This window comes from Rissa tridactyla, chromosome 10 (assembly GCF_028500815.1).
Source record: "Rissa tridactyla isolate bRisTri1 chromosome 10, bRisTri1.patW.cur.20221130, whole genome shotgun sequence".
Lineage (NCBI taxonomy): Eukaryota > Metazoa > Chordata > Aves > Charadriiformes > Laridae > Rissa > Rissa tridactyla.
Genome location: NC_071475.1, coordinates 15,884,968 through 16,167,750, shown reverse-complemented (window position 1 = coordinate 16,167,750; position 282,783 = coordinate 15,884,968). Strand labels below are relative to the sequence as shown.

The 282,783-nt window shown below is 48.5% G+C and overlaps 5 protein-coding genes across 9 annotated transcripts in view; 2 read left to right on the top strand and 3 right to left on the bottom strand.

Annotated features, from left to right (window-relative positions):
• The window catches only part of IRAK2 (interleukin 1 receptor associated kinase 2), a 19,015-nt gene extending 18,630 nt beyond the window's left edge, over positions 1–385 (bottom strand). The window contains exon 1 of the mRNA XM_054216100.1: positions 1–385. This exon is cut by the window's left edge and continues 97 nt beyond it. Within this exon, the coding sequence (XP_054072075.1) occupies positions 1–99 (99 nt within the window). The 5' untranslated portion in view covers positions 100–385.
• Positions 386–5,394: 5,009 nt separating this feature from the next.
• Positions 5,395–8,008, bottom strand: VHL (von Hippel-Lindau tumor suppressor). Its single transcript, XM_054216102.1, has 3 exons — positions 7,780–8,008; positions 7,415–7,525; positions 5,395–7,015 (listed from the first exon to the last, which is right to left on the bottom strand). The coding sequence occupies exons 1-3, from the start codon at positions 7,955–7,957 to the stop codon at positions 6,834–6,836; spliced, it is 471 nt and encodes a 156-aa protein (XP_054072077.1). The 5' UTR covers positions 7,958–8,008; the 3' UTR covers positions 5,395–6,833.
• Positions 8,009–9,633: 1,625 nt separating this feature from the next.
• On the bottom strand, positions 9,634–15,171 carry THUMPD3 (THUMP domain containing 3). Its single transcript, XM_054216101.1, has 9 exons — positions 14,856–15,171; positions 14,384–14,461; positions 13,331–13,864; positions 12,797–12,927; positions 12,288–12,357; positions 11,769–11,884; positions 11,471–11,581; positions 11,113–11,236; positions 9,634–10,858 (listed from the first exon to the last, which is right to left on the bottom strand). Exons 1-9 carry the CDS (start codon positions 15,096–15,098, stop codon positions 10,727–10,729), a joined length of 1,539 nt encoding a protein of 512 aa, XP_054072076.1. The 5' UTR covers positions 15,099–15,171; the 3' UTR covers positions 9,634–10,726.
• Positions 15,172–57,589: 42,418 nt separating this feature from the next.
• On the top strand, positions 57,590–179,602 carry SRGAP3 (SLIT-ROBO Rho GTPase activating protein 3). Of its 2 annotated transcripts, XM_054216181.1 has the most exons (22): positions 57,590–57,832; positions 115,911–116,103; positions 120,450–120,612; positions 130,462–130,524; positions 136,282–136,467; positions 137,510–137,638; positions 149,423–149,644; positions 150,159–150,260; positions 150,516–150,713; positions 152,079–152,163; positions 154,627–154,654; positions 158,117–158,219; positions 160,911–160,971; positions 161,380–161,457; positions 162,571–162,705; positions 166,232–166,337; positions 166,611–166,838; positions 168,320–168,399; positions 171,340–171,520; positions 172,127–172,276; positions 172,641–172,968; positions 175,475–179,602. In XM_054216181.1, exons 1-22 carry the CDS (start codon positions 57,766–57,768, stop codon positions 175,889–175,891), a joined length of 3,303 nt encoding a protein of 1,100 aa, XP_054072156.1. In that variant the 5' UTR covers positions 57,590–57,765; the 3' UTR covers positions 175,892–179,602. The 2 variants fall into 2 exon arrangements, with proteins under 2 accessions (XP_054072156.1, XP_054072157.1); XM_054216182.1 differs by lacking the exon at positions 172,641–172,968 and having other exon boundaries at positions 175,475–175,637.
• A 34,780-nt stretch (positions 179,603–214,382) lies between these two features.
• On the top strand, positions 214,383–271,970 carry RAD18 (RAD18 E3 ubiquitin protein ligase). 4 transcript variants are annotated; one of them, XM_054216615.1, is made up of 13 exons: positions 214,383–214,844; positions 215,262–215,343; positions 219,374–219,435; positions 220,899–220,969; positions 228,813–229,168; positions 231,324–231,423; positions 234,806–234,990; positions 238,402–238,478; positions 239,281–239,341; positions 245,210–245,344; positions 248,555–248,711; positions 260,102–260,164; positions 271,466–271,970. In XM_054216615.1, the coding sequence occupies exons 1-13, from the start codon at positions 214,785–214,787 to the stop codon at positions 271,563–271,565; spliced, it is 1,509 nt and encodes a 502-aa protein (XP_054072590.1). In that variant the 5' UTR covers positions 214,383–214,784; the 3' UTR covers positions 271,566–271,970. The 4 variants fall into 4 exon arrangements, with proteins under 4 accessions (XP_054072590.1, XP_054072589.1, XP_054072592.1 ...); XM_054216614.1 differs by having other exon boundaries at positions 271,463–271,970; XM_054216617.1 differs by lacking the exon at positions 214,383–214,844 and having other exon boundaries at positions 215,300–215,343; positions 220,903–220,969; positions 271,463–271,970.
• Positions 271,971–282,783: the final 10,813 nt, after the last annotated feature.

Genomic DNA, 282,783 nt, shown 5'->3' with positions numbered 1-282,783 from the left:
GCAGCCCCCTTTCAGGGCCGGGGGCGGCTGCTGCAGGGGCATGGCTTTGAAGTCCCTCTCCTGAGAGTCCCCTGTCCCCGCTGCGGCCATCAGCGGCATCCGCGCATGGTGTGTGCCTCGGGCCGCGGCCGGTGACGCTCCCTGGTCTCCGCTGCCTCGGCCTGCTGTGGAGGGCTGGTTTTCTCCAAAAGCTTCCTCTTCTCAAAGGGGCTGGCCTTGGCAGCCTGTCCCCACCCTGGCCCCACTGGCTGTGGCTGGGGAAGAGCCGAGCCGCACAGGCGAGCCTTTCTTGGCAGCTCCGACCGCGTCCGCGGCTTCCTGCTCAGGCTGACGTCAGGCCCCGGCCCCAGTGCTAATCACATTTTCCTTTCCATGGGCGCCTGTTGCTCCAGCCCCGTTGCCAAATGACCAGTTTCACGTGCTGGAAGGGGAAGGTGCTTTCCTGGGGGTTATGCACAGCTGGCACCAACACGGGCTGGGCAGCAGCCGCTCAGCCCAGACCTCGGCCACCACTGCGGGTGTCACCCAGCAGGGTGGTCACCCACACGGGTACAGACCTGTGTGTGGGCGTTTAAACATAGATCCCTGAGAGCTACACCAACCACATGCCCCACTGCGCCGGGGGCTGTACGCCAGGGCATGGAGAAAGATTCAAAGACCTCACAAGATGTAGGAAAGATGCACGTACCATGAGAGCGGGCAGCACAAAGCACCCCAGTAACCCTCGGCAGCGACCCTGCTGCCAGCCTGGCTGTCGCCAGCGGTGCACAACCAGCGCAGCACGTGGGGGTTCACGCGGTACGTGCGGTACCGTGGCAGATACAGGGAGCGAGAAGTAAAAATCCTTAGCAGTGGTCATATGGCCAGGTCTCGCTAGTAGAGGACTAGGTTTAAAATACGTTCTTAACAATTTTTCTAAATTTTTAGGTTTTCCCTTTTTTTTAAATGTAATCAGCTTTTGATTAAAAATTATAATTAAATAATTTGCCAGTGTACATGCTACAAATACTTCTGGCAAAGTGATCTACTTGGAGAGCCTCATAGCTGTACCTCTGCCACCATGGGACAGTTCACGATGTGTCATTGTAACCCATTCCTTGATCTGTTCTTCTCGTTCACATTCAGCCCTACATCTTATGTATCCATTGCAAAGTACTGTAAGTTTTGAAAGCTTTTAACGTATATTTCTTTATAATCTGCATATATCTTACAGTACAGTTAACTTTTGTTTTCAGTATCAAACTTTCAAATTTTGGCAGCTTTCTATACTTCTTGCCTCAGAAATCATGAACTTTTCAAGTATCATTAAAGTTACAATGCATTTCTTACCCCCACCGTGGCAAGGAAAAGCTGAAAAATGTGATATTAATGTAGCTACAAGGTCAAAAGACAGAAAAAAACCTAAACAAAAATATCCAAAGTGTATTATTATTTAAAATATCACAATTCAAAGATTGCCTTGGGACTTAGCTGTTTTAGCAGTAGTACTATTCCAACAATAACAGTTAAATTTACGGGGTTTCCCCTCCCCTTTCCCTGGCTCACAGTCCCTCTGACACATACCTAAATTCTCTGCCATGGGAAGATCATAGAATCATAGAATTGCTGAGGTTGGAAGGGACCTTTAAGATCATTAAGTCCAACCATCAGCCTACCCTGACAAAAACCACTTCTAAAGCATGTCCCTAAGTGCCCCATCTACCCTTTTTTTAAACACCTCCAGGGATGGTGAATCCACCACCTCCCTGGGCAGCCTCTTCCAATGTTTAATAACCCTTTCAGTGAAAAAATGTTTCCTAATATCCAATCTAAACCTCCCCTGACGTAACTTGAACCCGTTTCCTCTTGTCCTATCACTTGTCACCAGGGAGAAGAGGTCAGCCCCCATCTCTCTACAACTTCCTTTCAGGTAGTTGTAGAGGGTGATAAGGTCTCCCCTCAGCCTCCTCTTCTCCAGGCTAAACAACCCCAGCTCCCTCAGTTGTTCCTCAAGATGATCAGAGCGTCTCTGAAAGTCACCTAAGATGAAACTGAAACTTGTGTTGCAAAGAACTGGATAAAAGCAGGAAGAAATCACTCTTCTTTCCTTTGGGTACTGGGAAAAAACTGTGAAACCTTTTGGACTATTTGTCTCATGGGAAAATGAGGGTAAAGAATGCATCCAACTGTGCGCACGGCTTCAGTTTTGCACCAAACATTATATGTAATAAAAAGTTTTACAAGGGAACTGAAATTTAATTTTTCACATGGAGACCGGAATGATCCCTTATACTGCCATTGTTTAGGCTTCACTCTCACGCAGGGAGGTATTGGGCAGGACTGTAGTGCGGTGAGCTCTCCTCGAGGCCATGGACACTGACCCACTGTCAGAATAATTGGTTCTTTCTCTGGTGGTTTTCAGCTCCAGCTGGGACCAGCCACTTCCCACGTCCCACCGCCCCGCACCAGCCCTTGTGCGGCACCAGCAGGGATGTCCAGCCTGGTCCTGACCTCGCTCCCTCGGCTCACGCTGCTCCGGGGACGGAAAATGAGACAGCGCTGACTCCCCTCAAAACCACCCACAGTATTCATGTAATTGTCACAAGTAAATGACAACTTTCACTCATTACTAATTTAGCTGAGTGACTAGTGGGAGGCTCCAATTTTCCAGTGTTCATGTCTTAAGAGCCAGCTGGGGTTTCCTCTGGTCTTTTTTCATTCTGACCTAAAAGAGCACTCCAGAACAGAAGAAATTCACTTTCTTGCATATGTTGAGCATTTCTGCAGAAGTTTACCTGTCTATAACATCTGGTTTTGTTTGTTTGGTTTTTTAACATATTTTATCAATAGGAGTTCTTTAATGGCCAAAAATTCCTAGTACAGCATTTCTGCATCTGCTTTAACAATTCTAAGTGAACAGGCTTTTCTGTCAATTACTTTCTTACATCTGTCCGTGCCTTGCACTTTGAATAAACACTCAGACCATGGGTTTGGCTGAAGAATGAAAATCATATGATGTGAGAAATACTACGAGCCATTGCATTCCAATGACAAACAAGATGTAATCCAATTGCTTTTATGCTAGAATGCCTCTAAGCAAAAAAAAAATACAAAATACAATACACAGCTGGGCCGATGTTATTACTGAACTAATCCACGGTGGGCCTTGTGAGCAGCTGATAATTTGAGTCTTACGCCTAGCCCAGCTAAATGAAGGTGTTATTTAACATGCCCACAGTCACTGCCATGTTGGATAAAGAGACAAGACAGACCCAGCAAGACCTGTCACAGTACTGCCAGGCTGTGGCAAGAGGATCAAACGCAGCATCAGGTGTGACTCAGTGGGCTGTAAAAACAAACCTCGTCAGCTATTTCTAAGACCTGGTTTTAAGTGCTTATTGTCTTGCAGAGGAAGTTGCTAAGTTTTTAAACCTGATGTATAGAAAAAAAAAAAGGTATTTCATGATTTGTCAACAGGAAAATCAACACTAAGATGTTACACAAGAGCTAAAATTAGCTCAGTAGTTACGGCATTCATCTCATGAGAAAATGTATCCACATCGCAAGAAAACAGCCGTGGGAGGAACAGAGGGGGCAGCTGCCTGAGCAGGGTCCTGCATGGGACTTTGCATTTGTGTTCAGTCCCTTCCTCTCCCAGGCTTCTTGCAAAACTCTGGAAAACTCAATTTCATCTGCAAAATGAAGTAGAATTTCCTTTGTTATCTTGTCTTGGGAAAGTATAAAATTTCAAGCATGGATTGTCTTTTGCTATACATTAAGCAAGAGGCAATCATTATTTTAAAAATAAAGTACTTCCTACTCGTAGTGGTTGCGCAAAGAGTAGGCAGCAATTGCTGGCAGAATGATAGTATAAAGTTGTGAAGCTAGATCCAAATAACGTACTTTGGTACTAAAAATCAGATGCTACAGTGCCTAACAGGGACAGCTGCCTGCTGCGGAATCCCAACAACCCTTGTCTGGCCTCTGTTCTGCCCATGAGGCGTTTCCCACTGCAGGAGGGGACAGAGAGCAGCCAGGCTGCTGTGCAAGGACAGCATCTGCGCTTCAACGAAGTGCTACAGCTAAAGAGCTGAAGCAGGGTTTGTAAAATTCCTGTCCTGGAACTCGTGTACCTCAAGGATTCAGGGAAATGCTGCCACCTACTTGGGACTCTGTGGGTAAATGCACACTGTCTTCCAAAGGATCAAATCAGTTTCACAGTGAGAACGCAAATCGGTGAGCGAAAGGTGGTAGAGCGAGCATGTGGATACGTGACTGCAGATTACAGCACATAGGTGAAAGATGGTCTCGAACCTGACAACCGTTTCTGCATGTTTATGCAATTTAAATTGAACAGTTATTGAGTAACAACCCAACACTCCATGCTTTGGACATACCCTCATCAGTCAGGTTATCCATGGACTGATGGATCTTTGGTTCATTTCTACACAGTAACAAACAACCCGCAAATCAGTCTTTGAAAGAGTGGATGGAAAACAGCCCTCAGAAAATGGGCTGAACCACCACAAATTAACACAAAGCATCTACAACTGACTGTTGCCTACCAGGGGCTGCTCTTTAGCTAAGGACTTAAGTTGCCTTGGAATTCAGTAGATGTAACTAAAAGCTAAGCAAAAGCAGGATACTCCTATGAGCGATGAGATCACGAGGTAGCAGGGTTTGTATGTTTGTTTTTGGCAAGTCATGGGTACATAAATATGCTTTTATGTCCTCTAACATTCAGGAGTCCGAGGAATCTGATCCATTAGTGGTGACAAACATTGTACTAGAAAAGCATCACCAACTGGCTGTATACTGGAAAAAGTCGCAGCCTAATGGAATAAATTTAAATTATTCTAATAAGCAACAGAAGAGATCACAGACCCCACATAAATCAGAAATATACAGAATGTTTATGATTATGTATAGATCTGTTAAACCTAAGACCTAATGCCTACTACATTAAAAGAAAAACCACAGAATCAAGCAGGCTGGTTTTCTGCAACTAGCTGGCAGTGCCGCCACGTTAATCACAAGGCACAGCATCACAAGGACATTGGGAGAGAAACTCCTCTTAGATACCTGCAGGGCGGCACCTGCAGGAGCAGAGTGTGGCACCTGCTAACCTACGGGCTTCCCAGGAGCTGGGTGACTTCTGACGCCTGCTCCCGAGGCCTGTGCAGGCTCACTTTCTCCGAAAGAGATCTACAAATGGTGGTAAAAGCAGAAATTGTAATGTAGCTACGTTTGTGCACAGACACTGCCTAGAGCTGTGAGAACAGTTTAGTGTTAGCCACAATGCAGCCCTGCAGCAACAGGGGGCTGAACAGTTGGTAAACTCAATCCAAAGGTACCCGATACCGATCAACTTGAACGACATTGAGGAGTATTGCAAGCATATGGTCACAAGCACTGTGAAGTAATTCAACAGAATTTACTCTAAGTAAAAAAGCATGGATTTACATTTTTATGACAAAGATCAATTCATACACTTCAAATATGTAAGAAAAACAAGTTTACAAAAAGGGGAGACATTTCATACTTACAGAATATGGTGATATTCTCAGTCAGTTTCACAGCTGTGTTTCTTAGAATGTATAACGAAAGACATGTATGCCACAGCAATAACCTGCTATAATCTCCTATCAACCTGCTTCTAACATTGAACCACACTACATCTCTTCCTTGGTGGACAATTCATGTATCTGCTAAAAGCAATGCTGCTTTGAACTGCACGTGTACATTCACACAAATGCACATTCTAATTGAGGTACGGGGGGAACAGAACGTAAGTAAAGAAGTGTTTTCTCTAATTATCTAGCCTGTAATAAAGCATAGATCTGTCTATGAGCTGGATCCAGCAGTAGGTCCGTATGAACTGATACAGCCTGCTGTCTGTTCCTTAGGAGACACTAGCAATGCAAGTGGTCCACGCTCCCCAAAAAGGCTTCCCACTACAACCTGAACTGCTGCATTGCGATGGGAAAAGGTAGGGCTCAGAGCATCTACCCTCTAGGAATGCTACCTGATATACCTGTACATGCAGTTGGAGAAGCAGCTGCGGAGGAGAAAGGCATCTCAAAACTAGGATCCAGTCTATATGGCTGACTAGGTTGGATCCCCTTGATATCAACTAGGCAAGAATGCAATCATGAAGGACAAATAAGGCATTTAAGGTATGATCTGCATAAAAATGTGTCAGGCTCAGAGTGGATATGACACAGGTACATAAATGCAAAGGTGACAGGCAGAAAAACCCCCAAGCATTTACACGTCATCTTTCCACCAATGTAACATTTTGGGTCACGCCCTCAGAAGGTGGTGGTGGAAATCCTTGCATACACAAACTGCCCCACGCCTTGTGATTCACAGGCAAATCTAGGCTAAGTGTGAGAGAGTGAAATTCCACCGAACACAAATTATTCAAGCAAAACAGGTGTTGGTCTGCCAATTATAATCATTAGAGTCTGCATTAAATTAATCCTCCGTGCAATTTACTTTCTAATATAAAGACAGCTGATCTGTACACATACTCTCTAAAGAGATGACCTGATCCATGCCCCTATTTAGAGTTCTGAGATAGTCCAAATAAAACTCTGAGCTTCACCCGTGGGAGGCCTCTAGAGTCATCCATTTGCAATATGCAAAATGAAGAATGGAACTCAACCATCAGGAGCCTCCTGTTTAGTCTTTTGGATCTGACTTACCATCGCAGCAAGTTTTCCACAATTTAACTGAGTTTATGTTTCAGAACTTAAAATACAGACATTAGTTCTTGGCATGTTTCGCAGTGACTATCCCTGCTTAAACTCCGTGGTTTGCTATTTAAATAGAGTCTAGAATGAGTAATGATGTTATTCCAGAATTCCGTTCAACATTTCACTTTTCTCCAGAGAAAGCCGCTGAAGATCCTTCCTAATATCAGGATGATCTTCCAGGTCCTCATATAATGACCGAACAATGTCCAGTTTTCTGTAGTCCACTGGTTTGACCAGGCTGCGAACGACCTGGAGACATCTCTCCTTCAGGGTGAACACTGAGGATAAAAACACACACATACACGACCTCATCACAAGGGCTCTCCAACACAGGACAGCACTTCTCCAGGTATGTGAATCGAGAACATAACATGCAGCAGCGTTATTCACAACACGCTGGATTCACTAGAAAGAGCGGAACATAACTTGTTTCCTGTTGTGAGCTGTGCTACAAAACCCATCAGAGACACATACAAATGAGAGGTTTGTCAATAGCTCTAATTAATATCGTGCAACGACGCAGCTCTATTAGAAACCCTTACGATCTCTTCCTATTTCTGAGGCAGCTTTTATTCTTCAAATACTTGATGTCTTACTAGATCCTTACACTTAAGCCCAAAGAGATTCAGCAGAAAGCTCACTGGATCCCACGACACGCGCGGTCCCATTCCATTTACCTGGCAGCGTGATGTCTGCCTTATTCACGTTGGGAGCCGCTACGAACAGTTCCTGCTGGTTGACGAGGAGGCCATCATTCGTCCCCGCGTCCCGGAAGAGCCAGAGATGACCTGGGAGAGAACAAGGTGTAAAAGCAGGCGTTTATCTTATTTTAACGAACGTTTTTTGAGGGGCAGCCGTCTGCAAACGAACTGCTCTCCCTGTTTACAGGTCACCACCGGTGCCCTGGTCGCCTGGGCGACCAGGGGAGGGATGTCCCCGAGGATGGGGGATGTCGCCAGAGAGGGGAACGCAGAAGAAACCCACCCGCCATAATGTATACCCGGGAGCGCGGCCTACCTCAGCCCGGCCCGGCCCTACCCACCCCGGTAGCTGTGCATGATCCGCCCGGTGCGCGGTTGCAGCACCGGGTAATAACGCGGTCTGCCTTCGAAATCCACCCAGATGGGGAGGACGGAGCGGGGGCTGCGGTTGTTGAAGAGGACCTCGGAGAGTTCGCGGCTGTTGAGGGACCGAAGGACCGAAGGCCTCGGCGGCGACATCCCGGCAACCGCTCCCCGCCGCGGCGGCGCGGTGACGCGCAGGCGCGAGGGGGGCGGGCCCGCCCCCCTCGCGCCTGCGCGTCACCGCGCCGCCGCGGCGGGGAGCGCGCGCACCCTTCTCCCACCCCCTCCACCCCCCCCCCGGCCTCCCTGAGGCGTGTAGTGATTAGCGTAGTCCGATTGTCTTTAATTGGGGAAAGGAAAAAGCCCGTTATTCCTCAGCGTCCGGCACCAACCCTCCATAAAAAAAAAACACCAGAAGGGTAATCTTTAAGGGAAGCGGCGTTTAATCGTTAAACGGTGCAACTCAGAACACTGAGCAGAGGTAGGCCCATATAAATATATGTATCACGGTACCTTTCAGGCCAAAAGGGATGACTGGCATTTGACTGATCTTTAACTCAAGAAAAAAAAACCCAAACACCTGCAAATATAAGGTATTAAAATGTTACTGTGCTTGGTTTTCATACAATCGTCTCGGTTGGAAGGGACCTTTCAGATCATCCAGTCCAACCATCAACCCAACACTGACAAAACAACCACTAACCCGTGTCCCTCACTACCAAAATCACCGCTATCCCATGTCCCTCAGCACCACGCCTGCCTGTCTTTTAAATCCCCCCAGGGATGGCGACTCCACCACTTCCCTGGGCAGCCTGTTCCAATGCTTGATAACCCTTTCTGTGAAGAAATTTTTCCTAGAAATCCATCCTAAACCTCCCCCCGCGCAACTTCAGGCCATTTCCTCTTGTCCTATCACTTGTTACTTTAAAAAAAATAATATATATCAACAGTAACAAACCAAGGCATTAATGCATTTTAAGACTAATATATCCAGATTAAGTTGTACAGTTCACTAGAGCAGGAAAAAGGGAAAATTTGTGATGATTGTGTTTAGCAAGGTTCCTCCTGTCCTTGAAAGAAGTTATGTTATCAGGAGGAAAATGTCACTAGGAAGTTACACAAGGCGGTCGCATCCTCAGAGTCCAGACATATGAGGAAATGACTCTGAATACTGGAATTATTTTCTCTAAAACCAAGAACTCCTTACTCTGTATCCCTCTTTCTTCATTTTAAGAATAATTTTGCAACCCCAAAACTTTTCTTGGAAACACCCATTACATCAAAAACAAGTCTGAACTTTTATGCCAGGTTTCAGAAATTAGTGCCTACAATTAGGTTCCTCAGTAACTCCCAATTTTCACAAGTACTGAGAGTACAGCAGCACTCAATGGTGATAAAGGGAAGTGCAAATCTATATCAGTTTCGAAACTCAAGCTGTGATTATTAGAAGCAACATATGACAATAGGAACCAAATTTGGCCCCTTTAATACCTCTGCCTTTGACCATAACAGGAAAATTTTTTGAGAAATAGTACTTGCAACTCTAAACGTCAATGGTTATCTACTCTTCAAGAGTGAAGCTATCAGAACCCAGGAAAAAATATTAGTAAAAGAAAAGGGTAATTCCTTTGTTTTGGCAAAGTATTAGAGTATTTAGATAGCCACTTCATGCAACAACAGTGTACATTACCTTGACACCACCAAAGAAACCATGCAGCACAGAAACCATGGATGCTGTTGACACTATTTCATCCAGAAAGACAACTATGTAGTAAATAAATGTCTGCATTATCTTTTACTGGACATGGACCAGAAAAAAATACAATTAAGACTTATCTCATATGCAAAACTTCTAAAACTTTAATACCTGTTAATTCACCTCTAAACACTTACACATACTTAGCATGAATACACTTTAATGAAAATGGCAAACTGGTAACTAGTGTTTTCAGCCTCTGATAAGCAAAGAGTAAGAGGTTTGAGAAATCACTGTACATTTACAGAAGAAAAAAAATATTTGCAACTTCAAGTTATTCAACAGGTAACATCTTTTTGTAAATATTGTAGCAAAACTACAGCAGTTAAATCATCTAATAAATCTAAACATATTGCCACCTCGATGTGTCTACAGTAGACACTGAAATAATGAACTTCTTAATGTAATTGCTAAAAGTATCTCTGTTCTCCAATAGTAACTACAGACAGTTTGCTAAGGCTGTGTGTGTTACCCCCCTTACCCACAGCAGTGGTACATTAAAATATGGATTAGACATTTACTAATAATTAGCACTAAGTTGAGGTAACAGGTAAGAAGAACAGTATCATCAGCATACTGTTTACTAATTGGCATTGGCTTATCAGACCATAAAAAGCAGATACTGGTTTATTATCTTAGTTTACATTTGGGCAATGGTATAAATTAGAAAACTTCATTTTGGAAAAATCCTACATTAAAGAGATACTACCTCTAAACCCTTCAAGATGATGGTCTTGGTAGTCCTGTCAGTCACTTTAAGATACATGACAGATCTCTACAGTTTGGGGAATAAAGTCACTGTTACCTCCAAAGCTGTGTCAACATGTTTTCTACTGTAAGCAGACAAAATAAACATTTAACTGAAAACTACACTGGATGTGGCAGAAAAGACTCAGGCAAAGGAAGGCATTTTTAATTCCACTACTGAATTTCAGTTTGGGTGGCAGGGAGGAAAGAGGTGATTTAAACAACAAGGTTTCAGAACACATAGTACAGCTGGTAGCTCTCAAGTTGATCCCCGGTTTAATATTCCTGTTACACAATCTCCACATAGGTTGGTTGTTTATTTTTTTCTTCGGAATTGACAGACCTATGATCTCAGGTGTCTGCTTTACCAGACTGCTATTCAACAAATTCTGGAGGTGTCTCTTTGTCTTCTTCCAGGCAGGTTACCAGAATGATCTTTTTTCTTCTGCTCTTTCCCAGGTGCGTTTCAGAAGATACACTGCAGCATGAAGTCCTCCTACATTCACCCATACAGTCTGACCTTTGCGCCAGATGTGTCCCATTCGTGACAAGGCCTACAGTCCAAAAAAATAACCAGAGAGTTGTGAGGCTTCAAGGTCAGATCATAAGGGTAACTTTGCTTTAGAATTTTTTTTTAGTATTCTAAATCACATCTGATGGCAACATCACATGACCCTTTGGGTCCAAAACTACATTTAAATAATTATCACTCTAAAAATAGATCATCTTCTGTAACAGTCAGCTTACTATTTTTTTCTCACTATATTGTCATGTGTAAATAGGTTTGATTTTGTCTCACGGAACATACCTTGGCAAAGCATTTCTTGTCCTGTGTAAGCAGCACAGCCCTGCCTGTCCCTGGTGTGCAGATCCGGCCCATCTCCATCAGGCAGGCTGGATAGAGATCCCAGTTCTTCTTCTTTGACCCTATCCTGCAAAATAAATTAAGATCCCCTTTGTGATCACTGAGAAATAGGTAAGTGTGGTTGGTCTTTCAGACAAGGATTAACTCATTCAGGACCACATTTAGTATTAATTTCAACCCTCATTTTTAATATAGAGTACATCAGTACTTCTTAGTTAGGCCCAGTTAACCCTGGCCCTGGGCAGGCAAGCACATGCAGTAGCACCAGTAAAGGGCAGTAACTTTACCAGCGATAGCTCACCTCTTTCCAAACGGCATGTCTGTCACAATAATATCCACAGAACCCGTCCGCAAAGGGAGATTGCAAATATCCCACTGAATGATGTCTAAGGGTATGCCCAGGGAAGTACTGCTGCAAGTGCAAAGACGTTTATCTCAGACGCGATTTACTGAGAAGTATTTTTAAATTGAGGAGTTCTATAATGTTAGCAACAGAATAAACAGGAAAATATGAACAAGATAGTCAAATGCATCAACGCAAAATGGATTTCTTCACATACAATACTACAGGAAAAGAAAATCACTGGTACTCTTCTCACCTTTCCTTATTCTCATTTTTCTTTAGTAAAGAACAGATGTTGTTTGCTGCTCTCTTTACAGCTTGTGGGTTATTATCACCAGCAATATGGTAGCAGCTAGGCCATTCTGTAGCTCCCTAGGGGAAAATATTGATAATAAGGAACACCAGCATCAACATTGCTTAATTTAAAAAAAAAACCCAAATACCAAAGCAAACAAGCAGAAGAATTACTCAAATATGACAGAATACAACAAAGCAACTGGAAGTGGACATCGATAATTTTAAACTTCTGTAACAGATACCTGTTACAGGTATGATGCATCTTAAAAGCTCAAAATATTTTTGGATTTAGTCTCTTCCTGCTACAGCTTTGGGAAGGAAAATGAGGTCACTTACAAAAAGTGTATTTCTATCTGTTTAAGAGTTGGTGAGATACTTTTGGAGTTGGCTGCTTGGTTATTGTCAAGAAAACTTAGATGTATTATTCAGTTGCAGATTCTGTCAAATTTATTAAGTTAAAAAATAAAGGAAGAATCACCTCTATTGGTATTGCACCTGTACCACACATGGGATCAACTATGATATCTGTTGGCTGTGGATCACAGAGTCTGAGCAACAGAAAAAAAAAAAAAGATATGGTGAGAAAAGTCTTAAAAACATGAACTTCTGAAAGGAAGGAAAACCGAACTATTTTAATCATTCTGATTCTACCCTTCTTACAAAAAAAACCTTCTATGTGATTATTTTTTCCATTTGTTAATTAGCATTTTATAAGCACCAATACAGTGAAATACTTTCAAGAATATGATACAGTATTTTGAGAATTGGCTAATAGATCACAGCAAACATTTACTTTACTGAGCAGGAAAACCTCCACTGTTAATTACAAAGTACACTGTTTCAGCAAATATGCTTTTTTCATTTTTTTTCCTTTAAGAATTAACAGAAATGGCTTTTGAGGAAGCAGTGGGGGGATAAAGGGTCTAATTTCTGAAACAGAATTACTTGTTAACTGAGAATAATATAATACTATGCAATCGCACTGACCTAAGCATGCCATAAGCGAGAGTTGAACGAAGAGTTGTGGGTCCAAAATGCGTAATATTTCTTCTGTGAAGACTCTCTTCAGTTAATGCAATGCCCACAACTACTTCATTATTGTGAATATTCAGAAGAACCTAAAGAAAAAACCTCAACTAAATTCCAGGAGTAACAGAAGTTTTCCATAGCACACCTGGTAAATATTTATAAGAATCTTAGATGGTAATTTAAAAACCAGGAAATAAGTATAAAAGAGCATTCTTGGAAGAAAAGCAATGCACCATTTTAATGGCAACAATGGACAAAATTCACACATTTTCTCATTCACACAGAATCTTTTACACAAGACTTCATAAAGTGCCATAACCATTATGCTGACTTTTTAAAAGTCTTGTTTTAGAAGTATGGGGGAAGTAGGGCAAGTCCTGTGAGTCACAGTGAAGCATCTGCAAAGCAGCAATAAAAATCATATTCCTCAGAATTAAGAAAGAAGAATTTTTACAACAGAAATGTAGGTATTTCCAATGCACAACACTATACCTCTACATCAAAGTTAGTCATGTCAGCTTTCCACTGGAAGTGCTCCTGCACGGCTCCACCGAAGTCTCTCGCAGCCTCATTTGACGTGAAACTGTGCTTATCTCCTGCTCTGTTGCACGTAACACGGAACTTCAACACCTTTGCGTCTCCTTCGCCTGTCTTACCCTCACCAGCCTTGGTCTCGCTGCCAGAACCCGCCTGCAATTCCTCTTTAGCATCTGATTGTTCATTATCCTCCTCCTCCTCCCTGTTTCGGGATGCCACTCCTTCTGGCTCTTCTGTATCCTGCTCGCTAACGGGTTCCACTCCCGCAGCATTTTGGGCACAGTCCTCCCGTTTACAGGCGTCTTGTTCATCTGTTCCTTCCTCCTCTCCATCGTTATTCAACTTTTCTTTGCTTGCAGTACTCTGCAGATTATGTTTTTTGCGTTTTGCCTTTTTCTTTTTTAAGCTGTTGTTCAGCTCCCAAACTTTCAATGGATCGGTCCAAGGCAGTGTTTTAACCAAATCTTCCAAATCCTTCAGAGCATCTTCCTTTAAAAGACAAGAAAAGTTATGCTTTGAAATCATTCCCTCCTGTTAAAAACTACCCCTTTTTTAAGTCTCTTGAATTAGTTTCCTAAATGTGTAAACCACTACACAGTTAAGCAAAGCTTACAGCTTTTTGTGCCATTTTTGCCATAACTAAACTGAATTGCGCTTCAGGTCACAGAATCCATAGTATTTAATAATTCTTCTTGTCAAATAAACAGCTAGCACTAAATTAAACCACTGTAGTGACACTTCACTGTCCTGTGTCTAAGTGCGATCTACATGCACGGTGTCAGCTCTCATCCTAAATTTTGCCTAGGAAACTTATTTAACTGAAGAAATGTTGTTCACCAACACGACTGCGCTCCTGTTTTACAAGGCAGCAAAGACGATCTGGGATAGCGTCACAAAAAAAATTAAAAGAAAACTTGTTTGTGAAACAGAATAATTCCTGAAACTAGTCTTAAATTAAAAAAAAAAAACACTCCAAATCCCAGGACTGAAAAATGAGGAGTAACTCACCTTGTTCTCTTTAAACTGGTAGTCTTTAAACTCCTGAACAACAACAAATAAATTATCCACTGACCTTAGACGATGGACCTAGAAGAAATGAGAAGCCACGGTGGCAGGTTACTAACCCTGTATGGCTAGGGGACCGTGTTTATTGTCACTAGAACTTTGTCACCTTACAGCCCGAGTTAAGAGACCGCGCTTGTCCCCGCATTTTGTTTACACGGGGGTTGCCACTTTCTGCGCCAAGGCAGCAGGAGGGGCTCTTTGCCCCGATTTAAGCTCTCCACCTCTGGCTTCACCCACCCGAGGCCGAGCCGGCCAGAGAGGAATGCTGACGAGATTTCCATACCGATCGCCGTTAAACCGAAAGTGTTCCGCTCCCGACGGGCTGGGATGCCGCCCGCTGCGCCAGGGCAGCCAGGCCGCCCGCCGGCGGAGCGGGGACCGAGAAGCGGAGCGGGGACCGGGGAGGGGAGCGGACCTGCGGCAGGCCCCGTGCCGGGACCTCGAAGTAGATCTTGCCCCGGTCCCTGCTGATCCGGGAGGCCGAGCCCAGCTTCTCCTGCACCTCCTCGGCCGCCGTCAGCTCGAACCCGGTGGGCACGGTGGCGCCGATAACGGCGGCGAGCTCCGCGCCCTCTTTGTCTGAGGCCGGGGCCGGGGCCGGGGCCGGGGCCGGGGCCGGGCCCGGGCCCTGCCCCTCCGCCATGCCCGCCTCCGCCATACCCGGCCGACAGGACGGGACGGACTGAGGCCTCCCGCCGCCCAGCCGGCACCACGCGCCGCCGCCGCCGGCCCCTTCCGCTTCCGGGCCGGCTGCCGCGCCCGCGCCTGCGCAGTGTCGGCAGCGCGGCAGCGCCCCCTGCTGCCCGGCCGCGGCCTTCCTCCTGCTCGCTGCGGGCGGCGGGCGGCAGGCGGCGCCCGGACCCGGCCGTGATGGTGGGACCCGGGCCCCGGGCGATGAGAGGAGTGGGTTCGACCCAGCCACGCCAGTGAGGGGCCGGCTGGCCCGCCACGGCCATGGCCCCTCCGCCGGCCGCTTATTCCTGCCCAGGCTCGTTGGCGAAGCGGCTCCTGCCGCCCGAGAGAGAGACATTGCTGCCGGGAGAGCGGGTCTGTGCGTGCCTGACAGCCGGCTGTAAGGAGAGGGCGAGGCAGAGCTTTGTGCCGATGGACGGTACAAAGGCAGCTGTAACCAGAACTTCCCGGAGAGGCCGCGGGTCCGGGCCTGTTCCAGCTCTCCCTGTGTAACACCGGCCGTTTATGTTTTCCCTGAGGACCGCGAACCGAGCGGAGCCCGTGGGCCTGGGGGAAACCGCAGGAGACCAGCCCCGGCTGCAGGGTCGCGGGGTGTGCTGGTGGCCGGCAGCCCCCCTCACGTCCCTGACGCCCCTGGGGTCCCGGTGCTGTGCTCAGTGCAGAGGTGTTCCTCTTTGGTGTTTTTGGCTGAGCACTCGACGTGCTCTGCCAGCTGAGCACCAACACGGCTCGTGAGCCGCGACTGCTGCGAGAATTCATTTGCCTTTGGGTGGCAAACCATGGGTGGCCATTTCCTTTTTTATTCCTTGTTATAACAAGTACTGAATTTCCTTGATCTTCTGGCTATTGTCTTTGGCATGTTTCCAGCACTAGAATTGATTTTTAAATAAAACACTAGCTGCTAAATGGTTTTTCAGGAGACACAGCAAGAGAGACAGGCCACCCTAAATATCTTCCATGACTGTGACTGCGTCAGTATGACAAAGTGTGAGCTGCATGAAGCCGCAGAGGCACTATTTTCCCTCCTCCTCTCTTCTTCAAATCCCTTAATCTTTACCTTTTCCCAGCATTGGACTTATAAATGTAAACACAACTTGTCCCTGCAGCTTGTTCTTCCGCAGTTGCAGCGCATGCTGGCAACAGCACTGTTTGTTTTCGTTTTCCTACCTACGTTCTGATTCCGCGGTGACATTTTAATAACAAGCAGGATGCCTGAAGCACTGCTCTTGCCATTAAGCCTTCTGAAGCATCGCTTTGCTTTCAGATGAGAAGTGTGTGTGTGAGAGTGTGCCTCAGAGAGGGAAGGTGTGGGTTTTATTCCATCAGTGTATTTTTAACTTGTGATTCAAGTCTTAAAATATAGAATTAAAACCATGGAATTTGGGTCATAAACGTACTGGAGAAAGTTTCTGTGAAGTGGATTCTTTGATGAGAACTTAAAAAAGAGCTAAAGCAGAGAGAACCACTTTTACATCTTCTAAACCGTAGCTGGCACCCTGCAAGATCTTTTCAGTGCGGTGACAGTGCTGCTGTACAGGGTGTGATGGTGGCTGCAGAAACTGCATATCCCCATGCGTTATGTCCCTGGCAACTGCTGAAGTAGCCTGTGACACTACACCTTTACCGCAGTATTTTCTAAGTCGTAGCTAACGTTAGTGCGGTTTGCCGGCTAGCGCAACGCAGAGCATCCTGCTGACAGGCCGTGTGCCTGCAGAGCACAGTGGCAGCCTGGCTAGCACAGCTCCTGGCAGCAGCGGGGCACCCCAGCAGGCCAGGACACGGGGTGTGTCTCTTGCTGCTCATGTGGATTTTTCAGATTTCCCTTAACTCTATGCCACGACATTGCCTATAGCAAGGGAGAGCTCTGTGATTTAAGTGCGATAACGAACTCGGCTTGCTGAGTTACTTTAAATAACGGCATTTTCGGCATATTTCAATGAAGGTGTTTGCCAGACACTTAAATTAATTCCATACGTCTGGCCTATCAGCAGCAGCTCTGACCTTTCCCAGTTGGTCTCAGATTGAAAGGTGAGAACCAGTAATCAGCCTGCTATGCTTCAGCTCTTGAAATCTGTCCAAGCGCCATTCGCAGAATTATTTCCTGCCAGTGGCCAGGTCCTACAATAGCTGAAGACATCTGTTTGACTAATGCCCATACAAGACTGTTTCTTAGAATAGTACCACACTTCTCTTGCAGCTTTCCTCCTAAAAACTCCTGATGTGCCCTGTAAATGTAGAGTTGGAGCATCTTTCAGTTTAAATAGGTGGAGATGTTACCTTTGTGAATGGTAGAAGCAAAACTGTTTAGACCAGCACCGCGTGGCACAGTGTGTGACAGTGGGTGTAAGGAGACATTTTCGCCTAAGGATTCAGGACAAACCCTGCTATGTGGGAGGCACACTGGCAGTGTGATACATGTAACTGCACTAACATTTTTTTAAAATCTTACCTTGAGAAGGGTCCCATGAAGTGAGTTAGAGGATAGTCCTCCCATGTGAACTGAAAGGTGCAAATTTAGCTGTGCCAGTGTCTGAGTGTCCTCGGCTGCCACTGAAATTGCTGTATTTGTTGAACTCTTATGAGAATTTTGCAGTTGGTTCAGTGGGAACATGGTGATGCACTGCGGTGACGGCACCTGCTCAGCACCTTATGGGACAGAAGAGAGCTGACCCTGGCAAAATTCAGAATGGTTTCCATAGAATCTAAGTATTTTAATTCTCTTTCTTTGGTCAACCCTTGGTTATAGAAAGCTCCTGTGTATTTCAAAGACTTCTTGAGTGACTATGAAATAAAAAAACCCCCTGGTTTTCAACTGTGTGTTAGCTCATTTCTATCGCTTTCTGTAGAAGAGTTGCTGCTGTTCTGTATGCAGTTGGTGCTGCATAAAGCTGGGACGTAGTGTCGCAAATGTAGGTGGAAAAAGGAACTTTTGCTGTGCTATTCTGTGGGGGTCGGTGCACGTTGTCAGATAGGTAGAAGCATACGTACTCTCATTTATCCAAACGGCCAATATACTTTTTCCGTATAGACAATATTGAAACTGTGTTTTAATAGGAGAGAGAAAAATGACAAACTGTCTTTAAGACAAAATCAGAATTGTATTTTCATGTCTTTTATGAACCCCCTTTCCCAGAACCAAGAAATGGAATCGGGTCCCCAAAGAAGGAATGTTCAGTTAAAGCAAGAAGGTACCTGTGGGGTAGGTCTGTTAGACTCATTTACAGACAATAGCAGTTCCTGATGAGCTGGCAGCAACGATTTCATGGCTGGTTTAGTTCATACCTGCAGAAGAACATTGCTGACCATTTGTCTGGACGGTTTTGTACGCGGGTGAATTGGGTCTGTCTGTTTGGAAGGCACGCTTCAAATAGCAGGCTGTATCCCGCAGGATACTGTGTTTTTCTTCACTCTCACTCTTCAGGGTTAATCAACAGAAGGATGTAAATAGCAATCGTACAACTAAAGAAAGTGTCCTAATATTATCCTAGAGTAAATTATTTGTCTCATAATATTGGCACATAACTGAAGAACATTTACAATAAACTTACTAAAACCAATAATTTACCCTGTAAGTAGGACTATAGGATGAATATAAAAAAAGAATAATAAGGAATTTGCATCATCATGTACCTCAGAATAGGCATATGACTACACAGCAGCTATATGGTTAGTTTGCCATATAGCTATGTCACTTGCTGTGTCACTTTGGAAGAGTCATTTAAGCATAATTTACAAATTTGTTTTTAAAAAGCATGGTTCAGATCTTTATGTGGTGAACTGGGGTTTTCTTTTAATTTTTGTTACTAGCTTTCACACGAAAAATTATGGGTTTCTGGCTTTTTTGGGTGTTTCAATTTTTTTGAAGGTGACCTGTTAGTCCACTGGGTGGATTCTTTCAGTTCATACCTAAATATGGCTACTTGGATAACAAATCTTTCAGAAATGTATGATTTTCCAAAAATGTTTTTTGACTATAGATAGCAAAGCAAGTGAACAAACAGAAAACCCAAGAACCTCAAACAACTCAACCAAGTACTTTCTTTTCTCAGAAGCTCAGTTGCCACTTTCAGACTGGTTTGGTACCACCATTGCCTATTTTGCAGGGATCAGAGTTTTCACCAGAAAGTCTCTGGAATCCTTTGGTGAACAGTGCTGAATTTAAAAAGTAAAAATCAAGCAAATTACTCCTTGGTTGGCTCTGGGATGATGTGAGAAGGATGCACTGCGTTGTTAGGATGAGATGCAGCGTAGGAAGCCAAATTTCAGCTGGGACTGGGGGGGCGTTTAGCACGGGCTGTGAGGATTGCAGTGCCTGTGTGTTTGCAAACCGCTGGCAGGCAGGCAGCCTGCAAGAGCAGCTTCCCCTGTGCCGGTGGCCAGGGGCTGGCACGGCTCAGTTTACCCTCGCAGCAGCTTCGAAGTGCAGTGCCAGGCTTCTCATGTGCCAGAGCGGGAGCTGGCTCTTGGGAACAGGCGTAGTGGGCAGCATGGCAGAGAGCGATGCTCCGGAGGCTGAGACCTTCTGGCTTTTTTTCCTGACACACGAGGCGGGTAGAGCAGCGGGCTGGGAGGCAGACCCGGTAAGCTGTTCATCAGCTGCGTTCTTCACACAGTTACTTAATTTTTCTCGAGTTTTACTATTTCCATCTGCAGGAGAGAAAGATAATATAGTACAGTGTCTGGGAATCGCCAGCTGAAGTATAAAGTTGTTTTGAAACCCACAGATCAGGAGTGAATCGGCAACTTAATGGTTACTGGATGCGGGAGAATTAGTCAGTATTTATTGTAGCCCTGGTGAGCCCTGTGTCTTAGTCAGAAGAGGTGTGAACTGAGGTTGACAGGTGATAAGTCAAGACAAATTGTTAACAATTTAAAGTAAGAAATTGTATCGAAAACCCTTAATACTGGAGGTATTTTGTTAGCAAGGGGACTGTCCCGCCTTTCCTGTCACCAGTAGATTTTACACATGAACAAATAAACCACAATTCGTAACTTTCGTATGGGCACATGGGTGATTGCAAAGCTGCCTCCTCTGGAAAGTCAGATGAGTGATAAGGTCATACAAGAATAAGAAGCTCATACTACAAAATGTAAAAGATGTGCTTCAAATATCAGACCCACCAAGCTATTCAGTACTGGGTTGCGCACCCCTCTGCCCAGAGACACTGAGGTTTCTCCTCTGTAAGGTTTGTTAAACGAAAACCCTGCTGATGGAGCCTCATCCGGGAAGAAACTTAGTGCGCACATAGAACTTTGCTAACAGTTTCATGAAAGGAGGGAAAGGCATTCAAAGATCTTGCTTAATTTGGACCAGAGTAACTGAAATTAACTTCTTGTATTGGTTTAATTAGTTTGGTGGGGCATAAACAAATTTAGAGACGGCATTGAATTTCTAATAATGAAGCGCAGTTATGTCTGCACCTGCCCTGCCTGGAGAAACTGCTTATATTGAGTTAATTTCAGAGCTGTAGAATTAATTTGGTGTGAACCAGTATGGTTTGCCTTGCAGTAAGAGGGATGTGTTGTATAAATCCCATTCAATACTTGGTTTTGAAAGGGTTAAAGTTCTTTGAAAAAGGACATATGTTTTCTTCCAAATCAGCCCCTCAACACGCAGCTGCAAAGCCTGTGCCTGCTAAGAGATACCTAAGGAGGAGCCTGGTTTTCATGAGGAGAAAAACACAAGTGGGATTCCTCGGAGCAGCCCAGGTTTTTAAGAAAGCATTAGGGAGTGCTGGGATGCCTAAATATTCAAGGCCATCATGGAAAAGCTGGAGGATAGGAGCATCTAATATCCGTGATATATCATTCTAAGAAACCTGCATCAAAGAAAACCTTTAAAGTGAGACATCTGATCTTTTTCGGTGTCTGGATTTTGCTTCAGGTCGTCTCAACTTTTACTTTGGACTGAAAAACATGACGATTAATCCAAATTAAACAACACGATTAATCCAAATCCTTGGCATCAGCCTTCACAGCAGAGTCCCATGTAAGCTGCCACATGTCACTCCAGATGTGTTGGTCGTTCAGTCAAGCGAAAGCCTGTCTACATTAATGACGTGCAGCTGGTGCTTCTCTGATGTCTCTTGTCCAAAGATCTCCTGGGCTTTATGCCATAGCAGCAGTGTGTGTTGGGTCCAGCAGAGTGATCTGGGTGTTTCTCAGTTTTCATGGTCTCTGGGCTCAGCTGCCCCCAAGTCCTGTCGTGCTCTTGGAGGCTGTTGGGAAGGATGAAAGGTCAGGGTTTTCAGGGTCCTGCCTGCGGAAAGCCTGGAGTGCCTGCTGGAAAAAATGAGCATCCTTGATTCCAGAAATACTGCACCTATCTTCGTTGGTAGAGGAACAATTATCTTCACTCATTTACTTGAGGTAGTTTGTGGAGATTTTATGGGTTAAACCTCAGGGCCAATGGACCTGATTACCTGAAATGTCCTTGAATGGAATGATTCTTTGGCAGAATGGCTGAGAAGGAACCACAATAACAATGCCAATTAGATGGTGAGGAAGGAAAACATAAACAGATTAGAAGTACTGGCTTCAGGTAGGATCAGACATCTTGAAACAGTCAGCGCTCTTGTCTTTCTGGGAATTACCAGATAACTGCAAATGACTTTTTTTGTGTCCTGTAGAAGCTGCGTGCTAGGCATCGCTGCCAGCACTAGCACCATGCTGTTGCCTTTAGTTAGTGCTACAGTGGAAGCTGTGTAGATCTTACCTGGATTCGGTACAAGTCTATTCTGCGTGGGTTTTTTCCTCCAACTCAGTGCTGCATGAGACCTTTTTGATTCTGGCAAGTCACAAATACATAACATTTTCCATCTGTCTCTCTGTCCCTGTACTAGCATGCCACTCTGCAGGACAGAGCAAGATTATCTCTTGGTTGTGGTGATAAAACATTTTAGATCCAAATTTGTGAACAGCAAAGACAGAGTTCCACACATTTTCTTGTGCATATGAAGAAAATCACACATTTACATAAGAATGACTGGCTTTCCATCTTCTGCTTATTTAGCCATAGCTTCTTTTAAAATACATATGAAAATAGTAGAGTGAATTGATTTCTGGGATAACCTCATTGGCCTCACCAGATACATTTGAAGCTCGTCTCAAGGTAATCCTGAGTTCACTGCGATAGTCAAAATCAGAAGAAACTGAAGAAATAGTAGTCTCTTGCTCTGCTTACACCCCTTCCTACATTCATAAAGCATTCTCCCTCTGGTGAGCTATCTCAGATCTCCATATCACAGAGCATATCAGCTTACCGTTAATGAAAACTGATGCACCGCAGACCACCAATGAAGCCCTATATATGGGTCTTGCACATGGACAGGAAATTACTGCACTGAGTGCACGGCTGTTAAGAGAAATGCCAGCAAAATGAATATTCATATAATGCTGAATGTTACTAAAAATGTATTCCCAAGGTCTTCCAGACTTGTGGAGATTTTTATAGACCATTGGTCCATTTGGCAGCTAGAGGGTAAAAAGGAGGGGTGGTTGACGAGCCGTAGTCACAGGTAGCTGAAGCCTGAAGCCTTATTTGAGGATGGATGAACGAGATCCCATTGTTGTCGAGTTTTCCTTTGATTTTGAATGAATATATATTTTAGAAAACTAAATTATTTGAAATGCGTGTTTAGGAAAAGAGTTGCCTGTTATTTCAGCGAATACAGATCTGGATTGTATTTTTTTCTTCTGGCAAATGGATCAGGCTGGTCTTTTGTTCAGAGAGGAACAGGGCAATGGTAACTCGCAGCTTCAGCCACGTGGTCTCAAATTGTTGAGCAACCATTTTCCTTCTCTGTGAATGTGTGCAAGTCAGTTGTTAGGCATCCGAATCCAGTTGTCAGGTACCACCGGCAACTGAAGAGTCTTACCTAATCTTGTAGGTACCTAAAAGCGATGGATACCTAAATTTCTGTTAGCAGACACGAACGTAACTGCTTAATTCCTGAAGCATTTCATCACTTTGTGCCCATGGCCTGTGAGGATTCTCAGACAAGACCTTCTCTTTCTCCAACTTGCCCATGGAAGCTGATCCAGAGATATCAATCTCTTGCTTAAATGAAAGTGTATCTCCCCTCCACCTCAACCCCTCCCAAAAGAAAGATAGTGAGACCTTTTGTGTTGAGCTTTATGGGCTCTCTCTTGTCTTGTCAATCTTGTGGAGAGAGAGGTCCATCAAAGCTCCTCTTCCACATGACCTGGAGAAGAAGTCTTCTCTTGGGGTGTCCTAGCTTTTTATTTCAGCCTGTGTGGGGCCTGTGGGGTGTTAAGTATCTGCTGTTGCAGTTCCCTCTCTAGGAGTCAGTACTTACTGGACCATTGACTGTCTGGCCTGGGAGCGGAGGTGCTTTCCGGAGACAAAGCTGACCTGGATTCCAGCTCCACCTCCCAACCTGGCCGGGCAAGGTGGTGTCCAGACAGTGGAGCATGGGGAAAGCCATTTCTCTGGAGGAGAAGGTAATTTGTCTTACGTGCCACAGACCAGGCAAGGAATTTCAAGTGAAAACTCAGAAGCGTCTTAACTGCTTTAGGGCTTGAACCACACCTCCCCTCTCCACATTTCCTGCTGGCTAGCTTAGGTTTAGATGGCGTTCTAGATCCCTTGTTGAGTATTTCACCATTCCCCTCCATTGTGGCATGGTGAAGGAATCTGTCTGCCTGCCCCTGTCTGAGGTGTGGATCTCCCCGACAGCAAAGCACTGCACACTTACACAGCACCCTGCAAAAAAGCAAGCTACTTAAAGCCCAAATTCCAGTGATCTCCAAAGAGTGTTGAGCTCCAGTGTGATTACGCACTGTGAATGGAGTCCAGCTTCTTACGCCATTTGGACATATCTGAAAATATTGCCCTCTTTGTCACAGTTCTCCACCTCTAAAATGTCTCAAATAGTGCTCCTCTACCTCAGGAGTTATGAGAAATTCAGGGAAACTATGAGGCCTGCAAATGCTGTGGTAAATAAATAAATACCCAGTGAGAAAGAGAGCAAAAAGGTGGCACTTCCCTGTGCTGGGTGAGCTGTTCATCCACAGCTTCACTAAGACTCAGCAATTACACTAATGTAACAGCCATCAGATGATAATTGCTCTACTTATTCATCACTAAAGATCTGATGATTAGCAGGTGAAGAGCCCACTGAGATGAATTCAGCTTTGACAGGAGGAAGGATACTTCCTGCTTCCCTTAGGGAAAATTACACTAGCTGGTAATAGGACTGGATTTAATTGGATCAGGCTTGCTTTGTTGGGAATGGAAAGCAAAACAATACCAGTTAGGGAAGAAATTTCAGAAATGAAATGGGGTTTGATCAGCAGTTTCAAATGTAATTTAGTAGATTTCTTTTTCGGAAAGTTAATGGCAAACACTGTATTCTGCTTCCCAGCAGTTTCTCCTCTCTTCCTACTGCAGGCAGCCTGCTTGCTCTCTCGCCAAAAACCTGTGACCTGAGGAAGGATCTGAGCCGCTCTGGATGTTGGTTTTTGGGCTCAGTCCTCAACAAGCACAAGAATTTAGAAGAACTTGGAAAAGGTGAGTTTGATTTCCAGCGCTACCAAATCCATCTCTGAGGACTTGTAACCGTTGGCCTCAGAGAGATAATTTTCAGAACTGAAGAGCAGATCGCCTGTGGCTTGAAATTTGTTTTCTTGAAGCCATACATGATGTCTCAAAGGGCTGTCTCCTGGCTCCAGAGGGTGCTTTTTAAAAATATATTTATGTTTTAACAGCTTGAAGCTACTAATTAGCTAGTGTGAGCCAGGATTTTCATTGTTTCAAAGCAACACCTACATGGGTCCATTACTGACGTCAGAAACCAGCACAGTGTGCTCCTCATCAAACTGCCTAATTGGGGCTCTTGATAACTATCTGGGAAGTAGGTTTTGACTTAGCCTAATGCTGGAAGGACAATTCAAGGCGTGGATTGTTCTTGGAAGAATAGGTTCTTCCAGTTTGCATTCTGACAGAGTAGATCACTTAGCCATTTGTTTTTACCGGGATCCTTAGTGACACTGAAAATGAGAACTGTGTGGGATCTTTTAGACAAAAATCAAGTTCCTTCACTACTGAGATGAGATGTTGATATGTTTTACAACTGTGTGTGTTTGGCATACTATATTAAAACCAAAGTAAAATTCTTTGAACTTTGGTTTTAAGGACGGAGCCATTTCTGTGACTTCTGGTCAGGTCTGTTACGTGAAGCTTCACTCAGTAACTCCTGCATCCAGCCTGTATCTTCCGTTTTCCTAGAGCTTAATTTTGAAAAAAATGGCCTTTACATATAAAACCATCGACTGGTAAAGAATCATTTGTGTGCAAGTTAAACTGCTCCCATGATTAATTATTCTTGCTGCTCTTTTAAGACCCAGTATTTTATAGGTCTGTTAAATACAGTGCATGCCTGATGTTACTTTCCAAAGCTTTGGAGCAGAGTTCTTTCTCGTATCTTGCTGGGCAGAGTCCAAGTTGTCTCCTTGAGGAGCGTTTTTTATATAAAAAGGAGAATGTTCCAGCCAGAAAAGCCACCCCCTGGATTAAGACTGCGGAATTCCTGATACTGGATCAAGTTACTGGCCCTGATAAATCAGATCTTTTATACAGAGGAACATCTGATACAGCAGAATGTTTGTTCTCATTCCCCATATGAATATATCACCAGGTCCTGACACGTGGCAGAGATTTCTTTCTTCCAGCTCCTGTAGCTCATCAGATAACGAGTTTGAACCTGAGGTAAAACTCGATTATTGCTTCACATCCCAAATGTTTCTAGTACTTGGGAACACTGCTAGGCCAGTTTTGGAGAAGGACATTCTGGATGTTGCTGGACTCTAGTTCCTGGTATGTCATGTAACCGATCAGAGCTTTCCATCCCCTCCTTGGGTGAGGGGAGCCTTGCTGAGCATTCAGTCATTGCTGTCAGTAATTTTCATGAAGCTGCTTACTGGGAACAGAACAGTTCTCTGCAACAACAGCAACAGTAGTAGTAATTGCTATTGGATAGGCATGGACGGGAGATGAAAATATGGAAGGGGACATTCTGCACAGCAAGAAAGTCTGACATAGAAATAATACTAATTAGGGGATGAGAGTGCAGAAGTAACGAAGTGGCAGCAGAGGACTACTGAATCTCATAGACCACAATGGACAGATGTTTCCTTTGATTGACGGTTTGTGTAGTCGTATGCCAAAAGGCAAAAGAGCATTGCCATGCTGCTTTAGTGGAGATGTGTACAGTTGGCACTGCCCATGACAAGATAGGTCTTAAGAGTGACAGCAGTGACTCACTGGCTACTCACTTAACTTCCCCTGCGTTTGTAAATGTGAGTGATTCAATAGACCAGAACTTAAGCTTGAGTAACTGATAGTAAAGAATGGCAGGTTTCTAAGATGAACTGGGCAATGATAATACCTTAATTACTGAACAGAAGAGGGGAGAATCGCAAAAAGCCCAGAAACCATGCTCTGCTGGGACCGTGTTGAATTGTCCTGGTCTTCTTTTTTGAAATAAGGTCAGCTTTTCTGAACAGGAAGACTGTGAAAGGATATCAAAAGCTAAACTTTACTTGTAGCTTCTTGTACAATAAGTTAGTAACTAAATCAGAAGCTATCTTTATTGCTATATTGACATTGATTTATTGATGTATAAAACAAAAACATTATCTCCCTCTTTCTTCCATTCCTTAATAGCTAAGATGTCTCCAAAAGAAGCAACCAAAGTCTTTGGAGTGTTCTGTGTCCCTTATTAGAAACTGGCTGGCTGGTCTCTGTATGTTGATGGATCAGATTTGCGTCCAGGTCTTGGCCAAGGCTTGAGTGTTTTGAGACATACAACATAAAACATGTCAACAACATAGTGTATCACCATACAACATTTCATACAACATCTCAACAACAAGGCTGAGAAAAGGACTCTGGAGTTGTGGCTTTCCCAGTTTCCTTGCCTGAATCTCTTCAAATCATCTCGGTTGTGTTCTTTCTGGAGAATCTATTAAGTTGCAGTCTCTTTATGAGAAGGTTTTAATCAGTGGACATGCCTCCCCAAAAAGGATTTTATCTTGTTTGATTTGTGTAGTAGTTCTAGTGCACCTAGAGAGTTATGGCAGCCTCCTGGAGGCAGAGTTGGTGGTGCTCCTACCAGGAATGGCCAGGGGTGCAGATGAGTAGCTTCCTTAGGTGGGGAACTGCTCACTGAGAAAGGAGACCTTGGGACTCGCAGATGAGTTTACTCAGATACAGTGATTAAACGCCTCTTTGTAAATGACAGCATGAAGGCTCCATAAGAAGGCCTAGCACCCTGATTTTCTGACCTCTGGATCAGTTTTTTTGCTCTTATTATCACTTCTGGGTATCCTGAGTGACTGTCTTAGATTAGAGAATTAAATCCTGTTTTAAACCTCCTGTAACTTCTTCACTCCCGTCACTTTAATCACTGGTAAGACACATCTCTGGTGGACCTTCAGTGGTTGCCCTGCTGTGGTGTGTGTGCATTGCCAACTGCCTTTAGAAACAAGCTGGCTGAACAGCGCTGATCTATGCACTGTCATTCTTTGTTGGTCTGATTCCTTCTGGAGTCATAGCAAACTTGCTGGGCATCTAGTTTTGTATTTAAATGTATGCCCTGAGAAGTGAAAAAATGTCATGAGCAGTATAGAAATGTTTTCAGTAAAAAATGCCTGTGAGGGTGACAGGCTTTTTTCCTTTTGTAACCTCTTTAAGTAAGTACTGCTTTCAGGGGACGTTGGGCGATAGCTTTACCACTTCCTCTTCAAATGTCACTCCTGCTGAGTGCTTTTTGGTACTGGTTTTACTCCCTCTTCTGCGGTACTTCACTGCTACAGAGAAAGTTGCCGTGGATTTACTACAGAGGTGGGGGTTAAGTATTGGGATTTGTTCAGATAACCTTTTAACCTACAAGCATCTACTTCCTAACTGACAGTCAAGTTTACTTTGAGATAACTTAGTAAAGAGAAGATTCTTGCACACACATAAATAAAGAAGAAGACAAAGTAGTTTACAATTCAAAATTTTTCATGGGATTTTAACCTCAAATGGTGCTGGTAACTGTCTGAATGAAGTGCGGATAGATAGCCCGTGGTGTAAGCTGCAAAGCAGTCAGACAGGTCTAATGGGATACAGTCCATTGTGCTGTCTCAGTGCCTGTGTGGGGAAGAGAAGAGGTTGCACAGTTCAGGAGTTCTTGCTCTTCCAGCCAAGGATACCACTTCATGGTCTTGAATCTGCTTTGACATCCAGAAAATGGGGATTCGTCAAAGTGCCTGCTGAGCTAGCATAAGCTTTAAAGATCAGAAAACTAATAATCCTTAAACTTACTTGTAACAGCTCTGGAAGCAAAACCACAATGTGTTTTTAAGATTTTCTGTCTTTGTACCTGGGTTCACTTTCCTTGGGGAAGAGAAAGGGAGAAAGAGTGGTAAACACAAACGTGTTTGTTTCTTGTGATAGGACATCCTGTGGTAGGATCTTTGAGTAAGCAGGGTCATTCCTACACCATCCTTCAGAACCCAAGGCAGGTTTGTGCAATGTTCAATCCATCTGTTGCCTTCACTGGACAACAGCTGTGATGGCTTCCCTGCCTGCGATGATGCAGAATGAAAGGTCCTCTGCATAAATTACCATAAACGATACCCTGGCTTCACTGTTGTCAGTAGAGGAGGTCATTAAATTACTGCAGTGGATCTGCCATGCCACTGTCAGCACTTGCCTATATTTGTAAAACGTTCTCCATTAATGATAGAAGTTTATCTCCTTCAGAGTTTTTAATGGAACCAGCAAAGCATCATCAAGTGGCTGCTAAGAGAAGCAGCTCCTAGTTTCGTTGGGTCATCACATCCTTCCATCATCAGTCAGAACCTCCCCATATGACCAGCACATGTGGCTAGGAAAAAAACCAGTATTTGAGCTTGTTGTGTTCCTATAAATGGCGATATGCTAGCTGCAGTATTGTCCACAGCACTCGGAATTTATTAAACACTGTATGAATTTGCTGATTCTTTCCTCAGGAGACCATTTATATCTCCTGTTGGTGCTGGGTTTATGTACTACTGGCCTTGCTGCCAAGTCCTGGCTTTCTGCTCATGAGCGTGTGCAGGGTGGCAGCACGTCAGTGCAGAGGTGAAGGTGTGGTGCTGGTGCCTGGAGCACGTCCACAGGGCCACGGTCAGAGATCCAGCCCAAAGGGCCGGACTCAGCAGCTCAGTCCATGCAGACCACGTTTTTCTGAATGGACAGACGCATTCCCCCTGCAGTGTGGCCGGGGGAATGCGCTCTCAGCATGCCACCTCTGCTCCTACCAAAACATGATTTGGCCATTACCAGCTAGCTGATTTTCATTTTCATGAGTGGGACCACATGTGTGTAATAAAAAGTGGCCTCCTGCTGAGAGGCCTGAGTCAGAAGGACTTTCGGATCCTTCCTGCAGCTGAGGGTTTTTCATGTGTGTTTCAGCTTCAGTCAGCATTTCAGACGGAGCAGGCTGCATTCACGTGGTTCAAATAATGCAGCTTGATCAAGGAGACCACACACAAGGGAAGGGCTGCAGAAAGAGGCCATTACTGCCGACCAATGGATAATTTAAAGGAAGCAAATCTTCTGTTTCTCTCTGCCACTTTAAGAAAGTTGCTTAATTGAAAGGAAATTGTAATAATGAGAATCTAAAATAGAGATCTGCTTGTCCCACTTACAGCTGTTCAAATCGCAGCCTCTGGCTGTTTTAATGAATGCACTATCACGGGATATGTACATTTCTGAAGCTGAAGTCTGTTTAATTCTTTTATGAGGTGAAGTTTGAAGGCAAAATATTATCAGTTGGTCTAACCGCAGCTGTAGTGGGAGGAGAGGGGAATAAAGCCCATGGAAACTTTTTGTTTTGAATTTTCCTCCCTGCCCCTTCTGCTCTCTAATGAAAGCAAGTATGCTAAACTTAAATCTTCAGAGCTCCTTCTTTCCTCCAACTTTACTGATAGCTCTTGGGTGCCTTTCCGCAGCTCTGCGAGGATATGGTGTTTTGGCTGTTTGAGGTTGTGGTTGCCCAAGCCATCACAGGTGCTGTGCCAGCGGTGCTGCCTGGGTGCCGGGGGTCGCTGGGGCACCACGCAGCCCCTCTGAAGCTGCATCCCTTGTGCCCAGCCATCCTGCCTTCGCCACTCTGAGGAAATACTGTTGCTGGAAGTTCTTCTGAATGATGAAGGACGGATCTGCCTCTCCCAGGCTGGGCCCTTACAGTGAAGGCAGTGGAGCTGGACTGCCGGGCTCACCCAGAGGAGACTGCTGTGCAGAGAAATGAACAGTTTTGGGCAAAGATCCCCACCCAAACGTTCTTGGACATAATACGGTTCCCTGGACATAATAGCAAAGATCTTTTCATTGATAGAAATGATTGGTGTCAGTGGTGGGTTAGGAATGCCTGTTAAGGGTATCTTACCCCATCCTAAGTGAAATAACAGTGTAAACCCAGCCTGGATGATTTCTCCCCGCTGAAACGTTCTGTTCCTACATGAAATTTCTGAATCTCTCAGTCATGATAAACTGCTTCAGTGACCATAACTGGATGATTCTGTCGCAGGCCAGGAAACCTCACAGTTGTTACTAATTAGGTTGATTTCAGCCATGAAGCATGAAATTTAGTCTCTTTTTTAGCATTCGCTTTTATTTTTCTTTCTCCTTTTTTTATTCCAACAAAGTATTTTGAGTTTTGCTGAGTTTTTTCTCCTTTAATCTTCTTTGACAATACTTTCCTCAGTCTGATTACATTTTAAGGGGTAGAGAGCTCATTTTCTAATGGCTGTTGAAATTTGCCACTATTTTTATTTATGTAGTCATTATTTATTTATTTCTTACTTATTGTTGGTTTTGTTGCTGCCAGCATCATGAACTTCCATTCTGCCCATCTTTGTCTCGGGAATGTTTTTTTTAGTATATTTTTGTAACATACCTTCTTTGTTTGCTGCTGAGGATAAACAGTCTCCCACTTTTGTCTGTTCTTATAATCTCTCCTTGCCTTTTTCTGAGTCCCCCTACTCTCACAACACTCCTCAAGGAAGGAGCTGCCCAGAGCATGCGTGTAGCACTAGGTTTGTGTTCCCAACCTGTGAGCCACAGGTGCGATCTGAACTCCGGAATGCATCATTTTGGCCCAAAGTCTGCTCCTGGCTCTCCCACACCCAGGGCTCCCAGAGCAGGCGTCCTGCCTTACGGGATAAGAAATGTGAATCCTAATCACACAACAGAGCGGGCTTTGTGTGTTGGTGGGGCTGGTTGTAGTGCGATCCTGTGAGGAGGGCATTGTCCTTGTCCGTCAGACAGTAGACACGTGGAAGTTGCGTGGCAGGGGATGGCACCAGCCACAGACCCAGCATGGATGCAGGGTGGGGATGCATACGCGAGGTTACTCCATCTGTTCGTGTGATAACCTGGCATAGTCTGCATCATTCTCCAGCCACGTTACCTGGCATCCCACAATCACGCCCTTCTGCCTTGCTAGCTCCGTTCAATAGTTTCATTAATGCTTGGATGATAGACCAGAGGAAAGGCTTTACTAGGTTTGCAGATAACACTGAGCTCGAAGGGACTCCAGGAGCACTGGAGGAGAGGATCAGGATTTGAAATGAGCTGAAAGCCGGAATGCTGGTCAGCAGTGACGAGCACAAGCTGTGCTCCTCCTGAGCGGGGTGGTACAGCCATGGCAGTGCAGGGTGCGGTGGGAGCTGGCACTGCTGGGGGGTCTGCTGGAAGGAACCCGGGGACCACAGTGGGTCGCAAGCTGGGTGTGAGTCAACAGCATCATGCTGGGAAAAAAGGCAGCCCGCATACTGGGGTGATGAACAGGGGGCACGACCTGCAAGCAGACGATGCAACCTGCCCATTCTCATCGGCTCTAAAGGTGCCTCGGCTGTTTCTAGTTTTGAGTATTGCACTTCCGAAACACGGAGAGTATTCAAAAGGTGAAAGGAGCATGGTCTAAAAAGCATGGTGTCTAGGAGAATTTGACCAAACTGGAACTGTGTTTTCTTAAAAAATATGGGAGAAGGAAAAGGGGAAGTGTGTGTAAGGATAACACAATTTAAAAGTACTGTAAGGTGAAGAGCAAAGGAACAATCTTTTGCCTTTGTCCATGGCACAAAGGTCAAAACATTATTTCCTTTATACTGCAGCTATTAATATTGAGATTAAATGCTGGAACTTTGTTCCCCACCCTTCAACCATGCTGAGTCTAAAGGAGCATGGGACGGAGGAGACTTTCCTGACTCCTTTTGCAGACAGAGGACACTAGTCCCATTCCTTATTCTGAATTCAGAATTCTTAATTCACAGTCATAATTCAGAAGGAAAGGGGGGGGATAATCTTGTTGTGGCCCCGCAATGTGCATCGTCACATTTTGTGTGACACCTGACGTGCCTGATTAGTCCCTAAATGAGTCCAGAAGGATACTGATTCTACAAGAATATACAACTTCTGTGTGATACCATGGATACTGATGAACATCTTCATAGTTTGCATTTGTGTTTTACTAATACCTTTCATGTGAAGCTTTGTTTTACTAACAGCTAATTTATTACCAAGTAAATTGAGGCTTGCATACTAAAAGACCTGTCAAATATCACTTAGGGGCCAGAATAGAGTCTAATAGAATTATAAAGTCTCTTCTATTATTTTTTTCCACAAAAGCTATCTTATAAAATCTTTTAAATTATTCTCTAGGATGGAATCTTACAAGATCTATAATGTATTGCAATATCAAAAGGGTTCTGTTAATTTACCTGCCGTTAAACTCTCTGTGACCCTGCTAAGGGGATGCAAGGATTCATAGGACTCAAAAGACTCATAAGCTGGTGTTCTAACGTCTGTCGTGTTAAACCATACATTCAAAAGATGTATCAGATGCTCAGCAGTCCTGCTCTCTCTGATATTTTGAGCTGAGAAAAATCGGTTTCAGCCTCTTTTCAATAGAACAAGGCCGTTGAATTCAAAGTGGTGGCACATATGTGCTTTGACCTCTTCCTTTCTCTAGAGTCATCGTAATAAGCACCCGTCAGTAAAACTGTCCATACAGAAAAGCTGTTGTGTCAGACCTTTCTTCGTGGCTAGTCAATTGTTTCCAACTCATCGCTAGTCATTTCTATGGTAGAAAAAACAAAATTATTTTCATGCATTTCGACTAGACCACACTGACGTTGGAGGTGATGTACGTATCGGGAAGGAACGAGAATCGTGTGTTACATATAGCAGCGCAGTGAGGCTCCATGGACTTTACTGGGAAATTACAACTTCTTAATCAGCAGAAGCTGGCGAAAATTTGAGTGACCTTTGTGACAATGATTCTGCTGAGAATTATCTTAAGCTGCATATAACCTGTATGGGCATTGCAGCTGAATACGACTGTGAAGAGTTTAGCTTAATTATAATCTGTTTTCTTCAAGTATGTCCTAAATAGATGATTTAAATTATGTTATTAAAAGGAAATCCTTCTGTTAAGAATATTTAAAAGAAGACTGGCACACACTAACATACTTAAAAGACCTTTTGGGGAGCCTGGGATTTAGGTTTTTATTTTTAATCTACTATGTTTTGATCTACTAGTAAAAATTAATTTATGTCTTAAACATGACCACTTCTAAGTGGGAAGCCTGCAGTGTCTTTTAGTGAAACAAATAGTTTGATCGCCTAGTTGAATTCTATTTTGCACAAAAATGTACCTTTGGAATCGTATCCCTGTGCTTTTGATTTCGTAGAGTAGAAGAGCTGCTCAGAAGTGACTGTAACTGGAGTTTGTGTTACAGGAAGCTGGTCTTACTGCAAGTCACTCCGAAAGGGGGTTTCCAGGAGTGAAATGACTGAATCTTATTCTTTGTAAGTCTATGTAACACACATAAAGAAACTAGATACAACATTTGCAGTGCAAGATCTGTCCATATTCCTCTCTGCCTTTTAGTGGGATATGGCAAGTACTTAATTTGGTCCAGTGAACTATGCTCGTTTGCTAACAGAGCGGTTTTCACCTCTAGGAGCACTAGCAGGTGCAAACCAGAAATCTCATTTAGAAAGATCTCATTTAGAAAGATGATATTTCAAGAGGAAATATCACCTGGACGGTGAGAAGTCTGAATGCTGCAGATGTATGAAACAGAGAATGTAGTCAAGGTGAGAGCAGCCTGCGATGAAAAGACTTGCATGTCAGTCACATCACATCTGCATTAACTTGGTGCTCCTTTGTGCTTTGAGATTGCTGGATGGAAAAATTAATGTCTTTACAAATAATTTTTTGGGGTATTTGTACATGAAGAATAGTGAAAGCAATATCATGATTCAGGTGATGCCTCCATCTGTGCTTCACTCTCTTAAAAAGAAATTATTAGGTGGAGAGAATATTTGACTCCTGCACAGGGAACGACAATTGGAAGAGAGTAAGAAGTGGAAAACCACCTGTGTGCTTCCGCCTCGCTAGGGAATGTGAGGTAGAAGAAGAAAGGCACGTGGGGTTCTGAGGATTCAAAATGGTGATACTACAAGAGATTTCTCTTCTACATCTAGGCACAATACAAAGAGGCGCTGGTAAAAGATTCATCTGACATTGTGACTGCTGCCAGACTTCTGAACAATTCTGAAAACATTCTTAAAACAAATGTTCGGTACCTTCACCCTCATTTAAAAGGCAGAGAGAACAGGGGAAATGACCATTTTAAATAAAAGGAAAGTTGTGATATCTTTCTCACTTTTTTTTTTAAAAAAGCACCACCCACACATGTGAATGGTTTTGGAGTCTGCCTGCGTTTGTTCTGAGTTTGAACACCTCTGTTACAGCAGTGGGATTCCTGTTCTCAACCATTGCTTCAACAGCAACACAAGGACTTTGCAACTATCCTCCCTGCTTGCATTTTATATCAACAACTTTGAATTCCTGCTGTGTAAATGCTGGCTTAAACCAATTAAAAAACCCAAAGAAAGTGTTCAGACCTTAGTTGTCTCCTCTTGAGCACTGGACAGTGAGGGGAGCAGACAGCGCGTCCGAGAGCAGGGTACCCGGGACAGTTGCTGTTTCACCTCTGTGGGGCAGACGGGAGGAGGGGGGACGCAGGCCCTGCTGCAGCGCGGGCTCCAGATCTGCCCGCCAGATGGGAGCTGCCCGCAAGGCCCAGCTGGGAAGCTTTTGGAGCAGTGGAGGAAAATCTGTGACTTCTTTTCCCCTCCCATTCCCTCTCCGCCGCATTTATTCTACATGCTGGCAGTCGCTGCTTCAAGCTGTGGCTCAACTCATTGCACGTGCCTTGCCACTGGACTCTCCTCTCCCTCCCTGCAGGCTGAGAGACCTTCTTACCAGTCTTGTCTGTGTTTAATTCTGGTATCGGGAAGGTGCCTGCTTGCAGTGTCGTCCCCTTCTCTCTTGGAAGTCTTGTGCAGGGAGCATCATGGGGAGAAAGAGAAATGAGTAAACACTGCGTTTTCTACTATTTGTTCTCTGCCAAAGGCAGCACTTCCTTCGGTCTGCGGCACTTGCACAGCTCACACGGTGACTTGTAGACTTGTTAGATGTGCTTCTTATTGCTGGGGGTGGACAGGCCTTCCTCTTCTAGGAAAAGAAGTAATCCTGAATGACACATATGATTACTACTACACCTTCCTCCTAAATCATTTTAAAAAGATGAGGATGTAAGTACGTAAGATGAAAATCCAGATTTGATAATTAAGATTCCATTCCAAACCTAGAGTCACCATGGTGGTATCATGAAGCATCACTGGTCTGTATGAATTCTTCACACATTTATGTGCTTTTGTAGGCAAGAAACAAACCCCTTGCATGTTCTGGTTTACATGTGAACTTTTCAGTACTATTGCGCTGTGATGAATGTTCTTTCTAAGCAGATATCTGACTAATCACTTAATAGCTTCTACAGCACTGCATTTTTAAGAGGCCAAGGGGAGATGCCTTCTGAGTTAGGTATTGTTGAACCCAATCTGTGAAATCAGCTGCAAGGAATACAGACTTCACATGAGCCCCAGCTATTTGGCATTAAGTGATGAAGGTATTTTAAAGTGAAACTGGGAAAGTTGTGCAACCACACAGGGAGCGGAGTCCAGAACACGCTCCAGGTTTAAATTTTCTCACTGTTTTTCTGAAATTTAGTGATTTGTTTGTTCTATATCCATGACTACATAGCTGTTAGAAGCAGACTTTGTTCATCAAATGTGGCTCATATGAAATCCTTGCAGTCGTCACAGTAATTCCTAGTTCGTTAGTCTCCTGGGCTGTGGATACCAATCCGCTGTCAAGGCTGTCCTGCTTTCTAATGCTGCCCCACCAGCGAGCCTCGCCCTGTGCTTCAGGGAATCTCTTCAGCACAAGACAGTGATTTGTCTTAGCTACAAAACAATGAAGCCAGAGAATCAAGACTTGTTATTTTGGAATTCTGAAATACGATGGATCATCAGACTGTCTTCATAGGGCCAGAGGATGACCCTTTTGGTTTAACGAATCCAATTTGCTGCTGATACAGGTCATTCACCCAAATTCCTATCGGTAAGATTTTGTTTTGGAAGGCGTAAAAATCCCCGCATCGAGTTACACCCATTGCCCATACGTGTTCATTGCCTTTGCAGTTTGCCTTGGTAGCAAGTTATACTTCTGATGTGTTATGTATCTTTTATTTAACGTGTATGTGGTACAGTTTCCAGAGGACCAACTTTCCTGCATTTTGGTGAAGGCTGCAGTGAAAAATGACCTGCAGCATTACGCTATAGCATGTCGGATGTGGCTGCCGAATGGGAATGAAAAGTGTTGTTCAATCAGTTATGTGTTATTTTGTGGGGTGAATCAGTAAATCAGTACGTGGAAGTGAACTTTAGGAAGGCGCCAGTCTTCCCAGGTTTGTGGTGTTCCTTGCCTGGCGATTCCCTAGTGCTTGCATGATGTAGGAGAGTGTGGAGGTGTCGGTCACTATTTCTGCTGACCTGGTTCTTTGTTTTTAACCCGGATCCTCTGCGAAATGGAGCTGGTTTGGATGAGAAGTGACAGCTGAGGGAACCAGAAGCAATAACTCTGTCCCCATGTTCAAACCTGCACCACGCTTACACAGCCAGCCATTTGTGGATTAGTGGTATTTAGTTTTATGCAGAATATGTTAGAGCAAAAATCTTGTAGTGTTGATGCAGAGTTTTTGTAGCTTTTTAAAAACATTTGCAGTTGAAGAGCTGCAGTGTTTTGCATGCAGTTCTTTTATGGCCTGGCTCTAGTTTGCTGGTTATGAAACGAGTGACATTGCTGGGTGATTTTCTCAGGAAATAGTGCTCCCTCCGCTCTGGCCCGGGTCTGCGCGCATACAGCATATTCTCTATTAGGCTGCAGAAGGCTCTGATGCTGGTGTCAGCTCAATTTCCTCCTCTTAAGTGCATGCCAAGGGCTAGATGCCAAAAGCTGGCAATGAAACAGCTCTGGGAAGAACCTAGACCAGGAGCGAAAGGGGACGTGGGAAGGATGCCAAGGCTTGCAGAAATGAGAGAGCAACTGCCAGGACGATGACTGAGAAAGGACCGCATCTCCCAGCACTGTTTTCCTTAGTCCAGTAGAAAGGAAAGGAGCTGTTAACGCTAGAGACAACTTTTAGTCTGTTTCTGTAAATATTTCTGGGCAATCTGCATATCTGCCTGGGGAAAAAACTAACCAAGATCCCAGACAAAACCTATACGAAACCACCCTGTTCCGCGCATACTTTTAAGTGAAAAGGGAAAGAAGAGAAGATGAGCAAATAACAGATGGGAGGGTTAGTGGTACTGTTCAGTGACTGTAGAAGGGGGCTGGTTATGTGGTCATGAGGATGCTGTGAGACCCTGCATGGCTCGAGTGGTGCTGCCTGGGAATGGGAGGCTTGAAACTTGCTTGTAAAGAAAGAGGGGGGGATTGCATAGGTCCTTCCGCCCATGACATGAAAAGAGCGAAGTTGCTCATTTTGAGTTATTTGAGACAGAGAGAGAGAATGAGTGAGTGAATGTGAGAGAGGATGGAAAAAATAATAAACTGAGTGCAGGTAAATCAGCATCTTGTGACCAGAATGAAGTGTGGGCTTATACGCACGACTAGGTTGACATTTGATCTGTCATATAGAAAGTCAGACTGCAAGTATTAGAAAATCACGAGTTAGTCCTTGAAAACTGTGATGCTTCCTGTAGAATAACAAAATTACAATTAAAACTACAGCAGCTCGGGATATTGCTCGTCTTTAACATTTGAGCCTTTACTGTGCTCTTGGATTGTATTTTTCACGATTTTTCTCTGCAGCTTTGAAGAACTTAATTGAAAACCAAAACGAAAGATTAATTTGTTATCACTGCCCGCCAAGGTCCGCTTGGCCTTGGTGCTGGGGCAGCGGGCCGAGCCCGGCGTGCTGCATGGTGCCCGCTCTGCGCGGTGGTAGCGGTGGGCTCTCTGCTGGCATGTGGCTGCGTCTTGCCACGTTTCCTGGTGGTGCGAGGTGCGACCTGCGCCCAGCCTGGCTGGAGCACCTGGAGGCTCCATGTCAGCCGCTGGCGAGGCTGCAGTGGAAGGCAGGCTGGCCTCCCATGTAGCTAGGTACAGCTAAATCGGTGTACATCCCTTCTTCGATGCCTGCTGCCGTGCAGTGACTTGCTCAGCGAGCACACGCCAAGTGCTGTGTGCCCCGGGCAGCTTGAAGCGGGCAGTGTAGACCGAGGAGCAGGGGGTCTGGGGCCAGTTTTGGGCTCTGCGGGTGACCTGCTGGTGATTTCTAGAGAGTTTTGTGCCTCTGTTTCCTCTCATGTCATCCTGTCTGTTCTGATTTTCATTTTGGCAGGACAGGAATACCAGGATTATCTCTTTCTCAAGAGCTAAATGCCTCCTTGAAGGATTCTAAATTTTAAAAAAAAGAGCTCTTCTTTCTTCACTCCAGCCTTTATTTCAAATTAAAATCTCCCCCAAAATGTTGACTCATACAAATGATAATACTGGCCTTGGATCCCTGTGAGCAAGCAGGCTGTATTGTCATTTGTGTTTCTGTTGATGTTGCCAGTTAGATCTGACAGCAACATTTTGCACCGATTCTGGGCATATGGACAGCTGGCAAAGCACTGGAGAATTCCTGTTTTATGCATGTGTTTTACTCCACTCCTCAAATTTTGGAGCTGTTATATCCAGTTCATGTCCCTGAAATGCCAGTGCTTTGGAACAGTTGCCCCATAAACGTAGGGTTATGTCCTTAGCAGAGATGTGTTTTTGCAGTGAGAGCAACTGGGTATCACACCTCTGCAGCGCTGTGGAACTCCGGTGCAACAGGACTTTCTTAAACCTGAAGCAGGTAGTCAAGGTCGCTGCCGTAGTTTCTAGTAGTGAAATGAATAAAAAAGACCACCTGTCTATTTGAGAAGTTGAAACCCAAAATATGTAGCCTGTGTCTCCATTTTGCCTTTGGGGATAGCTAACTAACTCGAGCGTTCACCCTTGATTTTCAGAGAGGTCAACGCCTTGATTTCTGGGCTGTGTTTTTGCAGAGCCCTCAGTAAATTTGTTTTCCTTTTTGGAGCAGTGTAGTCCTGGGAGGTCTTCTATGCCTTGGGAACACTGCCACTGGCGTGTGTACGCTGCTGCTTTCCAGGTCAGAGGTCCTTTAACTCGGGGGAATTAAAAATTCGCAGCACATTTTAGTAGGTTTATCCCTCAGGCGGAGCAGCACGGTGAGCTGGGTCGTGGCAACTGAGGAAGAGGATGGAGAGGAGAGGCGGGGAGGCAGCAGGGCAGCGCAACCCCCTCAGCAGTGGGTTGCTTCAGCCCAGCGTGGAGCCGTGCTGACAGGCTGCTGGCTCCGGCAGCTCGGGCCTGAGCGGGGATTTGCTCAGGTGCATCTCTTGTGAAGTAACAGCACCCTGTTTCGCCAGGGCAATAATTAGCGTTGGCTTCTGAACCCCTGTGCTCCAGCTCCCTGCTGCTTAGTCCCGGCAGGTCTGGCTCAGCTTTTCATTCCTCTAGGACTGCCTCTCTGAACATTGTTTTGTTTGCTTTGGGAGGGTGGTCTTTTTCCTTAAGGCTGAAAAACACAGATATTAAAAGTCCACAGTATTTTTTTTTTTAAATCTAGTATTGTTTAACCAGTAGCTTTTCTTATACCATGTACTTTTAATTATCTTGTGACAAAATATTTTGTTCTCTTTTCCTCCTTGAGGCATTTGAATCTAAGTCCATTTAAGCATCTGTGAATCTATATATATTTAAATAATAGCTAATGGATGTGCCACTGTCACTATAAACCAGATTTTTCTTGCTGCAGTGATTAGGGGGAGGGTAGGAAAAGGAAATATATCATAGTGATTGTCACATGAGAAAGTGGTGCCAAATCAGTGCCAACACAAATTAGTGCAGCTTTTTCTCAGGAAAGCAGTCGTGGCTATAGTTAGAACATGCTGGGACATTCCTGTGCTTGTCTACAAGGAGGGATTCACACACACCCCATCAAATGGCATCACAAGAGGGACTGGCCCCGTCTGGGCAGCGGAGGTGTGAGGCAGAGCTCTGCTGGGGCAAACCCCAGTGCAGTTCAGAGCACGACTGCAACGGACCTCTGGGGACAAACAAGCTGTTTCTCTGCCCACCTTTGTGTTTCAGAGCTGCAAAAGCGGCACAGTCAGTCAACACATGGTGAGTTTGAAAAAAGGGAAAGGAGAAACCAAACATCAGGGTGTAACTGAATGACAGTGGGGCTGCTATTTTTGTCAGAACTCTTCGAGCCTTCCTGACACAGTCCCACACAGTTGCCGCAGCTCTAGCGAGCACAGCGCCTGTCTTTGCCCAGAGCAGCTCTCCAGCCAGAACCTGCTCAAATACAAATGGTTCTACCGCTATTGTTGAAAATCCCTGCTCTCCCGGGTCTCCCTGTTGTGAAAGCTTCCCCGGCTTATCAATAGAATATCTATTGTGTGACACTTGTCTTTGCTCTGAAGCTCTGCCAGCCACTGCTAGGCAGCGTCTCATCACACAGTAAATCTGCCTTTAACTGCATTGGAACAAAAGCCTAATGTAGTGTGCAAGAGAGAAAGAGGGAGACAAAAGTGATAAAGATCAAATTAGATTCACTACACACACAAATTTTCAAACCCAGAGTACAGTGATGCTGGGAATAGAGGGAAGAAACCCTCTTCGCTCTTTAAAAACAAGTCCTTGCTACACTTCTGGAGTCACTTTGCATTCGGCAGGCACAACCAGGGGAGGCCACAGGCAGGGCTGAGGCAGATGTGCCTGCAGCTAATTACTATGGCGGTTTAAAATACTACTCCCTTCCTTCACCATTCCCACTCCCGCAGCAGAAGCGGCATCCCCATGGCGGTAAGCGGGTGTGTGAGCCCTTCGTCCGTGCTAGCGCAAAGCCCCACAGCTCAGCCCGAGCTGCAGCGTGCGTGAAGGTGCCAGGCTTTACACCCAAGTGCAAGGAGCATCGCCATCCTTACAGCTGAGAGAGGGGCCAGTGACCCTCCTCAGATGGTGGCAGCACATGGCCTGGGCATGGTGACACCTTGTTGCTGAGGACATCTGCCCAGGCCCTTCTGCAGAGCCAGGAAGGGCGGTTGGCCGGTTCCAGGCATGCTGATAGAGCACACATTAGCAAAGTGCTTATGTTGCTTCAGCTGTTCCAGGAAAATTTGATTTATGCTGCTACAGTAAATAGCTTTTCTTCTCGATGGGAAGGTACGTCTCTATCAGCACGGCTCCGTTGGGCTCAGGCTTTCCATCGGCAGGGATGTGCCTCCAGGACACGGGCAGAGCTGGCTGGCAGTAACAGTGTGGATCAACCCCGACTCTGCTTAAAGAGAGAGGATCAGCCGCTCTACTCCCAAAGCAGCAGCTCTACTAGGACAATGGAAACCCCCTGTGATTTCTCAAGCCCCTGTGCCTGTGGTGTGGCTTTGCCGTAGCACCACGCAGTGCTGCTTGCCGCAGAGGCCGTGGCTGGCGTCAGGGAGGAATGCCAGCAATACCTGCGGTCCGATGTACCCACTGGAAGGGAGTCTGGCTTTTCTTCAGCCAGATCCAATACTTCTGGGCTGCAGGAGTGTGTTTGATTCTCAAAGGTCGTCCTCCAAATGCATCTGAAACTGACCCAAAGCCAACTGAAATCCATGGGAGACGATCTATTGACTTCAGTGGCTTTTGATCCAGACTTCAATGGTGCCCTGAATGTGCCTGTCTTTGTAGTCCCCCCACAGTCCCCCCCCCAGGTTTGAGTGAAAGCATGGAGTACCCGGCCTGGTACTGTCTGCAGGTCCAGGCTCTACTGCGCTTTCATTCACTCCTCCTCTCACCGGCATCCTTGAGTATTTTCCAATCTGGTTTTTCGTCTGCTGACCCAGCAGCAGGAAGCTGGATGGGAAACAGATGGGTTCTCCCAGAACTCACACAGGTTTGGTTTTGGGATGATCAATCAACAGCTGCTATTGATCATGCGATATAATTAATATTGTCCAACCTTTGCTGGTATTCATGTTTGTGTCACTAGTGCTGGGGGGGAGTTTCACCCTCCTTGCAGCTTGTTTTTGAAAGCAGCTGCCTTACCTGGTCAGAGCAGAAACTTTAATTTTGTTTAATTGTGAAGAAAACCTGTGTTTGGGTAACAAGGAGGAAGGGAGGGCGGAGGGAACACCACCGAGGGCTGCACCATCCGGTGGGTGCTGTTTTATGCCCAGCCATGGTCCAGGCTTGGCGTGGACACAGCTGCTGCTGCAGAGGCAGTTCCTTTTTGAGCAGCAGCTCTCAGTAGCTGCTACCTGCAAATGCTGTTTATTGGGCATGAAGGGGGAGTGCTAAGAGGTTTGCAGCTTGGTTTTGCACTCAGAAAACATTCCTGGTCTCCTCAATTTCCTGCTCCCCCTGTGCAGATTGGTCAGGCTGGCTGGGTATCGCAGCTCCCGGTTGCACATTTGGGGTGGGAAGGTGCCGATGTGTTAATGTCAGTCTGGGTTCGCTCCAGGGAGGGAGTCACAGCCAAGTGGAAAGATTTGCAAAAGGTGTTAAATGGGCCCTGTGTGGGAGCTCACAGTGAAATGCATGGTGAAGTCTCTGGTACACCACGGTTCACTCCTCTTGCACAAGGGTGTGCTTGCGGAGCGGCTGGGTGGTATACGCTGTGCCATGGCTGCATGCTGGAACGCATCGGGGCCATCCTGGTTCACCCCATGAATGGGGCCTGTGCTGACAGGTTTGGAGTAGGTAGCCAGGTCCTCTCCTCTCCTCTCCTCTCCTCTCCTCTCCTCTCCTCTCCTCTCCTCTCCTCTCTCTTCCCTTTCCCTTTTCCTTTTTCCCTTTTCCTTTTTCCCTTTTCCTTTTTCCCTTTTCCTTTTTCCCTTTTCCTTTTTCCCTTTTCCTTTTTCCCTTTTCCTTTTTTTCTTATCCATATTAAGCCGATCCATCACAATGGGGTTAATTCTGGGACCTCACTGTATAATAACAATAATAATTTCCAGTGTTCTCCTCCTTTTTTGACCATGTGAAAATACAAAAGCAGATGCACTGTTATGCCTTGTACCAAGGGTTTGCCTTACCTTACAAGGCAAGTCTGGGTAGAATCTGGGCCTTAGCAGAAAGGAATACCCGAGGAAACAAAACCAGCTGGAAACAGCGTGGTGCAATGGTGCAGACTGATCAGTTTTCTGTCTTTGCAACAAAACCCACGAGATCCAGCCCTTGAATGCTCAGGCTGTTTCCCTCCACGCTGCCCTTCAGCTCATATAGCTGTGATTATCCTAAGCTACTTTGCATTCAACTGAGTTGGTGGAGGAAATCAGAAAATCCCTGCCCGTTAAATTAATACTGAAGCTAAGAACTTGGGAATCAACTTGTAATTGGAAGTGTTTGTGTTTTCTTGCATGTGCCCAGTGGCAGATAATCCATGGGACGAAACAGTCATGAATAATGCACTGAACCCATTTCTCTGTGCCTCGCCCGAGTTCCTAAAAAAAGCTCATTCCTCCAGGTGGCTGCTGGTACGGGAATGAGACCTCAGATGTTGTAATCAAACCCTCTGTCTCTTGGAGCCGCAGCGGTACATGGGCCAGGCTATTGGGTCTGTGTGTGTCAGTGATGGGCGTCCCTGGCCAAGGGAGCCACTCGGCACCTGAGCACCCCCCTGCCTGCGGCACCAGCTGCGCAAAGCGTGGGGCAGTGGAGAAGCAAGTGCAGCCTTTACTGTGCAGTCGCCCCTGGTGCCCGAGAGCCAGGGCTGTGGAGTGAGAGCCAGTGTGCCGTGATTTGCTCCAAACTGTGAAAAGAATATTCCTCCGATAATGGAGCTTGAGTGTACCAACGCTGCAGAGGGGCATGGGCGGGCTACCTCGGCACCCTTCATCTGTAGAGACATCAGCCCAGGCTGTAAACCCTGCCTGGGACGTAGGCAGATGTAGTAGGGTTGGGGCAGGAAAGCTGTGGCTGTGTCCCGTTTGCACGACTGGTGAGCGATGGGAAGGCTCCTGCACACCCTTCGTCAGGGCCTTCAGCTGCGTCCAGCCCGGTGTGCTGGCCCCGCTCATGGGGATGGGGGATGCGGGATGTGAGATGGGGGATGCAGGATGGGGGATGTTGGATGCGGGATGAGGGATGTTGGATGGGGATGTGGGCTGTGGGATGTTCAGCTGGCCCAGCCCGGCCCAGCTCCTCGCTCCCCGCGGGGGCTGTGGGAGCCTCTGGCCCTACCACTCGCTGATGCCTGTGCCAGCCCCGCACTGGGCACCCGAAGTCCCTGTGCCAGGAGTCGCTGTCTGCCTCCTCCTGGTTGGGATCCATTGCTGTGCAGCGGCTCCACAGCGCTTTGGCAGCCTTAGCACTGGCTTAGAGAGCAGTGTGAGGGGGACGGTGTTTGGCCCTTGGAGGCAGTGGAGAAGACGTTGTGGAGGCAGGAGCAGAGCTGGGGGATGATGTGCGGGCATTTTGGGGAGGGCTCAGGCAGAGGAGAGCTGAGAGCGTTGTGTGAACATTGTGTGATTAGTTGTGCCAATGCAAGTGTGTTTACACAACCTGTTACGGTGTTTAGGTGGACAATAACACTGAAATTTCTCATTTTGATATCTTTCTTTTCTTTGCTGCACTTCTCTTCCTCAATTTTTCCTCTTTATCAATGCTTTTCACTGTCCTAAGCAGCACCGAAACCGTAACAAGAACGTGGTCTCCTCTGTTTTAAGAGATACAATTATTGCAATAATAATTAAACAGGTGAACAAGATCCTCTTTGATCATTCTTTCTCAAAAGAAAAAAAAGCACTGATGGCTTTTCTCCCCTCCCTGTGTGGATCTGGAGAGCTGCACGGTGAGCCACGAAGGAGAGGAAGGGCTTCCTCCTCAGGCATGTGTTACTGAGAAGGGGTGCTTAAAAAAAAACCCAAAACTTTCCACTCCGTTTCAGGAAATGACACTGTCGTGCTGGAATTTACAATGAAGTTGTGAATGTGGCTGGAGCCTGGGGTTTCTCCACGAGAAGGCCCCTTTGGCCAGCTGTATTCAGCTCTAATGAGAGGGCTAAATTCTCTCTGAAAGGCGTGTTTTCCATTTGGCCCCTTTTCCTTCATCAATCGCTGTCACTGTAGACAGAAGGCCTCGCATGCAGCTTCCCTTTGCCTTGTGTGCCGCTCCAGGGCCGCGCTCTGCAGAGGACAGGCTGCCCTACTAAAATGCATCTCTCAGCCCCCCGAACAATAGCGCTTTGTGTGAGCAGCACAGAGCAGTCTCAGTTTCCCAGGCTTTTCCTTTTCTCCTCTCCCCTCTCCTGCTGGAAGCCCCCAGCGATGTGGGAGCGGGCAGAGGCTGCTGCTGCCGGCTGGCCAACAAAGAGGCGAAGGGCTGGGGGGTCCCTGCATGGTGGGGGGGTCCCTCCTCGCCAGAGCCTGCCTCCAGCCGCAGCTACTTGCCCACCATCAGCCGCAAGTCCGACAGACCTGACTAATTGCAGCAAGAAATGTGAACCAGGGTGCAAGCAGGGCTCCAGCCATCGCTCCAACAGCCTCACAGGAGGATGCCTTACAGGCAGGATGACACAGCCTGGGCTGGCTTTGGCGAGGCTGGCGAGCCGCGGTGAGCTTGCGGTGGCCTGTGGTGAGCCGCAGTGTGCTGGGTGCCCTGGCAGCCTGGACACTTGCTGCGAGAGGCCTCAGTGGCTGCCGGTGTCCCCACACTCCTGATACTGGTACTTGTTACTCCGCAGCACTGCTTGGGACAGATAAAGATGCTGGAGTGAGGAGCAACAGGGTGAATTTTAAATAAACAAATAAAATAGGTTGAATGTCTGCAGCAAGTGGATGGTGCTGGTTAATACAGGCAGGACAGCAGTGATACCTAGCCCGCACACAAGATTTCCATCAACAGACCCCCCAGAAGAAAGCAAGAATGCAAACTCCATTTACAGATGAGGAAACAGGGACGTGCCCAAGACCTCGGTGTCCCAGATCAGACCCCACTTTCTGTCCCAGTGGGCCCCAGTTCTGTCCCAGTGGGCCCCGTGCCCACCCGCATGCTCCTCCTGCCTCGTGCCCCTCGCGGCTGCCAAACGGAGGAGGCTGCTGCTGGAAACGCCTGGCCCCGGCGAGGCGTGGGCTCTTCAGGGGGACCCTCGTTTCTGTGTGCTGTTGGCAAATAAAATCAAGCATCACATAAGGTGGATGTGCTGTGACATGCTGTGTGTGTGACCGAAGCAGCTCCAGGCTCTGGCCACCCTGCGCTTATGAGTTCGGGATCCCAAAGTGCCTAAAAATGCGATTAGTTGGTTTCGTATTGCAGATGGAGAAACAGAGATCACGTGTGACTACATTAGTTGCAAACAATAAATAGCAGTGACCCCAAAGCCAGAAAGCAAGTCCGTGCTTGCAGCCAGTCACATGCTACAGCATTTCTTTGGCTTCAGCTGGACCTGACGCACCTGGCTTTGGCAGGGCTGCCCTGTGGAACGAGCCCTGACAGTGCTGGGGTCATCAGCCCCGATGGTGCTGGGCCATTAGCCCCGGCGCTGCCTTGCTCTGCTGCCTCATGCCCTGTCCACAGGAGCTCCTGTGCCGCCTGCATCATCTAGAAAGTGGTAGGAAAAGCTATTTCTTCTTTATAGGATGCGCAGACACAAGCAGCCCTAATCTGCAAGGTGCAGAGCCACTGGTGATGTAAATGGATCGAGGAATAGCTGCATCTTGCGTGTGATAAAAATGGGCTCAATCCCACAAAAGAAAATTTCCATCATATAACCTACAGAGAGGAGCTGAAAACACAGTTCTTTGTGTGATAGGTTTAATATCTGCGGGATCTGGCCTTGTATCTGTAGTCATTGATACCGCTGGGTGTGATTGATTGTTCATAAACAGTAATTCAGGGATGATAAAAAGACGTTGTTAAAAGAGCAGCAAGCTCCTCCTCTAGTGCAAGTTCTTTTTTTGGTCTGTTGCTACAGCAACTCTCTACTAAGAACAAAGATGACAGCAAGATATTAAATTTTGCAGCAACTCAATTGACTCTTGATTTGCCTTCTTTTTTGCCTTCAGTAACTGAATCCTGCTCCGCTAATTGTGTTAGATTTCAGCTAGAAATCATGCCTTCCTGTGACAAGAATTCCTGCGTTGCTTTTTCTTCCTTCCCCTTAGAAACCAATTAAATCAAATTAACTTATTTAAATCCAGTGGGTGATTATAAATACCAGGTTTCTTGGCTTTATTTCTTTTGCATGTGGACATCATGTATTTTAAGCCACAACTCATATTCTGTACCAAAATCCCCAAAGTTTTAATATTCTTTAAAAAGAAACAAACAGTTCTTGGCAAGTTGGGTTTTGGCAAAGTTCAGTGTATGCCAATGGCGTAGATCAGAAATGTGTAATCTAAATTGCTGTAACAGAGGTCGTTTGAATTTATGCATGCTAAAATTATTTTTAAAGCAATACTGCATTTCAGTTCCCTCTCCCCACCCCACAGTCTTTATTTCTTGTAGGGCACCCCGTGAGGCGGCCACTGGGTCTGCATCTCTGGGGTGACTTCTGCACAGGCAAAGCCACCCCGTCAGGGTAGAACACAGCTGGACAAATGACCTACATGGTCCTTGGTGGGGCTGTCACCTTCAGAGCCCCAGCCCTCGGCTGCAGGGGGGGAGTCTTCGCCGGTGGTGGGGAGAGGATGGGGGAAAATGGAGACAGAGAGGAATAACGACATGCAGGGAAAGGGGATTGGCTGTCGCACTCAAAATATTACATATTTAGCTTTACTCAATTAGTGGGAGTACAAATAACAGCAGGGCTCTGTCAGCCTCAGATTCAGCCCGGTGTGTCCAGGAGGGACCAGCCCGAGCAGAACTGTGGGCCACCCTGCTTTTACTACAAGATTAAATCTAAGGAAGTGGAGCAATGGAGGGAACCAGAAATGAGGTTCCTGTCGCTTTACCCTGAAAGCTGCTGTGCAAAAATCTGTGGGCTTAAGTAGTACAGGGCAAAGGACTCCAACCTGTCCTATGGGTAGGGCTTAAACAGCTACCTGGATTTCAAATGCACACCTTGGATATTCAGACGCAGAGGACAGCGTTGGGCAGGTGATGTCCTTCCTAAGGCGCCTGGGACAACCTCCCTCCTTCTGCAGCGACAGCTGTGACTCTTCCTCTCTGAGAGGAAGGAGGTGGGTTGGTGTCATGGTTTGAGAAACCCACAACAATTTGTTGTCGTTTAGACAATTATTCTCTCACCTGATGACCCCTCCCAACCTGGGAAAGGGAATCAGGAAAAAACAAGGAAACTTGAGGGCTGAAATATAAACAGATTTAATAGAATAAGACTAGATAATTAACATTAATAAAACTAAAGAACCAATATTGATCTCAATACCAATATAAAAATACAGCCCATTCTCTCAGCAGGGAGCTGTGCACTCCCAGCAGGGACAGCCAATGTGGGACCCTGCGAGCGCTGTGGCTTCGGGAGGAAGCGAAGGGCTCAGGGCTCCGGCACCGGGGTGAGAAGTTCTCTGAACCACAGCCATCAAGGGAGAGACAGAAATTCTCAGCAAACTTTATAATTTATATTGAATGTGCCATTCATGGCATGAAATAACCCCGTTGGCAACTTGGGTCAAGTGCCCGGGTCTTGCTCCTCCTCGTCCCTGCACTTGGTGAGCTCAAAAACACTGAGACCTTGAAACCCACACCCCATCGCTGGATATAAAGTAAATATTTCCATCAACTCAGACACTAGAGTCTTCTAAGAGTGCAGTTTTCCCAAGCATTAGAAGAGAAATTGGTCCTGTACTGCTCAAAGCACCGGGTTTGGAGGCTCCGCTGCGGAGGAAGCCCCTTCTCCCACCGCCTGCCCCCACACTCCCGCCCCGGCGCAGCAGAATCTACCGGTCCCAGCAGGGAAACCAACGTGCAGCTCCGACCGTGCAGCCTTGGTCGTCTCCCCCAGGAAATAAGAGGCTTTGGCAGGAAAGTGTTAGCAAGAGACCTTTCACAACTGCTTAAGCAACGTGCAGTGCAACTTTGGCCTCGCAGAGTTGCACGAAATTCTGAGTGGAAGGTGTCTCAAATGCCTTTTACGGGAGAATTGTAGCTGCTGGGAAGAATTGCTGTTGTCAAGCTGTTTATCATAATATCTTGTGCTTTTAGTCACAAGTAAATATTCCCATTTCTTACAGTGACTTAAATTATTGACCAGCATAATGCTAAATTCTACCGTTACTACAAAGGCTTAAAAATGGTAACAGTGAAAAAGACAGGTATCCAGATGGGCTCATATTTTGAGAGAGCTCCTTTTCTTCTCTGAATATTAATGTATTCAAAGCTACTACACGTGTGTTTTTTGAAGATATCCTTCTACTTACAACTGAGCTGTGGGAAGCCCAAATAAAATAAAAACAAAAAGCAAACTTTTGGGATGCTTTACCTGAAAAGGAACATGTTGGGTCTCAAATTGCATCCTCCTGAGTGAAATGTTTGGGAGGCAAAGAAGCCCTCTCTGCTAAGAGTTCCCAGTAAAAACAGGCTTGTTAACCAGTGGACATTAGTGAAAGCAAACTGCACTTAACCCGGAGAATAGGTGGTGGAAGCTGCTTACAGTAAATTTGCTCCACCGAGTCCTGTTTAGCATTGTCTACAGCAGATCGCTTTTCCAAAAGGTCCCCAAGGCTGCTGTGCTGTTGTAGGACACACAGAGAACTCCAGCACAGATGGGCCCTTGACTCTGCCCCCAGCTTTATCACCTCGGCTCAGGCTGAGCATCGCTTCCAGCGCAGCCAAAGGAGGGAGCCTGGGTCAGCTCCTTGTATCCTTGCACACCCACACTGGAAAAGCTGGGTGGTGCGAGAAAGGCCAGAGGTGGAAGTGACAGCAATTGCTTCTGGTTCCCTTTTTTCCCCCTCACAATTGCAGCTTTTCTTTGTTCATCACCCCATGGAGACCACTCTCTCCCGTGCTGTTTGAAGTGTCCGCTGCCTCTCAAGGATTGTAATGAAGCAGTTTCATGTTTTGGGTATTTTGCTGCCTACTGTGGGGGTGCTGGGAAGGGCTATTTCCAGTCTCTGCTGGGAAAGGGGAAGAGAAGGAATCCAGAGGTTACACCTAGGAGTCAGAGCTCTAGTCAGTGATGCAGGTCCTGAGTGCAGGAGGCGGGCCACCGAGACCCTGCTGCAGTTGCAATATGAAACATGGGCAGAAAGGGGCTGCTTTTTCCTAGGTCTGCTCCCTAGTTTCTTCTTCCAGCTCTCTATCTGGTGAAGGAACCAGACCAGTACTGTCCTACAGAAATGCGACACATTTTTCATCTGAGCATCTCACATGGCTCAAGAACATCTGAAGCCTTGCAGCCTCCCAGAGTTTTCTCACGGAAAACCTAAGGCATACAGAAATCAAGATTCATCTCTGGATGCAGCTATTTTTGCTGCAAAGGCAGGATACATCGATACAGCTTTGTCAGTGCCAAGTTACAATGGCACTTCACTACACACAGATAAAAAAGGGCACAGAGGGAGAACTAGTTCTCTTACTTGTTAGTATGACAAGATAACAGCACTGTGCTGGCAGGAAAGAGTATGTAAGGTTCAAAAAAACAAAGGTGATGTAGTGCAGTGCAAACAGCTTCCATATTACATGTCTCCAGACAGTTTATTCTTACACTGGGAAACGTGTATATGGCTGTCTTTTTCCAGCAGTTCAGGTATATTAGCGCCTGTAATAGCCACAAAGCAGATGAGCCATCAGGGCTGGATTCTGGTTCCCCAGTTCATATTGCATAGATTTTGTTCCACAGACGATCCCGCTGAAGTTGAACGCTCTCCTGTCCGGCCAGTCTCTCCCAGCCTCGCTGCTCACAGAGGTTTGCCACAGGTCACAGGAGCCCGGGGAAGAGCCCACATCTCGTGGAATAGTTGTGGTCACCGAGGTGGGGTCTACAGCAACTTCCCAGATAGGCTGCAACGGGTCCTGCCACACATCAAAGGTCAAGGTCATCCCCCTGCCCCAGCTCCATCAGACCAAGGTACAGCTTAGGGAATTCGGCCTTTCACGGAACCACGGAATTTTCAGAGTTGGAAGGGACCTCTAGAGATCGCCTAGTCCAACTCCCCTGCTGAAGCAGGATTGCCCAGAGCACATCACTCAGGGCTGCATCCAGGCGGGTCTTGAAAGTCTCCAGAGAAGGGGACTCCACAACCTCCCTGGGCAGCCTGTTCCAGTGCTCTGTCACCCTCGCCGTAAAGAATATTTTTCTCATATTTGATTGGAACTTCCTATGCTCCGGCTTGTGCCCGTTACCCCTCATCCTGTTACTGGGAACCATTGAAAAGAGTCTGGCTCCATCCTCCTTAGACCCACCCTTTAGATATTTGTAAACATCAATAAGGTCTCCCCTCAGCCTTCTCTTCTCCAGGCTAAAGAGTCCCAGCTCTCTCAGCATTCAAAGGTCGCAGAAAGACCAAGGGTGGTTTGGGGTGACGTACACAGCTGCCTTGCTCTGGGGTGGTAACGGGGGGCAGTGCTGCAGCTGCACAACGCTGGGAAGGGCTTCAGCAGACAGCCCAATATCTGTTCGGTTGAGGCTTGGCGTGTCCATCCAGCTTGTCTCCAGCCAACCTCCTCAAAGCCTGCCCTGGCACTGGCAGGTTGGTGTGACCAGAGGCTCTTCCTGACGTAGGGCAATCGTATGTGAGCACCTCTCTGCAAACACTGTTGCTGCTCTTCTAAGGCCGCTGTGTCTGTGTTAACAGTATCACAAAACACTTGCAGTCTGAAGCTGGAAACAAAGAGTGCAAGACAGCTTCTGCCTAAAGAATTTTCCTTAATTTAGGAATTGCTTTAAGCAAACATTACCTCTGCTTCCTGAGCACACACAAGGCTAGTGCCCTGGAAATAATCTGCATTAGCCTTACTGGAGTGACCACGTTGCCATAGTTACTGTTGGTTTCTCTATACCTCAAGCTTGAAGTATTTATTATGATTAAATCCCATCCCATTCTTCATTTAAAAATTCTGTGTGGAAAGTGTCACAAAGTGAATTACAATGTAATCCCTCCTTTTAAAAAGCTGTTTTAAGTAGAAATTCCTCAAATGATCTTAGACGTTGATATTTATTAAAGATCATTAATTTGTGATCGGATTATTTTTCTTCAGACATGGCAGCTTCTTTATTCTTAGTGATATCCGAATAGCAGAAAATCCCGATGCTAATATATCATTTCATGATTGTTTGGGTTTTTTTCTTTTACCACTGTATTGCGGGCTATTCTGATAAAAGATGTTTGACATCCTCGGGTACTCAGCTTTGGCCTCAGAGGCAGCCACACAGGTTGGAACCAATCTGGCAAGAAAATCAGAATCTGTCCTGTGACATGGCTTGGTACTTACTCTCCTAATACCTGTGTTACAAGGAGAAGTAACTGCCACTGGGATTAATTTATCATAAAATGGATCGTGCTTCTCTTTTTCTGTTTGTTTTTTTCTTTTTTTTTTTTGTGGAGAGTGCGCTCCGAACGATAAGGTCCCAAACCATACTGGGCTGTGCTGCAAAGGAACACAGCATTGTTATCCCCGTGCTTTACATGTATGTAATTGTTATGTAAATTTTCCTTGCTTTGGAAAATGATGTACCGTAGTTGTTCAGGACAGAAGTTCTCACGTCCCAACGGCACCCTCCCCAGAGACCTAGTACTCCTGGAGGACCATCCTTTGACACCTCTCAGCTTCCCTTGGTGTCCCCTCTCCGGGCTGGCTCCACGGACAGCCCCGGTGGCCTTTTTCCCAGAGGCTGACCCCAAGCTCGGGCTGGGACTCGCACTCGGCATTCCAGTCCCTTCCCAGATCCCCCCGGCGGGGAAGGCAGACGCCTCTGTTGGTCACACACGGTGGGGTTTCTGCTCGCCGGTGGCCATGGGCAGCAGCGGGGGGCTGCAGCAGCATCGCTGCCGGACCCACCAAGCCCGACAGCTGCAGGAGCATCGCTTGGCTTGCAGAATGCTTGCTATTCTTCTTCTTTCCCACTAGAGTAGCTCTGCCAAAAACTGTTTTTATGTAGAGCAAGATTTACTACCAAACCCGTGCTTTTGGAGCAGCAGATAAACATTTAGTGTGAATGGTGCAGAGGAGCAGCGTGTTAATGGAGAGGATTGTGTCGATTCTCTGTAGCCGACTGAGGTTTATCTCCTGAACCTTTTGTTTGAAATGCGATTTATTATGGCCAGTAAAATGCCCAAGACACTCCCATTTTCTCCTTTCTTCAATTACAATGTCCTACTGTTTTCTTGTTTTCTTGCCTGCACCCGAACACCCTGGAAACAGCTCCTAACCCTGCTCAACCTGCCCCTCGCCTAAGGACTGTTACACATCTGATTTTCTAGACAGAAAAATCTCGCCATGTTCCCATTTTGTACAAATTGTGTTATTTTTCTGTTTTCCTTTATCACGGCTGCTAGGAGCTTAATAGATCTCTGATCTCTCTTCCATTTCCCCATGTCAGCTGTTATGTTGCCCACCACCAAAAATTCCTCACCCAACCTAAGCAAAATTTGGGAGACAAGTTTGTCTTCTAGCCACCTCCCTGCACACGGCATTTAGACTCATAGCTGTCCCTCCCACTGAAGGGTAACGTGCCGTACTGCCGGCTGCTCATTTGTCCCATCCGACCATTTTCAGCTCTGTGAAACTGCTCAGACCTAAGTGGTGTTTCAAAGATATTTTGACACAAAAATGGGTATGGGTGAGTGACGCAAACAAAGGCAGAGCGAGGGGCATGGCCAGCGTGTGCCCTGCACTGCTGCAGGTTCACAGCCGGTGGACGGACACATCCTGGGGCAGAGTGTGGGGGCAGCTTCCCTCCTTCCCCTCCCCAAATCAATAGCTTCTCCCCTCCCGCGCCTTTTCTCAGTTCAGCAATTGCTGTTTAATTCCAGACTTCCTAGTTGTCCTTAACTGAGGTGTCACCACTCCTTCGCTGATGTTTCCCCAATCCCGCCCCGCGTTCCTTGCAGAGCCCAGGGAAGCAGGTCCTGCCCTGGGTTCCTTCCAGCTCCCCCCCAGGATTACTCTCAGCCTCTCTCTTTCTCCACGAGTTTCTTTCTGCCTCTTCTGTGGTGGCTGCACCCAGCTCCTCCCCATCAGATCTTTCACTCTTACCCTTTCTCCCCACTTGGCTTCCTCCATTCCCCTGTGCCTGGCTCTACCAGGCCGGGGCTCGCAGAGCTCTGCCAGGGGGTGCGTGGGGCTGCCCTGCGCCCTGTTTCCCCGGGTCGCCCTCTGCTTCTGCAGCCACCAGTTTGGGGACCCTGGTTGCTCTGTGGGTCTGCACAGCAGCACAAGGAGAACCCCGCTCAGCAGCTCCACCAAACCGCTTGCTTGTGTCCCCGTCACTTCACGCCCTGATGTCTGCCATCCCTGTTTACTCACCTCCCAGAGAGGTTTGATCCTCCAAACCCTGGGCTGTTGGCGCAGAGCCTTGCCCTGCTACCTGCACGCAGCACAGCTAGTTCCAGAGACCGTCACCAGCCCTCTGGCTGCCTCTGCCCCTGCCGCCAGAAGGTGACCCAGCACTCCAGTGCCCTGTGACCCCTGTGCTCTGCCCCTCCCCGTGCCCAGCGGGTGTCTAGGGCAGCGCCTGGTCTCCCTCTGCAAGAGCTCTGAGCCCCTCGGCCCTGCAAGGCGTCGGGGAGCGTTGGCTGCAGGGCTGGTGTCGGGGAGCGATGGCTGCAGGGCCCGTGTTGGGGAGCGGTGACTGCAGGGCCGGCATGGGGGAGCGATGGCTGCTCAGCCCCGCAGCCCAGAGCCTCTGCGCTCTGCAGAGCCTGCGCTTCCCCGGCAGCGCTTCCTTTGTCTCCCTCCTCTCCGCGTCTCTCTGTGGCTGCTGGAAATGCAGAATGCTCTTCTGTGCTGCCTGCTCGGGCTAGGTAAATTATTTGTTTAATAGGCTTGGTTTATTTTTTGTAAGCTGGCAGAATAGCTGTGAATCATCAAATCTCCCTGAATTCACTCCACACAAGACACAACAAAAGGATTCATTGTGCGGCACAGTGACCGGAGTGTAGCTGGGGCCGGACAGAGAGACCATACAGTGGGGCTGGCTTCCCAAGCGGCTGGATACGCCGGCATGGCCAGCGCAGGGACGAGTATGTGCCGCTTGGAAAACTCAGTGCTGACAAAAGCGTATGGGTTTTTTCACTGGGCCCCAACTACTGTTTCTTACTCAACCAGAAAACCCCTGGAAAAGAGCCTTAAATAGTATTTGTTGCTGCTTCTGCCAGAATGAACATGTTTTTCCTTTTTTTTCAAATCATTAACAAAGAATGTAAAATCTATTCAAGTGCAGCCCCTCTGTCAAAACACCTTCTGGACGAAAGTGGAGAACTCATTAGTTTGTAGAGGGGCTTTCTCCCCTGTCCGCCTGCTCCCCGGTCCCCCCGGTCTGCAAGGGGCTCGCAGGAACATTTGTGCTGTGGTCACCTGCAAGGCTCAAGGCTCTCATCCTGCACAAACGGGGCCCACACACAAGAGATTTTCCAACTTTCATGCCCCTAATTTAGCTGCCGTGGATGTGAGCTGTTGGCCTCAGGGGGGAAACGCAGTGCTGGAAAACAAGGTTTCGCGAGGGATAATTCGGAGAAGCAGAGGAGGTGTAGTGGTGCCTGGGGAAGCTGGCACAGACAGAGGGGCATTTACAGAGCCCAGCCTTGTGCTTCATACGTTTTCCAAACATGAAACATGATTTCACCAAAATTCATGTATTTCAGTGATTGACCAAGGGGCCGGGGTCAGGGTGAATGCAATGATGAATGAACAGAAGGGAGAACGAACTGTCACCTCCACGAGCCAGCTGACAGATGCACCACGAGGCAATGCTCTGGCAAGATTACCCAAAGCAGGAGTTTCTTTCCTCAAAACGGCCTTTTACGTGTGTGCTGGGCCTGGTCCTGGGGCTGGAAAAGCAAAAGCAAACTTGTGTTTGTTGCTCTGAACAGTGGGGTGTGCCGTGTTCTGTGACCTGGAGCTTTCCCCGAGCAGTTTTAAAAGACAGCACTAGTCAGAGGATATTTGGTGTGAGCTGAAGGGCCTTGGGATCAATCGTGTGCCACAGACCCCCCTCCTGCCGCTGCGCCATGTTTATTAGTGCTTTTACGTTGGTGAACCCATTGCAGCTCAACGCTTGGCCTGTCGCCTGGGCTCAGGTGTGCGGTGACGGCAGCAAGGGGGGCTGTGTGGGGCAGGGGGATGGGGGTGGCAGGGAGGGGGGACACGCTGCGGTCCCGAGGGACGGCCCCAGAGGTCCCGTCTCATCCTGAGAGGACATCACCCCGTCAGCCGGGCATGCCCGCCAGCCCCATTGCACTGTGAGCCCCGTAATACCCGAGGCTCTTGCCCCAGAGGAGCCGCTTCCAGGCTGATGTGCTCCCATGACCTGGGGAGTCTTGGGACCCTGCGGGCCTTTGGCTGGTGGGGCCGTGCCGGTGCCAGTGCCGTGCCCGGGGGGTTGGGGAACAGGGCGGCGGTGACAGACCCCAAAGGCGACGTTTGGGCGACGGGCTGATGCGGAGCCGCGCGGATCCGTGGGGTGCCAGCAGTCGGCGCGGCTGGTGCCGTGGGAGCACGGCCCGTGGGTGCGGGGACGGTGCCCGGGCACCGCTCCTTAACGGAACGGCCTCGACACGCAGCGCGGCGGGGGCGAACCCTCCGGAGCGGGGCCGGGGGCGGCCCGGAGGCTCCCTCCCCCGGCGTGCCCCCTTCCCATGCCTGTCCCCGTGCATCCCCCGGGCCGGCACCGCGGAACCGCGCGCCTCTCCCCCCCGCCGTCCCGGTCCCGGTCCCGGCCCCGGCCCGGGGGGCGCGGCCGCCCCGCCCCTCCCGCGGGGGGTGGAGCCAGGGCGCGAGGACGCCCCGCCCCGCCCCGCGGCCCCGCCCCGCCCCGCGCGCAACCTGAGCGCGGGAGCGGCGCCAGGGCCCCGCCTCGGCTGGCGGCGGGCAGCGGCGCGGCGGGGCTCGGTTCGGCTCGGCTCGGCTCGGCGGGGCTCGGCTCCTGAGGGCTGGTTGGCGGTGCGGCCGGCGCCGCCAATGAAGGCAGCGGCGGGCGGCGGCGGGGCCGCGGCCGGGTGAGGCGGCGGTGGTGCGGTGCGCGGAGCGGGCGTCCCGGCGGAGCCCGCGCCCTCCCCCAAGATGACATCGCAGGGCAGGTTCAAGAAGGACAAAGAGATCATCGCCGACTACGAGGCGCAGGTCAAAGGTGCGGAGCGGGGCGGCGGCGCTGCGGGGCGGGCGGCGGTGCCCGCCTTTGTGTGCGGGGCGGGCGGGGCGCGGGGCCGGGCCGGTGCCGGGCAGCTCCCCCCGCGTCCGCCCCTCCGCGGGCACCGGGCGGGCGGTGGCGCGGCGCGGGGGGGGCACCGGCCGCGGGAGCCCCCCCCCTCCCACGCCCAGGCGCCGCGGGTCCCCGCGGTGTGCGGGGCTGTGCGGAGGGACCCGCGCCCACCTGGACACCGGCTGCGGCCGCAGGGGCCGGGGCTCGGAGCGAGGGAGGGAGTGAGGTCGGGAGCGCTGCCGGCGCCCCTGGAGATGAGCTGAGGCTGGAGCGCTTTAGGAATGGCAGCTGCAGGGAAAACGCGTTATTTCAGCGTTTTTGCGAAGGAGGCACATCGGTCCTGCAGGGCTTATGTAAGGAACTTCGCCGGGCCCCGCGGTTCCGGGGACAGACCCCTGGTTACGCAAGTGCAGCCTGGCAGGATGGAGACCTCTCAAGCAGACGCCTTATCTCTAAATATTAGAGAAGGATATAATTAAAGGCTGTGCCTGTTGAGACCACTAAGCGTCAAATATCAGGCTCCAAATTAATTTTTATTGCAGTTAGACTTATTATGGAAAAGTTGATACCCTCTGAAACATCACAAATGTCTGCAGTCCAGTGAAAGACTGAGTGTGTGCGGCCAGGTAGAAAAAATTAGTCTGTGTAGCCATCTCTCTATTACAAAAATAGAATTTTTAGTATCAGTAGCAAACTGTATTAACTGATATTTTTGGGTAAGTTCAGTTTGTAAATCTACTCATTATTGCACGAATTCCTCATTCTGTTAGTTGATGACAATTCCTTTTCCCACTTTCAGCTCGAGGATACTTAACTGCCTGCTTAATCCCTTTGCAGCAGGTTGCCCCCTTCGAGTCCCCCTGCTATTATATAAAATTGGCTCCCATCTCCCTCTGGTTGGTTGTTTCATGTGGGTATGCGTTCACCATTTTGTTATGTTTAAGTCTCTGGTTAGGACAGGGTTAATTAAAAATACAAAGTATCTTTTCTGCAAATTAACCTGTGAATGTGCAAACTAAACCAGCTTTGCTGTTTTCTGTAGAGGTCACTTAGTGTGTCGGATCTTGAGCTGAGCTGAGGGATGTGGTATCCGCACACGCAGCGCTGTGAAAAGTAGCTGCTGAAATGCTGCAGTGCAATGCCAGATGGAAGGATTTTGGGGAAGGGGCCGTCTGTTGATTTTGTGCCATTGTTTACTTTCTTGCATTTCAGCCTTTTGTAGTTGGCTTTGAAGAGTGATGTAACAGTCACAACATGCTCTGCTCAGTGCCAATTACCTTTCTGCTTGTGTGTAATTTGGACAAATTGATGTTATTGCACCCTGCAGTTAAGCAGATGAAATATTCTTTTAGCCTGTGGTATTGTTCTGTTTTATGGGAGGGGATTTGCATGTATTCATGGAAACTGTCCCACGTTTCCGTGTTGTTCTCGAAGATGTCCTGGGCAGGTGGTTCCCGGTGCTGGGGCCTGCGGGGGTAGCTGGGGGCAGGAATGGGCCTGATCTCTCCAAAAGCTTTGCTGCAGACATTTCCAGTGTTTTTTCTTCTTGTTGTTTGTAACTGGAATACTCGTTTGCCGTGATCGTTCTTGGCCCGACTTCTGTAGCCTCATGGTTTCCATATGTTAGCCAGTTAACGCTGGGGTTATGTATAAGGGTGTTTTATTTCACCACAGCGATCATGTTTTGGGCCGCTTTTCTGGGCAGCTGTAACACAGACAGGGTTTGCTGATGAGACGTTAAGAATTTAGTTGTTACCATTCTGTGCCTAATTATACCTCCAGAAATGTCCATTTTCTGATTTTTGCGTGCTCGGCCTGTATTTTCATCTGAATAAAGGTTAATTTGGATGTGCTCAGGCTTTAACTGCACCTGAGGCTTGGGGCGATGTGGGACGAGTCAGCTGCCTGCTGCCTTCGAGATGGTGGCAGCTCCGTCCCTGAGAGGCACCATGTCCCTCGCAGGACCAAGGTGGTCTTGGGGTGACCTCGGTGGGGTGAAGGAGCTCCGGTGCTCGCGGATCCCTCCTGACAGCGGTCACCCTCGCCATCACCTCTGTGTGGGGACCGGGGTGGCTCTGGCCTTCCCATGCTGTTGAAGTGTTGGAGGAGGATAAAGATCGGAGTCCTGAGGAGTCAGTGTGGAGGTCTGGTGTAGCCTGTGTTTCGCCGTGAAGTAGGGGCAGTGGAGCAAAATGTGACAGGCTGGAAGGTTCAGTGAAGCATCGCTGGTTGGTCGTTAGGTTAGCAGGGCCCCGAGGAGGACAGGCCGCTGAGGATGCTCTGCGGAGGGAACACGGCTTTTACTTTGATTCATTGTGTACGGCCTGTGCAAACGCAACAGATCTGTGTGTCGTCAATGTCAGCAAAACCCAACGTGAGGGAGGGTTTGTCATCAGCCAAACCTTCTCCCGAGGCTGTGACGGTGACCATAAACACCCACCTCCGCTTCTGTTCGCCTTCCCCGAGGCCTGATCTCTCTTGCCTCGGCCGAGGGACTTCATGTAGGCCACCTCGTTATCCCTGATACCCTGTTCATTTCCTTCAGGGATTTAGCCATTATTCTATTCCTATCTAAACCCCTGCTTCCCTGGTGAAGACAGATGCCCAAATCTCCAGAGAAAGACTAAAATGGAAAAGAAATAGGGAGGAAGAAAAGGGTGAGTGGTGGCAAGGGAGACTAATGAACAAAATGTTGGTGCAGAAGGGCTGACATATGAAGATGATAAAAGATGAAAATGTGAAGAAGCGATGCTTTGTTATGGAGGATGGGTCTGAAATCTGAACACAGCACGGTGGTCCCCATGGTGTGGTCAAGAAACTAGGAGGGAGAAAGGTGCGAAATCTGCGTGTGAACTTGGGAATACATCAGCATGGATGGAAATGAAAGTAACTCACAGTAGGGGTGCGTTTAAAATGCATTTAAAGGATGGATGTCATAGAGGATTGGAAGTTGTAAGGGTGCTGCCCACTGTCGTCGGCCAGGCAGCCTGGAAGGTGTGAGGTGTCAGCCAGCGCCTGGGGCTCCCGTGAGGCACTAACCATCCAGCAGCGCCTGAACTGCAGACAAACCCCTCGGCTGCCCAGGTATTACTAGAGGAGCCTGACAGGCAACTGGGAATAACATGGTGGGGAGAAAAAAAAAATGCTGCTTAGGCTGATTTTTAGGAGAGTTCTGCTGAAAGCCTCCGTGCGGAGGCTGTTGGGAGCAGAGCAGGGGCCCTGCGTGCTTCGGGGACAGGGGGAGGGGAGTCCTGCCCTGACCCCCTCTGCTCTGGGGGGCTGCGGCCTCGGCGGAAAAAATCGATGAGCCCGCACTTTGTGTGGGGAGCTTGATTGGCATAAGTGGAGTTTAACTGGTGAATAATCTTTGTGCACAGGGGTGATTTATCAGCCATAATGACTCTGTATCTTCATTCCCTCCCTGGAGAGTTGTCTGCTTTTCTCATGGTGGGAAGGAGTGATGCTGAACGTGCGTTGAGAAGATAGAGGGTGTGGGCGAGGTGCACGGGTCTGTGTGTGTGCCGCCGGCTGCACGCATTGCCGGGGTGTTGTAGAGAGGGATGGCGGGGCTGATAGCCAGGGCACGGTTACATGGTGGTGGTAGTGATGCCTGAGGCTTTGGGTCGGTGTCACCCCGTTTTTAGGAGTGGGAACACCTGATCGTGTCTGCCTGTGGCTGCTGCAGGCTGGCCGTCCTCGCAGCGCTCCGCAGCGTTTGCCATCTGCCCCTGTGTGGGGACCTCTCTCTGTGACCTCTCCTCGGCACAGCCACCGCTGACAGGCGTCTTCCACGGTGTGGTCCCTCCTTTCAGTTGTTGTGCCGTGGCTCCGGCCTTTCCTTCTGCTGCTGACCTGCATCCTTCTGCAGCTGTCGGGAGAGGAGAGGGCTGGCCCCAGGATTGGCAGCAGATGCTCCCTTGACAGTACCAGAAAGAAAATACCAAGGATGCTTTTTAGGAGGCAGGCTTTCTTATTTGTCCCTCTTAGATTTGCAGACAGGAATGGTTGCATTAAAAATAAATGCCAATAAAGATATGGCTGCATATTTACAAGTGCCACATTAAAGCTACTTGGGGAATACAGAATACAGTAGATCCTTAGATGCACTATTTAAAGCGAGTGTTTTCAGACGTACAATTTTAATTGGTCTGTCTGGCCAGAAAGATAAATAAAAGTCTCTTCCTCATTACTGTTGAATGCATGATTTGTTGCTTTAATGCAGCAAAACTAACCAGTTTTAATTATGTAGATGCAACTGACTATGGTACAGCATTGTAAATCTTGCAGAAAATTGGGCATCCTGTTGATTGCCTGCTCAATTTTGTATTGCTTCCTGAAGGTTTTCTTTAACCCAGGAAAAATTCAGGTCATCGTATGATCTATTTGGTTATTGTTGGCAGGAAGACTGCTGTGAATCAATAGCATCTTCTTCTGTTGTATGGCTGGCAGGTGAAAAGCATCCCTGGTGATCCTGAAGATGATAGTCTTTAAATGGTGCATCTGGCTGCATAGTGGTAAAGGGATGATTTCTTGCACTTCTAGGACTCTTAGTTGCTGTGTAAATTGTTAATAGAACTAGAGTTTTGATGGATTTAGCAGATAAAAACATTAAAAAGTCTTGCAAACCTGGGGCCAAAGAAAACCAATGTATTTTTTCCCATTTTTGTAGGAGAACTGCAGCTTAGGTTAATTTATCATTCCTTGTTAGCTTCATTTTACTTGTCCTATTGCAGTAGCTGTATCCCTTCTTTTATGCCTATTCTGATTTCCTACCTATTGCTCTCTTTCCACTTTGCTCAGTAAATTTTGGGAAAATTCCCGTACCAAATGGTTTTCTGGGATTATGGCTTGCTCAGGAGGGAAGTTTGGCTCACAGTTGGAGGAGGCGTCAAGGCTTGAAGCATGACAACCTTTTTAATAAAATGGTTCTGTGCAAAAGAGAAGAGAGGTCCCGTCCCTTTGGGTGAGCTGGTAGGAAACTGCTAAATATTAATCACAGAAACAGATACAAAATTTCCATTGGCTTAATTGTCTTGCTTAGCAAAATGTGGGGAAGTGTGACCTGAGGGCCAGCTGGCGTGCCTTGGCGTAGCTCCATCGGTTTTGTGGAGTCATCTGCAGGAGATAGCAGATCCTGATGAATCTAGTTGCTACTGTGAGACTTAGAAATACCGCTCAGCGTTGCTCTGTAGTTGGTTGACTCCTGTATAGATTTATTTGTTGTTATCTTCCGCTTATCCTCTGTGTTTCCTCAGTGGGGTCTGATAGCGTGGTCCTGGCAGATGGGTTTTACATGAGACCTCTGCGTGTGGGGACTGGGAGGGCCATGTGCAGAGAATAGCAGGGAACTGTATATGTGATTCATAATAAAGATTAATTGGCAGTCTCTAATGGAAACAAATTGAGTCTATCAGCGAGGTTTCCTGCAAAGCTCAAGTCCCGGGCGCTTTGGCGGAGGCTGGGATGGTTCAACTGAGTCAGCAGGCTCCTGCATACGACTGACCATCAGTGGCTCCGTACAGGTGCTGGTGGGATGGACCTTCCTAAAATGCCTTGGATTCGGGCCTCCTCTGCAGTCAGAGGGGAGAAGGAACAGCCGGCTCACAGTGACTGGTTAGAAGTGTGTGTACCTGTGTGCTTGGGTGCTTTGCTCTGGGTCAGACACAGCCAGTGCATGGTCCAATGCTCTCGCCGCCAGCTCTGCGTGCCCAGGGCAGGAGTGTGGGTACGGCACCAGGTGCTGCCTCCCTGGGGCCGGACGGTTGGCCTCGCAGCGCTGGTGCAGGCAGTGGAAGTGGAGTGTGCCAGGGCACATTGGCTGCTATTTCTTGTCAAGATATTGCTAAAACCAAAGACTTTCTAGGTACATGGCCTCATTTAGATGGGGAGCTGGATGGGGGCCTGAAAGCCCGTGTGCTGCATGTGCTGGCCTTCTAGCAGAATGTGGGGCTGTGTAGAGCGGTCGACACACTGGAGGGACGGGATGCCATCCGGAGGGACCTGGGCAGGCTGGAGAGGTGGGCCCGTGCCAACCCCATGAAGTTCAACAAGGCCAAGTGCGAGGTCCTGCACCTGGGTCATGGCTGTCCCAAGCACATATCCAGGCTGGGTGGAGAATGGCTGGAGAGCAGCCCTGACGAGAAGGACCTGGGGGTGCTGATGGATGAGAAGCTCAAAATGAGCTGGCAATGTGCGCTGGCAGCCCAGAAACCCCCTGCAAACCCTGGGCTGCATCCCCAGCAGCGTGGGCAGCAGGAGGGACTCTGGATCAGGGAGGGGAGACATGGGACGAGGGGGAACGGTTTTACACTGGAAGAGGGGAGATTTAGATGAGATCTCAGGAAGAAATTCTCTGCTGTGAGGGTGGTGAGCCCCTGGCCCAGGTTGCCCAGAGAAGCTGTGGCTGCCCCATCCCTGGAGGGGTTCAAGGCCAGGTTGGACAGGGCTTGGAGCAACCTGGTGTGGTGGGAGGTGTCCCTGCCCAGGGCAGGGGGTGGCACTGGGTGGGCTTTAAGGTCCCTTCCCACCCAAACCATTCTATATGAGTTTAAAAAAAAAAAAAAAAGACAGGTGAAATCACTAAAGTGTTTTTTCCTTAAAACACACAGCTCTGGCTCCAGCTGAAGCTGTTTAAGCAAACATGGCAGAGTGGAGGTGCATCTGGCAGGATAAGCAGAGAAGCATTTCTTTCCTTCTCAAGATGAAGAAGCTGGCAAAGAGAGCAGCCAAGGGATAAGCTGTGAACCTTTTGCAGGACTTCTTTTTGCCGGGTCCAGGTCCCCAGCTTCTACTGCCAGGTAGGGCTTTGTCTCCTGGCACCTGGTGGTGTACCTACACAGCCAGATCACGGGTGTGGGAGCTGATGTCCTGGGGCAGAGCCTGTGCTTCCCATGGGGAGGCTGCAGGCCCGGCACTCAGACTTTGGTTCAGATATCTTTCATTAAGGTGACTTTCCTCTAATGCCTTAAAAAATGAAATCCAGCAGTGTTTGGAAGTGCATGGTGTTGAAGAGGCCTCCTTTGGGCTCTGCTTTGGAGGCCTGCTTTGTGTCCTGGAACTCCTGCCCAGGACTCGGGGACTTGTGTAGGGACCAGGAGTGAGTGAGCTGAGGCACCCTGCCCTGATGTCTGCTGAGAGCTGACGGCTGCATTTCAACAGAAAAGAGAGGTATTTTGATCCTTGTAAGCCCAGCTGTTTTCTTTTCTGATAGCTGGCAGGTACCTGGGTGCAGCAGGCATTATTTATCAATCTACCCTTCCTCCTGGTAATGGTAAAAACCTCTTACAACGCTTATTCATGGCCTGTAGCTAGTCCTGGTTCCAGGTGAAGAGTTTTAAGGGCTGTAAGAGTGCAGCACCAAATGTGCTTCAGGTGCTTAACAGATATTTATAAGCCTCTGCAAGGTGTAATATTTTAAGTTCTGTGTGCACAGTTCCAGCACCTGACAGGACCAGGATTTACTTTCCCCTTCTGCTGGCCCATTGAAGGTGAGGGAAAACCCTCCCCCTTGAGCTCTTAAATTTTCTCTTGCCTGAATTTGGCTTTGTTTCAGTAGCTGTTTGTCAAGCTACCACCCACGGCAGCAACAGCAATCACCTCCTGAAATGCATTTGCCGACTTCAGAGGCATTCATTCATACTCCTGCCAGGCGGCAGTGGTTCGGGCGGGTGGTGCCTGGCGTCAGGCTCGGGGCTGGAGAGGGGCACAGCGGCGTGCGCAGTCGTGTCCCTCGTGCCGCTCTGCAGAAAGAAGTGACATAAAGTTATCTGCCCTTTCGTACAACCTGGGTGGCTGTTTAATCCCACCTGTTGATTTAAGCCCAGGAGGCTTCTGCTGAGCTGGCAGCAAACCTTCCTCTTTGAAAACATGAATATTTCTTACTAGTAACTATTGTATTGTGTGTGCCCCACCTCTGTGTATTTTATTGGTGTGTATCATAGCAGCAAGGGAGGACATAGAAATGAGTAAATAGCATGATCCCACCCAGTGGCTTGTAATAATAGTTTGTACCTGTCACTGATGACCTCCTTAGGGCTTCCAGTCCTCACCCGGTGCTCCTGCTTTGTGCCTGCAGTTGTTGGATGCACTTTAAGCTGTTCACATCTCCAAGAGCCTGATTCATAAACTTTTCTCTGAAAAACTGGCCTGAAATGACTTATTTTGGTGTCCCTTTTCTCACCTCTGAAGACAGCTGCAGTGGTTTGGGAAGAGGCAGCTGCTGAGCAGTGTATTGCAACATGCAATTTTAGTAAAGAAATAAAGACGACTATCGAAATAGGATTACTGAGGGAGTTTACGTAGCCGTAGTATGATTCCCTGGGCTGGGACCGAGTCAGCGTAATAGGGCTGATGTGCTTCTCACTGCCACAGTGCTGTGGGATTGTTTAATGACCGTGAATGGTCAGCAGCTTGGTTTTAGAGTTCATGTGAAAAATGGCACCATCAACAGCACAGCAGCCCTCGCATGCCAGGCTGGGGAATATACAGCCTTGTTATTTATCCCAGTGTTGTCATTACTCATCAATGAGGAGGCAGCTGTTAGGATCCTGTCCATGGCAGGGAGGGAGAGGTTTTAAATCATCCTCTTTGTTTTAAATCATCCCCTTTGTGTGAAATCATCCTCTTTACTTTAAATCTTCCCCTTTGTTTTAGTAACTAAGATATGTAAAAAGGTGTGGTGTTGTAATTCCCATGCGGAAATTGGTGCTTCCGTCCTAGCCTCTTCTAGAAGGTGGGTCCCCGGATTTAGCTCTGTGGGCGCAGCCTGGTCAGAGGGGAGCGACAGCAGTGCCTCTGGGCTGGTCTTCCCCTGGTTGTTGGGATGTGGCTGTGGAGTGCTGTGTCTGTCCGTCTGCATTGGCATGAGTTCCCTGGTTTGGGAAGCCCTGGCCTGGGAGGGACTGGGAGGACCAGGGAGCTGGAAACTGGGAGAAGGCTGCGGCTGCGAGATTCTCTTGCTTACACATCCTGCCCTGTTGAGCTGCAGGACAGCAGCAACGTGCCTCCCTGAATGACAGAACTGTTTCTGTTCACTTCACTGGTGGCCCTCCCTGACTGCTGAAGCCAAGCTGACATGCAGGGGAGGTTCTCCATGAAGACATTTGGTGCTGCAGGCAGCTAGTCTGGGAGCTTCAGAAAAGAATTTGCATTATTGTCTATCACTCTTCTTTCCTTTGGAGTTGACGAATAGCTTTGAAGGTGGTGTGGGGGGGAAGTTTTACTTCCCTTTTTCACAGTCACATGTGGCAAGGGACTGCAGTCGCTCTAATGCATCTTGCATCTCAAAGTAGCTCTATAAAATATTGCTCTGTCTTGTAGCAGTGGCAAGTGTGCAGGAAAGCTCAGTAATTTTCAGTTAGAATGGCTATAGAGCTAAATAGTCTACAGTCTCTTGCTTGTGTCTGTATCAGATGAGAGGAGAGGAGGTTGCTCCTTAGGTGAGCATCCCTGATTTTTTAGCTCTTTCCCTCCTGGCCTCTGAGCCTCAGTGGCCTGTCTATAAAACAGATCGAGAAGAGGGGTTGCAGCTCTCTGGGTGGATGCTAATCCTGCTGCTCTTGGGAACACTCAGGGCTACAGCCCTCCAGGGTGAGGATTTTGTCCATGTGTCTCTTGCTTTGGTTATTATCCAGATAGCGAAGGTAACTGTAGTAATTAGGTGAGGCTCAGTGCTGTTTTACTATCTTGCTTGTATTGTAAGAGTAAATATTTAACAAGAAATCAGGATACAAACCCATGTAAGTGACCAGAGATCAGGAGATGGAGGTCTGCTTCAGTGATTCCCATTAAGGGAAAAGGGAGCCCTGTTTTCCACTGCCCTTCTCTGTCTGTTGGACCAGCTTCACCTCTTGAGGTCCAACTTTGTGGAACAGTATCATGAATTGGAGGACCACAGCAGAAGTCTCTATCACAGACTTCGTGAAACAGTGGCTTCCTCTTTACCATGAAAGAGCCCCAGAGATTGTTTTTGGGTTTTTTTAGATGTTGTAGCATTGATGAGCTTTGTTTGTTTGAAGAGTTATTTGTGGTCTTGAGGCTATTCTGTGGTGTGGTTAGAGTCTGAGGTGATGTTCTGCTCCTTGGAACGACTTGTTTAGAGAAGATGGCCTAAAGAACAGATTTCTTAGCTCCGGATCATCAGATAGATAGAAAATTGTTGCACACACACACAAGGCCAGCATCCCAAAATTATCTATCAGATGCACTGATTAATCAATAATTGTGTCATGGTAATAAAACCCCTTGCTATGCAAAGCTATGTAATGGCTTTAAATAAACTGTTTTTTGGGAAGAAGTCTGCATTTCAGTCTTCCCCTCCCTTATTTTTTTACTTCATGGAAATTTAACTCTGACACTATAATTTAATCACTGAGTTTGTAGAAGAACTCATAAAAGCGTAAGAACTGGAGATCAAACTATTGGTGTGGCAGTCTAAAGCTTTTGTGTTGGCAAATTTAAGATTTTCTTTGTGTGGAAAAAATGTTAATTGGTATTTGGGAAGAGCCTAAATGATGTTTCATTCAAGATAGCTTGTTGGTGTTTGAAATTTTAAAGGTACGGACTTTGATCTGGAGAGAAAAAAAAGTCCAGCTGTCACTTTACAGCATTGTCAGTGTAGCAGGACTGGAGCTGGAAGAGAGCTGAAGATTGGAGTTGCATTGTGAGACTGGGATGATCAGGAGGCAAAGCCTCGTGCAGACGAGTCCTGTTTGGGAGCGTAGCTCGGGGCTGGGAATGCAGCGCGGACCGGAGGCTGTAACTCAGGACAAGGCGGAATTGGTGCTGTTGGGCTTTTTGTGAACTGCGTTGTGCCCTTAATGGGAAGTGATGCACTAAAGCTGTATGATAATATCGAAAGACACTGTTTAGCTGGTCAGTTAGTGAAGGAAGACATACTGTCTGCAAGATTACCCTGCCAAGAACAGCGAGTATATTTAGCTTTTTCTTAAACTCCCCATTTTCTGTTCTGGTTTGCCCTCAAAAGCTGATTAATTACTCCAGATTTATGCTGGTGTTGCAGCCTGTGACCCATGGCCATTGTGGAGTTGTGTCTCTGGACCTTGTGAGCCAGATGGGGATGTCATCTGGCATCTCTGGAATGATGCTATGGACCACTTATCAGCGGTGACCTCCACTGGAAGGAGATATGCCGTTAGTTGATGAAGATGTATTGGACCTTCTAAGAAAATGTTATTGTAGGCAGCTGTTTTCACCCCTCTGTTATTTGGGAGGACGTGTAACTCCTTTGGAGGGACAGCATGCCCCAAATGACCGTTAAGAGGTGGGAAAGTCATGCTCTGGCCAAAAGATAGGGAATTTTGAAAATATGACTTAGCTGCTGTCAAACATGGCGCTGTGGGTTTGAAGCAAGCCCTCCTGAATGGGTGGGATGTCTCCCATTGACTGTGGTGTGTGGTGCTTCATCCCCTTGAGATCATGTACCAGAACCCCTGCCTGCAGGAGGGATCACGCCGTGTACGTTGCAAGGTTAGGAAGAAGTCGCGCTGAATCCTTCCCCTTGCTTTTCATAGTGCAGTGACCGAAGCCTGTCTGCATCCACCTCTCCAAAACGGGTGGTGGTCAGAGGTCTGGCGAAGGTCTTGTCCTCTGCTATGTCCCTTCCTGTAGGTAAAAGACCTTGTTGGTTGTTGTATTGAGTGCTTCAGCAGTAAAGTAGTGTACAAGAGGGTACTAATTGCTTACTGGAAGTTATTTCTATGTTGCTGCTCAATAGGGTTACCTCTGCCACGTATAGGTTGGAATATGGTGGTGTGTCTTTACTTTGCAGTATTGCCTAACGATTGTTTCTTTTTGGAGATGGGCATATTGTCAAAAGGGCTGAGTACTTTCACAGTCAATATTATGTACAGTTAAGCATGCTGAGGTCAGCACAACTGAATATCATGCTTCAGGGTGGAATGTGATTGCTGGAGGGATCAGAAAACAATTTCTATCCCCGTGTACAGCATTACACAATTGGCTGGATACATTATAGTTTCCCCTGCAGCATCAAAGCAATGCTCTGAGAGAGGCCACTGGATTAAGTAACACTGGCATTTCTGTAAATACCCATGTAATAGTTTCAAAATGTTTAAGAGTATTTATGATTTTATTTTCCCAGTGCTTCCAAGAGGCAGGCAGGAGCGTTCTGCTGTTTTGGCTGATGGGGAGATGCAGAGTCAATCTCGTGCAGGAGGCTGTTAGTCAGGAGTAGGAACAGAAATCAGGTTCTTAAACTTGGCGTCTTGCACGAGGACCAGAATTGCCTGTGCACCAGCCGTTTGCTTCGGTCAGACGTGTTTGTGCTGCCGCGGCAGTTGGGTAGCGTGTGTGCTGCGTGATTCTGCTTTCACCATCTGTGAAACGTGGTTGCTTTGTGAGGTCTAGAAAACCGTCTGATGGGCTGATGTGGGGCGATAAGTCACACTGAGGTCCCTGGCTGCCACTTGCCTGTTTGCTTGACTCAGCTGCCGCTTCCTGTTTTCAAGTGAGGTTGTTGCTCCTCGGGGCAGGCGAGGTGTTCCTCTGCCGGTGGTGCAGAAGTAAGTGGATCTTCACCACCATGGTGCAAGTAGTGCTTAACTTCACATTTTAGAGATGTACGGCAGCTCCAGGAGAGAGCAGTCTGCAGTCTGAGATTACATCCATCGCGGGTAGGAAAATGTGAGTTATTCAGGTGTTGTACAGAAATACTGGTAACTTGGGACAGCTAGCCTTGCTCCGCGATGGAAACTAGTTCATTTCACACCTTAGGGAACGGAACTGTGTTTTTTGGATAGGGCTCGGTCTGCACATCAGCCAGAGTGAGATGGAGAAGATGGACTTACTGTACAGGTCATTCTGCAGCAAAGAGCTTGTACGTGCGCTTTGGAGGTGTGAAGGTCTGCGTACGTTCAGTGTTGCCCCCAGAGGTGTCTGTAAGACAGACATCCCAGGCTCTTTGAAATGACTCCAACAGTCACATACAGAAACTCTGCAAGATTAACCTTTTATTTTGCCAGATTTTCCTTTAACCTTTATTTTACTCTCCACTGAATACAGCCAGTGTTTTGTAGGGACTGTCGTACTGCCCTATCCTTTTCCCCCATGAAGGTGAATGGGACTTCCGCTGTCGTAATAAATGAAACTGGAAATCAGGATCTCCACTGTAATTGTATTTTTTGGGTAGCTCAGGAAAAACCTGAGGAGGTGTGGCAAAAACTGAATAAAAATAAATAGCAGTGTTGAACTAGTTTTACTTGGAGCTTATCAAGTAAATTGGGAAGCAGGATCTCAGCAGCAGGTTCTTCGAAACCATTTTTTGTTTCTTTTAACATCCCCGCTTGATGGCATTCTGAGTGATTCACGTTTTTCAAAGCAGTTTTTCCTGCACAGTGCTTCTGTCTGTGCTCTTGATCTACTCTTGCTAAAATCCCTAAAGAAACAATAAGCAAACATACTGTAAGTGAAAATGTCATATTATGAACCACTGAGAGTGAAACCATAACAAAAAGAGTACTCGTAGTTATTGTTCTTGTGGGATGGCAGTTTGAGATATGCTGCTGGAACAACAATAATCTGTTTCATGTAAGAGGTCAGCTCAAAACCAAGGGTGAGTGGGAAGAAGAGGAAAAAGAAATGCACATTGTTTGCCTCTCCTAATCATACGGCATGTTCCTGTACACCTCTTGGATTGTGCTGTTGATGTAGTTGCCTACTGCTTTACAAGGGCTTTTCGAGTGCGGTGAGATGGCATCTGTGTCAGATGGGAGAGGAACGTATAGCAGATGGTGTACCTCTCCTGAGGCGCTGGGCGGAAGGAGATAATTTTGCAGGTCACAAAACCGGAGAATAACTTCTTCAGAATTAAGCTTTCATTGGGGATTTAAAAAAATAAAACTTCAAGAACCTTTTTTGGAAACTACTTCACACAGATAAATATGAACGTTTGTTTGCTGTTTTCCATTTCCAGATCCAAATGTACTCCCAGTTGCCTCCCCATAACGCTGGGGCTCTGACAGCTCGAGGTAAATGTAATTTTTTACTCTAGAACCGATGTAGTGTGTCCAGTTAGCTGTGCGTCTTCTGCAGCCAAACACAGCGTAGCTTGGGGTGCTGTGGCTCTGTGGAAAGGTGGGGAGCAGTGGATGTGCCTGGGGTATCTCCTTGATGTTGGAAGGGACAACAGGGACGCAGGTCTGCACTCCTGACTCCTGTGCCAGGCTTGAGAGTGGAGCAGTGCTGAGGCTTTGAGTGGTGAGGCTTCTTCATCTGGAGAAGGGGGTGGTTGGCGCTGTCTCTCTTGAGGAGTGGGTGACACCTGAGAGATTGCACGAGGAGGGGTAGTGTTTTGAGGGTTTCAGGCAGTGTATTAAAGATGAGGCACACCAGCAGAACTGGCTCTTTGGTTTGAATGTGGTGACACGGGACCCTCATCTATCAGCCGTAGCATGCTCCCGTTGTGGAGGTAATCCAGCTGCTCTGACAGTTTGCACAAAACGGCAGTGATAAGCTCCATGAGACAGCAGCAGTTTGTCACGGGGATAGTCGCAGGTCTTCTCCTGAGGAGTCCCGCGACTGAACGAGCCAGATGCGAGCCCGGGCTACCCTGTTGGTTCCCAGTGTGAGGAGTCTCATCAGTATGCCAAGAATTCCTGTGGAGGCTGGTCACGTTGTCGCTGTTGAGTGTTTGCTGCAGTGTCCTTGTCCATGGTGTACCTCACAATGACAATAAAAAAGACATTTATAGCCACCAAACTAACTACTGAGCCTGCAGAAATTCACGGTGGCAATATGCCTTTGAAAGAAAGAAAAAATCCTCAGTGACCTCTTCCTTAGCTTTTTGGGGGGTCTTTATCGGATGCGTGTGTCCAGGGCTCGCTGGAAAGACCTTAACTCCTTGCCCCCAGTAGCATCTTTGTGTGCAGACTCTCAAGTCTCCCAGTAGTTTAACTATTCCTTGTAAGCCCGCCATGCAGATGACTCGCCAAGATGGAAGGGCCGCTGATCGTTGCAGGTTCTGAATTGTCAAGATGTTTGCTGTAGCTCCGGTTCCAACTTGAGCAGCACCAGACACCTGGGAGGTGGAAGAAGCTTTGCTTTCTTCTGGAACCACCCTGACAGTGCTGCTGGTTTTTCCTGTTCTCCTACGTGGCATCATTAGGCCCGTCTCAGGATGAAACCATTCATGTATCGTTGGTAGCACTTCCATCACTCTCCGCCGCTTTTGTCCCTCTCGTAAAACCCGTTCAGTGTTGCGCACTGTGGGAGCTCAGTGCTCTTTAATTGTTGTTTGTCATCGTGGGAATTGCTTGTTCTAAAACCAATTACAACCTGACAAAACTGATCTGCCTTATTTACAAATACATCCATCTGGTTGTGGACTGTCTGATATCACTGCCAGAATAATATCAGGCCTTTATTGCTGCTGCTGAGTTACTGAAGGGTTCCCCTGCCGGCATTGTCTGGAGCCACATGATGGCTTACTGCACGTGTGTTTGCATGCGTGTTCTTTGTAGGACAGAGGGAATTAATGTTTAAAGTAACAAATCCGATGTAAACTGAATAGAGATGAAATATTAGAGTGCTGTATCTTGTCACCGGCCAGCGCGGAGCCTCACGGCATGTTTGGAGTGCACAGTATGACGGAGGATGCTAATGCAGCGGCTGCTCTGGGCGCCAGTGCCCGGTGTGTCAGGCACCACCGCAAGCGGGTGAGTGAGCTCTTGGCCGTGCTTGGCTGGGGACAAAGTGCAACTGCAGCTGTTGGTGTCAGGAGGAGCAGGCACGTGCGTGTGCAAGAGCTGGGAAGCTGAGACACCCGAACTGTTTGGAAGATACCGCTTTGGTGTGTATTCTGTGCCTTTTGGCTGTTGCAACAGCTGTGGGAACCAGGATTGCTCCACCTGGGGAGAGTCCGTTTGATGCCTCATCTTCCAGAAACTCCCTTGATAATTGAGGTAGGACTAGATTCCTCCTTGGACGCTGCCGTCTCCTGCTAGGTTTGATGTAGAAAATAGGCAAGAGAAGCAGGCAGGCGCCTGGGGTGCGAGATTCCTATTTCTGTGTGTGTTCCTGGAAATCAGTTTTGAAAAGGAGAAAAATGAATGACCGGTATCATGTCATTGGAACTTAAGACCCATCACAACTGGTAGCCAGAACTGTTTCAGACTATTTTCATTTTTCTATGAGTGTTGAGTTATAGCTTAAAAAAGATCTGAGGCATTATGAATCAGTGCTGATTTCACCTTCAGGCTAATAGTTCAAAGCTGAATATAGTGAATTTTAGAAGCATTCTCTCAAAGCCTATATTCCTTGTTTACTACGTGTGTTACCCGCAAAGGATGGAAAATAGTCATAGGTATGTAAACAAACTTAGCATGAGGAAAACAGGGAAGAGTTGCCCCCTAAAGTAAGTAATTAAAATTAGCATGGCTAGGTTTTGACATATAACTGGAGGTGAGTTAGTCATTATGAATAATACATAGGATAAATTCAGGCCTATTTTTGTTTGCGATTTATCTAGGAATGAACTTTAACTCTTATATTTATAAATAATCACTCAGTTATTGCTGGCTGGCTGAAAAACTGAAAATTCATAAATTGCTATGAACTGGAAGTACAGAGTACTGCAATCTGCATATGAAAACCTGTGTTTACACAAATCTAAGTTGTGGTTGGGTTTTTTTTTTCAATTCCTCGTCGCCATAGTAACTGAACATTTTCTGTGACGGTGAGCTGGTCTTGCAGTGTGAGTGCGAGATAGGACACTTCCATTTTGCCTCCAGGGGCTGAGAAGGTGGACCAGATTGTCGGGGTGCCTGGTGCCTGCTGGTCCCTTGCCATGAGCCGTGAGAATCGGGTGCGTGGAGTCAAAGGGGTATTTGGTAGCTCTGCAGCGAGCTGAACCCAAACTCTCCTCATCGAGGGCTGGTGCCTGGGTCTGTCTTTCCAGCTGACTGGCCAATTAAAGGTCTGTTTGAGAAAATACATTCCTGCCATCATTTTGTGGCAGAAATGCACTGCAGTGTGGTCCAGGCTGGGCAGTGGCATGTGTGGGGTGGATGGCTCAGCGGTTGCAGCCCCACAGTGCTGCTGACTCCTCTCCTGGCCTGATGGCCCTGGCCCCGTGGCTCTGGCCTGCTCCGTGCTCCCCGGCTCGCTTTTCAGTAGCGTGGGGTCGCTCTGTAGGTCCTTAGTGGCTGTATATCCAAAACCGTGGAGAACTGCCCCAAGCCACGAGTGTCGTGGTATTGGCCAGCAGAGTCTGTGGCTCCGAGTGACTGGGTCAGCAGTTTTGGTGACAGATGTTCCCCAAATGGGTCGGAGCTCTCATGCCCATGGCAGCTGCTGGAGCGGGACAGGGACGGCCGCTGTGCCTGCTCCTGTGCTGCGCTGCCCCGTGCCAGCAATAACCATGGAATCACGGAATTCCGTCGAATAACGATGGTCTTTGAACTCTCTGTTGTAGCTCATGTCTTTAGTGCCATATGACCATAGGCTTTTGGGGTTGGGCTTTTTGAAATTGGTAACTGCCATCGTGCCGAAACTGGTGTTTGTGTAACATCCCGTGGTTTCCCCACCATTCTCGAGCAGGGCCTGTTTCCTGCCACTGCCTGGGCTGTTAACAGAGTTGTAGTAAGAAATTTTCTGAAATTCACTAGAGACAAATAACAACCCTTTGATTTCCTCTCCTCTCCCCTTTTTCCTCCTGTTTAACAGGCTGTAGTTTATTGCTGAAAAATGCAGATATGATGCTCCATGGGGAAAAATATTTATTTGACAAAATGGTTAATGTAAATACACGTAGTTTACAGTTCTTAGCGAGGGCTTGCTGGTAATGTGTTGGCAGGGGTATGTCCCGCAGTCCCCCAGCCTCTCCTTTGGTCCTTATAAATACTGATTCAATGAGGACGTGCCGCTGGGTGCAGCGGAGAGCCGAGAGCAGGAGGAGGAAATGCAGAGAGAAAGCATTTTCGCACAATAGCGATGCAAAAAGAGAACTCGCATCCTCCCTTGTAACATGTGCTTTCCGCATGCAGCAGGGCTCAGCCCTTCTGGCCTCTCCGGCTGCGTTTTCTGTTCCTTCTCTCTTACAAGAATTGGTGCCAAAGTGGGGGAGTCTGGCGGGCGGGGTGGGTGACACTGAGGTCGTTATGAAGATTCCAGATGATGTCCCGTTCCTCGGTGGCTGATCCGCACGCGTTGGCTCTGGCTGTGTCCCCACCGCCCTGCCAGCCAGCATCTCCGCCTGCGTCTCCTCCAGGAGCGTGGAGACGCTCGAAGGAGGCGGAGGTTGCACATTGCTATTAGCACGGGGAATTGATTTTGTTCACTGGTTTTAAATCTGAATAGAAAATCATGCTTCCGTGATGGTGAGCTTTTCCTTAAAACATAATTGTATCTCTGTATAATACAGCTGTGCTTCATCCAGCAGTTAATAAAATATCCTAGCTGGAGGCAACTTGTTGGGCGTAATTTATGTGTAAAGGGATCTTGTGACACTTTCTGGTGGGAGACGGGGAGAGAAAATAAGCCATTTAACACTTAACAGTAAAATTGTTAGGATAAAACCCATATATTTTTAAAAAGTTCATTTGCTCATAATTATTAATGAAATCTATGGATAAATTTACTTCAGTATTTGCACATCGCTTAGTTTAGACAATAAAACAGGACTGGACAACTCTGCTACCTTGGTTTATTTAGTTTCAGTGTTGGTTTGAGTCAAAGGCTCCTAAGTTAAAGGGAGATTTTTCACTGAATTAAATAGTTTGGAATTAATCCCAAATAAGATATAGTCACATAACATATAGACTGATGTTATTTCAGGGAAATAATATGTAACCTTCCACCTTTTTCCTGAAGTGATAGTATTTTTATTAACAATTTACATTTAAAAAACTTTGAATAAAAGTATAAATCTCAGTTTTGTTCTTAAAATTACTTTACCAGTGTTGTTAGAAAAATGAGATTATTTGCAAAGGCCTCAGATGTTTTCTTTCATGCACTCTGCCTCCCTGGTTGATCTGTCCCTAGCCTGCTGCCTTCCTCAGCTTCAGCATATTCTACTTAATTAGTTCCCTAAAGGCCATTATGTGTGATTTTTCCCAAAAAGGAAACGAGCACAAGGCCATCACAATGATAAAGGCCTTGAGAGCTCTGGCTGCTGCTTTGTGTGCTCAGCTGAATGAGAAATACCCGTCCTCCGTCTGAGAGGTGGCATATATGACTCTGGGGAGAAGTTTCATGTTTATGTCACAAAAATATCATTAGCTGTACCCTTTTTTTACTAGTAACTGTGATTTTTGGGGTGTTTGTAGGGGGAGTTTTGCAGACTGCCAGCTCCCCAACACTGCCGCTCTCCTGTATCCTTGGATCTCGTTGGCAGCGTTGGTACCTCTGACAGATGCTCATCGAGTCTTGATAAAAGCCTGCCGTGCCAGCAGATCTGACATCCTCCCCGGTTACTCTGTTAACTGGTTCTGATTAGACTGCTTTTTCCCCAGCATTTAAGCTAAATACTTTTTTTTTTTTTTTTTTTGTGAAAGGAAGCTGACTTGTTCACGTGTTTCCCTCGGTGCTTGTGAAGACCAGCCGACCTCGCACAACAGCCCCTCGTGCGGGGAAGACTGTTACCGTGTCCCCTCTGCTCCTGTCTGTCCCAGGCTGAGCAAAACTTCCCTCTTGAAAGGAACCCATGACATCGGAGCTGCGGTTCCACTGTACTTTACTTGTACCACTTGGGTACCCGATGGATCCAAGCTAAACCTGTTCTAACTCTCCTGTAAATCAGACTGACATCTGTACTGCCACGTGCTAAACTGAGGAGACATTCTTTGTAAAACCCAATAGTTACATGGGCTAAAGTGTTAATACTTTGCTTAGCAAAGAATTAGAAGGTGGTATAAATCTCTTTTTATACCTGTTATTATCCTGTGAATGAGAAGGGGAAATGTGAATTGCTTTTTCTGGACCTGATGGGTCGGTTTCAGTGTGATGGATGATGGGTGACGCTTTCACAACCCATCATCCATGGAGGGGCACAAATGGAAAAGCAGCAGTGCCGTGGCTCGTCAGCATATGCATTTATCATATTGTTTAAGACAGCCTCATTAGCTGCATTGGCTGTTGTGCTCTGCGTGCTGTGGTGACTTTGTAATAAGTGATACATGGCCTGGCCTCAGCAACTGGAAATTACATTATAAAGAAAAACTATTAGCTCTTAGACTAAGCCTGAACTTGAGTAGAAGGGGCAGCACAGGGAAGCACCAAAGCTCTAAGGAGAAAATTGCTTTGGAGAAATCATGGAACTTTAAGAAAAGTCCAGTTGTATCCTAGGTGAGGAAAGCAATCTTTATGGCAGTCCTCCACCTGAAATATTTGACTAATGCTTTCGAGGAAGTTGCTGTGTGTTCTGAAGTGAGAGTGGTCGATAGACCAGACGGTTGTGCTGCCGTTCAGAGGGACCTTGACAGGCGGGAGAGACGGGCAACAGGAGTCTTGTGAGGTTCACCAAAGGGAAGCGCCAAGTCCAGCCCCAGGCACCAACACGGGCTGGGGACCCACCAGCTGGAAAACAGCTCTTCGGGGAGGGACCTGGGGGTCCTAGTGGACAAGAGGTTGAACGTGAGCTGACACGACAAAGCATGTGAGCCTTGTGACAAAGCAGGCCAGCAGCAGCCTGGCTACGTTAAGGTCTTTTCCAGCAGGTCAAGGGATGTGATTGCAAACCTAGTGAGATAGATCTGGAGTGCTGGGTCCAGTGCTGGCCTCCCCAGGACAAAGGACACATGGACACACTGGAGCAAGTACAGCACAGGGCCATGACGATGGCCGAAGGGCTGGGGCATCTGCCAGTGGTATCCACTAAAAGGACAAGAGGCAGTGGGCAGAAGTTGAAACGCAAATTCTGTTCAAACATACGGTAAAATGTGGTGTGGTGTGTTTTTTTTTTTTTTTTTTGTAGATGATGATCTAACACTAGAGTAGGTTCCTCAGAGGAGTTGGGAAGTCTCCATCCTTGGCTGGGCTGGTGGTGGGTCTCCAGAATTCCAGGCTAGCCTCAGCTGTTTGGTCATTCTGGAGGTCCATGAGGTGCTCCCAGCAAGGACTTGTCAGTCTAAATGGTTGCTTGATTTCCCCTCAGCCTTCCTCCTTCTGAAGATTTCTAGTGGATTTCCCCCTGATCCTGCGGCTCCTCGGTCACCACACCACTTCCCCGCAGCCGAGCCCTGGCTTTGGCTTCCCTGTCTTGGTGCTGAGCCACGACCAGCTCCGCCAGAGTTGGTAAAAACAGACGCCTTGGGTCATCCGGGTCCTTCTATTTGGGTATTGTGACACTTGCACAGCAGCCATACGTCCCTCTGGGCAGCCCTCTCTGGTGTTTGATCATCGCTTAAAAACAACCACTCAAGAAGCTTCCCTGGAGAAGGAGCTGCAGTGTCCTGCTGGGGGCTCTGGTTCTCCCCCTAAGCAATGGGTTGGCGTGGATGGATGTCAGCTTCCTCTGGCCTGCTTCACCAGTCTAGGTGAGACAGGTCAAAATTCTGTTAATAAGTAGCTGTGAAATGTTTTAATGCAGCTTGGAGAAGAACTCATGCTTGGGGGGGGGATGGAATCCATCCACCAAGAGTATCTTTTAATGTAATAAAACCAGAAGCATTAAATCTCTGAATAAACAAGCTTTAAGCTACAAAATTGGTTAAATATGTGTGTAGGACTATAGGTGGATCTCCCTGTGTAGCAGAAAGCTGTATTTATGCCTTATTTATGCCCACTGCTGAAAATCAGTTGTTCTTTCCTAGAGAAAATAACTATAGATTACAAATGTAAAACATATGGAAGTTGATTTCCTGCTTGCGGGTTTAAAGCCCGATTGAAACGGCGAGTGCAAACCAGTCTGCTCAGATCTGGGCTTTAACTCTTGCCCTTGCAGTTTTGCAGTGGGAGGTGTGTTCTCAGGCGACGGCGTTGGAGCTGGAGCCCTGTGGGGAGCGGAAGGGGCTCGGGGAAGGCAAGTGCTGGATTTAGGTGTCAGGTGTTGGGGGGAAGCGTTTGGGGACGGAGGAGCGCTCGTGTTACATACCTGCGTCACAGAGACAGAAACAGGGAGTGCCATCTAAGAGTGTTTCAGCCTCTAATAAATTTAGTAATTACGGTCTGACTAAAAAAACCCTGACAGATGAACTTGAATCTTTTTTTCCATCCTGCTTCTAGCTAATTTGGCTGCACCATGTTTATAATTCTTTTCAACATGAGATATGCCTAGACAGTGCAAATATGAAGGCTGTGTGTGTGGATTTGAATTTTTTTGCCTTTTTTCAAAAGATGGGGAAATAGCCCTTTTCGATTCATTATATTGTTATGTGTAACAAACTTCTTAAAGCGCGCTAATAAAATAATGGTGGTCTGGACTCTGGCTGGATTTAAAATGTTTCACATAATTCACTAATGTCTTTCCCGTCATGACGCCAGAACGTCTGTCGTGACTTTGGGGAGGTGGCAAATGCGATTTGAAGAGAATTCTGAACTGCTGTTTGTTTTAAGCAGGATCTTACTTCTTAACTTGTGGAGCTTCCTACCATTGCTAAGGTGGCACTTTAAATGTTTCTTCTTGTTCTTGTGTGCCATTAAATCCAGTTAGTATGCTGGAGGTCCCTCTAAATAGTGCTGTGTGAAGCTATTCGGTTTAATAAAGTTTAATGGAAATTAAAAATGTTAAATGCTCGCTGAGGGTAGTGTGCAGGACTTGCTGTGGCGATGGAGCGGTGTGCTGTGGAGCACAGCCCGTGCTGTCGCGTTTGGTGGCCGTGCCTGGGCTGCTTGCAGCAGTGCCTGGCCCTGCAAGGACCTGCTGTGCGCTGGCACCGAGCTCTGTGTGCTCATGAGCGGGGCAGGACAGCGAGAGTTAGTGACAGAGATCTATATGAGTACAGCCTTCCCTTTTCTTCCTCTTGTTGGCAATATCTTCTTCTTGGTAGCGTCTTTGTCTTCCTTCTCTTGATAATATCTTCTTCCTCTTCTTGGTAGTATCGTGTATCTTTAATAATACAGATTCCTATAGAATTTTGCTAAGAGAAACCCAGCCATTCTTTGGCCATGGTAGGATCATGCTTTACACAAAAAAACCCCGCTCTTCATTCCAGAGTAACTCCTGGCTCTTGCAGTGGGGATGAGCTGTCCTCCCTGTCCCTTTGTCAGTGTTCAGTGGGTGCCCTTTTACCGCAGCGGGTGTCGTGAACAAGAACTGTCAGTGCTGGTAAAACGTAGCGGTTTGTCCTATTTTGCATATATTAGCATGCACTAATTATTCGTAGGGATAATTACCCTTTACCAATTCACGTTAATTTAGATTGCTTTTGAAAAGCAATCAAGAGGAGCAGGGAATGATAATACATCAAAGTGAATGAGGCTACGGCACAAAAGAAATATGGTGCGTTTTTACGTAAGAGACCATGTCAAGTCACTGTCAGCTTTTTCCTTCAAATTGCAATTATTTGAACTCAGTTTAATGGTTGGTGCTAAAGGCCATCTGTTACACGTGCTTCCCACCCCAAAAGTCCATTTGTGCTCTTCATCTCACTCACGTATCCCTTCAACAAGGAAAACCATTATCTTATGGGGCGACAGTATGAAAATGGACAAAAAGAGGTGCTAGGTCATTCTGCCATTAGAAAGTCGCTTGCCTGGCCCTGAACAGGTAGGTTTAAATTCTCAAGTGCTTCATTACCTGTCGGGGAGTATCTGAAGATTCGGAATACAAGAGATTCCTGCCTGCCCTCGGTCCCGGCGGTGGGCGCTGAAGCCTCCTCTTTACCCAAACCAGCGCGTCCCTTCTGTGAGGGTGCAAATGAGCAGGTTTTGACAGTACAGACAGATCTGGTGTTTGTTTCGAGCGTCACACATCTCTGCGGTGCTGCTAAACGTTACTGTCTCGAGATCACCATTGGTCTTTCCTGACTTGGAACTAGGCAATGAAGATGAAAAACCTAGTGTCACATGAAATGCGTGGCCTAAAAATACTAAGTTTTTTTGCTTGGGGTTGCAGTGGGAAAATGCTGCTCTGAAAGGCAACTGTGATGTGATGAAATAACAGTGCCTTGGTAGGCAAAGATACTGAGTGAGTAATCCTTAGAGAAGGGCAGGAAACATCGAGATGGTGTTGAGGTCAGAGGACAGAATGGGCAGTGGGGTGCAGACGGAGGCGTCAGTGGTCGTATGCCTATTGGAAGTGCAGAATAATGACCTTATATTGGTTTGGTGCTCACTATGCTTCAGCAGTTTAAACCTTGTTTTCTCAATGCAGTGAGATAAATCTCTTCTGTTTTTTCCCAATGAGCTTGAAACTGCTCCTGTGCATGGTTGCTGCCAGTGTTTGACCAGCTGGCACTGCCCCGCAGGAGCAGCCCGATAGCTTCCAGTGATACTGGTCAATATTGACTGTTCGTGGCCAGCATAAATCATCTTCTGTTGGGAGTGGCTGAGGAAAGGAATGGTTCTTGCACAAAAACTAAATACCAGTGGGTTGTCTCATATATAGTTCCTGGATTGTTGTGCTGACATTGACAACATTTTAGTAACTGAGAAGTCGTCTCCATTCGGGAGCGCTTGCCAGGGTGCCGGTTACACGCGTCACGCGCAGGGGTGGGTGGGTGTCGCTGTGATCACTCAGGTAACGTGGTGTGTCAGGAGATGCAGAGCTGGGATGCTGCTCTGGCTGGTTTCGAGTATTCTGATGCAAGTCATTAATATGCTGTAGCACATTCCGCACTCATTATTGATGGCTAAATAAGCGAGTCAGCTAAGTTTAGTTGTTCACCACTTCATCTTTGTCAAATTCAAATAAGGATGTGCTCTGAACCTCTGCGCTGTATCAGGACTTATTCTGCCACAGAGGCTTGTGTTAAAGGAGAAACAGGTACTGTACGATTGTAGATTTCTGTTTATTGCTCGCACTGATGCCGAGGATGCTGCATAGCTCGTGTTTCTGGCTCTCTTGCCAGTTGGCTTATAGCATACAGCTTAATTGGGAGAAACCTTGGATTAACAGAAACAAGTACAAAGCAGTTGGGTTTAGAAGGGCAGGTGACTGCTGCTGGCACAGAGACAAACTTCCAGACTTGATAATTTTGACATTCTGTCCTGATCCTGGAGTCTGTGGTGCCGCTTTTATAGTAATGATTCAGTACCTTACATCCATGGGATAATTTGAAATAAAGATTTTTCTCTTCTCTATCCTGGCGGACGCATGACATTTAGGTATGAGAATATGCAGGGCTGAATTTTAAAACTAGTGCTGATTAGGGATTCTTCCATTTTATTTTTGACTTAGCGTTACCATGTTGATGGCTGCTGTAGAGTGAGCTGAGGTGGGGTGCTCTGTGGTTGGACTGACAGGTCTTGCTCCCCTGAGACTTTGGGGTGCCTGTTCTTTCCTGATGCTGGTCTGACAGGTACCCCTAAGCTCAGAAGCGTGCCCTGGCTGTTCCCATGCGGCGTCTTGTCCATCTGGTGTCTCAGTACTACTGAAAATACTTGGGATCTGTCAGTGGTGATGCGTGGGAAGTGTCTGCCTGAGTAGGTGGGGAGGCGGCGGGGGCACTGCTGACCCACACACTGCCCTGAGAGCAGAGGGCTGGGGTTGGTGGGGTGATGTGTTTATTGGAAGATGGTGCAAACCACAAGAAGAACAGTGCAGTGGAGAAGGGAGAACGCGCTCCCTGCGTTGGGAGCTCCAGGTTTGTGCTGAGACAGAGGCATCTTAGGGGCAGGGGGGAAGAGTGTGTCCCAGTGTGTGCTAAAATACACCGCTGCAGATGGGGAGCCCCATCTGAATCCCAAACCTGCTGGTGGTGAGAGGCTGCTCTGGGGACGGGCTCCTGCCCCTGTGCACAGCGAGAGGACAGACCCGCATCCACCTTCCCACGCTGCCTTTTGTCACCAACACGCCTGGTTTGGCGGTCTTGCTCGAGAGACAACCAGAAGAGGCATTTTATACAAGTGTATGTTGAGTGGGGTGATGATGAGGTTTAGGCTTTAGTTTAGGTCTGGCTGTTGAGTGAAAAGATGATGCTTGACAAATTGTAGAATCATGTACATTTGGGCAAGTTGATAGATGGAAGAGAATGAGAATAACATATGGAGCAAAGCAAGGAAAGGATGGCCTTGCGAGGAGCCTGGAGGATACCCCTTTCTTAAGAGAGTTAATCCAACCGAGTAGTGATCAGGATCTTAAGGGCAGAGGTTAAAGGTGCTACTGAATGAGCTGATGCACCTGCCATGAGAACTGGGGCAGCGTCCTTTGTAATGCCGTTCACCAGAATAAATGATGACGAAGCGATGCACAAAGGGCCCTGGGCTCCAGGAAAGAGGAGAGCCGTAAGGTGGAGCCTGATGGCGGGCAGCTGCCTGTGGTCGGGGAGCAGCACTCACAAAGAAGTAGATTTAAGATGGGTAAAAATTTGCCTGATGCCTTCAAAACAGGGAACGGTTACAGCAGAAAAGATAACACGTGTTTGGAATGCTACCAACATATAACATATTGCACATGTATTATATAGGCTCAGGGAATTATGTTTAAAAGAGCTGAGCCTACAGGCTACTTGGACAAAGCAAATATTAAGAACATTAAGTTGTCGTCTTGCTAAGCTTGACTTGCTGTTGTTATTGAGGTCACTTCGTTGTCTGCTTTGATAGCCATGATGTACTTGTCTAACACCTTTGTACTTCAAAAATTTTTTTTACTTTATAAGGAAAACATTTTGCCAGATTTCCGTCAAGCTGTCAGTGGGGGTGTCATACACGCAGCAACGATGGATAAACACTTTCCAGAGTCATTTTACTTCTTTTTCACTCCTAGGCTGACAAATCAGGAGAAGCAGCTTTTTCTGTCGGGCAGGTCAGGTAGAGGAGGAGAGAACGGTTTTCAGGGGGACTAAAAATGTGCTGCTTGGTTAAAGGAGGCGAGAGCCTCTGATCAGTCACTGCTGGGAGAGGACAGGAGAAGGGTCGGTTCCTTGTCTTTTTAGAAGGCTGTTCCAGCATCAAACCGTGTCCTAAAAATGTGCTAGAAATTGCCTGAGGAGATTGACCCCTAGAGATGATCCTGGGGCCAAGGGAAGTTGAAGATAGCTGCCCAGAGAAGCTCAGTATTTCAAAAGTGGATTCTGGGAGAGCTCAAAAGGAAGAAAAAAATCCATACAGAATACAGACTCATACAATAATGCTTTATAAGATGATGATGCACGTAAGGCAGTGTTGCTACCTATAACCTCTATGTTTTACATACACGTATGTATGTAAACATACGTATGTATTTAGAACGTACATGTATGTTCTAAATTCTGAATTCCTAGCAGTTTCTTAATAGGTGCTAGTGTGTTAGGCAAAGGTGGTCTCCAAGGTTCGGGGATTGTGCTCCAGAAAAGGAGGGTGGGTGTTTCAGTCTGAACAAGACTTGTTTGTTGCAGAAACATAATTTCTGAACAGACCCTTTTTTGTTATCATGAATACATGGGAAATAAAAATATAGATAAAAAAACCCATGGTATTTGTCAACCAGTTCTAATTGGCCAACCTGTGGAGAATCCCTCATCTCTCTTTAACGCATTCCCAGTTCTGATTGCTTTCTTTAGTCTCTCTCCAATTAGCCTAAGTTAGCATTGTCAGCATTAGCGTAGTGTGACTAAGCATCCTAAGGCCAGATGAAAAGATGGGCAGGGGAGAGGGCTGGAAAGAAGCAGCCCATTAGTTCAAAATAGGCAACGGCAGCTTTTTGCATCTCTGTTCATAAATGCCCCCTGCACTAGACCAGGCGTGTTCAGAGGTGGGCAAATAGTACCAAACAGGTACTATTTCCAGCAGATTTAGCCGGGTTCTGTTCCTTTGAACTTCTGAAATGGGGAGGAAGAGAGTAAGTGCACCACGAGGAAGTACCTGACACCTCCCAGCCCTCTGCGCAAAGAGAGGCAAAGGATGTCTCTTCTGAATCGGTTTTGGAAGGGCGAAGCGTCAGAATTATATGTTTTACTCATAAATGCGATAGTGTCAAAGCAAATACAGTTAAAGCAGCATGTAAATAAGCAAGGAACAATAGTGAATCAGCAGAGAGGGGGGGGATACAAGTACTGTAGCTGATGCAGCAGCTGGGACGGTAGTTTGGGGAGAAGTGAGCTGCAAGGTTCTGGGACGTACCGAGAGATCTGCAGAATGCTTTGAGAAGCTGTCAGATAGAAGAGAACCAGAACTGGTAATTACAAGGTGCTCTCAAGATGCGGAGTATAGAGTTAAATGGCTGATTTCCTTAAGTCCTCTCTTGGATTAATGAAAAAACTGAAGTGGTGACTCAGACTTGTGCTTCAGTTCCACAGGTGATGGAAGGGGGTTTGCACAGATCCCCCCCCGGACTCCACGTGCACTGCTGCAATGGTGCTCTGGCTTTTCCATCTGTACTTCCAGCCCCCTGGAGACAGAGCTGACAGCAGTAAATAAGCCCTTAATTTAACAGTTTTAAAACAGAAAATCTACAGTAACTAGCTGTGTGTGCTATTTTTGAGAAACACAGAGTTTTGGGTCTGAGCACCTTCGGGATGAGCTCAGCTGCACCCATGCTCACCCAGATGACTGACACCCAACGAGCATGGCAGCAGAGGCCCAGGTCACTGGGGAACTGGAGAGATGCCTACAGGGCTGTGTCCTACTGGAAATCCCACCTGAGGAAATAACATGGGATGTGAAATCTTTTAATTATTCCTGACAAACCCGTGAGGGTAAATGGGATAGATGTCAGAGAGGACGGTGCTGGGTTCCAGCGGAGGTTGTTGGCTCAGCAAGGACTCGTGCCAGGGCAGCAGAGCTTGCAGCAGAAGAGCTGGACGTTGGGAAATTGAGGAGAATGCAGGAGGGAATGCCAAGTGGGGATGGAGAGGAAAAAGAGTAGGGAAGGCTGAACTCCATTCCCCGTTAGCTGAGAGGGGAGGAACAGGTGGGTTAAAGGCCGGACTCCTCAGTGTTGCCATGCGCAGAGAGCAGTGACAAGGCTGCCGGTGTGAATAAAGGTGGCTGGATGGAGGAATAGAGTTACCTGTGTCATTGCCGCAAGGTTCCTACGGAGAGCTGTGTTTTGGTGCTTGCCCATGGCCCCCAGCATGTCCCCTGTGCAGTGTGCTGTAGCTGGGCAGCAGTGATGGGAAATGTATGCATGGAAAGCAAGCAGAAGCCTTAAAAAAATGGTATATTTAAGTAGGGGAGAGGATTGGGAGATCCATGAAGGCAATTTTCCCAGTAAAGCACAGCAAAATGAGGAAGTATATGTAACATGAGATAAATGGGAATATTTTTGGCTAATCCTTCAGGCTTGGAAATCATGTTTGCAGCAAGGAGGAGTGGAGGAGGAAGGCACGGAGCTGCCTGGTCTCCAGGAACCGCGGGTCGGGGGAAGCTGGTGGTGGGGCCGAGGCGCGGCACGGCTGGGATGTGTCTGCAGCGATCTTCCTGGGGGCTGGAGTGCTGCCCTCGGGACAGCTCAGGGTGCCGCTGTGGCCGGCTGGGAGCCGTATCAGGGCTGAAGGTGTTGGGGTTTTTTGTTTGTTTGTTTTTGGAAGCAGTGCATGGTCTGCACCACCACAGGGTGCAAACAGCACTAGGCTTCCTAACGCTGGTCGGGATTAGGGCAGTTGTGGTTTCAATGTCAGTTGTTCTGCCGAGGAGACCTGTGCTGGGGGACGTCAGTGTGTGCAGAGTGTGGCTAACGCAGAGGTAGATAGCGTTTTCCTCCCTTGTGTACTGCGTGGTTTAATTTCTAAAAATATGTCTGGAGGAGACACTTGCTTTTCTGTTGAGCCTGTTTTGCCGTAGGGCTTTTCTTTATGGGGCAAGCGGCTGCATTGTTTATATTCTTTTGTTGTTGCTTTTTCACCAACTTAAATAATTAAGAGTCAAACACAAAGATGGCTTATCCTTGTGTATGGGCAGGCAGAGCAATAATTTGCGCAGGCAGTGACATGGGGCAGGATGAGCACCGCTGGTAAGGCATGGCAGCCCTGCCCTGCTGTGGTGTTGCCCCTTTGCTGTACAGATGGCCTGAGTTCAGCAGGAATATTTGCCAGCTTTTCCATACCTGTGGGATGAGGTGTATGTCCACCGGTGTGCCAGCTTATCATGCATGGAGTGTATTTGCCATGACTGCGGTAGCGAGGATATGTGAGTGTGGGACCTGATCTGTGGGTACAGTCGCTCGGTACTCGCTGAAGGCTTGCTGTGTAGACACCACTGTGCGTGCTTTCTGTGTGCCAGATAATTTGGAAATAAAGGGCTTACAGGCTTCACGCATGAGTTTCCCCTACCTTGACGTGACAGCGAGTCTCTGGTCCATGGGAGCATCGCAGAGTTTAATGAGTGTGAAACGTTTTGCTCCTCCCGCAGAGCGGTAAGGGGAGGACTCGGTGTTCTCGTGTGAGAAGCAGAGTCAGGGCAGCGATGGCAGGCGGGGGTTTTGGAGCAGCGTGCCTTTGTGCTAAATGCTGGGGGTGCATTGAAGTCGTCACACTCACAGCTGACAACTCAGAAAGATTAAAGGGAAAATAATGTTTTGCTGTGCTCTTGCTCTTGAAGATTATCTGGTGATAAAGTCATGAAATGTGTTATATGAGATGTTTATTTGCAGGGAGATTTGTTTACGTCATTGTTTCCTTTTACTCCTTGGAGTGGACATCTGCAGCCATATGTTTTTGGTTTTTTTAAATGAATGTCAGAAACTGACCGGGCTGACAGGTTTAATTCAGCTCCCAGTACTGCGAGGTTGTGCCCACCAACACGCGTCTCTCTGCTTTCCCCACTCTTGCTTGAGCGATGCAGCGATGTGGTTTCTCGCACTTCCTTTTAGTCTTCATTTTCAGTACTTAGTCTAGGTAAAAATTCACTGCTGTGTTTGGGATAGTCCCTGTGTGTCCCCTGCTCGCCTCTGTCCCGGGCACCCGGGGCACTGTGGGGTGGGCGCTGGCACCTGCTGCTGGCGGGGACCGAGCCCTGGCCAGCGGTGACGGAATCAGCTCTGCCACCGCCGCTCCTGCCAGCCAGGCTGGAGGGAAACCACAGGCACTGCTGGGGTGCTCCGACACACTCCGGGCACACGCAGGCCTGACACAAACAGGGTGTTCTGCTGACATGGCAAAATCCGTGAATTTTGACCTCCATGTGGAGTTTTTCCTTTGCTCTGTGTTATCTTGTTGGGTCCTGGAGGTTTCTCTCAATCTCTAAATTGGAATCACATCTTAAGGCCGAGGGGCGTCTGCAGAGGGTGGCAGTGGCTCAGTGAGGGTTGCGAGTGGCTGATTTCATGCCTTCCTTCTCCTGTGTTTTGCTAAAGTGTGAATTTCAGGTGGGCGGGCAGTTCATTAGTCTTCCTGCGACATCTATGCAGATTGCAGTCTAAGCTTATTTTAGAAGAGCAAAAAATCAGAAGCAATTAGCAATCTGCTTCAGGAGGAATCTATTAAAAAAGCAGACTCCAGCTCTGTCGCGCCCAAAGGACTGGGCTCTTCTCTAACCCCCAGCCAGCGTATCCCCGCGGCAGCCTCTGCGGCTGTGTGGACCTACCTCGGTATGATATTTACGTGTGTCTCTGCTGGCAGCCAACAGTTGAAATAAAACAATTGCAAATAATTAATATGGGAGTTCCTGGGCTTAGTTTTTTTTCCTGATGTATTTTAGACGTGAGGTGGAGCCTCACAGCCTCAGATAAAAGAGGGGGAATGCGACAGCAGTGCTGTAGAGGAGAGGCAGAGGTTGCACCGAGGTACCGAACCACCGAAGGGCACAGCTGCCTGAGGATGTCCCGCAGTGCCCGGTCCCTGCAGCCGGGGGGGATGGCAATGTGGGAATGCTGGCGCGGGGTGGGGCAGGCGGTGGCACATTCCGGCTGACACAGTGTAGGAGCTCTGAACAAAGGTTAGAGCTGCTTCTGGGTAGGTAGCAATTCAAATAAATAAACAAAATAAAATCTTGATTGGCTTCACCCTGATAGCATGACATGTTACTTTATTTCGTAAGCGAATGTCGTTACGTGATATTGGTGCCTCAGTCAACCTGAAAGCCCCATGTTTTTGCCTTGTATGAAGGGATATGAAGCCAAAGAATCTGAGAATTCTGCTCACATTCAGATGTGCAGAAAAGAAGGAAGGTATTTTCTTTTTTAAACAGTGGCTTAACAGAAGGAATGCTTACGTCCAGATCTTGTCTTCCTTGCACGTGTGATAAAAGGCAAGCATGGCAGGAGAGTCCTCCAGAGAGAGCACTGCAGAAATCCTGGCTATGTGCATACCAAGGGAATAAAGTAAAATATTTGAGGGATTATTGTCTAGAAGTGACGGACACCTGCAGAGACAGCTGACTTTAGCCAGAGCTGTAGCTGCCGGGCAGCGCTTTCTGTTCAGATGGTGCTTCAGAAAAAAGCCACATACATTGGTGCGCATCAGTCGCGCTTCCCTGCTGACTCGCTTCCCCTTGTGGGCTGCCCAAGCACCTGTGTAGCACTAATGCCCTTTCTGATTTTCTGGCTGGGAATTTAACACTCTTGTACTACAACAAGCTATTTTTGTGTTTTCATTTGTATTGTTTATCTATAACCATCCGGTTCTCTGCCCACTAATAAACGAAGCTTGGGATGCTGGGGAAGATGGTGAGAGGAGACAATATGTTTTATGCTGATTTTCCTTCCTTTAGAAGGGAGTAATGTGATCAGCTCATACCAGAGGATGTGATGACTCTCACAGAAATGAAGCAACCGAGGGCGATTATCTCTACTTTGTGGGTGGCAGCTGCACAATCCAGTGATCCCGACATGATGCGTATTATTAGCCTCAAGTTGAGCTGTCTGCAGCCTGAAACACTCTCCAGGTCTGTAGTAGATGATGAATTCATGATGAGGTTGTGAAGTATTTGGCTGGATCCTGTCTGGTATGGAAAGGACTTTGGAGATAGTCTCCCCACAGCTGTTGGTTTCTCCATTGCACGTTCTTTATCTTCCGAATTGCCACATGATCCTTCTGCAGTGCAGTAGTAAGATACGGCAGGTCTTTCTTCACCCTAAAATTGAATTCACTTAAAAATAGACCTGTGTTTGAGAATGGGCACCCAAACCTGCCCCAATTTTGAAAGCAAAACCATCTCATCAAATATTAAACTACTCCAGAGTGCGGTGCTGCAGTCTGTGCTGACCGCCTGTTCTGGAGGAAATTTTTCCCTTCGTTTAAAGGGTCTGCTGACTTGGGTGAAGAAGAGCCATCAGTTGTCCATTAACTGCATCTCTGTGACCAAGACTCTGATTGGCAGGCCTGTGGGCTCTGTTTGGTGTACGAGATGTCCTTTGGCTGCCCAGAGCTGCAGTTGGGGACAGGAGGGGGCTCTGCTTCCTCCTGGCAGCCGAGGGGCTCGCCCTGGCGGGGAGCAGGCGCTGTGGTCCTCCCTGCAGGTGAAAGTGCCAAGTCTGTACGCCTGGGATGAGGATTTGAGGAGGCTGGGGCCCTGACCAAAACCACATTTTGTTGGGTTTTAGAGACCCAAAGCGGGTCTCTCCCGTGCTGGAGTGGCCTGTGCTCACCCTGTCTGAGGTGGGTTTGCAGCTGGCGGGGATGGTTGTGCTGGTTCTCGCCTCTCAGAGGCACCGAGAAGTGAAACTCCTCCTTATCTTTACGCTTCCTTTCTGCAGTTTCCACGCTGGCTGGATCCAGGGACAGACAATGTACTTTCATTCGTCATGGCATAGTTTTCCCTTGCTATTCCAATATTATGCTTTTTCCAGGAAAGGAGGAGGAGTGAAGAGGAGTGTTGGCCTTGGGCTGACGTTTGGCTGATTTCTTCCAAGGCGGAGGCCTTGGAGGCAGCAGCACCGCTGGTTCCTGGGCGGCAGCTGAGGCTTCCCCGCGTGTGCTGCTGGTGGCAGAGAGTCTGCGCTTGCCATCAACTCCTGTCTTGCTGCTGGAATTGCAAATGCACCGTGGGGATAATTAACCAAGAGGACATGGAAGAGCAGTATTTCCAGGTGATTAAGACATGCTTCAAGTGAAGCACAATCAGCCCCTGGAAATGCAGTGGATGTTTTTGTCTGGAGGCATAATTTTCTTAAATGTGTCACCTGGTACCATCCCATCTCTGGTGTTCCCCCTGCCTGGGTCTGTGCTCAGCAGTTACGCTTCCAGGTGACTTGGTTTAACCCTTTTGCTGAAAGATGCACCCATTACCTTCATTTCTACTGAGTCTGTGTTACAAAGCCACTGATTTAGGCATTTCAGTGGGAGGTTTCACATCTTAATTGCAATTCCTGTGTAGCAGAGGCTGAATGAGATAACCACCACCTCCGGCTGAAGGAGGAGAGCATCGCTTTGTATTCAAAGTTATTGCTCTTACCACTGCTTTTCCTCCAGCCTTATGGCACAGGGAGGTAGCTGGGGAGCCTGGGGCTGATCTGGGGAGCTGCTGGGGCTGGGCTGGCCCCCTCCTTGGCATTGCTCCTGCTGGTCTCTCCTCCCAGATGCGCGCTGCTGGGGTCCCTGCGGCCCGGCGGGCTCAGGACACAGACTCGGCTGATCCCACGTGGATCATGGGGTGTTGAAATTTTAAATGGGGAAACACTGGTGCCCTGAGGAAAAGTTGTAACAGTCCTTGGGATCTGGATGAGCCATGAGCTAATGCACAAGGCATCCACGCTTGCTACAGACTTGAAAACAATTGGTCTGTTGTGCAATTTGGTTAGTATTTATAGAGAGCGCGTATGCGGGACGTTCGTATATACTCTCACTCATTCATCTTTCACTTGCAATGGGAAGTGTTGGGCAGCCGTAAGCATATGTGGTGCTCCACCCTCTGAGACTGCGGGATTGTATGGAGAGGCAAGTACACAGGGTATATCCTTCATCTTCCCAAGAATGTCTCGTAGCGGGAGTCTGGAGTGCTCTGGTGGTTGGTTACACAGTCTGATAGTTATGCTTCCCCTGGGCAGCCCTTCTCAGCCTTCTCTACACTGCAGGGTTGCTTGAATCTTCCCTCTGACGTGGTTTGTACGTTGACTTTCCCTGTGTTTTATCTCCCCTTTCGTAGTGCGCTCTTCGTGGCTCAGCCTCTGCCATGGGATGGTCGCATCCCTGCGGAGCGGCAGGGCCGGAGCACGGCTTTCTGTGTGCTGTGCTGCAGCGCTCGTCCTCACGCACAGCTTTGAGGCTGGGCTCTGTCCCTGCTTTTCTTTAATAAGCCTGTGCCCTAGAGAGTAAAAGCGGCTGATGCCCCGCCAAACGGACCGGCCCCTGACCAAACGGTGCGTGGGCTGCTCGGTAGCCCGGGGCTGCCTGCGGAGGGGCTGATGTGTGCTGTGGGTGGCCTTGCCGGGCGCTGCTCCTGGGCCCGCAGCAGCTGAGTCTGCTGACCCTCCTGGGCGTAGACTTACTCTGCAGTTGGAGGAGCTGTGCTGATGTATGAGCCCTGAGGGTCCCACAGCAGGGACCAGCCCGCTGGCTGCAGTGACCATGTCCACCCTGGGGCCCTTACTCACGAAACCTCACAAGCCTTCCATAGCTGGGATTGTCCTCTACTTGACTAACCCGGGACCAGCCGCTCTTGCGTTGGTGGGGGCAGCAGAAGAGGCCAAGGTGGGTGGTCATCTGAGGGTGGCTGGAATGGAGGTCTCCCTCCAGGGCCGTAGGAAGGGATGTGACACCCACCTCCCTGGCATCGCGCTGGCAGCGATGGTATGCTGTGGAGTGCTGGGCACGTCTGTGCCCGCTGCAGTCTTTAGGGAGCCTGTTGGCCATGATATTTTTAGGAACGTTAAGTCAAGCAAATACCAGAAATTGGGCAACTGCTGTTGTCAGACGTGCCGATTTCTACACGCTCCTAAATTTGAGTCTACTGTTTTGCAATTTGTTTTTACTTGCCATTTTTTGTGCCCTTCACAGATTATAAGCAGTTTGGGCTTAGAGCGAAGTTCAAGCTCATTTCCATTACAAAATGGCACGGTGGAGGACAGAAGAGTGGCAGAAAAGTCTGAGAAAAGGCTTTTTTTTTTTTTTTTTTTTAACCTAGCCATAAAATTAATGTGGTAATCCATCCCTCTTTCTGAGAGATTGAGTTTTATATGATTACACGACGATTTATATGATTATAGGATGCTTTTGAGATGTTAGATGAAAAGATCTTTGAGGAACTATTATATATTTTTAATGCTTGTAGAGGTGTGAAGCATTAGCCTGGAAGAGAATTGTTTCAGTGGATTCAGGGATGCACAGATTTTTCAGGCCAGAAGGCAGTGCTGGATAATCTGATCTGACTTGTGTGCGTGTAATGTTTTATGCTGTTACTGCTGTGTAAGAAGTTGGGTAGCTCGTATCTCTGCGGATAGCCCAGGCTAGCTCCAGTAGCTGATTGTAAAGCTGGGCTCTCTTAATGATCTGTGAAATCTAGCCGTGTCTGGATTAAGGAATGTGAGGTGCTGGAGTGAACCATTTAATGATCTCCTCTTTTATTCCATTTCAGTGGCTGGGGGCTGATTCACATTCTTGCACAGCTCCCTTTCTTTCTCCGCGTTTGAATACATTCTCTTTTGCATCTTAATAGCCCCAAAACATAGAACTCCAGTTGCGTCATTTCGGGGCATTCAGTGTGTAGAAGACTTTCTCCGTCTGATCCCACAGAGACAATGCCCGGGGCTGAATGCGCCTGGTGTCCCTGGGGAGAGCGGCGACCCGGCCCCTGGGCTGCTGCAGCCTGGGGGGTTCTGTGTCCCCGGGGGAGACCACCATCTGGTTTGGGGAGGCTTCATTTTGTTGTTCTTAAATCTTCAGCAAACACAACAACGGATCTGTTTGGATCTTTCTTTTTAATGCTTTAACTGGTTCTTACAGATTTCTCCCATCTTCCTTGTATTCCTCTCAGTTAAAAGTTGAGGAGGAACAAGCCCAGCTAAGCCCGCTGTTCCGCTTTCCCTCTTCTCATCCTGCTGGGGAGCAGCTGGGGACAGCTCGCAGGAACAGAGCTCCTGGCCGTGGTGCACGAGGTGCTGGTGGAGGTGGGGATCCCACAAAAGACACGGGCAGCAGGGGATTTGGGGACAGACGTTTTAGCAGGGCCTGTTGCGATAGGGCAAGGGGTGATGGCTTTAAACTACAAAAGGGGAGATTTAGACTAGATAGAAGGAAGAATTTTTTTACAATGAAGGTGGTGAGACCCTGGCCCGGGTTGCCCAGAGGGGTGGTGGATGCCCCATTCCTGGAAACATTCCAGGCCAGGTTGGACGGGGCTCTGAGCAACCTGGTCTGGTTGAAGATGTCCCTGCTTATGGCAGGGGGTTGGACTAGGTGGCCTTTAAAGGTCCCTTTCAACCCAAACCTTTCGATGATTCTGTGGTTGCCAGGAGTGTCTGGATGCTGGAGGCTTGGAACAGACCTTTTCCCCCAGAGCCGGCGTCATTGGCCTGGTAGAAGTTTAGCTTGCTTAAAAACAGCACAAACCTAAAAAACCTGAAAACACCTTGAAGTCTTGTGTTGCTAAGTATTTCCCTGGGCTCGTTCCGCCTTCAGTCCTATAAATTATCCCTCCCGGTGTGTCAGTGTAATCAATAGAGCGCTGTGTAATTCCTCCGTGTTGCTCACGGTCAGACAAAAGTGGAGACAGATGTGCCCAATTCAGCCTGTGTGGAACTTGGCTGTAATTCACAGAGGATACTTGGGCTGTTGGTACACAAATGCCTGCGGTACATCTGCAGGTTCTAGCGCAGAATGAGCCTTGGTGTCAGGGAATGCTTGTTCTCCTTAACGTAGAAAGAACAATTCCTTTTGTCATGATCTACGTGGATTTCTCCTTAGGGCTGGGTGCCCAACCCTCACAAAATCTAGGAATAAAGGAGGGAGAATCTGGAGGAATCAAGTGATTACAGGGCTTGGTTAATTAAATAAAGGAAAGATGTATAAAAGTCAAGCAGAGATGTCAAGGAAGGGTGTCACTGGAATGGGTCATTAACGATCTCGTAGATGACAGCAGTAGGGGCTTTGCTTACTGTTCTGGCTGTGTTCAGTTTAATTAATTTGCAGGGGTAGCCCATGTTCTTGTCAGTTGGGCTTGCTCTTTATTTAATTGTCTGCGCTTACAAGTTACGTTATGGTGCAGCGCTGGAGACCTGGGGCAGCAATGGAGCCTGAACCTGAGTGAGGCCACGTGTCCCCAGGCGGATCAGCGGGGCTGCTCCGTGTCCCTGTGCCACTTGCCAGAGTGGGCTCACAGGGCAGGGAGCGTGGCTGGGTGCAGGCGCCCATGCGCGCGGGTGGGTCTGCAGAGCCTTCGGAGGGATCTTGGGTCAGAACACCCTGCTGCCTTGGGGTGAGCAGCCGCCTGCACCGTCAGGGAAGTCCTACCGGCGCACGGGCTTTGGCTTCATTTTGAGGGCAGATGGCTCTTCTTCCTCCTGGGCAACTCTCGCTGAACAATTTCCATGCAATTACACCACTTTAACCTTCCTTTTTGCAGTAACCGTCAGTTGCAAAACGGGTGGTATCAGTTTTGTGAAGAGCATGACCCCTCTGGGCTGCCAGAGACTGCTGCTTCTCCAAAGAGTTTCCTTATTTTGTGTTCAGATATGAATTTGGGGTGGAAAAAGTAGGACAAGGGAGTTTTCTATTTATTTTCACGCTATACCATTTTGAGCATCTCTCTCTCTCTCTCTCTCTTTTTTTTGGGCGTTGTGGGCAGTGCCGCTGCCGGAGCGGTGAGTCCCTGCAGGAGTTGTGTGTCGAGGTGCGGTAGCAGAAGTGTGTAAGCAATTGATGAGAAGTTGGGGACAGTCTGGGAACCAAAATGTTTCATGGCTTAAATCACTGCTGATGTGCCATGATTGTTATGAATAGTGATGGCAGGCAGTATCTCCTGGTTTTATATGAATTGGACCGTCCTCTTCCCTCAGAAGGCTCTCCAAAAGAAAGACGTCAGCTGCTGTGAGGCTGTATGTTCATGGAGAAATTATGTTCATCTGAAGTATCCATGCTTGTCTAATTTTTTTTACCTTTGCAAGAGCAGACCTGTTTCTTAAATACTATTTATCTTTACATTCAGGGGAGATTGTATGTATATTCTTGCTCCTACTGTCTTTAAAAGAAAACAACAAAAAAAAACAACAACAAAAAAATCTGTAAGTCCTTTTCTGAGCTCCCACCTTCCTCTTAGATTTGGTGTTGGGGGTCAAGGTCCTCGTGTTCATTTTTACATTTTGTAATGAATTTTATGCAAACTGTGGCTATGTTTTTTGATTAAAAGAGCCTGAGTTTTCATTTAGTTGCTTTTTGAGTTCCCTGCAGACACCTCTGTTTGAGATGTGGTAAAATAAGTCTTTGAGGTTTACTGACAATGATACTATAGTGAGCTTTATGTGGCCCTTTTAAAGTTGTTAATGTGGAATGCAGGCTCTTTAGAAATCAAAGAAATAGAAGAACAGAAAGGTGTGATGAAAACTATGTTTTTATCTTTATAAAAGATATAGTACTGAATGGAGCGAGAGTCAAACTTGGCAGTCTGACAAACATTTCATCTCCCATTTATTTTTCTAAAGGGCTGCAGCCTGTCCAGGGCGTGCATCCGATTCTGGTCCTCCCCGGGTGGTGCTTCCCTGCTGGCCTTGCCTTAGGGAGAGTTTTCCTGTTGTTTTACCCTGAAGACCAGGGTAAAACAGAGCAGGACACAGTGAAAGCTTCCACTTTACTCCTCCTCTGGCATGCCTGGTCCTGCTAGTTCTACCGTTTGCCTACTGTTTTTTCATTTTATGCTTTCTTAAAAGATCCTATGAAAGACTCCACAATGAGAAAATGTATTTTTTCATTGTAATGGGAAAACTTAAACCAGTTAACTGCAACTATAAATAGCCTCAAGAAAAAGAACGATGCTAGAATTTCGGATTAATGATGCCAGCTTCTGTTGCAGTTTGTCAGAGGTGTTTACATACTGTTAGCGTGGAAGAAACAGCGATGAAGGTTTTGATGTTTGATAGCAGCTTTTCATACAGACAAGAGTGGCCGAAGGGAAGGTCAACAGCAAACACAATGTGTTTACGTTTTCTGTGCCCATTCCCTTGTTACAGCGCTTCTGGCGATGCTGATGTTTTTTCCTGGATCCATTGTCCGCAGGCCCGGCTCCGGAGGGTTGTGGTGTTGTCTTCAGCTCGCTCACTCATGGATTGCAGCTTTTCTCGGTGGCTGCGTTTAGCTGCATCTGTCTGTGCTGCCTGGCTGCAGGCAGCGCTCTCGCAGGGGGGACAGCGTCCATGGCGTTCCCGTGAGGCACCTCAAGCGTGGCCGTGTCTCCAAGGGTTGTTCTCCATCTCCTCTTCTGTGCAGAGGAGTCCCTGGGACAGGGAACTACTGGAGCGAGTCCAGCGTAGGGCAACCAAGATGATTATGGGACTGGAGCACCTCCCTTATGAGGAAAGGCTGAAAGAGCTGGGACTCTTTAGCCTGGAGAAGAGAAGGTTGAGGGGGGACCTGATTAATGTTTACAAGTATCTAAAGGGTGGGTTTAAGGAGGACGGAGCCAGGCTCTTTTCAATGGTTCCCAGCGACAGGACAAGGGGCAATGGGCACAAGCTAGAACATAGGAAGTTCCGTTCAAATACACGGAAAAACTTCTTTACAGTGAGGGTGACAGAGCACTGGAACAGGCTGCCCAGGGAGGGTGTGGAGTCCCCTTCTCTGGAGACTTTCAAGACCCGTCTGGGTGCAGCCCTGAGTGATGTGCTCTGGGCAATCCTGCTTCAGCAGGGGAGTTGGACTAGATGATCTCTAGAGGTCCCTTCCAACTCTGAAAATTCCGTGATTCCGTGAGGCCTCCGTGTCGGCATGCGTGGGGGTTCATGTTGTATGGCTTGAACTCGACTGACAGCGTGCTCTCCTCCTCTGGGCACTTTGGGGTGGTATCGATAAAGCCTGGCTTTTGTCTGTCTGTCCTGAGTGCAGTGTCTGTCTGATGTATCTGCTGACACAGCAAAAGCCACGTGTAACCAGATAGCTTTTGCAGCTTTCTTTTCCTGGACTCTTGCAGTACTTGTATTCTCTGCAGAGAAGTGCAGAAAAAGGCTGGAAGTCTATCGGCACAGCCCGTATTTTTTTATTTGCCATTCAGGGCAGTGGGGAGTGGATGGGTCAGTGTGTGGTAGGTCAGTGTGTGGTGTGGGCTTTGTGGCTTTGGGGGATTTTTTTTTTCTTTTTTTTTTCCCCCTTCCTTCTTCCAATGTGCTGATATATGCTGATTTCCTGATGAGCATCCTCGGTTAATTGACCCACGTGGCCTGGGGCCTCCACAGGGTTTATTGCCTTACCTCCTCCTGGGGAAAGCCCCGTTTGCTGTGGAGGGTGTCTCAGCAGCGTCCTGTCCCTGGCAGCAGCGTTTGCATCCTGCTCTTCCCGAACAGGGCTGTGCAGGTGCTGCAGTGAATTACAACTGGCCATGTCTCTCTTCACAAGCAGACAAGAAGGTGCCAAGGGCTGGGGGAAGAGGAGTGCGAGGATGCCTGCTGCTGGCATGGCTGGTGGTTTTCCTCATCGCACAGCCTCTCTTGCTGGGGTGGGCGTTGGTGTCCCCATGTGTTACGTGGGCTTCACCAGGAGGAAAACCTGGAGGTTGCCAGAAGCCCGTTCAGCCCACACGCAGAGGTGGGACGGGCAAGGACCTTAGTCCTTCAGCTGAAGCAGGCAATGGTTAAATGAGGCAGTCCATGCTGGAGCGGACATCGAGCTGCCAGTGCTCCCAGGAGGTGGACTATGGATGAGAAGACCCGATGTGTCCGTGCTTGCTGTGCTTTCCATCGCCCTGCGCTTGGCAGGCAGGTGCCTTTGCTGCATCCATGGAGAGGTCGGGGCCGGGGCTTGTGGAGCTGTGTCTGGCCGTAACCTGCTGTGCTGCTGCGCTCTGAGGAGCCCTAAGCCTGCTGCTGGCTGGTCTCCTTACAAAACAGGAGAAAACATGAAAATATGCGTTTCTGCTGCCTAAATTTGGCCCCCAAAGCTTGTCTGGTCCCAGCAGCAGCTCGTGTGGTAAACCATGTCTTGAAAGTGAGGGTCAGACACATATCCAACATCTCTCTGGCAAGGACGTGGGTAAATACCTGCTGCAGGGACTCATCTGCCCACATACTTCTCCTGGAGAGAGGAAGGGAAAAGAACCAGTTTGGGTTAATTTGCTTCGTTTCTGTGGTACAGAGTGAAATAAAAAAGAGCCTGTGCTGAGAGCCAGGCAGTGCTGGGAGCTGCCCCAGACTGGGTCTGAGCAAGCGAGCTCAGGGGCCGCTGCTGACCAGCCTAAACAGTGCAGTGGTCTGCTGAAAAACTGCTCTCTGGAAACAGGTTCTCCTCTCTTCCTGCAGATATTGTTTTTGGCCAGAGCAGGCTCCCTGGACCTGCTCCCCTCTGACCGCGCGCTGGGGCTGGCCGGGTGCCCAATGGCCACGCCGTCGCCCCAGCTGGCCAGAGCACCGTTTCCAGCAGCGCCGCCGTCCGCACAGAGCCCCTGGGTTTGCTCCAGCTTCTGCAGGCTGGGGCTGATCCTTACTTCTCGTTGGGTTCCTCCTTGTCTTTATTAATTTCCATTTAACTAGTCGCATCTCCGCTAACATGTGTTCCCTACTGCTCGGAGGAGGCTATAAAAAGTAGGTGTATTTTAAGAGACTGGTAAAATGTGTTTTTACTGCAGTTCCTTTGGGCTGGATTCTACCTTCAACAGCGCTGCTGTAATCCTGGAATAACTCCTGATGGTCGTTTTAGGTGGTTTATACCACATTTCTCATGACTCTAAATGTTAGAGCCTAGCTAGCTGAAGTGGTGACTAAGGGACTCGGGGCACTGAGTTCCTTATATTGTGATTTTTACCTTAATTAGTATTTTTGATGGTTTCTGCCCAAACTAATACTGCTGGTGGCTAAGTTTGTCATCTGGGTCCTATGTTTTCCTTGCTTCAGCTGTGTATCTCTGGCTTCTTCATCCACCGTCGTCGCTGTTGCCCCTTGCACTGCTGTGAATCTCGTGTATTTGAATCCAAAGGACAATTGACGTCTGTCTGGCGCTGGACATCCCATGTGCCCCGCAGCATGCTCCGGGCGGGCAGTCGGGTACGGCTGTTCTGCAGTGGTGCAAGCGCTGTCCTCTCTCGTTGCGGTGGACACCCTTCCCTGACAGACCTGCCAGTGCACTGCCCGTGCTCAGGCTGTAAGCCTGGTCTGTGTGCTCCCCGGGCGTTGGATGTTCTGCCGCCTGATCCCACCGCTGGAAGGACACACAGGCGTGTGTATATTCACATGTGCACAGGCACTGACTCTCTCTGGCTCCTACCTGCCGCATTACAGTCTGGTTTTGAGACATATTTTCTGTGCCAGAATTTTGTTGCAAAATCCTGAGTCACTTCTGTCTAACTGACGTAGCAACTTTTGTTAAGAAGGAAAATTATTCTCCAAAAAGAATTAGTTACTCTGAAAAGGAGAAAAATTATTCTACTTGGATAATTCAGTACCCTGACCTGTTTCATAAGGTATCACGTGGTTGGCTTTTCCATACTGTTCACAAAACCTTTGGCAGAAGCTCGTTAGAGACTGAAATTGAGGGGGAGACCTTATGGTGAAGGTAAACTCACTTTACTGTACAGATTTCAGCTGCTCAGTTGCTGAAAATTGCTCTTTGAAGACCAGATCTGCAGCTGGGCCAAGAAGCAGAAGTTCTGTCCATCAGCCCCAGTCTGTAGGTGAGACTAAGCGTGGTGAGACCTATGTCTAGAGCTGGGCTCTGTGCTGAGGTCCACATCGTCCCCGCTTTCCCTTCTGTGGCTGTGACAGAGATCTGGTTGGAGGAGAGGCGGCTGCAATGGACGTCTCGACGGTGGCATGCTGGGGAGGGGGCAGCAGGGCTGAGCACGAGAAGCGATGGTGTCCACAGTGAGGGTGCGTGCTGTGGCTTGCTGGGTAGTAACGCTGCAACAGCCCGCAGGTCAGAGCAGAGCTCTTCTGGAGGTTGGAGACCTGGTTTCTGCAAATGGGAATTAAATGTCAAAGCCCGCTGGCAATTTGGCCGTCTGGGCGTACGAAGCTGCAGGGAGCTCTCCCCTGGCCTCCCTGCCTCCTGCCTGCCGTGGGGTGTTCCCAGGGGTGTTTTTACACCACCTCGTGGCCATGGGGAGTGGCCGTGACATAGGTCTTGAGCCAAATTTAGTGCTTTCATAACCGTGGTATCTGCTTAAACGAGGACTAACTTGATTTGGGAGGTTTCTCGGGGAAAAGGTTGATGCCTCGAAATTTTCAGTGTATAGATCAGAGCAAAGTCATCAATGCATCTATGTGGTGGTTTTTTTGTTGTTTTCCTGTTGTTCACTGCACCCGCTGACTGATCTAAAAGCCACAGATGATTTTGATGACAGGTCCTGCATAACAGCCTTGTGCACGTACAAGGTTGGGAGCCTGTGCTGTCTTAGCAGTTGCATTTTGTCTTTAATTATTTTGTGGGGGTAGGCTTGTTTGTCATCTAGGAAGGCATTTTATGACCTAGAAAGATGCATGAAGTCTGGTGTATCGTTTTGAGTGAGATGGAATTCCCCTCTTTGATGTGCCAGTGAACAGTAAAATGGAAATAGCTGTCTTAGCTCTAACCAGAGAGTATCGGAAGGTCCTAACCTACTTCTGATCAGATTTGTTCTACTCTTGCATCTGCTTTTCTCATGAAGGATGCTTTCCTAATTTGTGTTCTTAAAGTGTAAAAGCAAAAAAATGATTCAGTTTGTTTTTGAAATTTTATGACTCTTTTCATTTGCATTTTGAATATCAATGTGAAAAATTAAAAAATAAAAACGGTCAGTGTTTTCTTAAATCTGGCCTAACCTGTTGCACTTGCTGCAGTGGTTTCCTGAGAGAAATGCTGGATGCTGTAGGGTGACTGGTCTACGCTTCATTTAAAAAGAAGAAAAGGCGGGGAGGAAGAGTTTCTTTTATAGCTGACGTGGAGCTGGGAGAGGCTGCAAAGCGTTGCCTGCAGAGCAGAGCAGCCACAGCAGTGCTGCGGGCTGGGAGAGCCCCTCTGACATGAGGCACTGCCATAAATCTCCGAATCAGGTGGTTTAACCCACTGGGGCTCAAACACACCTCAGTGGAAGGTCTCCTCTCTGTTAGGTCCCTTTTACCTGCTGTGTTGGGCCTTGACTAGCTCCATGTTGTGTTGTGTGGCTTGAGTCCTCCCTTCAGGGGGGTTGTACGCTGTGCAGGTGGAGGAGAGGAGGTGGGACAGCTCTTCTGCTCTGGCATCCACCTCCCTGTCTCTTGTCTTTCCACTTGGTTGCTTTCTGCCGTAAGCCCCAGCACCGACCCTGTGGCCTGGAGAGGAGGAATAGGGAGCGAGGTGGATGCAAACAATGTCTCTGGTGCTTCCTCCAGCTCTTGATGTTTCTCCAGACCACTGTGCTGATATCTGCTCTGGTCTTCCCGGGTTCTCGGTCTGGTTTCTGCAGACTGTTGGGGAGGGGTGTGGGAGGAAGAGGCTGACTTGGCTGGCAGGTCTTTCTCTGCTGGTGGCATTTCACATTGTGGTGACGTTGCTTGGGAGAGCTGGAGCGTGACAACGGTGAACCCTTTGGCTTGTGTTGCCTTGCAGAAAGCTGCTGTGTGTTGTTCCTGTGCGAAGGCATTGGCTTCTCCGCTGGGGAAGGCACGAATGCCTTGCTGAACCCTTCTGACCAGTGGTTACTTACGGTGGTGTAAAGCTTGTTCATATTGTGAGAAAGGAGCAAACTGATTTCATGAAAAAGATAACGCTTGCTGCCCTTGCCTTGGCTTCCAAGGGTTTGGCCAAGTTCCTGTGGGGTCAGGAGGCCCCAACCCGCCAGGATTGCACCAGGACGCTGTTTTGGGAATGCAGTGCGGTAGGCGGTATTTACGCTCCATAGAGATGGCTGGAACACCATTATAAACCCATTTTTACTCACATTCCGCTTGGGCCTCTCAAAGGTGATGCACGCAGAGATAATTCTTAGAGCCACTGATACGATGGGCTGACCATGGTATTAAAATGTTAATGGAAGAAGCCTAATGAAGGGCAGTAAAACACGAGACAGCGCAGCTTACAGCCTGTGTGTACCTGTTGTGGCCAGGCTGCTGCGCCCGGGAAATACGGCCAGCAGAAAACAGCTGAACCGAGTTACTTACCTGTTCAATAACAGGTTACCTGTTGATAACCTAACCTGAGTTGGGTTTTCAGGGGAGGCTCGTTAGAAACAAAATGTCTAGGTAACAGGAGAGAGCAGGAGGGAGAAAACTAAGCCATGAGCGGTAGCCAGCGTGTTCCCCTTGCTGCCAGAGCCCGCAGGAGGTGGCCGTCACCTCCCGCCTGGCTGCTGCGTGGCTGGGAGGAGAGCAGCAAGGGTTCCCCCTTCCCTTCCCCGTGCGAGGCTGGCGGGGTGTTAGGCGTTTAGGTTTTATAACCCGGGCCCGATGGGGTGCGTGACTTGGGGCACCTGCTCTGGCATAACCGTGCTCTCAAGGGTACCAGCACAACCGGGTCATTTCTGTCGCATTGTTCCGGTTGGGGTTCATTTGAAGGGAAGGATGGCTTGTTTAAAACTGCTTATGCAAATATCCCTATAGAAATGGAATTTTTCTTTGTGGCTTGGCTGCTTTTTTTCCTGCAGGCGTGGTAGGGAGCCTGTCATTCACCGGGGTGCTTGGTCTGGGCGTGCAGGAAAACCCAGGACCTGTCTGTGCCCCCCCATGCAGGAGCGAGGGGTGAGTGAGCGGGGGCTTGGGCAGGGGCCAGAAACCAGCTTGGCTAGCAGTGAAGCAAAGGTGGCATTTTCCTGACCCTGTCTCCTCCCAGGGGAGGCTGCCCCCATGCCCCCCCCCATGCCCTGCCCCAGGTCCCTCAGGGCAGGGGGTTCCCAGGAGGGAAGAAGTCACTCAGGTCAAGATCTAACTTCTTACACTTTCACTTCCCTTTTTACTAGTCACAAGTTAAGAGGTCACCGTACAGCCCAGAGTAACGATGTAAGGGCTCAGTGTGGGCACGAAGGCGAACCCCGGGCTGTTGGGTGGAAGTGCCTCTGGTTTGGCGCTGGCTCCGGGAGCGGGCCGGCTCCAGGTGCGCTCCCTCAGGCTGGGGATTAATGGCACACGTGAAAAAAACTGCATGAAAAACACCAATGCCAGATGAGTTGTTTTCAGACCTAAGGGAAGTGTTTTTTTTCTCTCATTCTTTTTATTTTTTAAATCTGAAACTTCTAGTTTTGGATAAAAGGCTTGTCTCGTTCTTTGAGTTACTAAGAGACAAATCTCTTGTTTTTTTTCTCGACAGGGTTATTAATAATGACATGGAAGGGAAGCATGGAGGCTTGTCTGCTTGCTTTGGGCTGTTTGCTCTGTTTCTTCCCTGGAGCTTTCACATGTGTTTTGCATGGACGAGGCTCTGAGCAACCTGGTCTAGTTGAAGATGTCCCTGCTTATGGCAGGGGATTGGACTAGATGGCCTTCCATCCAACCTATCCAACCTTCCAACTCAAACTATCCTATGATTCTATGCTGCAGTCCATGGTCCTTACAGCTCCTTGGCTGTTTAAGCTGAATATTGTCACTGTTGGGACCCACTGAAGCCTTGGCCTGGATTCAGCCGTGGCGAGGTGGATGGTCCTCTGGCAGTGTCCCTCGATTCCCGCTGCTGCTGACCCATGGTGGCGGTGGGAGCTCGCTGCGGTGCGGGGTGAGATGGACGGATGAAAAGCACCGTGTTGGGGAGCGGGGACGTCCTGCGGGCATGTTGTGCTGGGGGGGCTGGCGGGGTCTGCCCTGCCCTTCACACACAGCAGTGTCCATGGGGGCTGAGCCCAGCTCCCCACCATCGCTCCTTCGGGGTGGTCTGGCCACTGCTGGGGCTGCACTGGCCACTGCCTGGCATGGGGCAGGTGGGCTTGGTTGGTGTCACGGTCCGCTTGGCGTTTTAATAATGAATCTAGGCTAGCAGTGCATTAGATATGTGTGTGTGACGGCTTGCCCAAGGGAAATGGTGCGTATCACTGAAAAACAGGATGATAAAACACTAGAAAATACATAAGAGGTAATTCTGTGGTGAAGAGGGCTGGGCTTTTAGTGAAGACAGCACATGAATAGTCTTAAAGGGGGAAATAAAAGAAATTAGAGTCAAACAGCCTTAGTGTGTTCCATATTTGAAGAAGAATTGGATTCTCCTCCGAGTCCAACTTGCCATGCTATATCTGCAGTACGCTATTGGTTCTAATCCCAGTTGTGAGGAAAATAATAGCTTTTGTTGCCAAGCATGTTTTCTCACTTGTCACAAATCAGTGGGGTGAAACATATGTTAGAGGAATGGCTGCCCAAGGCTGCCCGTTTGGAAGATGAGCCGAGGACACTGTTCTCCTGGGCAGGTAATTCAGCCTGCCCGAGCAGCCGCCCTCGGCCCAGCCACAGGTGCTGCCTGCACCCTGAGCACCGGGCTGGTGGTGGTGGGGCTCAGTCCTGCTCTCCCGGCTGTGCCCGGCCATGGGAGCGCGCGGTGCCGCGGGTGAGGAGGAGGAGGAGGTCTCCGAAAGCTTTCATCCCAGCTCGTTGCTAGAGAAACCCCTGCTTTTGTCTCTCCCTGTCTGAGCAGCTGGAGCCTGGCCCTGGCCCAGTGGGACCCTGCAGCGGGGGACTGGGGAGGGGGCGGCATGCCAGAACCACCGTCTCCCCGAGGAGGAGGGAGCTCGCATGGGGGGGTCTGGCCGCAGCTGGTGGGGCTGGGCAAGCCCCCCACTGGACGGCTCTGCCAGCCGGAGCATCGCTGCTCCCCACGGCTTCAGGCTGTCCCGCTTGCCGGTGCACACATGGCTCCCGCGGTCTCTCGCGTTTCAATTCAGGCTACACACCTTCACGGGTCTTAACTATCCGGGCTTTTGCACCCCCTGTTTTTCACCAGTTTTTGCACATGTAGAATTGGGCTTATTTATTAAGTCTATCCTAAACTTGCTGTGTGTTGGTCGTGTGTGAACTTTGCAACCAGTCCAGGGGCTGGTGCTGGCTCCCGCATGCCATCTCGCCTCTCCTGGCAACGGGCTCTGCCAGGACCCGGCTGAGCGTCTGTCCCTGGAGTGAGCGTGTGGGTTGCTGCGAAGCCGTGGTGTCGGGCTGTGGGCATCGCGTTGAGGGTACAGCGGCAAAAAGTGACACTGTTCGTCTCATGTGTCGCTTTGACCTACGATGGGACAAGCAGAAATAAACACAGCTGTGAACCAACGTACTTTCTGCTGCTTAACTGGTGGTTGCTTCGTTCAAACTTATTTTGATTTTTTTTAAAAAAGTTTTACTGATTATGAAGACATAATTACTAGAGTAGGAGTACAGCACTAACAGCACTGTACGGCTGCTCGTGTCGGTTTCCGCTGTGGTTGATGCCAGTTAAGGAGCTTGGCCCCTATCAGCGTGTGAGGGAAGAAGTATTGGAGCCAGGGGTTACTGGAAGAGGGGGGACTTGCAAAATAACTGCCGGAGAACAAGATTGTCTCGCTTGCTCCGTGTACTGCCAGAGGATGAAATCCTAGCTCCATTGAAGCTGGTGGGAGTTTTGCCACAGTCTCAGCTGGGGCTGGAATTTCAACATGGTATTTGTCAATGCCTGAAATTCAGAGATTCTCTTGCCCAGGAGAACATGTGAGTTCTATGAGGACACAAGGAATAAGTGAATAATAATAGTTATAAGGAATACCACTGGTAAAAATTGCATTAATCTAGAGGCACTCATCTAGAGTTTAGTTGTTATATTTAAAAAATGAGACCATATGGAAAATATCCTTCAGTAAGCTGAGGGTGGGACCGGTTGAAGTAGCGGTGTGTTAATAACGAACTGGAGCCAAGCGTGCTGTCTTTGTCTTGACCTCTCCACATAAGCGTGTTACTTCTAATATGAGTGCTCAAATTGGCCACGGTTTCTCCCAAATAATTTTGTTCTTTGTAAAGCACTGCATCATCTGTGTTGTCAGAGGTATGCTATTTGGATGCATGTAAGCATTCTCGGTCTCGGTGCGTGGCTGCCAGCATTGTCCTCACTGGAGAATGGATGAGGTGAACAGCCTACGAGAGGAAAAAATGAGATTTACTCCGATCTCCTGCCCAAGATGTCAACATCAGCACAAACAACAGTTTTCTGAAGTCTTGAAAAAATGTGGGGAAGTGCCTTCGCTTTACTCTGCCACTGGCATATGGGTGAGTAGTGGTTTCCAACCCAAATGCAGAGCTCCCTCAGGGTACGAGCGTTGGCCTTGCCGTGGTGGTGATCACACGAGCTCCAGCATCTCTGAAGGTCCGTCTTTTCAGAAGTTCAGCAGAAGTGCCCCTGAGGCTTGTTTCGTCTTGGGACCCCCTGTGAGCTGGTGTTGGTGATATTGTGTGCCGCAAGCCAGGGCGCTCATTGTTCTGCCACAGCCCCCTTGTGCAGGGGTGGGGGGGGGACGACGACTTTCTGCGTCCCTTCTGTCGCACTCAGAAGCCTTCCTCTGGCTTGTGGAGGGATGTGAGCATTCTTGGGGGTCTTTGACTGTGGAGGAACTTCCGCTGTATTTGGGATCTCCATAGCCTGGATTGACGGTGGGGCCGATCACTGGGGCTTTGCAGGGCCACGCTCCCCCGTGTTGGGCCACGTTAAACCTGGTCCGGGCGGCTGTGGTGGTTGTGACCCCCCCGCTGCCCCGGGGAGGCTGCCGTGGCTGGAGCATGTCTCCTCGGGAAGTCTGATTGCTGCTGACGTCTCACATGGTTACGTGCGTGGCCTGAGAATAGCGAGCAGTCATCGGCTGTGATATGGGCTAATTGATTTGAAAATATTTACAAAAGCCAAATCCCCAGATCTTCTCATTACAGATGTTCCCTCCCCAGATGGATTAGCAGTCATGCAGCCTGTCTTGAGCGTTGTTGCTCTCCTTGGTTTGCCAAGGAATTTTGTTTTCTCCAACACCCCTGCCGCTGTGCTTCAGAAGAGATGAGGAAATCAAATTTCTTGCATTATCTACGTCTGATTCTGCATTTTAAATAACAGGACTGCTCTCACTGGAAACTCCTTTCTTATGAACAGAACGAAACAAACTGGGAGGAAACAAGCAACAAATCTTGAAAGCCAGCAGAGTCCATGGGGATTCGAGGAGCTTTTTAGCACCCTTGTCTGTAGAATGGCTCACTCTGTTGTTCTCCTTTGGCACTGTTTGTGATTTCATATATTGTGAATTAAATCATAGGAGCATTTTAGACAAACTACTGTGGAAACGTGACTAGCTACACAAGTTTATTTGATGTTTTGCTTTCTGCTTTTTGGCAAATGCTCTCAGCTCTTCTTAAAGCAGTTGATTAGGCTTTTGTTTATTGATTTCTACTAAAAGTTCTTATAAATTCCAAGTTTAGAAACAAAAACTGCGAGGTGGCTGTTTCTCTCGTGCAGACCTGGGGCATTTGTCTTTGCATCCTGATGGGGCTGGGCAGAAGCCAGAGTTGGAGAGTTTTCCTAGGGAGCTTTGCCCTTCATGGCAAGGAGCTTATTTTTAATCTAGCAAGGAAGGCTCTGACAATGTCATATTAAAAAAACATATGTACTAGTTGAACCAAGAAAGGATCTGAGCCCAGTTTGGGTCATTTCTTTGAGAAACGTTTAGCTTTCACAGAATAACTTACTAGTGATGCTCTCAGAGGCATCACATTTCCTTTTAGTTTGCCAAATTATTTTTATTCAGTGTAAATAGGGACCTGCCAACGTTATGTGAATTCCAGGAGTTACCAACCTGCTGCCTTATAACAGTGTCTCCTGAACGTCTGTACATGTCTCCTCAACTGTTGAGGAGAAGCTGTTCTCCTATTGCTGCAACTTCTTGGTAGCCATTCTGAGGAAGCATGAAACCAGAGAGGTCGGGCTGACCACCGATAGCGTTTCATTAGATTAGATTATAACGGCTCATTCCAAAGCTTTGGGGAAGAGGAGTGCAAATGAGAGTGGTTGCAGTCCAAACCTGGGCCTGGGTTGTTGTTTCCAGCTGCCCCTCCGTCTTTCCAGTGCCAGAGCAACTCTGGCTTCTCCAGGTGCCCTGTTCTTATAAAGGCACTGCTCCACCAGCCTCTAACCACTGACTCTCTGATTACCCAGGATAAAGCGCTCAGGTGGGGGTTTCTCATTCCCAGGTCTCTGAGGAACAGAGGGACTGTCTGGCCAGGTGACAGCGGTGCAGAGGCAGGGGCTGTGTCCGGCTGCCCCGGGACAGTGGGCAGACATGGGATCGGTCCCAGTGGCGCTCGGGGAGCGGTTCCTGCTGTAGGACGTGTTGGCCCGCCTGGGTGGTGGGCGCTTTGCGTCCCCCCACCGTGGGCAGCGGCTGTGGCAGTCCCTCTGGGCACACCGCTGGTGGGGGCAGCCCTGCCCCACACCTGCTGCTGACTGCTCACCCGCCGCCAGAGCGCAGGAGTGGAGGGGTTGATCCTTGAGGGATGGCGCGTACCCATCAGGTTGTTAACAGTTTCTTTGTAGACCTTACTGTAGCCCAAGAAAACGTGAACTTTTCTGTTCCCAATTGCCTGTGCTTTGGGCTCGTCCTGCTCCAGTCATTTCTAAGAGCCAGTTCTCCGCGAGGCACGTCAGTCGAATGCCTGGAGATGACTCCCCTCCCTCCAATTACAGAAACACAATTAGCGATCCCTTCCTGTGAGTGTCTTCTGCTTTCTAGCTCTGTCTTCCAGAGTTTAAGGTTTTGGGGTCAGGCACTGAAGAAATATTTGTCTAATGTGAAAAACATAATTGGCACTCAGCTGAAGGTTATAATTAAAAGGCTGTTAATCCCCCATGACGGACAGGACGGATGTAGCTCATGCTAATGCTGCTGGCTGGAAAATTGCTTGCAAACAGTGCTGGTAAAGACGGTGCGAGTTCGGCCTGGACTGTCAGCTCTTGCCCATCAAGGTGTCACCCTGGATGTTACTAGAGGCCGGTTGGGTTTGGGTTTGCTGGGGATCCGCTCTGTCTGTCTCCAGTGCGTGAGCAGGCCGGGTTCAAGGGAGAGGGTGGAAGGTGTTGGGATCAAACAGCAAATGGTGGCTGCACCGTCTGTGGGGCTTGTCTCCAGGAGAAAATGGATGTCCTCCGAGTGCTCCTGCCCGTTCCCTAGGCAGCAGGCATGAAGGGTGGAAAAAGGCTTTTCTGCCAGCCTGTAGTCTTTCATGATCGTCTGAAAAGGCTCCTTAAGACCAAGTTAATTTTAATTGAAAGGAGGGTGCCTTGTAAATGCAGCAGCAAAGTAATGATGGAAGCAGGGGAGGGACAATGCTGGCGCTGTTGGGGGCTGTGTTTGTGAGCGGCTGACTCACGGAGACCTCTGGAACACTGAGGAATGTCCTTTTCCCTGTTATTGCTTCTGTCTTTGCATTAATTATGCCAGCAGCCCTTAATTTTGTTTTGTGCTGCAAACCTTTTCCATTTAACATGCAGCAACAGCTCCTGGGGTCAGTGGCCATCTCTGTTTGTGTGCCAGCTCGTAGCTGAGTGGCTTTAGGGTCATGTCTAGTGGGCTCTCTGTGTCTGGAGAGGCTGCCCTTTCCTCCGTGCACTTAGGTGGTACTGGCCTGGAAGGTGTCAAAGCAACGTGTTATGGGAGTGGGGGGAAAAAAATAGAAATTCTGTTGATGAAGGTCAAAATGTGCCTTGCTGATGTCTGGATGCCCAAGAGCATCCTCACCAGCCAGTGGGACTGTCGTGCCACCGTTGAGTCCTCCTTGGCACCAGGGCTCTGGGGAGAGCCAGCGCTCGCAGGACGATGGGGCAGAGGGAGCTGGGGCTGGCGCTGGGCTCACGTGTGCAGGACGTGGTGACCCTCACTGGGCTGGTGGCGGGGGCTGGTGGCGGCAGCTCCGACGGGCACAACCTGCGCATTCCCATTGCTCTGAGCAGGGGGTGGTGAAAGCCATGGGAGCCTCGGGGAGTCTCTGTGTTTGTTGGTGTTGCCTGAACTGCCTCGAGTGACCCCTGTAAGAGTCAAGGAGAAATCTGTGTGCCAGGCACAAAGGTCAGATGAGCAGCAGGAACTCACATCCGAGGAAAAAGTAGGAAGAGGTAGGAAATTAGAAAGATTGAAGAAGTGTTATTGATATTTTTTGTATTTCTGTGCATTGTTAAGAGCTGTTCTGGAGACCACCTCGGCTTGTAATCCACTATGAAAAGAGAACTAGAGATCAAATCTGTGGTGGCTTTTTTTTTTTTTTTAATTTTCTTTAAAAAAAAATCCAGATCAAACTCGCTCAGGAAAGCGGAGAGCTGTAAAGCAAGTCCTGTGTTGGCACCAGCAGGAGTGGGAATGTAAAATCCATATGGGGTGTAATGAAATTTCCACTGACCTTGTGTGGGAAGGAAACTCTCGTCGGCAGGGAAATAAGATTTTAAAAACGTTTTGTTATGAAACTGGTACCTTTGTGTCTTATAGGAATGTAGCAGTGGGGTTTTAAGAGGCTTAATTCAAAGGCGGTTGCTCTTTGCCACCCTCAGCTCCAGCGAGTGCCACCGTTAACCCCAGGAGTTGTGTGAGGGGGAAGGAGGTTGCCTGCGAAAGGGGGTGTGCGCGCGGCAGCGCTGTGTGGTGGCAGGTGAGCCGTACCCCGGGAAGCCGTTGTGACGAGCGCGGTGGGTGACAGCACCGGCCTGGCATCTCACGTCCTGGCTGCGCTCGGGTGGAGAGGAGGGAGCTGTCGGAAGCCAGGACTGCGTAGGTGGCCGTCTCCTGTTGTTCCCAGAAGGCATCGCAGCTCTCGCATGGCGCAGAGCCCCTGAGAGCACAGTCTTGCTGATGGAGTCAGAGCTGCAGCGCTGCGCACGCGTGATCCTTCCGTGGAGCCCAGGCTGTTTCCCAGCAAATGCTGGAGCACAGCTACCACGGGCTGGACCAGCTTTCAGGTGTGGTGACCGAGTACTGCTTTCTGGAAGCCCACTCAGCTTCTCCAGGCATTCTCCTGCATCTCTGTAGCAAAACTGGGGTAAATATTGCTGTGTGCCATTAAGGCATCCCTCCGGCCCTTGCAGAAAGTGCCATTGCAAGGGGAAAAAAATCTATTTTCTGTGTATGAGTGCAAATGTGAAGCAGAGGGGGTGGAGAAGCAGCGTTGTTTGTGGGGGGTGCAGTGTGTTTTGGCCTGGTGCTGGATGCGGTAGGAATAGGATGCTGCTTGTGTTCTTACACGAATAAAGACCAAGACACTGACACCAGTCATTCTGAGACCTCATTTGCAACAAGAATTTAATTTCTTCTTCTCCATTCTTTTAGCAGCCATATAATGGTTTTGGGTTTTGGTGTGCTTTTTTTAAAAAGGGTATTTCTAGCATTGTTTCTATAGTGGAATTGTCTGTCACTTCAGGGTGTTCTGCAGCTCAGCTGTGAGCGAGGGCTGATGTTTGTGCGCAGCCGATGCCCTGAGTCCCAGGGGAGCCCTGACCGAGGCAGCAGTTGCGCTGAGCATCCCTGCTGTGCATCACTTGTCCTCCTCTGCCCACGGCCTCAGCCCTTCCGACTCCTGTGTCCAGCGTCCTCCGGTCTGCAGACAGGATGGACGTTGGTCAGGAACGAGTTAGAGAGCTTTGGCTACTGCAGAGGTGGTTACACACTTACCCAGACAGACTTCAGGAACGGAAAATAGCTTTGCTGGTGGCCAAGTGCAGGGTGTAGAGTCCTGCACCCAGACTCTGTATGAGCCTCAGATGCATTTTTATGAATGATGGTGCTATCCTTTCATAAAGTATCAAGAACATAAAGGAAATGGTGTAAAAGCAGTGCCCGTGGAGGATCTCATGTAAAGTGACTGATTAACTTTGGAGTTTTCAGCATTCGTTATTTCCAAGGAGCTTTTGCTTTTTAGGTGACCTTCACGCAGCCTGCAGCCTCCAGTCCCATTACTGCCATCGTTAAATTACGCAGTAATGAGATAGCTGCAGGTGTCCTTGTTCCTGCAGCTCTCCAAGTTCACCTGTCAGGCTGCGAGTGGGTCGGTCTTGCGTGACAGCTGTTCTATGAAGAAATGTTGAAAAATACCAGATTCTTATAATGGCAATTTTAACCCCCTCCACGTGGGATCCTCACAAATTTAAAGAGCTTGAAGTTGTCCATAGATCTTTTGTGATTTCAGTCAGTGCTTTGCATGATCATTTCTTAATTTATCAATTCAGCATCCCGTATGAAGTAATGATTGTCTGGATAGGACCTTGCTGTTGCTGTGAACTTGTGGGACAGCCTGATGCTGGCAGGGGACCAGTAAGGCTAGCCTGCCCTGCGTGTGTGTGTGTATATATATATATATATATACACACTTTCTTTCATATATACGTACATGTGTATATATATGTCTGTGTGTGTATATATATATGCATACTCAAGATTATTTCACACATTGGAATGACACCACTGTATCATCTTGGTTCAGGTCACTGAGCTTCCCAGTTACTTCCCAGATCTCCTGTGCGTGTGCTCAGGCAGTACAGGTATTTGTAGTTTGCTGTGGCTTTTGCGGGTTAGTTACTGTTTGTCACCTTGCCATGCTGGATTTGCAGCAGGAACGAAGGATGAGCTCTAGCCCTCTTGCCAAAGAGCTTTACCACTTTCAGGACTTCCTCCTTAGTACAGGCTGAGTCCCCCTGTTGCGTAGACAGCGACAGTTCAGTGTGCTGCAGCCTTGCACCATAACTCTGAGAAAGTTCAGCTCTTGCTGTTGCAGAAAATCCAGGCAGAAAGTCACCCAGAGCTCATATTCGCAGTCCCCGCCTGGTAAGCCTTGTAGATGGCCGAGCACCCTCTGAAGCGCAGGAGGGCAGGCGAGGGCTTGGCACCTCTTGCTGAAGGTGGCCGTGGTCTGGTGGGGCTGGCAGTGCCAGCAGCTGGAGGAGTCCCCTGGGAGCTGCCTCTGCCGGCCAGGCTGCACGGGATTGCCCCCACCCAGGGGCAGGACCCTGCGCTTGGCCTTGTTGAACCTTATGAGGCTCACACAGTCCCACCTCTCCAGCTTGTCCAGGTCCCTCTGGGTGGCATCCCATCCCTCCAGCATGTCACCATACCGCTCAGCTTGGTGTCATCAGCAAACTGGCCATGGGAGAGATGCACTCTCAAAATGCAGCTGGCCAAGGCCGAAGATACAATTCTGAGTATAAAGAGGAGAAACATTAAACATTAAATCTGAACGTGCTGAACAGAATGAGTGTGCCTGAGGTGGCCGGTTACGGGCGGTGTGAGGTCAGGGCCGGTGCTGGTCTGTCTGCTGCTCCCAGGCTGCCCCTTCCCTGCAGGACCAGCCCTGGCGATGCCGCGGCAGAGCTGCAGCCGCCCGGGCTGCGGCCCCGCTCCCTCCGGGCACGCAGAGCCCCTCTGCCGCAAAGGCTGGGCGGTTGTAGCGCATCTGTCACGGCGTCTGAAGGTTCTTATAAGAAAGCAAAAAAACCCTGGAACAGATAAAGTCTGGGGTGTTTTGTGAGCTGGAGTTTGGAGGGTCTGAAAGACTTTTTAAGCCTTTGAGTCCAAGAGGGGTTTGCTCTGCCAGCTGACCTGGCGGGGGCCGTGGGTCGGAGGAGTATGCGATTACAGTGCCAGCTCCCTTCAGGCCGCTTCAGCCGTTCTGTCGGTATTCAAATGATCATTTCTCAAGAAACAGTATGTTAAGTTTATATGCAAGGAATACAGGACTTCAGGTAGTATGAGATAAATTGAAGTATCACTTTCTAGTTTCAGAAAGGCAGTTGAGAAGCCCTGAGGGTTGGTCTCTGTGTACTTACGCAGTTGTTTATTTTGACAAAGAAGGAGGTTTTAATGTGAGACCAGTGAATGAAATTCTTCAGCTTTCACTTGGAAAAAATATCTGTGGGCTGTAGCAAGCCTTGAGCTTGCGAAGGGAGCCTGCTCTGTAGTGCCTGTGCCATTTGCTCTGCGACAAGGAAAGGCGACGCTCTTGGGCAGTGTTTGTTGCTGACGTATTTTCTTCTTCCCCTCTTTTGTGTGCGTGCAGAAATCCGAACCCAGCTTGTCGAGCAGTTCAAATGTCTGGAGCAGCAGTCGGAGTCGCGCCTGCAGCTGCTGCAGGACCTGCAGGAGTTCTTCCGCAGGAAGGCCGAGATCGAGCTGGAGTACTCCAGGAGCCTGGAGAAACTGGCTGAGCGCTTCTCCTCCAAGATACGCAGCTCCAGAGAGCACCAGTTCAAGTAAGCAGGTGGTTCCAGGGGGAAAACGGACCAAAGTGGTGGGCCAGAGACTGCCTCGAACGCTGATTGTAGCTGCACAGTCCAAAAGTGGAGTAAACTAAATAGCATCAGTGGTGACCTTGTGCAGGGTTCACAAAAAGAACCAGAAATTTCTTTTTCCAAGACTTTCACCACAAAATTACTGACCTGTGCTCCCAAATTAGACTTACTATGCACTTCTTTGAGCAGTACAATACAAGCATGAATCAGGGACTAGGAAGGAGTCAAGCCCCTTGGGTATTTTTTTTTTTTTTAAGAGGTTGAATTCAGCCACTGATTTGATTGTGCAAATAATGGTAGGCCCATTTTTATAAAGCCTGGTTTCTGTATGTAGTCTGATCCTTAGATGTCAGAGTGTTTCACATAGCGCACAGACCTGCTTACAGGCTCAGACTTGGAAGCAGTTTCTGGAAATCTAATTTATTGCAGTTTTTAAAAATGAAGTATGTGTGTTTTCTGTTTACACGTCCATACAGCGTTGAAGCTAGGCAAATCCATAGTGGAAATATTTTGAAACAAAGCTTCGAAATAGATGAACTGGATGCTGGAATTGTGTGAAACTCAAACCGTTGATGAAAATTGTAAAAATCCATGCATGTGTGAATATGCGCAAGTTTCCAAAAGCAGCTTCTTTTCAGTTTAACCACACTCTCAAGCTTGGCTAAAACAAAAAAAAATCTGGAAAAAAAACCAAAACCCCACAAACTCAAGGCAGAATTTAAGTCTGGAGGTGACAGTGTTTTGTGGCAAGGGTACATGGCTCGTGCTGCTACGCTGACTGGCTGGTGGCCATGCCTTCAAGGCTCCTGTGAAGGCCCCCGTCCCGTTGCTGCCGGAGGAGCTGGTCCTGGCTGCTTCCCGTGCAGCTGAGTTCCCTTCCTTTGCTTCCCTGGCCATAGCATTTGTCTCTGTCTCTTCTTCTGACAGCGGTGTCCATAAAATAGTCTCTCAGCAGCCCTTTGCTCAAGATGAAACGAGTGTCATTCAATTCAGTGGCCAAAGACTACAGCCACTGTTTAGCTCCTTCCCCAGAAAACTGAGGGGTTTGCCTGTCTGATGCACTAAGCTCTTCCTGGCTCTTTACAGTCTTTTTCTTTCTCTAACTCCTTGTGATTTTATTATTTTTTTTTTCAGCTGCAAGAGCAGTGATTTCTGCTGTTACGTTACTAAATCCCATTTATTCCATATTACTAAATCCCATTTAGTCTGTTTACTTGGTCCCTCGTGAGCAAGGCTTTACTGTTGTCTTATGCGGAAGTCTGCTGAAAATGAATTGCCATTCAAATGTTCTTTTTGCATCGGACTGTTTCTTGTCAGCTGTGTGGTGCTGGGCTGGTGCTGCTGTATCATGCATGGGCGATAACTGTCCTGGGGAAGGAATTGGCCAGTGTGGGATCGGGAAGTTCAGAGATGGAGCCCCCATCTCAGCTCTGTGCTGAGCACTGTCTACAGGTGACGATGATTCCCCACCTCTATAAAATGCCCAGGCACAAGTGCCCGGTGGTTGGTGGTAGCATTGATAGTGCTAAGAGGGTCAGCTGGATTTCAGTGCACGCTTCTGCCTAGTCCTCACTGTCTTGTCTGCATTGAGAGAGACTTAATATATTTTCCTTCCAGACTGCCCTTTAGTAGGTTCATCTGCACTGCTTCCCCAGCTTGCTCATGAATGTCATTATTCTGATGAGGCTTTTGACACTCTTAAGAAATACGGTCTCCTCAGCTCTTCCTTTGTCCCTGCGTAGCCATGTGCAGCAGGCTGTGCCCACCCTTAATAGCGGTGGCTGCCATGGTGCTGCTGCTGGGCTGCTCCGGGTGATTCGGGGCTGACGGACTTGTTCGTGCTTTTATATGGGGTTGTTCTGTCTGGGCGTGCATGCAGCTTCTCTGGAGTCACCATGCCCTCCTCTCCACGGGCTCAGTGCGGAGGTGGGCTGCACCAGCCCCGGTGCTGGGGCTGAGAACATTGAGGAGGAGGAGTATGTGTGTGAAGGCTTCGGCTGCGCAGCGTAGCTGCAGCGAGCCTGGGCTAGCTTTCTGCTTTCAGGACTTTGGGAAGGTCCGTTTTGTTTGAGCACAGGGGCCCGAGGCCCGTCTCCATCACGACTGCGTTGCCAGCACTGTCGGTGTGTGCAGGCTGCCGAGCCCGGGCACGCAGCAGACCCAGCTCCCGTCTGGGCGAAGCTGTGGGTGCTCCCCGGATCAGCTTGCCGGTGTCTTCAGGTGCTGGGGAGGGAGAAGCCTCTGGGGCTTGAACACGGCTGTCGGCACATGGGGAGACCTGCCCAGGCAGGATGGTGGCAGGGGAGGGCTCCCCCAAAAGGGGCCGATTCTGTGGATCCAGCACGTCTTGTAGGAAGGTGTTGGTTTGACCAGAGAAAATGGTTTAGGTGAAACATTTGGAACAAGTCACTTGGCTGCCTCATTTAGAGGATCCGTCCCAAAGTGTCTCAGTTGGAGAAGGTGAAATGTTTTGTTTCACTTGTATCATTTCTGGAGACTTTTATTCAGTTTTGATGAATTTCCTTTAGTGCTAGAAGCAGTACCCGGGGAGCAGTGCAGGTTTCTCTCAGTGTTGGAGGTGGAAACACCAAAATTAGTTAAGCTCTAATGAAGTATGAAATGTTTCCTGAAATTTCCCTCAAAAGAGAGTTTCTCTGACCACCTCTGGCTTCCAGGCGAGTCAGGGTCTCGGGATGCCCCTCGGGAGGGTCTCACCAGCGGAGCCAGGTAGGGACGAGCTGACTCTGAGGATGCAGCCTGGCGCCCGGGGACTCTTCACGCCAGCCGCCCCGGCACCTGCTCTGGCTCATGGCAATCTCTTTGTTGTCTGCAGCGCAAGTTGGGTTAAGACCATCGTAAATATTCAGCATACATGAATGTATTCATGTTGTGCACAGACACTTCGTGTTAATGTTGGATGCAAAACATTTTCTCCAGGATTGTTTAGTGGCCTGAATGTGGTACAACACATTGCGTGGCAAATGGGCTCTTTTCTGAAATGAAAGTGACAGGCATATTCAGAGCACAAAGTGGAAAAAAGAAGCAGAACTCTCCTTTACAAAGTCTTGAAGGGAGGGATTGCCAGAGATGTCTCTTCTCCTGTACCATCCTCCAAAGCACCTGGTTTAGCAAGGGTCTGATGTGGTACATGGGCTCGTGTCCTGGCAGGTGTCCCTGTGGGGAAGCACTCGAATGGCTGAAAGAAACTCCAAAAGAGGTTCCTGGAAATGGGAGCGGGGCTGTAGATGGGTTCCCAGCCTGACTGGAGCAGGGGAATAGCTCTTGTGTTGTCTGTGACTCGCACATTTTCAGGTCCTTCAGAGCTGTTGCCTGGAGTATCTGCACTGTATTACTGTCATGTTGCTAACTGACCTTTTGCAGACCGCACCTTTATAAAGTGTAAGTACAGAGCAGTGGGCCAGAAAGCACAGCGGGTGCCCTGGGAAGTCAAGGTAGGGCAGAAAAATTAGGCTGTGTAGGGCAGATGGCGTGCAAAGATCCATATATATATTTTTATAGATACATGTGGGGGGGTGTGTGCCCAGGGTCAGCGTGAGAGCATCCATCTCACCTGCACAGAAACCCTCTGTCCTGCCACTGGCAGCTGTGGGAGGCTGGTAAATAAGGACGAAGCTGCGGGAGAGAGCAGCTTGAGGCAAAGAATGTGGATTCCTTGCCTTGATTGAAACCCTTGTGTGTAATATTTGGACTGGGAGCTTCTGTGTTGGCAGAGATATTTAAGCACCTTTCCTGCACCGAAGAGGAGGCGCAGCTGTGGGCGGCCGGTGGTGTGTCTGAGCATGGGGTGTCTGCCGGGTCGCACCGCCATCCTTGTTGGGTCAGCAGCTCCGGGCCAGCACTGGACTGGCACCGATGACTCCGCGGTGTCTGCCAAAAGGATGTGGGTCTGAGCTGGTGGAGAGTCCATGGTGCGCCAGTCACCTCCATCGCACCACTGCGGCCCTGGGGAGGGTGCGGCGAGGGGTGGCAGCAGCAGGAGATGCTGCAGCAGGGTGTCCTGCCCGCAGGTCGGTGGGACGGGGCTGTCGGGAGCGGTGCGGCCGGAGGAGGCTGTGGGGCTGGAGAGGGACGCCGAGCTGCGCTGAGCGGCCCCCGGGTGCTTGGCTGGATGCTGCAGTGGTTTCTGGGGAGGGGAGGCAGCCAAGAGGAGCTCACACTCAGATTCTGGTGGATGTCTGCAGTGGAGGAAGGCAGCGTTAATATGCTGTCAGCGTTCATTTAGAAATTGCATGTGTTTTTGACTTGTTCGCTTGACCTTTTTGATTTATTCTCCTCCAATTCCCTAGGAAAGATCAGCACCTCCTTTCCCCTGTGAACTGCTGGTACCTGGTTCTGACGCAGACCCGGCGGGAGAGCAGAGATCACGCCACCCTGAATGACATCTTCATGAACAATGTCATCGTCCGGCTGTCGCAGATCAGTGAGGATGTCATCAGGCTCTTTAAAAAGGTAACCAAAGCAGTGATGGAGAGCTCTGCTCAGTGAGGATCCATCCTTGCATTTTAGTCTGAAAAAGCAACTTGTTGTGGACTTCTACATAAGTCTAAAGAGGTACAAAAAAGCTGACATTGTTAAAAGGCAGAGGCAGGTAACAAGAGTTGCTAAGAACTACGTGTTGCATCTCAATGAGAAAGCTGGAGAGGAGTTTGACCTTTTTGGGCAGTGAAAATGTAAAACCATGGTAAGGCAGGCAAAATAAAATTCTCAGAGACAACTTGCTAAAGACATAAAACTAACAAAAACTTCTCCAAAATCACAAGGAAGAAACCTGCGGCAGGGTGTGGAGAGGGAGAGATGGGTGAGGTGCAAAAAGGCTACGAGGTAACAGCCAAAGGCCTGCTGGCTTCTCTAGCTTGGCACTTGTCATGGAGACTGGAGATTTTCTTGGGGGATGTGGTGGTGTTACCGACCTGAGGAACCTTACCCAGCTGAATCGTCATTAGATGTTGCATAGCAAATCTATACAAGACACTATCACTTCTAAGTCTTTTCAGATAATATTTATCCAAGAATTTTAAAGGAACTGAGATACAAAACTGTCAAGTGACTAGCAGTGAGGCGTGACCTAGTGCTTAGACTGGTGTCAGTGCCAGAGAAATGAAAGGTGGAAAACAAGATGACATTTTTTAATGACTCCTGGAGGGCTTCAGGGAACAGATCAGCACTCTGACTTCGAAAACAGACTTGTTGGGTGAAGCTTCAGTAGAGAGCTGAGCGACAGGCGTGTAGGCAGATGCAGGAGAGGAGTCAGCATGGCTTTCTTAAGAGAAGAGGCATACCTCGGAAATCTAGTGGAGGTATTTCCAGGAGCCAGTGATCATGTAAATAACTTGTCACAGTACCTTCAGTGTTGTACAGGCTTTGGAAAAGCTTGCTGAAGTTCTTAAAGAAAAGAAGCTGTTGAAGAATAAGGAGTGGTTGTTTTCTGGTGTTAACGACTGGTTGAAAGACAGGGAACAAAGGGAAGGAGAATTTCAGTGGAGTTCCTAATAAATTATTTGGAGAAAAGGATGAATAGTAAAATGACAAAGTCTGCTGATGATACAGAATTATTAATGATAACCAAATTAAAAATGAGCATCAAAGGCTTGCAGGAGTCTCGCAGTCAGGTGGACCAGGACTCTTCAGTTGCAAATGAGGGGGGAGTGTGTAATGTGGTAAGAGCGTGATGAGTCACAGCGGTTTGTAGGAAGGGAGTAGGACTGAGGACCTCATCATGCCCGCTAACATAAGTCACGGGTGGGCAGCAGGCACCGGGCAGAAAGAGCCTGGAAGAGCTTCAGGCTGGGCAATCGCGGCCCTGCAGCTCGTCACATCGTGACTGTGCTCGGTGGCACCGCTGGCCCTCTTCCCCCGCTTCTCTTCTGGGTGTTTGTGAGTGGCTGCCCTCGGGGATGCTGAGCCGGGCTAGGGGGACCTGTCGCCTGGCTCTGTGGCTCATTTTCTTCATTTTTGTCACTTCTTTTCAACAGGGGTAGCTGGAGAAGTACAGTTAGCAAGCAGCGTCAGCCCATTGGGATGCCTCCCTCTCCAAACAGGAGAAGGGCTCTCAAATCAGTGCGTGTCTTAGCCCAGCCGGAGAGAAAATTTAATGTGATATTTTTACGGCCAGTTTCCTCTAGTTTATAGGTCTGACCTAGAAATTAAGCCGCAAGGTCAGGTTTGGATTTGCTGATCGAATACAGGACATCATCCTTTTTCCTGTTCTTCTGGCGTCCAGAAATTGGACAGATTTGGGATACTTCAGTTAGTTCAGTTCTAAGTTGGTCTCGGAACCTCCCTCCCATTTGCATTTCACTCTGAACCTGTTTTTGAGATGTATATCAAGACTGTCCTAGGTCTGTGAACGGTATATCTCATTTTGAACCATAGGGCAAATCCAGTCAACATTCAAACAAGGCCATAAATACAGTGTTTGAAGCTTTTTCTTGTAATAGGTCAATCGTCAGCCAGGACAAGATGATAAAGTATTTCATCCATTCAGCAGAATTATTTCTTTGTGTTTGCTTTTCCTCTGTTACTCCCTCTCTCGTCTTTTATGAATTTAAATTTCAACATTGAAGGCACAGCACTTAGATTCTGTAGAAATTGTTGGTCGTTGTTTCTCCCTCCGCCGTTGGCTGCCAGGAGAGGTGAGGCAGCGCTGAGTCCATCTGCAGCCTGCCAAAGCCAGCAGCTGCTTTTAATCCAGGGGAGGCTTTACAATAGGGTTGTGGGGATCATCTTATTTCACTTGCACTTGTCCCTTAAGATTTAAATTGTAGCAGGACTCCTGTGTCTCTGGAAATAATGCTCAGCTAAATCATGGAAAAGGCTTATTTCGTGTTGTTATTTGCCCTTAATGTGGTTAGGGAGGCTGACACTTTTTGGGATATTCAGGTTGTTTATTTTTCTTAACCTATGGCACACTGTGCCCAAAAAGGGGGTCTGGGGCTGCGAGTCCCACTTCGCAGCAGTGTTTGTTGAGAAGCCTGAGGCACTTTTGGGAATAAGAGCATCCTGGTAAAAGGCTTTTTGAGACATCCAGTCCGACCTTGCAGCTGGTACGAGATTGCTCAGAGGAGGTATCTTCCACTGTTCTATCCGGTCTGGTTCAGCGTATGATGAGTTCAGTGCCTGAAGCCCTCCTCCTGGGGAGGCTGTACCCTACAGAACTGCTGGGCGAGTAAACCGGCTCCAGAAGGGTTAAAGGCGTCCACAGTTGTGGTTCAGCTGTTCGGTTTTGTTGTAGATTGCTCTTTGATGGTAAATTAGGGTAACATTTTTTTCCAGAGATGTCACTTTTAATTCCTCCCATCTAGAATTTATTAATGGGTTGTGACATGCTGCGGGTACACGGAGGAACTGGAAGGTTTTGTGTTTTGTGCTTTCATTATGTAAATGTAAACAATCTCAGCAAAGAAGCAGAGATGTAATATCTGGGGTACGAGGATGCGCATAATTGAGAAGGAATTGATCAGTGCGGTGGTGATCTGCCAGGAAGGTGCCGGGTGCTGAGCTGCTTCTCCCCTCGGCTTCCCTGGATGCGCTTGGCAGCAGCGGGGGCCCTTCATCAGTAAACTTGGGGCCCTGCGTTTTGTCCATCTCCAGCGAAGTGTCCTGCCCTCCCGCTGACTGGCAGCACGCCTTCCTGGCCGGGGGCCGTGCGTCGCTCTGGAACTCCTCTCCCGTGGCCAGCCAGAGAGCCCTTTGGCTTCTCCACAGCCAGGAGAGAGGGGAAGATGATGGGGAACGAGGTTTTAGTGTTTGGGTTGGAGACGTTTAGCTGAGCTGGCTCTGGGTCTGTGGTCGGTGACAGCTTGCACCGGCCTTGGCAGCAGGGCTACGGGAGGTGTCAGTGGGATTCATGCAGAGGTGGTCTCGAGGCAGAGCGGAGAGACGCTTGTAACTGATACTTGTAAGGCAGGAACCATTTACAAAATGTGTGTCGAACCTGGACTTAGGCTCTGATATAGTTCTTCTGTTACAAAATGGGCGGTTGTTCCTATCCAGTCATTTGTTTTCTTTCTTCCCCTTCCTTTTCTGCCCTTCCCAGATGTGGAATATAGGAATTCCTGGCTTTGGTGATCTGGTTCGGTGAGGGTATGATTTGTCTCACCCTCTGAACTCATGCTCTTCAGCTGAACCCCTGCACACTGAAGCCTAACCCCGCCACCTACCCGCCTTGTATTTTTTCACAGCAGTTAAACTATAACTGTGTATCTTTCTTCTGGCAATGCTTCAGAATTCAGTATTTAACATATTGCTACGATCGAGGGCTCCAACTGCGTCCCGTCGGCGTGGATGATGTGAGGGCAGGAAGAGCGGTGTCGATTGAGGGTTTTCCTGACACCTGGCCCTGCTTCTGTGACCCTCTGATCTGAAGCCACAGTATATATATGGCAGTTTTCATCGTGGGAGTTTGCTGGAGCCTCCAGACCCAAGACTAACGTCTTTCATTAGCGATGCCGAGGCTGGGGGCTGTGCCGCTGATGGCTGTGCCAGCGAAGGAGGAGCCCGCAGGGATATTAAACGTGTCTCAGCGTCTTTATAAAAAGAGCCAGTAATGGTATCATTTACTTGTTGCACTGGCTGGTTATGGTTGCAGTGACAAAGGGCAATTGTCCTCTAGTGGGTATGGCTTCTTGCTGCACAGAAACTATCATTCTCCAAAGCAGGGTAATAAATGTCTGCAGAGAGATTTTTTGAGTTGGACACCATGTCACCTGGAGACCAGGAGCTGTGTATCCAGGCTGAAAGAGAAACGCTGATGGTTGCCACAGAAGTGCCACGGTGTCGCTGGTTAGATAGTTGTGGATGCCTTTGGGGTGCATGTCGACATAATTAAAAATGGGCCAAAAAATCCTTGTGTCTCCTACTTTGAATCTCTCAGTACAAGATGTGAAAGATGGGATGCATCTTCTTCACCTTCAGGCTTCTGCCGTGTATTTGAGTTGGTTTTCTGGGCCTCTGATCTGTGCTGATGCCTGCCCTGGCATGGAGTGAGTTTCGGCTGTCCTGGGTCTTTGCAGCACGCATGGGGAGCTTGGCTGCAGGTGGGACATGGCAGATGCTAGACTGGGGCCAGCGTAGGCTATGGAAATGTTCTCTGTTTCTGTCGTTTTGTTTACCTTGGCATGCTGGGTCTTGCGGTTGTTTTCCATCAGAAGAGCATCCACAAGCGCTGGGAGTGGCAGACCAGAGGAGGCTTTCTGTGCTGAGACTGCTTTGAAGAGCCCTGGGGTTGAATGCGGTTCGGAGCGGCTCTGGGTGGCTTCATTTTGGTGGTGGCTCAGCTCCTCCTCGCAGTCTCCCCGGGTGACACATATGGCTTGAAAGGCAGGTGGCTTGGGTGGGGTGTACAGAGCTGCAGGAAATCAAGAGTGGAAATTGGGTTTGCTTCTCCAGCTCTTCCTGGTTCTTCAGCTCAGCTGCCACCAGGATTGGTCTGGAGGTGGGCTGTGCTTTGAGGGGTTTCCCGTGCTCGCTGCAGCCCTCCGCACTGACATGGAGGCAGATGCGATAAGGTGAGCTTGGGTTGCAGACACAAAATGCAGGGAGCGTGTGGCCTCAGTGGTATTGTCTCCTCTTTCCCAGCAGAAGCTTTCCTGGGAAATGTAGGACCTGGAGACGGAGCGCTTATCGCTGACGTTGAGGAACAGTGTTCTATCAGCAAGTACTGCAGCGCTGTGCAGGTGTTTGGGGGTGTCACGGAGCTCCTGCGAAGGGGTGCTGTGGCGGGGACCTGCAGGTAAGTCGGGGAGCTCCGCAGGGAGCGCTGAGAACCAGTGTCCTCTGGCCGAGCATCCCCAGCCCGCAGCTGAGCCTGTGCCACTGAAATGAAGAGCCAGCCTCCCCGCCTGCCCCGGCAGACAGGCCAGCCCTGCCTGTGAGGGAAGTGGAGGAAGAAAACTCAATTGGGCAAATTTCCTTGGAGCTTCCAGTGCGCGTCACGTTCCTGGTGCAGGAGATTATCAAGGCAAGTGTGTTAATGTTGCTAATAGGCAGGCAATAAACAGAGATGCTGAGATACAGCACTGCGGAGATCCGACTTGATCTGTTGTCAGAGTGAGTCTCCGTCACTGTGAAATCGCACCGCCTGTCCCCTGGCAGAGGCAAACCCTGGGCGAGGGACGCCCCGCCGGCCCCCTCAGCCGGGCAGGTGTTTCTTCCCTTTATACCTCCTGCTGTGGCAGAAGGAAAGACGTTTGCTGCTGCTTCCAAGTATGGAATACAGGAAATTATATGTTTGAGACAGAGCATTGCTATGTCCGAAATAACTGCACTGTGTTATTCCCCAGTGTGAGATTTAATTACGTTCCGTGACAGTGAATTTAATTATGCCCCATACTGCAGTGCCCTGGATGGAGATTTAATGAAGAAGTGGTGTCTGTCTGGAAGGGAGTTCTTTTCTTTGTCTTTAAAATAAGCATTCTTCGTTGCCAATAGTCCATGTTGCTTCTTCCCCTTACTTTGTCTGCAGCAGCAGGAATTTTAATAAACCTGCTAAATTGAAGCCATTGCTATCCCAGCAAGCAACTGTGTTTTTTAGTAGGAATGGAAGGCATAAAGCAAGCAGCTAAATTGGAGTTTGGTTTTTGTGGATGGTACTAGGGAATTGGAATGACATTTTGGCATTGTCTCTCATAAACACACAAATGTAACTTCCCTGTTATGGAAAGGGGAGGGAGGCAGCAAACTCAGAAGAGAGGCGAGTCCTCAGCCTCACGCCAGCCTGTGTTTGGAGGAGGCTCCAGCATCACGAGGTTGGCTGCTGCCCTCTTGGATGCCAGGAGACTTTTGACGATGCCAGAGACCACTCTGGTCTCCAGCAACAGGATCCAGGGTGTTTGGTGTATCGTGTCTATAAGCAAATGGGTCTTCAAATGTAGTACCCACCTGTGGTCCCTCCCTGTCAGTGGGACGCGTGGGAACCACACGCTGCAGACAACTGAGCTGTTTTTTGTTGTTCTATTTAGGAGTCTAAAATAAGGTTGGAAAATTACAGCTTTGTGGAGTTCCCCTGCACCACACAGGAAATCTGGTGCAGAGGCAAGAGCTGCCGTTGACTTTGGGCCATCGCTCCCACCAGAAGCCCGTCCTCCCCCGCCTTGCTTGGGGACAGGCTGGGGTCAGCGCCCGGGCTGTGACTCGCGACGTGGGGTCAGCTGGAGGGGGACGTGCGGCTCTCGGCTCATGCGGGCTTCTCCGGGCCTGAGACCCCCATTTGCAGACCCTGACTTAAACAGCTCCCGTTCTGGATGTGTCTGGGAGGGATGGATGCTTTTAATAGCTCTGTTGCTTATTAGCAAGCCACAGTGAGATTTCTGAGAGCAGGTAGGGGCTGCGGGGAGGGGAGAGGGACTTGGGGTTTCCAGCAGATGAGGTTTCCAGATGGCTGGGGGTACTTAGCACCTTCTGGTAATTGGCATCTTCTTGGCACCTCGTGCACATAAGAATGGGAGCAGCGTGTATCAGTTGCACTTGTGAAGATGGGATGATGCTAATTCACAGATAAACTGTAATTACTGGATATTCACTGAACACCAAGTGCTTTTACTCTTTAGATTCCTTGCTTCACTCTTCACATTTAATTCTAACTTTTCTTAATCTAAGGTTAAACACTTCAATATGTAGGTTGTCCAGTTAGCTTTAATTAGAAGACCTCTGTGTTGTGAGCTTTGTTAGCTACCCAGCCAAGAAGCTGATGGGTTGTTGTTTTCCATGACTGTGTGCACAAAATGCGTGGAGTTATTTGCGGAAATCCGAAAGAAAGTGCTTGGTTTTTGGCTTGGGTTTTTTTGGAAGGAGAGGGGGATGTCTATACTTAGTTTAAACACATCTTCAAGCTATAATAAACGTTTCCTAGCCAAGAAGATTGTACAGAGAGATGTGGGGTGTAATTAGAAGGGAGGTGGGAAGGCACTGCATCCACATCTGCAGTAGCATCCGCTGGATTTCTGAGTAGGAGTTGGCTCGATCTACAGCCAGGCGTAGATGTTCAGCAGCTCCCTGAGTTGTGGCCTTTCCCGTGAAATGCCATGTTCCTGCTGGAGGAGGTAGGTGACTGGAGCGGCTTCATCCTGCTTGGCAAGAAAAGGGAAAATACAAACTAATAATAGGATTTCAGCAGACAGGGGGGTGGAGGGAGGAAGATGCCACGAGTTTTTACACTCGCAGTGAGCTTTCTTCTAAGCTTGTTGCACTTTGGCTGTTGCGGTTGTGAAACTGGAAACCTCATTATATAACTGTGGTGTAGCTATTTCATAATATAATGTCCTTTTTGAGAGAGACTTTGGTTCACTCATGTCAGAATAGGGAAAATGAACTACTGAAGACAAAACAGGGAGGGTGGGTCATGGTCAAGGGGAACCTGAAACCTGAAGTACTCGGGGTAGGAAGCCCTGGTAATCTGCGTTCTGAGCTATCAAAGCTGATTGGAAATGGCAAGTCCAGCAGCAGGGGCCTTTAATAAATCTGTCAAATCCAGATGGATTGACAGGCGATACTGTATGACTGGAGCCATGCAAATTAAGCAATTCATGTACCCGCAAAATGCTTATTGTATAATTTTACAGGGGAGTTGGTTTAGCACCAACACGCAGCCAGCTGAGCGCGGGGAATGCAACAGCCGCTCACCTGCATCCAGTAACGCAGGTCTTGTTGAAGAACAGGCAAAGTCAAGCTGTGGAGCACCTCTGGCAGGAGCAGGCCCAGCTCTCGTGCGCTCTGACAGTCTTCACGCGAAACAAATCCCCAAAACGGGAAGGGTGTTATGTGTTAGATCCACGCAGCGAGTTGACTGTGGGCTGGAGATAAATACAGGCAGTGGAAGGGCAAAGCAATATTGTCTGCGATTCCAGATTCATCCCTGTGTGTTTGCAGGATAAATAATTTGTGCGATGTTCCTCATCATGGTTTCTGAAACCCGGCTTGGGTGATCCATGGGCAAACATCAACCCTAAATGAAAATGCAGCAATTCTGAAACAGGATGAGGATTTGCTGTACTGTATGTGTTCATGTTTATAATCACGCATTTTATTTTGTTAAGGATTTGTAGAAAATTGAAGGAAATCAAAATGCTAGTTTACTTTTAAATTTCACCGTCACAAGCAGATTGGAAGAGGAGGTCATCTGTACTTTGGGTTTAATGTAGAAATGGAAAAAAACAGAGCCCAGATGCGGATTGGCAGCCCTGCTGCTGATGTCTTTTCAGCTCCTGGAACAGGAAGGATATTAGACAGGATTTCTGAAGTGGTGTCAATAGGGGCCCTGGGGCATTTCTTAGGCTGCAGGGCTGTTTCATTTTTTAAAATAATATGTAGAATTAAAATGCATATGGCTTTAACTCCACTGCAGAGCAGAGCAGCAAGTCTTGTTTTTGGCAGGGGAGCCAGGAGAGGGCAGATCTCCGAGAGGGCAGAAGATATTTAAGATGGTCATTACCAGAAGCCAGTTGTGCTGCCAAGGTCCACCCACGCCGTTGTCAGCTGAGAGGAGAAAGACAAACCCTGGAGGCACAAGAGCGATGTGAAAAATGCAGCTAGATAGCGGCAGAATAAATAGGTTGCTGTGGCTTTGTTCTCTGTGGGATGGCTGTGAAAGCCTTTGCTGGGGATTATCGGGATCCACTGGGGCACAGGGATTGGAAGGTTTGGGGACAGGTACTTCTGGATACTTGTCGGGATCAGGTTGGTCACTTGATTTAAGGAGAGAGGAGAACAACAATGCACTGCTTCCCTGTCCTACCGTGCTTGCCAGCGTCTGCACACTCTTCCTTCTGCTGGCGCCACAGTGTCCATGCCAGTACTTGGCAGCATTGGAGACCTTCTGCGTACCTTTGTTCAGCTAGTCGGGGAAAAACCCCTCACCTCACTTATTCCTGAGTTTGAACTGGGTATTTGTAGGGATACCCCCCGCCTTTCCACACCTCCCATCTATCTCTGGAGTTTGATGCCCTTTGGCTGGCGTGAGGTCCTCCGGAGCCATGGCATGCTGGGGGTGTTCAGAGCGAGGGCTGAGCCTCCATGTGCTGCTGCTGGCGCTCAACCTGTGCAGGGCCCTGAGGGCAACGCGCTTCTGCTGCTGGTCACAGCTGGGGACGTGCTTCTGGGAGGGCAGTGCTGTCACAGAGCTGTCCTCAACTGGTGCAGACCGTTCCTGGGAATGTGGCTTGGAGAAAGGATGAAGGTGCATATGCATGGAGTCTTTGGAAGTCATACAGTTTCTTCGCTCTTCCCTTCAAAATGTATTTTTCTTTCAGAAATGCATGTTGTGAGCGTAACGGAGTCTCAATGCTGCTTCTTTTTGTCTTCCAGAGTAAGGAGATTGGTTTACAGATGCATGAAGAACTCCTGAAAGTCACCAATGAGCTTTACACGGTGAGTAATGAGCTGATCCTACTCATGTCTAGCCCGTGCAGCGAGGGGAACATCGCCAATGTCATTTGTTAGAACAAAATGTCTGTTCAATGTTTCAGTGGCTTGAGGAGGCTCTCTTCCCCTCCTGCCATCCTGCGGTACAGCCCGTTTGTTCCTCTTGTGTTCATTAAGAATGTTTCACTCTTCACTGGTTTTGACGGCAGCAGAGGAGGATTTCCCAGTGCTCCTACCGTGAAGGGCTTCTGCGGCCGCATCAGGCGGCAGATCATGCCATGTAACAGTTTCACTTAAGCATAAATGGAGATGTCTTGGGCGTGAGCCAGTGCGATCCCTGGTGTCTGTAATGCTGTCACCTGATGGGCCTTCTACACTGGGTTGCCTTTAGGCCCCTTTCCATTTTCCCTCGGTTGGTGACTCCTGCCAGGCGCTCACGGCTCAGGAGTTGTGCTCTGAGTTGGCAGTGCCAGTTTGCAGCTGAAACCTGACCTGCTCATGTGAGCCTGGTGGCCTCTGGATGGTGGCTGAACATGACCTTCTGCTGAGGAACGCGTAAAACTTTTAGCTCATGTGTGCTTGGCTCCATCTCCCTGCTCCAAGGAGCACTTTGGTTGCGGAGCTGGCTCTGTGCCCCCGGGTGAAATCGTACGCTGTAATTCAGGACATCGCTCTTCAAGCAGGTTTTCATAGTAGGACAGTAAAAGTCTTTGTGTTGCTTCTGTCTCTTGCCCTGTAGCAATTGGGGTTTTTTATTTTATTTGTGGTTTAGGTTCAACAAAGCAATATAAAGTCTGTCTTGTGTTGGAAAATTGAGATGGTATATTTGCTTTCTTTAGTTGTGTCTGCTACTGGTACGTAAATAACACTGCACTAGGTTTATTCCTAAACAATCATTTTATTCCATCATTTTGAAAAATAGGCCTGAACAACACAGCATGAATGATATTATTTGAAATTCTTCCCATAAATCTTCTCTTAACAGGTTTGTTTCTGCATTAGCTGTTGAAGGATTCAGTTTTTGAGACCTGCAGTGTGGGTGGATAACCAGGTTGGATTAAAAAGCCCACGTGAGATTTGGGAGTGTGTTGTTGACGGTTGAATGTCACAAGCTGTATTAGTGGTGGTGACTAATTAAGATTAATTACAACAGCAGCATGACAGATGCAAAACAAGGAAAGACTTAACAAGGGCTGGGCTGACCTTAATACCTGTGGGTATAACACCAGTGTACTCGGAACCCAGACATGGGGCAGGAGCATCACCTGAGGGACACGGTTCGGTCAGCTTGAGGATCAGAAGTGGGCCGAGGTCCAGAGGGCGTGCGGTTGGCCAAGGGAGAGCATGGAGAGTAATTTTGCTCCTGCTGAGTCTGTGGCAAAACTCGTCTTCCCTGGAGCTGAGACTTCCCCCATTCACTGCTTTGCTCCCACGTGCTGAGCAGAATGTGTGTGAGCGGTGAAACAGACTGGAACGGCTGGAAGAGCTTTGTGTTTTCTTTGAACTGACCTTGCTGCTGAGATAACGAACCGATTGTGTCATCTGGCTGGGAAGGAGGAGGAAGAGACGCTCATTTCAGAAATGGCAATGAAACATGAAGAAAAAGCAGGCTCTGTCGGGCAAACAAGATCATCTTAAAACTGATCAGTGCAAACCAGCTCCTCTCCAGTCAGTTGTTTTCTGTCCTTGAGACATCAGGTGAAGCAGGCTTAGCTGCATACTTGGCCTGCAGGCTGATGCCGCGTGCTGGAGTTGTTTTGGGACATCTTCAGGAGAGACCTGGAGTTTGTCATGTTCATTGCAATGTGTTGGGTACCCAAGAGCAGCACATTCAATAGCTGTGGCTGCTGACAAAATCACATAGAGAATAAGGACCCCTGGCTCAAAGGACACCAAGCTGCTGCTTGTAAAATGTCATTTGTCTGCTGGCAAGGCAAGGACGTCGTTTATCTTGCCTGTGGCCAAGGCTTGTATCTATAGTACATCTGTGCCCTGGCCAGGCTGCTCTTTAAGCCTTTCGGAGGGGAATTCTGTGCAGTGTGTGGAAACTATATAATTTTTTTACAGGCTTCTCAGGCATTCACTGTCTCAAACTTAAGCCAAAATAACTAAATTGATTTTAATTCAGCCTTGTTGCTGTTCTAATGCAAGCAAGTCACCCTGTGGACTCTATGTGCAAAGAACTAAACCCCAGAACCACCCTCATTTTAATTAAAAGGAGGTAGATGACTTTTGTTCTGAAGTAAGAGTTGCTTGTGAGCAGTTTTGCACAGCAAATTTAGCTGTGAATTAAAGCCAGCTTCATTCTTGTGACTCCTGCCTACAGACTCCAGCGGACAGATAGCAAGTTGGAGTCCATAAAGGCTGGAGGTTCTTTGTTCCTCCGCTCATAGGTCCTTTTTGGTATTGGGCACATTCCTATCTGAAGAAGTCAGGCCAAAATTAGGGTAAGAACAACAGTAACCCCAGAGCACCGTTCTGGGAGTGTTTTCTGTGGCTCTGGCGGCGATGTGCCATTTGGCGTGTGGCACTGACGATGGGTGATCTGAGGTAGGGCTTTATGTGCCACCGTGCAGGGACACGGCTACAGCTGCAGGCAGTGCCTTGGGGTCCATGCCAGTACTGCCATGTGAAGCCGTGCGGTTCTTTGTCACGTGGTGGTATGGAAGAGGATTAATAACTGAGAAACAAATAGTATTAATTAGCATAATATCTATAGATACATTATCCAGGTTAAAAATAGCAATAATAGTCATCATTCCCTGTGTGACAGGACATGAATTGGCTGGAGGAAGTTTTCCCTTTCCACGGGATGCACTGCGATGGGGAGGCTGTACCCCCGTGGTTTGCGGGTGTTCTCTGCGAGTGTCACGCTGTAGCAAGCGTTGACGGTGTCACACGGTAGAAATGCACTGATGTGATGCTCTGTATCACACCACAGAAATCCTCTGAAAAGGATGTGCTTGCTTTCATGCTCCCTTAAAGACTGGGGAGATGGAGGTCAGCGTCTGTCGGTCTGATGGATTTGTCCCTTTCTCAGCCCTTACGCCGTGGGTGTCCCTGCGGTTGTGCCACAGGCTCCCTCCGAAGAGGAGGGGGCTGCTGTCTTTGGCTGGCTTTCCCCTGTGGCCGTGCTCATCTCTGCTGCACCCCGTGCGCTGGGCTTGTGTTTTGGTCTCCTCTGCTGCAGGGGCCCGAGCCTGTGCTTAACAAGGGTCACCCCGTTTCTGATCTGGCTCCTCTGGTGGGTCAGAACCTTAATGACGAGCTGTTTAGGAATATAAAGCACTTCTAGCTGAGGACAGCAAACAGTGCCATTTATGGCTGGTATTTTGGCAATGGCCTTTATCCAGAACATGTTATTAATATTGGAAAACACAACTTGTGTTATTAAATAACTAATGAACATTGGAACATATTTTTCTCCCTCCACTGCAGCTAATTAACTTATTTGCAGAAAAGATCCCAGGGACGCAGCTGTGGCAGTTTTTCTTTAGGACGCAATAGCGCAAGGCAGGGACAGTGTGACTCGATTGCCAGCGCCGAGAAGGCCCGAGGGAGTTGCGGATCAAAGGGCTGATTGCTGCAGTGCAGGTAGTCCCCATTCAAAATTAAGACAGATATTAAAACAAACAGAAATATCCCCCGAATTTTCAGGTGCGAGCCATGCAGCATGGCAGCTGGGGAGGGACGCGGTCGGCACAGTGAGCTGCTTCAGCAACATGGACACTGATGTCTGGGGAAAATATTTTAACATGATCATGTTAGGTCCTTTGCACGTTGTTACAGAGGCTTTCAGAGGAGTTTTAAACCTGGTTCCCGTGTTACCTTTCCAGGTTCAAGCAGGGATAAATTATGGAGGAGGAAAAAAGGCCTTTGCTAGGGAAAATTCCTCTGGTCATTAGGAAATAAGTCAGTCGGAGTCAGTGCAAAGGTGCTGGAGCGCAGTGGGGCTGGGACCCCATTCTGGTGCTCTGCGGGGGGCCCTGCCTTCCCCTCCGGCTGCTGACGTTCCCCCGCGGCTGTGGGGCCGTTGGAGTCAATGGGCTACAGCAGCATCTCCCCAGGCCTGCGGCAGAGTGGTGAAGCTGGGGGCGAATGGAGACAGCAGTGAATTGTGCTGAAGCCTTTCTGGTTAGGTGACCTTCTCATAACCTTTGGACTTCACAAAAATCATGCAAGTGGGACCACTGTTTAATTGTTGGTCTTTCCTGTCGCACGGCGTTACAACGTTCTGTTGCACCTCTCTTGTTACTGCCCGATGGCACCAAAGCACAGGACTTTTCTTTTCCACTTCTCTCTGAGTTTTTCACCAAATGGTGGAGACAGTGAAGATGAGGAGGGCTCAGCGAAGCCTTCTAGTCTTTCTCCTTAGGAAAAACCCAGAAATTGTCTGGCTTGTGTGGGTCCTATGATGTTCACTGCAGAAACTGCAGTTTGAAATACGTGGCTCAAATCTGTGTTAGAATTTGCAGGATGCAGGAAATAAAGCAGCTCAGAAACAAGGCACAAGCCTTTACTTAATGATTCCTTGCAGTTCCCTAAAATCGTAACTCCCAGTGATGGCACATTTGTGCAGGCTTCGCTGCAGCATTTGGAGCTCGTTTGCAGCTGACGTTTGTGCTTGGCAAGAGAAGAGATCATATGTTTCAGCCTAACCTTGTCCAAGTTAAACACTCCTGGTTCCTGCTGACAACCGCAGCCGAGGAAAACTCTGTATTTTCTTCATTAAGGCTTGTGCAAAGTTACTCTGCTTTTGTGGGTTCCTGCTCCTTTTCAACTCGTGGGCCTCGAGGCGAGCCTGTCCCAGTGCCGTTCCCGGTGGAGCCCAGGGACTTCACGTGAGACTGATCCTCAGTGAGAAGTCAGGCATCTCCAGCCTTGTCAAGGCAATGTGAAATAAAACATCCAAATCCTGAAGGGGGATGATAAAAGGGGACAATGTGACTAAAGGCATAAAGAGAGAAGAGCAGATGTGTTCCTCTTGCCAGCTCCATTAAAATGCTTGCAATGTGCCCTTTGGGCTTTTGTATCTGAAAGGAAAGGCTGTGGTAGAAGTTTTGCCTGCGGGAGTCTTCCTGGCAGTAGATCAGCATCAGCATCCTCTGTCCAGAGTCACTGATGGTGATGTTGAATTTAAAGAACTAGGTGTTGCTGCAGTCCACCCTGGCACTGTCTCTGCTCACCGGCAGCAGCAAGCGGAGAATTAAGTGGTGATAGGAGACGAACTCCATTTCTGCTTGGAAATTGCAGCTCCTCCACCTTCAAGATGGGATCGAGCGTCAGGATGGTAGAGCAGGGGTTATGTTGATGGGTTGGCTTCGCAAGTTCAAGTGTAGGAACAGATGGTTGGGTCAAAAGTGACTTCAGGTTGACTTTGGCCTCCTCCCGGTCTCTTGTCATGGAGACCCTTATCCCAGCAGCAAAGCACTGGAAGTTATTTCTCTTTTCCCTATAGGAAGACACGCGGTGCTCTCTGAGTGCAGGTGTGTGCTGGAGGCACATCTCAGCCTGTCTCTGCAGTGGGGACCGAGCAGGGGTGACGGTTCTTACACCACCTCTGTGCCATTTCCAAATAGGGCTAGTGCTGGGGTTAACGTTATGGGATTTTCCTTCTCACCTTGTTGTTCCTTAATGCCATAGTGGTCTCAAACAGCGCTGGCCCAGCTGAGACTGTCCCAAGCTGCCCATGGCTGTCTTCTCATGCACTGATGCTTCGTGTGGCTGTGGGGCTGGTGACTTACACCACTTCTGTTTCCTCAGGTGATGAAGACCTACCACATGTACCACGCAGAAAGCATCAGCGCTGAGAGCAAGCTGAAGGAGGCGGAGAAGCAGGAGGAAAAGCAGTTCAACAAGTCAGGGGACATCAGCGTGAACCTGCTGCGGCACGAGGACAGGCCCCAGCGGCGGAGCTCTGTCAAGAAGATTGAGAAGATGAAGGAGAAGGTGGGTGCTGGCTGCTTGGGCTGGGACCCGGGTCTCGGTGAGGCTGGGCTGTGCCCCAACTCGCACCCAAGAGGCCGCGCTGGCCCCAGAGAGGGCAGAGCACCGGTGTGTCTGGCTCAGCACAGCGCCGCTTTCTGATCCACACGTGGGACCCTGTTACGGGGCTGTGGTTTGTTCATGACTTACTTTTTTAAAAAAGCGCTTTTAACAATGCACAATAGCCATCCCAGGGTTCCTTCACTCAGAGGCTCGTGGCAGGCAAAAAAGGGTTGGATATATAAAACAACAGTGTTTCTTCCTCCGCAGACTGTCTGGGAGTTAAAGTGCAGCATTTAGTTGGCTTTGCTAGTCAAAACACTTAACTCCATTCCAGCTTCAGCAAATCCCTCCAGATCTCAGGGTCTCCAAAACTGTATTTTTTTTCTGTTAAGTTTGGAGAAAAAGCAATAGCTTCCCCAGCCGGGACGCATTTGCTCGCATGTTGATCCAGCACTGGGACGTTGTCTAGCAGCATACTCCCCTGAAGGGTTAATCCTTTGTGCTAAACCTTTAGACTGGTGATCTGCCTGAGCAAGTGCCCCAGATCTGAGCACATCTGCTTTCCTACGGAGTTTTGCATTCTGGGTCCTGTTCTAAATTTTGTAGCATGGGCCTCTGGGCCAGATTCCACTTTGATACAGCTGCATAAATCTGGAGCGAGTCCAAATGTATGTCAGCGTATCTGGGAGGAAAATTTGGCCCTCTAATTTTGACTGATGCCAAAACCTCCCCGAATGCACAGATAAAGGAAGAGCAGCTGTGCTGGGGATGCGCCGGGTACATCTCAGCAGAATGTGCTCGTTGTGCCTTGGCTAACGATACCAGGGGTGTTCAGCTGTGATCTCCTCCAGCCTGGCAAGGGGGCCTGTTTCCATAGCCGATACCAAATTTTATTAATTAACATGTCACACCCAGGCTGCAGGGTGCCGTGGGGCCCTGCAGCAAGAGAAGCTGTGAAAGTTGTATCCTATTTGTGCTCTGACATTTCGTTTTGCTTTTTCAGAGACAAGCCAAATATTCTGAAAACAAGCTGAAGTGTACTAAAGCCAGGAATGACTACCTGCTGAACCTGGCAGCCACCAACGCGGCTGTCAGTAAATACTACATCCACGACGTCTCGGACCTCATCGATGTAAGTGCATCCTGCCTGCTTTCTGCTGATAAACGTATAGCTAGATCTTAAGTGTGGCTTGGTCCTTAAATGCAACTTCATGTGGTGGTAATGAAGGGATATTTGTTGGGGCTTTAAAATATGCTTAACTGGGGCTGGAAAATGTGCTGTAAATTTGGATTTTTTTTTTTTTTCTTCCTCTGTAGTGTTTTTTTTCCCCTCCCAGCTGTGCACATACATTTGACTTTCCTCGCAGTTGATGTAGGCATATATGAGCAGAGCTAGAGCTGCCACTGTATGGGAATCATGGAGTCACAGAATGGTTTGGGTGGAAGGGACCTTAAAGCCCACCCAGTGCCACCCCCTGCCCTGGGCAGGGACACCTCCCACCAGACCAGGCTGCTCCAAGCCCCGTCCAACCTGGCCTTGAACCCCTCCAGGGATGGGGCAGCCACAGCTTCTCTGGGCAACACTCAGTGTCAGCCTTCTCTGAACTTTTTGGTGGCCACATGATCACACAACAAAGTAATTGATTCATATTTATGCTACATATAAACTTCTTTCATCAGCGACTGGCAGCAAAAGATGTAGTTTTTCATTATAACTGCAGGGTATGAACCAGCCTGAACCAAACACTTACCTGAGCACTAGGCAGGGGAGTCCGGATTAAACTGCGTGGTTCAGGCACATCTAATGAGTAGTTACAACTAGAAATTGCTTGAATGTTTTCTGCACCTTTCACGCTGTATCACGAGCGTGCTAAGGTCTGGTTGTCCCCGGTGTATGCTGGCTCTGCCCTCAGAACCACAGACATGGTGCTTTCCTTCGCGTTAAAGCAATGGCTTCATCTGCTGTGGCTGCCACACGGCAGGGTGTCCCGCAGCTGGAGCTTCTCTAAGTCCAGAGCCTTTGGAGGAGGATTTGCCCTGGGACAGGCCAGGTGAGCCTGAGGATTCCTTCTGGCCCGTCGATTAGTCTGCATTTGAAACAGATAAACTCTTAACGAAAATCAGATGCATCCTTGTTTTTGTTGTTGAAACAGAAGCTTTTTCTTCCTAATACATCTGCAGTTCCTATTGGTCTGCGCAGGCCCTTGGCTCTCCTCGGCTTCGGTGGCAGTTCAGGACATGTGGCCGTGTGTCCGAGCCAGGGCAGGCGCCTGCGGAGCTGTGTTGGAAGCCTCCTGGCCCCAAATGGCCTCAGGCAGGACCTGCTGGAAGCAGGTTTCGTAGTGATGGTAGGAACTGGAACTCGTGTGTGTATCAGCGTCTCCTACGAACTGCTCTTAAATGATTTGAGAGAAGGGATTTCCATTTCTTCCTTTAATGGGCATCTTCACAGTGGTATAGATTGCAGCTTCTTCCTGCTAGAGTTCCTTCAATGAGCGCATAAATAACTGGTCTGTAAGTACTGAGTTAGTCTTCTGGCTTCATCAGTACCTAAGTATGTAATCTAAAAATGTGCTGGAGTGTTTATCTCCTTTACTAACCCACTAACATATATTTATTCTTCTAAGCAGTAATTAAAGTAAATCTGATGCAACTCCCCTGATGATTTCAAGATTTTGAGTTATGATAAAATATTCTTAGTATGTCCATTTCGTTCTCTTTATTGTTTAAGACGTATTTAGCCATATTAAAAAAAACTAATAACTTGATCATGGAGACATTTGAACGGCAAGGTAAGGTAACACCTTGATTTATCTGTGTGGCTTATGCTTTCTGTGTGTATATTTTCTCTCTCATTTATTTATTTTTTTAAGCAAGAACGACTTCTTTTCATGGAGTTTTGAGGACTTTGATTTCCTGGAGAGTTGCCAAGTACCATTTTAGTTCTGGCTGTTTATATTATTCCTCCCAACTTTATTTCCTTGCTGACACTTCCACTGGAGTCAGCAGATGGCTTTTCTTCTGCACTCCAGGAATCTCTTCAGGGGACTTAAACCAAACTCTGTGCAGCTAAATTCCCCTAATTATATATTCTATTCACCAAAGAAAACAAAATATAGGATGTGTGAGCTGTACGCGGGTGTCCTAATTTTAAATCCCCGAAGGAAGAGCAGTTTATTGGAACAGACTTTTGTACAAATGCAATGTATTTTGCAAAAGCACGGCAAGAAGGGTTTCAGCACGCTCCAGAAGACGGGAGTCCCATTCACTGCGTCCTGCTCGTACTGAAAGTGGCTGAAAGAAAAGACAGCCATCGGCTCCCGCAGCGTTGGGCTTTCTGTAGGTGTGTAATCCACGCAAAGGAAATTGCAGAAAACGGCTATTTTTAGCTGGAGTTACAGAGTTAGTGTTCTAGTACATTTAACAGCGATGAGACGACGGTGCCTGTCGCTCCGGGATCGGCAGTGCTGTTGCAAACCCCAGGTCTGTGCCATGGCAGGACGCAGGAGGTGGGCCCTGCGCCCCGTGGGGCAGCTCTGCCGATGCATGGGGGGCAGCAGCGGGGCTCTGAGCGGAGAAGGGGGATTTTGCCCCTGACCGAGGGCCAGCAGAGCCCTGGGCTGCAGCGGCGGGAGCGGAGGGGGCGACGCAGGGCCCCGGGTGACACAGTGCTGGGCAGCCATGCCCGATGGGAGGAGCAGGTCTGGCCCTGCAGAGGGGCTTCGTGGCAGGAACAGAGTTTTGGTTTAGTTCAAAACCCGGCTGGCCATGCCTTACTAGGATCCTAGCAGGGTCCGGGTATTGCAGTTATGCAAATTCTCCTGGCTCCTCCACGCTGCATCACCAAGGGGGATGATTAACGATGTGCCGGGCTGTCTTGGTGGGACACAGGAGGGGTGAGGGGGGGTCTCGCACACCCTTCCTATCAAGCACAAATTGCCATGTGCGGTTTTTTGATTTGTACGCAAATCTGAACCGTCAGGACACTGAAGCAGCTAATTTAGCAGCATTTCCCCCAAATCCCAGATGGCTCAGTGTCATCTCTTAGGCGCAGCCTTGACATTTCTTGTGGCCTCGGCGTCACCGCTGAGTAGTGACTTTTATAACAAAGCCCTTCTGCTAATCTCCCGCTCTGGCGAGAAAGGAGGTCCCAGCTGCTCTGGGAGAGGGCGGAGGGTCCTCCCAGGGCTGCCGTTTTAATGAGAAATGTAAAACTCGATCAGAACAGCCGTGAAGTGGCACAGAGCGTGTCTATCCCTCCCTCTGTCTCCAGTGGCGTTTTTGTTTTGTCCTTTAGCAAGGAAGAGAAGACTATAGAGACAGATCAAATTAGACATAGACTTAAAGTACACCGTTGTGCCTCTTCCCTCGAAAGAAGCTTGCATTTATATTAAAACGCCTGGGTTTTCTCTCATTTCTGTCATTAACTGTGTGACCAAGTTAATCTCTTTGGCCACGTATGTGAAGTGGAGATAAAGCTGCTTATCCATCCCTCTGGAGTTCTGTGTGAAATGGCTGCAAATTATTTTGAAGTGGTCACGTGAAAGATATCGCTAGATTTAGCAGAGTAAAATGTAACAGTCGGTGTCAATACGTACTGATCCACCAAAACTTGCTCAGCCTCCTGTAAATCCTTCTGAAACGGCAGCGTCCTTCTCTCTGGATTAGTGTGTTTGCTGTATCGGAAACAAACAAGCAAGTAAAGGAGGGGAGTTCTGAGGATTTTATATTACATGTTACTGCCAAATTGCACAGTCCCTGGAAGACTTAGCTGATGGCATTGTCATTTTTCACACGGTCAAGCGATGCTTGGTCAGGTTAGGAGACAGAAACAGCAGTCAAAATTGTTATGCCAAAAATCTGCCGTTGGCTTTACTTACCTCACAGTAAAGCTCTAGCTTTTGTAGCAGTGTCAAGAGAGTAGAGGCCAGAAAATATATGTATAAATGCATAATATATCTTTAAAGAAAGAGTAAAGAAAAATGAAGAAAAAAGGGAACGGAGCAGAGCAAATAAGAAGTGTTTGTTTCCAACTAGCGCTGGGTGTGGTGGAGGACTGGGAGTCCGGCTGCTGGGGCCTGGGGAGTGACGTGGGCGATGGCAGAGTTGCTGGGACGCTCGGGTTGTGCTCCAGGATTTCCCACTTGCCTCCTGAATAAGAGGGAGACTCAGAGGGGCTGGAGCCCCAGACCACTTTATTAGGATCTATCTTTGGGCATCTCCTGCAGCTCATGTCCTTGTCGTTTCCATCGGTAGCTAATTGCCTGGGCACGTCTGTGCCTGCAGAGCCAGCACCGGCAGCAGCTTTGCTTTGTGCAGTGCTTTCCCCATGTGATTGCACGGCGACGTTCCCCGGCCTGGGTAGCTTTGCGTGACACCACTGGCTTTAATGAAGAAACACTGATTTACACAAGCAGAGGGTCTCTTTTGGGAGTTTGCTCTGTTTTTTGAAGCAATTTTTCCAGCATAAAGAGCCTTTCAGTTCCACAAAGGCACAGAGGTTCCTCCCACGCTGTCCTTTGAGCGGGCTTTCTGCCAGATAGCGGGCTCCTGCCAGCCCTAAGAACCAGGTATGTTTTATCATGGAAACTCCATGCAATGCATCGCCGTCACCGCACCGTCATGTGGAGCAGCACCTGTAACTCACGACTCGTGCTCTCCCAGGGAGGAGTGCCTGGACGGCAGCTTCCTGGGCTGTGTGCCTGCAGCTAGGGCATCTGGCTTCAGGGTATTTCAAATAAAGTCAACAGTGCAGCAATAAAAAGCATAAACAGCTTCCATCAGGAGGAATGAGGCTGTCTCAGGAGACTCGGTGCTCTTTACCGCACGGCTGCACTGTCCCTGTTACCAATTTTCCCGCAGAGGTGTCAGTTTGGGAATGCCACCAGCAGCCTGCGGCACCCGAGCCGGTCACCTCTCCCTGCTGCCGGGGAGGGAGCTCTGGAAACAGAAAATACATGTTTTTAGGAGGTGCTGTCACTAATTTTGCTGAGAGCTGAGGAACTGGAGGTGCCGCACAGCCACCTGAGTGCGAGTGCTGCGCGGTGGGAGGCTGCAGTGGGTGCCGGTGACATCCAGGACATACACTGGCACCCCTGTACTCGCACAGGGCATGTGGGGCTCAGGCGGTGCCTGGGCTCCTCCGGTGCCCTGAGTCAGGGAAGAACAAAGACCTCAGGAGCTGTGGTTGCAGTTACCCCTCGAGCTTTAGCGGTGGGGGCAGCAGAACATGCCTGAGCCTGCGGAGCGCCCCGCGCAGCAGCCCTGCCGTGAGCTGCCCAGGCAGGCAGAGGTGGTCAGTGGGAATGGCTGATAAAACCAGAAATACCCATTTGCCATTAAAAGCTTCGTGCATTTTAAGAGAATAAATGGAAGAAAAAGGATTAGATTTGTGGGATCTTTTTCAACACAGAGCTTCTGTGGATGAAGAGGGAAGGGGAAAGAGGTGTATTTACTTGATTTCCTTTCAGAAGTCTGACATTTTTTTCATATACCAGTACCCTGGTTCAGTAAACTTCTATTACTCTTCTTCTATATGTGCTTTATTAATGTTAGCTACCTGTTTGTAAGCAGGAACCATAAATCATCATACTCTAGTAACTAAGCTATTCTTAGAGTACTATATTAAACTGAAAGAATCCAGCCAATACTTATTTCTTCAATTCTGCCAGTCCTGGCTTTATTAATGTGGCAAAGCTGCACTTTTTGCCAAAGGTTGCACATAGTAAACAATTTATTCATCACGTGGGTACCACAGACATTGGAATTGGCTTGCGAAATTAATTAAGCACGTCTGCTGATTGTTTTATGATTTATAAGTGTCATGCAGTCTGTAAATTTTACTGCCTGAAGACTATGATTAGTCTTTGTCTCATAGGCCTTGTCAACTTGTACAGAAAATCAGCAGGACTTTCCTTTAGATAAAAGAATTTCTTCTTGACACTTAGGGCTGCTTTTCCCAGTATCTGGAAAGAATAGCCTCAAGGTCTTAATGTCCTTTAAAAGATTAACTTACCAGTGCATTCATGTTAAAAAACAAAACTGAAACACCACTGCCTTCCCCAAACAAACCAAAACCCTGACACACACATCCCCCAAAACCCCAAACTGCCAAACAACCAAAAAACCTGTTAAAAAGCCCTAAGAAAATACACATGGGGGGAGGGAGTGGCTGTAGAGAGACTAAGGAGCAAAATAAAACGTAGGTTAAAAATCCTCCAGAAAGAAACCTACTCTGGGGACCATAGAGTTAATTAACTATAGCTGAATTCAAAAAGGACTACATAATATTTGGTCTGTAATACTTATAGTTAAGGAACCTTTGATTAGAAATAATCAAATCTCATGCTTCAGGGTGTGAGTTGATTACTGTGAGGGTCAGGGATGATCCTGTCCTTCCCCTGCCATATCCACACGTGGCTTCCTCTTTGGCTAAAAATAAATTAGTTGTTCAGGAGTTTTTATGTCTCAGTTTCTGCCCCAGGCAGAACGCTGAACTTGATGGGCCAAGACCGTTCCTTTGGAAGGGATTGATGGAAACAGTCGAGTGCTGCCAGCCAGGCCATGGTGTGCATGGGGGACCCTTCACTCGGATCAGGAAACGTTGAGTGGGAAGGGACCTTTAAAGGCCGTCTAGTCCAACCCCCTGCCATGAGCAGGGACTAGACCACGTTGCTCCAAGCCCTGTCCAACCTGGCCTTGAACCCCTCCAGGGATGGGGCAGCCACAGCTTCTCTGGGCAACCTGGGCCAGGGGCTCACCACCCTCACAGCAGAGAATTTCTTCCTGAGATCTCATCTAAATCTCCCCTCTTCCAGTGTAAAACCGTTCCCCCTCGTCCCATGGCTCCCCTCCCTGACCCAGAGTCCCTCCCCAGCTTTCCTGGAGCCCCTTTAGGGACTGGAAGGGGCTCGAAGGTCTCCCCGGAGCCTTCTCTTCTGCAGGCTGTGCTTGCCAATGGCTGCAGGAGAAAGCCAGCCTGATAACATCCATCACAACCCCCTGGGGTTGCGGCATGGCCTTCCTAATGCTTGGCCTCGGACCACCAAAAACTGATAGTTCCCCGTTAAATGTGCTATGACAATTTATGGACTCTGTTGTAACAAAATCACAGCCCTTTCTGCCTGCTCCTGGTGTGTTTAATTTCCTTTGCTGCCTGGGTCCATCTTGCAGAGCGCAGAGCCTGGTCATTGTGGTAGAGCGTTGCCTTTTCACAAGCGCGTGTCGTACCTTGGCTGCAGTACCTTTTGTAGCAGAGTTTGTTTCCATGCTGTGTTGCTTTGAGGGAAGTGCAGTGACTGCAGGCTGCAAAGGCATGAACGTTTTGTTTTCTGCATATTTGATACTTAGCAAAGAAATGTTTTCCATAAAAAGGAATGAGAACAGAAGCAGCTCGTATTCTCTTTGAACATTCCTCCTAAGATCTGAAGATACTTTCAGGTATGAGTTAGGCTCTCACATAGTACCCAGCCTGGTAAAACATTATTTCACACTCTGTGACAGACACGTCAAGTTACCTTTTAGCTATTTAACCAGTGAGGAAATGAGACAGATGCATCAGTGGTTTGGAAAGCATTTCGTTCTCTCTGGAGCTCAGTACTGTTGCAGCCTCGGCTATGGAAAATGCCTCAGCATGTCTGCAGAGCTTCATCGTGCCTATTGAATCCCGTCAGGTCCCTCTGGAGCCGCCAGTTGCTGTCCCCACTGCCGGCACCTCTCTAGGAGATGGTGTCTAACCGTGGGGCTTGGAGCAGTCAGCCTGGTGCGTGGGGGGGCGGCTCTCAACCTGCCCAGGGCAGTCGGAGCAGCAGGGCTCTGCAGGGATGTCTGCCTGTCCCACGGGCACGGGGCAGCTCTCTGCCTGCCGCTGAGGAACGACTGAAGGTCACTGCTGGAGTGTGGAGTGGTTCGGGCTCCCATATTTTCCACCTGCTGGGTGTTGCTTGGTTCTTAAAATGTGCTTGTTTTCCTGCGCTGGTGCAGTTTGGTGCCTCGGCTGTGGTCGGGGGCACGGCTCGCTCGCCACCCTGTCGATTTAGACCATCCCAGGCCTGATCTTCACAAGAGGTCACCCTCGGCATGGCAGCGTGACCCACTCCTGGGGAAGAGCTGGCTCACCCTTAGCTGCCTGATGGCGGTTGCCCAAGGGAAGACATTGAGATGCTCGTGCAGGGTTGGAGACCCGCTGGCTTTCCTCCTGGATTTGGGCAAACCTTTTAATATCTCTCTGTTTCCACTCCCGTGTTTAAAATGGGGTTACTAGCAGTGGGGTGAGTGGCCAGCAGTGGTCCTCTGCAGCCCCGGCCCCTCCTCCCGTGCAGTCTGTGCTGGGTGGTGGGAGACACGCACACATTTGGCCACTTCCACCACGTTTTGGCCAAACCCAGCTTGTTTTACCTCCGGGGGTGTTGGTTTATTTCTGAAGTTGAACACTGCAGTATTTCCACCCCTTGCAGGGCTGTTACCAGACTTAATGAATTAATACAGGACGAGCTTTGAGCTCTCCAGATGAAAGGCGCTGCAGAAGGGCTAAGGATTACTATTTGTGGTTCTAATTTATTTTCCATCAAAGGGATGAGAGGGGTGAGAAAATGCCATTTGTTCTGGAGCTGGGAGCAGGAGTTTGAAGTCTTTTTTTTTTTTTTCCTTTCTTTTTCTTTTCCCCTCCCCTTTGTGTGTTTCTCTGAGAATTTCGTGGAAGTCCCTGCTCTGTCTTTTCTTCTCCGGGCAGCGGTGTGTGAAGCAGCCGGCCCAGCGCTAATCACCAGAGACTTCAAGGGCTGTAGCGTGTTAGGAAGGTGCCTGCCCTGGTTTTCAGTAGCAATCGGTTTCTGCGTATTGCAAAAAACTGCTAGCTTTGACATGAGTTCAGCGTTCAAAGGAAATGAAAGATTTCACATGGAATTTTTTCTCAAAAGCTTCTGGCGTTACCCTGAGCCTTGTCTCCTTGGGTTTTATGGCATTCAGGAGTTTTCCTTTGCAGTAGCTCAGTTTTGTAATTGTAATGCTTTGGGAATTCCCACCCTTGAACAGTGGCAGATATTTTCTCCTGGCATTATTTTTTTCTAGCCAAGTGGCAATAAATTCTGAGGGGGTGGGATAATGACAGTAAGGGGTTGGGAGATGGGCTGGGAAATAAGAAAGATATGGGCCTGTTGGAGAGGGGCCAGAGGAGGCCATGGAGATGCTGGGAGGGCTGGAGCCCCTCTGCTGGGAGGACAGGCTGAGAGAGCTGGGGGGGTTCAGCCTGGAGAAGAGAAGGCTCCAGGGAGACCTAGGAGCCCCTTCCAGCCCTTAAAGGGGCTCCAGGAAAGCTGGGGAGGGACTCTGGGTCAGGGAGGGGAGCCGTGGGACGAGCAGGAATGGTTTCACACTGGAATAGGGGAGATTTAGATGAGATCTGAGGCAGAAATTCTTTGCTGTGAAGGTGGTGAGCCCCTGGCCCAGGTTGCCCAGAGAAGCTGTGGCTGCCCCATCCCTGGAGGGGTTCAAGGCCAGGTTGGACGGGGCTTGGAGCAGCCTGGTCTGGTGGGAGGTGTCCCTGCCCAGGGCAGGGGGTGGCACTGGGTGGGCTTTTAAGGTCCCTTCCAATCCGAACCATTCTGTGATTCTATGCTAAAATTGCAGGTGGGTGAGACTCGCAGTGCTGTAACAAGGTTTCGCCCCAAGTGGTGAATAAAAATTCACCCTCATTCCTTGTTTTTTATGTTGCTTGCTGATGTATGAAGGCAGAGCTATACCAGTCCTTAACTGCCCATATTTTCAACTAATAAGATTAGAAGCTCAATAGAAGTCGATAGTTCCTGCAAAAATCCTCATTATTGCATGTGTGGTTTCACTGCTTTAAAAGACTAGATGGGGATAGGCAGGCTGCGCTCGCCTGTCTGCGAGCAGGAATTGGCCCGTTGTGGTTTTACTGCTGCTTTTAGCCCAGACTAAACCAAATACAGCTCTGCGTGTGACTTGATCTGAGCTGAGCGTTGTCTCTTCAGATCGGCAGGAAGCAGGAGATGACTTCTTTGGTTGGAGCTGCTTGTGGCACCAGCTGAGTTTTCGTATTTCACTTTTAGTTTATCAGTGCTGATGTTCTGATGCAGAATCACTTTTTGTGCCTTTCTGCATCGGCTCAGTAATGCCTGTGGATGCTATAGAGCTGGAGAAGGTGCCTCTGAAATGCCAGCTCCCACCAAGGAGTTCTGCTGCTGGGGAAAAGTTGGTCTCGTTTTGGGTCGTTGGGATTACACTAGCAATCTTCTCTTTTCTGTAGCTGTTTGTGCCAGGCTGGTCCTCCTGGCAGTTGTTTGGGGGGGCTGCACTGGGTTGAAGCCGGCTCACCGCGTGCCTGCCCGTTTGGTTTGGTTACAGCTCAGACAGCGAGGGCTTCCTACTCCTTCTTTAATCTGTGTGGCAGAAAAGCATCTTATCTTCTGTAATATCAATTGTCCTCTGGTAGTTTTCATGTAGTAACAGTAATTCGCTGGCAATGGTTAGATTGGTGCTCTGTGCCATGGGAGGTATTTCTCATGGGGTCCCTCTGTTTCTCCCACAGAGGTGTCTCTGTGACCCGCAGCCCTCCTGCGCCTGGGAGTATCTCTGCAGATCACGGGGCTTGTGTACCACGCTGGGCCGTGCCCCGTAGCCTTCCCCGTCCCCTGCCAGGGAACAGGAATGAGTGCACTGGGGACATATGGTTATGAACTTCCTCACAGAGGAGAAAGCCATAATTATCTAACTTTACGTGCTCTGTCAGGAAATCCAACCCTCTCTTATGTCCCAGAAATAGAGGTGCTTCAGTTTTGGACGGCAGCCGTTCACTGCACTCTCCTTACAGCCCCACGCGCGTGGCTCAGGCTGATGCGTTGCATTCCTCCTGCTTCCAGCAGCCTCTCCTGGCCTCGCCTTTCCCTGCAGAACAGCAGCTGTCAACCTCCAAATTTTGGGTGCTTCTTCGGTGCCCATCCTTGCCCTGCTGCCATGGCCACTGTCACACAGCAGAGCCTGCCGGTGGGAGCGGAGCGCTGCAGATGTTTGCGCGCGTTGGGGCTCCCCTTGGGCATGGGGAGGAGAGTTGCTGGGAGTTGCTTGTTGCTCTGCTGTGATTAAGTGTTCATTGCAGCAAATCCCTGTGCTGTTGCTACACTTAACATGCCAAACTCAATTATATTCAGAAGAGAGTTTAAAAACAGGCTTTTGTCTAATGTACAGTATTTTGGCAGCAATTAGCTCCGAGTTTTATCATTTTCCCCAAGGTGAACATGAGAACGATCAGTTATGCATGAGAAGCTGCTCCGTTGTGAGAGAGGAAGGCAGCTTCCTAGCAAGGGGGAAAGGGTTTGCATATGCTGCAGGACACGCTGTTCAGTGCCACCTTGCTTAAACGTCCCTCTGTATCTGATAATTTTGGGAAATGGTTTCTTTGTGCAAGAAGAACTTGCTGGGCAGTTCACAGGGCAAGAAGAAAAGCACTGGGGAAGAGCAGTGGCACGGGCCCTCTGGCCATTTCTTTCCTGGGGGATCTGCAGGGCACAGGTTTGGTGGTCATGCTGGCCCCGGGGCTGAGCAGGTAGCCAGGGAGAACCCTGCTTTTGGATGATTTTTTTTCCTCTGTCCTGTCTGAGAAGATCCCGTGCCCTTCCTAGGGAAATGAAGGGTGTTAAACCCTGGTGCCGTGGTGAGGGTCCAGCGCAGGGTCACTGTACTGTCTGGCTGTGTGTTCCCTGGTACCTCTTCTCTTTCAGTCCTCTCTTCTTGCCTTTTCATAAAGTATTGCAGTATGCTGTTAAATACACCCTGGTACAACAGGGCTGGTGTTTTTCTGGGACATACAGTGCTTTTTGGGGCTTTTGATCTACACATGACCCTCCAGAACAAGGGTGGGGGTGTTTGTGTGACCAGACCCTTCCTTGGTGTTTCTCAGTGCTGTGATCTGGGATTCCATGCCAGCCTCGCTCGGACCTTCAGGACATACCTGTCTGCCGAGTACAACCTGGAAACCTCCCGCCACGAGGGCCTGGACATCATCGAGAATGCTGTGGACAACCTGGATGCACGGAGCGACAAGCACACCATCATGGACATGTGCAACCAGGTCTTCTGCCCTCCGCTGAAGTTCGAGTTCCAGCCTCACATGGGGGATGAGGTAGGTACTCGCCCGAGGGGCTGCCGAGGGGCCTCGCAGCCTGGCCTGCACTGGCTTCCTCCTCCTCTTAACTGTCGCTGTTAAATTCTGACTTCTTATCCCTTTATTCTGTCTTCACATGCTGCTATTCGTGTTTCCTTTCTTAATGAGACACTTGGCTCATTAGGGCTCCTCCTTTCAGTCTGTCTCTTGCTCCATATCTCTCCCAATTAGGAAGCCTGTGGTTTGATTCTCAGCTGAACTACCCAACAGATTTGTAAAGTGGAGCTTTGATTTACCTGCCGTAATTGGAAGACTTCAGAGTGCAGCTTTCAAATGCTGGGTAGAAAATGCTTTGTCCTGGCCCATGTCCAGGGCACTGCTGATTAGAAACTGGGCGACACAGCCTCCCTGGAGGCTGTGAGGAGCTTGTGGGTGCCGGAGGGAATCATTTAGGTATTTAAATGCGTATGTCTGGTCAATGGCTGACCCACTGAATGCTCTCTGTCTCTCTCTGGCACCGCTTCTGTCTCAGGTGTGTCAAGTCAGTGCCCAGCAGCCTGTGCAGACTGAGTTGCTGATGCGGTACCACCAGCTGCAGTCGCGACTGGCCACCCTCAAGATAGAGAATGAAGAGGTAAGAAGTCGCTCTGGGTCTTGTGTTTGGCATTGTAGGCAGCATTGCTCAGCCTTTTACCCATTATGCAGGGGGTTTCCTGCTGTGCTCAGGTGTGGAGTCCTTCCAGCGACGGTGCTGAGAGCTTCCATTGACTGCAGCCGGTGCAAGAGCAAGCCCAGTACTTAGGAGCTGCCTCTCGGCCAGTTGTTTTGGCTCAAGCTGTGTCACTTTCCCAGTCTGCTCCAAAACCATGCTGTCTTCTATTTCTGATAGGTACGAAAAACTCTGGATGCCACAATGCAGACTTTGCAGGACATGCTGACAGTGGAAGATTTTGATGTTTCAGACGCCTTCCAGCATAGTCGCTCCACTGAGTCGGTCAAATCAGCTGCATCAGAGACCTACATGAGTAAGATAAACATCGCCAAGAGGAGAGCCAACCAGCAGGAAACTGAAATGTTCTATTTTACAGTGAGTCTCATCTCATGCGATACAGGACACAAAGCATTAATTGCTAGGGCTGAGTCCCATTTTATGGGCTCATTAGTGGAGAGCAAGAACCAATTCAGTCTCTTTAAGTATTTGTCTTCAGTCGGAGTTGGGGTTGGAGTGCATTTCTCAATGGCAGGGCAGCACATAGGGACTGACAATCCAGTGTCTCCCTTGTTCTTCATTATGAAGGAACAACTGGAGCAACCAGTTGTGACCAAAACCGGAGAGAAATCGGTAGGAGTGGCTCAGAGCAGGGCGGCAGACTCCAGCCAGCCTCGCAGTGTGTCACCGTTCCGTGGCTGTTCCTGGAGGCCTTGCAGATTTTGAACCATCATCCAGGCCTTCCTCTTCTGGCCCACACAACTAAAATCTGCCCCTGGCCCACGGGTGAACTAAAGGGTCGTTTGCATCTCATCAGAGGACACGAGAGCCTGGCTTCGCAGTGCCCGGCTGGTGTGTGTGCGCTGGGTGGAGGCAGCTGCGCTGCGTCTCCCCCGCAGCCTGGGGCCGGTACTTGGCTTCCAGGCAGACCTGAGGTGCTCTGTTATAGTACTTGAAATGTAAGTAGTAAGCCATCAGTTCAGCAGAGGTAGTCCTCATTTCAACATGGTCAGTAGGCTAAAGTTAATAGCATCTTGTGATATATTACACATGCATAGAAAAGCTTCTACTTTGTCTCAACAGTGTTATTATTCCAATTCGGGGGGAAAAGTTGCAGTTTTCGTTATGAGTTGTGCTTGGGGTTTTTTTAATGCTTTTTGCAAGAATTTGATCTCTCCCATTGTCTGTCTTTGATTTTTCCATCTCTGTCTCCCTCACTCCTCATCCCTGTAAAATTACTCACTTGTGTTACTGGGTGTCAAACAGTCCCACAATGAAACGAGAAGCTGTGCTGCGCAGTTAGTGTCGCCCGGTGCATAAAGCGTCTGATGGTCCTTGACCTGGGAAGGTCTCATGCACTGGGAGTTCTCGCTCTGCAGCACTTGCTTGCACAAAGGCAAAGCGCCTGTCGGGGGAGGAAGAGCCCCTTTCATTTTCCACGCCATTCCCAGAAGCCTGACAAAAGAAAGCTTGCTTTGAACTCTTTTCTTTGGAGCTCCTTGCGTTCCCAGGCAGGAGGTGCAGCACCAAGGAGACCGGGCTAATAAGATCATCAGGACTGTGGCGGGAGCGGTGAGAAGCGATTAGACCGCGCTCAGCCCTGCGGCGCATCTGACGTCTGGTTTGTCAGAGCCCCTCAGCCTTGCCGAGCCCCCTCCAGCAGCCCCCGGGCAAAAGCGTACATCAATTATGGGCTATTTTTGCCAAGAGTCTTAATCTTCTTTGTTTTATTTTTCATTCCAGAAATTTAAAGAGTATTTGAATGGCAGTAACCTTATCACGAAGCTCCAGGCTAAACATGACCTGCTGAAGCAGACTCTTGGAGAAGGTGAGTCGCGGGGTTAGGTCCAGGGGGGAACATCCTGACACGTGAGATGACTTTAAACCAGGTAGCGTCTTTCAGTCTTACCTGCTGACGGTTTCCTGTGTGGTTTCCTGAGTGACTGATGGCTTCTATGGTTGGCTGCCACTATGAAGTTTAACCAGTGATATGCAACATCATAATTTCCCAAAATCTTACACTGTGTGCCAAAGTGCTGTGTTACTTCTCCAGCCACAAAGATGTTCCCACCCACTCCAGCCCTCTGCCTTTTTCCTTTCTCTCCCCCTTCTTCCCCTCTTAGTGCAGCCCTGAACACACGTATTTTCCTGTCCTTGGTGCCATGCTGCTTGTTACACATTTGCCAGCAGCCGTGTTGATTTAGTAGGCTCCTTGCCCCATTGACCATGGGTTTTTGACTTGCTCTAAACCAGAACTGCAAAATCGTCCTCGGTTTTAAAACTAACTTCTCCATAGCAGGCTTTTATTGCTCCAGATAATTTCACGAGTTTGGTTTAGCGCACCTAGACACACACAGGCTTCATACAACAGAGCGGGCAGTAACTTCTGAGGGAGGCAGGAGCGCGTGCTCCAGGTGGGATCCACCACTGCTGGGCAGGGACGTGCAACCACGTCCCTGGGAGAAGATTTTAGCTCTTTTAACGGGTTTAAAAAATTGCATTATTTCCAGTGTAAAGAAGATGGAGATGAGTTAGTGTCCTGATTTTCCAACAGAAGGCAATATATTTCAATTAAAATACACAAATGGTCCATGGTTGTGTTTTAACAATACAAAAATTGGACTCCTCATCTCAGTAAAAAAAAAAAAAAAATTAAAAAAATAGCTTTTTGTTGGCTAGTTTGCCAAACATATTTTCTCTGACAAATTTATTTAGCCTTAAAATCCACCTTCTAGTTAGATCCTGTGGTAGGTTCCACTCAGTGAACGCTGGGCCAAGTCAAGGCACAGAATGTAAGCACAAGGAAGGCTGCAGGGTTCCATACCTAGGGCTCCAGTAACACATTTCTTTTCCCAGGAGTTTCAGTGCTCCCTGTGGCTGCCTTAACCCCTCGTCACCCCGCACAGCAGGTCAGTGGCAGCCCTTCTGTGCCCTGCCCGAGGCAGCCCTGCTCCATGGTGGCAGGGCCAGGCTTGTCCGGGGCTCGGTGGGGCTGGATTCAGGCTGCGACAGATCAGGGGGATGGAGCCTGCGGTTCACAGAAACCGGACCCAGCTAAGCTCTTCCCTGAGATCACAGATCTTCGTACAGAGAAGAGCTCTGTGTATTGGATACGGTGCTAAGGCTCTTATGGATTGGTGCAAGAAGTGATGAATCTGTTGAAGATTGATTTGATCACCGTTCTGGTGATAAGAGCCATACGATGCCCTGCTTAGGAGGAAGAGTGCAGGTCAAGCATTTTAATTCTCTGGAGTTGTGCAAAAGCAGCCATGGAATATTTTCACATGAAAACTTTCTGAGTTTCTCCCAGGCCATGGGATCATCCTGCTCTGTAGGCGTTCAACAAATATTTAGCCCAGAAATACCAAATGCTACATTTCAGCATGAGCTGATTCTCATTAGGAAGAAGTCTGGGTTTGCAAAACGCTCATGTGGAATTTTTTTTTTTTTCAGTGAGGAATTGGCTGCAAGCTTGCTTTCCGCAGGTGCCAAGGGAGAGCAGGAAGGAGGCATGTGCAGCCAAATGCTTCCTTTTATGTGTCTTAGAAAAAGGAAGAATAAATCAGCTTTCCTGGCCTTGGGAGAGAGGCGCAAACAGCATGTGAAATTAGTTTAGTTTTTTTCAGTGGATTGACAAATACTCTAAAAAATGAACAGATCTTATCAGTGGTGATACGCTGCCGTTTATATGAAATCCAAGCACTAAAAATACACGAAGGGAATGAGAATACTGACAGCCAGAATAGAGTCTGCCTGATCGTGATTAGATGGGCTGTTATCTCACAGGAAAAGCTGGGGAACTGAATGCTACGCTGCATTCAGGTGCTATTAGTGGTCCTCCACGAGGCAGTTGGATAATCTCGGTGGCCTCCCCAGGGGCTTCAGCCCTTATCAGACACCCCCTTTCCTGTTCAGGTTGGCCAAGCCCCAGCTACTGTAAATGAGCACTTACTGCAGAGGACCTGCAGCGCATCTGGTTATTTACAAGATGGGCTTCATATTACAAATACACCTTTAATATCAGGGGGAATTGAAGATGCTTTCTCTCTCTTGTGTCTGCGTCTTGCATTTCCAGTATCTCGTGTAGTGGTGGGGGCTTGTATAGCAACAAGCTCGGCATCTCCCCAACCTGTGGGGCCCTTGGCCACGTTCAGCTTCTTTTTGCCCGAAGCCATTACCTTGGGCCTTCCAGGACCAGAAGTGAGTGCGTGAGTGCCTGTGCGAATGTGTTTGAACAGTCGCTTGGTGGTGACTAACATGGAGAGATGATGGAAATTGTGTTTCTTCATAGGTGAAAGAGCCGAATGCGGAACAACCAGGTGAGCAGTTCCTTCCACTTCATCTGCTTTTGGGAAGGGCTCGCTGTGGCCGGCGGAGGGTGGCCATGGGAAGGGTGGTTTGCTTTGCTGCTGATAGAGCTTGGCAGGGTTCAGACTGAACCGTCCTCCAGCTGCCCTGTGCTGGCAGGCTCCCCACATCACTGCCCTGCTTCTCAGCTGCATTGCCTGGAGTGGGTTAATTAGGGTGATGACAAACAGGCCCTTGTTTTCGGTGCAGTGTAATTTCTAGCTGACTGGCTCTGGAGTGCCTGGAAGTGCTGTGTCAGCACGGTGCGGTGCCTCGTAGCGTAGCTGAGGTGGGGTTGTGTTCACACAGTGCAACACAAGGGTGTCCACCCACTCCCTGCCATCCCTCTTCATTTGAGGATTTTGATACATCCCCAGAAACCTCTCCCAGCGCTGGCAGCTCTGCCTAGGGTGCGGAGCAGGGCTGTATTGATGGACTTTCATCCCTCTGCAGCAGGAGATAGTGCTAGGGGTGAATGTGATGGCGAGGAGGCTTTGATCTGTGTCCAGTCCATAAAGCATCTCCGCAGAGCTCTGGTGGCTTGCTAGGAGTGTGCCGGTTTTCTAACAGTAAGACGCGGGCCAGCAAAGCCTCCAAATGTCTCCCCAGAACATGCGCAGCCACTCTCTAGGTTATCTTTTTACAGCCCTGCTTCAGTGTTTAATAAAATTTGCAATACCAGCAAAAACCCCATTCCATGTTAGAAATGCTGGAGCAGATGGTGGGGCGCAGGCTGCCGTAGCAGAGGGCAGCGTGGTGGCAGGGAGCTCCGCTCCCTCACCTTCTGGCCGGAGGGGGACACTGCTGCCGGCGCCAGGCCCAGTGGCTGCAGGGCTGGGCACCTGCTGGGCTGCAGTGCTGGGCAGCCAGGTGCCATGAGAGGACAGAGGGACCTTCCCTGCCCCGCGCAGGCCGGGGAGCGGGGCTGCGTGGTGTGTCATGGCACTGACGTGCTCCAAGGTCGCTGCATCTCCCCGTGGGTCACAGCAGAGCTGCCCCGCAGCCCCCCGACGCCCCGGCTGCCCTGCACGGCCATGGGGGCTGCAGACACAGCCCTGAGGGGAGGTCCCTGCTCTGGGGGTGCCGGGCAGGGCGCTCTGCTGAGCACAACCTAATGACCAGGTGAAAATCACAGGGAGAGTTTGCGCTGGAGCACTCTGTGTGTCGGGAGCGGGTGCCCATGGAGCGGTGGTGTTGCAGGCCAAAACAATCACAGGAATGAATAACAGCCTCCTACGCGAGGGATGATGGCACACCTCCCCGCTGCTTCTGTTGCTTTTGTTTCAGCAGTTGCTTTTACTTCACAAAGGAAAACAAACAAGAGACAATCTCCTCCTTGTGCGAGGCAGCGCAGGAAGCGTAGGCAGAACGACCTTCCCAGTGGCTGCAGGCGGAGGCCAGGCTGTGCGGCCACTCGTGCCAGCGCATCCCCGGGGACAGGAGGTGGCACGGCAGCCCAGGGCAGTGGGGCTCCAGCCTGCAGACTGGGCTGCTCGGCCCAGAGACAGGCGGGCAATTGTGTGGGCAGCAGTCACTTCTGCTCCTCAGGTACCAGAGGAAGCTGTGGGAGTGTAGAGTCAAACTGCTTAATTAAAGGCATCTGGTTAAGGAACCAGCGGATCACAACTGTCACCATCATAGCTCTGTGTAAATTGTACATGCCCATTTGACTCTGCTCTGTGAGAACTTTTGCGCGAAGGCTCCTAGCACTCGTTTTTGTTTGCAGTCATGATCTCTCCTCTGCCGACATCAATGTAGCCTGCGGGTAGAGGACAGATCAGAAATCCTTTAGAGGTTTTTTAAGCTATTTTTTTCCCTTTTCCAGATCTGGGCACTTGGGTTTTAATGTTCTTCATTAGCGGAAGAAGAAATCAAAATGTGAATAGCATTAATGAAAGCAGCCCTCCAAAGTCCTGATCACTGCACTAAAATAAGTCAGACGTTTCCGTGGCCCCACTTCCAGATGCAGTACGTGTCTCTGACCCTTGCTGAAGTCAACAGGGGCTTCAAGGTCTGTTCCCGTGAGGGATGAGGACCCTCAGTCACTGGCTAGTGGGGGTAGGGTCACAGCCCCTCCTGATGCACGTGCCTACCTTTTCTGTTCTTGGAGAGGTGCTGGTGGGTTTGCTCCTGTGTGTTGACAGGGCTCATCTTTTTGTTTGGTGGTTTGAATCTCGGGAATGCCTGCCAGAAAGATGAAAGACCATTGACCTCCCTGTGAATGTCTCCCAAACAGAAGCTGGCTACAGAGAGGTGGACGTGGTCCCACTTTCCTCTTTCTGTCCATCTATGAGCACAATGAAGTCCATTTAGGAATAAACAGGAATACCTCTGTGTTTTCCAGGGGTAGCTGTGGTTTCTTTTGGATATATCAAGGAATCAGTTGAGCTCTTCAGCTGCTCTTGGTGCTTTTTCAGGCTGACATAGCGCTGAACTGGTGGAGGTAGGAGGCAGATGTTAAAAATCCTGCTGAGTACCAACACCTTTGTTTTACTTCTGAAATGTGATCCCTGGTACTAGTGCAAACATTGAGCAGCAGTTTTGATATTTGGCATCTCAGAGAGGGAGAATTGTGTCTGCAGATTGTGGGTACCAGGCAGTTGTGACCAGCTGTGTTTAGCAGCTTTATTACTCTCTGGCTTGAATGGGGTGAGTTCTGCATGAAGAGCATTCCTGATCGCCCATTGTTCATTCAAGCTGTGGTTGTTGGTTTAGTTACTGCTCTGGCACTGTCTGAGTTCTGGAGATGACTGGTTTTTACAGTAGGAACTCGGTCTTTTCAGAAGGCCCATAGCAACAGCTCATTAGTTGCTGTACGTGACTGCAGCTGAGGTTAGAATCTGTGTGATAGGGAAATACTGGAAGATTAAGGGGATGGAAAGTGATGGGTATGTTGGCTTATTGCTGTTAAGTGTTTCTATTATCAAGATTAGTTTGAAATTATTACTTAAATAGAGGCTGCAGGCTTGACCTTGACTTGAAATTGTGTGCAGCGTATTGTGAACAGCTCTTGTTTTGCTCTGGGCTGCCTACAGGTAGCTCTGCTGCCCACTTGGATGGACGCCAGCTGTGCCTGGGCTCAGCCTGGCCTCTGGGACCTGCAGAGGCGAGGCCATCGCGGCACCGGCTCCAAAATGAGTTAGCCAACTTAGTGCGAGGGAAGCCCGCCCCAGGCTGCTGGGAAGGGCTTTGCAGTAAGCAAAGGGCACGTCTTCTGGCGCTGCGGGCGCTGTGCGGGATGCTGGAGCCGCGTCCGTGGGGGGACACAGCTGGGGGGATGCTTAAGCGTGAGCGGCTGCAGAGTGTCAAGTCCTCACAGAGGGATTTTTCTGTTCGATTTATTTTTCATTCTCAGTCATAACCTTTGAGATCTCACCCTGTCATTGCATTTATGTTGGTGTTTTGTTGATTTCTTTTGTTCCATTTTCTCCCAGGCCCCCATGTCTTCCCCCTAAGCCACAGAAAATGAGGAGACCTAGGCCTCTCTCAGTCTATAATCATAAACTCTTTAACGGCAATATGGAAACGTTCATTAAGGTACTCACTGGCTGACAGTAAGAGTTTATGAACGCTGTGAATGTAATGGTGGCTTTCCTGTCCTAACCGCTGGCTGCTTTCCTTCCTCGGCGGGGTCTCTCTGGTCCGCCCTGCACCCAGTTGACGTGGCCAGTGCAAGCTTTGCCTCGGTGACGATTTCTCTCCATCGCTGTCATTGCCCCTCATGTGTTCCTTACATTACCCATCCCATCACCACCCATGTGCCCCGGGGCAAGGGTAGCAGTGAGGACCCTCATGGCTGGTGGCCGTTGGCCATGCTGGCCGGCTGTGCGGTGCTGGGCGCTCCTGGCTGAGCATCCCCATCGTCCAGCGCTGCCTCCACCCGTCCTGGGAGGGAAGATCAGACAGCAGGGACAGCCCATCCCGGCACCTTCAAAGGATCAACAGATCCCCCTGCCTTCCCTTTTTCCACGCATTTTTGGTGGTCATCTTCCTCATGGCTGAGGGGGGAAGTAAAATAACTCAAAAGCTCCCAGAAAGTGTCTCCCAGTTGTAAGGACTGACAGCCTTCAATTGAAATACTGTGCATATGGGTGGCTGCATGGGAGCGTAGCCGTGCTGTCCTCATCCTTAAACAAAATATATTAATAATAACCAGCCGGGCTGGCTTATCTCAGCGCTGCTGCTGATGGCGGCTACTGCCCTCTCGTACGGCTCAGTACTTGCTGGGAGTCTGCAGGCCCTTCCGCACACGAAGAGGAGGGTTAACCCGCAGGGAGGATGGGCGAGAGCCGTGTCCCTGCGGAGCCCCGAGCCTCTCCTGAGGGGGACCGTCACCTCTGGGTGCACCAGGAGAGGTGTCACCACAGCTTGCGCGCTGACTGCCACCCAGGCCGGCAGCCGGCCAGCGCCATGGGCTCAGCTTCCAGCGGTGGAGCAAAGTGATTCCTGAACGGCTGCTGAGTGGTCTCCTCCAAACCATCGCTGGTGATGCGCGGCGTGCATCCTTCATAAATGTGGGACGGAGTATTTTCCTCATGTAAGCTGGGGTGAGCTCAGATGAACTCAGTTAATACCAGTGCAATCCCCATGGAAGGGACTGCTGCTCATCCCAGGAAGTTACCCAGAAGGAGAGATTTGAGAAGAAAAATGAAGAGATGGGGACGTGGGATTTGTCCCCAAGGATACCTCCAGCTATCTGGCTGCTGATCCTCCGAAATCCAGCACTTTGCTCTTGCCTGGCTGTGGAAGGATTTCCAGAGGAAGCGATGCCGTTCCAGTTGCTCAGGGTGTTTAATCCTGCACTGAAGAAAGCTTTAGTGAAAATACTGTAGGAAGCAGTAATGACAAACTGTTGGATTTGGTAAACTAATAGGCATTGTCCGGCTACGATTTATTCTCTTAGGCTCCTTTAGTGCAACCATAAGCCTAAGGGCAGTGTTTATAAACCGTCCACTGTCACAAGTAATATACAGGCCCAGCTGACAAAGCCGGTAATCTCTTTAATACTTGCAATTATTCCTTACTCAAACTGATTTTTAAAAAAGCAGTGCTCATTAAAGTCCAGCCTGTTCAGCACTGTGGAGGAGGCGTTAGCTGCAGTGCTCTGAGCGGAGGGGTGTCCTGCGCCTGCGGACCCCTCGGTACGGTGCTGTGCTGCCGGGTCGTCCCCGAGGCCGTGGGAAATGTGCAGGGCTGCGGGCGGCTGCCGGTGCCCCCGTGCCGGGATGGCTCTCTGCACCCGGGCAGGGGTGGCCATGGCCCTGGGCAACTGTGGGTGCCACCGGTCCAGGGAGGGGAGAAATCCGAGAGGCTCTTTCTGCCGGCTGCCGAGGCTCAGGTGCAGTGTGCCGGACGGGGTTTGGGAGGGAGGGTGGACAGCCTGAAGGCCTGCGTTGGACCTTGCTAAGCTGCCATTGCATTTGAGCGTTCATGGCCTCCAAAAGAGATGCTTACCTCTAACTGAACTTATCCTTGCTTAATCTTTTCTTTTTTTCCCTGCTCTGCTGCTTTTTTGTGTTCTCAGAGGAAGGAGGAATGCACGAACGAGAAACCAGGTATTTACTGGAGGCCCGTCTACGAGACGGAGTAGATGAACCAGAGAGTTGCAACTGTGCTCTACTGGAAAAACAACCAAAGCCCCTAAGGAAAATAAATGTCCGATTAGGCAGTCAGGCACAGCTCACATTCCCCCTTGAGCTCCTTCCACAAGGGGCCTGGAGAGAAGCAGCTTTGGAACAAAACCAAAAACTCATTGCAGGTTCAGATACAGCCAGTTCCTTTCATACGCTGTGAGGTTTTGGGGTTTTTGTTTTAGCATCTGCTGACAATGGCTCTTTCTTCAGGTGGAAATATTGTTGTAAGCTCTGTTACTGGAAGCTTATTTCATCAGACAGGTACAGCGCAAGTTTTATTTTGGCTCAGCATTACACCTTTGAAATGGGATAGCTGAGATCCTGTTGCATCAGTCCCCTGCCTCAGCCAGATAGCAGCCAGCAGTCTTTCACACGCTTTAGTGAGAGCTTGTTTTGTGCATAATGGACTGCACATAGTATACTCAGCACTTTTTGATGGCTTGATGTGTGTAACGCCTCCTTTTCTTGCCTGTCTTCTTACTAAACTCAATGGCACTGATTTTCAAATCTCTGTTTTTGCAGTCCTTAATGCATTTCCTGTGCTTTGGTATCAATAAACCAGTAATTTTTTACTTTTTCCTTTCCTTTCATGAAGGATTCAGGACAGGCTATTCCGCTTGTAGTAGAAAGCTGCATTCGCTACATCAATTTGTACGGTAAGTTGATTCCATAATATCAACAGAGGCTTTCTGCGAAGGAAATTAAGTACTGGTAGCCAGCAGCGAAATACAGTAGAGATGCCTGCAGCCCTTGCTACCTGGGCTCGGGTTGTAATTGCAGTGGGATTGACTGTAGCAGCATTGGATGACTGGCAAATATTTAGGTCTTGTCAGCACTTATTCAGGTTAAACTGTTTGTTTGGGCCCCTGGCCAACGGGAGCCCTTTCAGTGCTTTGATGTGGGGAGTCTTGGTTGGAGAATGTGGGCAGCAATGAGTCGTAGCAGGCCATCCCCTTCTTGCTCTGAGCCTTTCTGGGTGCATCGACTCCTCGTTTCTGCTGTTCTTTACCAGAAAGCACTGCGTTAACAGTTATAGAAATCTTTTCTGTGATGTTCTTTTCCAGGCCTTCAGCAGCAGGGCATTTTCAGAGTCCCTGGCTCCCAGGTGGAAGTCAACGACATCAAGAATTCGTTTGAGAGAGGTGGGTGGCCAGGGTGTGCAGGCCCAGCGGGACGCCGTGTCCCAGCAGAGCTGGCTGGGGGCAGTTGGTGTGTGCTGGGTGCCTTGGCCGTTGTGCAGAGCCCGTGCTAAAGGCCTTTCTGCTGCCAGCGTGTAGCAGTACTAGGTGTCTCAGTACTGTGTCTCCAGCAATAGCAGAGAGTCACTTAGCGAAAGAGTATATGAAAAGTAGGGGCAGGTGCAGAGGTCTCTTCCACAGTTTTAATTAAGAGTGTGAAAGGCTCAAATGAAAGCCATAAAATAGTTTGTTGGGGATCCATTTTGCTCCTTCTGCAGCAGTTTGTGAAGGGAGGAGCAGCTTTGCCACGTGTAGCTGGTGGCAGTGTTGGCTGTGGAGTTGACAGTTATCCTGTGGAGAAAGTCACATCAAAGGTGTAAGCCTGGCGAGGCAGGGCAGAGCAGTCCTGCTGTCACCGGGTGACAGGGAATCTGTGAAAGGGACAGGCTGGATGCGGGTAATGGCCTCCATGGCATTAATCTTTGAGCAGCATTGGAAGGATCGGGGCGAAGGTGGCCAGGCCAAGGGATAAGGCAGTGGTGAGGTTGTCAAAGGCGGGAGGACTTGCACATCCAATTTAAGAGGAATTGGTATCCGAATCCCTTAGGTTTTGAAAGCCTTTTATAGATTTAAGTCAGTACAATGGTACCCAGAACTGTTCAGTCTATTCCAGAGGCATAATTGCATCCTCCAGCCGAGCCTGTCTTCTCAGGCCTTCACCCACCATCGTTTAGATCTGCTCAGCTCTCCGAGCTGTTGCCATAAATGCAAAAATGCACTGGGCTGGGGCTGTGAAGGAGGACCGATTGCTAACGTTTTCAGGAAAGGTTTGAAGTCTCCACAATGAACTGGGTTTTTGTAGGTAGGGCTATAGCACGTCTCAGCGTGATGCTGTGTAACAGAGTGCCTTCTTAAACTCTCCTCTTGCTGCAAAATGCATCGCATTACCATTGCACACACAGGAGGGGTTTCTGAGCTGTGGGAAATTCTGGGTTTCCACTGAGTTCGGGGAAAAACACTTGCTGTGCTAGTTTGACTTGACAGTAATGCTGGAAATAAAACCTCTTCTCTGGGCAGGTGAAGATCCCCTTGCTGATGATCAAAATGAACGTGACATTAATTCAGTGGCTGGAGTCTTGAAGCTGTATTTCCGTGGACTGGAAAACCCCCTCTTTCCTAAGGAAAGGTTTCAAGATTTGATATCTACTATAAGTAAGTACATGTGACAGCTCTTCTCAGAGAACAGGGTGGGACAAGAGAAGCAATAAACAGGGGGCAAGTACAGCTGAGTTTTGCAAATAGCAGCCTAGGCTGTAAGAAGGGCTATAGGTTGTTAGGAGAAGATGTTAAGAGTGTGTATTGGCAGCGCTGGAGGCGAGGGAGAGGTAAAACATCTTGCTGTGGCTCTTTTAAATTCTTCCTAGCATCACAAGGATCGCCAGAGAGCCATCTCCAAGCTTAGGCCAGTGGGCTGCACACACAGCAAGCCCACATACATGTTTGCGAGTTGCATGAGGGCCATTAGCTGCTTGAAGAGGGCCGGCTGCTGTCCTGCCCGCGTGGAGCTCTGTGAGAACGGCGGTTCCTGAGCCTGCCCATCACCTGCCATGCAGCCGTGGCACTGGGGACACAAAGGGGTTTTGCTGCTTTAGCTCAGTGTCTTCCACTAAACGTGAAGTGAAGGTCAGTAGCTCCTGGCTACTCAGAAAGCTTCTCCCACCCTTGAGTCTGCAGGCTTGGTTTCAACCTCTCTTGCTCAGCTGTTCTCCAGGTGTTTGCTGTGTGCGTTTCCTGTCCCGAAGGAAACCAGAAAGTGTTCTGGGACATGAGCAGAGGTAGAAGCTGAGGGGTTTTAGTCACAAAGCGTCTGGGATTGATGTCAGGGAGAGCCTGATTGCTTCTTGTTCTGTCCTGAACTCTCCTCCCGGCTCCACTTGTTCCTCTGCAACTGAAGAATCAGCTATCCCAGCTGGGGTTTATTTCTCTCAGTACCTTGTAGTGATGACATTTATTTATTGGCGAGTCATGGAAATTATTCCCCTGGGGGAAAGGAAGAAGACAGAATGAATTTGATGTTTCAGAGATGATGGAGGAGCGTGTTGTTCGCTTTGGCTACAGGATGACTTCATTGTACAGGAGCAGTGTCGGGGTGGTTTTGGGGGTTGGAGTGTCTGGGTCTGTGGGTAGCTTGAGGGAACTGGCTGGTGAACACGAGCTGAACTCCTTCGTTTGGCTTTCACTGCTCACGGCTCCTTCCCCCCTCCTCAGTGTTAGCGTGCATTAACTGCTGGAGATTTAGTGATGTCAAGAAAGACAGATGATATCTAGAGGGGAATGACACAGGGATAGGCTTGTTCCAGGAGGAGAAGAATGTGCTCCTGTGTTTCAAGAGCAGTGTTTGATACAGTAGCTTCAGGAGATTCACCGTTGCCTTTCAGTCTTGATGTGTAGAAGAGCGCAGCACAGCTGTAACGCAGCACACAAAGAAGCTGGTTTTGCACCAGTTTCATGCCTGGACAGGAGCTTTAGCCAGCCTTGCAGCGCTCGCACCGCTGCCCTCCCCGAGGGGCAGAGTGGGGACCCTGGGAGGGGACAGTCCCCAGAGAAGGGGCCGGGACCCTGGGAGGGGACAGTCCTTCGGGGCCAGGAAATGTGACTGTGTGCTTGCAGATAGGCTTGGCAACCATCCCTAATTAATGCCAATTTGCACAATTTATTAAGCTTTTGGGAGCTTTTTGTTGCAAACATCATCTGTTAATTTTCTGGATATTAGTCTCTTCTCTCTTTCTTTATTTTTTCTCTTTTTATCAAGAATGTTTCTTTTCCTCATCTTTTCTTTCTTTCCCTGCTGCTGTTGCTACCTTCCGATTAGGGAAAGACAGATTGATTCTATGATAGATTTTAAATGAATTAAACTGCCTTGTTCCAAACAAAATTCTGACCTTAAACGCACGTAAGTGTAGGCTGTCTAATAGATGTCCCAAGCTGAGCAGATTGGAGAAGCCTCCCTCCTTTGAGAACCAGGGCTCAGTAAAATGCCACCCTTGCTGCAGGATGTTCCGTCTCATTTTGTGATTACAGCGGAAAGGTTAAACGCAGCCGAGCAGTTTGGGCTCTCCTCCACAGTGCCTCACAAAGCTACTGTGATTGCCCGTGCCCTGGGTAAGGTTTTCCGAGCGAGGGTTTTGGGGCAGGTGCTGCTGCGCGTGTCGCCTGGCCCCCGAGCCCCGGGAAGCTGTGAAGCTGCATCTTTCCCCGGTGTGCTGGGAAGCCAGGCTGGGGAAAGGCTGCTTTTTCCTTTTGCCTTAAGGGCACTGAGAATTTACATGGAAGCGTTTCCCAAATCCACGTGAGAAATGGATGGATAGAAAAGGCACTTTGTTTGCAAAGGTTCATTCAGGGGGGTGCCTGTATTGTCAAGTGATTGATGATTACTCCATTAATTCCTCTGAATTACAGGCGCTTGAAACATTTCTGTGAAGTGAAAAAAGGCAAGTGCTTCAAGACAATTTGTTCCTCTGGGTTTCAGAACAGATATCTACTGTTGTAGGGTTTGATCCAGTTCTTATTTATTTGATTTAAAAAAAAAAAGTCCTCTTAAATAAAACCAAACTGAAGAAGTGGGGAACCCAGTAAGCAATAACAGGGGATAAACACATTCCTCAAAAATTTCCAAAATTAAATTATTATAAAGATTTCCATCTTTGGACTGAAGCCAAATTTTGCTTAGAATTTTTGATCAAATTGCAGACCAGATACATGTGGTCAGTGAATTTTATTACAATTAGCAAATGTCAAAGTTTGATCCAGCATAATAAAGTAAGCATCTCTGCGCTCATGGGGCTTATTCTGTGAGGCTGAGTGCTCGCAGGAAAGCTTCGGTAATCTTTGCTTTCTGTAAAATAAAAGCCACAGGATTAACTACCTCCATAATACACTGAGCAGATACTAGCTTTGAAAAAAGAGTAGCTGCGGGGGCCGGACTGTGCTGTGGTGCTGCGGGACGGCGCTGAGCCCCCCGGCGGGGCGGTGCGGGGGGCTCCGGCAGCTCTGCAGGCGAAGGTGGGGGCTGCATCAGCGTCGCCCTGGGGCAGGGCTGCGGGGGGCCGTGCGGGGGTCCCCGGGTGGGCTGGCACCGAAAGCAGACAGCTCTAAGCCACCCTCCTTCCTGCAGAAGGAAACCATTTTCCGATAGCAGCTATGGGGTTTGTGCGCTGCGATGGAGAGAAGAGAATCTTAAAGTGCTGACGCAGAACTGGTTCAGCTGGAAGTCCCACTCAGACCAGTGGGAGACTGGAGCAGAAGGGCTCAGAAGGCCCCGATGGTTAACCCGTAAGAGTAACGTGAATAAAAACCTCATTTTAAAATCTGGACTAGAAAACCAAGCAGTACTCCATGTCCCAGTACTGTATTGACTCCATTCCCAGTACTCTACTTTTGAGAAGTAGAGTAGTTGTTGAGGAACGAACTCAATAATGCATAAACAGTTATCTTAAAACTAAAACGTCTTTATTTGGTGTTTATACTGAATCTGAACATACATATGAATTCACCAGTGGAAGAGCACTGTGCCCGATTCTCTGCTTGCACCTTAGTGCCAAACCAGTGGATCAAATCTGGAAACAGGCTGTTGTTTTCCGTGCATGGTGGGCTACTAGATCTGGAACAAGTCCTTCTGGTGCCATGTTGTCTGGTCCTGAGAAGGTTTAAAGATGTGCTTTCTATCCCTGTGTTCCAGAAATCGAGAACCCCACCGAGAGAGTGCACCAGATCCAGCAAATCATCGTCACTCTGCCTCGGGCTGTCATCGTGGTCATGAGATATCTTTTTGCTTTCCTTAATCAGTAAGTCTTTTTTTTCCTCTTTCACTGAGTTTCTCTTTGCCCTCCTTTTTTTCAGGGCTTCCCTGTCTTTGTTGCATGAGTCCTCTTTGGTATTGCCATGGAGAGTTGTATTTTGCGCCCTCTCAGCCTTGCCTCGCCGTGGCTGTGTGTTCAGGGAAGATGTAGAGCTCAGTGATGGTTGCTTTTTTGGGCGGTGGGGGTTTGCTGGTGGGAGGCTTTTCTGAGCAAATGGGGAAAGTCGGTACCACACCTCCCTAACGCTTGTGCTTGCAGCTTGTCGCAGTACAGCGATGAGAACATGATGGATCCCTACAACCTGGCCATCTGCTTCGGGCCCACTCTGATGCACATTCCAGATGGGCAGGATCCGGTGTCCTGCCAAGCCCATGTCAATGAGGTCATCAAAACCATCATCATTAACCACGAGGGCATCTTCCCCAGCCACAGAGAGCTGGAAGGACCCGTCTACGAGAAGTGTATGACGGGAGGGGAGGAGTACTGGTAAGGAGCGGGACAGGACTCCGTTGGTTGCAGAACTTAAAGCCAGGTCCCCTTGGTAGGGTTGTCTTCTGGCACTCTGCGCTGAGAGCGAACCTGGAAGAAAAGGCAGAGCTTTGGCTTGATTCCTGTAGACAGAGTTGACCTCAGCCCACAGGAGTGTGGGAGGAGGGATCTCGGGAGCAGATCCCTGAGCGGATGGCGAGTGAGGAGAGCTCTGGGGAAGGTCAGACTTCATGTCCAGGGCAGCCAAGCACTGGGGTGAATTTGCCCCTCTGCAGAAGGGGCATGCCTTCTTGCTTTTATTCCTGTCAAATGTTAAGAATTAGATGTGCAAGTGATATATATTTGATATGCTTGCGCTGTTTTACACTGGTTAAGACTCTTACTTCCTATCAGGCTGTCTGTGTGGTTCTTAGTTTTAAATACCTCCGTGAAACTAAGAGGATTTTGCACATCTAACCAATTAGTCTCCATGCCAGTTTTGCTTTTCATTTCAGCCTTGCTGGTGAAAACAGAGGCAGTTCACTGAGTTTTTCTTTCCATGTTTCTCATGCTGACTCAGCACTATAAACCTCAGTAAAATCTTCAGGAGAAAATTGTATCCAATATGAGTATTAATATTTATAAAAAAATCTTTTAGCTGCAGTTCACATAACTATGTTCAGAGCAAACCAGAAATTCAGGTCAATTCTAACCAAATTCCTCCTAGGCTGGATGTTTTGAGTAAAGTCCCATAGTTCCATCATAATTTGCTATTTTGATGAAATTCTGTAGCCCAGAGTTAATCTGAACGTTCCAGTTCCTTTTGTTTTGTCAGCATTAGAAGGCAGATGAGTTTGCATTAGCAGGGACGGGCTCAGCCATGTGTGACTGCATCGCATCGCGTCTTCTGCTGCAGATTTCACCCTATTAGTACATCCAGGGTAGGAAAACTCCATAAACAAATTCCCACATTAAAAGCGTAAGTGATGTTACACATTAGTCTGGAGGATGCTGGAATTCTAAACCAACATTCAGATCTGAGTTTTAAGAAACCAGTATTTATAACAGCCTTGAATTGATTTTCGTGCAAGTTTAATACAATTCTGAGACCTAATCTTCTCTGATGCTGATCACCTGCCATCATCCTTACTGATGCAAGCAGAGAATAAAATGCTAAAACTCATTGTGAATGAGTATGTGGAACATTTTAACTTGCTATCACTTTATTATATTTGTTTTGCTAAATATGAATAAGATGCACAAGCAACAGAACATAATGTTCTGGGCCTGAAGACCGTGGCGTGAGTGACTGCTGTTCTCAAAGCAAGTTCAGAGACCTGATGTGATTTAAAATGACCATCTCACTCCTACAAAAACTAAAACCATAATTCTTTCAAGTGTCACTGGGGCCAGAATTTCCCTCAACAACTTATTTTGCTAAGTGCCTTGGGAACAGAAATCTCATTCTTTCTTTGAAGGCATGGTGTATTTTATTTCAGTGACAGCCCGCACAGCGAGCCAGGCACCATTGATGAAGTTGACCATGACAACGGCACGGAGCCACACACCAGTGACGAAGGTGAGCAGCAGAAAACGGGGTCTGTGTTAGAAGAGCTGTGGATGCTGGAAAGCAGTGTGCACTTTGCCCCTCATCAGATCAGAGGCTGGATTAGTCTCTGGCACTTCAGTTGGGGTCGACGTTTTTGTGTGCTTAGTAATGAGTATGCATATTAATAAATATTACGTATAGATTTTCCCCATAGGGTGTGCGTGGACCTTTGCAGTGGTCTGACTCCATAGCGGGACACAGGGGTTGGTTTTTTGGAGCTGTTCTATGAGATTCCATTAATCCCACATATGACTTTTTTTTTCCCTTCTCCTTGTCATCTGTGCTTACATGCAGCTGTGCGATGGTGAGGACATGCTGTGTGAAACGGCTCACAAAACCAGGAGGGGAGACGGGGGGTGACGTGGGGGAGACCAGCTCTGTTCACTCGGGGCCCTCGGACGCGTTGTGGGGAGAACAGTAAAGGTTGGGGGCCCTCTGAAGTGCGGGCTTCATTATGCTGTGGATCATCCCCTGTTGAGCAGAAATTAAATGCCCTGTATTCGAGCGAGCTGCAGCCTGGTTTCCTGCAGCCGGTTCTGTTTCCTTTGGTGAGGAAGTACCTGCCTGCGCATTCCTGCTCCTGCTGCCCGTGGAGCTGCCCGGCTGCAGCGGGCGAAGCAGGATGTGTTGTGAGCCTGGAGCGCGCGGAGGGGTGCAGCCGGATGTGAATCCGTGAATCCCTCGCAACTGGGTGTGTCATCAGTGTTTTCTAATGCTCTGAAGGAGGCTTGGGTCCAGCGCTTTGCAAGCTCCTGTCTGCCTGCGCTTCCGTGTAAACCAGCTCGGAGTTTCACATACAGGCTCTTAGTAAAAGCGTCAACGCTCAGGGTGATCACAAAGAGCATGGAAACGGGGGCGCTGGCAGAGCTGGGCAAGAAGCGTGTTCGCTCCAGGACGCGGTCCCAACACAGGAGGAAGCGCTGGGCTTCCCGCGCCCCCGAGGCACTGGCAGCACAGCCATGGGGCGAGCCCGGGAGACCCTGCTGGCACTGCGGAGGGGCCGCGAACCTGCAGCCCCACACCACCGTTTAGTGGCAGGACTTTGCTGCGTTGGAAGGGCGCTGGGCAGCCAAATGCCTCTTCTGCTTTCCTGGTGGCCGATATTCCCTTGGATGTGTCCTGCCCCAACAAATGCTGACGCCTTCCGTGGCAGGAGGGCTAGCCCGGGTGGCTGGCACCCATGGGGAGGAGGGGAAGGACGCAGCTGGGCCAGACAGCTCAGGACCTGCTTTCAGCTACAAACAGGAGCCGACAGGACAAGAAGATGAAGGAGAGCAAGCTGACATTTAGCCAATTTTATGCTTCGATGGTCACATTAATAGCTCTGATTGGAGTTTCCGGGTGATTAACTGTGGTGCAAGTGTGGAGAAGAAGAGCAGCTTTATTTTGTGAATGTACATATTCCTTCTTCCCCCCTCCCTTGCTCTGCACACCCTCCCTGCTGCGAAACTCAACGTTTCATAAGGGCTGTGAGACCCCTCCTGGTTGCCTCCCCTGCTACGTTTCCTCCAGAGCATTCCCTGTTGACCTGCCGCGCTGCTCCCCAGCACCCTGCCGCTCCTGTTGCTGTGGGTGTGTATTTTAAACTGGGGAGAGTTGTTGTGTTAAAGTGACCTGTCCTGTCCCACGTGAGGTGGGGAATGAATGGGGCAGGGTCTGAGGCAGCATCTCCCATGTCCTCCTCCGGTATCTCCTCCTCTGTGTGGGTTTTGTCGCTGAACAGAGTGAGAGGTCGCATCCTGCTTGCTGCTGATGCTGAGCCTGCGGTTAGTGAGGAGGCAGATGGAGCAGAGCAAGTTTCCATGTTTTAATGAGAATGTGACAGAGCTGGAGGAACTGGGCTGATTTGCCCTGTTTAGCTTTGTCATCGCCCATCTGCCAGTCTCCAGGTGGGGTTTAAAACGATTGGTTGTCTCAATCAAGGTACATTAACTGCTGGCTTGCTGGCTGTGGTAGTGGCTAGAGGTAGCTGGGTGGTGCAGCCTGCGTTTTCACCCGTCTGGGAGCGAGTGAGGTGGAGTGCAGGTTGCTCCTGCCCTTGCAGAGAAACGCTGTCGCTGCTTTGCAGTCCCTCCCGCGGGTTCTCTGGGATTCAGTGCTCCCAGCTGGAAACAGATTTGCAGAAGAGCTGGGCTCCTCCACAGGCTCCCCAGTGCCAACTGGGCTCCTCTCTGGGTGCACATCCCGCTCTGGTGCCCTTGGCCAGGGGCTCAGAGGTTCCTGGTGTGCTCACGACTGCCCAAAGTGAAGTCCTGCCTCAGCCCTCTTGAATTGGCAGGCCCTGAGCTCCCAGTTTGTGAATCCCTGGTATTTGGTAGGGCTTAAACTAGAGAAAGTGGAGAAGCGGTGAGCCAGAGTGCTGGAAGGTCTGCAGATACGAGGGTGTGATGCAGAGCAGCTGCCTGGCCAGAGCCGGTGTCATCGTTTCTATGGGGATCCCCAAAGGGGGATTCGTTCCTCATCAATAATTCAGACCAAACTGTCTCCAGGATAAGGAAAGGAAGAGAAGGTAAGCGGGGCTTTGATCACAGTGTCTGACACAGCTTGACAAGATCCCAGTCTGGAGGATAATGGGGTTCTGTAACTGAAGAAATCACTTTATAGGTAGAAAATGGGAGTGTGGGTGGCGATGAGATATGCACACAGGGAGATTTCAACTACTCCCCATCTGGTTTGTAGCTTTTTGTAATTGCTGGTAGTTGTGAGTCTGTGAGAAATTCCAGGAAGGCTGGAAGAACAAAAAGAATTGATCGGTCTAAAAATAGGATGGTTTGTACTCAGTGTAAGATACTCGCAGGAAGCTAGGGCAGCATTAGTGCTGTTCTGATGAGATGCCTCTTTCTAGGATTTATTGTGCTCTTGTGACTGTTGAACTGAGCTTTTCTCTGTCTGTGCTTCTCTCCTTTGCAGAAGTGGAGCAGATTGAAGCCATAGCAAAGTTTGACTACATCGGACGGTCTCCACGGGAGCTCTCCTTTAAGAAGGGGGCCTCGCTGCTCCTGTACCATCGAGCATCAGAAGACTGGTGGGAAGGGAGACATAATGGTGTGGATGGCCTCATACCCCACCAGTACATTGTGGTGCAAGACATGTGAGTAAAGTGGCACGTGTTGATCTAGGTTGTTAAAATCACATACTGACATGAGGTCCATTATTTAGACACCTAAAATTAGGTGGCCAGATTTTCCCTGGTTTAGTGACTTTGGTGAGAAATCTGGATCTGTTCATATATCCCTCTCCATTTATTGCCTCAGATTGTTTCTCGTTCAAGCTGGTAAAGACAAGCACTAAATAGCGTACCTCAGTGTGCCTGAGCTCCGTCTGTCATTGATCGCTCGAAGTGGCATGACCGAGGCTTAATGTTGGCCTTGCCCGCTGTGTATGTTGACCTGGCATTGTTCAGTGCCACCTGGCCTGCAGGCAGATCCCAAGGTCCTTCGCAAATGACACTTCTGTTACAAGCACTGTCACTGTACCTGGATTCATTGACATGGCAGCTACAGCGCAGGGGGATATGGAAACCTGACATTCGCTTTTTCCAAGCTCTGGGTACTGTCTGAAGTGGTGGCTTTGGTCCAAGCCTTTGTTGACAAAGTCTGGAGGTGCTGGAGTGGTGACGTTCAGGTCCACGCAGTGGCTGGGCCCTAGCCGCTCCCTGGGGCAGAGCCCTGGTACTGACGGGGTCTCCTTTCCCTAGGGATGATGCGTTCTCCGACAGCCTGAGCCAGAAGGCGGACAGCGAGGCAAGCAGTGGACCGCTGCTGGACGATAAGGCTTCCTCCAAGAACGACATCCAGTCCCCGACGGATCATATTGTGGACTATGGCTTTGGGGGAGTAATGGGCCGGTAGGGAAACTCTCGTTTTTCTATGAACACAGAGGTGGTCGCTGTCACGTGTGGGGAGAGTCAGCGTGTGGTGTAGGGCAAGACAGAAGGGAAGGCTCCAGTAGGCACTGCAGAACAATGCGAGCATGGAGGGGTATTTCATATGCATTGCTAATGTAGATCTGAAGTAAAGAAGGTACAATGCTGTCCCTTTCCTGGCACTGGCTAAAATGTCTGTCTTCCTCTTGCTTTAGTCTTCTGGAGCTGAGAGGCTGGAGTTTGGTTTGATCTGAACTCTCAGAGCTGAGCAATTGTCTTACAGCATGCAACCAGACGCTTTTGATCTGACGGACGGTGACATAGTCTTGTGATGGATTCTTTGCAGAGTGAGATTGAGGTCTGACGGTGCAGCTATCCCTCGCCGTCGAAGCGGGGGGGACACCCACAGCCCGCCCCGAGGGATGGGTCCTGGCATAGACACTCCTCCTCGAGCAGCGGCCTGCCCTAGCAGCCCCCACAAAATACCTCTTAACAGGGGCAGGATTGAGAGTCCCGAAAAGCGCAGAATGGCGACATTCGGCAGTGCAGGCAGCATCAATTTCCCAGACAGGAAGGCCTTGTCTGATGGCCACCCGCTGAGATCGACCTGTGGATCGACTAGACACAGTAGTCTCGGAGATCAGAAATCTCTAGAAGCAGAAGCGCTTGCTGAGGTAAGAGGGTTGTGAAGTGGCTCTCGGTCCCCAGGGATCGAGAGGATAAAAGAAAAGTCACTGGGGTAGCGCCGCAGAGCCCCTTCCATCTCAACGCACTTCAGAATTACAGCGCTGTTGTAGCTGCAATGGTTTAAAGGTAAAAATGATCAGCCAATAGCTTGACTGCTTTTCCAACTGTATCAGTTGGTCTAATAAAAGATACTGCCTCCTTCCACAAACCTTGTTTCTTCAAAACAATAGACAGAAATGTTCGATCCACCACTGAAATGCGCTGGCAGCTCTTGCCTCCCACAGGGAGGAAAGCGCATTATCTTCATCTGATGCTCCATAAGGAGCTTAAGAGGAGAAAACTGGATTTGCCAAATCAGAATTTGACTGATGCTCAGTGTTTGGAGAAAAGTGCTTCACGTTTGCTACTGGCTGTTTGTAGCTAGGACCTCAGCATGTTAGCCTGATCCCACTATGGTGCCTCCAGCCATGCAATATCATCAGCATCACACTAGGCCATCGGTTCCACGGCGCTCATGAAATTCACGTTACCTCCCGCATAGCCTGCAGGTCTCCTCTCCCTACCGCTGGCAAGAGGCCCCCAGCCAGGTACCAGTCAGGTTACACCAAACCTGTTAACACCTGGGAGAACGGTCCCTCCATGGAGGAGGCTGCGCAGTTCTCCAGCCTCTCAGGGACCACCTGGTTCAGGCACGGTCCCCACGGATCTGTGAATGGCCGCAGTTGGGCTGTTGCAGGGCCTGGGGGCTGGCAGCACTGTGGACAGGCAGTTCCACATCCCCTATGTCAGCAGTTCCCCGGCGGTTTGCGGTTTCCCCCCCTGCAGCGGGAGCAGAGCTGTGGGGCGGTGGGTGACGCCCAGGCGGAGGGTGCAGCTGCTGGGGACGCCGCTGCCCACCGCCTGGCAGCAGCCTGTGTGCCACAGGGTTTGGCAGGCTGTTACGTGTCCACTCAGCTGCTTTCAGTGGGGTAATTAATGATTGCAGAAAGGAAGAACTCTTACTGTCCTGTTTGCTTTTCCACCAGCCACGCTCCTTGTTCTCTTGCTCTGCAGCACGCTACCCAGCTTCTCTGTCCATCAAGAGCTTGCGTTTGGTGTCATCAATTTACAAAGTTATGGTCGTAGCGCAGCGCGTGCCCTGAGCGATGGCTCCCACTGGGCACCACGTCGGCCTCGGGTCGCCGTGACAGCGTGCACAAAGCCCCCAGGCTGGGCTGGTGGCCGTAGGTGGCACCCTAGGGCCACGTTCCCCAGGTGCGGTGCAGGGCTGGGGGGTCTGGGACCCTCCGGTGGGACGGGTGAATGGTGAGGATGGAGATGATATGCACAATTTTCTTGGCTTTTGGGGTTTTGGGTTGTTTTTTTAAACCTTGGAAAAGATTCTCACTCAGCTGATGTAAATAAATACTTGCCTTGAAGTCTTGTAGGACTGCTGGACGTGGTAGTCCTGAGGCTTAGCTCTGGGAGAATATTTTCATTCATTATCTGAACCACTTAATAGAATTAATTGGAGCTAACTTGATAATTATTTCCCTTCTGCTGATCCTCTGAATGTTATCTGAGGCTCACCAAGCGTTTTATAAAGTCCTTATAAAATTAAGGACTTGTCTACACAAGGACAGCAAGGAGAGTCAACTAGAGCTACTTTTTAAACGATTGACTCAGTTCCCTTAAATCGCTTTTTGGATGGTCTCTTCCTGAGTTAGTGGCCTTAATTCAGTTAAGGCGGATTTAAGTGAAGCCAAACTAGGGCCTCTCTGTTTCTGAATGAGATGATCAGCGCTGCAGTTGTAGGCAATTTAGCTAATTTCCTTTAAATGGGTACTTTCAGTCAACCGGGGGGTTCACCCTCTGGAGGATCTCCTTGGACGGACCAGTGGAGGCCATGCCCAGAAGACCTGACCCAAGGCGGGGGGGTGGTGAGGGTTGGGGCCGGTCTCACCTGGGCTGCCTCCCTGCACGCAGGGAGAGGCCGTGTCGCTGCCTCTCTTCTATTTATGGTGAGTTGCCATCGTGCTGCTCCCTCCGAACACATCCCTGTGCGTTTCTGTCCCCACACCTGCCATTGCCCTGTAGGCACAGGGAAGCAGAGGTCCCATTCATCTGATGGAGGCTGCAGGGCAACTGCTTTTGGAGAAACCAGCCGCAGTGCTGGGGGAGGGTGTGGAGATGCCTTGTCCCGTTGGAGCTGTGGACAGGCTGGTGGTCACCCCATCACGCGTGGTGCTCAGGGTTTGCTCCCTTTGGAGCTGGCAACCAAACTCCTGTTCACTTGGGAGATGTGGAGCGCCTTTGTGTGGCCAGAGTTTGGGCTTTACATCTTCTCCTAAAGCTCCCTCTTTGCCTGGAGGCTCTGTCTTATGTCAGAGACACCTCCCCCTCCCCCCAGACACACATGCCAGGGTGGGGGGACCCTCTCCACAGAGTGGGGTGCAGGAGAGTGGGGCAGTGCCATGGCATGGTGCTGACATTCCTTTTTGGTGGTGTTCGCAGGACATCGAGAAGACCATGAGCACAGCGCTGAACGAGCTGCGGGAGCTGGAGAGGCAGAACACGGCCAAGCAGGCCCCCGACGTGGTCCTGGACACGCTGGAGCCCATGAAGAACCCCCCGATGGGCGCTGCCAACTCAGAGCCCGCCAGCCCCCTCCACACCATCCTGATCCGGGACCCCGACGCTGCCATGCGGCGCAGCAGCAGCTCCACCACCGAGATGATGACCACCTTCAAGCCGGCCCTGTCGGCCCGGCTGGCCGGGGCTCAGCTGCGGCCCCCACCCATGCGGCCGGTGCGGCCGGTGGTGCAGCACCGCTCCAGCAGCAGCAGCAGCTCGGGGGTGGGCAGCCCTGCCGTCACCCCCACCGAGAAGCTCTTCCCCAGCAGCTCGGCGGATAAATCGGGCACCATGTAGGCTGGGGCGCCTGGGTGGCGGGAGCGGGGCCAGCAGCTCGGCACAGCCTCGCTCGGCCAAGTGGGAAGCCAAAACCCTGCTCAAGAGGAAGCTCTCCAAACGGGGAACACGTGCGTAGCCGAGGCCTGATGGTTGCTTGTACATACGTGTGTGTGTGTATGTACATACGTGTGCACACACACCCCCATCCATGCAGAAACACTCCCCAAGCTTGCAGTCCTGTGGCAGGAGGAGACGGCGGGTCTACGTGTTGGCACTGGAGAATACACGCTATATGTAGAAGTATATATTAAAAAACAAAAAAGTGTACAGAATTCGGTGACTTTTTTAAAAAAGTAGATTTACCTCAGAAACTGGCTCTGAAATGTCCTCTCTAGAGACGTTGGGTTGATTTGGGTTTTTTTCCAGGCTATTTGTGTGCGTGTGTGTGCGTGGAGGTACGTAGCAGCTGTGCGTCGAGCAATACAAGGCCAATCCTGGAGTTTATTTTCTGTGCCTCTTGGCATTTGGGAAAAAAAAAAAAAAAAAAGGGAGCAGGAGGAAGATACAGTGGGTTTGGTTCACTGCTGGCCAACAGAGAAGAGCTGGAAGTTCGTAACTGCCAGCGTGTGCCAGGCCGGCTGGAGTGTCTGTGCAGGCTGGACCCCAAGACGCCCCGGCCAGCGTCTCCCGGTGGGAGCCGGGACAGAAGAGGAGGCAGCTCCATCGGCTCCTGGGGAGGATGTGGCTGCTGCAGCGGAGCACAGCCCTGCCTGCACCGTGGGGTCTGCAGAACTCGCATTTGCTTGAAGATTTCAGAGCGAACAAGGACTAACAACAAACCTGTGGTAACGCATAAACAGAGTATCTTACACAGTTTCGAGATGCTTCATTTCCCTTTCCCCACACACTTTTTTTCTTTTTTTTTTTTTTTTTTTTTTTTTATTTTAAAAAAGCCCTAATGGTGTATCGACCGCTGAGACTAAAGAGGCGAGGAGGCTTTGGTACAACAACGTTCCTTTATTTGAAGTTGCACAGCAGTACATGAGGGTCTTGATTCAGATTGTGTCGTCTTGCATGAAAAGCATGAGCCATATTTGACCATATCAGATGCGGAACCGATCTGATGGGATGATATTTTGCACTTTCTGTACTGTACTATATAATACAACAGTTTGAGTTTATGCAAAAGAATCTACATTTTGTTTTTCCTCTGAACATGTAACCCAGAGAAAAAAATATGCAGAAAGAGCTGGGGATTGCACGGTACTTTGTCTGATAATCAAGTCTCTTCTGTAAGCGCTGAATTCAAGACACTCTGTGCTTCTCCTGCAGTTTTTTTTCCTCTTGTACAGATTTCCAAGCAATGACCCGTGGTTTAATCTGGTCACTTCCACATGATCACATCCAAGCCCAGCGTGAAACGGGCCATCGTCAGTCTCTCAGCTGCACAGCAGAGCCGCACTAATGGCTCCTAAATGGTCGTCCTTTCTTCCCTCCATCTTCCACTTCTGCTGTTGTCTGTCCCTGGGCAAAGCAGCTCCCGAGCCCTCCTGCCCCATCCAGTGTCACCTGCCCCTGCCCAGGGCTTTTTTTTTTTTTTTTTGTCCCCCGTTCATCTCCTCTCCCCTCCAGCTCGGCTGCAGACCCCAGCGCGTGCGGCCGGAGGAGCAGCCCCGCGGCAGGAGGCGGCGGAGGCTCTGCCGGGTGGCTGAGCCCACCAGTGCTGCCGCTGCTGGCGCCCGGGCTGGGGCCCTCGCCCGTGACATGCCCACGCGTTCGGCCGGCGCCGGGCAGCGTGTACCTCCACGGGCCGGGCACGGACCCGGCGTCACGCACCGGCGGGACCGGCCGCTGCTTGTCCCTGTGCCCAGAGCATGTGTCCCCTCTGCGTCCCGCTCCCGCCTCGGCCAGGCTGTGTATATATATCGCTGTTCTTGCTTAAATGCTGGAAAGTAACTGTTAACATGTAAACTGTACAAAAACATAGGCTAAGAGTAGATGAAAGCCAATGCCACTCACCAAATCTTTGCACTTAGTACGTAGCTCAATGTAAAAATAAAACCCAGTAATAATAATAAGAAATAAAAAACCCCGAGCCGCAAAGCTAACCTTTCCGTGTACAGTGGGGGAGAAGTACTGTACGTAGTGATTCCGTCATTGTTCCTCCGTATAATGCTGTAAGGGGAAATGGTGTTTATGTACTTGTCTATTAACATTGTTGACATTTGTAATTACCACAATTAGTTCATATTGCTGTTTATTTTTCTTCATGATTTTCCCCCCCTTTCCTGCCTTAGGCTACCCCTGAGGTCGATGCCTCTGTCGTTGCGGGCAGCAGATGTTCAAACAGTCTGTCAGTCTGGGCAGTAATGAACCAGCAAATGTGCTTTTAGGGGGAGGGAAGAAACCCATTTGGCACGAGAGCTGTGTATTCATTGCCAGTAATTAGTATTTTTTTTTTTCCATTTAGTTCCTGGAGAACATTCACTTTGCCAGTCTTCTGGTTTTTTTATATACTTTCAAAGATGACGTGATAGCAAAACCATGTTTATTAGCGTTTTTTTCCTCCCCTCTTACTTTTGAAGATACGGTACAAGTTCCAGTGTCTTTCTATTAAATTATTGCCTTTTGTTTTCCTTTGTTTTGTTTTGTTGTGGGTTTTTAATACAATTGTTTTCTTATCTTTAAGTGCCTTTTTGAGCACCAGAACAAATGCTTGGAGTTAATGTCCTAGGAGCTGTACGCATCATGATTTCCTTTGTACAGTTGCGTTGTGCTGGGGGTGATTGCTTTTAAAGTCCTTTTTAATTCTTTTTTTTTTTTTTTTAAGAAAAAAGAAAACCAACACGTTTTGTTGAAGAATAAACTACCCCTTTTTAATACGGTATTCAAATTGTAGTTTTAACTACTGTAAATTTAAGGGAAGAAATGTATTTTTCTGTAAGCTGACTTGGCACAAAATGGAAGCATGTATGTTGTAGGAGTACCATAACTGGAACCTGCTCATGTTTTATGAGTAACTTTACCCTGATCCTCGATACCTCTCTAAAGGCGCAAAGACTGTAGCTGCAGAGCTCTCCGGTCACGGTGAGACCCGGCGCTGGGGTGTGGGGGGACGGCAACAGCCCCGGGGGCCATGGCAGCGGCGAGGCTGGCGTCTTCCCAGAGCAGTTGTTTCTCTGCTGTGCAGAGCGAGGGCCGACCTCGGGCTCGGCTTCGGCAGGGACAGCTTGGTGCTCGCCCACCTTCCCCAGGGTGGCGATGGCGCCCGCGGCCATCCTCCTCTGTCCAGGCCCTGCAGCGACGTGCCCCAGTGTGCCGGTCCCCGGGGTGGTGAGGACAGTGCACTTTCTTCCTTAGGCTGAAGTCCCCCTGGTAGGTGATTTTTGTAAACCCCGGACTGTGTTATTTAACTAGCAGTGTTGTGGTTTTCACGGTGCGGCAGTAGATGTCCCGAGTCTGATCTGCTTCCGAGTGGCTGGGCTGCGTAGTCTGGTGGGGATGGGTTTGGTTACGCCGGGAAGCCGAAGGAAACCACTGGCTGGCTGCCCTTTGTAACGGTCCTCCTCCTCCTCTGGTGTTGTCTCTGTAACGTACGGTGAGATGCCGTTCAGCTAGAGTGTCTGAGTGGGTCCTCTGTCATGTATGCTGACGATGCCATGTAGATGAAGCCACTGGTTGGGTGTGGACTCATCCCGTTGAATAAAACTGCTTAACTTTTCTCAAAAACACTGGCTGTGATTTCAGAGCATTTGGGGCCCCTGGGAGCTGTGTGCACCCTGCCTGTACCCTGCCCGCACCCGTCCCTGCGGCTCCCCCTCCCCGGTGCCCCTGCAGCCCTGGCCGCAGTCGCTGTGTGGTGGCCCCACAGCCCCCTCCCGTGCCGTTGGCCATGGCGGTGCCTTTGGCCGCGTCTCCTGGCTGCCGCCCCCGTGACCACGAGCCAGGCCCGTGGCCGCTCGCCATGGCGGACTTGGCGTGTGCCACCGCGTTTGTTTAGATGAACCACTGAGGGCACAGATGGGCTCCTTCCTCCCAGCCCTGGGCATATGGTGAAAATGCACAGGGAAGAGAGATGTAGGCTAATTAAAACAACAACAAACCATCACTTCCAAGGGGGTGTAAATTTGCCCATTTCCCTTGTTGTGGGAGGATCTGTGCTGATCGGCACCAGCCGAGATGCACCCCGTGTTTCAGAGGTGGTGTCTCTCTTAAATTTTATTTAAAATGCTTTCAGGTAAAGACAAGGACAATGTTCTTCCATTTAATTTCTAACAAATCTTTGCCTTTAAGCTCACTGCCCTGCAAGCGCAGTAACCGAAGGCTGAGGAAGGGGCTGTGCGGGGTCTTGAGCTCCTCCTGGGGCGAGGGCTGGTGGGGAAGGGCCCCCCCCTCCCCGGGCTCCCCTGGCCCTGGGGGCAGGAACCGCTTCCACACGTCGGGGCCCCCGCTCATCCTCAGGCAATTAAATCCCTTTGCAAATCTCCTGCTCCGGCAGAGCGCCTTCGGGCCGCTTCTGACTTCCCAGAGGGAAAGGCTGCCTCGGGTGGGGAATGGGGTCGGGGAGGATGGCGGCCTCCACCCCTGCTCCGGAGAGACTTCACCTTCCCCTCTGCCCGCAGGAGCTGCTCGGGACCTCGGATGTCTGCGCCTCAGGAGGGACATCAGCTCAACAGGGCTGGGGTGGCACCCGTCAGGGACACCGGGACCGCACCACTGTGGGGCCAGCGCTCACGGCCGGGACATGCTGCCCCCGTGAGCAGCCTTCGGGCAGTAGGCAGGCATCCGTGCCTGCAAGGAGCTGGGCTGAGCGTCCCTGCTGCCCCCCTGCTTGCCCTTCGTGTGTCTGGGGGGGATCGACACTTGATCTCCTGTCGCTGCCGCCATGTTTTACCCTGACCCTTTGCCCGAGCACCCGCTCAGCCGCTCAGCACATCAGTGCTCGCCCGTGCAGGAGGATTAGATTATATTGCTCTCGAAATGCATTGAAAGTAGGCTTGCTTTCCTTTTCAGAAGCTGATTACACAGACATTAATTATCACTGGAGGGGAGGGAGAGGGACCACAACATGGCGCGCCCGTGTCCCTCCAGCCGCTGACAGTGTGAGCCCATCCATGCTCTCCAGGGACGAGATCTGCCACGGCTCCCTTATTTTCACAGCAAAGGGTGTTTTTCCTCCCTGCTCCTTCCTCCCCTCCATCACCAGGGAGGGGGTCTACCTGCTGCCCCCCTGCCCGCGGACACAGCTCCCTGGGGCAGCCCCTCCGGGACCGGGGGCCGGTGCCTCCATCCTCTGCCCACCATGGTTCTGGCCAGGTGCCTCCCCCCTGCCACCACCCGCTGTCGGCTGCAGGCACCCAGAGCTGCTTCGCCTGGGCTGTGACAGGAGAACTGACCGCCAGTGTCCCCCCGCTGCTGCCAGCCCCACGTGTGGGGACCCCCCCAGCGCTGCCACAGGGACGGGTTGCGCTCGGCTGCAGGAAGGCGACGCATGCCTGCGACACACAGGCCATGTCAGACACAGCAGATGTCAAAATGCACTTGAAGCAAAGATGATTCAGTGCTCGCTCTGTGGCCAAGAGGACAAGAGCAATTACCTCCTCCCAAAGGGACGGAGAGAGGGGGCTCAGGGGCCAGGTGAGCCAAGGAGACCAACAAAGGCCCTTCCTGCGGCAGCGGTGGATCGCCGCCAGGCACCGAGGCCGTCGGGACCAGCCTGGTATTTGCTTTTAAAGGATTAACTTGTGCCAGCCAAGTGGATGTGAAAACCATGGCCAGTGCAGGAGGACATGGTCCATCACACCCCACGATGTGCTCAGCTCGGCCCCGCGGTGCAGATGGCATCCTGCCATGGGGCCGCCGGGAGGCACAGCCCTGCCAGCCCTGCCCGGTCCCGGCGTCGGCCACCGCCTCACTAGCGGCCACTTCTCACCCAGGGGCTGCGCTTCACGTGCAACACCTCACGGCACATCTTAACCCATGAGATTTATTACCAGACCAAGCAAAACAGCAGAATTAAAAGAGTTTTCCGAAGGCACACGCACTGCTGGTTTCACCAAAGGTCTGTCCTGCATCCAAATTATCCTCCTGCTGAGCTCTCCCCGAGCTGAGAAGGTCCCCACAGTGACGCTGGTACTTAATGAGCCAAACAGAGCCTCTGCCTGAGAGTAAATGTCAACATTATCAGTAAATTGATAATTGATTTCCAATTAAAAGTCCCGGTTCCCCAGCACTCCTAACTAACACAGGCTGGTGTTAAGCTAATTATCCTTTCCTCTGCTGACAACAAGCTTTTAGTGCCCTAACTGGGATATTAAATGGGCACTGGGAGCTGTGTCCTTTGTCGTCCCGGCAGGAGCTGACCCCCCAGGCGAGTGTGTGCTGCCATGCATAGGGCACCTCCGCACCAAACAACGTGTTTCACACTGGGGAACAACACATTTGTAATAAAAAATAAAGGGTAACGTCCCTAAAGGTAGGTCAGGAGAGACTCAGCATGATAGGACACAGCTCTGTCTCATTACCCCTAGGGTGACAATCACAAATGACCCAATTCTGGCTCAACTTTGAACAGAAAAAGTTATAAATTTGGGGCGAGGGGGGGAGGCAGTGCTTTTATTTTGGGGGGAGAAGCTTCACACCTCATTTTATTTGTCTCTTTGGAAACCTACAGGAATCAGACTAAACACCTGGAAGAAGCTGGCTTTGCCGATGGCGGCTGTTTAACAGTCGGAATGACAAGAACACACAGAATAAAACCCCACAGAACAGCAACCGCAGAGGCTGCGTGTTCGACCGTACAGACCCGACGGGGCCCGAGGGGTGGGCTGGGTCCCACCATGGCCATGCCGGGCAAGCCGCAGGTTTGTGTGCCTGTCCCTGGGGAGGGGAGCAGGGAAAGGGACACCCTGGTTTCTGGTACCAGCAAAGCAAGTCCTTAAAGCGTGAGACGTGATGCTTTGGCAGAGGAAACAAGGCACTTTCTGAGCGGTGTGGGTTATATCAGAGCTGGGGCATTGCCCAGTTGTCACGTCAGACTGCTCCTGCTGCCACCGCTGCGCTGTGGCACGGCTAAACCTGCACCCTTCGCCTTTTTGGAGCTGTTCTGAATTCTTGCTTATTCACACCCATTTGCATCGCCTGGCGTCTCTGGGTTTAAGGTTGGACGCCAGTTCCTGGGCTGAGGATACAGGCAGCTTTATAAACTCATTTTGCTAAAGCTGGTTTGGAGTAAGAAGCCTCTGCCACACAGGGGGTCTCCACAGGCTGGGCCACCTGCAGCCGCTGGCAGCCGGGGTTGGCTCCTGGGTGCCGCTCGCCCGGGGCTGGCTCTGCTGCCGTGACGGGGCATGGCTGGTGTGGGAGGAGCAGCCATCGGCCCAGTGCAAGGCCCCAGCCGGCGGTGACGGTGTTACACCATGATCCGGAGGGCCGTGGGCGTTTGTTTGGCCAGCGGATTGCCTTGCACATATGTCTTGTATGGCCTCGCTCAAGCACGCTGCTGAAGAGGGATGAGTTTGCGTGACGAGTGGCTATTAATATTTAATTTCACCCCATCCATGTACATTTTTAATTCAGTCCGTGTTATAATTCTTCCTGATTGATCACCACTTTTGCTGACCGCTGCGTCACACAGTGCTGCAGACATTAATTTTCAGCCTTCACCAGCGATCTCCGAGAGGCAGAGACCGTCCTGCTGCCGGCTCGGGGGGGACAGCGGGGTGGGGAAGGGTCGCCCCAAAGCAGGCGATGCTGCAGCCAGGCGAGAGGGGGGACACGTCCCCGGCCCCCTCCCCGCAGCCCCCGAGCTCCCGGCGCAGGCTGGGGCGGCGCAGAGCACTCCTGGTGGCCAAGCACCCTTCCCTGCCCCCAGCCATGACCAACGCCGCGTCCTGCCCCGCAGAGCCGGGGCTCCGGGCAGTGTTCTAGCTGCCAAGCGGATAAAAAACCCCATATCTAAATAAAAAGCGCCTGCGAAGCCTGAGCGCACCCCACGCGCGGGCTGGCGGTTTATTCAGAGCCCGTATTACGTTTCTTTCCATTGTTTTTTCTGCCACTGGTTCACGACTTCACTTTCCCCCCGTCCCGGCAGCGCGGGGGAGCAGAGACCTCCCGCATCTCCTCAGTCCCCCCCGACGCGTGTCAGCGGGGCTTTGGCGGGACCTGGCCGCGGGGGGGCTGGCTCGGCCGCAGCTGGGACTCGCCCTGCAGCTCCAGGGGGCAGCGGCCCACCCGGCCCTTATTACAGTTAATTAGCGCAGCTCCGGGCACAGCCCCACGGGAGGGGAGCGCGGGGGGGGGTGTGAGCGGCTGCAGAGCGGTGCTGGCAGCATGGAGCCCCCCCGCAGGCCCCACCAGCCATGAGCGGCCGGTCCGCTCCTGGCCCAGCCTGGCTGTCGCCAAGGGGGAGGCTCCTGGGCACCTCCTCTGGAGAAAAAGCCACTGGGGGCTTCGGGGGCCCCCGGCCGGGCTCTCGGGCAGGCGAAGGTGTGTAAAGGCGTGCGGGGCTCGCACGCTCCGCGCTCGGTGGCACGGGTGGGCGAGCGTGGGCTGTGCCGTGGCCCGCCAGAGCCGAGCCCCCCCCCCCGCCGCCGCCGGTGGGCGTCCCCCCCGGACCCGGCGTGCCCGCGGCCGGCAGGTGGCAACCGAGCCCCGCGCATCGGGCCGGGGGCGAGCGCGGCGCCGGCGGGACGAGCGTGGCCGCGGGGACCATGCCGCGGGCCTGAGGCGCTGCCCCTGTGTCGCCCTGCGCTGCTGGCCCCGCGCCGGCCGCGGTGGCCGAGTGAGCGGGGCTGCGCCGTGGGCTGCCCTGTCACTGCGCGTCCTGCAGCAGGAGCGGGTGCTTCAGGGGAAGGGGCTAGAAGAGGCTGGTGTTCATAGAGTCATGGAATGGTTTGCGTGGGTAGGGACTTTAAAGCCCACCCAGTGCCACCCCCTGCCCTGGGCAGGGACACCTCCCACCAGACCAGGCTGCTCCAAGCCCCGTCCAACCTTCCTTGAACCCCTCCAGGGATGGGGCAGCCACAGCTTCTCTGGGCAACCTGGGCCAGGGGCTCACCACCCTCACAGCAGAGAATTTCTTCCTCAGATCTCATCTAAATCTCCCCTCTTCCAGTGTAAAACCATTCCCCCTCATCCCATGGCTCCCCTCCCTGATCCAGAGTCCCTCCCCAGCTTTCCTGGAGCCCCTTTAGGGACTGGAAGGGGCTCCAAGGTCTCCCCGGAGCCTTCTCTTCTCCAGGCTGAACCCCCCCAGCTCTCTCAGCCTGTCCTCCCAGTAGAGGGGCTCCAGCCCTCCCAGCATCTCCGTGGCCTCCTCTGGCCCTGCTCCAGCAGCTCCGTGTCCTTCTGCTGTTGGTGCCCAGAGCTGGAGGCAGCCCTGCAGGGGGGTCTCCCCAGAGCAGAGCAGAGGGGCAGAATCCCCCCCCCTCGCCCCGCTGCCCACGCTGATGGGGATGCAGCCGAGGGTGCCATTGGCTTTCTGGGCTGCAATAATTGATGATTGTTTTTAATTGACAGCTATGGAGAAGCCTGCCTTCAGAAAGAATCCATAACTCTCTAAATATCTATATAATTGGTAGCTGCATGATGCTTCTGAGCATGAAGGTCTATGTTCTTATCTGTGTGATGCACCTGCGGTCAGTCTCTTTAATAATTCATGTGTGGTGCTAAGTGCTTCTTGGGTAACGTTCTGTTCAGCTTGAGTAACAGCCTCTTTTCTGGCTGGATAATGAACACCGATACCTTGTTTGTAGCTGCGATGTGGGGCCATTGTTTCAGAGTAGCATGTGCTGGTACCCGCGTGATGAGCTCCTGCCAGTGTTGGGTTTGCAGAAGGAGGGCTGATGCCGAGGCCGTCAGAGGAGACTGCACGTTCCTCACGCACAGCATCACGGTGATGCACGGCTGGTACTGATGTGCTAATTGGGTGCTTGTGTGGGCCCCTCCTACACCTGCCCATGTTCAAGCATTGGATACCCATCTAAAACACCAAGTGGCCACACCTGACCATACTCCTGCTTAGCTGAAAATTCAGACCCGAGTCATTTCTCTCCAACATGCCTAGTTACCTGGCTGAAGCAATAATAATCATTAACTTTAAGTATAAACAATAAATTGAGCATATTACTTAATTTCTATGGGGCAAATGCAGCATTTGCATTTAAATTAACTTTCCACACTACTGCACACCAACATATGTGTTAGTTTCCCTCTGAAGTTGAAAACACACATGAATATGTGTAAGTGCTTCCCAGTCTGGCGTATCGGAGGGATCGGGGGACAGAACTGCTACGTTCCTCACGTCACTGGATCCTGCCAGGTCTGGGATGGTGAAGTCCTTCAGGACCATGTGGGGTTTGGGACCAGGAGGAACCTACAGCTTGCAGATGCCTGTGCTGCCCTGGAAGCAGACCAGGTTGGGGCACACGGAGCCACTCCGCTCCAGTTTGGCATTTTGCTGCTCAATGTGATGTGCAGGGCACGGCGCGGGGGCTGAGGGGAGCCCGGCCGCCCCTCCTGGGCTGGGAACCGAGCCACAGCTCTCACAGAGCCCCTGCAGCTTGGAAGGCGTGGTGGTGTCTGAGGCGGCTGCGTGGTGGGTCTCGCTGATGCCCCTTGCTGGAGGGTGTCACGGGGCTTTGGAGACAAGCCACATGATAAAAAAAGGAGTTGGAGGTAAAATCATGGTGTCTATGTCTTCCTTTCTTGGCCTTCCCCAGCAAACGTAGCCATGGGCCTGTGGGAAATCGCGATAAACCTCTCCCATGCCCTCACCTCCCTGGGCAGGGGGAAATGAGCGGGACAGGGCCATCCTCTGGCCCCGGGAAGGGCGTTTGTGCACGTGGGAGTTCACCCCTTGGAAACCACTGTGTTATTTTCAGACAGTATTTCCAAAGTTGAAGTTGGTTGAATCAGCAGGGACCATTAAGGAAGAATTCACTGTATTTTTGGGAGTGCAACCTTCAGTCGTTCTCTTGACTGAAGCTGGTGAGACTTTTATCCAAGAGAGGCAAGGCTTCAGGTAAAGGTTTCAAAGCGCTTTACAAATGAGCTAAAAATGGGTATTTTTGCCCGCACTGTATTATAGAGCCATTCAGCGGTTCACATTACTGAGATCTGTACTAATGTGTTATACAAGATATTTCTCCACTGAGATTTCTGCCAGAAAAGAAGAGGGGAGGGAGCTGGGGGCAAACTCACCCTTCGGGTATCAAATACCACTTCACTCTTGCTATTTATTTGTGCCCTCAACTTGATTTACTACTTCGCTAGTTACCAAAAAGGTCATCAAAATATGTATTTATCGCTTATGCGTGGCACTGTAATTATCTGCCAGGTCCTTTTCAGCAGCGCCTCGTGAATCTAATGGCACATGCAAATCAAAGGAGAGATGATCTGCACGCTGATTTGCACGCATGTACACCGTTCTGTTTCTGGATGCAAACTGGGTGACACAAAGACGGATGGGATGTGCCTGGGGGGGGGGGGGGGGGCTGGGGCAGACGTGGCCGTTCATTGCGCTGCCCCGGAGCCCCTGGGGCCGGGGGTTCGCTGCGACCGCTCCGGCAGGGAGCACTGGGGACCAGTATCTCCCCCAGCTCCAGTGCTGCCCAGTCGTTGGTGACCCCTGGGAGGTGCGGGGGGTGTGTGGGCGCCTTGGGGCGCTGGGGGGGCTCTGTCACGGACACCCCAGAGCAGAGCGATGCCACGCTGAGGCACCCCCTAAGATTTTACAGACACAATAACTGTGTTTTAAAAAAATAGGTAGTTTGTCCATTTCTGTGTATTTTGCAGTGTGTTTTCATCCTGGCGCCAGGGGCAGTTACTGCATTGCACAAGAGCTAAACTGTCTCCAGAACTTTTTTCTCAGCTTTTGTTAATACTGAGATTTGGGTGCTTTATTAGACGGGAGAGTCAGCAAAGAACATAGAAAGAGCATGATAGCGAACAAATGATTTCTAAATAATTTTTCCTCAAGCTTGACTCTAAATCTTATCCAGGACAGTTATTACAGCTGAAACTCACTGTCCTTGTCCCCAAGATCGGAAATCTGATGCATTTTCAGTGGAACTAACTCAAACAATGGTGCCAACGGGGGAATGAAGCTGATCTGTAATCTGGGAGGGGAACTTCATATATTTTTCCTTTTTTAAATAGGTTGCTCTAACTGAAGTAGCCTGTCCTTTGTGCAATATGTGCATCATGGCATGTTATCTCTGCTGCAATATTTTTTTCATAAAAGCTTTGAAGATAACATTATCTTGAGCGATGATGTGAAGAGGGGACAGGGATTCTTGCGTGGCTGAGCAGAAACAAATGCAGTATTTCGCGGAGTACATGTGGCACTGCCTTTGATTTGCAACAGACCCCATTTGTTTTTTAGACACTAGTGACTGGGAAAGCAGCTCCCATCGATTCCTCCTCGAGGACTCTTTTTGTTTTCTTCTTTTCAATAAACGGTGTTCCTTATAGAGCACTGACTTCTCCTGAGCTAAAGCAGACCTGCCGGAGGTGCAGGGAGCGGAGGCGGTCCTGGGGACAGGCATGCACTGAACTTGCTTTCAGTACGACAGCATCAAGGAATAAGGTCTTAATTACATTGAAATGTGATGAGTACGAGTGCATCGTTACTGTTTTTAAGATGCCGTGTTCTCGCAGGGATGCGGGGAAGAATGGGATGGCTGCAAAGCCTGCCGGCCAGCGGGAGAGGCATGGCAGCCCGGCCATCCTGCCTTCTGTTGTGTTCTTCTGCTATTTCACTTTCTTTGATGCCTGCCCCATTATTATGTCCTTACCTTTTATGATAGGATCATTTACAGGTATGATGAAAGGAGCAGGAGATCTCAGTTGCACACTAGAATAAATGCAGAAGAATTTGTGCCCAGGAGCGTGTCTCTGTCATCTTCCAGTTGTTCTTGCAATTGATGCTCTTGGCTTTCTTTTGCTTCTGTCATTCGTCCCCTATCACCGTAATCGTCCCTCCTCGCAGGGAAGCTGCTCGCCAGCCCCCAGCGGGGCCCTGCGCTGGGTGCAGTGCTCTGCTTTCGGCTGTGACTCCCTGGCCCTTTCTGCAGCGAGGGATGGGGCTGGTGCTGGGGGTGCCTGACCTCTCCCCAGGCCCCGGGGGGGACCCGCTGGCATCCACCACAGCCGGGATGTGCCCTGGCAGAGCCCCAGCACTCTCCAATGCAGTGTGTGTCAGCCTAGGGACGTATTACCAAACACTCGGGGTCGGGGGGAATAGTGCTTATTGCACTGAATTAGCAGCACATGTACAATAACAGGGTGAGAGGAGTTTGCGAGGGGATGTGGATAACATCCCGCTGGTGAAGGGGACAGGTCTAGAGTGGGGTGGGAGCTCGCAGCATCCGCAGCATCCGCAGCATCCGCAGCCGCCTTCTGTGCCCTCAAACGCCCCAAACCGTGTCCTGGCTGCCATGTGAAGTCTTCAGCTGGGGTGGGCTGTGACTGCCCTCTGCCCATCGGCTCTGCGGTAACCCCCGGGGCTGCTTTCTGCTGTTATTTGTGAGATGGTCTTTTCTCTGGAAAACCAAGATAAAAATCTCTTTTTCACCTTCTGGAACCTCTTCGGGTTTGACCGCTTCAAGTGCTGGTGCGACGCACAAGACAGAGACCCTGGTGGCATTGCAGCTGTATCTCGGACTGGGGGCGCGAATGGGACCCTTCATCTCTGGGTCCTGCTTCTTAATGGGCTGAGGGCACGTAATTTCTTCTGATGGAAAATTGTTTCAGTGCAAACCCAGAAGAAGATAAAGGAAAACACCAAACTAACTGTCCGCCAAACACCACTAAACACAAAACACCATTCTTCACTGGTGAAGAGAAATAGCACTGCACTTATTTTTAACTTTGCAAATGCTTCTGGAGAGATTCTGCTGGTGCGGCGAGGCGGCCGTGCCCTGGCCTCACGTCTCGGCCTCACCGAGGACCTGGCAGTTGAACATGAGACCGCTCCCAAGTGCTGAAATGAAACCTTGGCCTCCTCCAGTCATCTTTGGGATAATTAATTGTCAAGAAATGCTCAGAGGGTGATTTGCCTTTTATTTAGGTGGATCCAATAATTCAGTACTTAGGTGGATCCAACAGCCATTCACTGCACGTGCTTTAAAGATGCACCTAAGGGCAGTCTGTCACTTGTCACGCTCACGGCTAATGAATGAAAAAATGACATAGAAATGAAATGTAAAGGAAATAGTGACAGAATTTAGAGTGATTAATGCTTTGAACCTGGCCTTGAAGCGCAGCAAGTGCTTTCAGTCTTGCTGACTGAATTAAATAATCCAAATTAGTAATACATTTTAATTTTTTTTTCCCTGTGTAAAGACATTGAAGTGCTTTTAGCAAATGAGGTAAAGATTTTCCATCCATGTTTAAAGCAGAAATGAGCGCGGTGCCATGGCATGCCCGAAGCCCGCAGCCAGCTCGTGGTGTGGGGCTGTGTGTGGCTGTGCCCCCCTCCAGCCTCTCCCGTAGCGCCCGTGAGTCTGACTGCCCTGAACGTGGCTGTCGGTGCTACTGGTGACCGCAGCCACCTGCACACAGCCACGGGCCACCTGCACACAGCCACGGGCCACGCTGTGGAGCCAGTGTCCAACCTGGGGTGACGTCTGTCCCTTAGGGAGGGGGGCATCCCCTCCCAGTGAGAGCCGGGGCCCAGTGGGGTGGTCTGGGGACAGCCAGCCCTGGCATCCCAGTTGGGAGGGATGTTAGGGACCCTGCTGCTGCCTTTAGCTCGGGCAGGGCTGCGCGTCCCTTTGGGTGGCCATGACCTGCCGGCCTCTGCTCTGATGGGTCCGGCACTGCCCCGGTTGGCAGCCGCTCTGTTGCGTTGGTCTTGTTGATAAGGGTATATATTAATCGCTACGGGTATATGTTAAATGTGCCCTCATCACTTGTGGCTGCACCACATCCACCTTGGGCCATTTCATGGGTTTTTTCCTCCCGGGTGCCCTCTGTCCACGGCACACTCCGCGCCCAGGGCTGCCCAGCAGCTTTGGCCTCCCAGGGGCTGCAGCCAGAGCCAACAAAGCCCCAGTCACGCGGCGGAGGTTTTCCTGGGTGGGTGCGCATGTGTTTTGGAGACATTCTCTGCCAGCATATGTTTCATTTCCTGTGGAGAGGGGAAAGGATTTGCCAGCTGAGACTGATTCTTGAAACTGGCAAAGACTTTTTTAGAAAGTGAATTCCCCCACCTCTGCCTGGCGATAGCTCGTCAGCGTGGGGGACACTGGTACCAGTTAGCACCGCTGCGGTACGTGCTGGGTTCCAGTGCATTCTGGTTTTAGATTTAATTTTAATATTTTTCTTTGAATGTCTCCCTTCCTGCTCCAGCGCGCAAGCAGCAGGATATCCCCCGTCTCCCTGCAGCCCTGCCTTTGGCTCTCCAGTGCCGATGCGCGGCAGTGGGGGAGCCCCCGGCTGCCCCCTCCCTGCCTGCCCATGGCCAGGCTCCAGCAGGACGCAGCAGCAGTGCCGGGCCAGCTCTTCGGTGCCCGCTCCAGGGGGTTTGCTGTGCATCCTCCCTCCCGGAGCAGTGCAGCCACTGTGGGAGGTCTCGTGGCCATTAAAACCTCCTCTGCAGGGTGTCTGCGAGGTGGGAGAGGGTTTTGCAGAGCCAGCCCCAGCGCGGTGTCCATGTGCCGGGACACCCTCAGGACGGTTTCAGAGCTGGAGTGCATCTGCTGGAGCCCCGGCAGCCAGGGCTGAGCCTGCCCGCTCCACTGGGGAAGTCGTATCGTGTCCTGTGCCTCAGCTGGCTGCTGTCGCAGAGGGAAAAATAAGAGTATTTCCCCAACTTTTGTTAACTTTTTTTTCCCCCCTTTAATATACGCCTACAGGCTCGCTCTCTATAGAAACATTGGAAACCAGATTTCAGCAGGCCGTAGGGATTGCAGCATTATCCATCTTCTGTAAACACTGCAGAGCTGTGTGGAGTTGGAAACTTTTTTATGATTGCAGCTCGGCTGAAAAGCAGTGCTGCGTTCCTGGGGCACTTCAGGATCACTTCACGTGTCAGCCAGGTGGAAGGCAACAGATATTGAAGCGCTTTGGTTTGAGTGTTTCATGAGACCAAAGTGCAGGAAATGGAATTTGCTGAATTTTAAATACATCTCGCGCATAGAGATCAGAGTGAGCGTTGCAGGTAAACCAGTGTTGCTCTACAGGATAGAGACACTTCATCCCTCCCCAGGAATCTTTAGGAGACGTATGCTTGGAGTACTTGATGCTACAAAATCAATGGAGGTTTGTGTCTTGGAAATGAAGCTCCAGCACTGGAGCAAAACTTATCCCAGCCCTTTAAATCTAATCATGCCCATTGCCAGCATCCAAAGGCCAGACACCCTCTTGACAGCTCCTAATTCTACCCCAAGTGGCCATCAGTATGAATAGAACACCTCTCTGTGGACATGCAAATGTGTTTGGTTCTATTTAACAAAGATAAATATCTTAATTAAGATAACCAGCCGCCTGAGGTATTTTGAAAATTAGATGAGCCTGAGCTCCACAGTGAAAGCTTGGCGCAGATGCTTTGGCTGCTCTTCCAGAAAGCTTGAGCTGTCTCTGATGACTGTGGTGGGATGCAGTTCTGCAGGTCTTGCAGGGCCTCGTGCTACCTGAGGTGCTCCCCATGACGAAGGGCTACCACTGATGCTGGCCACCAGCCCAAGCCTTCCTATGCTGGCTCAAAGCAAATGTACTCGTTTCCCACCCTGATTTGTCTCAGCTGCAAGCAATAAATGTTCTTGACATCTTGAGCAGCTTTAACCATCCCCTTGTCATTAGCAGGGCCTGTTGTGATAGGACGAGGTGTAAGGGCTTTAAATTAAGAGGGTAGATTTAGACTAGGTATAAGGAAGACATGTTTTGTGCCGAGGATGGTGAGCCCCTGGCCCAGGTTGCCCAGAGAAGCTGTGGCTGCCCCATCCCTGGAGGGGTTCAAGGCCAGGTTGGACGGGGCTTGGAGCAGCCTGGTCTGGTGGGAGGTGTCCCTGCCTAGGGCAGGGGGTGGCACTGGATGACCTTTAAAGGTCCCTTCCAACCCAAACCGTTCTATGACTTTCTGGATGCTCACTGCCGCTGGAGGAGCTGAAGGAAGGAGCAGAGAAGACAGCGTGGGCTGCTGGCCAGTGGGCACGTGTCAGCACACGCTGCACTGGGAGTGAGGAACGGTGAGCGGGGTCAGGATGCAGTGTTAAAGGCAGGGGACTGCGCTGCAAGAGAGAAATAGCAGCAGGGACATGTCGGTGGGGATGGCTGTTGGAGTGACAGAAAGGAAAGGCACGGGAGGATGGGTTTGTGTCTGGTCAGCTGTGCCAGGGTGGGCAGCGGGGTCAGGAGGGAGACCTTGATGTCAGCTGAGGTGGCAGTCGGCTCCTTTTTGCTCTCCTCACACTTTGAAACGTGTGTCTGTGCACCGCGGCTGGTGGGCAGTGCAGGAGTCCTGGCGGGTGGCTGTGTCCCTCTGAGGGTGTCCCTTGTCTCCTGAGCCCATGCCACAGCACAGCATCCCTCGGCAGGGACAGGCTCCCGTGGGGCCTGAGCCCAGTGTGTTCAGTCACTGACACACGGGCTCGCGTTCCTTGGCTGTGGCTTAGAAAGCTCTGCACCTTCCCTGCCCTGTACCAGGCTGGTGAGGGGTCTGGAGACCAAGTCGTATGAGGAGAGGCTGAGGGAGCTGGGCATGTTTAGCCTGGAGAAGAGGAGACTGAGGGGAGACCTTATCACCCTCTACAACTACCTGAAAGGAGGTTGTGGAGAGGTGGGTGTTGGCCTCTTCTCCCAGGTGAATAATGACAGGACCAGAGGAAATGGTCTGAAGCTGCGGCAGGGGAGGTTTAGATTAGATATTAGGAAGAATTACTTTACTGAAAGAGTGGTCAGGCACTGGAACAGCCTGCCCAGGGAGGTGGTTGGGTCACCATCCCTAGAAGTGTTTAAGAAACGTCTAGATTTGGCATTTCAGGGCACGCTCTAGTGGCAGAGATTGTAGGGTGTGGGGGTTTTTTTTGTGTGTGTATGGTTGCACTCGATGATCTCAAAGGTCCTTTCCAACCATGGAGATTCCATGATTCCATAGCAGCTCGCTGTGCTACTCAGTGAAAGGAGCGTAATTATTCCTTGCAGGAGCAGAGCCCCAGCTTAGCAGCTTTCCCTGCGGTCCCGAGACCTACGAACTGCCCCACCACCGACATGACTGTGGGTGAGGGGAGTATCAAGAAGCCTCCAGGGTGAGATACAGAGTTTTTTCTTAAAGAAAGAAAAAAGAGCCTTACATAAGTCAAAACATCTGCTAGTGCATGACTAATGCCTTCCCTTCTCCCACCTCCTCTGGCGTGGTATCAGAAGTTCACAGGAATTATATAAATGATTGTTTCCTGTAAGAAGTTATACATTGTTCATAGGTCTTTTGGGGACAAACCTTGTGCTCAGCCATCCGTTACCTTGCGGTGTTTACTAATAGCTTTGGATCCAGCTGACGAACACGCTCTGCATTGCTGCAATGAGCCGATAACAACAAAGTCCAAACCTATTGTTCCTGCACTGGCTGCTGCGGGGGCAGCTCTATTCCTGCCAAAGTCAACTTAACTGGGGCCATTATCTGTGTTTTAAAGCAGAGGTTATTGATGTATAGCGTCGACAGCTGAATTAGCTGGGCTCTGACGGTGAGTAACATCACATGCTGCCTGTGCCCTCCCGGAGCAGCCCCCGATGGGGGATGTCGGTGCCATGACACAAGCGGGGACTGAGCACCCTGGGCTGCATCCCCAGCAGCGTGGGCAGCAGGGCGAGGGGGGGATTCTGCCCCTCTGCTCTGGGGAGACCCCCCTGCAGGGCTGCCTCCAGCTCTGGGGCACCAACAGCAGAAGGACACGGAGCTGCTGGAGCGGGGCCAGAGGAGGCCACGGAGATGCTGGGAGGGCTGGAGCCCCTCTGCTGGGAGGACAGGCTGAGAGAGCTGGGGGGGTTCAGCCTGGAGAAGAGAAGGCTCTGGGGAGACCTTGGAGCCCCTTCCAGTCCCGGAAGGGACTCTGGATCAGGGAGGGGAGCCATGGGATGAGGGGTCCGTTCTATGATTCTACGATCTTTTTGGTTTAAGGATGTGTATTGCCAGGCTCCTGGAAAATTATGTTGTGGTTGGTTTATCCTATGAAAAGTACAAGGAAATGTTTTAAAGACCTGTCAGCTAAACCAGCCTTGAGACGTTATTTCATTCAAGCCACACTTTCCCGTTCTGGCAGTGCTTCTCTGCCATATCTTTCGAACTTGTTTGTCTCTTGCTGGTTTAGACCTTTGGCTGCTGGTGCAGTGGGAGGGCAGCAGCGCGAGGGGACGAGGGGCTTTGGGCCTGTGTTCTGGTGCTGAGCAGCCCCAGTGGTGAACCAGCACAGCCTCCTGCAGGCCGGGATGTGCCCTCTGCCCAGCTGAAGGCGGCCCATCTTCCCCTGCCCGCATCCCGGCAGGAGCACTGCTGCTCGTCAGCCCAGTACTGCCCAGTGGGGAACTGGGCTAAATCAGTTCTATGATGAATTTTTAATGATACATCCTGCTTGAGTTTTGTTCTTGTTTTCCTGCATGGATCTCTCCATTCTGGACATTTTTGGGTCTGTGTCTCTGTTTAGACTAGTGTGAGTTCACGTGTCCATGGCAGAAAGGCTCGGGGTGCTGGCAGGGGCTCCTCAGCCTGAGGTTTCAGGGTCTTTTCTGAAAATGAGCTTATAGAATCATACAATCATCTAGGTTGGAAGGGACCTTTCAGACCATTGAGTCCAACCGCCAACCCAACTCTGACAAAAACCACCGCTATCCCATGTCCCTCAGCACCACGCCTGCCTGTCTTTTAAATCCCCCCAGGGATGGCGACTCCACCACTTCCCTGGGCAGCCAGTTCCAATGCTTGATAACCCTTTTGGTGAAGAAATTTTTCTAATATCCATCCTAAACCTCCCCTGGCGCACCTTGAGGCTGTTTCCTCTTGCCCTATCGCTTGTTACTTGGGAGAAGAGACCCAGTAACTTGTCCCCAAAAGCTGAAGAAGCAGGAGCGTGTTTATACTGACCACTGAACTTCTTTGAGAGACAGTGACTCCGTGGATCTGGGCAAGGGACCTGGCAGGACACCGAGGTCAGATGTGGCCGCAGCATGGGGCACACCAGCACTGCTGCTCTGTGCTCCCAGCCGTGTTCTCCCGCAGTGGCAGAGACCGGCAGCGGGAGCCAGTGTCTGAGCCCCCGGAGCTCTGGCTGTCTGGGGGGGCTGGGGCTGCCCCTGCGGCGGGGCAGGGCTGGGGAACGGGGCTGGTTTGCTTCTGCAGCCGATGCCCTTGCCCCGAGCTGTGGCCGCAGCTGCGGGCTGGCTGCAGCGTCTCTCTGGCTTCCAAATATCCCACCTCCCAGGACACGCTCCAGGTTTCTGCTTTTCTGCCGCCTGGGAGGTGAACCGCTGCTAGCGTTACTAATGGACTTCTGCTTTTAGCCTGAGTGCTGCAGGCTTCTGTACCAAAGTAGAAAACATGGAGTCAATTAAGTAATTACCTGCTGTTTCGGTTGTCAACATACGATGCTTTTTGTTTTTCACAGCCAGCATCAAGCCCTCCATGTGCCTTACCCCGACTCACCAGTGACTGTTTGTCCGAAGGGCTCTGCCCTGTGGCTCTCGGTGGATGCGGAGGCGATGTGAGGGACCCAGGCCACCCTCCCCCCCCCAGAGCTTGCCCCCCCAGGAGCTGGGTTTGAGAGGTGCCACAGGGCACCCGCTGCTCTTGGCACCCGGCTGCTCCGCTCGCTGGTGTGGAGCGTGGTCCCCGGACCGCAGCGCTGTGTGCTCATGTTGGTTGGGAGAATTCAATATTTAAGCCAGCTTCTGGAGTTTTGAGAAGAATGGGCATTTCATTGCCATAACAGGCTGCAGCTCGTCACGGCACAGCTTGGATGGAGTCACTCAGCACCGCTCAGGCCAACGCGAGGTGTGAGTCCCCAGGCTGCCGATGCTTGGGCACATTCCCGACAGGGCAAATCCATCACTGCGGAGCCGCGCTGTGCCGGCCAGGAGGAGGGATACGAGCAGAAGCAGATGTCCCATTGCATCCTGGCTGCCTGTGGCTGGGTTTGCCGGCTCTGCCGCGCGGGGCAGCGCAGGCAGGCTCGGGGTGCCTGCGGTGGATTCGGGGTGCCCGTGGCGCTGCTTGTACGGGGCACGGCCGGCCTCTGGGAAAGGAGCACAAAGCCCTTTCTGCCCTAGAGAGCCCTTCTCCTTCGGAAGGAGATCCTTAAAACTTACATCCATACATCAGTTTATAATTTATTTCTGCCCTACATGTTTCTACAAATGTGATACTTTTTTATATATATTTTTTTAAGTCCTCTTCATGTTCTGGGATTGTGTTCAAGTTGCTGTCTAATCCAATTTTTAAATTTTTTATTATATTAGCTGACAAATACAGATAAACTAGAAGGCTTGAGTTTTTTTAGGGTTTTAATTTTTATAATTGTTCAGTGAAAGCTATAGAGAAATCTCCAAATTGTCTGGAGAATGAAATAAACATAATTTTACGGGAATAACATTTAAAGGGGGATTAGAAGATTGAAGATAACTGAGAAAATGTTTTCAAATAACAATGTACAGTCTCTGCACAAAGCGCTATCGAATTCAGAGTTTGGTTCATGCAGCTTTGATTACCTGTGACAGCATTTCTCTTCTGAAGAAAAGGGGAAGTGCAGCCATTGTGGCGGTCGTTAGTGAGCGATGGGCTCGGGCAGCTGGGAACGGCAGCGGCTCCCACCAGGAGCAGCCAGTTCCCGTTTGCTGCTGGTGCCAGTTCCCAGTGGGGTGCCAGGGCTGGGGGACCTGGTGACACCCTCCCTCCCCGAGCGGCTCCAGCGCTCCTCTGTGCCCGTGGTGGGGCTGCAGAAGGTATTCCAGGGAGGGGAATGGATTTGTGTGCTGTGGCTGCGGGAAAATCAGGCTGGGTTTGGTTTGCAGGGGCTGAGAGATGGGACCCTGGAGAAACAAGTCCCTTCTGCTTAGTAAGATGTGTCGTAAATGAATAAATGCCATACCATCCTGCTCCTGTTTTCTCTGTTTCTGATCAGAACAGGCTCTTGGGAGGCATCTCTGCAAGCTGGAGCTTATTAAAATGTCTCCTTTCAACTTGCACACCTGTGGAAACCAAAGGCAAATGAAGGGCTTGCAGAGAGCGAGCAGAACCCATCAGCCCGTGTGCAGGCGATGGAATTCTCAGAGCCTCCCCGTGCCAGAGAAGGCACCACAGGATGTATCCTACCATCCAGCACCATAAATCCACCTGTATGGAAGGGACTCCACCTTCTCCCAGCTGCTCAGTGCTAACTTCAGCGACTCTCTTGCCATTTTTCTTCAGCGGCTGCCGCCTGCCGTCCCTCTGCCTTTATCCCATTAGATGTTGGCCGGAGAATTGTGATTTACGCCAAATGAAATTTTAGTAGTAAAAAGAACAGAGTCAGTCTAATCGGTTTTCCTCTGAAAGCGGGACAGTGGGCAATATTGTTTACCAGGCGCCAGTTAATGTGGCTTTTAGTCTCTTTTGCAGTTATTCACCTGCACTTCCTAACTGCGTTGTTCACTGTAGGTATGAATAGTGGAAGAAATCACAAATTTTGCTGCATACCGTTAAGCTGAGGGAAACCCTGTGAATCACTGGTGTTGGCCAGGACCATCTCAAGGGTTCCCGATTGGACACAACCCCCGCACACCAGTTCCCCCCCAGCCCCGTGCTGGTCTCTGCCCGAGTGCTCGTGCTGGGCCTGGGGGCTTCAGTCACAGGAGGGGTTTGGGCTGAAACCCCGGAGCGGGGACGGGAAAAAGACTTTCGGCTTTTTCTGGAACAGCATAAAGAGATGAGGTTTCCACAAAATCAGTCAAATGCACCAGTTCTTCCTCAAAGTTATACGAGGAAAAAGAAAATATCAGGAAGTATTGCTGAGGAGGAGGAACCTGCTTTCCCATTTTTCTTTGTCTCGGTAGCTCATTTTGCCAGAAGAGACTTTCAGTTCAATAACGAAGTGTTTTATAGCAAAGAACGCTTTCTGACTACTACCAGTGAGCTGATGTATGAGAAAAGAAGCGGCAGTAGCGAGGCTGATTAGCCACAATAAATTATGCAATCTAGAAAACATGTCAGCCACTGAGGGTGCAGGACGGCTGACGGGTGGAAAATCTTATTACTGAGCCGGGGAGAGCGGCCAGGAGCCGCTTTATTCAAAATACAAATGTGCAAATTTAGCCACAATGAAAGGCCGAGCTGTCGGAAACACGAGCTGTTTACATCTCGTTGCAAATGTGGAAGTAGAGCCCATTTCATTATAAAGGATGTCCCAGGCTGGGGGTTTGCGCTTGAAGACATTCTTACTTTCCCAATGGGAAGTTCAGGCTTGTGGCTGTGACACCTGGGGCTTGGATCTGAGCCCCGTGCCCCCCCCCGCACAGCCAGCCCTCTGCGGAGCCATGGGGGTCAGCAGCAACACGAACGGCTTTGCTGCAAAAGACGATGAAGAAATTTTCCACGTTGTGATGGTAATTCCTCTCCTCTAGAGCTGGGGCTACTGGACTGGATGAAACCACCTGGTTTGGCCTCATTTCTGAGGACTCCGGCATCCGCAGTGACCCGGGTTTATTTAGGACCAGAGTTTCAAGTACTTACTGAAGAAGTGTTAGAAAAACATATGTGAGGGTTTTCTGGGCTCGGGTCTCTTTAGCAAATGATAACTTCACCCAGAAACAGTTTTTATCAGCCCTAAATTAGGTGTGAATTCATTTCAAATGACCCAGATGGCATTGGCGGGGAAAAAAATTACAGAACAGTCTGTGGGGCTGGTCCCTGCTGATTCCGTGTTTCAAGGGCTTCACACGGGGCACCAGACATTCTGCTCAGCTCCCTGCCCTGCCCCGGGGCTGCCAGCTCCTGCTGGTTCTCCTCCTCCTCCTCCTCCTCCTCTTCCTCCTGGTGCTGTGCCGTGGGGCACCCGCTGCTCTTTCCAAGGTCCTCCCAGGGCAGTGGAGCCTTCACCCACCCAGTGGGTGCCCGGTGGTTTGTGCACAGCAAAGCAAACCCCCTCCCCCCCAACTCTTTTCCTACTCCTGGTTTAATCCAGATTGACATCCCCCACTCCTCCTCCTGTGCGGCTGGTTGGCAGTTGGCCGGAGAAGAGCTTTGCGAATCCCAGTCATCACCACTCTTCCCATTCATCCCGCGCCATTAAATACTCGTACACCACTTGTAAGCAATTACTCTATTTCTCCCCAGAGTCAGCTGAATTGCAGAGCTGGGAGAAGGATGACTCCTATATAAAGTTTCCATATTCGGTTAAATTCAGCAAGGAAGCCTCTATACCAGTGTAAGTGACAGCCAGCAGTAACACAGGAGTTGTGTGCCTTCAGGTTCTGCTCTGCAGGAAGGAACCGAATGGTTTCTTGGAGGCTGGTGCAGTTGGCTGGTGTGGAGCAACCACAGGATCAGCTTTTCCTTTTAGCAAGAAGCTCTGAGCAATATGGAGAAAACCAGCTTAAGTAAAAAATGCAATTTTTCTTACCCTATAGTCACGCAGAGGAGGAAACCCAGTTTAGCAGGTGCAAATTTATAGTGAAATTATTAAACGAACAAGAAAACTTGGGCACGACCTCTGTGACCATCTGCCACACTGAACCGTCACTGATTTATGTTTCCAATAGATTTTTATTTAATATCATTTTTATATTTCTTTCTTTTTTTTTCCCAGTAATTGTAAGCAGGGCAGCAGCTGGCAGTGAGCACCGCAGAGTGCCACGGCTGCGGGGGGGCTGCCCGGCCCAGTCGTACAGATGGGGAACAAATGTGCGGTTTAGGGTTTATAGATGAGAAAGGTAATAATGCAGAAAGAAATAACACAGAAAGGTAATAACGAGAAAAAAGGATTCAAGAGTTAGCTATGCTTAATGGCTGGCAATGACAACAAGAAGCTCTTTTTGCCTGTTAAATGATTTCTGGGAGCCCCAGACAACACGAGAGCGGAGGAGAAAACAGATGATTCTGGGACTGTATCGGAATTCGTACTGGGAGGCTTCAGTTAAAAGGATCTGGCCAGGGTTTTGATGGGAAAAGGGGTGACAAAGGCTCTTGGTCATCCAGTTGCCCAGAAGATGCCCAAATAAGCAGGGAAGGAAAGCCTGTTGATGGTGCCGTTAAAAAGCTTGCAGCTTCTTTGCCAAAGCCTCAGAGGGACAATGCAATTCCCTTCGCTGGTGCCTCTGACAGGACTTTGTGTTTCTTTCATCTCCTCTGTTTATAACGCTTCCTGAGGCTCAGAAATATGAACTTCCAACAATTTCTCTTTTCTTTCTGTTTTTAACCTGCTTTTTCCCAGGAAGGCTCGTGGGACGCGGCGATGCTGGGCTGAGGCTGCCCTTGCAAGCGCCGAGCAGAAATACCAGGGCCGGCCAGCACCTATGGTTCATAAAATTATCAATGTACGGAAGAGTTTTTTCCTACAATGAGATAAGAGCACATAAAGCCAGGGGACATCAACATCAATTATAGCACTTCACAATTAGGTCATACGTTAGTGTATGAATGTATTTGCTTCTGCTTGTTCATTCATAGATAATTAATTATCAGAGAGGTCTGAGTAAATTGCAAACTAAAGGAGGGCAAATATCACAGAAGTTCATGTATCCTGATTTTTCAGATAAAGCTGACTGAAAATTTTCAGTGAAATTTTTGGTGTGGAAGAGAGTATTAAACATGTTTTATGTTTTATAGGAAGGGGACTCACTTTCATTGGACACTGAATTAGGAAATGACTTTATTTTGAACTTATCAAAATGGAGTGTCCTCACTTCTTATTGCAAGAGTTATTTGGAAGACTGAATTACAGGAAGGGCAAAAGGCAAACCAGAGGGGGCAGCAGTAGAAGAGCTTTAAATTATTGTGGCAATTTCTAGTTAATCTGAACCAACCCTTTTCAAAAACTGTAGTTTTTCCCCCCTAGCTGTACCTTTCGGTCCCACTGAATTTGGATCTGGAAACAACCTCGGAATGTCAGCTCTACCCTGGGCAGGAAAAGAGTGTTCTTTGCAGGCTGAGTTCAGATCTCCATTTATCACCGTCCAGAAATGGGCTCGCTTCTCCCTGCGCGCGTCTCACTGGAGCTGGTTTTTCTGCAGGTGCTCTGGTTATAAACGGCTCGTTCTTTCCCTGTTTAGTTTCACCGCTAATACATAAATCCAGGCATAAAAAGGCTACGTTGACTGGGAGCCAAAATTGCCTGTTCATAGTTCTCTTCTTCTAGCTATTTTACAACCCGTTTATTTGATGAGCAGCAGTTAACCCGGTACAACGAGGAGACAAATGCGTCGTAGGTGACACATACAGCAGCACGAGGAGCAGCGAGAGTCTTTGCGGAGGCACAGTAAGCAAAGCCGTGATTCAGGGCAATATATCTTCCCTGGCTGCCGAAGACTTATCAGCATCTTGGCAAGACGTCGCTGTCGGCGCTGGGGCCGCCGGCGGTGGCTACCAAGCAGGCGAGCTGGGACAGAGGGCTGTGGTGCCAGTGGGTCGGGGTCCTGCCGCGGGAAGCTCCGGGCGGAAGCTCCGTAACCGGCTGTAGGGCTGGATGGCAAAAACTGTATTCCTAATGAAACCAACGCTGGGAAGTGCTTGAGCGGGGCAGAGCCCGGTGAAAAGATACTCACCCCCTCTTGCACTTCTGAGTAATTAATGGTGGGAAAATAAACAAATGCATGATGGAGCGGGTGTGGGGACCGATGTATTCTCAAAGTGGCCTCGCTGCCAACTCCTGCCCACTGTTCGACTCCTTTATCCGCCCCACTTTGTTCTTTGAACTGCTTTCGGGGAAAGGGAAATATAAGCCCCAAAAGCCAGAGCAGCTTGGAAAAGATTTATGCGGAATACTTTGCAGATCAGGGGGGAGCCCCTTGAGTTTCAGTCCTGACTCGCAGCCTCGGCTGCGCGGCTGCCGTTATTTCATCCATTCGGATGGACGTTTGCTGGGCGACCAGCAGGGCCGGAGCTAGAGAGAGTGCCGCCCTGGAAGATTACAAGATAAATCTCGTAGAAAACAAAGTAGTTGATCAATTTGCTGTATTACATTCCAAAACAAGCGGTTTACTGTTAAGACAAAGATCTCCTTATGAAGATTTTTTGATGAAGAGATTTCTGGCTTATGTGGGGAAATGGCAAAAGAACCGCTTTCCCCACTGACACGGCAAAGCAAGCTGTTCAGAGCTGCTGTGGTTAAACAGTCCAGAAAGATATGGCACGGAGTGTTGACTTCTACAGTCGTTATTTAAACAGCTCTCTCGGGGAACTTAACCTTTCCGTAATTCCACAAACACCTACTGAGCAGAAGGGATTGGGGCTAGAGGTTTGTTTAGATTTAATTTCAAGGCTTTTCCTTTCAAAGTCATGTATTTCACTTCATGTATCTTTTGAAGTATTTTAATTGCATTAGAAAGGTGACTGCTCGGCCCACCGGACACCGAAGGAGACCAGGACACAGACACACACCTCTGACCCTCAGCCGGTCAGTGAGGTGACACCGAGCCTCTCCCCGAGCCCCCCCTCCTGCTCCGTGTGCCAGGAGCGACGTCCTGCTCCCAGAGTGGTGGCTCGGGGACAGTTTCCATGCCGAGCATGGCCTGGCTGCCTCGCTGGAGCGTGGGGCACCGCGATCCTTCTGGAATTTTGGCTGATGAAAGAGGAAGGCAAGAACCCAGCCAAGGCTCTTTAGTGCCCCTCTCTGTGTGCTAATCAAGTGTGTTTTCAATTATCCAAATTGTTGTTTCTTCCTAGATAAGCTCTTTTTAAGCAGGTGCTGGCGATGCTGCCGTACCTGCATCCGCATCCCTGGGTGTGAGCTCTGTAGCCCTGTGACACAGGCTGTCCTGGCAGCAGCCACCACCTTCTGTGGAGCAGAAATCCTGGCTCGTGCCAAGTCAAGTGCAGGAAATGAGATTCTCTCCCCCTCTGGTGCGTTCACCCAATACAGCATTTTAGATGTGGTCTTACCTTCCTCCAGAGCATCGTATTTTGGTCACCATAAGACTGAGGTAGATGAAATGCTGCTCTGCTCCACGTTTCCAAGGCAGAGGGGATGTTCTTGTGGTCGCTGTAAGTATTTAAACGCTGTTGCTGTAAGCATTTAAACACAGCTGCGTGGTGGAGATTGACTCCTATGGATGTTACCTTGGGGATTTACGGGTTCTTCTGTAAATCTGACCCCTGGGTGCAGTCACAGCCCAATGCACCGCTGCATTCGTTGCCTGCCCCTGCCTGGTGCCGCTCTCAGTGTCCATGGGGATACTTGTCCCTGGCCGGGGGGAGCAGCTCCCCCGGGGGCTGGCGATGGAGCAGAAGGAGCTGTGCCACCCCAGCAGGCTGAGAGCTGCTTCATATTCAGCAACAGGGGAGGGCGTCAGTGAAATGATAAATGCAGCAGCAGAACAAACCAAACGTTTTCTTTAGCAAAAGAAAAAAGTCTTAGTGATGAGCATTTTGGTGGCAAGTCAGCAAAGGCACGGCACAAGAAGCTAGGAGCAATTTGTATCCAAACCCCGCTCCCAAGTGCTTCAGTTGAAAAAGGCTAAATCTGTGCACGAGAGCTGAAATACCAACTGAGAAACACTTCAATTAATGTATTGACATTTTTGCCTTCGTATTTCACCTATTTTACCCAATTTTCCTCTGCGTGGGAATGCAAAATGTTGTTTCCTGTTTGATAGCTACTGTCTGTTACCTTAATTGCAGCTCTCGCTGGGGGTGAATACAGCGCGCTGAATGTTGTGCACACCCAGAGATGTGGAATAACTGCATAGGAAATCACTAAAAGGAATTTAGCACTGGAAAGTAAAGTAGTCTCATGCTGAGAAACAAAGGGTCTTAGCGCTGCCTTTCCTGGTACTTGGTTGTTAATTATGGGGTCTTTTTGCTGGTACTGTATCTTAAAAGCATGCAGCGTCCTTGTTTTTCTATAAGTAGCTGAATTAACTCTGTTCAGGTTTTTCGGGGGGGGGAGGAATTGCACCCAGGCTCAGAACCAAGCAGCCAAACAGAGACTCTAAACCAAAAAGCTGGCAAAAGAATAAGCTGTTGGACGTGATCAAATTGGATGGAAAATATTACAGACCTACCAATGCGTCTAGCTGTGCACAGCTTATCAGTTTGATAGTTTTTATGTTGGAGTAACTCGGAGCTAGTGAGATTGCTTGTGATTTTCATAACATTTGTTGGATCAGCATCAGTGTCCAAATGGGAGGTATCGGCATGTGCTAGAACAGCGGCGCTCTAACGTCAACATGCATCTGCTGTGGCAGAAGACCAAAATCAGCAAAGGCTAATTCATCGATGGCTTTTTATTTGAATTTGTGTCCCTGTCTCGAGTCAGGGCTGCGTTGGGTCCATCCTCTCCCCGAGCTGCCTGTCAAGCAGCCCCTGGCATTTCATGCTGCCCTCAGGTCAGGTCTAACTCAATCAGCATCGGTTTATTATGAAATGCCCAGAGTGATTTTACTCAGCGTGTCCATCTCAAAACAGTTCAAGAGAAAGTTTAAACATTATTTCTGGCTCCTTCAGCTGCTAACTCTAACAGCTTCTTCATGGAAGTTTCCATGTTGCTCTGTAAGACTCTAAGATTTTTTTCCACTGATTTACATTGACCTAAAAACATTGAAGTAGACTTAAAAAAAAAAAAAAAAAAAAAAAGATTTTGTTTGTGCTTTTAAGACATTTCTGTGTGAAGTGAGCAGATGCAGATGCTTGTGGACCTGCGCACAGACAAAGAACAGCAGAAGGGAGCTGGCTGCACTTCGGCGTTACCTGTCGGTGTAACCTCTGCTGCAGGGGATAAACACTTTTCAGCACATGGTCTGGGAACATTTTGACTAATGAAAGGTTACGGGCATTTCCCTGTTGTCGTCTGTACTCAGAAGGCAGTGCCCGAAGCTCTCGGTATCGTTGGCCGCTCGCTGCCTGTGAGGCTGCTGCACTTTGCTCGCCAAGAAAACAGCGGTGGGGTGGTGCGACCGTCATTAAAGTGGAGGCTTTTGGCCAACAACTGATGACATGAAGAAACAATAGCGCCTCTGAATCAGCCTCTGCCGTCTGATGTCTTTGAATCTCCCAGTGATTTATACACGTTGAAAAAACTAACAGATGCTGCAGGGCTGACCCTCCCCCCCCCCCGCCTGCTGCTCTGACACTCCACCCCTGTGAAGTCCTCCCCGCGAGCATCTTCCCTGACAGCACAATTAATTTAATTGCAGAGGTTGATTAAGACATAGAAGTTAAGCCCGGGCTTTGAGTGGAAGGCACTCTGTATCTGATGAAAGCTTATTCCATGGCTGCTGAGGTCTATTTTTGTAATGGCTCTTCAAATAGTTCCTGGTTTCCCCGTTCTGCAGACGCAGGCTTCCCTGTTTCATCAAAGCCAAGGTGACAATAGGCTGCAAACATCGGAGTCTAATTAACAGTGCATTTAAATCCCATTTGGTAATGGATGCTTGGCCTGATGAAGTCGGGGAGGTGTGATGCTGTGCTGAGGTGCGCGGGAGGTTCTCACCCAGTCCGAGGAGCAGGATGGAGCCTGAGGGTCCCCGTTTGCGTCAGGGCAGCTCTGGCGAGGGTGGAGGATCCGCCGAGGGAGCAGGGTGGCAGGAGGAGAGGTGTCCATCTAAGCCATCGCACACACTCCTCCCGTGTGCCAGGGACGCTCCCACCAGCACGTTTACTCCAGCAGAGCCCCTGCTGGTACCTGCAGGAGCAGAGCAGGTCCCTGCCCGGCAGAGAGGAGGCAGCCCGGCAGGCACGGGGGCTGCTGCAGCTCCCCACCCTCCCAGAGCAGGGGCTGCTGCAGCCCCAACACAGCCCCCACCGCTGCCCGCTCCGGCTTCTTCTGCGCTGGAAAAGAGCATTTCTCATTGCATTGTCATTTAATTGGCCTGCTTGTCCTGCAAAGAAAAGGTGAGGTATAATTAAAAAGAATTTTCCTAGATTTTGGGCCTTTGTGTCGTATGAAGGGAAGGGATTCATTTATTTGTGATCAGTGTGAGTAACCTATATTTGGGTAATGATCCATATCATATAACTTGCTCCTTACCTTGACTTTGAAGGTGATATTTTTGACCTCTCAAAGAGATGTTACAGCAGGGAGGGCAATGTATGAAATGTATAATGCAATGGTTTTATTCTGGTTGGACATTCAGGCATGGCAAAAATGGCAATTGTAAACACTAAAGGAGTCATTCACATTCACAGCTGCAGGTGTTAGAAGCTTTACAGCAGCCACGTGAAGCTCCTGATCAGGCTAACAGAGAAGGAAGGTGAGGGACAGGGGTGGTCCTTGTCTGAAGTTGAACGAGTGGGTTTGAGAACTGGGAACAGACACAAACTCCCCAGAGAGCTTCAGCTGAACAGAGCCAGCGCCGTCACCTGCCAGGGAACGTGGTGCCCAGCCACAAACGGCAGCAGCGATGCTTTGGGGGAGGGACAGAGGCTGCAACATGCACGAGAGTCTCACAGGGCCCCCGTGATGCCGATCATCAATCGTAAACTGCCACTAAAGATGAATGGCAGTTTAAACCGGATTGTGTAAAAGCGGCCATAAAACATCTCTCTGCGCAATGCCATCGCCTTTGTGAAGTGCCTCACTGTGCAAAACGCCCTCAATGCCGTGTAGTTCAGACAGTGCCGTGCCTGTCGTTGTGCTCTGGTGGTTCTGTTTGCTCGCGATGCTCTAGCTTGCCCAGCTCTCAGCTCTCCGAGGAAAGGATGGAAACACAGAATGAAATGCCCCAGGAGTGTCAGAGGTGCCTGGACTCTGCTTGTGCAGCTCCCTGAGGGCGAAGCACCCAGAACAGTGATTTTTTTTGGTCAGGTTAGTCCACTGAACCAAATAGCATCAAAGATGTAGGACGGAAGTATTTCCTGACAGCCACTGCAAGGAAACGAGTACGTAACATTCACAAAGCTTAACTTTCCGTTCTGCCCCACTACTTCAAAGCTTAATTACACCATTTAGAGGACATCAGATGGATGGCAGGAGCAGACGGCAGCATTACCTTGCCCTGCAGAACAGCCCCTTCTCTGTCTCTGCCATGCTAAACAGCCTGTTTGGTCAATGCCCCTTGCCAAGCGGGTGGTATAGGAAGAACTAAACTATTTAATCAACAGTTAGAGGCTGTAAACATTGAGTGAAAAGGCTTGTAATTTTTGGTCTAACACATTATCTCATTGCAAGTCTTCCATTACTTTCAGAAGGCGTTTCATCTACTGCTTGTTTAAAAACAGGAGGTGCACCTATGAGAAATGCCTGCGGAGCTGGAGGCCTTTCTGTGGCTTGTGCCTTTTCATTCCCTTGCCCTGTGCTGAAAGGACAAGCGTTTGCCAGAAACGCTGATAATGGGAAACGTTCCTGGCTCATTCCCGTCCAGCACAACGAGCTCCTCGGAGCTGAACGTCCACTGCCGCGGGGCTGACTCCCCCACGCCGCTCAGGAGGTCCCGGATTCAGCTGCTTGTGCCACCGTCGTGCTACAAACCCGTGTTTTTCCCAGGTGAAAAGCACCGCATGAGCTCATTTTCTGTTCACTAAGGACAAAGCACCTCAAATTCACGCTCATGTACGTCGACCTCTGGATTTGCTATTTATGTATTTACTTGCTTTTGTTTTTTACCTTTGCTTTCTTTAATTTTAAAAAAGCTTGAGCAAGGTCTTTTATACCAATGTAGGCACATTTTACTGCATGCTGTGCTTCACTACATGCTGTTCTTAGCTAAATACCCAGCAGTTAAACGGCGCACACACTGGACAGCCGGTCCTTTCCTTGTGGTGGTGGCCATCCCGGCACTGCCGAATGCCGCCTGCCCACACTGACTCGTTCCATGCCCCCTCCGGTCTCTGATCCCATCAGCTGCTGTCAGCCGAGCAGCACTTGGCATCGCTGGCTGACGGGCAACGTCTGGGCCGAGTACTAAAGCTCAGTACCATGAAAAATCCTTAAAGCAGAAATGTGAACTTTTGTCAGTGCCTCCTGTCCCTGAAAAGGACAGGAAAGAAAGCAATTCTGCATAATCTTGTTAGACTAATGCTGTTATTTTTAATGAACCGTTTCAGACTCTGAAATAAGAAGGGGAAAAAGAATAAAATTTCCTGCTTCTGCTAGCTCTTTCTGTCTCGGAAAAGAGAACTTTGGCACAAGCGCTAGACATTTGCTAGGAATTAGATGCTGACAGTGAGCATCGGAATGTCCCAGTTTTCCTGCCTGTGAAAACGGAAAATGCTCTCTCTGTTGTAGGAATATTAAGAGGATAAATACACCGATATTGGCGCAATCCTTCAAATATTTACATCCTGGTCTCTTGAGGTGCTAGCACACTGTGGTCTGCACCAGCTCCTGGGCAGGTCACAGAAAAGCGACTGTATGCCCCGGGAACACGCGCAGGAAGCACCGAGCGTGGCTGTGCCCGCGGGAGTTGTGTTCCTACCCCATCCCAGGCCAGTGCTAACGCTGAGTACCCTACTGTGGTATGTGGGAGAAGAGAGGGATTTAGCTTTGTGAAATAATACCATACTTCCAGAGTGAACTTTTCAGTGAAGTAATTTATATGTCTCATTTGAACTGTTCTCGTCAGCTTCATGCCTGAGAAGTCTGTCTGCATTTTTTTTCTAATAGTCAATAGCAGTTCTTAAATGACGATCTGGGTAATAGTGACTATTATGAGAAGATTAAGGCAGACAAATTGAGTACACTCTAGAGAGACTTTTGATCCCAGCTTTACGTACTTCTTTCCATACAAAACTCTAACAGCAGACCTTTTAAGAAGCGCTGGTAGCGTGCTTCGAAAGGGAGGGTCTGAAATAGCACTGCGGCTCTCAGCCAGAGTTACTCTGCTAACTGCTGATTCTGATGCTGTATCGCCAAATATCATCAAAAATGAGACGGTGAGCGGCGAGTCCCTCCTGTGCTTTGTTCACCCCGAGCTTGCTCCTGGGCGCCTTCCTGCGGCTCCTCACCTGCCCCGCTGCCCCCAGGACCCGCTGCCTGGGCTCCGCTGAACCCAGCCTTCGCTGAGGGTGGGGAAATGATGAGATTTCTATTGCTTCTGGCATCCTGAAAGGTCTGATTTAGAGGGAAGGAGCCTGCAAACAGATTCCTGACGTGGAAAAAAACGTGTTTAGTGCTACCAGTTACTAATGCAGTAAATGTCACAGCTAGATTACGTTTTACTTAAAGCATAAAACTAGGGTAGAAACGCCTAACTGGACATTGAAAATTCACCCCTCTACCTCCAGCAATGACTCTGTGTAAACCCCCTGTGTTTGAACCCCCATGACTTGCTAAATGACAAAGGTTGTACGTATTGATTAAAATAGATATTTATATATTTGTAGCACATAATCTCGACTGCTTACAAAACTTTGGAAGTAGAAACAAGACAAAATGTAAATCACTGATACGTTCAGGTAGTATCATTTTATAGCTAAAACTATTCATTAGGAAAAGATGATGCCAGTTGATGTGCCGGCTGTCACGTAAGTAACCTCTGACACTACAGAGTAAGCTCCCGCTGCGGTGCTGAGCCCACGGCTGCCCCCCAGGCTGTTACATGCTGCCCCTCTGCCATGCTGCCGCAGGCATTTGTCCGGTGCCCTCGGGACAGTCCAGGAAAGAACGAGGAAAGCTCTTTGGACAAGCGCTGGGTCGTAGCTACATTTCTGGGCCAAACCTTGTCTTGGTTAACTTGTGTTGGCCTGATGGGCTGCTCAGGCTATCTGCGCTGGCAGACGGCACATCTGAAACGCTGTTATTTTGGTTGGCGCGGGGAATATTTAGTTCAGATTGCTGTTGAAAGGATTGCTTTGACAGGGACTCTGCATCATCCCGTCTCAAGGGTTAGTACTTCATGGTGGGATTTTTTTGTTCTAAAATTCTCAACATCAGACTAACTTTAGTCATGTAGAAATCAATAAATTACTGCCAACTTTAACATAAGGGCAGAGTTAGGTCGATGTTAAATGTTTTTGAACAATCTTACTCATGGTATTTAGGCTCGTCTTTTTAGCTGGGAATGGCGTGATGAGAAACTTTCCACTGCTTTAAATGTTAAGGAATCTCTGAAAATATTTAGAAACAATCAATTCAAAATGTTCTATGGTTTGGGTTTTTTTTTTTTTTTTTTTGAAGTACAGTATGTTCTTTTGCAGATTTTCATCCAATCTACATGCTCGTGTTCCAGAGGCTTGTTTCCATGGTGCACGTGTATTTCTATCACAGAGTATGTCCCGTGACACATACACATGAGAGGCAGATCTTGGTGTGTTTTGTTTTAAGAGCAAGCTACTAAGGGCAGCTGAAGATGAGCCGTTTGCCTGTCGGTGCACAGAGAAAAACAGCAGTTCTGTACGGAGCACTGGAGCACCATGTGGGAACAAGCGCTTTTTACATTATTAAGTTGTGCGCAACCAGCTGGGAACTATGTAAAACTCCACTTAAATATTTTCTTTGTCTCAACAGTACATACGAAAATAAGTAGCTTTTGGAGATTTGCTTCGTGTCGGGCTACTCCACCTCCTGCTAAGCTTTTCCATACGTTTCTCTCCGCTAACAGAACAGGGCAACAAGCTCACAGAAATGCAGGTTGGTAGCTATTGGTATTTTAATTTAAGTGAATATTTGAGAGGGTTGGGAGGAGTGTATATGTTCCCCGTTCTGCTGTTCTGTGTATAATAACAAGTTGTAACTTGGCAGATCAGCAAAATAAACCCGTTCAGTACTGCTGCACCAAAGTCCAAAGTGCCAATAAACCAGCGGGAAGCATTCCTACGGAGAAGGATAACTGTCCTCACTCTGCGGGAGCCCGGGGTTTAAATCTGCTCCCTGGGGCACATCGTGCTGGAGCAGGCGGGAGCCTTTTGCCTGACCAGATCCTCCCGCAGCCCAGTACGGCTGGAGGGGTGGGAGAGGCTTCCCAGTGCCTGTGCCCTCGCCGGGAGAGCCGTGTCCCGCAGGAAAAATGCTCGCCAGTAACCACGCTCTTTTTGCCACCAAGGCTGGGGGGCTCTGCCACACAGAGCTCCCACTGAAATGTCCTGTGCTGCGTCTAATGGAGGACTGCCCCTCCCCGGGGTGAGACCCCGGCTGAGACGGCCCCCAGCTCTGTCCTTGCCACCCCGCATCGTGTCTCTCCAGATCCCTGGCAGAGGGCCACTGCCGAGCAGAGGCACTGCAGGACGGCTCTGCTAAACGCTGCCCGTGAGACGGAGCGACCCGCGGCCCCGAGCTCATCCCTCCTGCCAGATAAGGGGTAATTTGGCCACGCTGCCTAAGAGGGTGCATGCTCTCTTTTTTGGTATGATGGAGAAGGATTCAGGTGAAAGCAGAGGTTTTCCGGTTTTTTTTTGCTACAGTGCTTTTACCGTGGAAATAGTTTAAGTTGCTTTTTAATCAGCAGCAGCCTGTGTGGATGGTGCTTGGCCGTAAACTCATTGCCCTTTGCTATTCATCAGGCTACCAAAATAAAAAATAAACATGTTGCTGTAGTAATGAAACCCTCGTGTCCATTCCTGGGGAGGATGAGTTAATTGCCAAGCAATAAGCTCATGTCAGAAAGTGTGTGAACCTGGAACGAGATCTGTAGAATGCAGAAGGGAAGAGAAAGAACAGAAAATTGAAAAAGAACCGTAAGAGACTGGTACATTAAATTTTCACAGCTTGCAGAGAAAGCAGAAGAAATGGATTCCTTAAGGTGAAAAGAATGGGCGCTTAATTGGCAATGAAATTATTCTGTAAATTCTAGCTCTTTTGGCAAGTGTCAGACAGTAATCAGATCCATTCAAATATATAAATTCAGAGAGTCATAATGCATAAGGCCAGCAGAGACCATTATGAGTGTTTCTTCTGACCTTCTCCACCTTGTGGGTCATGGAGTGCCTTTTTTATATATATATATATATATATATATATATATATATATATGTGAATTACTGAGTGCCAGTTCACAGAGCTTGACTTTATTTTAACTGATGCGAAAATCAGACTACCACAAATTAGGAGTAAAACCATGGAAATGACACTGTTACAAAAACTCATCTTACAGGAAAAATCAAGCATTCGTGTGCATGGTTTTTGGATAACAGCACATTTGAGTCACCAGCAGCTACAGAAGTGACGTGCTTAAAACAAACCTGTGAAATGAAGGAGGCAAAGTGAGGCATTATTGTTCTGCAGACTAATATATAAAATAGTTAAGTGTATGCACTGTGTGTCCGTGTGTGTAAAAAACTCTGCTACAACAAATTTAATTCCAGCAGGAATATTTGTAGCTGCGTGCAGAGCAGAGTGGAGTGCCTGCAAGGGGACTGACATTGTTCGGTGTGCACCGTGTGCCGTGGGCACTACCTGAGCAGTGGCGACGGAGCCTTGGTGCAGGTCTCAGTAAATGCCTGGCTTCTGAAATTTGGATTGCACCCACACAGTGCAATTTGTTTTGCATTTTTATCCTACGTGACTTTGGCTATGTGCTAAGTTCCCCAAAACTGCCTGGCAGTTATTAAACCTTCTGAAACCACATCGGCAGTACTCAGCCATGATCACCTGCCATATTTTTTTTGTTGTTTGTTTTTCATCCGTAAGACCATGTATTTTTAGCCTGGGTTTTGTGATGTCCCCTCTGTGGAAATCAAAGAGCCGGGTCTGGCTGTGCCCAGGACAGCGGTGATGGCGATGATGCCCATTTCCACGGCAACCCAGCACAGCCCTGTGCATGCTGAGCAGAAGGTCGTTCCCATAGCAAAGGGCTGACGCGCACCTGTACTGAGAGACGCAAACAGCACCAGCCGTGACAGGGAGGCGGGGGAGCAGGTTAACTGCAGAGGGGAAGTTACGTAGGGGACTGTTTCTCCAAATCTTTCTCCAAACAGTCTTAGATGTTTTTTAAATGAGCGTGTCCTGGAAGATACGGGTGAAGACTCTCACATCTAGCTTATGGGATCACATCTCATTTGTCACCTGAGCAAACAACCCATCACCGCGGTTGACAATTTTATGGCATCCATGGGCTGTCCGTGGGAGATCAACGAACACGAGGAATGCCTCGGAATCAGTGCCATTACAGAAATGCACAGAAAGCACTGCTGTCCCCAGCTGCTTTGGGGATGTCCGTGCTACGAGGTGACTTCCACGGGTGCATTAAAAAGGGGAAAGCATTGAAAATGCCCAGTAGGTGATGCATTTGGTGCTGAAAAATCAGTTAATAGTCACCCATAGGATTTTAAATTTTCCCAAGGCGTCTAATTAGAAAATGAAACTGAACATATTCCAGGTGTGACAGGAGGAGCTCACCGCTTCACAAGGCCCCTCAGGCTCAGGGGGAAGCTCCTGCCCTGGGGAGGGGCCGTGTCCCCCGCGCCGCGCCCCGAGGCCGAGGACAGCCGCTGTCACCCGCTGCCGGTGCCACCCGCGTGGGGCGGCGGCGCCAGGGTCCGTGCCGAGGCCCTCGCCTTCCTCTCTCCTCCGGGGAGCGAGGGGCCACGGGCCCGGCGGGCTCGGCCTGCCCCTGCTCGGGCCGCCCGCTCGGCGGGGCCGGGCTGCCCCGGGAGGGCGGTGACGGGGGACATGGGCTGTTGGGATTAACGGAACGGCCCGGGCGCACGCCGATAAGCGAGCAGCTCCGGTGGAGACGAAGGGGGCGCCGGCCTGACCTCTCCCCAGGCAGCCCCGGCCCCGCGGCCCGGACTACAGCTCCCGGCGGCCGCCGCGCCGCCGGAAGCGCGGCCCGGTGCCGGCGCGCAGGGCTCAGCGCGGGGGATTCGGACTCGCTGCGGGTCAGGTCGGGCGTGAGGCGAGAGCCGGGCCGGGCCGCCATGGCCCTGGCGCTGCCGGTGTCCGAGCCGCTGTGGCCGGCCAGCTTGTCCCCGCTGAAGGTGCGTGAGGCGCGTCGGGGCCTGCAGCCGGCGCGGCGGGAGGGAAGGAGGGTGAGATGGCGGTCGGGGCGTCAGCGGGGCAGCGTCCCGCGGGGTGTCCCGGCCCCGGGCGGAGCCGCCCTGGCCCCACAGCCCGCGCTGCTCACCGCTGCTCTCCGCGGCTCTCCGTGGCGGCGGGCGAGGGCCCGGCCCACTCCTCCGGGCCTGGCCGTGCCCCGGCGGGCCCGAGCTGCCCTGGGGCGGCCGCCGCTCCTGTGGGGCTGCGGGCGAACGCCCGGACGCTGAATCCGCCCTCGCCTGCTGCGGGGGATTTCCTAACCCGCGCTGTGCGGGGACATCAGCGACAGCGTGCGAGCGAGCCGGCCGCGTACCGTGTCCCACCGCGGGCCGTTCGGTGACCCCGGCTTCCCGTTGCAGGCAGTGGATGACCTGTTGCGGTGTGGGATCTGCTTTGATTACTTCAGCATCGCCATGATCATCCCTCAGTGTTCGCATAACTGTAAGTAGGGCGGCGGGAGCGCGGCTGCTCGGCACGCTGGCAGGGCTGCCCGCCCGTCGCTTGCTCTTGCGGGACTCGTCCCATCCCGTACTTGCGGCGGGAGTGCTGACCACATAGTGCTGACCGCAAAACTGGTCTGTCCTTTTCGTTGTAAGTCTGTGCCTCCTGTTCCGTCATTAATGTATCTTATGGCGGGTCAGTTCAATACATCATTGTTGCCTTGGTGGTTGCAGTTTAAATTTACTTGAGTTGTAATAAAAATTGCTTGAGCAGGAGCCAAGGTAAGTGGGTCAATAAAGGGGCGGTGAGGTCATTCTTCCCTCTGTCCTGTGACTGTGTGGAATTTAGAATTAACGTATTTCATGCAAGTGCAGCTTGCCTTACGTTCCAGGTGGCTGTGATGGGAGTGTGTCGTGGCCTGCAACTCCGTTTAAGCCTGACTTGTCATTCAGTTGGCAGATTAAGGCAGACAGGTAGGGCTGAAGAAGGTGCACTCAAATTTTGAGTGAATGGTTTGGTCTTCATACATCTTTCCCAGGGAATGCAAGATTGGAGAATGACCTTGTGGGGGCCCTATGGGCTGGCTTGCGCCTTAGCTGAATGACAGAAAACTACTGAAAGATGCCTTCGAAAGAGTTTAGAGTTTCAGAGACAAGTCATCATTTGACCATTTATTATTCACTGGCATGTAGAGCAGAGGTTACCGATCCTTTATTTCAATTAGAGAACATGTAGCTTCTCTACTCGCAGCTTAGCCAGTGAGGCCCTTTGCCTCTCAGGAGCTCTTTTGGATGAAAGCTGATAAGCAGCCAGCAGCCTTTCCTCGTGCAGTTACGGTCGCAACCTTCTGACAACACAAACACATGTTGTCTGGATTAATGCACTTAAACGCCACCTATTCCTACATTTCTTCATCTAAATATCTTTCATAACATCTTGAGGGCGGAACAAAATGCAAAGCTGTATGGCAGAGAGCATTAAGTGTTATGAGGTAAAATTTTCCACGCTGCTCTGTCTGCCCCAGGCTGATATCTGCTGGAACGTGGCAGCGGAGCGGTTTACTGAAAGTCAGATTAGGGCGAAGTACATCGCCTTTTCTCACGTTAAAATAAATGCTTATAATTCTTTTTTTCAGAAACTATAGTACTTCCTTTTCCGTACATTAAGGAGGACATTGTAGTTTGGCAATGAAATGTAGTTTGGCTTGGCAAAACTATCACCATTGAAAACAGCATATTTATGGTGGGGCACATTGGAAATTCTCTGGAGTAGCTGGTGTTCCAGCCTGCCTGTGATACGGCTGGGTTCAGAGGCCCTTAACTTCAGAAACAATCTGTCTCCCTTCTTTTTTTTTTATCAGATTACACATTTAATTTCTCCCCGCAAATTGCAGCAACCTTAAGTTTTCTACAGTAAATCAAGATTTCTTGAAATGCTTTCTACTTGGTTGTCTTTGTGTTCTTCAGATTTTATCTCTAGATGCAGAATAGATGTGCTGTTCACGTTTCTTTCACATACTAAAAGCGTCTGAAGATGGCATCTCCTGTGATACGAACATCTCACTGGGGGCAGAGGGAATTGCGGCCCTGAGATTTCTGATACTTTCAGTCCAAGAGGACAAACTCATTCTATTCAAGCCAAGATAGTGTAAGAGTTTATCGCTGCCAGGTCTGCTTCCCGTGGGCATAGCCGCTGGCATGGGGGTGTTAATATGCTGCTCTCCTGAGGAGCCCAGGCAGCTGGGACCAGCCAGGGCTGGTGGCAGGCGGTGGTTGAGGGTCTCTCAGCTCTGCATTTGGCTGCCTCCGCTGTCAGGGCTGGTCCCGGTGAAGCAGCAGCTGGAGTGGGAGCCCTTACTGCAGGCACAGCTCGGCATGAGCACAGCCCTGCAAGCCCTGCTCTGGGCCAGCGTAGCTCGGAAGGTGGGCGGGGGCACCTGGGTCTGTTTGACTTATTCATAGAAACTGGCTGTAGCTGTTGGGGGGAGCTCTTTTTTGTCACCCAGGATTTTCCATTCTTTAAATCTGTATTGTAATGACTACTATGCTTCCAGCTAAGCAGGTTTCAGAATTGCTCACTCACTTAAAAAAACAGCTGTGGTCTTTGATGTGTGATGTGTAAGTTGTGGCATTACTGACTTTTCTCATGCCAGGCTTGTTTTATTCCTCTTTCTTCTCACAACCTCGCTACTTCCAGTTTAAAGTCAATAGAGACTGCTATTTGCTGGCAGTGATTTTTTTATGCTTTCACTCTGTCATTGTCGTTAAGCATCCAATGTTGGTTCTCAGATTAAATTAATACTTTCAGATTTTCTTTTCTCTCTACTGAAATACAGTGCTGTGGATGAGTCTTATAACTAGTTTGGTAGATGCGGTTTTACAGGTGAGTATGGTCTGTCTGTGCAGATGGAAGTGAACTTTGTGACACCACTTAATTCTTGGTGTTTGTGCCATCTACAGTAGACAGACACTGATTTGTTCCCCCAGGAATGGCAGGGTGAGACCTGGGCCGCGGTGGGGCTTTCTCCCATAGGAAGAGGAGGCGAGTGGGAGAGAAGGGACTGGGGACAGAGAATTGTGAGGCCATCGTCTTCTCTGAATGGCCCAAAGCCAGTCCTAGGCACAAACTTTAAGGCTAAGAGCTTATGTGATTTATCATCCCTGAACACGCTTCAGCTGCCCTGGCTCCGAGCAGTGATGGCTGCGAACATCGGTCAGTCCCATCGCTTACTGAAGGTGACTGGCTGTCGGATGTTGGGAGGCTAGATCTGCAAGTTGATTCATATTCATCCGGTTAAAATTTTTTTTTTATGGATTTCTCCACCCCCATATCACATCTTACTACATAATGTAATTTTTGAGTATTTAGATAGATTTGCAGTTTTAAGTGTTGAATTAGTGCATTAATGCTCCTGCTGCTTTTTAGACCCCTTCATAGAGGGTCTTTGAAATATATGTTATGTACCTGTTGCCAAGTGTGATAAGCGCTGAGACTCTGACCAGTAATGATCTAGTAAGTGAATGTTTGTTTTGCTGGAGAGTGATGAAACTTTTTCTGTCTTGAAGTGGTTATGAAATCTCATAGGCAAGTAGAGAAAGTAGAATAACTTCAGGAATTTACTGCCACAAAATGAAGCTCATGGCATATTTCACCAAAGAGTCTATTGAAGCATCCTGAAAGGGGGCTCCAGGAAAGCTGGGGAGGGACTTGTCATCAGGGAGTGGAGCGACAGGAGGAGGGGGAATGGGTTTAAACTGGAAGAGGGGAGATTTAGATGAGATCTGAGGCAGAAATTCTCTGCTGTGAGGGTGGTGAGCCCCTGGCCCAGGTTGCCCAGAGAAGCTGTGGCTGCCCCATCCCTGGAGGGGTTCAAGGCCAGGTTGGACGGGGCTTGGAGCAGCCTGGTCTGGTGGGAGGTGTCCCTGCCCAGGGCAGGGGGTGGCACTGGGTGGGCTTTAAGGTCCCTTCCAACCCAAACCATTCTATGATACAACTTGCTTTTCCTGGGAAACATTTAAGCTGTCTCTCAGCATTCCAGTGCTGTTTCCCATCCTTTTTAGCTTTTTCCCTCAACAACAGGTTGGTATTGTTTTGGAAAGGGAAAGAAACACCTGGGAAAAAGAGAGGATAGAGAGTTTGTCTGGGGCTATGCAGGAAGATGAAAGTGATCCTACAGTAGTCGTGTCAAAAAAACCAACCCAGTGCTGGGGGAGTGAGCAGTGCAAGCACGCCACTTTTAGTGGTGGTAGCAGACTAAGGTTTTCTTGTCTTGCGTTAAAGAAACAAATGTAAACATCTGCTTTTGACAGAGGGACTGAGATTAAATGTTGAAAGATGCTTGCATAAAATATGGATTTTTATTTTTTTTGCTACAATGGCAATCTTTAATTCTGTGGAAAAACTATGTATTTTCAATTTGCGTATTGTGGAATAGCTTGCATATATTGTACAAAAAGAAAATATACTAATAAGGATGCTAAAGTGCATTTGGAAGAATGCCTTTTAAAAATTATGTATTTCCTTTTTCCAGATTGCTCACTTTGTATACGCAAGTTTTTGTCCTACAAAACTCAGTGCCCAACATGCTGTGTGGTAAGTGGTTTTCTCTTCCTCAGCTTGTTTTTTTTGTTTGTTTTTTTTTGGCAAATCTCAGGAGCCTCACTCCCTTTGGACTATGCTAAATAATTCTAGTCGTATATTACCACCTTTCTTTTTGGTGAGCAGCTCTTTGGGCGAAGCGTGGTGCTCTTACAACTGGAATTCTCCTGTTTCAGAGCTACTCTTCTGTCAGCACCGGCAGAAGTAGATGGAAGATCAAACCTAGGTTTTGGCTCAGAGCTGTGTATACAATCTGTTGCGAAAGATTTAACATTGCCTCTTAATTTGTTAAAACACACCGTCATTTAAAATATGAGTGCTGAAATTTAAGCACTTAAATTTTCCGTGATTGAGTGGCCTCACTTCATCTTTCAAGGAGTTTTTAGAAGTGTCTGCAGACCGCCTAGTCCTAAAACTCACTGACTGTACGGGGAAGCCTTTCTGGGGACGAGAGGACCGTGTTATGCACCAGGGAGAGGAGGCGTTTGCCATGAGAATTAGGTTAAGTGTGAAAAGCACTAGAGGAAAGTTTGGCCTGCGCTGCAGGTGGGTGATTATTACAATCTGACTTGAAGGCCTTTTTTCATTAAGAAACACAGAATCCAATTTATTCTAAACCTTAATCTAACTTTTCATCTTAAGCCCACTGGGCTTTATTGAACTCCTAAAAATGGTAGGCTGCCTAAAAACAATGAATGGCGCTTCAGGAATATTGGCAAAATAGAAGTAATATTCTTCGGTGTTTCTAAAGCGTGAACCGGTCTAGATTTTTCAAGTCTGGAAAACAGATCTGTTTGTAGCTTTGCCAGTTTTTAAACATTCAAACAAGTGCAGACTACTTGGTGGAGTACATTTTACTACTGCCTTCTTAAAAATCACAGGTATTGATATGAGGAAGACTAATAAAAACTTTGTAAAAAAGAGCAGAGAGAGACAGCCAGAGAGATAAAAATCAGAAATTGTTTAAAAAGAATGAATTGAATGCAGAAAGCCATCTCATAATTCATATTTTCATTCCATAATCAGAAGATTAACATTTCCCCTCATCCGTTTTCATGCCTTGTTGCTTGAGGTTCTTATCACATTCATGGGACCCTTTGTTTGGTTTTCAAGATAATTAGAACTGTGCTACAATAAAGCATTGTGGAAGATTGGGTACACTGGATTTTGATGCTTTAGCTTTATCCTTCATTTTCATCTATTACGTGCCATTTTCCAGACTTAGAGTTCTCAGGCAGTTATTTTAGTTTGAGGTATTTTTCAGGAAAAAAATTTTTTCAGGAAAAAAGATGTATGCATCTTCATTCACATAGCAATTTAGCAGGGGGTAGCTGAGGCATTGATCCAAGAAACAAATTATTGATCACTTGAACATTTTCTGGGTACTCATTTTCACTGCACTTGAATGTCTATTGTGTTATTTTTTTTTTCTTTTTCTTTCTTTCCTTTTCTAATAGGCAGTCTCCGAATCGGACCTGAAAAACAACCGGGCATTAGATGAACTAGTGAAGAGCTTTAATTCTGCAAGGTATACTGTAATTTTATGAATACTCTCTCTGGTTTGGCAGCTGGCAAGGCAGGTGGGACTGACTGTGTGTGAGCAGGCTAGGAGTCCTTGCAGAGGGGCAGGGAGAGGACTGAGTGGGGGAAAAAATATGTGGTGTCACAGAAGTGTTGTCAAAGACAAACGTTTGTGCTTTTCTGGCTGGAGGTTACTGTCCACTCAGGTGATGTGTGGAGGTTGGGTAAGCTTATTTTGTTTTGCTTCTGGTTAGCTGCCGTGTGAGTTACAGCCTCTTCCAGCACGTAGGAAGTCAAGCAGATGTGTCAGGATTCTACAGGGAAAATAATGGTGATAAAGATTTTCTAAGATCCTTCCTACGTGTGCAGGGGAAATCCTGAACAGAAGGATTTTGTCCAGTGGAAATGGCTCACTTGCAAGAGAATTCTCTTGGTGAAGTCATTGGATGGGAAAAATGTAGGTATTGAGGGACCACAAATGTGAGTTTTCCTGGATAAGGGAAGTAATGGAGTAATGTGCTTTCACCTGGATTTCTTATCTACTTTTCCATTCATTTTTAATTCATTTTTGATCTTCTCATCCCTTTGAAAGACAGGAACAACAGAATAAGCATAACTTGGTAAACACTTACCACAGTAGATATATGCAATTTCTTGTATTATCTGTCTGTTTTCTTTTGATTAGAAGCAGTTCAGTGATTTGCTAGGTATTTTGTGGGTATTCCTATGTCTATGGGAAACAAATACACTATCCTCTTTTTCTCTTAAAGGAACTTGGAGCTTGAAGTCAGTGAGATTCTTGGCTTCGTAAGTGACAGGAAGCATAGTTCAGTTGATCGCCTTGTTTCTTGAGAGAGTTTCTCTGTGATGAAGATCTCATCTTCTGTATGACCACTATTAGATTGAATTGATTTTATTTGAAGAATTGAAATTCTACAGTTCCATTATTTTAGCTTTGGTATTTCCTAGTAATAAATGGATTACTATTTTTTTTTTTTTTTGGTAATGTCTAATTTTGTAGGGAACAAGTAGTGCTGACTTGGATCCATTATGATATTGAATCTTAAATGTTAATTTTTTTTGACTGCTTTAATGGATCAGTATAAATCTTACCGGTCAGAGTAGTTTAATAATCTTTTCCTTTTGTGACTTGGAGTTCGATCAATTTCTCAACATAAAGTTAGATCAATAAAGTTAGACACAAACTGTGGTGTCCTGTTCTGCACTGGCTGGGGGGTAAGCTAGGACACAGCCAGCACAGGGCTCTTTCTGGATCCCGGTAAGCAAGGCCCAACAACTCTCTTTAATGAGACAGGCTCGTAAGAGGAATATAGACAGTGAGTAAATCTCGCATTGCCTCAGATGCTGGGCGCCCTGTGTTCATGCCTCTCGGCCTGGGATCAAGGGGAACACTACTCCCCTGGAGAGTCTTATGTGATACGAGTATTGGTAAATCATAGAATCATAGAACGGTTTAGGCTGGAAGGGACCTTAAAGATCATCTAGTTCCACATCCCCTGTCCTGGGCAGGGACACCTTCCACTAGACCAGGTCGCTCCAAGCCCCGTCCAGCCTGGCCTTGAAAGCTCACAGGAGCATTGTTGGTTTCTGCCCTGGCGATGCTGACATGGGACAAATCTTCTGTCTCCCCCCTCCTTCCCCAAGTTTCCTTTTGGCCCTTCCCAAACCAAATCCAAAGTCCAGGGGTTGATTTTTGAAATGTGCTGAGCTCTTCAAGTCCATCCTGCCCTGACTTTGAGCCTCAGGTAGTTTGGCGCTTATGAAAATTAGGCCTTAAATCTTTTCAATATTTCACAAAATGCAAACGCATTTCTTAAGTCAGGCCCGTAGGGAAAGAAAATGTTAATGTTGGTGGTACTTAGCAAAGTAAAAGCTGTGTGCCAAGGTCAGTGTGTGCACGGAATGGAAATCATTCTAAATAGACCTGAGTGCCGACCCCATTTAGCTCAGCATTTAGCCTGGGCACAAGTGTTTGCGGAATTAGAGCCTTCGTGATCATCAGTGCTCGGTGAGTGCTGTCGTGGGAATCCTGCTTCCTCCCAGTAGAAGTGGTGGACTCTGACGTTTCCCGGGAAAAATGAAGATGTTGTGCTGTTCGCTGTGGCCCATTAATGTTATATTCTGCGTGGAAGGGTAGAGGAGTGGTTTGAATAGGCTTTAGCAGGTCTGAATTCACGTGTCCCTGCCCTTGTGCTCAGGAGACCCGAGGCTGCGGAGCTGCAGGAGGCTCCTGGCAGGGTGAGAGCAGCCTTTGCTCAGCGTTCTCTCTGCTGCTCCTGCCGCGCTCTTCAGGCAGCATTCATCACTCAGGGCAGGTCAGGAGAGCAGGAGGGGGAGCGCTCTTTGTGCCATCTTTCCTCTATGAACAATATTTTTTATCAGTTGCAATGAGGCCAGTGTCTTCAAAACCAACAAGTTTAAAGTTTCGGTGGTTTGAAATTAATTTCTTTGTCCTCTAATAAAGCGATTATTTTGATGGAAATTGTCCGTTTCTGCATCACATAGTTAGAAAATTTAGCAATAAAACCTAAAATTATACTTGCATAAGTAGAAAACTAATCCTTGCTGAAAATGATCTGTGGTTTTTTTCATACATAGGGAAGAAAAATATGTTTTAACTTTCAGGTTTATATCTTAGCTTCCTAATCAGAGTTACTTGATAGCTAGTGAGTCAGAGGAATAAACACATCTACTCCGAGTGCTTGAGAGAGCAGGTACTGTCATTTCTAATACACTGATTAAACTTCCAGGAGGACTGCAGGACAGTTAGGACTGTCCTGTGTGAGCTGTTCCTGGGAAGATTCACAACCCCATCTCCTCCCTGGAATTTATTTATGTGGAAGCACTAGATTCCCACTTACTTCCTCTGCTTCATAGCTGCTTCAGCAAGGGAGAAGTAAACAGACGATAAAATGGGAACCAGGATCTTGATGGAGGGCAGTGAAATTTTTTTGGTGAGTCTTGCAGAGCTGAAGAACAAAAAATTTTGTGAGATGTTTATACTGTTATTAAAACATGCCTGGCAGAGAGAGTATGCTGTACGCAGTGTATAAAGGTGACCATCCATTTTCAGTTAAACTAAAAGAAGGGTAACTCCCCATCCTACCCCAGGCCAGTGATTAAAGAGGCTGGGTCTCAGAGGAGGATTTGGGTAGTGGACGTAACAGTGCCTGTTGATTCATCTTCCAGCTTTTAAAGGTGCTGCTTCTGCTCTTAAACAGTTTTGTCAGCTGTGATGCATTTACTGCTTTTGTGCCAGGAAGGTAAAATTGTATCTGCTAAAACCTTTCAGGACTGATAGTACTCTCTGTTAAATTCTTAACAGTGTAATAGATAATGTTGAAAACTGCTTGCAAAACGCAGACTTTTGAAAATTGTGTTGTCCTGACGTTTACGAGTAGAATCAGGTTCTAGGTGGGTGATGGTCGGGGGTGGACTTCTCCATCAACTGCTCGCTTTCTCTTGTCTTTGGATGCCAGGCGAATCTTCCAGGGCAGTCATGCTTGTGCGGGTCACTCCAATCACAACTATCAGAATTCCTGTGAATAAGGAGAAATTGGAGTAATTGGCTCTGGTGTTGAGGGAGTGGCAGTTGATAAAGGTACCGTGGGAGAGCCCAGGGCTGTGGGAGGGGTGCCGGCGGTGCTCTGGCTCTTCCCTCCCTGGGGTGCCGGGGTGTGGGGTGCTGCTCGGTGGGGCGCAGGTCCGTCAGGGCCACTAGATGTCATCACGCAGCCAGTGAAGCCACTCAGCGGGCCCAAAATACCGCATTTTGGGAAAAGACAGTCTGGGACTTTTCTCTCCTTTTTTGAATTTAGTACTAGCATTTTCTGTATTTTCCCACCAAAAAAAAAAAAGGCATACAGAGATTTAATGTGTGTTCTGGAAACAAGTTTTAATGTTCTTGTCCTCCTGTTCTTTCCATTGATTCTGTGCCAGTATCAGTTCCCTTCAGAAAGTCTATTCATGAGTTTTAATCCTTTAATACAAGGAAGAACTTTGTTTGATTATTTGTGGACCAATGGCGTAATTAAAGCAACCTTTATTATCAGCTTATTGTTAGGACAGGTTTTGGTTTTTGTACTGTTTTTCCGGTTTCTCTCTCTCTTTGTTTTATATCAGACCATATTTTATTGAGACAGCTGTTATTGCAGAATCTGGAATTTCTCTTCAGCTGATTTCTCTATTCTGGCTGCCTTCATGCAAGTATTAACAAGTTGCATTTGAAGTGAGATAGTCTTCTATTTGGGTAGTCTGTCTTGTCAGCTCTGGAGCAGCTCTCATGAGTTCAGAAGCCTGTCCTTTCGTACAGGATTCACTGCAAAAATGCCGAGCTTTGCACTCTGAGCCTTCTGCTGCATGGCTGCCGCCTGCTTCTGCCAGCCGTGGAGCTGCACCCCTCCCGCCAGCTCTCCCTTCAGCCGGCATCGGAATTGCTCAGCTGCCCCTCACTGGGGTCTGGCAGTCTGTCTCGGGTCCAGGCCCTGTGTTTGGAGGGACGAATCAGACTGCCAAAGTCTCTGCGTCGGGGAATTTGAGGTACCATAAGCTGTACTGTCGTGATGCTTCCTGAGAAAGAAATGTTGAGCAAAAGATAACACTGGTGAAAAGATAAACTGATGTGAAGTTTGACTTTGAGGAGTGTTGCCAGCTCGTATGAACACATTGGGAAATCCATTTTAGCTAGTGAATATATGTTGTAGAAAAATAAACAGATGTAATTGGTAGTTACAAACAGTAGAACGTGTTACTTTGACAAGAGGAGGAGCTCTCAAAAGCTATAGAAAATACAATGAAAAGATGAGGGAGATCAGTTGCGTTCTCTAGGTGAAGGCAATGAATATAGCCAACTGCTTAATTGTTCAGATATTTTTGCCTTTTGGGGCTGTATCATTCTTTATTTTATGGGAAAGCTAAACTGTGATATGATGCCAGATGATTGCGTTTATGGATCTGCTTTATGTTTTCTGAGCCATGCTGCATCACAGGATGCTGGGCTTTTGTGTAAAATTGGTTGCTTAATAGCCAAAAGAATTGTGTGTTGACTTTGATTAGCTACTTCAGTGGAAGGCTGCCTGTGTGAAAACCTGGGGAGCCTGACGAAACAGACTTTTTTTTACATAGCCAAAAGATCAATTCCTTGTTCAAAAAGGGGGAAAAAAAATTTTTAAAAAGTACATCTTTGGTTGAACACCCAGCTGCATCTTTTTGAGGATTAAACTTTGCCTAAGTGTATTAAGAATAAAAGGCAAGTAATTTGTTTGCTTTTGAACCTGATTGTAGAAATGACCACCTGAGATGTGACAAGTCGTCTGAGGCTGTAGTTTGTTACCTTTAAGTTGAAGAATTCTGTGCGTTTATCTGCAGTAAAATGTGATGCTTTGTCTGCTGATTATTGCTGCTAATGGCCGTGCTGAGTAGATCACACTGTCAGACCCTTCTGGTGCTTCTGGATGAAATACACCTCTCATAACCAGCAGCTGCGGAGCAGGAGCAGGGCTGCCTGAAGGCGCTCAGTTTATGTTCCCAGTAACTTGCTCCTGAGCTCCCCGTCCAGTTGATCCTGCGCCAACAGTAGCTCGACCACTCTGTGTCTGTGTCAGACGGGGAATTAACCTCCTTCAAAACTTCCAGTCCATATCTAGGCATAAGCAGACAGACAAACATAGTTTTGCTGCCACACTTAATTGCACTTGTTTGCACAGCAGAAAGTTAGTGTCTTGGGACAGGACAGACGTGAACTGCCACTGACGGGTGTGGTCATTGCATGCAGTAATCCAGGAAACTCAAACTCCACATCGGGCTTCTGGATCCAGCCTGAATATAACCACTGCAGTGTTCGGTGTGCTGAGCTGGGTGTTCCGCTTGTTCACCAGGAACCTAACTTAAACGAGTATCATTGTGGGGTCACCTTGTGACTTACGTGTCTTTGAAAAACAAATTGATGCATATAGACAGTTCTCAATTAGTTGTTCTTCTCAGACATGAGAAATCTTTATTTTAAAAGACTGCAGAGTTTTCCAAGTGGTTACCCGATGCTGAACAATCTTCAGCACAGCATGGATTGGGGCATGTGGGGGTATACTGTGCCTTTTGATGTAGGGGCTCTTAGGCTCCTTAGCATCCTCAAAAGCTAACCCTATTCCCATCCCTTCTTTTTGTGTTATCCTGCTCTAAAAAGAAGTGAAGGGAAGGTCCTCCCTACCCCACTTAGCAAGTGGGGACAGAGTATCTCTAAGAGGAGAACCCATCTCCTCCAGTTGTTGTTAGGGAGGTGCTCCTTTCCCTGTAAGGTTTTCCATTTTTTGTAAGCAGTCCTAGTTTTTCAGAGTTTGTAGATGGTAATTTTTTTTCTGCAATTGAGTTTTTTTTTTGGGGGGGCAGGACTCCTGATGATGCAGCAGGCTGGGGCCCAGCAGGTGGTGGTTGTGAGAATGGTAGCGAGTCCCGGGGCAGGCTTGGCACTCTCGGAGAGCCCGACAAGGGGAGGGTGTGCAGGCTGCCCAGGGATGATGGAGCAGTGAGTTAAAGGCGAATGAGCTAATGACTGCATGTGTACTTCTGCTGGCTGGTTTTGGGTGGATGTTACTAATTTTGTTGTGACCCTCAGGACGTGGAGGACTCTTGTCAAAGTAGCAGTGGGTGAGAGTGGGACATGTATTGTCTATCGTTGATGTTAGCTGGGAAAGCCTTCCCTCCACCTGCAGTGACGCAGGCGTGAAAGCGAACCACGAGGTATGCGGGCAGGCTAGCCGCTGTGTCGCTATGCAATCTCCCTGCCAAGAATGCAGCCTCTGGCTTAATTTATCTTAGATCGATCTGTGTAAAATACGTGGTAAAATAAACAGGGTTCTGCAAAAACCCCTGGGGTGAGGGTAGGAATAAAACATGTCTCTAAGATCTTAAGCCATTGCCCGAGCAGAACAACTGTGACTTTATAATATATTCTTCATATTAGCTCGAAGCTAAAAGTACTAATGAGACAGGCAGGAGAATGAACCTTCTGCTGCTACTGTGTTCCTACCGATAAAATGCAAGTTTATTGCTTTGAAGAGAGACTTCTGTTTAACTCGCATCTTAACGTTTGCTGTTGCTGCGGATGGTAGGGAGTACGGGGTGGGGTTAAAGCACGCACAGCTGGGTGGTAAGTGTTCCAGTGGAGACTGAAGGGGGCTGTTCTTGAGGGCGGTTATGTTTTCCCCTTAATTTAGATGAGAAAAGAATGGAGGGTTTGTGCTCTTTGGCTGATCATTGATGGAAGGTGACTGAAATCGTTCAGGTTACCTGACACTAAATCTCAAGAGCTGACGAGCATGTGGGTATCTCCTGGTGGGTATCTCCTGGTGGGGTTCTCTCCAGCTGAGTGGCAGTGAGCAGCTGTGCTGAGGAGACCCATGGTGAGGAGGGACAGGAGGAACATGGCAGCGCTTTCTGCGAAGCTCTTTGCTTTCAGGAGCCTCTGTCACAGCTCTATGACACAGTGATTGAAGTACTCTGGCTTGAAAATGGTCCCCTACCATCTTCAAGTAAGGGGGAAAACCTTTTGTTCTTTACTCTGTTCCGTCTGATGTTCTCGGAGGCGTTTTATTACACTTGCAAAATGTAATTTATTTTGTTTGAAGATGAGAAAGATGCTGTAGAGCGTGGTGAGGCTCAGGGGTTGTGCTCCTGGGTGGTGTGAGCTCCTCAAGCACTGCGTGCAAGCGAGGAGGAGAGGGAGGACAGAATGGAGAAAAAGCTCGATCTGTTTTCATTCTGGTTTCTTTTCAAAGAACAAGCTAATACTGTCCAGTGTACCTAACTGCATGTTGTCTTCTGGATGCTTCTAGACAACAGCTCTTCCAGCTGGTCTCAGATGCTCCACGGATTTCATCTCCATTGGCCGGTAGCAGGCACTCAGCTGGCAAAAGCCACAGTAGGAGTCCTGTTTCTTGTCCAGTTTTAAAAGAAGAGGTGCCAATGATTGACAGATTCTTGAAAAAGGAAAAAGTTTGCACCTCAACAAAGGCAGACGGCCTGGCAGGAACAGATGCGAAGATTTTCAAAACTGAGGAACACCATAACCTTTACAGCAGTTCTGCAGAGGTTGATGGTAAAGAGAGTGAAGTGGGATCACAAGAGAGTCCCGAGTGCACCAAAACTCATGAAAAGCCTTCTACGTCTGTGGTAAAAGGAGTCAAGAAAGGTGAGATGCTTAATTTTTGGTTTTGTCCTGTTCTCTTCCCCAAGTCCGTGGCTGTGGTTGGCTGTGTGCATTAGAGTCCCTTCAGTACGTGGCACTCCTCTCATTTCTCTGCGTGGTTCTGATCGGCATTGGCACGTTCAGCTGCTTCCCACTGAACTGGGCAACGCTTCATTCAGATACTGCTTTGGTGGGACGGCTCTGTTACAAGCGTATGCTTGATGAGGAAGCCTGGGCTGATGCCAGGTAATTAAATGGAGTTCAGCACTTACAGATTCCTTTGCTTTGAGTAACAACTCTGAAAAACAATAGTTGCACAACAGGCTTACTCAGTAAAAAATGAAATCATTCTCTCTTCTCCTTCCCCTTAATGACTAGACAGACAACATCGACATTCATTCTGCTCTCATATCCTTAACTAATCAGAAGCAAGGTATTTTATAATGCGTTTGTTATTTGAGGGGTGCACCCACCATCAAAATGATCATGGTTTCAGTTTTGTTAATATTCCTTCCTCTCCAGAAGAAAGTAATCTGCTTTATTCCTCTGTAACTCTACAGTGTTATAATTAATTTATTTTGAAGCATGAAAATGCCCATTTATACTAATCAACTACAATAAAGTGACAGAATCCTCTTAGTTTTGACATGGTAGCAGCCATCCTGTTGACCCAATTAAAAGCCGAAATTAAAATAAAAGACGGTACAACACTGTAGAATCAGTCCAGCACTGATTCTTACTAGTTCATATTTATCTGTTCTTTTGATTAACAGTTTATTCAGCTGGAACTCTGAAGTTCTTATTTGTTCATTAGCTGGGTAAATACTGCTTAAAGATGTAATACAGCCAGAAAAGTTGCCACAGGAAAATGGCATCAACTTAGCCAGAAGTTACATTTCTTAGTCTGATGCATAAAACTTGCTCACGTTAGTAATTTAAAACTCATATGAAATTTTAGCACTCATTTATTCTTGAGCAAATGAATTTTTCACTTGCTTACCATTTTATGACCTTTTTAAATCCTCAGGCATGCATCACATTGAAATTATTTCCACAAATGCAAAGTAGTTGGTCAAACAGTATAAAAGAAAGACTTGAAATGAGGCAGTGCTGAAGTGGGTTTAGCGAGTATTATTTGTTCCTGTGTTAAGAATTAAAATGTTAACTTCAAATACAATAATAGACTGCTCAGAACTATTGTGTTATGTTATGGTCCCAACTTTTTTTTTTTTTAACCTTTGACTGGAATATGATGTCATGGGAGTCAGGAACTGCAAAGCAGTGTTACCAGATAACTCCTTCAATTCCCACAACATTTCACAGAGTTTTTCGTAGGTTCTTTTTTGTTTTGTCTTTTAAATGAAAGCGGACTTCCTTCATACTAATACAGAGCATGTCAGTTAAAGAATCGCTTTCTCATACTGTTCCTTTAAAGTTAGCCTTTAGTTTTTGACATAATGTGATTGCTAAAGACAAATATTTTCAGTCTGTGTTTTTCGACTGTCTCTACAGGTAATGTTTATAGGTACTTCTTGCAAATACGATGCAGGAAGAATTCTGAGTTGAGTGGGACCGCGCTGTGGGGCATTTGTGAGCCTCTGAGCCCACGTCACGCGATCTGGTTATCTGTACTAAGCGATGAGTATAGGCATGGCTGGGGCGTAGGATCCCTGTGTGGCAGGGTTAGCGCGTGCATTCACAGGCCTCTTGAGAGCCCGAGACTGGGAACATTATGTTCATAGGAATAAAGTTTGTGCTATACTGTTTTACCAAAATGAAGCAGCTTCCTTTATTTAGCAGTGAAATACTGCAAAAGTGAAAGCCATTAGCATGGAAATATGCTTATGTTTATATTAGCCCCTAGGTTTCTGTGTAGTATGTATGTTATTCCAGGTTTTTATTAGAGATCTCATTCCATCTGATGCGGGGAAGATGAGAACCATTCTGATATTACATAGAGAGGGAAATAAATGTTCTGGAATGAAAATGGAAATGGAAAATGAAGATTATGGATAGACATGCCAGATGTTTTAAAAAAAAAAAAAAGTGAAATTCTGGATTTTCATTTTCTTCAATCAACAGTTACTGTTTCAGATGAAAACATTTGCTCTTTGCTGCAATATACATGCTAGTGAATTCCTTCTCCCTTGCTTTTCAGTGGATTGTCCTGTTTGTGAGGTTGCTATTCCAGAGCAATATATAAACAAACATCTGGATAGCTGCTTGACCAGAGATGAGAAGAAGGACAGCCTCAGAAGGTAAGAAACAACTTTGAGAACTTCTATATGCATGTAGCCATTTTTCTGCACTGCTGAAATAAGAACTATAAGTTGATGGGTTATAATACAGTGGATTGTTTGTTTCTTGGTTACCTGCTGTATAGATTCCTCTAAAATCACTGTATAAATACGATAACGGTGATGTTCCCCTCTCAAGAAAGTAAGTGGATTGCCAGCAGAATTACTTGTTGGCTTTTAGTGGCAAGAAAACACTGGACAATGTTTTAAAGAATTCAACGCAGGGAGTAAAACTTAATCTGTACATTATTCTCGTCACATTTCTGCTCACTAGCATTAAAATTCTATTCAGATAACACTTATTCCCATTTTTCACTTGGTGAATGAATTGCTTCCCCCAATCCAGATGGGCCAAAAGACAATTTCTTCACTGGCTGTCAAGTTGAAAAATAAAAATTGCACCTTACTCTGCTCGCTGTGGTTCTTTTCAAATTGCCACAGTCAAGGTTGTTTCTTTAAGATCTCAATTTCCATAAGATTAATGCATGCCTTTGACATTTTGCCTCCACCCTAGAATTCGTCACGGTCGCCACATTCACATCAGAAGTGTAATTTCCGTTTATTTTACTTACTAGCATAAATTTAGGCCATGATTGTTTTTAACTGATCAGATTTAAGAACTGTGAGGGACTCTCTGCATGCGGTTTTACTGCAAGCTTGCATTTCCAGTTCCTCTGAGCCTTCAATTACAAAGTAATTTTATGTTAAAGCTCTTCTTTTGCCCAGTCATGCTTAGAATGCAATCTGTAAGCTAAAGGACTTTGAAGATGAATAAATAGTAAATTAATATTGAAATCCGATGTTACATTTTAATTTTTATTGGGGATGGTTTTAGTGTTTTCTCTGTTCTCAATGAATGAAAATAAAAGCCAGATCTTTCTTTGGTCTCCAGCCCATGTCCCTAACAGAATTTTAAACTTTGCTTATTTTATCTAGACTGCTTGATCTTAAGAAAGTATCATGCAAGATACTTCTCCTTAGGGACCGGCTATTGTCTGTGAAGTGCTGGCTTTTTGGCAATGTATTTATTTTATGGCAGTGTTGTTTGGGTTTCAGTAACAACACATCTCTAGTTCTTCTCTAAGGAATTTTAGCTCTTTTTATTCCCAAATTAGGAGCACATGGCATGCTATGTTAACAGTTGAGCAGTATTTCAGCGGAACCGATAATTTAGTCCCCCAAACCTGCACAGGAGTAATTACAACAGGTAAGCGTATGTTCACAAAGAACACTGCATTTCTCAAGGATGGGAAAAAAACCCACACCAACATTATGATTCAAAACTGTTGTGAACTGTTTTCCTGTAGCTGTCTGCTCGCAAAGCTGTCATTGCTCTCCTGGGTTGTGCTGCTGGTGAATTATAATACATAGAAAGCTTTTTTTTTTAAACTTTAAAATTTATTTTCAACATAGTAAGTCGAAAGTGCTGAATACAGTTTTCCAATAAGTCTCTTGCTTTCACAACAGAAAGTTAACTTCTCCGTAATTCAGAGCAGTGCAGCTGAACTTGTATTTTGCTGCAGGAAGAAAAGCATCTAACTAAATGCTGTTCTTCTGTAACTAATAAATAATTTAAGTTGAAGACGAGCAAGGCAGTAGACGGATTGCAGTACTTTTGTTGGCTCGTGTATTTCACCAGGAGGTGTAGAGAAGACTGAGCTAATTTGTGCAAAAAGAAACTGTTCTGCTAATTTTAGATGACAAAAATTGTAGTACGACTTGAATTTTCTATGGCGTTTTCCTGTAATTAAGATGTTTTCCCTAGCTATGCCAGGAATGTTGAATTCTTCTGACATAAGGCGGTGTGAAGGAGTACATTTTGGTTTTAGATGTTATTCATCTGAGAGCACTATTAATTCTTTTTAATGGCACTTTGTGTGTTGCCAAACTACCCTTCTGTTAAATGGGAACTACAGATTTGCTTTCAGGTACATATGACTGTATTGTGTATGGAAGGCATGCCATCCAGAGGGACCTGGGCAGGCTGGAGAGGTGGGCCTGTGTCGACCCCATGAAGTTCAACAAGGCCAAGTGCGAGGTCCTGCACCTGGGTCATGGCAATCCCAAGCAGAAATCCAGGCTGGGTGGAGAATGGCTGGAGAGCAGCCCTGAGCAGAAAGACCTGGGGGTGCTGGTGGATGAGAAGCTCAACATGAGCTGGCAATGTGCGCTGGCAGCCCAGAAACCCCCCGCAGCCTGGGCTGCATCCCCAGCAGCGTGGGCAGCAGGGTGAGGGGGGGATTCTGCCCCTCTGCTCTGGGGAGACCCCCCTGCAGTGCTGCCTCCAGCTCTGGGCACCAACAGCAGAAGGACACGGAGCTGTTGGAGTGGGGCCAGAGGAGGCCACGGAGATGCTGGGAGGGCTGGAGCCCCTCTGCTGGGAGGACAGGCTGAGAGAGCTGGGGGGGTTCAGCCTGGAGAAGAGGAGGCTCTGGGTAGACCTAGGAGCCCCTTCCAGTCCCTAAAGGGGCTCCAGGAAAGCTGGGGAGGGACTCTGGATCAGGGAGGGGAGCCATGGGATGATGGGGAATGGTTTCACACTGGAAGAGGGGAGGTTTAGATGAGATCTGAGGCAGAAATTCTCTGCTGTGAGGGTGGTGAGCCCCTGGCCCAGGTTGCCCAGAGAAGCTGTGGCTGCCCCATCCCTGGAGGGGTTCAAGGCCAGGTTGGACGGGGCTTGGAGCAGCCTGTGTGTGGTGGGAGGTGTCCCTGCCCAGGGCAGGGGGTGGCACTGGGTGGGCTTTAAGGTCCCTTCCCACCCAAACCATTCCATGACTCTATGATCTTTCTCAAAGTCATTTTTCCACAAAGCTGAAAAATCTCCTAATGCAAGTTTTGGCTTGCAGTTTTAATGGCTTAAAACTTCACCAACCCATTGAGGTAAGACATGGCCAGTGCTTGGGTCGAAAACCTGTGTTTCAGCAATCTGAATTCACGTGAACTTCCTTTTGAATTCAGAGCAAATGTAGGCTTCATCCTAATGAAGATGTATAATACTGTGTTTGCTGATGTGATTCTGAAGCCTTTGCTGTAGGTATTACAAACTGAGCTGCAGTACTTGTCACACGAGTCGTGTTTGCATCTTTTCCTAAAGAAGACCAGACTAGACTATTGGTTTCTGCACACTTGAATTATTCTTTGTGGCACATGGAAAAAGTATTCTGGCTTCCTAGAGCTGTTGCTGTTGCATCTGTGATACCCTGTGTAATTGGTTGTGTGTCTGTCATGACTGAAATAATTCTTTCAAGTATTTATTACCCAGAAATGCCCTGTAAAAATGTAAGTACTTTGGTTTTCATAGCAGTATTTATTAAAAAAAGCTTGTTTAATTTTCCTTTGGCAGTTCTGCTCACAAAAGGAAGCCTATGTCTAAAGTTGTTTACAACTTGCTCTCTGATCGTGATTTGAGGAAGAAACTAAAGGAACATGGACTGTCTACCCACGGGACCCGGCAGCAGCTCATTAAAAGACACCAAGAATTTGTGCACATGTATAACGCTCAATGTGATTCTCTAAATCCCAAATCGGGTAAGTTAGAAATTCTAGGAAAGCTGTTACCATCGCAAACTCTTTGTATGCGTTTCTCCTTCTCTTAGTTCTCAGGGTAGGAATAAGGCTGGCTTGAATATTTGGTAAAACTGGAGCTGGAAGAACTTATCTTATACAAATCAAGATTAATGTAAAAAAAGGAAACTTAAGGAAAACCAGAAACGTGTTGCTATAATCTGGAAGTATTCAGCAAGAATGTGTTGAAGTTCTTTGATACTTCTTGGTTTACTAACCGTGTTCTGAAAAAATAATGAGTGTCTCCAAATTAGACTCCAAGGCTTTTACTTAAAAAAATTGGAAATACCTGAGGTTCTTAGCAAATGAATGGATTATTAATTTATCTTTTGTTTGGAATTTGTTCTCTTCCTTCTGTGCACTGAGACTTTTATATTTTTATTGGATTTCATTTCAGAATTAAATTTCTTTTTGGAGATAATAGATAAGGGTAGAATGAATTAATAAGAAAGTGTTAATGTTTTGCTGCAGTTTATATCAATTTAGGTGTTTGGCAGCAATTTTATACAATTAAGCTCAGACTGTATACTATAGCACTAAACACCTGTATGGGATAAGGAGAACGTGTTTTAGTCTCTAACGTGAGTGCAGTATAAACCTCCTCTGAACAGCAGTCTGGTGCTGCATGTGCTCAGGCTTAATGCTTGGAAATGCCAGGGTTGGAGCTGGGAGCAGCGGAGGGGGGTTGTGCTGCCAGGCTTTGCAGGCAGAGTGGCCATTTTTTAAAATTTTGAATAGCATGTATTGAGCTAGAGGGAGAATTGTCCCAGCTCATCTTGTTATATTCTATTTTACACAAGATGAAAACACGCATCTTTTTTTAAAGATGTGTCATTTGTCATCTCGCCGTTCAGTTCTGCAAGTGGTACGAGTAACAGCACAAACACACCGGCGTGCGTGGGTGAGATAGACACTGGATTTATAGTTATATTATTTTTTTATTTGCTTAGAAGCTTAAGGCAAACAGTCCTTTTAACAGAATTTCTAACAGGATCGTGTTCTGATATTACTCTCCTGGGAGCTGCAAAGCTGTCAGTGTCCTGGAAACTCTGATATAGCTGGTATTGTATTTTCTGCACTGGTTTGGGGCTGGAGCTGCCTGCCGGTCTGCAGCGGGGGTCAGTCCTGCTGCTGGCGAGAGCTGCTCTGGGCACCTCAGAGATGGAGAGGTGAGAAATGCTGTTCCTCACCCTCAGCTTGAGCTCTTTAATTCCATGTGTTCAGAGAGGCTTTAGTCCTGAAGCACAGTATTGCCATTTCTTCCAGAAGTTGTTAACAATTTTGAATGTTTTGTGTGTATTGAAGGGCTCAGAAACTATTTGGACCAGTCCTGCTGGGAGTGGGACTGTTGGGAACCGAGGGAGTGGGCAGGGCTGTGTTCAACTCCTTTATTAAACAGGCAGAACCACCAGATGTGGTGCTTTTTGAAAAATAAAGTCCGTCACTGAGGACTGTAAATCTGAATTTAGCAGCCAAACTTTAGGCTCCTGCTTTTTGAAATCTTGATTTCATTTGCCAGCTCTTGGCTTGGATTGTGAGAGCAAGCGTATGAGAAAAGCGAGTTTGTAGCCAACACTATTCGCTTTTTCATTTTGCTCCTTTAACCATTTTAAGATGTTGACTAAGGTGGTGCTGTTCAAACCCAGCCGGCAACTAGAACCACGCAGCCGCTCGCTTGCACCCCTTTTACCCCCAGCAGAAGGTGAAGTGCCCAAGTGATTTAGGTGCCAAGTGTCACTGCTTAGTTTGTGCCTAAGTACTTTGGAAAATAAACATAAATGCCTTCAAAAATTGTTTTCTAGGACTTCAGAAAGTCTCTGGGATGGGAACCAGCGCACAGAACTGAGATGGTGTTTGACTTCAGCAATGATAGAAGTTTAGGAGGTTTGTTGTTTAAGTCTGTGAGAACAGCACTTGTATCTGAGTTTCAATCAGGCTATGATTTATGTTAATCTTGGAAATGTAATTAGACGCTGTCGAAGCCCCTCTGTGAGTTGCCAGCAGCAGCCGTAAAGCGGCGGCAGGTGGAGGAGGTGTGCCCGTGTCCCATGGCTGAGGAGGAGCGGAGCAGTTTCGCAGCACAGTGACTGTGGGCTGTTGGCAGCCGCGGTAGCTGCGGTGGGGGGAGAGGAAGGGTGGTGGGGCCGGGGTGGCCCTGCTGTTGGTGTGAGGAGTGTGCTGGTTCGACTGGAGCCCCGTGTCCACTGGAGGTGCGATAGAACGGACGCTGTGGGAGCAGGCGGGTCTCCTATAGTCTTTCACGCAGTGGTGGGTACTGGGCTCTTGGAGCAATCCTTCACGTGCCGCTGGTGATGAGGTAGCACCAAGCGTCTGCGACCTTCATGCGTGCTGGCTAGATGAAGGGTTTCATGATGTACTTCTGCATTATTTAGGGCAGACTAGCTAAACTTTTACTGAGTTCTGGCTCAGTCCCTATTTGTAAAGGATGAATTATTAAACTCACACACTTAAGATGCAGACATGCATTTTGGGTGGTAGCAGTGAACCTAAGGTCACTACATAAGCTGCAGAGCTGAGCTTCTGAGGAAGCAGAGGTGCCAAATTCCTGGATTTTGCTTAAACCAGTTTTGAACAGGTTTTATTCCTTCACAGATTAATAAGCTTTTGTTCTCTGGCTACTGTACTGTCTAGTGAAAGTGTTTGTTTTAAGAAATACCTAGCAGCTCTGTGAAAATGATTAAGTGTAGAAACAGATTTGTAAAAGTGTCAAAATAAACCCTACAGGGCCTTGCATAGCTGTAGTTTTAGTTAAATGTTAACAAAACACAGCTATGTCTGTTCTTATGCTTTTGAGGTGTCTGACCTAATTGCTGGAGTAGGTTGTAATTCATCTTTGGACTATGGGTTTTGGCCGTAAGTCTGCAGACAGTTCTGTGTTGCCTTGGAAGGCCGTCCTTGGAGGTAAAAATAAGAGAAACAGCAGATGTCGTTCTTTTATCTTCCACTTAAAGTTATATTATAAAATGGAAACTCTTTTTATAAAAAAAACATGCCTGCGTGCCACAGAAACACTATAGTGTGGTAGAGAAAGATTCAAATATGATTGGAAAAGGCTATATTTTCCCATGAATTTAATACGAAGGAAATGAGAGTGACGTCCCGGGAGGTGGCTGGGACCAGCTGCGGGCAGCTCGGCCGAGGCCTGCGGCTGCCGAGCCCGGGCACTGCCGCTCAGAGCGCTGCCTCTGCACCAACAACCGCTTCACTGGTGTAAAACCATGCCACGTGGATTCGCCCGACTCTGAGTTTTCACTGTTGGAGAGCTAATGCTGGTTTGTCTCTTTGTGATTTAAATTTAAATCATGCTGTTACATCTTTTCATTTAGCAGCTCCCTTTCCTGTATTTTCAAACAGTTGCAGAGGTTGTTAAAGAGCTGGAAAAGAATGAGAAGATTCGGGTTCAGCTTGAAATGAACAAAACCGGTGAAAATGTAAGTTAATTATCTTTGCTCTCAGAGGGGGATGGCTAGGAGAAATTGTCGAGAGGGCACTGAACATGTTTGTCTATCACTTTATTATGGGAATTCCCAGATTCCCAGGTTGTGTGTTGGAATTCTCATACACCATCTTAAAATCAACACTATTTTCTCATGCCACTCATTTGCCATGGGCAGTTTTTCCTGCACTGCTGTTGTTTCTATGCCCAAACCATTTAAGTAGGAGCATTTTTTTTTTTGTTTGATTGCAATAAAAATTCTTGAGAAATGTTCCCCTTGGTCATATTGGAGGGTTTTGACCCTCCATGGCAGTGTGGGGAGTATTTTGCTTCCTAGAATTCTCTAGGATTTAGCTAGCAAATTCCTTGCTTCCGTATCAGCAATAGTGCCTGTTCTTTTCCCATGACATATGATACTTTTGTGACTTTTGGAGCATGTTTGTTGCACAGCATTAGGAAATAGTTTATGGTCCACACATGCTGGGTATTACATGGGGTGGCTTGGCTTAGCCCTCTTAATTTTGGGAAAGCAAAGCAAGACAGCATGTACAGAATCATAGAATCGTTGAGGTCGGAAGGGACCTTTAAGATCATCGAGTCCAACCATTAACCTAACACTGCCTATGTCGCTGTACATATTTTAAATATATATCACTGTCTGCGGCTGAGGTGGCAAGAGCTGGTGGGGGGAAAAGCAGACAGCTGATTCTTCTTCCAGTTTTAAGTCTCTGGTTTTAAAGTATGCAACTTTATCATCTTTTTGTTTCTGTAAATAAACATCTGTGTGATTTCTGTAGAGCTTGACCTTCACAAAGGACCAGACAGAGGAAGAAATAGATGAGATCCACACTGATTATCGTAAGTAATATGCGAGTTTCGCTTCATTTTGCTTTTAAATTCGCCTTCTCTTCCTTTGTTCCAAAATATACACACAAAAGTGGTGCTTTTCATGCGTGTGTGCTTCCCCTGCAACCCATTTAATAAATCAAAACTGAAGTTCTTTCTTTGGGCTGAAACTTCCTCTTCAAAACTCAGTCTCTGTTCAGTACTGACGTTTGACAACACTCATGCCAGGGCTGGATAAGACGGAGATGGAAGCTGATGGCCTCCTTGGCACAGCTCCGTTCATGCGCTTTGTACTTACCTTCCTGATGGTCCTCCTATCTGTGATGGACATCAAGGACAGCAAAGTAGAGGTTTTCTGTCTCCCGCGCTGGATGTGTGATGCGCAGCTGCACGGTTTCGCTGGGAGCCCTAAGGCAGAACTAAGGAGCAGAACTTGTCTGGAAGGCCTCCCCGAGCCCCCGCAGAGCTGCCATGCATGCTGGCCGTGTCCCCTCGAGCCCCCGGGCTGCTGGCTGTCCCGTGGCAGGGAGCCCTGTTTCAGTGTCCCGCTCTGCATAAGGCTCTTCCGCAGTTCTTATGGTGCCAGTTTTGAAGGACAGAAGAGCAGTTGTGACTGCGGGGGAAGCTGATTGTGCTTTGCTTGACAGATTTCACCCTTCCTTGCCCCCAGATATTTTGGCACATTCTGTGAGAATAATCTGAATTACTCAGGTTCATGTAAATTGGTTAATTATTTTGCCAGTTCTAAACTTGGGCTTGCAGCACGTGAATCTGTGTGTATTATATGTGCAAGCAAATTACATACATAGAGCATGTACATTGTATGTGCAAGCAACTAACAAGCGATGTAGTTTCTATTTTATATGGTATTTCTAAAATATTTTATGGCTGCATGTTTTCTCAACCCTGTGTTTTTTAGACTTCTACAGTTGTCAAAGTGGCCCTTACTGCTAAAAAGTATGTTTTAACTCAGCCAAAAATGCTTTTTCTATATTTTACTTGTATACTGTGGTTCTTGAATCATCCAGGGTTTCACGGTGCTGCTCGCATTGGCTCCCGTCCTTCATACCCCTCTCCACAAGCACTCACGCGTTCCTGTCTCCTCCCTGCATCCTTTTTCACTTCCCCTCCGGTCCAGCCCCCTCATTTTGAAGCGATCTTTGAAAAAGAATACTCTGCTCCTTTGGTTGACCTCTTCCCCCCCCCCACCCCATGCAGGCAACTGGGATTCAGTGCAAACTGGGTGGGTTTTTTTCTGGTTTTGTTGTTACGGTTTGTTTCATTTTTTACACCGAGTCCCCTCTGTGTTGGTTATTAAACCTGCTCCTGCCGTGGCAGCGTAACACCATTTGTTTCAGAAGTGTAACTGGAATAGATATTTAAGGGAAAGAAGAGACAAAAATTAAGAAAAATATTGCAGCGAGAGCTATAGCTCAGTGATACAATTTTGTGGTGGTTTTCCTTTGGGGGGGTGGGGTGGTCTTTTTTGGTTTGCTTGTTGTTTGTTTTGTGGGTTTGGTTTTTTTTTTTTCCCCAACAGAGAACTGATTCCTGCTTAACTTGACCCTGGGAAAGCACAGTATTTTAAACTGTGTTTATCCTTACTGTGTGCTTAAACTCAGGACCAGGGTTTTCTCTCTCCCTGGAACCATCTAACCACCTTTGTGGTTAGTTTAGCAGCGCACACGCCTGTGGGAGTTGAAGATTGCAGGGCTTGCATCCTGCTGTAGTAATTTAGTGAAGAAATGGCTAATGTAAACTGCTTTTTACAGATGATTTCCTGACCCTTCTTTGTGTGTTTGTACACACAAAGCATTACTTTGTACTTAGCTCCCTGGTGGTGTTTTATTATTCACAAATTCTTTCCTGTTGTTTCCCACTCATTTTGCCTCACCTGCGCTCTGCTTGCCCGCTCAGACGTGCTCGTTAGCCATGTCAGGCTAGAATGAGAGTCAGTGCGCATCGGACTGGTCTGCCTTCATCCGAGGAGCAGAGCAGCGAAGGGACAACTTGTTCTGATTATGTTAAGGGTGTATTTAAATCTGCAATATGGTCATATTTCCTGTCTTCCCTTGCCTTGCTTGAGGCATATAAATTATTCCATAATGCAGCTAGATTTAGCCTTGTTGATTTTAGTTGGGTTTCTGTGAAGGCTAAATAAGGGCCTAAATCTTTAGCAAGTTTTTCCCTTGCTTTTTGTTGCTGAGAATGTTTTTTTTTTTTTTTTTTTTTAAGTGTACACACACTGTTTGTGGTTTTGAATCTTAAGCTTCTCTAATTCCAAGTAACTGGTTAATAGTTACTCTCTTGCCACACAGAAATCTCTAGCAATGCAATGCGGGGGGGGGGGGGGAAGTAAAATAATTTAAAAAGTATTAATCCCAAACTGGCTGTTGTCCCCCACAAGGCTTTAGTAGCTGTGTGAAGAGCAAATCCCGAGTTGGGTGACTGCCGGCGGCCCGTGGAGCAGAGCACTGCGCCGTATGTAGCAGTGGGTGCTGCGCTGCATCTGCAGAGAGCAGTGCCCAGGATGGAGCCTGCGCTTGCCTCTGCCGGGAGTGCGGCTGCCCCGATCCCGATCCTGCTCCCTGTGGACCTGGACCCGCTGGGGGTGGTGGGGCTGGCGTGGAGCAGCCCGGGAGGCAAGGGGCTGCCGAGGGGATGTGCCGCTCGGGTGCGGGGCTGTCACCGGGGAGCTCCTCCTGTACAAAACCCCTCTTCGCTGCTTTTAAATGTTGGACGTGCCCAAATTCCTCGTGCAGCTGGATCCCTGGTTGTGTTGGTGTTGCAGCCCTGCAGACAGTCCTGCTGTGGGAATGGGGAGCGAAACAGCCCTTCCAGCACCGCGCTGCTGCCGGTGCCCAGGGGTTGGCGGTGCCCGTCCTTCCTTTTCTTCCTCTGCTGTGTGCACTTTAGAACAAGAAGATAATAAGTGCCGTCTCAATTTTCCAAACCCAGGTATTTTATTGAGTTTACACTGTTAAAAGGATATGGTTTCAAAATTATCAAGATCACCAAGTGAATAAATTAGCCTCAGGCAGCTCAATTGAATATCTAAAATATAAAAAAACAAAAGAGAGGAAAAAGAGACAATAGAAAAATATTTAAATGGGAACATATGGCTTTAAAACTAATAAAAAGTGATGACCAAAGAGGCAAATGATAACTAGTGTCAGCAAATTATTTCTTACAAAAGCAATAGGGAAGAAATCATGAGCATGAAAAAAGAATTGTACATTAAATTTAGAGGACAGTTAGAGACTAAAAGAACTTTTATCAAATGCCTTTTTTTTACTGTAGCACAGATGGACTTTAAAAAGCTTTATTACACAATGAAGATTTTTTTTTTTTCCTTTTTAATGTCTAACATTTGCACCCTAGGTCCCTAATTCATAGCTGAATTAATTAACTCTGGCATAAGTTCTGAATAAAAACCCAACCATATACTTTTTGTTCTGTATTTCATATGAAACACACAACACACTGGAGCTATGTAGTAGCCTTGCTGAAAAGCAAGATAAAAGAGCTGTGATGAAACCCTTTTTTCTTGGTGTGTTTTTTTTTTTTTTTCCTTCTTATCATTTTTACAATTTCCTATGCTCTTGGTAAATTGCAAATTACATTGTTGGTATTTTTTTTGCCTTTTTTTTTTTTTTTTTTGGTGTGTGAAGTGTTTTTGAAATAGCAATTAATATTTTGGCTTGCTGGATTATACGCTGGCTGGAACTCTGCTTGAGCATCCGCCAGAGCTGTGCCTGGGAGGTGCAATTAAGTACACTGTCCCCTGCAGCAGCTCCTGCTGCTCCTGCGGAGCTCGGTGACACCGTCAGCCCCGTGTCACCCTCGTCCTGCTTTTTTCATGATCAGGCCTCTAGTTAAAGAGTGAAAAACGTTTACAGGAAAAGAAATACATGTGTTCAGAAAACATTTATTCTGTTGCTCTTTCTTTTTATAAATCTTTTAATTTGCAACGTTAGTCAGAGGCTTACTGATTTATGTTTTGTGTTTTAAATATTTGTAATTGTATCTGCGATTGTTTTATTACTGAGATGCCTGTAGTTGTATGAAATGTGCATGGTATGTCGTTTCAGCGCAGGGGTGATTTACAGGCTCTCTGGATAGTGCCTTGCTGTGCTAGGATGCTTCTTTTTTTACTTGAAAAGCTTTGGAGTTACACCATAAAACAAAACAACAAAAAATAGTAATACTGGAAAAACTGAAGCGCCAAAGCGATTATGTAATGGATGTGTCGCGGCGCAAACACGAGCAGCTGGGACAAGAACTTTCTTTTTATTAAAGGAGTTGTTGACCTTATGTGGCGGTTTCAGCTGCGCAGGGAGAGGGAGTTGGTTTAAATCCTCTTCTTTTTGCAGGGCAGAACTCAATAGGATTTTCTCTTGGCTTTTCCCCTTCCCGCAACTGCAGCGGGATGTAGAGCCTTGATTTTAACGCGCCGTGTCCCCTGCAGCGCTCGGCCAGGGCTGTCCCTCTCGGGGCGCTGGACTACCCCGTCCCCCGGGGTGCCCGCGCAGGACGCCGAGGGAAGGCGTCGCGGTGCGGGAGGGGGTCAGTGCTGTGCGCGGGGGAGCCAGGGCTGGGTGGGATGGGGTGCGGGAAGCAGGAGGGGGAGAAGGTGTAGGGCCGCAGGGGAGTGCGGGGGGGACAGGGAGCTGCGGGTGGGGGGAACCCGGGGAGCGCCTGCCGGGAGGGTCGGGTTGTTCCTGCCTCTCCCCACCTTGTGGAGGAGAAAGAAAGTGATTCAGCGACTGATTGGAAAAAAGACAACAAAAGCAAAGAAACAAACCAGAAAAGTAATGAGGGAGTTGTTTGTTTCAGCTGGGCTGGAAGTTGATGCCCAAGTACCCAATTCAGCAGGACATGTGCTTTGCTGTCATCAGTCAGCCCTTGCTGTCAGCACTGCGTGTGCACCCCGGTGTGTGTTATACACGCAAATCTGCTTCTCAGAGTGATTTTGTTGAAAGTCCTTCCAAATAAAGGAAATCCCCAGTTGCTTCCTTTGCTGTAACGCATCGGGATGAAGCCATGCGTAGGGCTGATGGGCTTTCAGGCTGTACCAGCTCTGGGGAGCTGCACTCAAATACGCTGTTTCAGTAGAAGTTGGTGTGTTCTGTAGGGAAAACAACAGTGTTCCCTTCGTGTCTAGTGAGGGTTAGGTAATCCTGAGTATTTTCCCAGCCTCTGAGTAAAGAATTTGAAGTATCTAGATTAAAAACCAACATTGCTTTGACTGAATACCAGAGGATTGCTTAAAACATACGAAGTGACTGGAAGTGCAAAGAGAATGCTAAAGAGCAATTAACTGTGATTTAGCGGACCTGAATCAAAACAGGATAATAAGCATGACACAAAGGCTTTCGACATTGCTTTACTGCAGGAACAGGGGGAAAAACCCAAAGTAACTTTAAAGCAATTCACAGTATAGTTGTGAGACTTTTCTCTCTAGCGGAGCGTTCCTTGCAGGGTACCTGGAGCTGCAGTGTATGAGGAGGAGCATCGTCCAGATGCTCCTTCAACTCTGACAGGCTTGGTGCCCTGACTACAATATTAGATGTTGTCACAATGGTAACTGCAATACTGAACAAGTTTAGGGGGAAAAGAAAGATAATACAAAGAAGAAACAAACACAGTTCCGTGCAAGTGTTCTTGGCTACTGGGTAACTCTGTGAAAGCATAAACACAGGTTTGGATCATTAATAGAATATGGAATATATTGCAGTGATGAGTTGGTTTTCATCTGCTGTAACAAAAATGTTTTTAGTTCCGTGTTTTGTGTTTATTTCTGTTCACATCCTTTTCACTTTCCATGGCATAGCTTAAGAGGCCGGTGGCAGAGATCAGTAACGCACTCTTGCATTGCAGGAAACAAACACAGAAGTGAATTTCAATTTTTGGTGGATCAAGTAAATAATCGGTGGAAGAAAAGTGGTAAGAGGAAAACAGAAAGTGCTCAAAACAAAGAAGAAGTCACTGTCAAAGAATCGCCAGCGGCCACAGGTTAGTAGTGTTGTTTTCATGTAGTCCCACTCTTCGATCCACGCTAATGAGTGGGGGATTCCCAAAGAAATGTTCTTTCCTCCCATTGTTCTTCTCCCACAGTCCTTCGGGGGAAAACAGGCACAAAAATCAAACAGACCCTAAAAAGATTGACTCTCATTGATTTTTAGTGTGATACATAAGCACAACCCATGATAAATACATGATTTGTTTAATTTTAGTGGATTGTGTATAGATGTGCTTGATTTGGGTGCATATTTTAATTACCTGGTTGAAGTGGGATCTCAGCTTCTAGTCAAATCTACTGCAGCTGCTGAGAGTGGGCACGGACAATCTGCAAGTTGGAAATGAAGGTGATTGTGGGTATTGCTGGGTTTCAGCTTTTCTGTATTATCAATATGATGGGAAGTCGGTAATTGGGAACTGCAGAACGTTTGTGTGGATTGGAACAAGCGTTTATTTGTCCTGAAGTTGAAACAATAAAATACTTTGGCTTCCTTAGGACTGTTTATACAGTATGTTGCCTTTAACTCACTTCATTTTGTGTTTATATACTTCACATAGTGAAAAGTGGGAATGCACAACTGCAGTTACTCAGTTCTTTATGAGTTAGGAACAGCATCCAGCATATGTTTGTTATCCTCACTGCCCACGGCATCCAAGAAATACCCGTGTGTGCTTTTAACTTGTTCCATGTGGGCTTGTGCGACTTCCTTTGGTTTATGTTACTCGTTGCTTTGTCAGTGTACATATATCTTTGAATGTGTGATTTAGAAGAGGATTCCTCAACCTAATATAACCTGCGGAGTTTTAATGAATTCAACATACTGAATTTTGGAGAGAATTCCATAGACCAGAATTGGATGTGCTGTTGCCTGTATCCTTGGGAAAACATGGCAGTGTAGTTTGTATCAGCTTTCACAAATCCCCGCTCTTCCTTAGCTGAATGGGATTAATCTTTGGCTGTCTCTTCTAGCAGAGTTCTTAAGAATAAAAATAAATGAAAATACCAATATAATAGTATGAATTTTATCCTTATCGTTTCATGCAGGCCTTGAAGCAGTGCATAATCCTTTCCATGTGAAGGGTAAAAATTAAGGAATCTCAAGGATAAAGTTTATCTTGTTTGACGTAATTTATGGTGATGTTCCTCTTCTGTAGCAGAGACAGAAGCAATGGGTTATTAGATAATGGGATCACAGACTTTGAAATATTAATTTCTAGCGATGCTCCCTGGAGAGGTCGACTACTGTGAGGTACTGGGTGCCTGGCCTCTGGGGAGCTTTGTGCTCTGAGAAGCTGAAGTAAAGCCATATAGTTTTTCCAAAAGAGTGCTCAGGTAGAAAATAAGTTATATCAGGTGTATCAACCTGTATCGTGGTGACTGAAATACCCGATACCCCCTCGTCTGCTTCTCACAAACCTGCAAAATATTCATGGGGCTTTTTGTGCACTGAGCATTCAATAATCTTTGAAATTTCAGTTTCTCGTTTTATATCAAATGTCTGCACCTGGTTGAATGTTTGTAAGCCATTAGAAAAAACAAATCAAGAAGAAGATTTATGGGTGAAGGAACAAATGCCTAAAGCCTGTTTCCTCAGTGTTCCTTGTTAACAGCAATTACCTTTTTATTAAACTGGAAATGATAATACGTGAAAGGAAGACGACCAGCAGCGGGCTGATGACTTGCCATTTGAAAGCACAACTGCTAAGAGCAAAGGCTTGTATGCATTCCTATGCATTCCTTAACCCTTTATTTGGATTCTCATGGAAGCAGTGGCATTCTACAGAATTCAAATGTACTTTTTTTTTTTAAAAAAAAAAAAACAAACCCCAACCCCTTTGTATCCCCCATTGCCCTCCACTGTAATGTTGTTTGCTGTAACTTAAACCTCTCTGAAAATCTTACTCTGTTTTTGGTGATGTTTTAATCTTCCCTTCCTGATTTACATTGTCTCGTTTTGCATCTTTTAAGTTAAAATGTTCGTTTTCCGGTCTTTATGTTTTTATAAATTTTAAACATAGGTTTTTGCTTTGCCTAAGGGGGAGCATCATGAGAATTTGCTAAATATTTGTCATACACCTCTTCTGGGTTGTCGTATTGCACAGGACCTTTGCTATTTTTAACTGATTAATTTCAGAGTTATATGTCATTAATTAGACGACTGACTCACTGTTATCTGCCGGTTGTTTTCAACAGACAAAAATGTGCTCCTGATATTTAATAACACATTTTAGCAGAAGAGAAAGGGCAAACTGTAGACAAATTCAAAGACTGCATAGCTCTTCCACACTCTAATTCTAGTTCTGCTTGGCCATTTCTGTCAAGATCGTTTCTGCTGGGATAGAAGAGTCCCAGGTTGGAGCAGGAACGTGGCCTGGCTCGTGAGGGTGGGCAGGGCACTTCTCTGAATGGCCATAGTAAGGGTTGTTAGCGAGATAAGCCTCAGTAGGGTTCTAATGGTCCTGTGCAACTTTCTAGATAAATAACTCATTTGAAAATATTTGTGGGTATGGTGTAAGGGAAGTTTATCTTTGCATACCATACTTCCTAGTCTATGTTTGCTTTTTCTTTAGAGAGGTAGAAGGTATCTTTTCACAGCACTGCTCATCTTCTCATAGATAAAATCATTTGACACAAAAATAACGGAACGGTTTTACAATTTGTGTCTGATATGTGTTGACTAGAAATGATTTTTGCTATCAAAAAATGAAAATGCCAGTTATCTAGATTGACACTGTCTTTCTTAGATGCGTAAGGAAGTAAATTGTAATGCTTTCCCTGTTGAAAACAAACCTGTTAACTTGATCTGTAAAACTTTAAAGCGATCAAGCTGTCTCGCGCAGTGGATGGAGTGAATTGGTAGCAAGAAGTGGAGAACAGTGCTGTCTCATTAAGTGTTTGCTAATTTCTGAAAGAAAGTCTCATCTTCTGAAACGTGACAAACATCCTTACCCTTTATTTCTCTCCTTGTTCATGTTTGAAACTCATAACAATGAAACGTTCCTGTTCCAGTCTCTGGTTCTTAGAGGGTGGAGGGTTTTTTTACTACGCCGAAAAGAAGTTAAACCTTTGAAACTGTGAGAGTTTCGGGAAGCAAATAAGTGGGAATGAGGCATTGGTATTTAAATATTTTAAAACTTCATTTTTTCTTAAAAGAATGATATTTTTCTGTCATTCTTGCTAATCTCTGCCTTTCTTCTTGGTAGAACATACAGAAGAGCACGACGCAGCTATCGTCCTTGGAAAGGCCCAGCTACCCCAGCCAGAAGCGCCTGATGGCGAAGGGAGGGAATCTCGTTCCTTGGAGGAAGGCCAGAGATCAGGCTCTCCTGCGTTCTCACTGTTGTCTGAGTCTACAAGCAGGTTAGTGAAGAAGAGTCTCTTCTCCCAGGAAAAACTTTGCCAGTGACCTTGAGCAATGTATGTCTGTCTGTCTCTCTGTCTCTCTATCTCTCTATATATCTATCTCCCGCTTCAGAGGATGGGTTCCTGAGCTGCGGTTACTGATTCATTCTCCATGTTTCTGGCTGTTCAGTTGCTCAAGGGATGGAGCTGATACACATTTAGAATTCACTTGATGGTTTTGTAATGACTGGATAGAGGGGTGATAGTGTAAATCTTCCTTTTGAGACAGAAACAGTGAGTGGAATGTCTGTGGAACCAGGAGAATGTTTGGTGTTACTCTTCCACTGCGTCACCTTCCCTTCTCTTTGAGGTTTTATTTAGAGAGGTCCAAAACCTGATACAGCCTAAGTCTTTTAGTAGCTCTTTAAGCTGAGTATTGCTGTAGGAAATAGAGTTTAAATGACCCATTATTTGCAGTCAGTGGTAGAATGCCACTGAACCTTGAAGTCCTGACAGCCATTCACTTTTCTTTCGTCATGCATTTAGTTTTGCTTCCTGAAATTGCCTTATTTGGCTTCAGAAAACGAAGGATTGAGGAACGCTTTATTAATAATGTAAAATTCTATGCTTTTGATAGTTCAATGATAACTTTATTGGAAGGATACTCACCTGTTATGGCTGATAAGATCTGTCTAGTTTCTGAAGGTAGCGTCTGTATCTGTTTAAGATATTTACTTCATGGATCATAATCTGCTACCTACTACTGAGCAAGCATCAAAAGATGATGATGAATACTTAGATGAATATCCTACTGCAATACTGATAGCTGTGGCCCCAGTTTCTGGAGGAAAGGTGAAAAAGTCATTGAAAACAAACACAGAATAACTGTCTCTGACTAAATGGGAGCTTATAGTAAATACTTGTCTGTAAATAGCAATATGCTGTTGGGGCAGATCACTTATGCAGAGGCAGAAAAGGTCGTTGTTGCTGTTTCAACATATTGTTACAGTTTTGTTTGGCTTCAGACTTGCGTTATGTACCAATAAAGACCTTCCCCTCCCGGTGGTCTTTCCCTTCTTCACTGTATGTGTCCTTCTGCCTGAATTATTACTGTAAAATTGATAAACGTAACATATCATCGTATTTGCTGTTTAATGTGTAACAAACCTATTAAGATTACTGATGTGTACTAGTTTTATCTAAGTTTCTCAGGGTGTCCTGCAAGTGATGGTAGTTTTTCCTTCCCCGTGATAGAGGTAACTGTTATCTTGGTAATTTCTTTACTTTTAAAATAGGGTCCAGTGCCTTGGACTCATGAAGAGACTTGCACATTGTAATGCCCGATATTAGAGTATATTAGTTTCAGGTCTGTGGTCTTCAGAGCAGAATCCACAGATCTCAGTAGGACCCTCTGGAGATGGTCCCACACACACACACACGTTTCAAGCACTGAAGCCCTTTCAGAAATGGACCAGGAGCCAAGCCCTAGACTGGAGGGGGAGATGCACCTCCGAAAAGGCTCTCGCTGCTCACACTGGTCTGGGTGGGGACCGTCTCTTCTTGAAGCTGCTGCACTCGGGGTCTGTGCTGAGGGATGGAACGGGCCAGGGAAAACAGCTCTTCAGTGCTTACTTAGAAGGGAAGAAGCTGGCCCTGTGGCTTTGTTCCAGAGACTGGTTTTATGTGCCTGAAGCCTCAGCTTTCCAGTCTGCAGCTTGGCCGTGGCTGCTCCGCTGCTGTCAGGAGCTGCTGGGGACGCACGTGGCAGCAGGGAGCCTCCATCGGTTTGTGTGGCAGAGCCCCCCCGGGGCAGGATGCCTGGCAGAGCCCCCAGGCTATGGCAAGGCCGACTCTCGCAGGTTTATGCACCATGTCACGTTTGACAGGGCCGCGGATGATGGATGGAGCTGCTTCACTCTCACCGTGCCCGCTGTTGTGGTTGCCCGAGAGCTCTGATTGTTATTTCAGTCCCACAAAATAAATGCCTTCAGCTTGGTTCCTCATCCAGAATTTACAGGAGATGTTCCTGTTCTTCCCAATTTTACTTAATTTATTTTTTTGATTGCAAATTAACATTTTGGCATTAAGGACCTTGGAAAATTTGGTATTTTAATCTTACAGAGTGAGTTCTTGGGAGGTAGAAAGGGCTTGTATTAGCTCATCCAAGGTATCATTAAATCTCTGTTTCGCTGCCAGTTTGGTGTGTGAATGATATTATGAATGATTCTCCCCATGGCCTCTAACATCAAAGTTAAACTTTCATTCTTTACCTTTTTCTGTCTGCAGGCTTGTGTATATAAACTTAAAGTCTGGATGAAAGGGTGTCTAAGAGTCTGCAAGGAAGTTTGCTAGCGGATATTAGCATGTGGCAGTTACTGATGATCTGAGTGTGCTTTCATGAACCAAGTTGGCAGGTTTTGTTGGAAAGTGTGCATTTGTTTGCATTATGTCTGGCTTAAGGCAGAGTTGTTTATTCCTTCTTTTTATGCATTCCCCCTGTCCAAATGAAATATTTCCATAGACTTCTTGAATCAAACACAGAATTTCTCGGTTGCACAGACCGGTGGGTATGCATCACAGATATTTGGACCTCCTTTTTAAAAAAACATGCTTAATAGCTCCCTGTGGTTTACTCTTAAATTCAACCCCTGTGGAAGAGGAACAGGATTACTAGAGTCTGCACAGGATTGTTTTTTCAGAATCTCTCCGGGATTTTCTCTTTGCGTTCCTACTTTGTGCATATCCCCTGGTTTGTATGTGTGGTGTGTTTTTTTTATTTATTTTTATTTAAATATAGGGCAGTTTGTGTAACCTTAAAAGCTAGCTACTGCACTGGTCAAGAAGTTCAACAAAGTGGTAGGGTTCTTCGGATGGTGATTTTTTTTTTTTTTTTTTTTTTTTTTTCCACCGTGTTCTGTTGTGTATTAAACTCCAGTGATCGGCAGTTGGGCTCGGGAGTGTGCCTTGGGCATCGCACACTGTAGATTCTCATCCTTTACAGCCAAACCCCTGTTTTCTTGCTCTGCTCAAAGAGAGGTGAATACAGCAAGGAGAACGGAGGGAAAGCTTAGCTCCTGACACCCGCTGCCTTGTGAAGCCCCTCTCGTTTGACCGCGGTGTTCCTCCTGCCAAACGGTACCTCTCTGAAGAATGCTCTGCTGCAGTTTTCTGGGAAACAAAACAAAGGTTACAGGGATCATCCCCTCTCCAAATACTAGTGTGGGGGAACGCTTATGAAAAAGAATTCAATGTGCTTTTCTTCTTTGCTGTTCGCGTAGCTGCTCGGTGCTGGGCTCGCCAGCAGGGCGGGTGTCCCGGTGCGATGCCATGTCTGGCCCTGGTGCTCTGGCAGGTCCTGCCCTGCCCGGGGCTGCACAGCTCCGCACGGAGCTGGCTCCTGCTCCGTCCCCTGCGGACACGCTTCGGCGTAATCAAACCAGACCTGAATTACGGCAAGATATTCAGAGATTATAAGAAGTAGGTGTAGTTCTATAAACTGCATGAAATAGTGAAATGTTTTGTCACTCTCTGGTTACTATGGGGTTAATGTTTTGTTAATTGTCGTGCAATAAACATAGCACAAATCAAAAAAGAATGATTTAGTTGTTGAGGGTTTAAGTAGCATTGTGCTATTGTACCAAGCAATGACTTTCTGAGGCTTGTATTTTATTTCTGATAATAAGAGGATATCCTTTGACAAGGGTAAATGTTTTTCACATTGAAACGTCAAAACTTGAAATATATTTGTAAGTCCAAATCGGCACACTGTGTTTTTATGAAGAGTGCACTTCTAAATGGAAGGCTGATGTATGATGGATTAAAAGAAAATTAGGATTTTGAGCAGCCTAAGGAATATAACAAAACAATCTTGAAGTTAGAGGGTTGCTCTGTAAAAAGATGCTGCAAATAAATTAATGATTCCTATGTTTTCTCCTTCATAAGACCTTCTGTCTTTTGTCAATCTCACATCAATGTTTCCTGAGAGCGCAGTTGGTCAATATTAGAAACTCATACATTGTACAATAATCACTGAGGTACTGATATTATTCAAAAGTTGATACTTTCATTGAGAAAATGTGAAAATTTTACACCTGTTGGAAAAAAGATACAGGCCATGCATGGAGGTTATAGCATTGGCTCAAACATGTTGGTCTCTTCATAAATTGATGATCCCACCAATATGTGGATAACAGATAAACAAAGCCATGACTTCTAAAGGATAATTTTTCAAAGCTATGAAGTCATACATAAAGCTTTCATAGAACTTTAGTGCTCCATATAAATAGTCCCATTGCATTCTTATACTTTCTGGGACTGAAGCCAAATTTTATGCAACTACTTAAACAATAAGAAAATTGGAAATGAAACTAGGTGGGACAGTGATAAGTGTTGTGGTTATGAACTGTGTAGAGGAAATATTCTATTAAAAGTATTTTATATAATGGGGATAATATCCTGGTTTTTAATCAACTTATTTCTCTTTAAAACTTTGTGTTAGAAGAAAGCATTTGCTCTTGATGACTGGAGTGGAAGACTTGCAGCAGTAGATAATATATATTGTTGGCCTCGTCTGAGATATTGAGGTGTATGCTGAAACACAGTGACTTAATTTTGAAATCCTGGTGGAGAAGTGCTATATCTGCAGCTTGTATAAATCTCTCTACCGTTGGAATACATGGGGTGACTGCAGCGTCTGCCAGGTGAGATTCGTGCCCAGGCAAGGGGCCTCATTTGCAGTAAATGGGGCTTTTTGGCATTAAGTTTAGGAGCTATTGATCAGGATCTATGATCTGGATTTAGCTGGTCACTCAGTCTGGGATTTATGTGCTTTGCAGAATTTGGGCTTTAGTTCATCAGCTGAAGAGGAGGCAGAAATAGGGAGCTGTGCTTCAGTTAGTCTGGAGTTCACTGGATGGCAGCAATCCTTTGGAAACCTCTCAGGAGACGTGGGTTTGTCGGAGAGACCGTTGACAGGACGGAGCGGCTGAAAAAGCTTTGCAGGCTCTTCCCTGTCAGTTGCTGGCAGAGTTTAAAGAAAGCGTTGTCCTGATCCTGCAGCTGGCCGTCACTGTCACATGAGAAGGTATATGAAAATGTGTTGATCGGAGGAATAACTGCATTTTTCAGTTCTTCAGTACATTTTTGACTTAATAAATCTTGAACTACGTTGGCTCAGAGATGATGTATATTACAGTGTTAGACAGGAGTGTTTTATCTTTGATTTTTGGCCTCAAATGTGGGTTGGTTCATCATGGAAGGATGATGATACTTCTCTGCTATGTTGTTGATTCATACCTTTCTTCCACAAACTGGGAGCTGTAACAAATGGCCAAGAAGTGTGAGACATGGTGGGGAGAGTCCTGGACAAGTCATTTCAAACAGTAACAGTGGATGACCCCAGATGTGTATGGGGGAAAGTGGTTATTCACGGCCTGTATCCAGGAGGACATCAGTCCCTACTCGACAGCCATGGGGTTGGGACATCCTTGAGCCCTGAAAACAGAAGTGATAGTACCCCAGAACTCTCTCCTGCTTCAGCCTAGATGTCCCAACTGTTGCAGATTCCTAAGAAAGATCCAGCAGATCTTTTCCTTTTCTGAAGGAGAGCGTCAAAGGCATGCTCCCGAGCTGCAGAGGAGGCCACTGAAAGCCCAGAAAGCCTGGAAAAAGTCAGGAAAACAGTGGAAGCTCCGTAATGGTTAGTATAGATGAGAGCTCTCCCATGGGGAGCCCAGGGGAAGGCCCCAAGCTGGCAAACCTGCTGTCCTCCAAAGCTGGGCAGACGACGCCATGCTCGGTGGTGCCAGGGGTGCGTGGTGTGGAGAGGAGGTGCTGGGGAGCCAGGGAAGACGTTGTGGTAAACAGTGAATGTTGGATGTCACGTAGGACTGGCGGCCACTCCAGCAGCAAGCTCCTGCTGTTTGTCCCGGGCAGGTCAAGGTGGAAGCAGGATTGCACGGTGGAGAAAACCATTTTCCCTCACTCCTTGCAACCGGGCTTTCACCTTCAAATGACATTGGTGAAACGAGACAGCCTGGAGCTCGTTTCTCCTGCCAGCACCGAGGAAAGAAATGCACAATGCACGTGCCAGAGCGAAGTACATAATGCCCAGCGAGATGGACTGATTAAAGGACACTGGCTGTTCACCACGAAGCCAAGAAGGAACTTAATCTGCCTTAAAATAAACAAATTCAAAGAGGCATTTGCTCCCTTCATTTTTAGAACGAGACATGTTATTCACACTTACGTCAGCTTTTTTCTCGCTATTTTAAGGTGGTGTGTTTATCTGGGGCGGGGGGGAAGTTTGGGGGGGGTCACATCCAAATGATGGTCAAGAAAGGAATAGTTTACTCTTGGTTGATTGTCTATAAGTGGCCTGAGGAAACTAATCCTGCAGAAGAGTTGGGGAATGGCTGGAGTCATTGGAGCTGCCCTTTCCTCAACCTGGAGATGGGACTAAGTGCAGGAGAGGAAACCTCCTCCCACCCTGTCGCCTGCTCTGTCAGCGTGGAGCAGGTCCGGTTCAGAGCTTTAATGGTTTTGCTACAAAAATTTGCTCATCTGGAACTGATGTGTAAAATCTTAGGATAGAGTAATGACCTTTATTAAAGAAAAGGACAGAAAACCTCTTGTGGGAAATTGCCTTGGATTTGGAGCCTGAATGAAGTGTGAAGACGTGTTTTGCTTTGTCTGGCCCCGGTGCAGGTAGATACCTGCGGGGTACTGAAAAGGCAGAAAACGCCGACGAAATTAACAAAACTATTCTCAATTCTGTGATCTCTTTTGGCCCCTTAGGCTAAGATTTAGAGAAACAACATACGTAATGAGGTAGCTGTTTCTTTTTTTATTTAATTCATTTTCTTCAGTTTAAGTGAATTCATTCAATGATAAGAGCAGCTTAGGAGCTTTCTTCAGGGGGGAAAAAAAAGAATTATTTTAAAATGCGAATTCCCTTGGTGGTGAAACTTTCTTTTGCTTACTTGAAAAGTTGTTTATATTTAAGGAGGCTTTTTTTTTATTTGCAAACTTCTATTTATTTTTATTCCCCCACCCCCCCCACCCTGCCCCGCATGTGGAAAAAAGGTATATAATTACTTCAACTCCAGATCAAGCAATTTCTCAGTCTTTGTAAAAGCAATTGATGTTTAAGAGAGACTCGATGCAGGGAAGCATTTTATTGAGTGACTGGCTTGGAACAGTGGACTGTTTGAAGAAATTCTGAAACAAAGGGCATTTTAGCTGCAGCTGGGAGGTTGGCAGCGCTGCAGCTTGGTTTCGTCCCGTTACCTACATCAATCCTCGGTCTCTCGCGGCAATTACAGCGTAAGGGTTGATCGGGTTTGCTGGGGCACTGATCGCTCCTGAGCTGATAGCCCGCTCCCTCTGCACCGCTGGGCCGAGGTGGTAACTCACTCACTTGACATTTTGTGCTCAAGTTTTAAGATAATTTGGTAGGCACGGACTCTGAATTACACATGCAAATTATGCGCTTGCATTATTGTTCTGAGTGTTAGCCAAATTTTTTCACTTTTATTGTTTTGCTTGTTACACAGTTGGTGATAAATGATAATAACGCTACATTTTCAAGGCAAGGAAGTACATCATGTTCAGGCATCAAACCTGTTCTTTTTCTATTTTAGGGGACTAAAAGCACACAAATAGCCCCTTGTCCTCCACCCCCTTTTCGCTTTAAAAAAATGTAACTGGAACATCAGGGTAGGATTTAGAAGTATGATAATAACTTATTCCTTGGGCATCCAGTTTGTGAACCAAAAATGAGTTTTTGATGGACTTATAATTTTGAGGGTAAAAAAAACTGCTGGATGTCAAAACTTTCCCCATCCACTGTTGTTTTTGCAGTGTGTTTTGTCGTGTTTTTCATTTGACCGTTTCATATTAGATTTGGTGCTGAAATAAGAAATGTGAACGGCTGCCCGAGTGCCGGCTGCGGGAAGAGGCAGGTCGGTACGCCGGGAGCGCGGTGGGTTGTGGGGATCCAGCAGACAGACGCGTTACCGAGACGGAGCCCTGCTCAGCGCGTGCTCTGAGGAGCAGCTGGGATGAGCTGGTGACCCTCTGCCTCCCGCGGGCCGTGTCCCAGGGCTTCCTCGCCACCCCGGCACTCGCCCATGGGGCTGGTTTGGGCTGTGCCTGCTCCGCTTCCAGGTACCCTGGGCACCGGTATTGGTAATTCATGCAGGGATAAACCCTTTTTCCCTGTAAATGCAGTCACGGCTTTTGGTTTCAGGTGTCTTTTGTTTCCATATTAAAACCGCTCTGTTGAGTAATGTTTGTAATTTGACAGATTTATTCGTCAGCTCATGAAAGCTCCTGGGGAACTATTGAAGAGTTTCTAAAATGGCACGCAAAGCTTCTAAATCCATTTTGTTTCAAAGTAATTTTCTCCATATGGCACCAGTGCTTTGCGTATATTTTTGGTATCTTTTTCTTATTTATCTTTCTCGCTGAATGCGCATGTGTTAAAAGTTCCTCTAATCTAGTCTGGTGTTTTTCGCCCTTGAAATGCTGTTGGTGGTTCTATAGTTATCACCACAGTAACGTCTGATGAGTCTCACTTCAGAGGGGAGAACAGGCAACAGGAGGGGACAAAATGGTAATGGAGGAAAACAATCCTGCTACCTTATAAAGAGTTGCCTGCCATTTATTAATTTATATAAGAAAAGGTAAAAAAAAAAAAAAAAAAAAAAAAAAAAAGTGTTTGCACATGATTCCCCGTCCCGGTGTGCCCTAGGGCCAGGCACGTGTCACACGTTCCGTGGGGCATGGGGGATCCCTGGGGCTGTGTCCCGGCTGAGGGCAGGCGCTGGAGGCGATGCTCGTGTTGCGCTGCAGGACGCATTGGCCGCGTCTCTGGGAGAGAGCCCGGCGATGGGGGATCAGCCGTGCGCACGGAGAGCCGCGGTCAGGCTGTGCTGGCCCAGGGCAGGACACCAGGAGCTGCCAAAAGCATGTGCGCGGTCAGGAGCGCCCCGGTGGTGGTGACAAACCGTGTGGCTGAGCACTTCTGCTGGCTGCCTGGCATACATGTACCCATCGCATCACATCGGGCTCGCTGGCAGTGGCCGGGGTGTGCCCAAGGCACTCTCTGTACCCTGAGCCTCCTCGGCTGCACAATGACATTATTTCGGTTTAAATTCCTTCTCGTGTTTGAATTATTATCTTCTCTCTAATGATGCAGTATGTTATAAATATTAAGTGCTTCGGTTAACTGCTGACTCCTGTTCTTGAAAATCTGCCTGCTATTTTCTAACAAACAGGGGAATAATTTCCTGTAAAAGCTTTAAAGTAAATCCAAGAGAGCTGGTGTCCAAGTGCTGTCCCTGGGTTTACACTAAAACCTCCCAACTGTTTGTGTGACATAGTTTGTTATGCGATTTCTGCAATAATGTATAGACTGTTGGAGCTGCCAGACGTCTTTTTGAAAGATAGTTTCCAGAAAACAACATTTTCCAATGTGTTATTTGATTTCTGCCACCCTGCAATTTGGCATGTACTTGAGAACTTTGCAATGGTTTATATCGCAGAGCCTGAATGTGCAATAGAAGTTATTTATCAATAATTGACCAGACTGTTGTGTTTGCTTAATTGGGATTTTATTGGAATTTGACTAAATTTTCTTCTTATTTCAAATATAGGCTGAAGACATCTGTGTGGTTTGGGTTTTTTTTTTAACTTTGAGGACGTGAAGGGGTCTGACAGACACCACTGAGCTCATACTTGGAGTTAATGAAATACGCGTCTATGTACGTTTGTGCGTCTGTCTACAGCCGCGTGGATTCTTCCCATGTTGACGCAGTAGCGATAGCTGAATTTAATAATGCCCTGATTTAAGTAGCCTCTGTGACTACTGTAAAACACATAGGAATGTAGCAAACACATTCGCTCCAGCCGTGCCGTGTGGGTGCCCGGAGGAGATCCCTTTGGTGGGTCCCGCAGGAGCTGGGGAACCCCCCCTTTCTGTGGGGGGAGCGGGGATAAGGCAGCCCCTCTGCAGCCTTGCAGAGGGGTGCTTAGCCTCTAGTGTTATGGATCTCTTCACTACTGGAGAAGCTTTAAAGTACATTTAAATTTTGTATAGAAACAAATTAACCCGTGAAGACTGCGCGCGTGGACGTGCTCGCTCTCACCAGAGCAGTCGGGGATGGCATGCTGGGCACTCGTTGCTGCCAGGGCTTGGAGGCTTGCTGAGCACTGACGGGACCGGCACGAGCCCCTTGTGAGCCAGGTTGGCAGAGTTAAGCTTATTGCCGAAAACTCACGATGTAGGGTTGTTCGTCTTTATTTATTTATTTGGAGTTACCATCTTAAATCCTTTACATTGAAGCTTTTCACCTGCCCAGCACTGGTACTGAGGTTGACCTGATGCGTTCTCTATAGTAAGTGTATAAATACTGACTTAAGAAAGAAATAGTTTATTTTCCTTGTCCCATTAGAATGTAAAATTATGTGTGAAGATGAAAAGCTAAATAATCTTTTCAAGCAGGTTAAGAAAAAAGTTGTGACGCATCGGGCTTGATTCAATCCTCATTCACCTCCCTTTGCAGTTTCCAAGGCACTGAGATGCTTTTTTTTTTTTCTCCTTTGTCTGAGAAAAGCATCCATTGAAGATTTAAATTAGTTATTTTAATTAAGAAATAAATAGCTTTATGAAATACGTCTTTCAATGGTCAGTTGTGTTCTTTTCAGAACATGTGATCAGATGACAGAGCCAAAACGTTCCTTCAGGGGCAGATGGCAGCAGGTTGACGCTGCGTAGTGTATGCTTCTGTCTGCCTTCGGGGTCGTGCCTTTTCCTCGGAAGGTTTGACAAGGAAGACTGGCTTCAAGGAGCTCAAAACGGGTCCCCTCTGCTCATGTGATGAGTTACTGTGTGTCCAGCAAAGCGAGTTTCACTTGGCTTTTACCTGGACGTGCTGACAGGCGTGCAGTTTGGATTTTTGTCGCTAACAATTTCAACGTTAACGTTTTTTTCTTGGATGTTGATTTGGTTGTGGCAAAAATGTAAGCTTATACCTGAACTTTGAGTTTTGAGGTTGAAAGTGCCTTTGCTCTTTGAAATGTTCTACTTTACCCACCAAAGTATCTTGCAGATCCTCTCCAGAGAAATCGTCTGGTGCGTGTGAATATAAAGGTATTGTAGTTACCAACAGGCAGCCATGAACAGAGAATTGTATGTTAAATAATGAAAACAGGACCCAGTAGTAACTCTGAAAATTACGTGATGCAGAGCCAGAACTTTCTGGACTGTGCTGTTGGTAGAAATTATTTCCCGTTGGTTGAAATGGCTTCTCCTTGCCAGTGCGGATTCACCGCCTTTGCCAAGTGGAGCCCTGCTTTGCTGTAGGTATTGCTAAAATAATTTACATCTGTTTTATTTTCCCCTTCAGCTCCAGCTCAGACATTTTGAGAGATCTGCAAGAGCCTGAGACATGTTCAACGTCCTCTGACAAGTAAGTGGAATATATGCGTGGAGAAGTCCTTGTGACCGATTTTGGTCAGGAGTTTCCAGTTTGTGGCATCCCAGGCGTTTGCTGCAGGAGAGGCGGATGTCTCTGAAACATCAGGTTCTGGGTGGATCTCCCCAGTAGTGGGAGATACAGTTTGGTCAGTGGTTTTGGATCCTTGGAAAATAATACCTGGGTGCTCCAAGGATCTACAGATGAGTAGTTGAAAATCATTGGTCTAATCTAACTGATTTTTATGGAAAATTAAGACAGTCTGATCTTCTGTTGTATTTAAAGTCACATTGTTGTCAGTCCCACCTACATCTCTGTCAAGTTGAACATGCTGGAATTGCAGCGTCTTTTTGGACTTACTTCAGTTTGAAGAGAGAAGAACACTGTCTTGTTTTTAAAATCTTAACACTTTATTTCTTAAAACTAAATATCCCCTTCTATTATATCGTGGTAATATTTGGGTTTAGCTGTGCAAGGTGTTGTACAAAGACATACTAAGAAACCATCCAGGCATTCCTGAAGTAACCAAATGAAACACATGGAGGTGGAGAGGAAATACGGGATATGCGGGGGTGTTGAAGGTGTGCAGTTATAGTGAAATTTGGGATAGTGCAATGTTAGATCAGCTGAAAAGCTTTGTAGTGATTATACAAAGAAACAGGAATGAAGGCTGGTGGAGTCTGCAGAAGTAGTACAGTCCGCCCTTGCAGCTGAAACTGGCTCCATCTGGGATTGCTTGGAATATCACGTCCACTTTGGTGGTTGGTCTTAGGGGCGCGATGAGAGCCATGTTGCATTTATTTCTCTTCGTCTGCTTTTTAAAGACTATTTATGACACAGTTTTCTCTGTTATCCGTTACATACATACGTACGTGGTCAATAGATCGTGACAGCTCTTAAAATTCATAATCAATGAAAAAAGTAACATTTGAAACTTTTAAAGTGTGTGCTTAGATAATCTAAAGGATGTTAAGGAGCTTTAATGGAAGCACTGATAAGGCCTTGATTACAGTGGCGTCAGAGGTCAATGTTGGAGTTCGCCACTGGGAAAACAGAGAGGAATCGTAAAGCCTTTCTTGTGGAGAGAGGCATCGCTTTGGGAAGGTGAGCCGCCTTTACTGCGAGGGCGCTCACAAGCGCACTTTGTTTTGTAGTTCTGCAAGTGACTGGTTGAGACGGGCAGTGAAGTATGAAATACTTGGTTGTACACGTTGCAGATGCTGGTCTCCCTCCCCTGGTGACGATCTGGTGCTGCTGCCAGGTACCAGAGAGCAGCAGCCACAGCTGTCTTTCACAGATGTTTTTAGATCTGCTACAAGATTTAAGTTTGACATAGGTGTGATAAATAGGTGTCAGGGATCATCTGAAGTCCCTGGTAACCACCTCATTGGGTAATAACCAATTAACCTGTGAAGTAGTATATCTCAGTGAGTTGGATCACGAGGAACTGGGCTCCTGAATAAAAGCCAATCCATCAGGATTTGTGGCTCTGAACTGTGATCAAACCAGGAAAGGTGGAATGTGGCTACCGGAGCTGGAGGGCTTGCAAGCGAGGGAGCCGGCCAGCGTCCTGCAGCTTCCCGCATTCTCTTGATGCTTGAGGCGTGAAAATGCACAGCAAGAGATGGAGAAAACGGGTGGGTTTTTTGAGTGCATCTTCTTGTGTTTGCAGAGGAGTGAGAGACGTGAGCGGAGAAGCCAAGGCAGCTGAGAGCAGCCCCGCCAGCTGTGCGAGAGCAGGTCTCGCGTACTGCATCTCTGTCCGTGGCAGTACGCACCCGGCGAAGCCGCTGCTACCAGAGCTGCCCCGACTCACTTGGTGGGAACCCAGGGGCGGGAGGGACGGTACTGGGCAGCCGCGAGGAGATGAGGATGGGCACCTACGAACTCAGAAGCGATGGGCTGTGTGAAGGCAGTTCACGAGGCTGGCGGCAGAGCACCATGCGAATGGCTGTTCCCATGGCTGGCGTAGCATCCTGCTTTATCCATGACAAACCGGGACTCCATAGCAACCTAAAATCCTCTGGCTGGAACTGCTTCCAGTTTTCCAAACTGTACCCATTAAAATTACTTCAGCTGATGCGTGTGAAGGTGCGAGGGTGGCATGGCCGATGTTGGTGTGATGGGCTTGTGTGCTTTTGCTTTTAAAGCCAGTCACCTTTACTAGGGTGCAAACATTGGCATAAAGATGCACCCAATCGGTTCAGCTTTTGAGTATGTAGATGCCCCCTGTGGCGTGGTGGGGAGGATGGGGCTGGAAGTTGTATCCCGCGGGGTTGCGGTGCCCCGTGCCGGCAGGGCTCGGGAGCAGGCCGAGGGGTAACAGCCATGGGGTGAATTGTTCTGCAGCAGCACCAGCATGAGGAATGGTAACAAGAGGTATACATTTTTAAAACAATGGTAGAATGGGAATTAATTACCATGGGGACTGTGTACTTCTTCAGTATTTTCTATAAGAATTCCTCGCAGCCCCTTTTATTGAGGGAAAACTTTGGGTTTGGTGATTCTGTGCTTCCTGTATGAGGATATTTAATATACTTCTCGTGAGATTTTACTTGTCCGTGTAACGCCTGGAGTATATGGCTTCTATGTATTACATCTAGTTTTAATGTTGCAGGTAGTAGCTAGTCTACCATACGTGTTAAAAACATCATCCGGTTTAAAAATATTTTTGCGAAATGTTGTAAAAGTGCATGGCAAGGCCAACAGTCTTCGCCTTCCCAGTTGTATTTTCCGTATCTTTGGAGCCTGCCATCCCCAAACTTGCAGGTGGTGGACTCCAGTTTCTTTATCAGCAGATAGTGGCTTGCAATATTTTGGTGACGGTGCAATCAAATTACTGTCTATTCTTTTTGTGTGCTCCCCGAACTCCATTCAGGAGATGCCAACTGGCAGCATTGTTTTCTGCAGTGCAGGAGAGAATACGCTGTGCCCTCAGGGCTTGGCATCTGTGGCTTCTTGCATGAGTTGGAAAAACGTGTTCCTTGGTGGAAGAAGAAATGGGAATGTCAATAATGAAAACAGCGCTGGAGCTCGTTAATGGAGTGTTTCTACCTAGCAGTATTGGATGTTAGCATTAGTTATGATACATATCCACAGCAAAATCATTTGTTCCTTTGATAATTCCCTTCACACAGAAACTCCTCAGTCATTTGGTGGGTTTGTTTAAGTGGAATGGTAACAAAGTTAGGCCAGGTTGGGTAAGTGCAGAAGAATGTTAAGTACAGCAGATCTACAACTCTGCTGAAAGTTATTCTTTCTGTTGCAGAACTGTGTCCCGCAAGGTGCCGGGCGGTGCGGGTGGGAGCGAGCCAGGGCTGGGCTTTGCCAGCCCTACCACGGGCAGGCACCTCCGGCACGGCACGGACAGGCAGCGGCTCTGTCTCAGCACCAGCCCAGATCTTATACGAGTTGGGTTATGCCAGAAAGATACCATTTCTCTCACTTTATTTTTGTAAGAGTTAACAATCAGATATTTCCAAGCGAGAGAACCAAGTGATATAGAAGCTCCAGTTTTTGGCTTTGTGTTTTAATACGCTTTTGAACATAAGGTAATTACCATTCTGCTGTGGAAGCTTGTAGGCATCGACGCTAGAAATGGGCAGAATTTAAAACAGTAAAGCTAGCCTTAAACTAAATGAGATTTCTGCCTCATTCTCTGTCCCAAGTAATTTGTTTTTCAAGGGTAGTTGTATTTTGCAAAGTCTCAAAACCAAACAAAGCCGGGGGTGGGGGGAAGGCGCACCTGCTGCTGGGTGCTGTGTGTGCAGTGACGCGTTCGCCAGGCTGGTAGTTTGGATGTCGTTTGCCTTTGCCCCGTGTGGTGTTACAGTTCAGCCTTCCAGATACTGAAACTATTGGCATTGAGTTATACTGCCGTCGTGCCTCTGGAGCACATGAAACGTTTGCCGGTGGGTGGGATTACCAGAAGTGAGGTTTTTCCGTGTAGAACAAAGGCCCGGAGCTAAGGAACAGCCTGAATCCGTGTCCTGGAGGGGACTTTCCATCAGCTTTCCACCTTCCCTGCGGAAGCGTGAAAGGCGCAGCGCTGGTCTGCGTGTCGCTCGGGCTCAAATGCACGCTTTGTACTGATGAAAATACTTTGAAATAGTCCATCTCTGGGCTGTTACATCTTTTAATACCTGGAAATCCCAATTGACATTATTTGATACTAGGGCGTGGGGACGGAACCTGTCACAACGTTGCTGTGTGCTGCCCCACACGGTCTCCCTTTGGCGGTGGGGACGTCCCCACCTGTTGGTGACAGACAGGTCTAGGCACGAAACTGGCTGAGGCTCTGCAGAGCAAGACCAGGGCAAGGGGTCTTCTTTTAGTTACAGCTGTGATCGGGGAGAATACGTTTCTTTATGCTCTCTTAGTATTTTAGATGCAAATCCTTATTATTGCACTTACTTTTCCGTACTAAAGGCAAGCCAGTATTGCCCCAGAGCATGATCCGTAAAAGCAGGATCATTTTGTGAACTGAAATGGAGAAAATTATTTTTCTGTATGTAAACGACTCCTTTTTGTCAAATGTGATTTTGAGTCCTTCTAAAGAATATCTTCCTATTTTACGCTTTTCCACAGTTTGGATTTGGGGTTTCTTGTGTCTCTGGAAGGGTTAAATTCAAGTTGAAGCTTCAGTGGAGGAGATATGAACGGGCTGCTCTTTGCTGAGTAGTGACAGCACGGCTTGATAATTTGAATTTACTTTATTCAGGGAGTGCGTTCCTGGGAGCAGGAAGGAAGATCAGTGTTTTTATCCCCCCTCTCCCCTCCCCAGCGGGAGCGGCGAGCTGGTGTCCCCTGCAGCGTGTCCAGGCGGTGCACGGGTGCCAGGCACCTGGCAGGGGGAAAACTCAGCTCCATGTTCCTGTCCCTAACCCAGGATGGTCTCTGCGGTGCCGTGGTGGGGTGACACGGGCGGGACTGGATCCTCCCACAGGCTTTTTTATCACCATTTTATTTTTTAGTGTTTGCCAGTGTTAGCAGCAGAGTTACAGGTTTCATACAATTATGGACTGAAGGTCTCTGAAAGAGAATTAGACCATGTAAAACAAGCTTAAAACTCGCGCTGACTCTTTATTTTCCCTAAGCAGATGAAAAAATGGCAAGAGGGAGATGGGATGGTTGAGTCTCAGCGCAAATCTATAGCTTTGGTTTCCAAACAAAGCCTTCTCATCTGTCCGGGTGAGCAGCTGAAGGGGCTCTGGCCGTAACAGCATCTCTCGGTGCAGTTATGTCTTAGCAGAGAGCGAGAGGCTTGTGTGAACAGATGAAGTCCTGAACCAGGATATTGTGCCTTTTTCAGTGAGAACGGTGATTTGTTGAGCATTTTAATTTACGTGACAGATCTAATAAAGAAGCAATAAACATACATATTCTGCATTTAGAATAAATTGTCTATTTTTTTGTAGCTTTTAATGAAAATTGAGATATTACATAAATTCCCTAGAGTCATCTTTCATTTGTATATGACATCCTTGCTATTTATTTGTGAAAGTGCACAAATGGAGCAGTGTAGGGATATTTTAGTGGCAGTTTGGAGCATATTTTTTGCAAAACTTCATTCCTTTCCGGCAATTGACTTAAACACAATTCGATGCTCTCTGAGCTTTCAAAAGGGATTTTTTTCTTGCTTTTCTCATTGTCTGTTAAGCAACAAATCCACTTGCTGTGGAGTAACGTTATTGGGATGACATAAGTTTGTATTACTCGGTACCTGATGAAATTGAGGCAGCATTTCAGCTCTCGGGCACCTCTTTGGGGGCACTTACTCAAAGTCTCACGGTTCCCTGGTGCGGATGGCAAATAGGTGGTTGATGACACCCCATTAACTGCGCACCTGGGTCAGTTCTTTGGGCAGTACCAGATCTGAATGCCTAAAAATTAATGTGGGGATTGATGGGTGGCTTTTATAGTGACTTTACCATTCAGTCATAGCTCAGTTTCACTCCTAAATACAGTTGCAGCTTTTCTGTAGAGCTTTTAATGAAATTTCAGAAATGGTACCTGCTGGATGTATTTCCTAAATGACTTTGTTGTGTGGAGGGGAAAAAAAACAACAACCAAACCCAAAACAAAACAAAGGACTTTTGACTTTTTATTAAAAGGACAGTTAGTCATTAATTGTGCTCTGTTGCAATTCAAGATCCCCGCCTGCCTCAAAGCGTACCTTGATGCTGTGAGAAACAAGTTCACTTCAGCCCCGAGGTGAGGCAGGCTGCTAGAAATGCCGTCGCATTGTCCGTGCCTGACTTGACCCGAGATGGGGACAAACGACCCTGTAGTGTGTAGTTGGGATCTCCTTATCCATGGAGAAGCAAACCTCATTATTATAAAATGCACCGCATGGCATGGGAAGGGATCTGTCGCACCAAATGCTAACGCGGGCACGTTTCTGTAGAAGGTCAAGTACATTTGCTCTGCGTTTTTAATATTGGTGGCACCGTGCCATGCGACCAGTGGCTCACAGTCTAAGAGTACAAAAATGTTCTTAGCCTAATTAAAATGAACGTAAACCGAAGTTGAATCTATTTTAAACACCCTGAAGTAATGACTCTTATGTCCTTACTGTACCGGGAGATGCGTGTGGAGAGGCCCTGGGGTTCCCAGAAGCTTCCTGGCTTGCGGGGCTCCTTGCCATGGGGCCTCCTTGCCGCGGCGGGCTCCTCGCCCTGCAGCTGGTCCCTCCCCCTTACAGAGGAGTGTCCCGGTCGGGTCTGGCCACTTGCCGCACGGTGCCGGCGTCCCTGCAGCAGGTACGGCGTACCGGCGGGTACCCGCCTCTGTTGCGGGTGCTTGGACTTTCCGAAGTGCCTGGCAATGCTGTGCGGAGTTTGGAGGCTTCCCAATGCTCTCTCGATTCTTAAGAAAGCTTTCAGATATGGACAGTGTATCAAAGATCAGAACGCGTTCATTTTTGTCCTAGTTCAGCGTGTCTTTTCAACCATGCAGTGGAGAGACATTTTCCACACATATTCCAGGGTAAGACAGTTCGGAGTTAAATTCTTTGTTCTTCTGTTGTTAGAATTATTAAAATAGGCAACTTCCTTTTTCTTTGGCCGAAGAACATACTTAACTCCGTCAAAGTCACCTTTAACTCTTAATTTTCTGGAGACTGTGTAAGCGGCAGTCCCACATTAGCAAGATAACACTACATCGACCAGGGCTGGTTTAGGGAGAGACGTGGTCCGTGACGGTTGACTGGCTGCTTTCCGAAGGATGCATTTACTTCAGCCCTGCCTGGCTCCACGGAGCAAGTCCTTCAGCCATTTCAGCCAAGGCTGGTTTTCCACAGTCTCTGCCTCCCATTGCCCCCGCGGAATAGGCGCACCCAGCCATTGCCTGCTTTTCCCCAGGAACCACACTGGTTTATTAGTCTCTGCTGCCGGTGACTTGAATTTTTATTGGCAGACAAGTGGTTTTAAATTCAAATTCAGAAAGAGAGTAAGGTTTTAATCCTTCAAGTATAGATTAAGTTCCTGACTCTGAGCAAGCGTCTTTGTGCAGGTAAGTGTTAATAGGTGAGGCATGAAACTCTGCATCACGAGTGAGCCGCTGCTGGTCACAGCTCTGTATGCAGATAGCGCTGTTGGCTTCAGTGTGTTGCTGGCTTACAGGGTTGTACCGGTGCCTGCGACTTTACAGGTTTGTGGCTTGATAAGCATTTAATATTAGACTGACATGGACCCTGCGTTCAGAAATTGCCTTATTAAACAAAGTCTCCGGGCAAAAATTGCTTGTTTAACCTGTTTTTGTGTCTGCAGATGACAGCATCAGGCTGCTGAGTCATGTTTTGGGGAGAAACACAAATCTCCCGATCACGTGTTTGTGAATGTGATCATGTATTTTGTAATCAAAAGAGATTTTTTTTTTTTTTTTAGTGAATTTTGTGTTTTCTTTTGTACCCTTTACACTTCGGGAGAGAGCGCCAGGTGGGGGGCTGCTCCCTCGGCAGGGGACTCCGCTCCATGGGAGCGCTGGAGGCGGCTGCTGCCAGAGAGGAGCCGTGGCAGCGCGAGGAGCCCGTGCCTGCAGCCTGCAGCATCCTCTCACCTCCAGGGTGGTGAGTGTGTAGGGAAAACTAGCTGGAGATTGATTTTAGAAGACAAAGCATTGATTTTCTGTGTCATTTGGGGCTCTATACTGTGCTTTCTGGAGTAGTTGGTATTGGCAATTCTTGGTTTTTGCCAGACTTGCAGGAGATGTGTGTTCTTGTGTGAAGGCGTTAGCTGACATCTGGCAGGCCTAAGTTCAGGTCAAGACAAACTCATAGAGGTGTCAGATGAATAAGAAAATATTTTTCTTTCTAAAGTTTTGCAGGTGCAGTCATTTGTATTCCTCGTAACTATAGTAAAAATAATATCAGATGGAGTTTTGGAACTCAAATGGGCTTTGTTAAATTACTAGGCTTCCAGTCATTTGTCTGGTGTCTCCATAAATCCCGTACCTGCTGTGGTGGGAAAGGGGCTGCTGGGTCCTTATTTAATGGGTCGATGCAGATGCCCGGTGGTGAGGGTTCCACAGTCTCCTGGTGTTTATTTGTTTCATTAGCACCGTCATCAAAAGGATGGTTATTTCTTTGCTGAAAAGTGAGTGACGCGTAGAAGCCTGGTTAGGAGAGAAGTGGGTTTTACGCTTTGGAAGACTATTGCCATTTCTCCTCAGTCTTCTCTTTCCCAGAGGAAACAAAACCAGTTTCTGTAAAGTCATGTTCCTTTACACCTCTAATCCCTCTAGTTGGTTTTCTTTTCTGACCTCCTTTGGAGGATGAGGGAACGATGGGGGGAAAACAATGTGCCATATACACAGTGTTCCAACGGAGATTGCGATAGCTGACCTTCCTGGGGAGCGCTGTATGAAAAACAAATGTTTTGGTCTGGTTTGTGCCTCTCTGCCCCCCCTCCCCGTATTTCCCTTTTTCAGCCTTTTGAATATGTTGCATCCCCCACAAGTTTCCCATAATGCAGTGGAACCTCATTAACCAGCTTATTCTCGGACTTTATTACCTTTCTCTCTAGTGAAATGTCACACTGCTTCAGTGGAGCGATTCCCGTGCAGTGTGTGTTTCCTCAGGTACGTTACTGGCTGGATTTTATTCTATACTGGCATTTGAGGTGCAAACTGGTTGTAGGCTCCTCTGGAGTCACCGGTCCTGGTACTGGGCACAGATTCTGTCTCTTTGGCCAACTTAAAATGTTACTTACTAAGAATTAGTTATTGGTTTATTTCTGAAGGGCTCGGTAAGTATGAAAACTGTAATGAAATATGTAATGACAGTGTCTCTGGGGCATCCCCATGGTGTCTGGCTGGCGTGGGGTGCCCTTTGGGTACTGGGGCTGCGTCGCTGGTTGGAGCCCCCAGCCTCGCGCAGGCATCGCACTGAAGCGCTCTCCCAGCTCCCCCAGGCGCTATCAGTGGTGTGAACGGGCCCGGTTGGGACAAAGGGCAGAGTATTTGCAGGGTGGGTGTTTAGATTGATTCCAGTCACTGATTTCTTGGAACAGGTTTCTGTGACCAGTATCTTCTCTGGGTTACTGGTAGTTACAAAGCTTTAGGTTAGTAAAAGTTGTAATTAACTTCCCCATTTTTTTTCAGTTTCCTTTTTTAAATATTATTAATTTCTATGGAAAATAATTGATGAAGTCCTCATTTAGTTCAATGTTAATTTCTTTTCTGATGTTTGCATCCTATCTTAAATTCAGCAAAACAAAAGTAGAAAATGGGAGATACTTCATTCCGGAACAAAATCTGGATGTAATAAAAGGGCAGTAGAAAGTCGTATCTGTAAGGTCCTCTATAAAATGAAATACTTATAAGTAGTGGCGGGATTGTAAAAGTATTTATGGAACTAAAAATAAAAAGCAGTTGTCCTCAAGCACTTTAAACTCAAATATCATTATTGTCAGCGGGGTATTTGGTATGAGATGAAGGCTGCCACAGAGAGTTTACTTTGCCATCATAAGCTACAAGGACATTTGGAAGTACTTTGAGATACTCTTATCTGGGTTTACATAGATAGTCAAGTTTAGGGTTTTATTTCCTGGAGAAAGGAGAATACTGATCTAAGAGAGAGAGCGATGCTGTGCCAAAGCAAATGCAAGACATTACGGACGGCCACAGCTCTGCCCGTCGCCCTGCAGCAGTGCTTGCCGCCGCGTGAATGCAGGGGGTGGAGGGTGAGGCTGGGAAAGGCCTTCGCCATCCATCCGCAGTACAGCGATCCCACTGGTCCAGCCGGCGGCGCTGAGGGCTGCGCCGGGTCGGGTAGGGCATGGATATGCATCGTGTCCTCCCTGTGCTCTGCAGGTGCGTGCGTTCAATCCTCCCGCCGGCTCCAGAGGCGCAGCCTGGATCCCATTGTGCCGGGATTGGCGCTGGTCCTCCGGGACGTGGCTGAGGGTCTCGGAGCTCTGCCTCCACCCTGGCGCCGAACTGAGCGTGGAGATGCGAGCTCTTCCCGTTCATCCCTGCTAGTGGATGTCTCGTGGCAATCAGCAGGGATGCGGACTTTGGCATTGGAGAGTTTTCCGTTGTTATTTTCCATTGTGAATTACCAGTTTAAGCCAAATGAATAATCCCTGCAAGATGGATTCATCCTAGCAAATGGTAAAAAAAAGAGTGCATTTATAAGGACTGTTTAATTAGTAATAGCTATTGGTGGATGAGCAATATCTTTCATGTCAACACTACGTGGAATTTTAAGCTCTGAGGCTGAATGATGGAAATTAGCTGCTTAATTTAAATATGGCTAGTTTAACAATTTTTTTTCTTTAAAATTAACTCTATGACTAAAAAGAAAACACTTCTTTGAGTTTCCAGTGGAAAATTCTTTGTCCATAAATGAGAAGAGCCTCTGGCAAAGAGAGCCTGTTTGAAGACGGGAGTCCCACGCGCTTTCCTTCTTGGGTAACCGTGGCCAAAACCCCTCGTCCTTGCCCTGGGTGGCTGTGCCGCGCAGGAGGGCTCGCTTTCAGGTTGACCTTTTCTGATATAATGTAATGGGGTTTCGTCAGTGCCAGGGCCTCTTCTCATTTATGGACAAGGAATTTGAAAGGTCGTTGCTGCTCCTTCCCCGTCCAAACCGGTCCCTGGTGACGGGAGAGGCCCCGCGACGCCCCGTCCTGCGGGCTCGGGGTGAACGGGGCAGTTCGTGGGGGCTGTATTTCTCTTCACCATCAGCAGTAACACGCTCGTGTGTGTGCCCACGTACCGCTTACAGCGCTTTAAGGCAGCCTCCAGTGAAGGTGACATATTCAAAACCCTATTTTCCTTTTTCTTTTTTTCCAGCAGCAGTTTTCTGGACCTGCGAGCTAACAAGAGAAAGTCACGCCAGCCCCGAGCACGAGACAGCGATCGGCTGCTTCCCAAGAGCAAGCGGAAGAAGAGCTAGTGCTGCGCTGCTGCGGAGCTTCCGACTGCGCGGGAGGCTTAACGCTGGGAAACGCCTCTTGCTTTTTTCCAGATTTCAGTGTATCTGGGTACTTTAATAAAATGCTGAATTTTCTCATGACTGTCATTCAACCTGCCTTAAAATAGCCAGGTGGGTGTGCTGGTGGATTTTTGTTCCCAGCTCTGTGGGCCGTTGAAGTTTAAGGTTGGTCATGGAGCGCCGGTGAGCTGCTGGAGCCTGGAGCGGATCCGTGGGGCTGCGTGGAGCCGCTGTCCCTGCTTGCGTCCCGCAAATGCTTCCTCTGCCCTCTGGGAAGCAATCATGGGACAGCGTTTTCCCCGGGGTCGGGCTGACGCGGATGCTCCGGTTCCCTGGCTGGGCTGGGGATGGGGCCTGGGGGAGCTGAGGGACGGGGCGAGCTGCTTTCTACAGAAACATGCCTTTTTTTTTTTTTTTAAAATATATCCATGTAAACTTTCTCATTAGTATGTGTCATTATTTCAGTTTAAAGTCATTAAATTTGAAAGAAATTGGAAGGTTGTTGGAGATTAAATACTCTAGCTTTAAAATAAATATTAGCATTAAAGTCTTATCTTGGAAAACGATGAAGTCTTGTAATGAAATAAAGCAACGTGACAAAATTAAAGCTGAACAACTGGGCAGGTTTTTAAAAACACAGCTTGTAAGCAAAGTACACACCATGCAAAATATTGCAAGATGTTCTTACTGAGCCCTGGAGCTTTGGCCATCGCCTTTCATCAGAACTCTGCAAAGAAAGCGCAAAGTCTGTCGAAGACTGAGGTCTTTGTGTCTTTTGACTTCAGACGGTAGCTGTAATCGGGACTGGACATTTTGCTTTCCAAAATATTCCTCAATGATCTGAAAGGTCCCTTCCTACCTAAACGATTCTGTGATTCCATGATTCAAACCGTGGTTCCCAGCAATATTTTTGTGTAGAACGGGTTGAATCTGTGGCGAATACAAACTGTAATCGCTGCATTGAGGTAAGTAGATGCAGAGGAAAAACAGGAAGCTGATTTTGTTTGCTTGTTTTGTTTTTTACTGAAAGCAAACCTTTTAAAAGAGTGTAATTATCGACTTCTGCTTTTGGGTCTGCCTTTTAATTATAGTGATTAATACAAGACAGATTTAAATTTTGTGCAGTTAGCCAGAGAAGAATAAAAATGTTTGTGTGCATAATGGTCAATGAAATTCATGCAGATCGGTTTACCTCAGCCGCTGAGCATCCCTTGGAGGTTTTTATTGTTACGTTTTAATGGTATTTGAGTTAGCAACATGTCATCTTTCTTTAATACGGTGATGATGTCGCCTGTCATGCGCAGAGAACAGCTTCAGCAAACTCTGTCGGTGCAATTGGAAGGTCAGACACGAGATGCAGCTGCAGAGGGGACGGTGAATATGCCTCTAGTGAGGCGGTGTCCTCGCTCTTCGGCGGGGGCTGCCCGGCTGACGGGGGTGACGCGGGACGCCGGGCAGTGCCGGTGCGCGGGGATGGGGGTCCCGTGGTCCTTAGCTGTCTGCGAGCTTTCCTTTTTGAGAGCTGGGGCTATAAATGTGTTGTGTCAGTGTTGTCTAGCTTTGGAACCGGGTGGCGCTTGCAGGGTTAAATCTGTCATTAATGACAATAACTAGTGATGTGAGATGAAAATGTATTTCAATACCCAGTAAGGGGAAAAAGTGTGATTTATTAAGTAAGTATGGGCTAGAAAGTACTTAGAAAAAAAAAAATCGATATAGAAAGTGAATAAAAGCAGATGAAATGTGAAGTACGCGCTCTGTGTGGGTGCGGAGGCTGGAGGCTGGCGAGGGGCTTTGTACCCCCCGCAGCCAGACGAGACGCTGCTGTTGGGGCCGTGCACGTCCCAGGTGGCAGTGGAACATCCCGACTGTCACCGTGACTTCAGAGCGCGTCCCCTGGCACCTGGCACTTGAAGAACGCAAGAAAAACTGTTGCCCTTGAAGCTATACTCCTTAATATATAAAAAGTCGTAAGTTTTGGAAGTGACTGTTTTCTCTCCATTCATTCAACCAAAGCATTATTTCTCCGAGCCGAAAGCCGGAGCTCAGTCCCGCTTTGGTGTGTGTTTCGGAGGGTTCCCTTCCTGTCAGCCTGGGCAGATGTGGGGAGACATGACCCTTCCTAGCAATGTTTTAGCCTTGTGCAAATGTTTTGGCTCTAGACCCTTCTGTTGTCGTTTGCAGTGAACCACAGGGTGACCTGCCATCTTGGGGCGGGCTTTCCCCAAAGAGCTGTTTTCAGTTAAACCCAAAATGTTTGTTTCTTGTGTGCATCCACTTTGTCCTCTGCAAACACAGGCCCTGGATGTTTATTTGTTGTACGTTGCTTTTGGCACGAAGGCTGCTCTCGCTCGTGCCGCCGGCGTGGCCGTGCAGCCGGTGCCTGGGACGCGCTGTGCCGTGCCGGGTGCCAAGCCTGGAAATGCCACCTGCGGCTGCATGCCCGGCTCTTCCCCATCACCCCGGGGACCCGCAGAGTCGGGAGGGAGCCCAGCCCCGCGCCTACAGCTTTGGGCCGTGGCTTGTGCTGGCCCCGTCCAGGGCTGAGCTGGGCGGCCCTGGCGGCAGCCACTGCTCCGGGGGGTGTTCTGGGGGGGCTGAGCAGGTGCGCGGGCGTTGAGGTATGGGGAGTCTTAAGGAAACCCTTCTTAAGGCTGTGCTGTTTTTATAATTTGTTTTTCTTGGGTTTTTTTTTTTTTCAGGTGATTAAGTGACTGAGTCAAGTGTAATGCTCCGGCCCCTTCCTCCCGCAAGGAGCCGTGACTCCCAGTGCCTGGGGAAGGACAAGTGGAAAGGAGCAATTCTGAGGCTGCACCCGCTCCTTTGCTGGAGGAGAAAAATCTTGAGGGGACAAATAGCCCCAAGCAGAAATCCCGGCCCTCTCATCACGCAAATGACTCGGACCATCATGTGAAAAGGAAGGCAAGTCGCCGAGGGAGCCCGGGCTGGCGGGCGGGGGGTTGGAGGGGGTTCTGCGCTGGCTGTTCGCTGTTGGAGCGCTCTGTGTGTCGCTCCATCGTCTGCGGCAGCTCCCGCAGCAGCTGGTGACTCGGGACATGCAGCCAGCGCGGGCGCAGCGGGATGGGGGCTCAGAGCTGGAGCAGATCCCGACCCCTCTGCTCCCGTGCGGCGAGGGATGCTCAGCGGGGATTTCCATCCCGCCTTCGAGAGCTGCGCAGGGCAATGAGCTGGATGAAATGAATCCATCCAATCTCCTGCTTGCAAAGAGCAGGATTTAATTAAGTTTTCACTTTCTTTTTTTTAAACCATTTTATTTGCCAAAACTCGTTACTTACGGAGAACGCTTTATGCAATATTCCTTTCCCTAAGAAAACTTCTTAGTATAGGCAGTTTTAAATCAATTCTTTTAATGATTAGGTAAAACACAATATTATAGATAAATTCTAGGGTATTAACTTTGGTGAGTGAAAGACTCCACTGTGAGACGATCCTGCAAGTCTGATCTTAACTTTTGTGGGGTTTTTTTCCTGTGTGAATTCTGTTATTTTAGGTGTGTGTTAGCATCATAAAGGAACGAGAACCATTTCTGGGCTTCTGTTGATCCATCCACTACAAAGCCAAACCGTTTTTGTGTCTGGAGTTGTCATGGGCTCTGCTGTGGCTCCCCAAGCCCCGCCTGGCGCGAGGATTGGGGCGATGTGGCCGGGGTGCCAGCCTGCGGACGCCAGCACTGACCGGGACGTGCTGCCGCGCTTCCCCTTGGCGAGGGGCTGCCGCGGCTCAGGAGGGTTCGGCTCGGCGCTGGGACTGGCCGCGGAGCCGCTGGTGTACGGCAGCACTGGCCCTTCACACGGCGTCACGGCGAGTGACGGGGTACCAGGGTGCAACCATCTGATGGTTGGTTGGGTTTAGTGAGCTCCCAAATACTCCCTTGTTGGCGTATTGGCTGTTCCGTTTGCAAAAAGCCATTTTTCACTTCCTTGTGCCATGGTTTAGTACGTCACAGCCGGTGTTCGCACTGTGTATTGGGGCTGATGTAGAACCAAATTCAGCCACGTCGTATTTTCTGAAAGGTGACGTTTCCATGCGTCTATTAGAGAATGCTTGGGGTTTTGCTGGGTTACTTTGTGCCTGATAGAATTCAGCTCAGAAAAAGGAAACCTTGAGACCCAGCCTCCTTCCAAACCGGTTCAAAAGGTGCGTTTAAAGGGGAGGAAAAAAAAAAAAAAAAAGGCTGAAATACTTCTCAAAGTTTGACCTTTTTAATAACTCCCTGAAGGTTTCAGAGCCAGCCGTGATATCAGGCAGAAACACCCTTAGCTTTACCCCCCCACCCTGGTGGGGGACGGGGACAGGGATGGCTGCGGGGCAGCAGCCCCCCTCCCTCTCGCTTGGAAATGCCGGATCTCCCCAGGCTCTGTGGGAACCTCCCCCCGGTGCCAGCGGCTTCTCCAAAACGGTCGGAGCGTCGTTTGTCATCCCAGCCCGTGGCATGGCTACGTCTCGGTACGTGCCCGCAGGAGCTGGATGAGCCTCTTCTTTGGAAAGTATTTGCAGTTCTGCGCTAAAAACCAAATGCAGAGCCAGGGATGCTCTGATGGTTTTGGTACCTCAGCAATTGCTTGGCGAGGCTGAGAGGGAAAGTGCTGCCTAAATGCGAGGTTGTGCCACAACTAGTCGCATGGGCATCGGGTTTTCTACCAAGCTTGTAATTTCTCTAAGAAAAGTACAGATTTATGCAAGAATTGGGTACATGAGTTGAAAACTGCCATTTTTTTAGGGAGAAGATTATAGCGTGAGAGTTGTGATTGATGAATCATGAAAGGAATGCGTTTATTTTCCTGTATTCTTTGTTCTGCCTGTTCCCCTGCGTGCGCAGAGCTGGGTTGCCCTCACCGCTGTTGGCACGGGGAGGGGGCGGCTGCTGAGGCCACCCAGTGCTTGGGCGCCTGGTTAGTGCATTGGGTCATTGCAATGACAGGCTTAGGCGAATATTTGGGTACTTCCTCATCTCTGCTGAAATGGTTTACTGCTCGTTTCCCCATCAGACAGCCTTGCTGTAAAGCACAGTTTTGCCCGTTGGTGTTTCGGCAGCTCAGCCCGGTTTTGGGTACAGCAAAGTCATGTTCTGAAAGGGGAGCTCCGGGGAGTTCCCTCATCTTCAGGACGGGGGTTTCTATAAACAATTCGCCCGGCCTATTCAGATAGAAAATTACATCTTGAATTGATCCTGCAGCTCAAAGACTGTCTCCGAGGTCGCTCCGAGGGCGTTTGCAGAGCTGTAGGTCACGGCGGGGGGGCGTCCGTGTGTGTGCACAGGGACCCTGTCGCTTGTCCAGCTGGGAGAACTTGGGTGTTCGTCTGTAAATGCTTCGAGTGAGTTCGAAATCTCTCTTTTTAGGGCATCTCTTAATATAAGATACAGCTTTGAGTCTTCCTTGAAAAATCTCTGCATCCTTCATCATGCCATGGTTTTAACACTGGTAATCTTAAAAGTTGAGATTTCCAGCAAATTGTGTCGGTGGCAGCGCCGCTAACAAGAAGAATTCTTTGCACAAAACTGTAAGAAGGCTGGCAAATTAGGAAAGCTAAACTACAAAACAGCAAAAAAACATCAGGAAGGTATTAAGTGAAATTACATTTTCAGACTGTAGGAAGAAAGGAACAGTGAAGCTTCGCATCGGATGACTGCCAGGGCCTCCAGCTGCAGCTCAGGCTGCTTGCTTTACTATAAAACCCGGTAAATAGAGCTACCATTTCTACGTGAGTGATGCTATTTATAGGCACACGCGAGCCAGAAAGGCCCCGAGGAATCTTCTCCTTCAAGTCGGAGTGTGAGATTAAATGAGCTCCTAATTGACAATAGGTTTCTTAATTTTACCTTACGATTTCTTCTCGCTGCCCACTGTGTTTGCATGTGTGCCGGCTTCCGATGAGCAGCTGTGTAACGCTCTCCGTTACTCCGTAGTTATAAATCACTGGTACAATTCTGAGTAAGCCAGAGGCGGAATTTCAGGATTCAGCCTGGCTTGTGGGATTGCGACGGAGTTTTGCATTCGGGCACATGGAAGATGTTTTCGGCAAGCGGGGTTCGGGACGGCGCCTGCTGCCGCGGTCCCTGCCGGGCGCAGCGTCCGCGTGGTGCGGGCAGCGCTGGTCCCTCCCGCGGGCGCCTGGAGGAAAGCCTCTCTGACAGCCGTCTGTAAATGCGCTTTACATCGTTATTTTGATACTCTGTGCAGCCAGCTGGAGAGCGTTCTCCAGCGCAGATTGGCGGGCTGTGCAGCTAAAACCCCCCCGTTGCCATTTCCACCCAATCTTGAGCACTGCTCCCCTCCAGCGCCCACCCGCCCTTCTCCGGCCTCCTCCTCTGCTTAAAGGAGGGGGTTTAGCAGCTGTCTGAGGAGGGGTAAATGCGAGGCAGGTTCATCTGATGTAGGGGCCACTTTTTGTCACTCTTGTGGGCCAGAAGCAGGGCATCACAAAGCCCTCAGGAGCTTCCCCTCCCCAGGTAATCCCCGGTACGTGTGCACACAGACGGGTACCGGGGGCCATTCTCTTGCGTTGTTGGCAGCGTTTCCAGAGCCTGCTGCTTTGGCCCTGCTGAGGTGCGGACACAACTCCTCCTGGGCAGGTTGGGCCGGTGTCGGTCCCAGGAGCACCCGTCTGAGCGCAAGCAGGGTGTCCCCTCCGCTGCCACCCAGCGAGGCGACCTGCAGCGTCCCCCCCCCACCGCCACAGGCGTTTGGGAAGGCATTGCACATTAGTTAGAAATAAAATAAAATGAAATATTTCATTTTCCTAGAGGGTGCGATCGCTGGCATGGGCTGCATGGGAAGCCCAGCTTTGCACAGTAACAGAGAGCGCTGCAGTCATAAAGCAACTTCAGTAAAAATAATGGTTGCCCCCAAGGGTGCAGAAGTGCCTGGCCACCCTCCTCCCTGACCGCTGGAATCCCCACTTCCGTGGTACGTCTTTAACAAAAGCCTTTTAAAATCTTTTTCAAGTAATTGTGTTATTAAATACTTAATGCGCCTCCTGATTACAGCTGAGCAAATAATTCACAACAAGTATTTAGAGAGGATCTTTAGGGAGGTTTAACCATGTTTTTCTCACCGACCTTCCACGTCTACTCCGTAAGTGATTACCAGTTATTTGTTGTTCGTGTTGGTTCACTGGGTTTTTAAGTGTTGCGTTAGCTTTTGCTGTGATGATCCGTCCTCAGACGGGTCCTTGAAAACAATTCAGTGTGATACTGAAATCTGAGCTCTGCTTTTGCGCTCCGAGAGGCACTTCTGCCTGGAAATACTATCAACAGCCAATTTACAATTTATCTGCTGGAGATGCTTGTTTGCTTCCTGTGACTGGTACCCGCTTTTCTCCCTCTTGTGCTCACCAGAAATAAGAGTGAACGACCCAGATTGCAGCTGGAGGGATTTCAGTGGAGCCTGAAATGTGGGAGGGATGCTGAAGAACGACGTGCAGGATTTCCCATCTCCCTGCCACGGGGGAGCATCCCTGGCGGAGCAGCGGGTATGGTTGAGAAAACTCATCCTGACACTTCCCAGGATCCGTATTTTAGATGGCTGGCAGGGCCCCGTGACGAGCAGTGATAGTTACTGCTTTTACGTGTCAGATGTCCTCCCAGGCATCGGAATAGCTGCATCCTGCTTTCGCTGCCGCAGACAGCACAATTTGTAATACAAATTACTGGCAATTACAGAAAAAAAGCCAATTTGCAGTGGCTGGGCATGGATCAGAGTTAAACTCATAGCGGGTTGTTTTTACCATGAATAATTTAAACCCTTCAAAGCTGCTGGGCCCTTGGGTGTCGTTCCTGTGGGCGCTGCAGTCGGGGCACCCGGGTGCTGCAAGATGAAAGGGAGCAGGAGTGGCTCGTTCCAGCCTCCCTCATTCTGCATTCCCCTAACGAGCATTCCCCTAACGAGCACTTGGCGTGCGCTGCTCGGGGGATGCACTCTGCTAGCACAGGTCGTCGTCCGCTTCCCCGGACCCGCACCCACACCGCTGGCTCCTCCGAAATCGTGTGCTTTTGGCACTCATGAGGATGCCGGAGGGATGCTGTTGTGCTGCGGTAGTGATGGGAAATGCTGAGTTGGGGCAGAACCCCCGGTTCGTTTTCGGGAGCTCTCTGCCCCCCCGGGTGGCATCACACGAGTCGCTTCATGGTGCAAATGGGATGGAGGGTTGATCCGAGCCGCGGCCGTGCCGCCGCGCCTGGGCAGAGGCATGAATGCATATGGGTTGATTTTCTTGTCGATACGGCAAACAGCAGTGCTATAAAGCTGCATAGATTTAATTTCCCCCCCCACCAGCTGGGTGTGACCTGTGTATCGTAGCACAGTCTGGTCCCTGCAAGGGAGCGAATGCACTGAGAAGGTCCCTCTGTGTGGGATGAGGAACATCCCTCGGGAGAGAGCAGGAGGTGCCGGGGTCTGTGCCCGGGGCTGGCGGCTGGCTGGGCCCGTGCACCGCATGAAGAGAGCCCTGAGAAGACCTGGGGCTCATCACCACCTTCTTTTGGAAGCTCCTTTGAACTGTCTGGAAGTTGGCCCAAGAAGTCTGTTTTCTCTTGAACTACACTAAGCAAATTTTCTGGCAAATCGCTTTTTCACCAGCCTTATCAGAAGTAACCCACCCGCGCTCAGGTACCCGGCACGCTGCTGAGAAAATGACTTTGCGGGGTTATTGCTCTGAAAATCCCTTCTGTGCTTCCCTGCCCTGCCTCCTGCCCTCCCTCACCACGCTGTCCCCTCCATCACATACCCACTGTGGTACGTGTTGTCAGCTACGCAACCCTCCGTGGCTTGTCTTCTCCTGGCCGCCATCCGTTAAACGAAGACAGAGCGGCTGCTCGGAGCGCCGGCGGGAGGGCCAGCAGTACGGAGGTGACAGTCCCACCGCCGAGTTTTGGTTCAGGAGGGGCTGCCGCAGGAGGGACAGACCAGAGACCAGACGCGCAATCGAGCCACGCTCTGGGAACAGCCGAGGCCACAGTGACGGGCTTAACGAAGAGCAGCCAGAGCCGAAACCCGAGTGTGCCGGCAGGAATGTCACCGGGGTGTTGTGTGGTGACCTGAGGGGCTGCTCGGGCAGACCTGCATTTCCTACACCGGCTTCCTACAACACTGTTAATTAGCACCAGTATTTCAGCAACAGCGTCGCCGTACCCTGCACGGAGTTGGGATTTTTACTTTTTTTTTTTGGTGACTTTTTTTTTTTTTTTTTTAGTGCTGCTGGAAGAAATGCTCGGCTGCTTTATTTGGTGCCATTCATAACAGCAGCTGAGCGAAGGGTGTTTATTTCAGTGGAGCTCTTAATGACTGGAAAGGAAATGACTGGCAAGTAATTATAAATTGCGGGGGGGCAGCTGCCGGCACACGTCCCCAGCTGGGGATGCTGCTCCCCCCGCGCTCCCCGGGACACCACTGCCCCACACGGCAGCCATGGGGGGCGCAGGGACCACCGTACCCCCTCCCCAGGGGGGTCATGTTTTCAAAATGAAACATGACAGTGTGTTTTTAGGCATTTTGCAGCGAGCTGAAGACCAGTGGGAGGGCAGAGGCTGAGCTGTGGTCCTTCTTGGGGGTCTCCAGCCCCTCCCCCTTTTTCCAGATGCGGTGCTCCGGGAGCGGGGCGGACTGAGCCCCGGCACAGACCCCGGGAAGGCGAGGGGAGCCAGGTGGGGACCCTGACAGCGGCTGGGGGGTGCCCAGCGGGAGGCGATGCTGCGGGATGCGGCTGTGGAGTGCCAGGGTCCCGAGGGGCAGGGGATGGAACAGGGGCTGGGGGTCTGCGGGCTGTTGTGGTGAGGACTGATGCTATTTCATGTCTTCTTTTCCACTAAGGCCACTCAGCTGGTACTAATTTTCAGCGAGCTGTTGATTCCCGGTAAGATCATCCCTGCCTCTCCAGGTACGATCAAAGTCGATCGAATACCGCTTTGTGTTCTCCAGGAAAAGCCTTTCTTTTTAAATCCCTCGCTGGAGTAGCCCTGCAGACAACAATTTATTTGCAGCTCACATTGGCTTGGCTCCCAGGCGCAGGTGATTTACCTAACGCACAGCTCCTGGATGGTGCTAGCCCAAATAAAGGCAGAAGTCTCACCGCAACGTGTTTGAGCTGAGCCCACACCTACCGAAAGTAAACCCGTCGGCATTCTAGCAGCCTCCCCCCGAAGAGCAAATGATTTCTCTGTGGCATAGGTGTGTTGCGTAGGTGACTCATAGGTATTGGCTCTGCTTTGAGCAAAATTTTGGGTTTCCATCCCAACTTACCAATTCTGCGGTCTCTCGTGTGGAAGCTGCTGCATCGAGGTAACCGTGTGCCACGACTGCAGCGTTCCCGTCAGGTCGGGTTTTGCAGGGCAGGGCAGGAGCCGTTCAAAATCTGTCTCTGCAGGTACTGCTGCCTCCCGTCGGGGTTCGCTGGGTGCTCCCCAGCTTCTCCAGGCCAGGCTGGGGGGTCCCCGCAGCAGCCTTGGAGCTGCAGGAGGGCATGGAAGGACGGAAGATTTTGCTGTTGTTGGAAAACGACTGTTACCCCCATGCTGTTACAGCATGTGAACGTGTTAAAGCTGCAATCTTGGTCAAAATGTTTAATTTTCCATGAAACAGTTGCATGGCGTGTTTAACAGGCTATAGAGAGCCCCCTGAAAGCCGGTTTGGTTCTGGCGACTCGGCTCCCTGGAAGTGTCCCGCCTGAGTTGGATCCAAGCTGCCCCCACAACTGGGGAAAGGATGTCACGAATTTCAGTTTTGCTGCTGCGCGTCAGCGTTAGGAGCACACGGAGGAATTTTTCAACCCTATGAGTCAATTCCCCCCCTTGAATGTCGGCTCTGCCAGAGAGCTCGGTGATGAACGGCGCCACACGCTGTGGAAATGGCAGCTTTTATGGCCCCATGAGCCATTCAGCAAGAGAAATGATCCCCCTTGCCATCTCAAACCACCTTGCTGTCAGTTTATAGCCTTTCTGGAGCAGCAAGTTTAGGCTGGGACTCCCATTTTCAAGTCTTCATTTCACTTTTTTACATTAGGGTCACCTCAGGGCCGGACACTGAACAGCTTACATTCTTTTAAAGTTTTTTTCAGGGTTTTGCAAATCGGTGGCCGGTGAGCTGTTTCCCTGGTCCCTGTGGGCGTTAAGAGGATTTTGTGCCCTTTTTCCTCCCTCGCCCGGCTGCCAGGGCCAGCGCCG

What these genes read in the sequence shown, in the direction of transcription:
- THUMPD3 (XM_054216101.1), bottom strand. Translation starts at nt 15,098, where the DNA reads ATGGCGGAGGCGGGCATGGCGGAGGGGCAGGGCCCGGGCCCGGCCCCG. An exon ending in ACCAGTTTAAAGAGAACAAG is followed by an intron (nt 13,865 to 14,383) that starts GTGAGTTACTCC and finishes TGTCTTTTAAAG; the next exon opens with GAAGATGCTCTGAAGGATTT. An exon ending in GACATGCCGTTTGGAAAGAG is followed by an intron (nt 11,237 to 11,470) that starts GTGAGCTATCGC and finishes TTTATTTTGCAG; the next exon opens with GATAGGGTCAAAGAAGAAGA.
- RAD18 (XM_054216614.1), top strand. Translation starts at nt 214,785, where the DNA reads ATGGCCCTGGCGCTGCCGGTGTCCGAGCCGCTGTGGCCGGCCAGCTTG. An exon ending in AGTGCCCAACATGCTGTGTG is followed by an intron (nt 219,436 to 220,898) that starts GTAAGTGGTTTT and finishes CTTTTCTAATAG; the next exon opens with GCAGTCTCCGAATCGGACCT. An exon ending in TTGTCTGAGTCTACAAGCAG is followed by an intron (nt 248,712 to 260,101) that starts GTTAGTGAAGAA and finishes TTTCCCCTTCAG; the next exon opens with CTCCAGCTCAGACATTTTGA.
- SRGAP3 (XM_054216181.1), top strand. Translation starts at nt 57,766, where the DNA reads ATGACATCGCAGGGCAGGTTCAAGAAGGACAAAGAGATCATCGCCGAC. An exon ending in TTGAGAAGATGAAGGAGAAG is followed by an intron (nt 136,468 to 137,509) that starts GTGGGTGCTGGC and finishes TTGCTTTTTCAG; the next exon opens with AGACAAGCCAAATATTCTGA. An exon ending in CAAGAATTCGTTTGAGAGAG is followed by an intron (nt 161,458 to 162,570) that starts GTGGGTGGCCAG and finishes TTCTCTGGGCAG; the next exon opens with GTGAAGATCCCCTTGCTGAT.
- VHL (XM_054216102.1), bottom strand. Translation starts at nt 7,957, where the DNA reads ATGTCGCCGCCGAGGCCTTCGGTCCTTCGGTCCCTCAACAGCCGCGAA. An exon ending in GATCATGCACAGCTACCGGG is followed by an intron (nt 7,526 to 7,779) that starts GTGGGTAGGGCC and finishes GTTCTCTCCCAG; the next exon opens with GTCATCTCTGGCTCTTCCGG. An exon ending in GGCAGACATCACGCTGCCAG is followed by an intron (nt 7,016 to 7,414) that starts GTAAATGGAATG and finishes TTTTATCCTCAG; the next exon opens with TGTTCACCCTGAAGGAGAGA.